The sequence below is a fragment of the Myiozetetes cayanensis genome, unplaced genomic scaffold, assembly GCF_022539395.1.
Source record: "Myiozetetes cayanensis isolate MyiCay16 unplaced genomic scaffold, myiCay2020 scf7, whole genome shotgun sequence".
NCBI lineage: Eukaryota > Metazoa > Chordata > Aves > Passeriformes > Tyrannidae > Myiozetetes > Myiozetetes cayanensis.
In genome coordinates this window covers 38,700,619-38,988,976 of record NW_026087964.1, presented here as the reverse complement: position 1 = coordinate 38,988,976, position 288,358 = coordinate 38,700,619, and the positions used below count along the sequence as shown (strand labels likewise).

General features: G+C 37.7%; 7 protein-coding genes across 16 annotated transcripts; 4 read left to right on the top strand and 3 right to left on the bottom strand.

The window, feature by feature from the left end:
* Positions 1-43,908: 43,908 nt before the first annotated feature.
* On the bottom strand, positions 43,909-61,402 carry GASK1B (golgi associated kinase 1B). Its single transcript, XM_050338545.1, has 5 exons — positions 61,221-61,402; positions 59,340-60,624; positions 52,120-52,334; positions 48,406-48,632; positions 43,909-48,106 (listed from the first exon to the last, which is right to left on the bottom strand). The coding sequence occupies exons 2-5, from the start codon at positions 60,334-60,336 to the stop codon at positions 47,899-47,901; spliced, it is 1,647 nt and encodes a 548-aa protein (XP_050194502.1). The 5' UTR covers positions 60,337-60,624; positions 61,221-61,402; the 3' UTR covers positions 43,909-47,898.
* A 4,055-nt stretch (positions 61,403-65,457) lies between these two features.
* On the top strand, positions 65,458-85,933 carry TMEM144 (transmembrane protein 144). Of its 7 annotated transcripts, none has more exons than XM_050338471.1 (14): positions 65,458-65,499; positions 67,673-67,758; positions 68,776-68,829; positions 68,917-69,113; positions 70,266-70,388; positions 70,785-70,884; positions 71,693-71,773; positions 73,665-73,746; positions 74,448-74,521; positions 75,387-75,505; positions 76,881-77,000; positions 77,470-77,567; positions 79,516-79,569; positions 79,998-85,933. In XM_050338471.1, exons 4-14 carry the CDS (start codon positions 68,975-68,977, stop codon positions 80,079-80,081), a joined length of 1,074 nt encoding a protein of 357 aa, XP_050194428.1. In that variant the 5' UTR covers positions 65,458-65,499; positions 67,673-67,758; positions 68,776-68,829; positions 68,917-68,974; the 3' UTR covers positions 80,082-85,933. The 7 variants fall into 7 exon arrangements, with proteins under 7 accessions (XP_050194428.1, XP_050194431.1, XP_050194432.1 ...); XM_050338474.1 differs by having other exon boundaries at positions 65,464-65,483; XM_050338473.1 differs by lacking the exon at positions 65,458-65,499 and adding an exon at positions 65,625-65,643.
* Positions 85,934-145,147: 59,214 nt separating this feature from the next.
* Positions 145,148-192,116, top strand: RXFP1 (relaxin family peptide receptor 1). Its single transcript, XM_050337675.1, has 18 exons — positions 145,148-145,325; positions 162,776-162,931; positions 174,782-174,886; positions 175,724-175,829; positions 176,950-177,021; positions 178,493-178,564; positions 179,604-179,675; positions 180,431-180,502; positions 181,150-181,224; positions 181,508-181,579; positions 182,526-182,597; positions 183,320-183,391; positions 184,606-184,677; positions 185,477-185,548; positions 185,787-186,016; positions 187,285-187,695; positions 188,172-188,390; positions 190,430-192,116. The coding sequence occupies exons 1-18, from the start codon at positions 145,277-145,279 to the stop codon at positions 190,729-190,731; spliced, it is 2,301 nt and encodes a 766-aa protein (XP_050193632.1). The 5' UTR covers positions 145,148-145,276; the 3' UTR covers positions 190,732-192,116.
* A 105-nt stretch (positions 192,117-192,221) lies between these two features.
* Positions 192,222-194,079, bottom strand: CUNH4orf46 (chromosome unknown C4orf46 homolog). Its single transcript, XM_050337676.1, has 2 exons — positions 193,934-194,079; positions 192,222-193,827 (listed from the first exon to the last, which is right to left on the bottom strand). Exons 1-2 carry the CDS (start codon positions 194,060-194,062, stop codon positions 193,672-193,674), a joined length of 285 nt encoding a protein of 94 aa, XP_050193633.1. The 5' UTR covers positions 194,063-194,079; the 3' UTR covers positions 192,222-193,671.
* A 196-nt stretch (positions 194,080-194,275) lies between these two features.
* ETFDH (electron transfer flavoprotein dehydrogenase) lies at positions 194,276-213,361 on the top strand. Its single transcript, XM_050337672.1, has 13 exons — positions 194,276-194,383; positions 195,734-195,880; positions 196,281-196,510; positions 197,338-197,419; positions 197,691-197,809; positions 198,123-198,200; positions 200,831-200,977; positions 202,766-202,906; positions 204,527-204,670; positions 209,648-209,816; positions 211,533-211,715; positions 212,040-212,261; positions 212,569-213,361. Exons 1-13 carry the CDS (start codon positions 194,350-194,352, stop codon positions 212,730-212,732), a joined length of 1,860 nt encoding a protein of 619 aa, XP_050193629.1. The 5' UTR covers positions 194,276-194,349; the 3' UTR covers positions 212,733-213,361.
* Positions 213,362-213,508: 147 nt separating this feature from the next.
* Positions 213,509-229,165, bottom strand: PPID (peptidylprolyl isomerase D). The gene is made up of 10 exons (XM_050337674.1): positions 229,005-229,165; positions 227,211-227,351; positions 226,664-226,770; positions 221,981-222,169; positions 221,078-221,200; positions 219,342-219,448; positions 216,660-216,801; positions 214,376-214,462; positions 214,252-214,294; positions 213,509-213,739 (listed from the first exon to the last, which is right to left on the bottom strand). Exons 1-10 carry the CDS (start codon positions 229,087-229,089, stop codon positions 213,651-213,653), a joined length of 1,113 nt encoding a protein of 370 aa, XP_050193631.1. The 5' UTR covers positions 229,090-229,165; the 3' UTR covers positions 213,509-213,650.
* A 9,636-nt stretch (positions 229,166-238,801) lies between these two features.
* Positions 238,802-287,389, top strand: FNIP2 (folliculin interacting protein 2). Of its 4 annotated transcripts, none has more exons than XM_050338682.1 (18): positions 238,802-238,966; positions 259,594-259,720; positions 261,186-261,320; positions 262,349-262,449; positions 262,532-262,603; positions 263,251-263,351; positions 263,522-263,611; positions 264,762-264,833; positions 265,449-265,578; positions 268,943-269,144; positions 269,719-269,807; positions 270,656-270,802; positions 270,918-271,087; positions 274,307-275,612; positions 276,401-276,557; positions 278,348-278,548; positions 282,220-282,335; positions 283,563-287,389. In XM_050338682.1, the coding sequence occupies exons 1-18, from the start codon at positions 238,872-238,874 to the stop codon at positions 283,639-283,641; spliced, it is 3,390 nt and encodes a 1,129-aa protein (XP_050194639.1). In that variant the 5' UTR covers positions 238,802-238,871; the 3' UTR covers positions 283,642-287,389. The 4 variants fall into 4 exon arrangements, with proteins under 4 accessions (XP_050194639.1, XP_050194640.1, XP_050194637.1 ...); XM_050338680.1 differs by lacking the exon at positions 238,802-238,966 and adding an exon at positions 254,099-254,592; XM_050338683.1 differs by lacking the exon at positions 263,522-263,611.
* Positions 287,390-288,358: the final 969 nt, after the last annotated feature.

Genomic DNA, 288,358 nt, shown 5'->3' with positions numbered 1-288,358 from the left:
AACATTTTTCAGATTCTTCAAAAGAAGTCTATACCCACAAAGTGAAGAAGTTCAGCTTAGCAGCAAATAAACCATCCCCAGGATCAGATATAATCAAACTGAAAGGATTGATTAACTTGACCCTTCATAGAAACTAAAGAGAAGGCAAACACCCTATCTGAGCATTTGTACTCATCAGCACAGACAACCAGACAGTTTGGAGCTACCTTAGGTATTTGAAAGAGGGAGAATTGCCTTGTGGTACAGACATGACATTCTCCTAGGCAGGAAATGAGCCCATGTCATAAAAATTGAGCAACCACCTACAAAAAAACAGTCCAGAGCACCATCTATAATCCTTAGGTCTGCCTTGCTCTAAAGGGGAAACTTGCACTGTCAAACTGCATTTACTGCAATATATTTCAGGGGTGAAGGCAAGGCATAGCCTCTCCCTCTCCTGTCATGTTTACATGCATGTGAGGAGGGGCACCATTCTGAAAGACACATCTCCCTCTATTTTCATCCCTTGCAGTATTAGTTTATTCACCCTGCTATGAAGAAGGGAGGCATAGGTCTTTTTAAGCACCTGAACAGTTAAACAAATTAGAGCATAAAAAGCTGCTTGATTTTATATCAAAATTATGTCAGAACAAATTCTTCAGTTTGTAGTACAATGTACAGACTTGCCATCTCCTGAAAACGGTATTTTGTGTAAATAGAATTTTGTATTTTCCAGCTGCTACATCATTTCAGAATAAGGAAATCTTTATTCTTCACTTTTAATTGACCTTTTTAATCTAAACAAGTTTGACTGGGCAATGAGTGAATGAATGGTTCCAGCATAATGTTATCACAAGACAGAGTTGGTGATGCCAAGCACAAAAATAGCTCTGGCTTTTTCTCCTGCTTCTCTCCTCCCATTACTGATTAGCACAATGATTTTTGAAAGCTTAACTTACACTAATAAATAACTTCATGCAGCTTAAAATACAATTTTTAAATTCACATTGATATAAATATTACAAAATCAAAATAACCGTTTCACTTTCTTTTCATGTTCAGTTCTGCCTAACCAGCTTATACTGCTGAAACCTGGGACAGAATGTGATTTACAGCCAGAAAAAAAGCTTGATTTGGTCTTTGTCACCAGCCTAAAGCACACTTAACTCTGCTTTCTTAACTTGGTACATAGTCCAGCATGGATGGGACGGAAGATCACAGGCTTGTAAGACAAATGCATTTATTTCCTGATACCTCATTCCAGGCTCTGGGAGCTAACACTGTCTACTCTAAGTAATTGTATTGGCCAGTCTTTCTTTTTTTTTTTTTTTTAGTAGGTAGCAAAGCTTTCTGCTCAGTAAAATCATTGCTTGCTACCTTAAGAGAGACATTAAAGAATCAGTGTTGTGCATGCCCTGAAGTTGTTGCAACCTAGGAGGTAAAAACTGTTCTTGCTGCTTGGAATGAAACTGGAGTTTGGGACCAATTTCACAGAAACCTTATGAGGTCTATCTGCCTATTTCTCCCATTAGCACTGCAACCTGTTTTTCACCACAGTCTCACTCCTCTCTTAGTGATTACTTCTCTTGCTGTCAGCCTCCCATTCCTTATTAACAGGTGAGTGACCTCAGCAGAGTTACCAGGGGAGAGCTTCAGCCATGCATCTCCTAAACTAACAGAAGAAGGTTCTGAGCTTGAGGAAACCTATAGTGAGGAGAAAAGTGGGTGTGTGAGGGGAGATGATCAAATATGAAACCAGAAGTAGTGGCTTGAGATGTGGCTGAAGAATTAGGAATAGAAGGTGAGATAGGGCATGGGAGACTGGCAAGCAAAAGGACTGGGGGGATCTCCTAACAAAATGGAGGATGAAGGGACAGAACTGTAATGTGAGAGGAATAAGATGTAAAGAAGACTTACAGACCAATAACATGGAAAGTGACAGAATGTCAACATATTAAAATGACAGGTGGAAGATAATTGACAACTGGAGTTTAAAAGAAGTATAAATGCTGCAAGTGGGAGGAAAAGTAAAAAACTAAGGAGCTATATTTTTGATACGTGTTCTGACTGTAAATGTAAGAATGTCATCACACCTAAGCCTTGTGTCTCTGATTTGCTTCTGAGATTCACAGGAAAAAATTCTCTGAAAAAATCTTAAATATACCCTTAAGCAACCCTTTTTCTACTACTAAGAATATTTTGTGTTTCTTTGTTGGTTCTCTTAAGCAGGAGAGAGCCATCACCCCTAATGAGATTCTCTCCTTCCCTTAAACGTAGAGAAATGAAGCTGCTCATAAAGAGCTAAAAGACTTTTCTGGAGAAGGAATAAAGAAGTAGCGTGACACTTGATCTTGGTTTTTAGGAAAACACTAACAAAGAACGATCTAACTGAGGTTTATATCATGGACAGATTGATTAACACACTGAAACTGCAAAACCGAGAACCAGTCTACTGGGATCTGCATTTTGGGTGGGCAGAGTTAACTGTGTATTTTGTTCACCGAATTCTCAAACATACTGTAATACATTAAAAAAAAAAAAATCAATTCAAGTACTCAAGGAAAATGAGCTTACTTAAAAAGGGCATGTTAGGCACATATCTGAGTCTACAGAGCCTGCCTATATAGAGGTTTGCCGTGCCCTTTGCAGGGCTATATAAAGTTGTAACACTTCCAGCTGAAAGGAAACTGAGTGTGCCAGATCAGTAATGAATGACTGGTGCTCTGCTGCCTTCTGATCCCCCTGCCCCTCCTCATTTCTGCAAGCAGTCATTACTTTCTGGAATGTCATTTTGAAGCATGTTTTTTCCCCAGTGCTGCAGTGCCCTCCAGTGCTCAAGAAAACATTTTGGCTTCCATTATCAGGAATCCAAAATACAGACACCATTTTATATTTAATTATAACTCTGATCTTGTCATAACATTTCAGTTGACTCCTTTATTTGGTTTCTAAAGTGTAAAGGCAGTAAGTAGCTATACCTAGCTGCATCTTCTCAGTGCCCTCTGTCACCTTGATCCAGCCAGAGGAACTACCCTCAGAAAGCTGCCTCCTGGTTAGAAACCTGCACCAGAAGATGTAGGACGTTATTCAGGGGTTTTTGAATCCACCTGCACTACAGCCGCAAAACAAGGCCATGACTGTCTCTGTAACCTGGGATATATGGCTGCTGCAGGGCTGTGACCCCCAGCTTGAAATGGATTTTCTTCAGGGCTCTCTTCTGCTGCTTGAATCACTTTCCACAATAAACAAGCTGCCTGAGGTGAATGATTATCACCTCAGTGAGTCATATCCTGAAATTGGTTAAAATGCTCCTCTCAACAAAAGTACTAGCAGCTGCTTCTGGCTGCAGTTCAAAAACTGTATTCAGAGCAGTAAAGTTTCCCAAACACTTGAGATTGCAGATAATTTAAATGAAAAAAATCCTAGTTAAGGCATAGAGACTAAGTTACATTTATGACATTTTATATCTCCAGAGCAGAGATTTAAGAAATTCCACCAAGTGCTCTCCTAAATAAAAATGAAAGAATCTGTACATCCAGAACAGCTCAAAACAAACACCTGATTTGATTCAAAAAGTTTAGGGCGGTATTTTCAGCAGACAAAAGCAATTCAGTTTCAGGCTTCATCAAATTACTGTAAGAGCTGATAACGAAAAATATATATGGGTATATAAAAATTCTGATAAATTGTGTTTAAAGAGGAGAATCGTCTCATCACTCTCTCATCTATATATTTTTACTTATTAAGGTATCTTTTTAGAGAAGTCCCCAGGTGAACTTAGAATTATATAAATAGTCCAGAGAGAGCATGTCTCTTCCACATTTTTTCATTCCCTTCCAGACATGACGTATCTAACCAATCACAGCAAAGCTGACAAACTTCTGGTCAATCCCAACCCTTGCAGGTCAAATATGCAGCATTCTTATAAATGAAATCAGTACAATGAGGAAAAGGGTTTGGGAGTGGGTTGTGTGCAGAGAAAGAAGCATACACAAGGACAGAAGAAAGAAGGAGGTTAGAGATGAAAATAAGTACTTGTACTCATGGGAGGGATATAAAGAAGCCCATCAAATGCCTTGCATTTTCAAGTTATGATATTCAATCTCCCTCTACCTTTTGGATTGACAATTTTTAAATATTCTGACCCATTAATGTAAAAGCATAGGGTTTCAGGGAATGATTTTAAAATTACTTTTCTCTCTACAGATGGTGTACCACAGAAACTGAAAGCAAAAATGTGAAGTTGAGTACTGATAACCAATTGTAGTAGGTTTTGGAATTGAGAAACCCTTTTCCCCAGCATTTAAGTGTGAATCTCATCCTAGGGAGAAGTACCTGTGCTTTCAAGGCCCTTTTTTCAGCAGACTTTCTAAATACTCTAGCAGAGATCCTAACAAAAAAGGCATGTTGGTGTTCATAGCTGATTAGGAACAGATGCTTGAGAATTAGAATGGACAGTATTTAGCTAGTAGTTACACTAGAAAGGCTTTCAAAACTTGTTCTTCATCTTTTTCTTGTTTATAGATCAAGAAAAGATGTAGAATCTGACCTTTATTGGAATCATATGGGTATGCTTACTTTCCCCAAAATATTATCCTCTCCTGTGACTGTGTCCTTGCAATCTGTGCTGGGCATTTGCACCACACCTGGACAGGATGATTCTGTGTTAAAGAGATGCCTAATTTAGACAGATTGGATGGAAGATTACAAAACCTGCTCAGGTTACAGTTTTCAATTACTCATTCCTTCGTTACTCATGACTTTACCCACACACACTCTGTGGAGCAGCAAGGTTCCTGACAAACTTAAAGCAAAGCCTGCTCTAATCCAAATCTGCAAGGATAAGTTTGAGATGTATATAGCACTCCAGGCCCTTTTCAAAATTGCTGATAAGGCACAAATAGAAGTTGAACAGACTTCAATAGGAAAGGCTGACCCCAAGATTCAATATTATTTATTCCAAATGTTTTAAATGAGCTTGAATAGGAGTACAAATAAAGGGTATACTTATTCTGTCAGTAGCATATTGTATAAAATGAAATTCACAGGCAACCAGGGCTGGCCCAATGCAAGGGTATTCTCTTAGAATTTTGAGATTAAACTGACAAGCTAAAGCATTCCCAAACCATGAGCAATAAAGCTTCAGAAGTGTTCATGAAGCATGTGCAAGCCTTAGAAATGCTTCTTAAATGGAAATTAGGCCACAGCTACATTTGTGAATATAGCTTTTAATAGTTAACCACTTTAACCAAACCATGAAAGGTAGTGCATAAATTGCTACCTGGTCAGTTGAAGTAAAGTACACAGAAAAGGACTGCCTATAAAAAAAACCTTATCCTTTGCAAATGAATGCAAATTAATGTGATTTGTATTTTTGCATGTGTCGTTACTGTAGAACAGCTTTGACTTACAAAAATAGAAATCCATAATATGAACAATTAATCTCTAATTGTAAATCCACATTAACATGCACTGAGTAAGAACAGACACTAATTGCATTAATAATGCAATGTAAGAGTGATCATTTGATTTAGGACAAATTACTCCTATTCAGCAAGATTGCTTTTATTGCTCAGTTTGCCCTAGCTACATGAGTCTAATACAGTAAACAGAACTGTTTTTGTGGCTCTGGCCCTATTTCTTCTGTATAAAATACTATGTGTGCACATCTTATTAAAGAAAAATTGGTTTATACAAGCATTTGTTTATGATTTGCCTCTGCTGCCGAGCTGTGCTGAAGTAGCAGCACCCATTAACCAGAGCTCTCCAGCGTTCATGTATACCCTCCCTGTGACATGAATAGACAACTGGGGACAGTTGTTTTCCTGTTGCAAACACCCTTTTTGAGTACCATCTTTATGTTCCAGATAGATCCTTGAAGGCTCAGTTCTTATGTTTCTTATGTTTATTGTAATTATATACATACTTGGGCAGCATGTTACACTTGTGCTCACTTCATTAACAGTCAATATAAACTGAGATTATTTTAGTGATCCTTCAGAAAACCTTCCTACCATAATAATCTTGTATTATCAATCATTTTATTAGATACTAAAAATACTTACAGAAAGATTTCTTAGGCAGAGTATTTTACAGCTTTGCCCTGTTGATAGTGATAATGTATATTACTTAATTTATAAATGTCTGAAATATTTTCAGACAAGATTTAATAGTATAGTAGGACTTTTAAAGTAAAAAAACCTTGAAACTCTGAAAGGATTTGGGAATTCTAATTAACTTCTTCTTTTTTAAGTGGTATTGTAAATTATGGCCATAGATTCTGATCTTACAGTATAGCAGGAATTATGTTACTCAATTGTTACTGTTCCAGTAACTATAAAATTATATTCATTGGACTCATATGTGCAAAGACAGTCTAATACTCCTAAAAATGAGGTCACATATGTTTCTTTCACCTAACAAAACCATTTTTGGTATCATTTTGCTAAAGGTCTTGACTACATCCTCTGAAGTAGGAACCCAAGACAAATATTTGTCTAGAGTTTGAATGTGTTCTCTTCCACATATTTGACTGTTTTTACTCTTCAAAAATAGCTGTTGATATAGTTTCAGAAAAAAGTTAGTATCTGCCAAATATTGAAATGGGGAAACACAGGGAAAACTCTCAGGCATCTTCTGTCCCCCCAGAGCTGTGTGGTGTGACTGGGTAGCTTGTGTGTGTTCAGTCAGCAGTCAGAGACAGCACAGTGCAGCCTGGAATGGCAGGGATAAGGCCAAATTTTTCTCACAATTATGACACGGCTTTGGGCATCAGGGTTGGAAGAGGAAAGCTCTGGACTGCCTCAAACTGCAATGGGGGGAAAATTCTTGCTTTGGTGTACAGTGATAAGTGAGATAAGACTGAAAAATGGGGAAAATGAACAGCAAGTGATAGAAGGGAGAGACTCAGAGATGTGTAAGGCTAAATGGAAGCCTCTGACAGAAGGAAATCAGAAGAAGTGACCAGAAAGGAGAAAAGATTCAATAGTACACCTTTTGTCCTGGATGCTGAACATACAGGACTATGATGCTGGATGTAGGGAGGTATGCTGGCAAACGGTGGCTCCCAGATCAGCAAAACTGATGTGAATACACAACCCATTTGAGTTTAGGGTCACTATTTACCTCATTTGACTTGAGTGCTACAAAAACTACAATCTTACATACAGATTTCATTTCCCCTTGTTCACAGACTTTCGATCCTCAGCTTTGAAGCTTATAAATACTTTGGCAATGGTCTATTAGCTCTTACTAAAATGTTGCATTTCCCCAAAGTCAGTATAAATGAAAATATTTCTGGAGGTTATGAACTGTTTTGAAAGATGTTTTCTTAAATGGTGCAAACAGAGGACAAAATAATGACTATATGCCATTTATAGCAAGGAACCTACCTGGTGATACTTTTATGAAATAAAGGAAGATACTGCTATTGCATAATTTGCAAATTATTAGTGTTCTTTAGGTGATGCATTCTGTAGGCTAAGTTCCAGCTGTACATCAAGTTTTATGACCAAAATGATAATAATAGGGGGCGAAGTTGAAACAATATTTTGTGGTAAGATAGCCTTGTCTTGATTTAGCTGATAGGCAGTGGTTTTAGGTGTTTGTTTATTTGCATGTCTCCAAATATTTGGACGCTCCCAAATGTCACACGATTTAGGAGGTTTTTCCCAACAGCCATATTAAAAATTGAAATTGATTCATAAGTTCTATTATCCCTTTCCATTCTGCATGAAATTATATTTTTTGTTATTGTGCTGAAATAAAGCAAGACTCATTAGCAGAGCCTTGCAGTTACCACCTCGAAGGACCTTCCATCCTGATTCTACACCAAGCAAGCCCCTGAAGCATCATTTAGTTTTGGAAAGCATCATTTAGTTTGTGTTTCTCTGCAGTGTCAGCTTAAGAATAGTGTGCTCATACCCACTTTGTCCTCTGAAGCAATTTGTGAACGAAGACGGCCATTTTTTCAAAGGGTGGAAACAGAAATAAAGGCACTAGATGGCAGCAAACATCGTAAAACTGGGTTCTTTCTGAAGTCTGGCCGGAATCTAACAGATGTAGATAGCCTTCCAGCTGTGAAATGCCTTTTGGAACTTCTTCCACGGTTCAGCTGTTAAATGACTGTCTTGCCAAAAAGACAGCATTTTCTCAAACTTCTGAAATACAATTTAAAATCAGAGCTTTGCTGCTGTCGATTTCTGGGTGAAAATCAAAAATTGCCCTTTTTCAGCATCCCATCCCTTTTCCCACCCACACACCTGAACTTAATTTTGTATTAATTATATGTGATTGAGTAGGGCTGTTGTCTTTGCAAAGGCTAAGCTGTAAACAGAAGTGGTAACTCGAGCTATTTGCCCTGTTGAAGTTTAGCTGTATTGTATTCAGTATCAGCTCACACTGCTCAGTATCATCCCATTTATTTAACACTATTTTCCCTACTGCAACAGCTTTAGGCACACTGAGTAAACACGTCCATTTTTCATGAGTGTCTTATCTGTCAATGCAATTTCCCTGAGCGAGATGATGCCTACTGTTTTATTAAAATACTGCTATTTAAGCTAACAAATACTTCTTTAGCTGCTGTACAGGGAGTTAACCAACTTCCTACAGATTCTGGGAAGCCAGATGTTTCCTAAAGATTTGCTTTTCCTTTATTAGGAAAAAATGGATAATAAAGGTTTTGTATGCCCCTTTGTAAAGTGTTTTTTCACTGAACTGATTCATTAGGTAAACTTTACAAGGGCTATTTTTGTATACATGCAGCTGTAAGCTAAGGACATGTAAGGTATAAGACTGAGTATTAGTAGACCTTGAGATGCTTGAGAACTTTCTATTTGCTTTCTTCGTGGATGGATTTTATGGATAATATCTGTCCATCCGTAGTGTACTGACAGATATTGAAGCAGCACTGAGAGATCATGCAAACTCCTCATTTCCATAAAAAGCCTTCAAATCTATACAGACTAAATTTAAATGTGGAACACAGACTCCCTGCAGCCTACTGCATCACTAACTGCTCCAGGTGTACCCAGGAGAGGGCTCAGGCTCAGCTTTCAACAATGATGACAGGTAAATCTAAGGAATTATCAGCTGTGTGTCTGGCTGATTCTCATTTCATCTAAGTCATATGTTGAATGTCTTCTCTCCAAGCAAAAATAGACACCCTTTAGCTTGCCCACAAAGTCTGGAGATATTGCATGCCTACAGAAGAGGAAAGAGGGTACAGCAAGAGTAACAGCTGAGAAAGGAGGTTAGGTGTGCACCCAATGGCTTGTTTTACTTCCTTCACCAGAATATCATAATCCATGTTTCCGAGAGCTGAGACCTCACCTTTTCATTTTTCAGCACAATTCATGGTCAGAACCTTTTCTCCCATTCAGTTTCATTTCCCAAATTTATTTTCCAGTCTTCCAATCACAGATTTTTTTAATTGGTTTTTAGTCTGCTCCTTAGCACTGCTCCTTTGGGTTTATCTCCCCCTCTTCTATTTTCTTTTTTTTTTTTTTACCTACTGTTGCTCTAAAAACAGGAACCATTTTCTGTTATTTTTCTTTCCTCCTCACTGGAATCTTACCCATCTTTAAAATCTTCCCTTTGCCATACAGAGGAGCTACGCAGCGAAGGGGGAAGTTGTTTTAAAAGTCTAGCTAAATTATTTTTTGTTCAAGTAACATTACTGAAAATCCTAACCTTCAAAGAAACTAGATCATGCTTCATGTTATGTTATGGCTTTATCCTAGGCCTTGGGAATATTTCCTGCAATGAGTATAATGTCAAGCATTTAACAAATGCTTGAACAGTTACTTTGGATCTAAATTCAGAGGCAGTATCAATCAAAGCAGTATAAAATTTTTCAGCTCTTTCCTACAAGGCCATTTCTGGAATTGCTGGGAGCAATACTAGTCAGCTGCAGTGACTTTAATAAATATTTTTTCAGACCATGTAATTAAGTCTGGTGTTTATTATCCTGTAAACATTTATAGAGCAGCATCCATTAGTAGATTGTATGCTTTCTCTTATCATTGAAGCTCTGTGTTACACTGTACTAATGCAGCTTCAGGATACATTTTATTAGGGGGCCCTGAAGTAATTGTTAGGGTTAAATATGTAACTATTTATATAAATTAAGAAATAACTCTTGACATGGCTTGTTTATTAACCAGTAAGAATGTACTTTTTCAGATCTGTGAAAGAATCTTCTTCATGTTCAGTATTACCAGAAACAGAAAGATGTTTACTTTTCCTTCCCTAATCCTCAGATCTTAAAAAAATATAAATAAATAAAAATAATAATAAAAAAAGACAACCTTGATTTTATCTGAAAATGCAGTGAAAGGTTGGAAACTGTTTGCCAAGTTAGAGCTTGTTCCCTTACATGGAAATGCAGTTTTGGGAACAAATAGCATTCCTGTCTTTTCCCCAGTGGGCATTATGCCATTGTACTTGCAGACATTGTGTCATGGAAATGTGCAAGAAGGCCTGAAACAGCTAAGAAGTGCATTGCCTAGTTATATATTTATTTTCAGCTACTTAAAAGCTACTGTCTACTCTTATTCAGCAATAGAAAAGGACGCAAGCTGAGGCTTATGCATTACAAGTTTTTCTGCACTATTGACTTAATGAAAAGCCAAAACTTACATGAGTTTTAAGTAGCTAATAAAATTTATTATTTTTTAAATATTTTAATATTGATAAGGGCATTTTTAAGCAAGTAATTCTGTAGGTGATTCCCATGCTGGACAGAGTTAACCTTTTCAGTGTGAACAAGGAACACACTCAAAATTAAAGACAAAGCTTTTTTCCTAATTTTTAAATGAAAATATTATTTTTTAACAAGAATTTAAAAGAGGTATTTCCTTTAGCACTTACTGCTTTCACAACAGTTTTTACAATACACTTGAGAAAATTAATACCAGATGCCCATGTTTCTTTTCTGATTTTCAAGGTAACTGTCTTTTTAGGGGGTTACTTTTGTAATTAGAAGGGAGTTTCTGTTATTAATATTCTGAAATGAATCTTTCTTGGAAAATGACTTGTATTATGAAAAGTGTGATTTCTGCTTGGAGACCTTTGTTTTTCTCCTTGATACTATCCAGTAAAAACATAGTTTAAATCCACAAGAGCATTTTGACAGTCCATTGTTTTCTTGGGCAACACAGTTTTTAATAAAACAAGCTCCTTTATAGTTCTCCAACTTTCAGTACACATTATAAAACATCAGTTCAAATTTAGATGCTAAAAATTCTTTTTTCTGACCTAATTCAGATTAGTTCTCAGCAATGAACTTGTTCTTCTTCCCTCTTACTGCTGCTTGCTCAGTGGGGGGACCACACACACAACAAATTTCCATCTAAGTGGGATATACTAATAATATTCCTAACTGCTGACAGCGAGGTATACTTGAGATAAAGCTGGGAGATGAATGAAAGCCCATATTGGCTCACAGACAACTTCCATAACATTCAGTTGCTCGTGACACCTTTTCGGCCTCTTCAGTAACATCACTGTTTTCCAAGACCTGAAAGCCTACATCAGAAAGGAAATACACTTTCAAGTGCCCTTGGTATTTTAGGTTCATTCATTGGTACCAATGGGGTACCAATAACTCTTAGCACATTGGAGAATGAAGAGAATAGTTTGGTGAATTGTATGCTGCAGTTTGCCCCCAGGACAACTGTAAGAATCCATGCAATGAAGGAGCTTCTAATGATATGTTTGAGAACTCTTGGATGCTGCCTATATTTTTGCTGCCCTAAGAAAGGACAATCTGAGAAGTGCTTTTGACCATTAAGTTCCTATGGATCACATCACATATTCCATTAAAGCTGAACGTCCTTATCTATTCATTCTGTGCAGTGAATAGATAATGCAATACATGATGCTAGAAATGTGCACACACAAGTACAAAACTTTAGTAAGTATTTAACACTTTTCAAATAGGACTTCATACTGTCTGTTGGAAAAGATTAAAGCACCAGCAGGAAGTCCCTGTACCTTTTCCACTCCAAAATAAGCACAAACAAGAGTATTTTACTGATAAGATGCACTTCAATTTATTTCAATTATGCTATCAATGTCCTTGCACATTTTTCCTATTAACCCGCATTTAAATGTAGATATAAGTTGGCTATTCTTTAAAGCTTTGCCAAGAGCAAAACAAGAATAGATGAAAGGTCACAAAATCCCATGGTTAAAGTTTACATTTTCAGCACCCTGCTTTATGTGGCATTTGGAGCCTTTGTACGCTCAAGGGAAAAAGTGACACAGCTATCCACTTCCATTGTTAGTACTATTTTGGGCTTAACTCTAGTAAGAACTCCAATTATAGCAGAGCTTCCGTAGGAGGGATATGAATTATGAACATGGTTTCCTTCTCCTTAAGTTTAATATTCTCTTCAGTATCATGGTATTTTTGTATTTGTTAAGGACACGATATTTTTTTACTATGAGATAATTCAGCATTTTTCCTCCTTAGCTCACAGACTTAATTCCATTCTGTGTCACAACAGGTGACAGGAGTAGGGTCTTTACTCTCTTAATAATTACTATTTATTGAATAAGTGTTTTGTTCAAAATTTTTGTTTTTATATGACAAGCTGATTCCAATTCCTGCTTACTAGCTTGACAAATAAAAATTATAATTCAATTCACATTGCTCTAATTTCATACAGCAGTTTTAAGGTTAAGTCCTCAGTGATAATATGTAAAGCAGTTACGACTGCAACAAGTTATCTAACAACTACTAAAGATATCTTGCAATAGTCATGAGAAAAAAACATTTTTCATCCTTTTTAGAAACATGTATGTCAGCCTGAAGCCTGGCTTCTAATAGCCAAATTCATCTAATATTTATGGACAGCAAAATAGTCAAATATGTTAATCCATTTTTCTGAGAAAAAAAAAATTATTTCTTCATCTCTTTCAGCTTCTGTTACCAGTAAAAAATCCTGGGTAATAGAGCTCATGGAACAGTCATGTTTACTAAGAGATAAGTCTCTTATTCTGGTAAATTCAAGGTGCAAAATTTTTTATCCAAAATGGCTTGTGTTGTCTTTAAAACTCAAACAAAACCAACCCACCTGAAGTTCTTTTTTTGTGCCAGTCAGAAGAAAATAGGGGGAAAAAATGAAACATTGAAAATTCCCTTGCCTTCAGAGGAAATTAATGCAAGTTGATGGATTGCCATCAGAAATACAAATTAAACTAATTTGGATAGAATAACAACCCTACTACAAATCCAGAACACCTCTTTGGATGGCTGTTCAGAGGCTATTAACAATTTCCATACAGACACACCTTTATGAAGAGTAAAGAACAGAAGCATTTGTCAAGGTGCTAAATCAATCTAAGAATTATGACAGTTGGTTTGTAAATTGCCTTCAATATGCGAAGGTTTGACACTTGTCATTCTGACCACTACTGAGTACAGGTTTAATTGAAGGTTTAAATTGCCACCACCACACCAGAACACCTTTTTTAGAAGCTGATTCTGTGTTTCCAAGAGTAAGTTATTATTTCCAAATTTGTCTTCCCAGTCATCCTTCACAGTCACTGAATAAGTTCTGTTACAACAGGCATCATTCAGTGACTAAACATAGATGGTCTTGGGACTTGTAAAACTAAATCTGCTCTTTCCTGTGCATGCCTACGTGGGCTACATCAGCCCACAGAGCTCAGATCTGAAAGCTGTGCCCTGTATTAAGGTTGTGCCACACCCTGGGAATTGGCTGACAGAAAAATAGCACACTGTTGGCAGCTGTATAAATTTATGTGTCTCTGGGAAGCAGGGTCATGGATTCAGTTCAACAAGGCACATATGCTGAATGTGAAAAAAGTCTTTCTTCATCCATTCATTTTTAGCATTTCATTCTTGGTATAGTTTTTCCCAGAGCAGGACTCTATCAAGACAGATTTTCCCTTTTTGCAAAGTCATTGCTTTTGTGAATTTCTTGGACAAGAACCTTATCCATCAAAATATAAGCACTCCAAAATCCAGGATTCTCCAGCCTCATGATTTCCCATAGCTTCAAGAAAGCAGAGCAGTGAGAAGGGCTACAACAGTTAATTGCCCTGGGCAAATGCTCAGTTTGCTGCTGCAAACACCTCGAGTAGAACCAAAGCAGTGCTCACACAGTATGACAGTTTCTCTATTCTTTCCTCACAGATGCCTTAGAAGGCTTTGAAGAGACCTCTAAAGGCAATTGTAATATAATTAGTAAGTGTCCGGAATATTCTACATTTACTAACAAATTGTATGCAAGTTTGTCATATATAAATGCCAACATAATTTGGCCCATTATCATTTGTTTCTTAGGCAGTGCTCTGACCCAACAAGGCAGTATTACGAAAGATTCATAAGCACAGTGATGGAACAAAGGCAGTTTTCAAAAGCAGGTAAGCTTTTAAGATACAATTCATAACGAGGGGTTATTTTCGCTTACAAATATTCATTACTTATACGTCAAAATTGGGTATTATTATAGATGCTCAATTCAGTATTTAGTAGTTCCTATTCTTTTGCTTTTTCTTCTCTGGTCAATTCATCAACAGTTCTTTCTATTAGTTAAAAGATGAATTACATCTGATAAGAAAAATGGTTGTTCAGCAACTCAGACTTCTGCTGAGCCTCACAGTGGTATAGGGAGCAAATTTTATGACGGTCTTATGTGGTAGCTGAAGGAAAAAAAGCACTTACATTATTTTAAATAGTCTTCTCATAAGTGGTTAAAAATAACAATGAGACTTCCAAACAAAAGACAATATTTTTTTTTCTTCTTCTTCCCAAAACAGGTTAAAACTTAGACAACTCTGTTCTGGGGGTGGTAGTGAAAGGGACAGAGGAGTGAATGAAACTAGTTCAATTTCATATTAAATTTCTCTATTTTTCTTCACAGGTGTCTGTTTCTATAGTCTGAATGGATTTCAGAGTGTTTTTTTATTGTCATGGAACAGCAGTAATGAATAGAAAAGCCAGTGTGTGTGCATGTGTGTACTTGGCCCTGTTTTTTGTGTGGATGTTAGTAGTGGATCATGCTCTCTGCCTCCCCTGCATCTTGCCAGTCACACACAAGTAGGAAATGCTACTATAGTGCTCATCATCAGTGCAGCAGTTTGCACCTATAAGTGGTCCCAATTAATTTGCCACTTGATTGGATATGCCTCAGAAAAAGTCCTTGCAAGTTGTAGTTAGAGGTTTCATATCGTTATCTTCCCGCTAACTTTCCAAGCAGGTCTACTGCTCTAGAACTGATAGAGTTTCGTTCTGCAGTAACCCCGCTTTGATCAGATTTAACACAGAACTGATGTTGGCCACTTGCCTAATTTCAGCCAGTTTCCAGACATAGAGCTGAGGAATCTAACCCCACCAAGTTCCTATGAAGAGGGATGATAAAGCTCCCTTCTTATCTGTTTTGCAAACACGGCAGAGCATAACTGTAAGATTAGTTGCTCTTTCACTCTAATAATGGAAACCACATGACTTTTCTTTTATTAAAGTTGATAGACATCTCTGTATTCTTATGTTCAAGATCTAGAAACTGTTGTTTCTATCATCAAAATGTTAAAAATAAGTTGGATCTTTCTAAGTATTAATAGTTTTCTCTGGAATGATTCCTGGTGTAAAAATTTGTAGTGGAAAGAAGTCTACAAATACTCAGTATCTGAAATAAAATTTAGTATAATCATGGTGCCAGACTTCTGCATCTCTTTGAGCTGGAAAAAAAAATATTTCATCATCTATAATACTTTTTGTTGTATTATTCAACATGGGCATTTCAAAATGCAGCACATTAATAGTATGGACAGGTAGCAATTTTCATTTTTCCATTCATTTCTAAACTAATTGGTGTCCAAGAGCTCACATTTGAGAATTCAATAAAATGTGGTGTAGTTCTTTTCCTAAATTTGTCAGATGCTGCTACTGTACCTTCACTTCTGTCTTTAGAATAATAGAAGTTACTGTTGTGCAGTCAGAAAGCTGAGAAACATTTTGACATATATTTTATTAAAGATGCCAGTGGCCACAAAGTAAAACATCTTTAGATGCCAATTTTTGTTTCTTCAGCTAAGGGATAAACTAGTGCATTATTGACATTACATGCAACTCAATCTCAAACTAGACATATCAAGTCATTTATGGAATACTGGGAAATAAAAACATGTACTTTAAAATTACCTATACATTCCCTGTTGATAACACTGGTATATTTTGATTAATTCTTTAGAGATTACCTTGTCATTTTCTGTATTCTCACATTTATCTAAAAATAATGCATTAAAAAGGTTTTGTTTTTGAATTAACTGTAAAATATTCTCCAATATCTACATCTTTGAATGGTGTGTTGTATTGACAGTTTACCGTCAGCAACTAGAGAACTTCCTCATAAGTTGAAGAACTATCAGTAGCAACTAACATTCATTCATTAGTGAAAAGCAAATTCACTCATTTTCTGGAACACACCTCTGTCCTCCAGTCAAAGGTTGTACCTGAGCTAGTTGATAACATGTTCAAAGTCCAGGTAGGGATGACTCAGAGACAATATACCTTTTAAAAACATTTAGTTCAGGATCAAAATATGTTTTGAAAAATCATCCTTAGCTATCAAAAGATATGAAGTTTACTGCATACTCCATAGGTAGACTGAAGTTATTAATGAATTAAGTGTTTCAGTGTTGACTTTTGACTTTTTTAATCATGTCTGACAAAGTATGTTTGCCTTCAACATCCAAGTAAACTACAGAGGTCAAGTACGTAGGACAAGTGTTGGAATGAGAAGAGAGTTTAGGGAAATATTAAACAGCTTGTAGTAAATAGCTTAGTTTCACTTGCTTAGACACGTGCCTGGAAGAGACGGTACCTTGCTTGGTCCTTCTGTGTGCTCTGTGCCCATGTTCTTCAGTCTTTAAAAACAGTGCTAACATTGCATGCAGAGGTGATCTCTACCTCTGAGTGACTGGTTTGGGGTTTCACTGCTGCAAGAATGGGAAAGGTGGGGAGGACTTATATATACCAAATATATTTAATTCCTCCTAATTTTTTCTCCACCCTTTTTATAACAGCCTTGCCCTAAGCACCTGTTTTAGTCGCCAAGCTCTGAGACTTTCTTTTTATAAATCTCTTAACAGCACTGATTGCACCAAGAATATGTTATTTTTGGGTCCTGTGGAAGTCCTGCACAGTATATGAACTGCTGAGCCTGGATAAATGAAACCAGGTAATACCTCTACCTTGATCTTGCCATGCCTGAAAAAAATGTGATTGCTAGTAATTTTTGAAGTCTGTGGGTCATATGCAGAGAATTGTTATAATAGAACATAGCAATATCTCTATTAGGCCAGAATCATTTGCATAATTAACTTTTCCAAATGTTTTCCTCTTTGTCCGTTGTTTCCTTAACAGAGCTATAGATATAAAGAAGGAGATCAGTGTGTTTTCAGAAGCCATTTTCAAGCAAGGAGACAAATCCAGGATTTTTATTTCAGTACTATCTCAGTAAGTCAGCACTATCTGAGGATAAACAGACTGTTACAAGGTGCAGTTGTTTGTGAATTCTGTGGCATGTCATGATTTAACCACAAGTTTCATGGCTTTATCCTTCTGTACAATATGGGATGCATTAATGAAACACAGTTCTTTTAGAACTTTCTCTAATGCTGATTGAATGAATTGATGAAAAAGTGGGAAGAAGAAATTCTCATTTCTAGATAGGCTTGGTTTCACAAAACGGATTTTGAGAACATCAGCAACGCTGTTTAAGGACACCGTTTGTGGAGCCCCTGTAATGCTGATAGTAGTCCGACTAGATACAGAGCATGATGGCCTGTGGAAATATCAGACTTTTTTCACAGACCAGAATACATTCTGCAGCATTGCTCATAGTAAAAACAAGGGAAGATTTTGTGTCTCCTCTGTGGCCTCATCAAAGCTTGTTGAATGCCTAACTCTTTCTGTTCACAGGTTTTCAAGATGTTCATGGAACAACTTTGTTTGTACCTAGGATTTACTGGAGAGAATTGATTTAATTATGTTCTGCCTGATCACACTGATCTCAGTGCCTTAGAAATTGCTGCTACTCAGTATGCCATTGTGCTGCTGCAGCAACATTTCATATGTCACCCATATCATCTATGATGTTGCTTATAAGCCATAGTAAGACAGAACTGGATTTCAGAAAGAGCTATTTTACCCTCAAAAGTTTCAGCCTGGCCTAGTAGTTTCTTCTAACTGCTGGGAAAGATAGCCACAAGAACTGTGATAAGAAGGGACCATAAGTACCCCATGAACTGAAATAAATAGGGAGTTCATAGCTACCTTTAAGTATTTCATGTCAAAATGGTCACAAAAACTGTTCTCTAAGTAGTACACAGGATAAGCATTGTAATAACCAAATTTTCAGTCTGTATAATTTCTATAAATTCAAGTATATATCTCAAGTTGTTGGCAAATTTGTTTTCTACTTTTTAAAAGTATAAATGGATGGCAGCACATTACCAAGGTCAGAAAGACTCCTCTGTGTCATATTTGTCTTGTTTAAGTTTTTCTACCAACTAATTGAGCACCAGGAGCTAAACAGAGATGTGAAAGCCACAAACATAAGGCACCACTGAAGATTATTGCATGGATCAGTGCAGAAATAGAAACACTGAATTTTGAAACTAACATCATTCAGTGAATGTAAAGAGATTAAATGCATTTTTTGAGAGATCTAAGAATGCTCATTTTTTTTCCCATCTTCAGTGATTTATGAAACTTTTTATTCATAACAGATGTGTCCAGCCACATACAGGAGAAGTTTGACTTGTGAAACACATTTGTAATTTGAACTTCACTTAATGCTCCATACTTTTGCATACGGAATGTGACCTGCATATGAAGAACTGCTCATATTTTAATTTAAAATGCAATTTTGATTGGAGTTTTCAACACCACAAGCCATTAAAAATTTTGGTAGAACACAAGAACATGAAAGGAATTACTGAATTTGATACCAAAATTTCAAAATAAAAGAAGTCTGTTTGGAGAGGGTGCTCAGGGGTTACAAGTTTTACATTGTTTTCTGTTCTGCCCTGTTGGCTCTCTGTACTGCTGACCCAGTTACAGCCTTTATCCTTTTGACATTTACCAAATGGTTGTAAATTAGCTAAATATCTAAAAGGCTTCCAATTGGACATCTTCAGAAGACCATCACTGATATAAATGAAAGAGATACACTTGGGGAACATCACTCAGAGTTGAACGTATTCACCATCTGGAACGTAAAAAATGTCAGATCAGGAAACTAATAAAACATTTCTGGTTTCTGTGTTATGTTTGCTCAGGTGAAGAGCCTGAAATTAAGGAATTAGCTTGTAACTGTAGGCTTGTACCTGCATAAATCTTACAAATAATCCATGAAAGTGTTGGGATTAGAAAATTCTGTGCATTTACACAAGATGGAACTGACCAAAGGCATCCCTCTAGCAAGATTATTCAGCATGACTGTAATGACTTTTCACTCCCAAAACATTACCTGCAATAACAGTGGCAGGGTCAGAGAAGTGCACATATTTTATATGATGTCACCTTTTCAGACTTACTCAATATACTCAGCCCAATCTGACCTCAGCATAATTAGCAGTACACACAGCAGTTATTTCCAAATGTTGTAAATTTCTTTTTTCTTTTTTCTTTTAAATCAGCATTTTCAAGCTAAATATATAGAAAGCAAAAAATGGATGCTAGATTTTGACAACTGTTGAAACATTAGTAAAGCTCAAAGGTGAAGTCACAAAAGCCTTCATCTTGTGGTAATGATGACAACACACAGAAGTGACCAGAGACTGCATGACACCTGAAATCCAGGGCATTTAATACATGAAGAGACCCTTTCAGCTATTATAGGGTCACTGCCATTTTGCAAGGATCTAAAGACAGAAAAAGAATCTCCCATCCTCAGCACCTTTCCTGGGTGACAAGAACAGGAGCATTATGGACCATGAACAAGTTACTGGTGTAGAAAGTGAATATCTAAGATATGATAGAAGCTACAAGAAGAAAGGATGCAAAAGGGATTCTACTCAAAAATTTTCATGGTTATGATTGAACTAGTTTTAATAGAAAAATGCTCTGTGAACTATAATGGTATGGTTAAGGTACTAGACAGGGGTTTTTTCAGCACACAGCCTAATAATTTCATACTAATTCTAACAGTGAATGTGAATACTGGCCATCACTTTTTATTTTACATGGCATTATACTACCATATACCATTTATTCTTAAGACACAAGGTCCCAGATAATCAAACGGAGAGAACAAAAAGTAAAGCAGAGACACATTGTTTTCATCTCTCCTTGACAGAAGTTCTGAAGCATTCATGTGAGTCCAATAAAAATAGATCAGAGTATTTAGCACCTAGTCAGAAAAATATTAAACTTATAAAAATCAAAACCAGTGAGATAATCTGATGGGCAAATTCACAAGAAAAACTGAAATGAGAACAGAGTGGACTAAGAATATTTGTCTCTGATCTGTATTTTCAAGATGAACCTTTGATAGATGTTTGAAAAACTTCATTTGCACCCAACATAGGTTTGAAAATTACACTAATGTCAAACTGCACTAATTATTTCTGATGTTTATTTTTTCTACATTGGAATTGTCTGTTCTATTGTTCTATTCTGGTACATTCTATCACGGAAAATGGCCCATTCCTTAACTTTTACCTCGGTCAAGTAGAGGAGTTTTAAACCTTCATGAGGGGACATATCTGCTGACAAATCCTATGTCAAATTGTCCACTCCTAAATACTGAGTCTGTGACATCATAAAAATTACATAAGTACAGCTAATACAACAAAATTATTTCTAATTTTTATGAGTCAGAGACAATAATTCCATGCCTTAATTTTCCTGTTCTTTTCTTGACTTGAACTATCTTTAATTATGGAAATTCAAGCAAAAATGAAAGTAATTCTACCTTATTATGTGTCCTGGTTGTCAGAAAAGTCCAGATACTCCTTATCTAGGTGGAAGCAATCTTCAAAACTGCTATGGTAAATCAAGCAATGTAGTACATGTAACAAATGAAATGCACAAACAGGGAAATAAAAACAACAAAAAAAGAAAGCTTCATTTAGCCAGTTCTCTGCAGCTAGGTACTGTACTTCGCAAGATGGAGAGAGAGAAGGGTGAGAAATGGTCAGTTCACAGTAACTTCCAGGCTCACTTGAGCAGGTGTAACTCTTAAACTGAATTCAGTACTCTTACTGAACTCAACATGGATCTAACAAATAGTAGGTAAATTCCTACTCCTGCCTCCATCTTCATTTTCCCATAGGTAGAAGTGATACTCTAAAGTGTGCTGTGGGCACCAATCATTCCTTTCACATGCTGCAACCAATGCAATGCTTACATAAATATGTGATTTTAGCCTGATAAAGGCTAATGAAGAGCAACACCCAATCACTCTCTGAAAGCCTTACATATTTTTATCTCATGCACTGAATTCTCTGTTACTATCAAAATCTAGAGGATTTTTTTCAACTCAAAACTGGTACTCTGTAGTCATTCCTCAAAAAAGACATCATTTTGACATTCTTCCTGCAGATTAACTGGAGGTTACATCAGGGTGACAATGGAATGTCTAGGTGGTTTTTATAAAGCGAGAAAGAAAAACAGGAAGCATGCTGCACAAGTGGGTCTAGATAAGAAACTACTAATAAATGCTTATAAAGTCACTTAATCCTCACTTGGCCTGCTCTAAAAATATTTACTAACATTAAAAGCTATTTCCACTTTTGTAAAGGGACAACTCAGGGTAATAAAAATAACATGCTATTCATAGGAGCAGAGCAAAGGAAGTAGCTACTTTGTTCAGCTATATGCAGAACTGAATGGGGGAGGAATGCCTTTTCACAAAAAAGGCAAGGGTTACTAAATCCCCTAATATTTTGAGAACCCTGTTAGCTCCATTTTCCTCCATCTCTCCAGTCTTTCTTCACTGATAGTTGTAGACCCAAGTAACAAACAGGTGGTTTTTCTCACTTTTCTCCTGGGACTTCTCAGCCTAGGGCTGTTCCCACTGTAGCCAGAGCTGTCTGACAGACGGAGTCCCATCTCCAGCATCTACCATCCAATCCCACAGCAAATCCTTCAATTCATCTCACTTTATAACCTTCCTCAATCAAATGCAAGATTTCATAGTTCAATATGATTAAATTTCCAAAGGTCTTTCCTAGAATATGATAACACTTGGTTAACTTGAAAAGACTACCTTTTGTCCAATGTTTACAGCAGTAAATAAAAAAATAAACATTTAGAAAATGGAATTCTTATTTGCAGTTAGCTGATGAATTCAGCAAATACTAGCATTTTCCATGAAGGAATCAAGAGTTAAAAGGGAAATTGGCATACTGACCTAATAGGGTCTCATTTCTGTGTATGCCAGAAGACTGCAGCAATCTTTTAGCTAATGGCTTTGAAAAACACTGCTAAACACAAATGCTTCTATTGTAATACTCTAGCTATTTTAATTACAGCAACTAACAAAGCTTTTGTGTTTTCCATGCAACCATCCAGTTCACAGTTTGAGCAGAAGACAGTTCTGGAAAAGTTCACTTGATACCATGATTTTTTAAAGTGTTCTGCAGTTATGAAGATTCCTTATGATTTTTGCATATTTATAATATTTATTAATAAATTCAGTGCCCTCATATTTATAAAGGGTTAACAGTGTTTGAACTTGCTATCAAAAATTATGAATCCCCCTCAATACAGTTTCAAATACTTCTCTTCCATAATTACTATATAATGTTTTCTTATGGATATGGATATGAAATTGAGCCAGCTTTCCTCTTTTGTTAGTATTTAATGTCCAGTTTTGAAACATTGAAATATGTAGAAACTTTTACATTCAAGCGAACAAATGAAAGAAGGGTCAGTGGGAGCTGTAGAGCGCTTAGAGAAAAGGAGACAGAAGCCATGTAGGTAGGTGCCTGAAAATAATTTAGGAGGCTAATTTAGACCCCTCTATTTTCTGCAGTTTATTTTGTCACTGTTGCTTTAAATTACATTTTTGTGATACACTTCCACCAATCATTTTACTTCTAATGCAATGGACTTTAAACTACATAGAGAACCACTGCAGGATGTTATGCAACCTAGCTAGTAAGAAGACTGAATGAGCCTAAGGTCCTGTGCATATAGTAAAATAAATCATCAGCAAATATATTCCAGCTCTGCTTTACCTGACAATGACTGGGAGTTATTTTACATATGTGGTATTCAGAACTTAGGGACTTATAAATCTTAAAAACAACAGTGATAGAAAAAGCATTGAGAGATCTTTTCTCTATATAGAGAATAAAGAAAACCCACATTTCTAACTCTGCAGCTTCCCAATATTCCAAGGCACTTTTTCTTTATTAACACTGACATTAATTTTCCAGCAACTGCGGTAGGATATGTAAAATGTACATTTGCCTTCAAAACCTCATTGCTGCTGTTCTAGTGAAGCATTCTCTGATGGCCACTTTTTTGAACCTCTTGTAAATGATTGGTCATGACAAGTAGCTCTAAAATCAGAAGTAAAGTACAACAATGACAACACTTAGCTCTTGTGTGTCACTTCTGCCTCTTTCACCTCTTCCCTCAGCTACTAGTATTCCTGTAGTTTTCTTTGGCATACAAAACAGGCCCTTCATTATTTTCCGTTCTTAGTTCCCAGCAGACTCTGGGAAAAATTCTTATTTTCATTACATGGATACAAAACATTATCAGCAGACAGGCAGGTATCACTAGAAGCCACCTTCATCTACAGGTGGAAAGCTATACTTGTATATAAATTGTACAAGGTCAAAAGAGTATTCTTATGGAAGTTCTTACCATAAAAAAAGGTTTGTATTCCAGTTTCTCAGAGCATCTCACAATGAATCACAAAAAAATTATTTCACTAGATAAATTTTAAGTTACTTCAATGTTACATAGCACACTTGCTACAAAGACCATTTATTCAATATAATTCATATTAGAGAAAATAAAAAATATATCCCTCAGCGATAGACAACACATGTAAAATGTGAAACAGATTTCCAAGCTGATGGTATACAGAAATATATGTTTGCCAAATTCAGTCCTATAATGATACAACTATTCCAAGAAATTAAAGGGAGTTGCAACCACTTCAGAAGTTTTTTAAAACATATTCCCTTCAAAAACCGCCTTACTGCTCCATAAAATAGATCCACTTAATGTAATCCTGTAAATTCTCTTGCCTGTAGTTGATACTTAGGAGAAAAGATAAAAACCAGTTGTATCTAAACCAATCTTTTTATACCCTTCTGTTTTTCAAATGCCAGTGATTTATGGGCTTCCTGAGTGAGAGATATCATCCTGACCGCAATTTCCCAAAAGCCCACCCCATATATGTGCATCTAATCTTTTAGCTGCTTGTGTTGACTAGGTGGGCACAGAAAAGGCAGAGGACACTGAAAGGGAAGGTGAGTGCAGTAAAGGAACACTTCACAGCAAGGCAGAGCTGAAGCTGGCAGGAGCTGCTGGAGCACTTCACTGATGTGAGAATTGGGAGCTACACAGTCTCATTAGCCTTTAGTCCCTGCCAGTTTGATTTCACAGCTGGTGTATCTCCCGCACATGTGCAGTGTGCGGTAGCCAGAGGCCACTGAATCAAGGGTTATGCTGCTACAAACACAAAACCAGCAGTATTTAGGGCTCCCTGTTGAGGTGCACACAGGCCAGATGGAAGTATACAGGAAGTAAAATCCTAAAGGAATAGAATGCTTGTGCTAGTTAATCACCAAATCCTCACATTACATTTTATCACCTGATTCTGATCCATTACTTGTCATTTTCAGAGCTGTGCCATCTTCTACAACAGTCTCATTTTCAGCCCCATAAACCTAAAAAATTTAGACGTTTCCAGTGTCACAAGTAAGTCCAGTCAGTGAATAATGGCACTGTTGTATCTGAGTCAACTGATCTAATTATTTCTCATGGCTTAGAAGGGATTTCAGACATTCACAGCTGCTTACACAAAGCATCACCTTTTAGAATGAGAAAGCATGCTACTGAAATTTCACATGACCATTTCAGCTCAGGCTGAAATGTTGCTGTTTTAAGACTGGTCATATAATTGCAATTTATTTAACTCTTGTGTGTTCCTGTCCTCCTCATCCTAATCATTGCTTTTAAAATTTATATTGGTATTCTCACTATGACTCAAATCACATCCAACTCCATGTTCAGTATATCTATCAGATGTCTCTAATTACAACCAGATTTTGTTTTACTACTTGAGGTAATCCTGAAACATTAATAATAGCAAATATTGATGTGTAAAATCCTCTATGTTTGTATTATACAATCATAACAGTTAGAGATTAAATATATACATAGGTCAGCTATTGTCTCTGTGGCAGATTGAGATTTGTTTTATGAAAATTTAGGGTTTACTCTTTGCTCACGTGATCTACAGCTGTTGCCAGAAATGGTGTCCACAGCTGCAGCAGCATGTATAGCCCCTCCTGGCTCTGTGCCTGATTGTACCTGATTGATCTTCCTACCCTTGTGCAGGAAGAAAAATGGTGTCTATTTTCCCCTCCTCTGCTGTACAATCTAGAGGTAAGATCCAATACTGCAATATACAATAAGCATCCACCGATTAGGTTGCTGCTCCATGTCCTTCTCTAATGAAATTTTCACTCTAAACACAAGTTTCCTTTCTGGGCATCCTGTGCTGGAAGAAGACAGGGGGATGGCATTGATCTTGTGTGCCACAGGGGTGCTGCCTGCCTCCACCTGAACATGCACTCATGGGACCCGAGAGCTAGGTCTGATGGAGCCTGGAAATACTGTGAATTAGCTTCCAGGCACAGCTTTGGCACTTGGGCAGAAGCCAGTGCTGGCTCATGCCTCAGCTTGGGTTAGGCAGTGGCAGAAACTGGGATGTGGGACTAGTTTCTCTCACATACCAAGTTCATGTGGTAGGTGTGCCATGATGAGAAGCACTGACTTTCACTGTTAGGTATTTTTTTCTTTGCTCCGCAACCACCACTGGTGCCATCCTGTTCTTCCTAGTTATATTCTTACTAGCATATAGGTTCACTGTCTCCCAGAGCTCATAAGCTGAGACCACTTATTTTGTTTTCATTATCGAATAACTAAGGAATGTTGCTCTGGGCTTTTTTTTTGTTTGTTTTTCTTGCTCTTACTTCACACACTAGAGCTCTACTCAGTTTGCCAATTTTTTTCTGAAGCCTTTCAGCTTATGCCTTCCCTATAATGTAGCTCACTGAATTTAGTGTGATTCTTTAAATTTAGCAGAATCAGATCAACACAGACCCCCATCTTTCTTTATCAGCTGGATTTCTGATACAAGCACCCCAGAAAAGATTTGCAACTATATTTTGTAGCAGCCGTAGTGTTCTGCAAATTCAGTTCAACTTTGGTGTTGTCTCTCAGATTTAGGCTTTTTCCATCAGTTGTCATTAATGTAATTCTTTCCTTGCTATATATACAGACAAAATCCTTACAAAACTCCTCTTTAATCCAGAGATTTGACTTTTAAGATTGATAACTTTTAGAAATACATCAGCCTAATTCTTTGCCACATGGTAAAATTATTTTCTGTTGATGCTTGTTAGTTCTAGATTCTCTGTTCATTTTCCTTCTCTTCATTGCTGTTTTCATTGCTTCCAATAGTAATTTACATTTTAATTAATTAGTTTTATTTTACGTCTTAATTTAGATCACCCATTAAAAATCCATTACATTTGAAAGTTAACATTAAATTAATAGAATGGAATAGAAATGTCTGGGAGGAATATAAGGCATATATAAATTATCCCCTAATTTGCCTTACAGTTTTCAAAAGAGAAAAATTAACAGAGAAATTCTCAAAACAAGAACTTTTAAGAGCAGGATTACACTTCACTCTAAATTTATCATCTCTGAATTTTTTCTTGAGATATTTAGGATTTGTGAAAAAACTTTCCAATGGTTAAACAATAGAATTACCACTTTTATCCTGTACCTTAATAGTAACAAGCTGTTTTTTACGATAGTAACAACATTGACTCTAAACCCATAGATGAAAAGGGAAGGCAATGTTCCAGATGAGCAGCTAGAATAAGAAGGAATTCAGAAAGAGAGACCTTTTTTTAACTTTGGAGAAGCTCTGCTCCACATAAGTACTGACAGTAGGAAATAAGGAGTTTAGTAGAAAAATGGTGGAAATTCATACATATTTATTGTTTCCCTGGCTCAAAAGGACGTTCACAGATGGGGAACTGATTCTGGGATATCCCACCAACTCAGCACTCAACCATTTACACTACAAAAATTAATCTATGCTGAACTGAACATATTGTGAAAAACTGTGGGTCACTGAAGGCATTTATAAATAAAACACATTTATTTTATTTAGAAAAAAAAACTAATAGGTTGCTTATCCCATCAGGATCTATAGAGGTGGAATAGTTAAAAGATTCGGTACTGACTGTGTGGGAAAGTTTTTTCAGCATATAATTTCATGTCAAAAAATTAAGCCAGGAAAACTATGTGGCTTGTGGCTTTAACTGCTATATTTTGCTTTGGCTAACCCTATGTAATTTCAAGAGGAATTTTAGTATGCACAGCTGTGCACCTTGGCTCCAGTGGTAATTATGCTCGTATAACTGACAAACTCTCTCTTGCAGGTAAAACCTTGGTTTTCCTAGGTCTGATGCGGGGGGAATAGCAATGCCTTCAGGAACATCCTGAAACAGTCACCTCAACAGATCTTGCCTAAACAGCACTTTAAATGTGTCTGCTGGGACACATTAAACTACCATTTGAACGATACACTGTGATCATTTCAGGCAAACCAAACTAAAACAATTAAGTGAATAGCATTGATGTGATGTTCTAATTTTGTATTTGTACCCTTCTTACAGGCACCAGAGGATTTGTGCCTGCTTGGATAAGCTGTGACAGAGAAAATACTTCTTTTTCATTTTATCTGGCAAATAAATGCCTATGTATACTCTATGTACTTGATATACATCTTTCAGCTTATCCAGACTTTCCAATGTATTACACATATTTCACTACACCAGCCACTGCTCTACTGCTTTTAAAATTTCAGCAAAAAGAAAACATTAATCATCGGTCTTAACTTTCCTGTATTTTTTTCTTCCTGTGAGCCAGTCATTACAGTATGTCTGATTATTAGGAACAAGGAATAAACATTTCCCCTCTGTGAAGAACAGGAAACAATGTTTGGAGAACAATCAAGTCTATTCTCATTGGAAAAAAAATGTAGCAATGGGAGAGAGACTTGACCTTTTTCCAAACTAAAAAAAAAAAAAAGAAAAAGAAGAAAAAATCCATTTTCATCTGAAGAAGAAGAAATTAACTTATGTATTCACCCAGTCTGACCTCTTTTCTAAAGATGTATTTCATTGTAAAGTACATTTAATATCAAGTATAACCATGAAAAGACACCAAAACAGTAGGAGTGTGTTCTCAGTAAGTATTTTGCTTTCATCTTATGAAATTCTTGTTTATATCTGCCTGCCATTGCAAATTATGTTTTCAGCGTAACATGAAAAAAGGCACAAGATACGCAGAGAGACCGTTTCGCTACACGAAGCACACATGAGTTTGCACTGCCACCTGCTCACAGCTGTGGTTTACATGGGACGCTCAGCCTGGGAAATAACATCAGCAGAGGCAAAGCAACTGCTCTGACCACAGTCCAGATGAGGTCTTGTAAACATCAACATATCTCTTGGAGTTTTCAATTTTGTTCTGTACTTTTTCCAATATTTATTAAATATCGGGGGGGGGGGAAGAAAACACAAGTGTGTATGACTGCAGCATGTGTGGTGGTACATGCACTGATTCCCTTAATCTGACAAGGTTCAAAGCCACACCTCTACATATGTCTCCTGCCACCTGTCCCATCCTATTGCATTTTGTACTCCAGGTTTCTGCTGTATTGCACAGTTCTTGTCTTTGTGCTAACAACTACTTCTTCAGTGTGGGGCAGCATGTAATTTTGTTGCCAGAGCACCTAAGGAGTCACAATATGGTTCCCAGTTTGGCCCAGAGGGAGGAAGTAATAGATGCCAATTTTTAACTGATGAACAATACTTCCCTGTGTGTCAGCTCAGACATGTGGTTTGTGCATCTGGGAGCTAAACACAAAGTTTAAATGTTCCCACTCACACCCCACACAGCAGAAATTCGATGGAAATTTTTCTCCTCACTGTGCAGCGTAACAGCTGCACTGACTGTCGCAATTTGCTGTTAAAATCCCTAGGGTTGTGCTCCCTCTCTGGCCCCACAAGTGCCATTAGAACACTGACATCTCAATACACTACATTTCAGCAGAAAAAGCAAATTTACCAGTCATATGCACCAAAGATGTTGCCAAAGCTGACAGATTTAGTATTAGTTTTGCCCTTTAGGGTTGTGTTTCCCAACTAGCTGACCAACAACAGAATCTCAGGGAAGGAGACACTTATTTTCTGTTTCTAAAGCCTATTTCTAGATCTTTTGTTTAGGGGGAAAGAAAAGTCTTGAAAACAATGAAACATATACATTTGCTGGGGCACAGAAAACGGGGGGTTTACAACAAAGAAACTAATGTTTATTTGTCATACTTTCGAATTCCTTATTTTTCCTCTGAACGCATTTTCATTGACAAAAACATGGGGTTTAGATACCTGAGTTACTGAAACTGCAAATGCTCCTTGCAGTCCCTCTGCACAATTAAAGCTGACACATTTCTATCTCTGAGCTCTCAGGAACAGTGTAGCTGTTCTGACCTTACCATTTCCAAAAATAAGACAATAAGAAAGGGCAGCAAGAAGAGTAGGACTGCTTATTGTAAGGGGAGAAAGGAAAGGAATTTCATTGCAAAGGAAAATGCAATGAGTGGTGCCTGTCAGGCACAAATTCCTACTTGGAGCTCACAGAAGACTAAGGAAACATTGTTCTTTAAAAGGCTGCACAGTTAAAAATTGCCATGAACTGATAAGCCATGAAACTCATTGCCATTAGATGATATAGAACTTAAACCACATCAAGAAGAAGATTAGTGCATATGAGCAAATTCAAACACTGACATGCAAGAGGACATGAAGATGCTGGGAGAATTTGACCTGGCGAGCAGGAAGTGTATGAAGGAAGACCAGCAGTATGTAAAGATTATGGGGTTTTGCCCCCAGAAAATGCTCCGTTGGTGCTTGCCAAAACACTCAGCCTCCTTCTGACATCAGACTGAGAGTTTATTGATTAATATGTGTAGGATAACCTTTCTGGTAAATTTCTTAAAATTACTTGTTGCACTGTTGATGCATTTCAGATTTGACTCCCTCTGGAACCAGACAGTCTGTTAAATGCATTCAGCAAATATGTTTACTGAATTTCATGTTGTATTAAAAGCTATTATTCAAAGGAATGTTCTCAATGGTTCATTCAACTCTGGTCAAGACTCTGCCATAAGGGGTGTTGTTGACTGAATTTGCAAATCCTCCTCCACATGCAGCAAAATACCAAGGCATCACAAGAACAAGTTAACTTTATAAATCTCAGTCACCTTTTCCCTTTGCTTGAAACAATGCTGCTATTTGCTTATTTGTAAAATTCCTCTTGGGATATAATGATCTTTAGTCCCAACATATCACTGTATTGCCACAGAGATCTTAACTTTCACAGTTGGTTTGAAAAATTAAGCAATTAATCTTGCAGACTCAAAACTTTTTTTTTTTTTGTCTCAGAAATCTGGTGTCTGGGGGCTACTTTAAAACACATATGGAGCAAATCTGTCATTAGTTGTCTCAACATTGAGTACAGAGCAAAAAACTGATAACTATATCTAAGAGCTCTAGCTGAATATTTATCATAAACTGTGGGTATATTCTAGGGACTTATAATTAGCATTCATTAATCACAAAAATGTATTAATTTATATTTTCACATTCCATCCAGGTTTTAATGCATATTATGGACTGAATTGCACATACCTGGTGGGCCTTTTATATTTTATATTTTAACATTTTTTAAACTCACTTGAAATACCAAGACAGCAGTTTGTTTTGACTGGTTTGTACTGTTAGAGTTTAAAAAAACCTCAAAACAGAAGTTGTCAGTTGTACACTCCTCCATATCTTTTTAGTCATGCTAAAGAAATTACATATTACCCAGAAAGTTAACTTCGTTTTCCGTTTGCAATGGACAAACATTTCTGAATTAGCTTTACAGCAAAAAATTAGTCATTCTGTTACATACTGAGAAGAATTACTCTTGGGCGTGCAATGCCTTCCAACCAGTAGAACACCGGATCCACTAATCTCACCTTCTTTTTACCATACTGGGCCTTGTTGTTTCTGTACCTCCTGCTAAGTGTCAAATATATTTTCCTTTTTGTACAGATCTGTGGACATATATAGGAGGCAATCCTCAGTGAAAACAATAGCACAGTGCTAGTGACACCATTTCTAGTCTGGCAATGAGCAGCTCAGAGCCTGTTGATTACATCACCAACACATGTTGATTTGCCACACAGGTATGCCATAAAATTCTTGAAAAGAGTGACAATGTTGGCACTTGGTGTGTCAGGGAATTGAAAACTACTAGAAAGGGAGCTGCTGAGGTCATAACCTTTGCTAGCTTCATGGAATCACAGAATTATAGAATATCCTGAGTTGGAGGGGACCCACAAGGATCATCAAAGTCCAGCTCCTGGCATTGCACAGGACACCCCAAGAATGACACCATGTGCCTGAGGGCATTGTCCAAAACATTCTTTGAACTCTGTCAGGCTTGGTGCTGTGACCACTTCCCTGGGGAACCTGTTCCAGTGCCCAACCACTCGCTGGGTGAAGAACCTTTTTGTAATATCTAAACCTCCCCTGAGAGAGCTTCATGCTGTTCCCTTGGGTCCTATTTCTGGTCATCAGAGAGAAGAGAACAGTGCCTGCCCCTCTGCTTCCCCTTGTGAGAAAGCTGTAGGCTGCGATGAGGTCTCCCTGCAGTCTCATCCAGGTTGAACAAACCAAGTCATCTCAGCCACTCCTCATATGGCTTCCCCTCTTACCCCATCTTCATACCTCTCATTTGGATGCTTTCTAATAGCTCATAGCTTTCTTATATTGTGGTGCTCAAAACTGTACACAGAACTCAAGGTGAGGCCACACCAGTACAGAGCAGAGTGGGACAATCCCCTCCCTGTCGATGCTTTGCCAGATGCCCCCCTGGACACGGTTGGCCCTCCTGGCTGCCAGGGCACTGCTGACTCATATTCAACTTGCCATCAACCAGGACCCCCAGGTCCTTTCCATGGTGCAGCTCTCTGGGCTTTCATTCCCCAGTCTGTCCACACATCCAGAGTTGCTCTATGATATTATGAATGGCTGCATACATGGCAACATTTTGGTCACCACAATATAAGAAAGATATTAAAATCTTAGAGAGCATCCAAAAGAGGGCAAACAACAATGGTGGAGGGCCTTGAGGGGAAGCCATGTGAGGAGCAGCTGAGGTCACTTGGTCTGTTCAGCCTGGAGAAGAGGAGACTGAGGGGAGACCTCATTGCAGTACTACAACTTCCTTGTGAGGTGAAGAAGTGGGGCAAGCACTGATCTCTTCTCTGCAGTGACCAATGACAATACCCAAGGGAATGGCCTGAAGTTGTGTCAGGGGAGATTTAGGTTGGATATTAGAAAGAGGTTCTTCACTCAGAGGGTGGTCAAGCACTGGAATGGCCTCCCCAGGGAAATTGTCACAGCACCAAGCCTGACAGAGTTCAAGAAGCGTTTGGATGATACTCTCAGGCACATGGTGTGACTCTTGGGGATGGTCCTGTGCAGGGTTAAGAGTTGGACTCAATGATCTTTGTGGGTCCCTTCCAGCTCAGCATATTCTGTGATTGTGTGATTCTGTGAACTTTGCAATCAGCAAGCACACTCCAGACACAAGGCATGATTCCAGTCTTGACATGAGAGCATGGACAAAACTCTTAGCTGTAGGTGGAAGAATCCTGTAGAAACTATGCAGCAGAACTGCAAAGCTGAATTTGACAGCAAAGTTGCAAGTCTGACAAGCCGGCTATTGATGTTGTCCACAGTGACAGGGAAGCTGTCTGTGAGGATTTGAGGAAAACAGATTAAAATCTTCATTAAACTTCAACAGCTGGCAAAAAACACATAAGATTATATCAGGCAGAGGCCAGTCAAAACAAACTGGAGGTTTGGTATTTCAAGCCAGCTTAAAAAAATACAGACAATGAGGAACTGTTTGAAACAATGGTGAACTTTCAAGTTCTTTTTATAGTTTGTCTTGATTTTTTCCCAAAAGAACACTATCTTGGTGTAAAGAATGGCATGCAAAAGAGAAAAATTCATACATTTTTGCATTTTCAAGGAACATAAAAGAATTCTGAACTCATATACATTTGGTGCAAACTGCCCTCTACTCCTCCTAAGTGATGCTTAGCAGCTGTTCATTTCACTATCATCTCCCAGCAAAAACTTATGTATTTTCATGTTATACCCTCCACTGGAGAAATTCTGACCTTGTCTGAGCTATAATGCTGTATGTATGCTGCAATGTTGTATTCCATATATGCTGTGCCTGCCCTTGCACCTGCTTGTGACTACCTGGACTTGCCTGGTGGTCACCACACTGTTGGCTGAGCTTGGTTTCACTGGACCAACTCTGTCCCTCCTGACCAGTGATGGGGGGACGGCAATTGCCCCTGGGGCTGCTTCAGCTGCCAATTTGCCTCCCCTGCCAGCGGTGCCTGAGATAAATGGCTGAAGACAACCTCATCTTCCAGTGTTCCTCCTCCTTTCCCTCCCCACTCTTAGGAAAGTAACTCTTTCTCTATGGCAGGTACTGGGAACTTGCCTCTCAACATGAGGCCTTCAGCTGAGTTGTCCTGAGATGCTCTTACTCTTGCCCTTACCTTTTCTGCTTGGTTCCATTTTTGAGCTAACTATATGACAAGCAGCTCAGCCTATAAACAATCCCATACATCATCCTCATCCTAAAAAAGACAATTGTTTCCCAATTCCTGTGTGGCTGGAGGGTTACACAGATGGTCTGAACATCCTTCTGCATGAAGATTTTGGCTCTGGCATTGTTTGTCTCACAACTGAACACATCCTGCCCCATGATGTCTCCTTCAGTTACACTAGATTGTTCAGAGATTTACAGAGTCTTGGATTCGGTGTCTCCTTCACTTCCCAGGAGAGTAAGACGCTCAAGAGAAACTTTACTGATCACGTCTACCAAAGTGAGCAAAAGTTTTCAAGGAAATGCTTTATGGTATTCATTTTCCAGTGGTGACTTGACTCGCCATGCTCCATTAAGACAGCCTTGTGTACTAAGCAAGCCTCAGAAATGGAAAATTATGTCTTATGGTAAATTAGATGCCATCCCCCCAAAAAACAAGATTAAATCCTATAGGATATGTTCTGGTATAGTTCCAAGCAGCTGGACTTACACAAAGCAGTCTTTTTTTCTGTAATAGATTCTGGTGAAGTTTTGTTCCTCTTTATAAAAATTGCCTGTGTTATCCTGAAAATAGAAGCAATTGAGCTTTCCCTGACCTGATCTGGAGGAAACATAAAAAGCTCATTTAGTTATGAAACCTCTTTAATTTATGCTCTCAAAGTTCATCACAAAAACTTTGTTGAAAATTATTTGGGAAAGCAAAGAGCGCCTCAAAATGCTGTTAAATTATCATCCATTTTGTGGCTGTCATCCATTTTGATTCCCGGGGAGCACTCTAGAAGTTTTCTATGTGCAACAATTGCACAATAGTATCAAACAAGACACAGATTTCCTAATAAACTCCAATTTCATGCTGAAGAACTACTAAAAACAACTATTTGCACAGTTTTCTGGGATGCAAGGTTAAGTTTCCAGCATCATCACATTGCTTTTGGAAATGTTAGAACACAAGCAAGGCAGTGCACTAAACAGAGATGAAGGTTTTATTCTGCACTGAGGATTATCTTTGAAACAATCACCCTGTGTGGAGTAGTCAAAAGACTTTTAAGGATTTATTTAATTTTCAATTAATGCTTTCATCCTCATTTTCTTTCAGTGAGGTTAGCTTCAAAATGTTTATAAAACAAGCTTGTAAAGCTCAAACAGTGAGTACTGCTTGGCTGAATTATGGAAAAATAAACAAAACTATAATTCCAGTACTGTAACTGTCTAGCTGTCCTTTTGGATTTTACTTTTTCCATGGGGTCTTGTTGTTTGGAGTCCTTTTTTCCTTTTTTAAAGCCTTCAAAGTCTTCAAAGTATTGCTCTATTTTGGATTTCCATCTTATCTCTTGCTTTTGAGCAATTGAATTTGAAATACATCTATCAAACATCTGATTTTTAAGGACTTTTTTTATTCTCAAAATTACCTGTTTTTCAACACCCCACCAGCTCTCCCTTTATTTTTTGAAAGTGTGATCAAACCTGGATTAAGGAATTCAGAAGAGGCTAAGGAAACATTCAACTAGAACGATGAAAGACATCTGTGTATCTGATGTATACCTCCCTTTACTGCCCTAAGCATCTTCATTTTTGAGCAATGAAATTTAAAGAAATAGGTTATAGTTTTTGAGAAATTATTTTACACACTTGGAAAAAACAGGTAAGTTTGCAGGTGCAGAACCCTAATCAATTGTAATTCAATGATACTCTGTTTCAATTTTTAATGTAGTTATTATCATGGCTCAGTACCTCAGGCAAGAGTCACAATTTCAACAGCTGAATCAAAGTGCACACACATTTGCTATCCAAATGATACTCAATTAGACACTTAAATACACTTATAAATCTGTGCTCTACCTGCTTGCATAGAGATACACAGGGCACCTGAAGTGCAAGAGATCTGACAACTTATACCTGAACTGAACACCCATTCCCAATCCTTTGAATTCTTCCAAGTTAAAGAGTGTTTCCAAGATTTGAATAAAAAACATCTGAATGCACGCAATTTTTAGAGTGCTCTGTTTTGTTCAGTCCATCATATTTCCCAAATGTTCTTTTCTATGTAACTGAAATGTCTTGGATGTGTGAGAAATTTCATCCATTTGCAGTTCTGAACTATATCAAAGCTCCAGGAAACAGGCCCATTTACAAGGAGATAGATCTGTGTAGCTGTAGATAAACTACCTGACAGACAAAATGCCTACGACTCTGGTGCTAGTCCCTAACACCGATACTGCTAACTCCTGAAACACACTTTTGTCTGCTCTCAGAGCTACAAAAAAAAAATTATCACAAGAAGAAAGCAGCTGCCAGCAGAGATACAGAAGGAACCCACAGAAAAGTAAGAGATGAAAGGGAAATATGTGTTAACAAGAGCCAGTGGAAGCACACAGGGCTTTGTTAATGGCTTTCTGGTCCCTTGGGAGCTTTGCTTCACAAGCCAACATCCCCCGCCTGAAACAACCAACTGGAAAGTGTCACTCCTTCCAGAACTTGGCTCCCAATCAGAACGTCCTAATTAAAACTGTTTCACATGCTTCAGAGAATTAATAAACATATTTTCATATTTTGACCAAAAAAAAACCAGTCTAATCGGATTGCAGCTTCAGGAATTGCAGATATTCACCTGGACATCCTCTGATGATAGTTTTAAAGCTGATTTGAAGCTGTACTGACATGCATGGAGCTACTGTCATCACCCAATTGATTGGCTTTCAAAGCTGCTATCAAATCCTAAGTCAGCTGTAACTTATAGTGTTTCAGGAAACATTTTTCAATAATAACATTAAGTTTGTGTGAAATTTTCTAATTAGAGTTTAGAAACACACATAACCCTCACAAAGTGAGAACTGAGAGGGAAGTCAACTGTTTCAGTGTGCCATATTTTTATTAGAATATATCTAAGATGGTAACTAACGAATGTCCATTTAAGAACTGTTTGCATAATTTTGTAACTAATTAATTAATTTGACATGGCATCTAAGACTATGTCTTTAATGAAAGAGAAATCAAACAAACTATATGAATAAGCCCAGAAAAAGGTATTATGATGGGGCAGCATCAGAATCAGTGTACACTTCTGTATGTGACTATGTTTTTCCCCTGTGGTGTCAGGCAGAAATTACTCCCATTTTAGTATTTAAAACAGTTCTGCTCTCAGGTTTCATTGTGATGCTTGCACATACATTGTCAGCATAGATTTTGTAAAAGCAGGAAGATGGCTACTCTGAAAAATGGTAAATGTTCAACGTTTTCCAACATCCCTGGATGTTGTAAGAAAACACACCCACACAAAACCGAGCTTTCTTTGAGAAAACTGTCTAGTTTCTAAATATGTTTCATTCGTTCAACTTTTGCATTATTATATTTAGACTCAGTTTGCTGTTATATCTTAAACTTCTCTCGGTTTTGATTTTGATTCTCTCCTTGGAACAAACTGCTTAATGATCTTAGTCTACTTTGGAAATCATAGATATAACACACCATTCTGGGAAGCACAGATTAGCCTGACTTTCAAGTGAATGTGTATCATCATTATCAGAAGTCTGAGCCAGTGATTACCATATTCCCTGGGACTGCTACCATTAGGTAATCAGGGAATGTTCTACCAGATTTTAAATGAGGAATGACCTCTAGATCCAAATGGTTATATCCAAACAGTTTAGATATCCTAGTTTAGCTGGAAATGTATTTTGAGCTGAAATTAATTTAAGGGTTTTTTTTTTCTGATGTAATTCTGCCATACTTGATCCATGTTACTTTGCACCTTGTAACTGCAGCACTATGTACAGTTTAGCAGTTTTTGAACTGATTATGAAACCTGAACAGATAGAGAGCTTTCCTCAGACAAAAATTCATGATAATACATATTTGTATTAATTCAAAGGTGAATGATTTGCCAGAAAGCACTAATGTCCTTCCTCATGAACCACATTTGCATTTTCTAATTTATCATATCCCTCTACACAGGAGACTGTCAAATTTGTTTAAATGAAAAGCACCTCTGAGCTGTATTTGCAAAATGTGTAGAATACTTGGATTCATAAAATCACAGAATGGCTTGGGAAGGGACTTTAAAGATCACGTAGTTCCAACACTCCTGCTCCAAGCAGGGACACCTTGCACTATACCAAAGTGATCAAAGCTCCATCCAACAGAGCCTTGAATGCTTCCAGGGATGGGGCATCCACAATTCCTCTGGGCAACCTGGTCCAGTGTCTCACCACCCTCACAGTGAAGAATTTCTTCCTAACATCTAATTAAAACCTACTCTCTTTCAGTTTAAAGCCCTTTTCCCTTGTTCTATCACTACATGCTTTTGTAAGAAATCCCTTACAGGTGAAAACTTCAGGTGAAGATAAGAATGTAAGGTATTAATTTGCATGTGCTCTTGCAAGACACTTGGAGAGCATTCACAGGATGTCTCTGAGGGGTAGATTTGTATCCAGAGTTAATAGAAAGATGTATCACACCATGTCCAATTTAGCAATTCACTGTTATCCACTGTGCTTCTGAAAAGTTAGCACTTATTTTAGCAAGTATAGAATATATCTTGGGATCATTAAACATGCTGAAGAGCCTTACACTGAAGTTACTGTAAAGAATTCTCTATTAAAAAATACACCAGTATAAATGAGAATCAGAACCACATTAGGAACACATAAAGAACAAATGTGGATAATTCAAATTTTCCATTTTTGTGAAATCATGCTCAGGGGGGTGTTTAAACATGGTTAATGTTTAGGGAGGAGCTGGGTAAACTGAGAGATATAACCTACCATTACCTAATCTTCCATTAGCTATCTTCTTTCCAAATAATATTATTAGCCCCTTCTTTTCCTGTGATTCATGCTGTGAGAGACATACCACAAAACACAGCATTCTGACTGGGCAATCTCCTAGTTTAGCCAGAAGTATATGGTGAAAGCTGGATGTCTACATGCAAGATGGAGGAAATTATCATTTTCATTGGGAATTAACAGCTGCAAACTTTCCCAAAGTGGTCCTTTTCCAGAGCCCACTTGGGAATTGAAAAGTACTTGAAATTGAATTGAAATTCCCCACAGTTAAATAGTATTCGAATGTAGGTAACCCACCTCTCTACTGGGGAAAGAACCATTTCAGTTGTAAAGGAAACCATGACAACAGTTTTTTGAAATGGGCATTTCTGACAATCTTTTGTAGAACTCATTCCAACTGGCTCTCAGCACATTCATGTCAGAGTAGCTCTCCAACACACAGAGGAATTAAGCTCTGATCTCTGTTACGCTCACCATCCCTAGCAAGAAGACACACCACTTCCACTGGGCTTCAAGCACAACTCAATATGAAGACTAAAGGCTTAGGTTTACAGAAATTTACAGTAAATTGGAAAAGTTTTTCTCCATTGAAAATATGAAAGTTGCACAATGCATACTTCATTTCAGTCCAGAATGCTTGAACAGATCTTGGTGACATCTGTATGCCAAGTGAGAAATGGGAAACAATTGCAGAAGTTTCCCTGAAACTGGAGGTTCAGTTTTGAGCCTTAAAGAATGCAGCCTTTTCTTCCACTAATGCCAGTGAGGACTTCATTATGGACTTGAAACATATGCAAGAGTGGGAAGAAATCTAGCAAAGCTGACCATACATCGTGTTGCAACACAGTCCTATTGTGGCTCCAAGATGAGGTTGTAAGAGTGGCCTCCAGGGATGTAGGCTGGAGGAGAGCAGATTGCAACCAGATATGTGAGAAAATATAGCCTCCTTTTATCTGGATTCCACTGAAAGTCATCCAAAGTGCAGGACTTTTCCAGGCTTTAATCATCATATAGTGACAGGGAGGGTGGCAGTTTACAAAAATTTTGGTCAAGGAAATTCTCTTCATTTTCTTTAATGTTCATTCACTCCTTAAAAAGTAGAATAGTCATAATATTGATCTTCACAAATTGTTTTTGCAAAACTGAATGAGTATCAGACCATATTCTCAGATCTGCACTTCTGAAGTACACTTTTCTCTGATCATTTGTAGTCCCTCCTTACAAGACATATTTACATAGGTTTTGGCAGGACTTATCCCCCACCAAAGAGAAAAAATTACTTATTTTTCTTTGCTAATTATACTATTACCTATACTTAAAATCAGGGAAAGCAAATAGGCTGAAAATTTGACCCTAACTATATGTGGGAGGCAGGGTGCCAAGAAGTACTGAAACATGTGTAAGTTCTGTTTTCTTAGCAGGAAAGACAGCAATTGTGAAAGCCTGAGGATATATACACTGGGTGGTAAAGCTAACATCGGAAAATCAAAGAAATCTTAGCACTAAGGCAACAGTGTAACAAAAAATAGGAGTCAGCTCTTCATGGCCATGCAGATTATCACTCAGATAAGACTGTGATAAAGGGTAAGAATTCTTTCCCACTATGGTGTTGACACTGCATAAGCTTTAATCTGTTGTTCTTTGGCTCTCGGATCTCTTGCTTCGCAACACAAACACTAACAAATTGACAAAAGCTGTGTTTGCACATTATAGCTACTTGCAAACCAGCATTTCAAGTTCAAGTTTGGACACACAAGCACGCAAAGCAAAATGAAGTGGAAAGCTGTGATTTTAATGGGGATTTAATCTCTTTTGTTCTTTGACCTTTTGCGGCTCTCAGAATACATCAACGCTTCTGTCGCATGAGTTGCCTTATTGGCTTAGTTCATGCTGATACAGCCAAGCAAGCATTCAAGTGCAACTAGAAGTGCAGGTTTTGATGGTATATTGCACTTCCCAGCAGCAAGTACCACAGAACTATCAGTACTACCCAATGGGATATAAATCTTGTGAATCAGCCCAGGCCTCAGCTGCAATCCTAAGCATGGAGACTTCTGCAGCTGCATAGAAAGAGCCTCATACCTCAGGAAGTAACTTTGGAAGCAATGGCTCAGGCAGTGCACTGAGTGTGGGGAAGTATCTTCCCTGCCGAGGGTCAGAAAAAGGCAGAACAGCACTGAAACAGGACTATAACATAATACAACTTTTCCAAGTCTGATTATTAAGCAAACAGTATACTGCATCTTTAGCGTATGTAATAGGGTTTTTTATTTCCCCTTCCCTTTTGAGAAACAAAGCCTTCTCAAGCAGCGACCTTGTAGTGGAAGTCTCCTAGCTAAAAGTGCAGCAGGACCTGAATAACTACAGGAGGAACCCACAGGAGAAAAGGAACCCACAGCAGGAGGAATGAGGGCCACAACAGTGATCAGTCAAGATGGCGCAAGCAGCAGTTTCTGGATTACCTATGTGATAACAGATCTCATATTCTCTCACCCAACTATCACAAAATTTAAAAAAAAAAAAAAAAGCCAACAACTAGGCTTATGAGATTTCTCATAGAAATCTATATCTCACCTATGCACTCTTTTCAAAAATTCAGCTGGACAAGCTCTGATAATGATACACATGAAATAAATTGGGAGATGCATTCCAAGCATTTATCTATCCAAGTTGCAACTGCAATCCTGGATAGTAGCAGTGATATCTGCTATAACAGAAATATTATACAGAAGAAAAATATCTGGTAAAAAAAAATGTTACTTTTTGATTTGAAATCTGAGAAATTATTTGTATTGATGCTTCACATTGTTGGAAGATCACCAAGAGAAAACCACATGGGTATTGATGGGCTGCAAAAAATATTTGAATCCTGTAGAGATCAGGTGCAAAATACAAACTGCAGGTGTTGGGTTTGGAGTTTTTCATTTAAGTGGTTCAGCCCCAGAGGGAGAAGTTAAACCTATTACATGGAAAGAATCAGCAGGATTTAGGAGTATACTGGGTATTCAAACTTACAGAGCAATCAAAAACCTTCATGGTACAGGCAGTGATACTGACCTATATGAGATGTGATGGAAGAATTGTCCATGTGGTCATGAAAAGAGGTATCAAAATGAGTGAATGGGAGTTCGGGGAGAGATCTGCTACAACCATGTGGTCCTGAGCATAGCTCAGACAAGGAGCCTCAGATATTTTCCTCATATAATCAGGGTTTTTTAAGTCAGATCTTGTCATATTTAAGAGGATGAATCCTTTCATTTTCTTTCAGGATGATGTTTTTAAGGTCTAGATTTTGTTTGGATATCATCAGTTTATTGCAACTATGCCCCAACTGTATTTAGAGTATGCTTCAGTCACTTTTCATTTTTACTTTTTGATTGCATATTTCTATTTCAGGAGACCTGAGATAGGAAAAAAACCCAGGTGACCATAAAAGACCCTGCCTTAGGTATGTGATACATCCACATATGTCTGAAAATTAAGATGTTTGACCTGCAGTTGTTTCAGAATTCTCAGAGCATAGCAGCACGCTGGACTACCAGATTTTACCATCTGTCAGACGTAATTCTCACACTTCATAAGTCTGGCTTTTACACAGTTAATAAATTCCATCCAAATCTCAAAGTGTTTCACACAGCCAGCTGAAGAATACCTCTGATAAGGCGTGCTTGTTCAGCTTTAGCAGACCTCTATGGAATGCCATGCCAGCTTTTCCATTGAAGGAAATAGAGATAATGTTCTTGAGCAGTGAATGCTGAAACCAAATGATTAAATAAGAAGTAAATGTACTGCAAAAGACTAAAAAGGAAATAACTACTGAAACTGAACTAATTTTTAGAGAAAGCTACTTATTTCAGTCAAATAAGTAACGGCATTGGTATACCCAGATAAAACAATGCATCACAGTGGAAAAAAAAGGTTTCTGCATTTTTTGTGTACTTCATCTTTTCCAAAAGAACAAAATCCATGGAACTGCTTTTGGAAAACCACCAGTGGGGTCACCCAGCCAAATAGTACTTCTTGGATTGTGGCACTGTGAGGTGAGCATGTGAGCTTAGGGCATTATCTGTGGCCCCTTTCCCCTATATTCCCCGGTATCCAGAACTGTTCTATAAGAAATGTTAGAGGATAAAAGCTTGCCTAATTTTTACAAAGTCCATATATAAACCTCCTGTCCTTGAACTTGTCCCCTGTGAATGTCTTGACACACAGAAATACAGGTAGAACACGCTGGTAGTCTTCAAAGAACACTTGTAGATCCTGCTTAGAGCCCACAGATATTGTTTAGAGAACTTACATTCCAGGTTCTATATCCATGCTATATTTCAGGCAACTCTCCTTATTTGTATGTTAGTCTTCTAAGCTCTCCTTTTGACCTTAGGGTTCAGTTCTCCAATCTCTGAGAATATGGATTAACCTAACTGACTTAAAATGTTTTATCTGGAAATGGGATAATTCAGCGAAATTGAAATTAATTCACACAAATGTATCTGATAGAATTCAGCCTGAAGCATGCAATAATGTGCAAAAATAAATAATATTCTTAATAAAACAAAGGAAATTGCTTTATGTGGGAAAGAGAATGTTTGAAAATGTTTCAGCATCTTTGTGTTTCCCATTAGTCTCTCTTGGATCGTGGCAAAAAATGTAAACTTCAGAGGCCAAAAGTTCTTAGGCTACTTTAACTCTGTGTGAGTCTCTATTCCATGTGGAGTTCATTGTCTCTCTTCTATTCCTGTGTTTGCTCATGGTGTGTTAGAAAGTTTACGAGTCACTGACCAATACTTCTGCTCTGGCATCATAAATTGCCATGGCCTTTTCTGTTCAATGTTTGTGTAAGTAGGTACTGTCAGAATGGCTAAAGAAGGTAGTAAATACCAGTGCTTCAGTAACCAGAAGGTTCACAGATACACTGCATCAGCTTAGTAAGAAAGAGTTGCAAGTCTCATGAGTAAACAGCTAGAAAATATTTCAACAGAAAGATCCCTATAATCTGTTTTGGATTGTTTCTGTGAAGAAGCAGTTGCAAGACTGTAATTCTTTCTGAACAGTAACTAATGATCCACATATTACAATAATTATTGAGTTATGGTTTTGTTGTTGCAACTTAGAGAGCTGAACAGAAAATCTGATAAAGATATTCTTTTATTTTGTATATTCCTAGACACCATATGAAAATAGCAGCAGAGATTCAAATGATTCATTACTTGTGAACATGCTTTTACTGGTATTAATTAAAGGATAAACAAACTGACTCTTAAAATTCAAAAATTCCAAAATAAAACAGAAATTCAATATTTAGTACAAAACTTTTAAAAACCTCTGAGTTGATATCACTCTGGCAGTTTAGCTCAGGCACAAACATATTGCTATTTTCCCCTACAAACAAAAAACTTATAAGGTTACATAAATGTGTTGGCAAGGGAAGAGTTAATCCCTAGAGAACAAAAGTTTCATCTATAATAATGTTTTGTTTAAACTTCAACTTGTGTATACCCGAAATTTGACTTACATACAAATACAATTCTACATATAAACAGTAAATTACATAAACAGCTCACCCTTTATTAGCCAAATTGACCATTCTATAGGAACAAGCCCAGGTATACAAATATATACATGTATGTTTGTTTGGCATACACACACATGCGCACAAAAGTGTTCCCCGGATTGCTAATGGAACCTTGTCCCTTAGTGTATCCTAAATCTGTATTTGCTCATTTGAAACCATGGAATTTATCTTTATTTTATTTTATTTTAATGTAGCAAGTTATGGACTACACACACGAAAAAAGAAGGAAACTGCTCTCACAGTGCTCCACAGAAGTTTTCATGTCCTCAGCTTCTGAAACATTTAAGAGTATTAACTTGCTGGCAGGCTCCCGAGGAATTTTAAGGCATCTGTGCCTGTGCTACTTATTTTAAGCTCTGTCTTCCAATGTTACGAAATCAGCAGACTCTTTTGACTTTCTTAGTAATTCCATTTCATGTGGTTCTGGCTTTCAGGCAGATTTAAGAATGACATAATCGCCTTTTCCCACCCACAGGTTTTGCACTGTTGCTGTTGGTTACACCCTTCCAAGCAATGTGCAACACCAATCTTTGTGTGATCCCACATGCCCAGAAATGGAAGACAGCCCAGTAAAGATGACTAAAGCACAGACTCTTGGCTTTCTATTGATCACCATAGGTTGAGTAAGACTTCTTCAGGATTTGCCCTGTCAGTTAATATTATTTAGGCCACAGTGCAGTTCCTGTCAGTCCAACGTCATGCTGCTTTCAAAGGAAGTAAACTGATTTCTTAATAAACTTTACCCCTGTTACTGAAGGGATAGCAGGTATCTTGAATGCAGTAGCAGAGAATGAACAAACTCAACAAAGTGCTTTTTTGTATTTTTTTACTGTAGCATTTATGCAAATGCACTCCAAAAATACAGAATTCTTCAATATCATAAAACAAACCCCTAGAACTTGGCTCGTATGCACTTACAAGTGCTATTGCAATCATACTTTGCATTATTAACAATACTGGATTCAAATACCAAGCTCCACAGCAACAGGATAAACATTATGGAGAAAAAAGCACTTTCTGGAGTTTGTTATGAACATCAGAGAATCAGAAGCAATTTACAGTCCAATCCCACTGTCCAATATCACACAGCTTCTCCTGACTTACCTGAAGACTTATGAGAGTGACTGCACAGATAAGAAATATGGCATGATAATACAGCATAGAGAGCAAAGCCTCCAGCTATGCATAGTGCAATAAGAATGCAGCATTGTAAGATGAGAGCAGCATGCAGAATGCCTTGTCCTAGACACAAATTCAGACTTTCAGAGAAAGAAGTATTTCTTTGCCCTTGGAAAGTCTCCAGAAATTCTACTATTTACAGTTAAGCTTTTCATGCTTGGTCAAATTTTCAAGTACTGCACAGCATCATGGCTGTTCAGATCTCTTAAACTCAGGACAACTGAGAGGTCATGGTCCAGATCAGCCTCAGGGCAATTTCTTACAAGTAGGCAATTACATTGCTGCTTTAAGAGCTGGCACTGAACTGCCAGGCAAATAAAAGAGCATGTGTCATGCTCAGGGAAACACTAGTCCATGTCCAGAAGAAATGGAGAAGAATGCATCAAATTATCACCATAAAAATAAACGACCCAACCTGAAAAAAGGTAAAAAAATCCTTACTTTCAATTTCCTTCTCCTCTTGGGCAATGAGCCAATTCTGGAAATAATCCATTTGAACAGATATCTTGCAGGAAGAAAACTGAGATAGGCTAGAAAATGAGACAAATTGATCATGATGGCCATCAAAGAGTGAAATTCACTGCAACAGGAATTCCATGCAAAATGGATCTTGAGGATTATTTCTTCCTCTAGACTCTGTTCACAGTGCAAGCCAAATTAACATTTTTGTTTCTGTGAAAAAAAATCATCTGGCTGATAAGTTACAACATTTTTAAGAAAGGGCTAAGATGAAAGTCCTATAAAATTCTACTTTTCTGATATTAAAAAGTCTAACGCACTCTAAAACATGTGTTTTCAAGGCAATAAGTTCTAGTAAGTTTTAACAAATTTATATCTGTTCTTTGCCCACAAAATAAAATAAGATATTACTTAGCTGGCTAAGCTCTTAAAATTTTACAAGGTATTTTCAACTCTGTCTATAATGAGATCTATTTCTTCTAGTAATGCAATCATTGTTAATGGGTTTTCTGATACTAAAGAAAAAACTGATTTAAGCTGGTTTTAGTGGTATTGTAGGTATTCAAAATGTTAAATTCAGCCATCCATGCTAACAGTGATAAGACATTTTTAGTTTCTCATTAATGACATTAAACAAGCACTTTTAGAAATATTTTTAAATCTTATACATCATATATTTTTTTACTCTACATAAAGACAAGAGTAGCTACGAAAGCATCCAACTTCTACCATTATCTCATGGCAAGCGGATGATAGATATTTCTCTAGAAAGGTGATAAAAGTCTTTCTAAACAAACAGGTAGAATCAATTGATACTTTATTTCTGGAGGATAGAAATCTGAAGTGCTTATCCAACCTTCTCTAACAACCTTACCTGTGGGAACACTTGGGACAAGTCATCATCTAGAATTATCGCTCCACAGTGGTCATAATGGAAAATCAGAGCCTGAACTGCTGTCTAGAGCTGAGCACACAGAACAAACATATCCTGGGTGCTGGATTTAACAACGCTCATGTTGTTAGTAGGTCTGCTTTTTGATAATTCTCAAAAATATTGTCAAGAATTTTGCAAAAATAAAACGTAGCAGCATATTCACAAAAAGCTAAAGCCACTTTTAAAAATAGTGGTAGCAAAGGACAATTCTGTGAGAAATCAAAAGACAGACAATATCAGATTATCCACCTACACATCAGAACAACTTGCATTGAAAATAGTACATTTTACTGAGTGACTCATGATGAATTGTACTCCAGATTGGACAGGCAAAAACTGTATTTGTCAAAATAGTTATTACTGTTAAAGCCATGTTCTCCTTACTCTACTTTTAAAATTCTTTCATGTCCAGTGCAAGCACTCCTGCCTTTAAAAGAGCTGAATTTAGTTCTCAGATTTCAAAAGACCAAAATAAAATAAAACAAGCCTTTGGAAATGTTGGGATCTTAGTATTCCTAATAAAAAGACAAGTTCCTGTATATATGTTCCAGCAAGTAGATGTGATGACAGTTGTCATCAATGTATTAAGCTTACACATCTCTGGTCCCATTTAAACTTGTGAGAAAAACTTATACTGACTTGAAAGAGGGAAGAAAGAGTAATCCAGACTAATGTACTGAAAACCCTGTTACTAATTTTCAAACAGTTTAACAGAAGGAGTGTTCATGGTACCTACATATTACTGTATATTATTTATTGTACCATTTGGTTATTTTTCATGCCACTGGTGACACAGAAGAGACTTCACTGTGTTAAGCTGCAGCTGACATTTAAGTGTTGCTTTTAAACCATGTAAGATTCCTTATTTAAAAATAAATTTGAAAGTTTGGAGGAAAGAATTAAATAATTCTATGAATTAAATCAATTTTACTGTCAATTTTTGTCCCACACAGAATTTTTTAAGGACTGTCTCTCAGATGGAAGCAAGACTGTTTCATTCATTCATGGGTAATACTTTGGCTCCATGTGCATTTATATAAGTAAGAAGAATTTTGGATCTCCTTTCTATTACATCAATAAGCTTTTCAATTCCTTTTCTGCCTCCTTGGCTCTCCCAGTATATTTTGTCAAGGAACAAAGACTGGAGCAACTTCTCACGTAAACGCTGGCTTCTCAGTACTGAAACTGCAGATTCAGGGAATCTGGAAAAGCACAAAGAAATTCATCAGCTTTGCCATTACTCTGAATTGCAATATTTATGTTGTGGTTTAGCAACCAATTCCATGACTGAACTCTGCAACTCAGCAAATGAAGTTCCATGCATGCCTAACCATATACATGTTAACTGTATCTTGTACAGCAGTGGGATTACTCATACATTTTTAGGCACATCCTGTCAATGTCTTGACCAATGATATCTATTCCGGTAACTTAAGAGTCTCATACTCAAATCGGGAAGAAATTATCACTCTTATTACAAAATTATTAACTTAAAACTTACTCATTGATTCCTTGCAGTATTTTGAAGTCAAGATTGTCCTCATTTCTGTCAAAGAAACCCTTATTGTCTATAAAGGCCAAATGCCTTTGGTCATGCCTTCTCTGAACTATGTGTGTCAGGTCAACAGCATCCTGATCATTACATTTCAGCTTCAGTCCTTGCTGCATGCAGGAATCCTCCTTGAGAGGTTTGAATCCACAGCAGTTTCTGTCTAGTCGATTATAGATCTAAAACAAAGTACAGCAGAGTGCCAAGTGAAAACAATACCAAAGTACTTGGGGCAAAGTGTCACTGCAAGGCATCACTCACTAACATAGCTGACAGGAAGGCAAGCTCAGGACAAGTATAATTAAAGTCAGCAGTGAAATGGCGTTGAAGACCTGGTCCCCATACTTCATCTACTGCTAGAAGCAATGTCTCAGACTGTGTATTCTATCCATTTTACAGCCATGATTTGTTATGTCAGTAGAAATTCTTTGAAAATAATGGAACAATACCACTGTGTAACTGAAATAACAGGATGGTGAATACAATTCTTTTTTTTTTTTTTCAGAAGGCTGTAGGGTTTTTTTACATTTTCTCTGTTGGAGAACAATAGAAATAGCACAGTCTGACACACACAGAGGATCTTCATTTTGTGGGATCTCTTAGATTAACAGTACACAAAATAACTGAAAAGACTAGTAGGGGCCACAGCAAACCATCAGAAGCTATAAAATGCAAGAATGGTGAACTTATAGTCATAGAGCAGCCTCCCTGAGTTGCACTGTGGAATAAACTTTAATGATATTATGGTCTAGGCTATTTTTTTCCCATGCAAACCCTCTATTATTCATCACAAAGCACTTAGCAGGAAGGAATACACACATCTGGTCTAACTTTAGTGGTGTAAATGTTAAGCATCTCTTTTGACTTAGTCATTTCTTTTCCCTTTCATAAACAATGAAGAGAATGAGGCACATCCAGAGCAATGTATGCCATTTTAGGATAATCATCTAATACAGGAAGGATAAATCACTCCTTGAAAGTGCTTCTACCCCTGTTGACTAGATGAGAGTAAATGCTCAACATTGCCAGGGCCCTGAGTGCAAAAATCAACCTGAACTGCCCTGAGAAGTCTCACCTGGGACTTCCACATACCTCACTTCTGCCCCTGGGCACAGGAACCCCTTTTAAGCTCAGGCCTGGCACCTCAGCCCTCTTCTGAGCCCTTCAAAGCAATGGGTGGTTATCTGCTGCTTGTCCTGCTACCTGATGTTTCTGGGTTGCTGCTCGGGGTTCATGCTTGTTGGTCTTTGAATTGCCTTGCAGCCTTGTCTGTGCCTGATGCTCACTGGACTACAAATCGGACCCCTGGCTTTCACTATCCAGCCTGCTGGGCTGCCTCTCCTGCTGCTGGCCCTGCCTGTCCTACCTGCCCTAGAGCTGCCCTTGGCTCCAGCTCATTTTCCCAGGGAGCAGAGTTGCCCCTGCTAAGAGGTGATTAGAGAGTAGAAGTCTGGTCTGGAGCATCTAGGGATGAATGAGTAGCTTATCAAAGGTAAAACAATTTTCTCTCCTTCTTTCTTGTTTACTGCTAAGTCTTTACACTGCTCTAAGCACAGAGGCGTTAATGCTCACATAAACCTTCTAAAATTACAACTTTATTTTTGTGACAACCCAGTGAAATGAGCTGTTAGGACTTTTCACCTAATGTAGAACTAGGTTGCATGTTGAAATGAAAAGGCCTCCTATTTCATCAAATGAAAGTCTGAGAATTTGTTTGGGTTTGGTTGATTGGGGTTTTTTTATATGTAGTTCTATTGCTAGCAGTATTGCTGACAGTGTTTGCTTTCAAATGTCAAAATCCCGAGGAAGAGATTTCTCTGTCTCTTTCTCCTTTCATGGGCAGCATTCAGCATCTGCAGGTGATGGAGTCTCTCTTGCTTCCAGCGTTTAGCTCTTGGGATCTCTTATTCAACTCATCCAAAGGTAAAAAAAGCGAAGCAGAGTCATTCTAGACATTTGATGTTCCTTTGATGTACAGGCCTATTTCATTTGCACCACACTTCACTGTGGGAGTTAAATAGACAAGGAGATCATGTTTTACAGACAGTCTCTTTGTAATATCTTCCCTCATTTCAGTGCCATTATGATGGGACACTCTGGAATTGATGCTGCAACCTTAATAGTTTAGCATGTTTTTTTGTTATACATTTATGTACATAAGAGGTCCAAACCCCCAAAATTAAAGAAGTAACTTTACATTTATGTCCTTATTTTGCTTGAGTTTTTGCAGAAGGCAAGTAAAGGCCAGTTATAAGCATTTTTCACCCTGCTCCTATGTTTTATAGCATTTGAAACCAGAGATCAGGAACATCTGTTATAGGCACCAAACCCATTCTTCTGAGTAAAGTATGTTTAAGAGTAAATTTTTCACCATTATTCTTTATTTCTGAATGACTCAAGAAGCACAGATTTTTCTTTTTTTTTTAATGCAGAACCCCTTCTTGGCTTTTTCTTTTTTTTTAGAGCCTTCTATTGATGAAAAATTCTAAAGTTAAGTATGAGATCACCCAGATAAAATTTTGGTTTTAATAACCATAAGGCTTACTTTCACTCACTATCTGGCATCCATGTTCTTGTCTGGTAGGCAACCAGAGGCATAAATCTCTCTGATACCAACTACTAGAACAAGAGTAATTTGTTTCTTGTCATGTAAAGTTCAGTCCTTTTGTATCTTATTTTAAGATCCAGCTCCTTCTGGACAATAGGAGCTCTATTATGAATATTAAAAACTTTCTTAGAAGACCTTAAAATTAGAAATCAACACAGAACTCATGAGATTTTTTAAACTTTTAAATGAGAATATAATGGCATGAAAACATTAACTCTGACGCAAACTGTATCATTCCTATAGGGGCATTACTGTTTAGCAACAGACTAATATGACTTTATACCCATTTCTAAGTATTACTTGCTCATAATGGCACTAAAGATGGAGTCATTAGACAAGTGACAATCAATTTTTGGAGAAGAATTGAATTCTCTGTTTAATGTAACAAATATGCAAAAATATAACTAAAAAAATTAGAGATGTGAAATCATTCTGTAACAGGACTGAGAAGAACAGGGATAGGCTATGCATAAGCCAAGTCATGATTTTTAAATTTCAAGAAATTTAACCTTATTAAAAATTAAATTATGTGAACAACCAAACACAGTGTGTAAAATTAGTGCCTGATGTAGTTTTAAATACACCAGCAAGTGCTGCAGGAGGCTCAGTCACCTGTACCTATCTGGTAGATAAGTACAATTTAAAGCAGCACTTTATCTCAGGAAGCCATAAAATCGTCTTCCAGATATGTGATTCAGTTCAGGCCGTGTTAATGCAGGTAGTGTGCTAATATTCTACTACATAATTGCTGTAACTGTAGCCACACACTATACCACTGGGCAGTGCCCTAGTTTGGTGTTATTTGGAAAGCTAATGATATTGTGAAATACTTAAACAAGGAGCAGCAGCTACATCATTCATCAGTTACTGCTCTACTCTTTCCTTGCTAACTCATTGGCTAAGCTTTTTTAAAAAAGGAAAACTAGCAACTACAGCTGTTATCTTGATCTGGATTGCAGCTCACCTAAACCACTTCAGTTACCTCTGAGGGGTGGGGATGTGCAATATTTGCTCACATGACTTTTGAAGCAGATAGTTGTGTTCACTAAGCGATTTACCTGCAGAAGAAAATCGAAAAGTGCCATCTTGGACCATTCATGATGGTGGATTTCAGTACAGCCCCACTCAGCTTTGGGAATTTTACCATTCTGCCAGCATTTCTGCTTCAGCAGCTGCTGATATCGTCCCCATGTTAACCTCACTGAAGAATGGGTACTATTATCTGTTGGACTCAGTGAGGAATCCCAGAGAATAACAGGACAGGCTTGACCGCCTGAAAAAGGAAAAAAAACATCATTAGTACAGTGCAATACTGTCAGTCTTATTTGACTTTTCTTTAGACATTTTACAGATCTGGCAGGAAAAGCAGCCAGGGACTAATAACTTGACATCCTTTGGTTAATGTGGTCTTATTCTACATCTAACACCAGCCAACACAGGATCAAAAGCACAGGCATAAATGCGTTCAGTGGACAGAAGGCTTTACCTGTTTGAAGCAAAAGATTAATGTACAGAATCATATACTAAACCAAACTGTTACAAAGTTTCTAGGTAAATTAAGAGCCTACAATGCCACTGTGAATCAACAATGTCATTTCCCTCTGATTCCACTGAACTGCTAATTTACTAGAGCTGAAAACTTACGTCAACGGGGTTTCTTTCAGTATAATGGATATAGAAACACCACAAATACTATTCTCAAAGTGCATTTATTTTATTATCTTTAGTATTTTAGACCTATAGTTTATGACTTCAGAGCTCTGAAAAGATATAAGAGAATACTAGAGAGTGTGAGTTTAGCATGAGTAAACACCTTGATAAGTTTGAATTTTTTACCCAGAGACGAGATCTGTTTTGTATAGCAGATATTTCAGCCAAATTCTTTAATTCCTCTGCGTAAAGAATATTCTGCTCTTCCTTGAAACAGAGACAAGGGACTTTTCTTTGGTGAATTCAGGTGTTCAGAATTCTCAGTGAGAAGAAACCTCATCAAAGAATTTAAAATGAGCTTTCTCAGTATAAGAACTGGCAAATATATTTCATGAAATATCAAGTAACAGACATATCTATCTTCTTGGGAAAGTGGAACTCCCCTTTTATTGATGATGCAATGCTACTGCTGCCTTAAACCATCAAGGACCCACGACTGACTGCGGCTTGTACACATCAAAACAAAGAAATTCTTTACATTTTTGGGTGTGTAGACAAAAGACCAAAATATGTCTTCGTACAGAGAGGAAGAACCATTTATCTGCAAAGCTGCTGTTTACTAAATAACAAGTGTTCAAACACATGTAAAGCTTTAAACATTATTCATATTCATCTTGAAGGTCAATGAACATAAAGCCTACAGTATTGCACAATTTATTGCATAGTTAAAGCCAGCCTAAGCTGTCTCTTTGTCTACCACATGCCCATGGAGACAGAGACAGATCTGAAAAAAAGCTTTCAGAAACTCACATGGAGGAAAAAGGTCCAGGGCACCTTCTCTAGAAGCAAACCAGACAGAGAATAGTACATGGAAAGCAGGTATCAAAGCCAACAGCAAGGTAAAAGCTGCTGATGTGAATGCTCCACCCGTCAGAATTCTTTAAACAAGTTGTTTTTTGATTCAGCTGTATAGAGATAGTTTTTCACAGCCCCCTAGCTGGTCTAAAACAAGTGAGAAACTATCTTTGCCCATATCTAGTACTGAAACATGTAAAGTTCCATCTTGTGTTCACCAAAAAAGCACAACAGGCCCTGCATGCAATCAAGCCCAAGAGGAAAAACTAATTTCTTTCCAAAACCAAAATGTAGTTGATCTTCTCTATGCCATGGCTTGCACATACAGGGTAGTCCTTCCCAAGACAAGCCAACCCAAACCAACATGCAGTTTCACCACCTCTTTAACTTCCCTCCCAGTTGTTCAATGTTTTCTTAGAAACACAGAGCATGTTCTTCCATTAGAAACATCAACCTCTTTTTCATTAACAGTATTACCTTTATCAGCACCATGCTTCACACTCTTTCCTCCACTGAAAACAAGTGTTGAGCACTCCTGAAAATCAGGCTTCTCCTCCACTGAGGTTCCTGAATAAGTATTTAGGAATCTTATTTGGGAAATCCTACCCATTTCTCCATCTGTCTTACTCTGGCTCCATCACCTACATTGCAGATGACTTTAGCCAAGTTAGGTCAACTATTGGCCAGGTTTCTTTTCCCAGACAGTTGGAGAAAGTCTATATAAGCATTGGAAATTGTCACAATAAAAGGATTGCTTTTTTCAGGACCAAGTTTGATCTATTATTTTTATATCTCCAGTAACATTATATCTTATGTAACTATTCATGAATTTTTCCAGAAACCAAATACATAAACAGTCTTCTAACAAAACAAACATCTCCTGTCTACCCAAAAAGGACATGATAAACAATAGTAATATAAATACTTGAAAATCATTAATAATATCTTGTCAGTTTCCATTAGGATACAAAAACATTTTTTAAAGACTAAGGTTAAATGCAGGAAATGTTTGCATTTCAGAGGAAATGGGAGCAGAAAAGATGAGCCAAAATAAAATCTTTCAACTCTCTGATATAAACTGAATTACAGGAATATGAAACAGAAGCTTCAGTAAAGAGCTGTGACTCAGGTTTTTGACAGTTGCAGGAAAAACATTAAGATGCTGAATTAAAGTGGATAAGGGGTCTGATTCATAGCTGCATGAATTGGCATGACCACAGTGAAATCAGTGGAGCTCTTCTGATTCAAACCGCATGAGGATGGGGCAAAAGTTACGTGAACAGTGAAGAGACCGACTGCCAAAACTGGGAAGGTTGAGTACACTTCAGAATAAGTCCAGTGTATTCTGTATGTGCTTCTTTCCTAGTCAGCTTTATATATTAACACCAAGGGCTGCTGCTTTTCTTTTGCTGCAGCTGCATTGCACTGAATCTCCCCCAAAGGTCACTGGCTTCATTTTACCTTCATCTGCCACTTTTGATCTATATATCTACGTAACCATTCAAAGGCAACCTGCAAAAATTCTATAGGGAAGATTTTTCAGAACTCATATTGAAACCAGATTCCTAGTAATTCATACGCAACTTTGAATATCAAAATATTTCTAAAATGTCTTAGCTAAGTTGAATAAGGTAACACAGATGAAACCTCAGGCTGCTGAGACTAGACTACCTCATGGTACTCAAACTGCTTCCTGTGCAGCTAAGCAATGTATCACTGTATGTCTTCTTCAACATAGGCATCGTCTTAGATATCCACATCCCACATCACTTCAAAAATAGTCTGCATTCTTCTTAAGAACCACATTTTGCTCTTGCAAATGTTACTCTCATCTTGTTCTCTAATTTGCAGCTACAGCATTTTTTCGAACTTTCTTAAAAGAAAATATTTTCAAACATGCCCAGAACAGCAACACTAAAACCAGAAAACCATTCATGAGGTAGCTAAAGCCCTTTCTCAAACTCATCACTGTTCACTGTAAGGCAGTACAGCTTACCACTGCCACATTTGCAAGGAGAAGTTTAGTTGCCCACAGATCTGAAGGAGAGGGTAATTTAATGTAGACAATGACAGGGACTGACATACAGATCATTACTTGATTTTTAAAGTTTAAATTCTGAGGGGGACCAAAGTAGAGAGCAGACAGAATTTAGGCCATTTATTTTTCTTTATTCCCTGTGCACCTCGTTCCAATGTTTTTGTCCTGTGCTCATATAGATGTCACTATTAAGGAATGCATGAAATGTGCGTTTGTTGCTCTCTAGACTATGGACTGCATTGTCGCTTATTCACGAACTTCTCTACCCAACAGAATATTGGAAATATTCTCTTACCCCTCTGAGGGGTACAGCACTATAAGGAAATATTTTACAGCAACCTGCATGCATAAAGCAATGCTGGGTTGGGGTTTTATTCTTTGCCCTAACATTAGTGATTCATAATACCTTTGCCTGCTTTTGCATAACTTTTGATGGGATGGCAAGGACAGTCTGATAACACAGGCTATAACAAGGAAAAGCTTATGGCTCCATTTATCATCATGTAGAGGCCAGTAAAGCAAAATGACAAGTGCAACCAGGGGAACTATCTATCACATCATTCAGCTATTTGCACTAAACCATGTAAACATGACAGGTGTTACTCAAAGGAAGAATTTCTTGCATGTTTGGGGGTGACAAAAAAATAGGTTCTGGACAAATAGTGGGTTCAACCTTGAGCTAAAAAAAAAAATTAGCTGAATTGAGTACATCTGTTTCTGTTCTTTTCAATACAGTATAAAACATATTTAACCAAACTTAGGATATCAGAAGAACAGAGGGTTAGAGATGTAGACGGCAGCATGCAGTAGTTCAGTCCCTCAGCAGGTGGTGCAACAAAACTGCATAGCGATAATTATATATATTGTACCAAAAGCTGAATAAAGAGCTCAGCCTTGTTGCTATGATCCAAGGAACCAGAGTGCTATCCTTACAGCTGTCAGCTGCAACAGAAAAGCAAGCCTGCTCCAGCTCATGATAGTCCTGTTGTAGCTGAAGCCCTAACAAACACTGCCATCGTCCTACCCTGAAAATTCGATTGCTGAGCTAGAGGCAACACATGTAGTCATTTGACTTAGCTTCTGGGCAAAGGTTATTAAGGTAGGGCTGTGACACCAAGCAAGGCCCCTTATGTCTCCTCTGTTCCTCAGATTAGGTTTATGAAATAATGAAGATTTTCATTACTGTGGTAATAATGTGACCATCCCAAAACTCAAGATACATAAGGTTCAGCCTCCCCTGTCTCCAATAGACACAATTTTATGATTATTTTTTTTTGTTTTACAAGCTTGTCCTTCTTTGTTTATAGATGTTTTGGAGCTCTTGACATTTTTCACAACTTGTAGGTAGCAATGGGAGGAAAGAATGACCGCTTGCATATGCCCAAAATCATGCTCTTTTAGACTGTTATGCTAAACTCAAAAGGGCTTTTCCTATCTGTACTCCTCAGGCTTTTTATATTCAGTAAACGCACTGCAAAAATATGAAAGAGTTATCATACCTGATTTTTCCATCCATGACAGACAAACCATAAAAACATTCAGTTAACACTTAAAAGCTTTGACAATCAAGTATGGTAGGTGAGGGTAGCAGACAGGGGACTTGAGTACAGTATTTTACTAGACTTTAGAAAAAAAATCAGTGGCAGATTTATGGGAATATGGGAGACAGAACCTGTACAGGGATTTACTAAGCAGTTCTTTGAAACTGCTTTTGACAAAATGAATGACAGTTTTGAAAAGCCCATTTTTTAAGATTTTAATGCTACATCAAACATGTCTTGTTAGATCACATCACAACTGAGGCAAGCAAAAGGGATGTGTCGGGGAGAGAGATATATCAGCCCAGAAATAGCATACATTTATACACACATGCAGAGTCTTTAATCCTGCATTACTTGCTTTCCCATGTGAATAACTATTTTACACAAGCCACCCTGTAAAAAACTTTAAAAATGCCCACCTAATCTTAACTGAAACACATATGGGTCATAGAAGTGAGCTAATTGTTCATATTATTTTTAAGAATACATTTTTGCTCATTTGCTCAACATAGATGTTCTCGGATTATGCCCAACACAAGCACATCATTAGTCAAGAGCTCAAGTCGTTATTAGGCATATGAGCTCCAGCATATTTCCAGGTTAAAGAAATGGTGAGACACAAGGTACAATCACTGTTCCAAATCCTGTTCAGCTTTTAGCTGGAAAACATGAAGTGAGACCAAAATAATGTTATTTCTCTTCTCATCACCTAGCAACACTCCTCTTGCAATAGGAACATTGCCAGTTATGAGGAAGAGAAAATTAAAGAGGGCAGAACGACACAGTCTGTCACAGACATTCCAAAACATACCGTAAGGTGACAGACACTGAGCAACACAATTTGCAATTAGCCTAATAGCAGTTTTCCAAGCTTTGCAGTCTGTCATCTCCACAGCCACACTATGCAGAGTTCCTCCAACCGAACTACCTTAATGCCTTAGGACAGCTCTAGAGCAATAGACGGTGTTCCTAAAAATAAAATAGGCATAATGTATCTTCCATGCTCTACAACTATGAATAATATTCAGAAGCCTCTTAACTGTTGTTCCTAGAGATTCATTCACATTGTTGTACAGCCTGCCAAAGGGAACTTTTACAAAGCAGGAAGAAACTGGACATCACTGGGTTGTCTTCCTGCTGACAGACTTTACAAAGTCATTCTTGCATTACTTTTTTAAAAAATGCAGACTGATATAAAAGTAGTTTGTACGAGCTAATTTCAGCAGCAAGAAATGAACAGCAAAAACATAGCTAGCTACTTTTGCAATGATTCATTAAAATGCAACATAGTCCTTTTGGATTGTGATTTGTGACTGTACAAAAATAGCAGTTATGCTGAAGACATATTTAAGAAGGTAGCAATGTTAAAAGTAGACTTCTAACTGACATTACATGTCTGAAACTTACCTTTAACTTCACTAAAGGTTAAAAATCAAAATTTTAATTGAAAACTCTATGCCAATCATTTAACAGCCATATTGAGATATTTACTGTATAGGTTTCTTTGGATAATATATAAATGTGTGTAGTTAACCTCAGAATGTACAGTGAGATTCACTGACGTAGTTTGTTTGGTTTTTAACTACCAGAGGAGGGGGAAGAACTTTTTTAAAAATTTTCAGTTCCCAAGGGGATTAGTACCATGGAAGTAGATTCAAGTTTCTGCAGGAAAGTTCCCTACCTTTCTGAGTAGATTATCTGCCTAAATACAAACCCCCTTTCCTACAACCTGACAGACGAATTTTTGTGCCCGGTTTCAACAGTATTTTATTTAAATCAATTCTAAAAGATGAGAAAACTTTTTTTAAAAAAAACATTGGAAATACCCATTGAATAATGGAGTATTCTGGAACCTCTTTCACCAATTTCATTTCAGGCAGTCTCTACAATGTCATGCAACCTACAGATTACACTCTCTCTTTTTTCTCATTCCAGATTCTCGTGTAAGAGAAACTGTTACTGCCCTCAGCAACTCAATGGTATTTGACCTAAACTTTGGGGTACTGCATCCTTTAGACAGGATAACTGCACTGCTAGAAGTTATACTAGCTTTATTTCCCTGTAAAAATAGGTTTAGCTCTCGGGCTCGCAGGAGTTAAAGGTGGTGGCTGGCTGCTGCCCCACAGCTAATGCAGGAGGGGAAAGAAAACCTCTGCATCCCACCTGCAAGCTGAAAACTATAGGAATGTGTTACCTTGGAAGAACTCTGATCTCCTGCTTACAGAAGGTAAGCTCCTGTTTAGCCCCAAGATCCTATCCAAATGAAAGGCAAACACCTCGCTCATGTCGACGGGTCTTTTGACAATCCCACAGCGTCCTTGATCACAAGCAGTTCCTGTGGTGCCGGGACCTCCTGCAAACACTACCAGGACTGCACTGTGTGCAGGTACTTCTTGGATGCTCTCTATCGGAGAATCTGCCAGCATTCGCATGCTTAGGATGTCATTTTTGCTCATCCACGAGGGAGAGCTCTCACTGTAAATCCTGATATTGCTTTCCTCAGGCTGGGGCTGCACCTTCACAGCTCCAGAAATCATCCCAGGTCTCCGGTGACCCCTCTCCCCGACTGCCATTCCTTTATGTCTGTGTTCATCCAGCTGGTACTTTCTCGCTTCCAGAGCTACTGCTGCTCCCACTGTGCCTGTGGCATGCACAGCCCTCCCTGGCTGTTGGGCAAAGGCCTCTTCCAGGCCCGTAAAAGTGGCTTTTGGAAAATGTTGCCCATAGGACAAAGGTGTTGCATTTTTCTTCCTGCGCTTTGGCTTCACTGTGCCTCTGATATTGGCAGGCTTGCTGCGCTTGGACCGCAGGGTGATATAAACTACATTGGGTGGCAGCAAGGTCCCATTGCTGCCCAGCTGGGGTTCCTGGAAATTGGGTGGTGACAGGGTGCCATCCAGTGGGATGCCCAGAAAAGGAGTTTGGGCTGCATCTTGGAGACTTCTGGAACTGATCTTCTGATGTCCTCCTTTGTGCTGGGGTAAAACATTCCCAACCTGACTGACAAGGAATCCCAGGTAGATCACACAGGCGGTGCCCACGAGCAGATTCCTCCTTGTCCTTGGGCGCCTGCAAGTCCAGAGTCTCAACACCCGCGAGGGGCACAAGCAGCAAATAAATAAGTTTTTGATTTTACTTGGCCGATCAAAGGTGGTCATTTCTCTAGTGAATCCACATGATGAAAACAGCATAAAGTCTTCTGTATATTACATCCAGGATGATGATGCATGATTTCCCTTCCCCAATTTCTATTTCTTGTTTTCCAAGCAGCTTTCAGCATGGGTGATGGACAGAGGCTACTGATATGCCTGGGAAAGTGATTAGCACTAAGGATGCTGACACTCCACCTTCTCAAGCTGTTAAATTCTTATCAGCCACCACAGGGAAAGTGATTGGTTTCAGGGAATGAATGGAGCCAGCTGCGTAAGCAAAGTTTACTGACTTGTAGTCCAAAAGATCAGATGTATTTCCCTTACAAACTGCAAAAAGAAAACAGTAACATTTCATTTCATTACTCACATACGGCATCTGTGGTTCTATATTTTCCAAGAAAAAGAGTTCCAGATGAGACAGTATGTATGTAGAAATTTGTCAAGATACATCTTTCACTTTCTCATTACAGTATAAATTAAACACCAAAATCAATAAATACAGGCTCAATTTGCAATCTCAGCTGGCTGTATTACAGCATTAGAAGAAGAGCTTGTCAAACCCAGATCATTATCTTTTTCTTATGAGACAAAGTTTTCACTAAACCTCAGGTTATGGAAATGCTGTAAATTATCCAAATATTAACCACCAGTAGCTGTAGTAGTTAAATATGCACATATTCATTAATACAAAAATATATTATCATTGCCAAATTTCCCTAGTTGACACGAATATAGTTCACATAATTCATAAACACACATCAAAAATGAAAGATGGTTAATTCTCTTCACACTTGTGAAGCTATAAAAACTATCTAGCTGCAGTTTTAAAATGAAATTACAGTGGCTTATACCTCTTTCCAAAGAAACAAAGATAGAATAAGTGCACATTGTATATATATAGCTATAAAAATAAAATTTCTTACCTATTCAGCTTGACACATCCTTTGTTCTGGTAAACTCCTCAGGTCAATAAAAGTAACTGAGCTGGCGTCTAGCACATATTTCAGTTTTAAATATGATTCACATTTAGGTATTTCATTGTAGGCTAAGTACCATTTGGAAGCTAACTTTACTGAGAGGTGGTTTGCATATGAACTGCTATAAACTTACATGAACCTCACGTTATTAAAAAAAAAAAACAAACCCACCCACACAAAACCCCACAGCAACTTCTATTTTAAATTCTGCAATGAAAAGTCCTGTGAAGTATATGCCTTCCAAAAGTGCATTCCATCCATTTCTAACTCCTGAGGGCCCTCTAGTGCACTGCATGCAAATGTACTGAAGAAATTTTCTCTTCCACGTTTAGGTTTGTTTACTGAGTTTTTTAATTTAAAATAGCCCCTATCCCCTGAATTTTAGAACTTTTGGGAATCATATAGTCTTGTGATGAGAAATTAAAAGCAGATAGGGACTTTCAAAATTCTATTAATATGCTACTAAACATCTCAGCAGTGTTCCCTATCTGTGCTTTCCAAAGTGTGGCATAGCATAATCACTACACAGCTGGGAAAATTGAGGCAGACAGAAGTTAAGAGCCTGTGCACCCTTAAACAGTGAGACACTGGCAAAGCTCTGACTTCTGTCTCCTTGCCTAGTCGAAGTACAAAATAATAAAATGTATATGTTCACTGTAATTCAAGCTAATGGAGATATTCTCTTCTCCTTAAAGAGGAACAGACAATTAAGGACTTAGTTTATGTTTCATATTGGTCCAATCTGAATTTATAAAACTTTGTAAGTGGATTTTTTCACAAGCCATCGCTTTTCTTTACATTTTTGTCTAAATATGTACTATCAAGTTAAAATTTCAGCAACCATGCCATTATCAGTAAAAGAGCCTTCATATCATCTGCTTTTCCTAAATCTGAGTTTTTGGAGGAATTGGGGTTGTAAGAAATCTGTCCATCCACTTCAGTTCTTCTACCTTTTTTTATTTTTCAGTTCAAACCTGACTGACAGGATATATCCTGAGCAAAGAAGATTAATTCAAAAAGCTCCAGACAAGTTGCTTAAGTTCAAAATGCATCACACTGCAACAGTTGTTTCCAAATGCCCAGTTCTTGCACGTACTCAGCATCGTGGCCTGTTCATTACAACCAAGCAACGCCAAAACACAGTACATTCCAGTTACTAACAGCTTTCCTATGCTATAACAGTTCTCCTAAATTGAAATTTTGGAATCTGCAGAATCTTCCTACCACAATTCTTTAAAGATTATCTGGGACAAAATTATAAACAGATACGGAGAATTGTTCTTCCTTCCTCACTTCATTTGCAACCTTGAAATCATAACATGGTGTAAGCACTGATGTACAGTGTTGGCTGTGAGGGATTTATTGAGGATTTGTAAATGTGATGATAGTATTTCCTTTATTTCTCCTGTTCAGATAGAGAAAACTCATGCACCAGTACATTCTTTGGAATGGATGGTGGTAGAAATTTAATGAAATAGAATAGAGGATCTTGCTAATTTAGCAGATATTTGCTCTAATTTTGGACATTTAAAAGGTGGAGGGGTTTTGTGGTGTACAGCACCAGTACCCTACTAGATATCACGAAATAATTAAAGCTAGAATGACTATGGAGTTGTTAGGAAAACAAACATTTCTTCATGTTTCAGGAGAAACAAAAAAAAATGTTCATCATTCAGGTGAGTCATATTATTTCTGGAATTACTCTAGACCAAAGCTGGAATAAGGAAGTAAAGGGCCCTACTGAGCTAAAACAGTACTTCCTCTGCAGTCATAAAATATGCAAAACAAATTTTCAGAAAGAATAGAGTGAACAAGGTTATTGTCTGACCAAATTCCAGCCCATGTTATTTCACTTTGCCTACCTATATTTAGCTAGTAATGTCCATTAGATTCTGTACTTGTTCCTTGCTTTAAACTGTATAAGATACTGTCATCTGCATCCAATAAACTCAGCTTTTTATGTAATTTCTTCATATACCCATATTTTATGGTCAGTGTTGTCCCTTCCTAAGGTCAGGAACACAGGAATATAAAGAACTAATATAGGAAAATAGCAATAGATGGAAGAGGGGAATTTAAGAAGTTTTTCCTAGTCCTTCACAGTCCTAGGTATAGTTTGCAAATGTAAATGAGTAAATGAACTGAATATTTGCAAATATTTTCTCCCCCTCCCCCTTTTTTTTGTTTTATTTTTTGTTTTGGTTTTGGTTTAACCTCGGAAATTCATCTCCACCTATACCTGCATTTGTAGAGGAAACCAGATCAACCTGTTTTGATGGGAAGAACTGTGACCCAGGGTGCTGCTCATCATGCTGGACAAGCTGCAGACTCTGAAATAGCTGGTGGCCTGCACTGCTGCCAGTCTTCCTAGCTGACAGTCCATGGCCAATCTGCAGGAGAGAGGTGGATTTTATCAATGATCACCAAGCACAAGCTCCTGCATCTTGACTTGTCTTTATTCCTGGATACTGAAAGGATGTAGTTACAGGCTAGGCTCCTTAATGTGCTTTTTCTTTCTACGTGCAGGCAATTCAATATAAAAGATTAATATTGTCCTTAATACTTATCTTCTAAATAAAATAATGCAACACATATACTTGCACTGCCTCTAGAATTCTTTCTTTTTCTGGGCTACATTTGTTCCTCTTGGATGCACTATAGCTAAACTGTTTCCATAGAGACGTTCTGCAGTTCATCTCTAAATGACATATGTACAGACATTTATGTTAAAGTGATTGATAAATTGTGCATTCCTAGCTTTACTGAATCCAAGGGAATGAGAGCTTATTCTCTAAAGAAAAAACATAAATTCTTATTTTGGAAAATGCAGATTTGATTTGCAAAATATGAAGCATTACTTTAGAAGGCTCGTGCTGTGTTTGTAAGGAGATAATTTGGGCTGCCATCTGGTAACTGTACTTCAACAGCACAGAGAGAAATGTTTGCTTCGTGACTAAACATGCTGACTAATAGTCTATGCTCTAGCTAGTTTGGATCAAATCCTTACAGGGAAATCTGCAAGAATCTCTTCTTGACAGCATATTAAAGGTTTTTTCCCTACTTGATTTTGGTTGCCAAACAACACAGGGCTTCCAGAGCAACTGGTGGTAATTTCTGTGCTCAAGAAAAAAAACCCTGGATGCTCTGACCAGCCTGGGGGCTTTCCTTGACTTGCTGTGCACCACAGGGCCAGAGACTGCTGCATGGCCTGGAAATGTGCCTGCCTTCCCTGACATGCCTGCCCCTCTCAGCAGGTGCCTGTGACCCCCCAGCCCCGTGGAAACCCCTCAGCAGTCAGGGAGGTCTCGGGAGCAAGAGAGGAGCTTTAATGAGACCATGCTATCCCCTGTGGGAACAGTGCCATCTTTGAACCACAGCTGTGTTGCTGGGCAAGTGCTGCTAAAACTTGGGCTCCTTTTCTGGAGCACAGGTCTTAAGTGCAGCAGCTGAAGGAGGAGCTGGGGTTGTTTAGCCTGGAGTGGAAGAGGCTCAGGGGTGACCTTATCACTCCTTACAACCACCTGAAAGGAGGTTGTAGCCAGGTGGGAGTCAGTCTCTTCTCCGAGTCAACTAGTGACAAGATGAGAGGGCATAGCCTTAAGCTGCAACAGAGGAGGTTTAAGTTGGACATTAGAAAGAATTTCTTCTCAGAAAGATGATTAGACATTGGAATGGACTGCCCAGGGAGGTGGTGGAGTCGTTGTCCCTGAAGTTAAGAAAAGACTGGATGTGGCACTCAGTGCCACGGTCTAGTTGACACAGTGGTGTTGTCATGGGTTGGACTCGACGACCTCAGAGGTCTTTTCCAACCTGATTGATTTTGTGATTCTTTCGTGTTAAGTTACAGCACAGCATCGGCCTGTGAAGTACACGGGTGCACTTTCACGGAGGGAACTGTCTCATCGGCTGCCGCTTACGGCCGGGAGGGGCAAGGGCGATTTTGTCACAACGTCGGTGCCTTTATTTAAGGTTTCTCTTGGTGTTTGTCCCCCGCTAGACGGGAAGTCGACGCCCCAGCAAATCCCCTCTACCATGGCAGCACGGGAAAGGCGGGCGAGAGTCACCCGTCGCTCTCCTCCCGGCGCTCCCGGCCGAAGGGGCGGCTGAGGGCTGGGCACGGATGGGGGCGGATGGAGGCGGGCGGGGGCGGGCCGAGGCGCGGGGCGGTGCCGGCGCGGGCGGCAGTCACGGGGATCGGTGGCGAGGCCTGTGCGCAGCCCCGGCGGTAGCGTGGCGGGGGCGGGCGCGGAGGGGCGCGGGCGGCGGGAGCCGGGGCCGCACGGAGTGCCCGGGCGGGGATCCGCCGGTGCGGGCTCGTCCGCGGCCGCCTTCCGTCCCGCAGCGCAGAGCCGTAAAACCGGCCGCGGCGGTGAGCCGGGCGCGGGGCGCTGGGGGACGGACGGAACGGCGTCCGGCTGGAGCCGGGCCACGAGTGTCCCTGCGGGGTGCCGTGTCCGGCGGAGAGAGCCGGGCCCAGGGCCGGGCCGCCGCTACCCCGGCGCGGCGGCGTCAGTGCAGCCACACTCGTGCGGAGCGCCCATCCGAGCGACTTCCGAGTTCCCTGAGAGCGCTCGCTGAAAACACTGCCCGGAGAACGTCTCTTTAAAAGCGTTCGTCGTCTTGGGGAAGTGAACACGCACTTCCTGAGCAACTTCTAGTCATGAGTTGCGGTGTCACCTGGGGATCTCTACCCATTCCTTTAGCGCATACAGTTTATTTGGGATCTTAACAGCAGCTCGGGTCTCCTTAGGGGTGAAAGCTCCCAAAGGCTGGCTTCTTGATTTCATGCCTATCTGTGGAAACTGGAGCAATGTGTTGCTGTTGCATTAAGTGAGCATCATAATTTGTTGTGTCTCTGTGAAGGAAGAAAGTGGTGGCAAATTTCTGAGGAAACAGTGAAAATACAGAGCACAGCATTCCAGTGAGGTGAACCAGTGAAGTTAGAAGGATAAGAGGAATATGTGCCAACAAAAGTCCATTGTATTTCTTCTGCAGCTTGGGAGCCCTGAAGTGACCTTCAGTAAGAGCTGCTTAGGGGGCAAAAAAGCCTTCAAGAACAGGAACAATTCCAGTTGTCTCTGCTTGATTTTCAGAAACAATCACAATGCTCTAATATGGCAGCTTCAGCAAGTGATTCTGGTCTGGCATTTGGTATCTATAATGGAGGCATATAAGCAAGTCCATCTGGCAATAACAGGATTGAAGAGAAGAGGCTTTTAGGGAACTCTCTGAAGTTCTGTATGTGCAAAAAGTATAGTCAACTTCATGCTGTATGCCAGTTACTTCTTTGCTCCTAGCATTGGATCATACAATAGTAGAATTATTTAGCTTGGAAGGAACCTCTGTTGATCACCTGGTTCAACTCCTGCTTCAAGCAGTGCTGCCACTGAAGTTAGAGAAAGTTGCTCCAGGCCTTGTCTCATGGAGCTTTCTCTTGAAAGATTTAAAATGGAGTTGAGAGTTGGGTCTGAAATTTAGCCGAATTTGGAACGAAGTGTCCCAAACTTTGAAAAGTAACAGAGTTTTAAGCAGTCTGAATGAAGCATACTCTTCCTTAGTTAAGTGGAGTTGTCTTTCTATTTTTGGTATTACGATTCTGATTCTCCAACTGTGCAACAGTCTTCAATCTGCACAATACAGAGATTTTTTTTTGAACATAGGAAGCAAGCAGAAAAGTGTATTGCCCTGCAGCACACATATTTTCTTTTAGTAGACACAAAACTAAAATATTTTTAACAATTTTCTGTACAAAATCAGAAAGACAGATAAACTACTTCAAATTTGAAAGGTTCTTAGTATCTTACCTGCGTAATGACTCATTTATTTAAAGGCAAAAGGTGTGATTCTTGCATTCACAGAGGTGCAGTGTAATCAGCTTTATTTCTGTGTCCTTAACAGCATGGTGTTCTTTATGTGCAAAACCCAGCTCTTGTGTCGTAGTTGTCCACTGCATAAATGAATAAATGTATTCACTCAGTGAGTTGAGGTTGCTGGAATGAAGGTAGCTGATGCCAGCCTTTATCTATATCGATTTCTTCTTGACATGTCACAGTGTATCCTGTGAAGTTGAGTTTTTGAAGAAATCTCAAAAATTATTATTTGCACTGCTCAGTGTCTACAGGTCCTGGGTAAAACACACTTTGTAGAAGTCTTAAATACAGTTCCTGGAGAAGCTTATCTGCTAAGCAGGAAAGAAAGATGAGGAGGGAGAAAAATTTAATATAAATTGAAACAGCTGTGCCATTGTACCTTCATGATGTGTCTCTTAAGTGTCATCTATGTTTTTCTTAAGTTAGAGCTATACTGATACCTTTTGAGGGGCGAAATTACAGAAATTAAATGGTTATATAGTTGTGGAATTGAGCTTTTCGTCTGCTAATACAAATAATTAATTTCAGCAAGCACTGATGGCCCTGTTGAAGCGGCAGAGAAAAGCATAACCTCAGCAGATACAGTTCTTGGTGTCCTAAGGACTGTGGAGAAGGTAAGGCTGGAGGGTAAAATAAGATGAAAGAATGTTCAGCAGCTCAGCTCTTCTTTTGTGCAGAGAGTGTAGTCACAGCATCTCTTACAAGACTTGGCAAAATTTCCACCATCCTATTTCAGCTTTTTTTTCTCCAGGCTAGTCCACGTACACTGGGGAATGGCAAACTGCGCTGGGATGTCGTTTGATTCAGTATAAATAGCATTACTTCGACAAGAGTATTGGATGAATATTGCTATAGCAGTATATTAAGTATCCTGTTACCATTTGAAGTTAAATTTCCAAACACTTTTCCTACATGTAATCTTTCAAGTGTGGTGTTAAGATTATGTTTACAAAGTTCACATAATTATGTTTGTCCTCAGAGACACCTTTTCTGTCAGAGTTATAATCCATATAATAATCATATCAAAAGTGTGTATGTGGCACATCTGTTGAGTGTACCACTCAACAACCCAATCAAGATGAATCTCCCACTTAAAAAAAAAAGAGGGAGGTATTATGGGATTAAAAATATCTTTGCCTTTCTCGTTATGGTTACGTGGAATGAATGAAGAAACTTTAGAGTCAGCTTCTCCCTTTGTTCCCAACAGGAAAAAAAAGAACCTTTCATGGTTTTGTCAGCTAGAGCAATCCCTGCGGTTGCCTTATGATCTTGTGTTGATCCCACTGTGACATCTATGGAATCTCTGTAACTGTTCCTGACTTCTAGCTGGCGGGTGTGCAGATTGCTGTCACCTCTTCTGCCAGTTAAGATTTTGTCTAACTCCGGCTTTTTTATGCATCCCAGTACGGCCTCCCCTTTGGCTACAGGAATAAGGAATAGTCTGATAGAACATCTCACTAAAGCATCAGGGCTTCCCATGGATTCAAGTCCTCATAACCTATGAGTGCACCTCTGCATTCGCTTGTTATGTGTTCAGACTTGTTTTTCTGTGAAGCTGATTATGAAACAATAGTGATTTATTTTTTTTTGTGCATCTGTTCTTAAATCACTTTATTCATATTTTATGACAGCTTCTCACCTCATGAGATTCTACTTTGCAGTTCATTCCAGCTTTTGAGAGATTGGTAAGTAAGGTCCTTTAAGTTTCAGATTTCTGAACTACAGTGGTATTATTTAATTTTATTTTATTTAATTCCACTCTTTTATTTCAGAATCTGTCAGGACCTGCAGCAAAACAACTCCACAAAAAGAGGCACCTACAGAACAAAGATGATTATTGGGAAAGATTACGGTGCTGCGAACACCAGCAATGGAACAGATCTAGCTATTGGCTTTACTTCTTCTACAGTAGCTGTCCTTCTGTTTGGGACAAACTTTGTACCTGTTAAGAAGTTTGATACTGGTGATGGTAAGCTTTCTTATATTATTTTGTTTGGTTTTCTGATTTTGCTAATACGAATAGTATTTTACCAGCAAATATTAGAGTTTCAGTGCTAGAGTTGTAAATATCATCACAGTCTTAATCCAGTAGAATATGTTTAATTTTCTTTGCTGCTGTTAGGGTATAAAGCAGTAGTACTGCTTCAGGATGTGACAAATCTTTAGAAGAGCTTTTTTACCTGCTGTTGTGCCCTTTAACAGTGATGTTGTACGTTTCATGAGCATTTCACAATGGAAAGTGAAATGTCCTTTCTTGTACCCTTGTGGGGATTCTCAGATACATACAATGTTATTTATAAGGTAAAAGTTGTTGGTCTTCAGAGAAGTTGCCTTTCAATTGTGGAGCAAACATAAACGCAGTGGCAAAAATGAAATTTTAATACCTTTATTTGTTGAATTGGTAAGAGGAAACCATCATTCTTGTTTCATGCCTGGAATTTCATCACTCTAATGGGTTTATGTTATATTTCCATGTTTATATTAAACGTAATGAATTATGAGAACCCTAGATGAATAAATGTTATTGCAATCATAGGATCTGCATTGCAGGCTGGATGTAACCTCTCCTCTTCATGCCAAATATGGCCCTAACAAGACAAGGCGAGGCTTTAAAGTGAAAGTCTGAGCACAGCTGACATAAAGTTAACCAGTCTGCCTCATTGACCGTTCAAGAATCTACGGAGGAAGAAGGGATCTGTTACTGACCATCATCAGTGTCCTGGATTAGTGGAAAAGCTTGAGCTTTGAAGGACTGTTTCCCTGTGCAGTCATCTATGTTACCAGCTCCTAGCGTTGTGGGAAAAGTTTGCAGCAACAGAATACCCTCAAATCTGTCAAAATTTTTGTGTGTTTGAGAATCAGGGCTTGTGTACACTTTGTCCAGCAAAGTGTCTTTTGCAGCTGTGTATAAAGGATGCATGAAAAGGAAAAGTTGACAGAATTATAACCCACCTTAAAAATATATCTTTTGAATATATTGGAACATGGTTCCCTGAAATTCAGAAAGGAGGTGGACACCTTTTTGAATTTTTTCTGAGCTACTGGAAACTTACTATATTAAGAGATTCATACATACAGCTTTCTACAGGTTTTCTACTGTGTGCGTATGATTTTTCCACAGGCATGTTCTTCCAGTGGATTCTCTGTGCCTCCATATGGATGGTTTCTTTGGTTGTCAATTTGATCCAGAATTGCCCCCGGTTTTGGCCTCTGGCAATGGTTGGAGGCTTTGTGTGGGCCACAGGTGAGGATAAAAAGCATTCCATATCTTGAAACACAAAGTAATCCTCTTTCTTCATAAAAAGGTGGTAAAAACTTTTCCACATGTAAGGTAGTAGTTATTTAGTAGTTACTTGGTTTTTTAAAGTCTCTATATTAATGGAGCTATACCATTATAGTAAGTGTTATTTTATGATGCTTATTTTATGAGAGGCAAATTCACACCAAAAGTAACTTTTAAAATCATATGGAGGCAAAGTCCATGTTCAGTGTATTTATTTTTTAAAACACTATTTCTTACCACCTTGTGGTTTCCTAAATTTCTTTGCCTTCCCAACAGGCACAAAATCTAAAGCAAATGTATACAAGACCACATTCTAATTTTTAACTGATTTCAGTTTTCTTTTTTTTTGTATTTCAGGCAATATTACAGTTGTTCCTATTGTTAAAACTGTTGGCTTAGCTCTTGGTCTTTTGATATGGGCTTCTTTTAATTTGCTGACAGGTTGGGCAAGTTCAAGGTAAGTATACTTAAGTCTTAGGTTGTACATAATTAATGTTGCCCATTCTTCATTAATAACTGCAGTGAAAGCTACCACCTGTGGAAACATAGAATCACATAGGCTGGAAAAGACCTTTAAGATTATCAAGTTCAGCAATTAACGTAACACTACCCAGTCTGCCACTAGAGAGGGTTTATCACATATATTAAGACTTATTATCACTTATACTAAGACTTATCCCCTCTTAGTGGAAAGTACTCAGGTTAATTATTTTACCTTTTTTATTTTTCCTTTGTCTCAATAGCAAGAAGAGTGTCTAATCATGTCCATTAACTTAATTGAGTCAATAGATAATGTAGTTGTTAGTGTAGAACTAGTACACTATATTTTTTCTTTTGCAACATGGTCTGATAAAATATGTTAGCTTCAATTTTAAGTGAATTTTAACAGATTTAAAAAATCAATATACAGTAAATCAGTGTAAAGATTATTTTTGTTAAGTAGACATAACGTTTTGCAAACCAACTGAAACACTGATATAATGCTGCAAATATATACTTAAACAGAATTCTAAGATAAGATAAAGAGTCACAAAATATTCTGAGTTGGAAGGGACCCACAAGGATTATTGAGTCCAACTCTTAGGTTAATGACCTTTATAAAGAATCAAACCTACAACCTTGGCATCATTAGCATTAGCATGCTCTAACCAGCTCGGCTAATCTGAGAGGTTTATTTACATGATTCAAGATTTCAAAGACTAGGCTATAATTTAACTATTCATATAAAGTCAGTGCAATTAAGTGAAACTGGTTAAATGTTCCAGGTTTGGTTGGTTTGGAATTGACCCAGAAGAGGTATCAAGACCAATCTTAAATTATATTGGAGCTGGACTTTCACTATTAAGGTAACAATTTATTCTTATAATGAATTTCTGTAATGTAAAATATATATTTAATAACCAATCCTACGGACAATTTAACTAGAAAGTGAATGTATTGAAGTATTTTTTTACAAATCAGTTTAGTGCCAAAATCATGAGGTATCCATACCTAGCTGGTCAGTATTGTATTTCAGAGTAGGAACATATGTGATACCCAGTACAGTGGGTGGCATGGTTAGCCATAAACACAGAAATATATTTTTATGCTGGTATGCATGTTCAAGGCAAAGCAGGAATTTCCTGGTTGCCTCCCGAGCTAGGTTATTGAAATGGTTCACTTTTGCAAATCCTGTGAGAGGCGACAAATTTGACTAGAAAAATCTTGTTGAGAAAACCTCAGATTTATGATCTGATTTCACTGACTCGAGGGTAAAAACCACAGAAATACCACAGAACCCTTTCCCTGATACTTTGGGGTCCATGAAAAGCAAGAGGCTTTGCATGTTTTCATGTCCATAATAACTCTCTGTCTTGTAATTCTTAAACCACACTTAAAATTTTCAAACAGTGTCTTCCTTTGGGATCTTAAGAAGGGCTTTATTCTTTTTTTTTTTAAGTTGATTATTTGCATGACTGCATACATTTTGGTCCAAACATGGAGGCAAGAGGATCCTTCTTAAGTAGCAATGATCTTGCTTTCCAACTGGGTTGCCAGGAAGGCAGGCCTAAATCCTAAGGGCTCACCATAAGTGTAGTAAGCAGCAGATGGACATAATACCTTTCAGAAAGGAATATTATTAAGAACGTGGAGATGAGGAAACCATTTTTGATTGCTAGGAGAGAGCTGCTACCTTAGATTCATGACTTTTGTTTCCACTTTCCTCCTAAGAGTATGCAGCTTTGTACCCGTTGCTGTTACATGGGGCACATGAGTTTGGGAGGTACTGAGAAAATAGCAGTAGTACTGCTGTTCCTTCCTGGTAAATTCATACAACTCACCACCTGCTTCCTGTCTGTTTCTGATATATCATGGAGGAAAGATCAACAAGGAAAAAGATTGTGTCCAGACATGTTTTCCTGCAAACTGCACAAAGGCTGTGTCTGTTGCTCTGTGGAGTTCAGAACCAGGCATTTCATTTTAGCCTCCTGGGTGGAACCTCTATATGTAGACATTCTGTTTACAGTTTGGAGAAGAAATTCCTAAATCATTAAAATGTTTTTCATAAAAATAAAAAAACAGAACCTACCAGTTATGATTGCATGTATTTTCCTGATTTCCTAGAGCCAGGGGTACAAGTAGTAATGTTTCGTTTTATTCACTTAGTGCACTGGAGCCCCACTGAGCAATACCTCTTCTCCTTCCACATATGCGTGAGGCCTGGTAGCAGCAGTATTCAATCCATCACATATGATAGAAGTCTAAAAACTAACATTTTTCCTTAATCATAGAGCCAATTTGCAGGTTTAAACTGTTCCTTATGGAATAACAGGTGTTCCATTGCACGTGTGGTTTGGTACAAAAGGTCACTGTTAAATAAGGCATCTGTTGTTAATGTGGTTCTAACTACACACTGTAAAAAGGAGACATTTCAATCCCATTGCATAAGAACAGAGATCTATGATGTAATACAAAACCTGGTTTATTTACTTATTTTCACTTAGGTTGTTTGTGAGTTAAATTAACAAGTTATAATTATTGTATTTATATGTGTATTTATATATTTATTATATATGTGTGTATATAATCATAATAAGTTATGACTGTTTAAAACAATTCCTTTTTTTAAACATGTTGAAGTAACTCTAGGGTTATAATGAAAACAATGCCTCAACTTATAACTGTTGTCTCTGAACACTAAATGTTGCATCCTTACGAGCTGACATGGTATTTATTGGTGTATTTTTCTCTTCTGAGTGCTGTCATATTTCTTTTTATAAAATCTGAAGTCCAGAGTTCTTCAGCTTCATTAGAAAGCACACCTTTACTGAGAGAAAGTGTAAGTCCTCTACAGTTGTTATTTTACAGCAGTGAAAGTACAGATCCATTTAAAAACAAAAAATGTGTTCATTGGTTAGGTTTGCTAGGATTTATGGTAGACTGCATAAACATGTATTGCTTGTATCATTGATTTTATCTTAATTTGTGGATCTTGTATATCCAGTTAAATATTAGCAAGAGAAGAGTTTCTTCCCAAGTGTTCTTTCTTGATTGTCAGCTTTAAATAGCTTAGAAAGTCCTTATTCATTATGATGGAGATATAAAGATACAGTGTATTACTTTCCTACATGAGAAGAGGAAGCAATTTCAATTAAATGTTAACCATAAGGGTTAGCACCATATGAGGGTGCTCAGTTGAAGGGTCAGATTTTTGCCACATTACAGAGCCAGGAGACTGTCAAGAGTTGCTGACTATCACCATCAGCTATAGCACGGGTTGGAGGCCAGTGGGGGTGCCAGATTTCACTGTCGCTCCTTTGGGAGCCCAAAGTGGGCAACAGCTGGGGAACAACAGGCTCCTACTACTGTTGTACCTTACTCTTAGAGGTCAGTGCTCAGCTGATGCCTGCCTGAACCCAAGAGTTTTCTAACTATGCTCAGTGCTCTCTACCAGACTAAATCATAGAAGACAATCTGATTATAGATTTTAAGAAATCAAACTAAACTAAACTTGCATGAAAAACTCTTCGTTTTTTGCAGTCTATTAATGTTTCTGAAGATACCTCTGATGACTCATGGGTGAACAGACTTTCGCCAGCAAAAAAGAGACTCATGTAGGTTATTAACAGTTCTTGTGCTGGTACAGATCAAATAGCCAGAGAAAGTATTTGAACACAGCATAAGAGCAGAATTTGTGTCCTGTGGTTTTCCTAGCCAAGTCGCACAATAATAAATAACAATAAGTAAATAAATAATTAAATATACTAGTATAGTGTGCAAATCTATATATGAATAATTGCACAAATATTTAGATTATTTCCTTCACTGACACTGTTGACTGTGCTTAACCTTACCAATTAAGCAAAGCATTAGGCGCTACTATGAAAAAAAATCATCTGTCAAACTAAATAGCAATATCAACTAATTACAGAGCTGTGTTTTGTCACCTGGTTCATTAGCACTCTAGCATAGAAGAAGCCTGTTCTAATGACATGCTTGTAGGTGTGGTTTCTGGTTAAATACATCTGGAGAAGGCATGGCACTATGGTAAGGAGACAGGAGAAGTGCTCCAATGAAGAAGGGGACTTAAGAGGCAATGAATCTGGGAATAGAGATAAAGAATGTGTAGACTGAACAGTGCAGCTGAGGATGGGAGCATTTTTAAGTATATATTTATTTGGTTTTCACTAGCTTTGCTTTTAGGAAATTGTAGTTAGTTAATTTCCCATGTCATTAATCTAGACTGCTTGCTCTTAGGGCAGGAATTTTCCATGTTACTTGGCCACAAAGTATAGGGAAACTCAGTGAATCGTTGCTACACTACACTGAAAATAAAAATGTACTAAAATGTATTGTCTTTATACCTAGCAATTTTCACATGATGCACAGTGTTTAAGTGCAATACTGGGTGCTTAAGTGTGTTGTCTACTTCATTAATTTATGCTAGGCTATTTTCTCCAATTTTTGCTCTTTTTAAAGAGGCTGTAGCCTGGCTGTAGTAGCTGGAATACTGTACGGTTCCAGTTTTGTACCAGTACTTTACATCAAGGACCATGGAAGAAGAAATGAAACTATATACGCAGGAGCAAGTCAGTTTGGTAAAGGCTAATAGATCACTTCTACTTTATTTCATCATTATGTTTGCCTGCTTTTTCAAAGGCATAGGGTGGAATTCTTCATATGCCTGAAAATATACCATGACAATTTATCGGTTCTACATTACATTATGTGTTGTCATAATCATAGTCCTAGCACTCCCTTTTTCTCAGAGGTGAATTACACCATCAAAAACAGTGAGAAATATTCCTAGCACTCCCTTTTTCTCAGAGGTGAATTACACCATCAAAAACAGTGAGAAATATCCCAAAGGCTACCACACTTAACTCATAGCTATGTTCCAGAAGGCATTAAGTGCAAACACTCTCAAAATACAAAGTTTGTATGCGTGGAGGATGAGGTGAACAAGGGCACAAGCTTACCAATTGCCAAATCAGTATACCAGTCAAGGAAGAGAAGGTTGATAATAACTGATGAGTGGAGCAGAATATAACAACGTAAATAATTAAAACGGTGTAGATTTTTTTAATCGAAACCTTTTAACACAAGCCTAACTGCCAATTTCAAACAACATTTCCCTGAAAACGTCTTCCTTAAGGTTTAGATTATACTCTGTCAGGTAATACCAGCAGCAGCTTAAGAGCAAAGTATTGCTGTGCTGAGACTGCATAATGTTGCCATTGTCACATACAATTTCTCTTGAATACTGCAGTTTATATATTCTCCACTTAGGCAAAACAGATGTTGTCATTACTATAGCTGCCTTTCCTGTTGAGAATTTACAGCTCCAAGGAGGCAGGGATGACCTTGTTACATGCTTCTGCTTTGCCACGTTGGAAATACTCTTTTTAGCACATACAAAGTCCATACAAGATTTATTATTGTTAGTGACTGTGGTAATCAAAAGTTTCATACGTCCTTCAAGATTAAAAAAGGACAAATCTGAGCCATGTTTAGCTTACATAGTATGTGCGGTTTTCTTGCCCTTAAAAGTATAGAAAAGAAACAAGGCTACATACAGGAACTCAATTGTAGATGGTCAGGAGAGGACGTAATTATGTAAAATCCCCACCCAAGTTTCGTAGCCTTCCTTGAGGATTTTTCCAAGGTTTTATTAAATGAATGAAGTCATATGTAGTAGAGTTCCAAAAATAACAACTCACAGAAATGCGTAGAAAGCTGTAATAAATACTGGAGTCGACACAGCAGTTAATTCATGTTTAATATGTGTCATTGACCATATCCATCCACAGTCAGACTGGCAGCTGAGTTCATCACATTCAGATTTTAATTTGAGCTGTTAGGAGTAGCACTTCATGCTTTTTTTGTTTCTATAAATGCTATCAGTGAAATTAATTTTGTTGAAATTAATAACTGATGTTTTATACTAACATAATTTTGTCATTTCTCTTTCAGATTTAGATTATGTTTTTGCACACTTCAGTGGAATATTTCTTACAAGTACCATCTACTTTTTGATCTACTGTGCAGTCAGGAAAAATAAACCTAATGTTTATCCCCAAGCCATATTGCCAGGTACGACTGTTTTTTAAATTAGCAAAGCGTTTCAGTTACTTATTCTGACCATTTTGCAGTAAGTAGTCCAAGCTACGTGTTGGAATTGTAGTTTGCCTTTCAAGTAACTCCATCTGACTTTTTGTCTCTTTTGAAAGAGTACTCCTGTTAGGTTAATTAATTAACAATGATAAATTTTATTCTAATGTGACACTAGAACAAAATAACATTGCAGATTTTCAAAAACTGACTGCCAAATTGGAGAGCACAGTGCCCAGAAAATTGTGAACTTAAATTACTTTGCTACTTCAGAGTAGCTGATTTTTATCCTTTGAGTTTTGGTTTAGATTACCAGAACCAGCTTGTTAAAGTAGTTAGCATACTAAAATATATATCTACAATTTCTGTATTATGTTATAAGTATAAATTCTCCACAAATTGTTGTCTATACCTTGCTATGCATGTTTTTGATTAGGATTCATTTTCCTAGGGTTTCTTTCTGGTGTGCTTTGGGCGATAGCCAATTGCTGCTGGTTCATAGCCAATCACTATCTCAGTGCTGTCGTCAGCTTTCCAATAATTACTGCAGTAAGTATATAAAAAAATAATACGTAACAAAATGAAAAGTAAATGGGGTTTTTTACCCTTCTCTTTGTGAAATTAAGTTGAAATTATGATGGATCTAGAACATTTTTAATCAAGAGTATATATTACCTTCTCTGCTTGTCTGTGCTAGTTTTTGGATTTTTAGGAACATAAATGACCATGACAAGCACCGTCTTGGTCAATTCCAAGCATTAGAAAAAGCAGACCAATTAAGAGTGTGAGTCTTTAGGTTACATAAAAGCCCAGTCTCTGGAACCAGAATTATATCAACATTAACTATTTAGCCAAAGTGATTAAAGGAAGAAATATTTTATGTTTTCATCCCAGAGAGTACATTTTGGTCTGAATGTTTTAATTTGTGAGTTTTATCCCCTAGCAGTAATTTGACTTAATTAAGTCAGGTAGTTTTTTTTACCGTTCTTGAACAAACAGAACAGATTATGTACTGCTGAAAAGAATGTTCTTATGCAAATGAGAGGAAAATAGTTTGGCCTGTTCTGCCTGTTTTATTCTTATTTATGATACTGTAACTTTAAAGCATAAATTCTATCACCAGGTAAAAGTAAACTTTGCCTTCAGTCTCTTACCAGTGTGCTAGTTGGTGATGCAAAGGTGGCAAATGAGATTTAATAAATATCAAAACCAAAGTTTTGCTCAACAGCAGTATTTGGGAATCAAACTAATGAAACATCTTTAATAGGGATTAAGTTTTGCCTCAAGATGCAGTAAATCCAAGTAAACTCTGCAGTATGCAATGGAAAAAAAAAGACTTGGGAATCATTCTAATTAGAAATTGAAGGATTAATGGAAAGCAGCTTTAGTAACTTAGTTATCAGTATGCCTAAAGGGCAAGCATATAAAATCACAAAATGAAAAACATACGGACAGCAGTGATGAGAAACTGCCTGTTTGGACCACAGAACTGCTGCTTTACTTCCCCCTAGAGAGAATTTCAAGAGCTATTCATCACAACCATTTAACAATTTGTTTCATTTTTAAAAATGCATTCCCCTCGCAGTGTACTTTACCTAGAAAGTGAAATTTCAAATTTCACTAGGAAACAGCACCCACACATACATTCAGAAAAAGGCACCATTGCCTACTGGTCTATATCTGTGTCCCATCAGCTGCACTGAAGATGGAGAGAGGAAGGTCCTTGTCCAAACATCTGTCAAGTGTTCCTCAGAGCAGCTCTAATGGGAAGCATTAACAGAGCCAGGTTTTGCTTCATATTCAGATATTTTCTTATCAGACGTGAAAATTCAGATCCTTGCTCCCTCAAGGGAAAAAGTGTCTTACCAAGAGTGCCTGGAAGTTGCCGTTGTGTATCATTGTTTGCTGTTAGCCAGGAAATCTGTACAGCATCATCACCAGTAATCAGTAGTTTTCCTGACCTGTCTCTGGCTGGCTTTGTGTGTTGTCCAGATGCCAGCTATAGAGAAAATACATCTATGTTCCAGTCTCTTGATACCATACTGAGTGATAAAATCAAACCTTGTCCAAATAGTTAGTCATGCTAATAAAGGAAATGTTAGGAATATCCACGGTAGTTGCCAATAAACCTGAAAAGTCCTTTGAAACAAGGTAACTCAAGTTTGGACTAAAGTGAGGCATATGATTTGACCCTACTGAAGGAACATGGAACAGCCAGGGCAGACTCCACAGTGTAATTTAGAAAGAAATTGTGCCTATTCAAAAAAAAAAAAAAGACTGTCTCTTACCTCTTTAGTCCTTCTTGAAGATTTTACTGTGACTTATGTAGTAAAGATTTCAGTGATGTTTATGCTTTAGTCGTGAGTGCTTTACTTAGATTGAATGGAAAGGCCTAAATGTGTTATCCAAACAAAATTCAACCACCCTGAGAGCAGTAATGAGAAGGCGGTAAATTTCAATGAAGTGCTGTAATGTACAAATTAATCCTATTTTTTAGGGGCCTGGCCTGGTTGCTGCAATGTGGGGAGTCCTTGTATTTAAGGAAATCAAGGTAATGTTATTGTTCTGTGCCTTCCACTACAGGTTGGTGTTGCACCACATGAGAAGATCATCATCTACATCTTTGTAACTTTCCAGATCTTCCATTCTTTTCACACATTTTTGAATAGTCTCTGCATAAGTGCTTACTGCTTAAAATAATCTGAAAAATAGACAAAGACCTTTAAAAATACCTTCCAAAATTGCTGAATCAATTTTGTGGCTATTTTACTAAGTGTAGGATCATAGATTGCTTGTATTAAACTTTTCAGCAGCAAATATGTTACAAATTTATGAAATAAAATTGTATAAAATTTACCATTTCATATAGTAGATTTATTAATTTTGTCATAAAATGAAACCCTAGTTCGTTTTTGGGGTTTTTTTTAAGGGGTATCTATTGTGACAATATGATATTTTTTTCTCCCTTTTCCTATACAGGGACTGAAAAACTACACCTTACTGTCAGTATCGTTTTGCATCATTTTAGCTGGATCGCTTTCCACAGCTTTTTCTAAAGTTTGAAAGGACCTTCTGGACCAGTAGATGGTGCTAACGTTTAAAACAAATAGAAAGACAATGTTGGTAGATTTGCAATACATAATAATTTTCAACATGTATGTCTAACATTTACCCTAATTTGCTTCAGGCAAGTGAAGATTAAAACCATTTGGCATGAAAGAAAATATGGAAATGTTTGTTTCTTCATTTCTTTGAATAGTAAGAATATCAGAAGATTTTATTAAATAAAGCTAAATGATTTTATAATTACAAATTACTGTTTTTTCTGGTACTAAACTTCATGTCATCATAAATTGCAGTTTAATGTTGTGATGGTGGATAAAGGGAGTTTAATTCATAGTCTGTAATACTGTATGTATTTGCAAACTAACTTGTTTTGACATTTTGTCTTACTAACTGAAATATAAAATATGTCTTGAAATATTCTTTATGGAACTGATACATATGAAACTAACAAAGCTTTTATTTAGAAGCCTTATTCTTTAAAGTCATCAGTTTACATAAGAAGTTATCTTCCAGTCACTTTAGAATTGTGGAGGAGGTAGAGTAAAAAAGGTGCTGCAAAATAAATCACTTTTGTTTCACAACATTTTCCATAACCACCCCTATCATGGAAAACAGTTTATTTTCTTATTTGTGGCAGCTAACCTTTATATATGCAAAGCATGTCTGAACCTCTCCTTAGAGAATCACTGAATCAACTGGGTTGGAAAACACCTCTGAGATCATTGAGTGCAAGCCATGACCGAACACCACCTTGTCAAGCAGACCGTGGCACTGAGTGTGACATCCAGTCTGTTCTTAAACACCTCCAGAGATGGTAACTCCACAACCTCCCTGAGCAGCCTGTTCCAATGCCCAGTCGCTCTTTCTGTGAAGAACTTCTTCCTAATATCCAACCTAAACCTTCCCTGACACAGCTTAAAACCATCCCCTCTTGTCCTACTGCTGATTGCCTGGGAGAAGAGAGCAATGCCTACCTGGCTACAACCTCCCTTCAGGCAGTTGTAGAGAGTGATGAGGTTTCCCCTGAGCCTCCTCCTCTCCAGGCTAAAAAACACCTCCCTAAGCCACTCCTCATAGGGCTTGTGCTACAGACCCTTCATCAGCCTTGTTGCCCTTGTTTGGGCACTCTTCAGCACCTCAACATCCAGCCTAAATTGAGAGGCCAAAAACTGGACACAGTACTTGAGGTGCAGCATCACCAGTGCCAAATACAGGGGAAGAATCACTTCCCTGGTGCTACTAACCATACTTTTCCTAATAAGGCCAAGATGCCATTGGCCTTCTTGGCCACCTGGGCACACTGCTGGCTCATGTTCAGCTGCCTGTCAGTCAAGACCCTCACATTCTTTTCTGCCCAGCTGCTTTCCAGCCACTCTGTCCCCAGCCTGTAATGCTCCATGGGATTGTTGTGGTCAAAGTGCAGGGTGAGGCACTTGGTCTTGTTGAACTCATATTGCTAGATTTCGCCCATCTATCCAGCCTATCCAGGTCCCTCTGCAGAGCCCTCCTACCTTCCAGCAGATCAACACTCCACCCCAGCTTGGTGACATCTGCAAATTTGCTGATGGTGGACTCAATCCTCTCATCCAGATCATCAATAAAGATGTTAAACAGGACTGGGCCCAGCACTGATCCCTAGGGGACACCACTGGTGACCGGCTGCCAGCTGGATGCAGCCCCTTTCACCAGCACTCTCTGGGCCCGGCCCTCCAGCCAGTTCTTAACCCAGCACAGAGTATACCAGGGCTTCCAGCTTTTCCATGAGTATGCTGTGGGAGACAGTGTCAAAGGCTTTGCTGAAGTCCAGGGAGACCACATCCACAGCCTTCCCCTCACCTGCCCCAAGTGGGTCACCTGGTCATAAAAGGAGATCAGGTTGGTCAGGCAGGACCTGCCCCTCCTAAATCCATGCTGACTGGGTCTGATGCCCCATCTGTCCTGTAGAAGTGTTATTGCACCCAAGATGGTCTGTTCCATAACCAGGCACTGAGGTCAGGCTGACAGGCCTGTAGTTTCACTTATCCTCCTTCCAGCCCTTCCTTTAGATGGGCATCACACTGTCCAACTTCCAATCATCTGGGATCTCCCCAGTGAGCCAGAACTGATGATAAATGATGGAGAGCAGCTTGGCGAGCTCTTCTACCAGCTCCATTATCACCCTAGGATGGATCCCATCTGGTCCCATAGACTTGTGAGGGTCCAAGTGGCTCAGCAGGTCACTGACTGCTTCCTCCCGAATTACAGGGGGGGCTATTCTGCTCCCCATCCCTATCTGCCAGCTCCAGAGGCCAGTTGTCCTGTCTTATTGTTGAACACTGAGGCAAAGAGGGTGTTAAGTACCTCAGCCTTTTCCTTGTCTTTGGTAACTGTATTCCCCCCTGCATCCAATGAAGGAGGTTTTCCTTGTCCCTCCTTTTGTCATTAATGTATTTATAAAAACACTTTTTATTATCCTTTACAGAAGTGGCCAGATTAAGTTCAAATTGTGCTTTCACCCTCTAATTTTCTTCCTACATGACCTGACAACATCCTTAAACATTTCCTGAGTTGCCTGACCTTTTTTTCCAAAGGTGAAAAACCCTCATTTTTTCCCTGAGTTCTGCAAAACTTAGAGTCTTAAGTCTTTTCTTCAGTATATGAGACAACCCAAGCTCCTGCTGTCTGTCTTTCTTTGTAACACGCTGACAACTTCTCTTTCTTTTCTGATAATAGAATGGTTTGGGTTGGAAGGGACCTTAAAGATCATCTAGCTCCAACCATCTGCCATGGACAGGGACAACTTTCACTAGACCAAGTTGCTCAGGGCCCCAACCTGGCCATGAACACTTCCAGGGATGGGGCATCCACAACTTCTCTAGGCAGCCCCTTCCAGTACATCAGCACCATCTGTGTAAAGAATTTCTTGTTAACATCTAATCTAAACCTGCCCTCTTTCAATTTAAAACCATTTCCCTTTGTTCTGTCATTATCTGCCCATATGAAAAGTCCATCTCTTCCTTTTTTATACACCCCCTTAAGCTTCTGGAAGGCTGCAGTGAGGCCTCCCTCGTGCATTCTCCATGCTGATCTCTCTCTAAGTGAACTAGAACTGTCTAGAAAACCAAGACATGGCAGTCAGGCTACAGTCTTGGAAAAACCAGGAAGACCACCAGTAAGATTATGGAGTTTTTTCCCATCCAATTTACAAGCTCTATTCATGGTTATACATCCTAGTATTACACATTCCATGGTTACACATTATGTCATTACACAGTATGACACTTTTTGCCATCAGGGCTTGATATTGTTAACATGTTCGGATTGCAATTATAATTTCTCCTTTCTCCCTTCCAGCCTTCTTTGTCTACTCTGTAACAGGTTTGATCTTAAAACAACTGTTACTTAACCTGCTTTTTCCCATCTTGTGTTGTTTATTCCTACCCAAGTGTCAGTACTTGTTGTCTGACAAGTTTTTTCCCCTTTAAGCCATTTCTCTAATTTTGGGCTGTATGTTAAACCTGTCCTTCAGCAAATCAGCAGTATTTTTCAGCCAGATGTTGTCTTCAAATGTAATAAACATACTCTAATTGTTGTAAATAATTAATGAAAATGCTGCACAATACTGGCCTTTACTTACTTTTTATTTGAATCTAATACTTCTTTTCACTCTGATAGGGAACAATTGATTACCCTATCCCTCTGCACAGTTTCCCTCTGTCTTAGAATGATTTTATTTAGACTACTTTCTCTGAGCTTTTACAGAACATCTGTAGTGGGTTGACCTTGGCTGAATGCCAGGTGCCCGCCAAGCTGCTCTATCACTCCCCTTCCCAGCTGGACAGGGGAGAGAGAATAAGGTGGAAAATGACTCGTAGGTTGCGATAAGGCAGTTTACTAAAGCAAAGGCAAAAGTTTGCATGCACACAAGCAAAGAGGAAAATAACGAGGTTTATTCTCTACTTCCTGTCAGCAAGTGGTGTTTGGTTTATTTCCTGGGATGGAGGGCTTCAGCACCTGAAGCAGTTACTCTAGAAGGCAAACATTGTAAATAATGAATGCCTCCCCTCCTTTCCTTCTCCCCTTATCTTATGACATCAGCTCAGATATAAAAGCTAAGTTATATCCTTCTGGTTAGTTTTTCTGAAGAGGACCAAGAGCTACCGCATAAGCTATTTCCTGTTTGGTCTCCTCAGAGTCAAAAAATCTGGCCATACAAACCCAATACACATCTGATAGAGTTGTTCAAGGCAAGGTACATGATGTGTTCCACCCTAACACCTGGTATTGTACAGAAAACTGGTCATTTCTGTGTCCAGTGTTCAGGTCCGGCACAATTTCTCTTTGACAGATTCTTGACTGTTAACTTGCCTAGCGGTTATTCTATTGGCTCAGGCAAGGAAAAGTAATATGTTCACATGTTTTTTAAATAACTTGAATTAAACTGAACATTTCTTAACTTCTCTGGATCTGTTTCCTTTCTTAAACATCACAATCTTAAAAGTTTCCTTCATAAATTATACTGGAATATACTCCATGCCAGAAAGTCGCCAATAGACAGAATTGGCAAAACCAAAATGCAGTGTTCTCAGGCTCCTCTAATTTACAGATCTGCTTTAATATGGCAGATCACTTTTAGATGAAGAAAAGAAACTTGGATGCAGTATTCCGCACTGAACTGTCATGTGGGAGATGTTCCTTACATTCTGTTCATTGTCTCTAGGACATCCATGATTTTAAAGGCTCAGGATATTGGATATACTATGATTACAGTTGAATCTTCCAGAGCAGAAGTACCTTACGTTTCCTAGTTTCTATACAGGCTTTCTGAAACAAATCAAAAACCTGAACTCCTGACTGTAGCAATTGCCGTATAAATGTATGTAGTTTGATGCAGTTTTCCAGTCTATGTTGTAAAGCTATCAGATGTGCAAACTTAATTGCTGGCTGCTAGGGTAATAATTAAAATTCTTGTTTGTGAAGGCTCAAGTATGACCTTTAGTAAAATGGTTTTTAGCAGCTATCCTATTCCATTTGACTTTTCAACTGCAAAAAAAACCCCACCTCTTCAAGCACTTTTTCTGTAAAAAATCCCATGTGGGATTTTTAAACCAAATTTATGGTTTAAATATGTATGTATTCCAAAATAGTTTTTGTGATGTTCACTTGGAATATGTTGTATAAATATTCCACTCATTTCTGAGACTTTCTTGGTCTTGAAGTTTCCAGTTAGAAGTAACACTGTTACTTCTTTCATGTGAGAATGCTGAATTAACAGCATGTTTATAGAGCTATTTGTACAAAACAGTCTGGCAGTAACCAAGTTTAGTAAGAAAAATTCAACAGATAATATAAATTATCATTGTTCTGTTTATATCAGTATGTTTTTGTGTAAATGGAAGAATCACATTTCTGGGAGACAATTGAACTTTCAAATATTTGTTTAGGCCTGTTTAACAACTTGTAAGAATATATTTGAGCTTACTGTAAGAATTTCTCTGGTAATACGTAGAGGCAAAGTAGCCTTTAAAACAGACAGGGAGTTCCTAACATTTTTGTCCAGTGTTGGGAACCAGGGAACTCAGTGTCATCTTTTTTCAGATTTCCCTACCTCTTTATTCCTTTCCCTGTGTTTATTGTCAATGGATATTCTGAGACTCTAGGCCCTTCTTGTTCCTCCATATTCTTAGTAAAAATGATTGTTCTCTGGAAAAATAACAATAGTTCCTGTCTTCAAGTGTAAATAGTGAAAACTGGCTTTTCTTATCCCCATAAAAATTTTATATGTTATCTATATCATAATTTTCTTTTTCAACTGATATTCAAGGTTGATTAAATACTATTTCAACAGTCTGACCTGACCCTTGAGCTTTCTTGAATCTGGTGGGAAAATAAAATGAAAATCAAGATGACGCATGCTAGCAATTAGTGTCCTTTTTTTCCTTCTAATTTTGACCTCACTTTCAAATAGAAAACTATTGTTTAATGCCCTATTCCATAATTACTGAATGACTAATGGATTCCACTTTCCTTAGCTATATAAAAAGCTGATGGTGACTATGGAGCATTTTATTTTGATGAATTGGTTGTTCTTACATTCCTCATTCTTACCACAAAACACTTTTTAAAAATGTAAAATATATTTAATTTTTTAAGTAAATACTGAACAGCTCTTGTGTCTCTTACTGCACTACAGGGCCTGTTTGAGAGTACAATCTGAGAAAGGAAATAAGACTCAAAGGAAATATGACTTGCATTAGTCCTGCCAGTATCAGTGATTCAGGTAGTCTGACACCATAATCTGTTTGCAGGTTGTGCAACTCCTAATGAACTCAGATTTTGGTATTTATATAGGGACCGATGGACTATTAGTGACATAAATTACACCTCAAGATACATCAGTTGTTTCTCGTGTCCTAGCATTTTTCACACTGTGGATCTTCTAAAAACATTTCCTGCCGAACTGGAAGACAAACCACACAGTTCCCAGGCCTTAAGCAAGGAAGAGGTGGGGAAGGAATGTTTTTTCACCTCAGTAGTAAATAAAATGAGAGAATTGGTGGCAGCAATGTTTCTATGGCCCTTGTTTCGCGGCAGTAAGGCAAAAAACTATCTACTTTGAGCTTTTCTCACTGAGCCCATCGGCAAACCTCAAAGGGCATTGGTTTTTGTTACCATTTGTGGACCAGGGTAAAAACTGTAACGTCTAACTGATGGACCATTTTTTCCTTTTTATTATTTGTGGATGAAGGCTGGGAAGAGGAGCACTTGTTCAGGAGTTGCAAAATTATAGCTGGCCCTACCTATATTTGCACATCTGAGCTTTGATCTTAGCTGAGGAAGAGCCCCAGGAATGCAAAGGCTGCAGGCTCTTTGCAGATCCATCTTGGGCAAAGGACTAATCTGGTACTTAACTGGTTAGCAATATTTCATGTTAAGCAATGCCCTGACACTGCAGTTTATTTTCCAGTTGATTTTGTGCGCAACTGAAAGGTCGGAACTTGTTGTATAAAACCATATTATGGCTTATGTTTCTTGAAGCATACCATGCTCATCAAGTTCAAAGGAAATGTTTTAGACTGTTGGCTTGTTGTCTTTCTTCCAGATGTACTTGCACTGAGCATGCATGACCTCATCGTCAGCTGCTTCAGATGTTTGTGCCTAACATTTCTGAGTGAAGTAGTTGAAATTTAGTTCATAAATCCATACAAAAGTTAGTGGTTTTAGCTAACTAAAGTTGTATGTGATTAAAAATTGACTCATTTGAATGTTTTTAGAAGTTGGCAGCATTTCATATTATGTGATGTTTATAATGTGAACAACAAGATATTTATTGCAAATAAATTAAACACTTGCAACTTGTGACTCTTGCGATGCACATTGTGTTTTCTTGGCTTTCGAGACCTAGTCACCAAAATTTTCTTCTTGCGCTCTTCTAACTTTGTAGACATTGAAGTAAAATGCTTGTCCTTTTTTCTTCACTGATTACACTTATAGTTTAGAACCATATAGATTCTTTTTCATAACTTAATAAGCAACAGTTCATTCAATGAAGCAATAGGGAATTTCACAAAAAGGAGGATAAGCTGAACTATGTAGATGTATTCATGTATGGTTTTCATGATACCAAGCCATGCTATTCATTGGCAGATCACACCTTTTACTACTTTTATTTGGCAATTACCAATCTTGCCATGTCTCCTACCTACCTTTTTTTTGAGGGAAATAGTGGTAATCAAGTTGGACCAATCCAGTTAATAAATTTCTGCTATTGAATCAGGATTTCACTCATGGTTCTCATTAGGCAGGTCACATTGATGAAAGATTATGTCACTACCCAAGTGTTTCCTGCTAACAGATACCTTTCAGTGAAACCAATGGATAGGATTTTGAGGGGGATTGTGCTCTTAGGCAAAAAATCAGTTACATTAACTTTCTTCACTGTACAGAGGTCACCTGATGAAATTCTGGGAGCAGCAGCTGGTACTTCAACCTAGCACATTAAGAAGAATATGCCCTTGCTACTTTTTATCTGATGATTAGGACAAAACTGATGCTTCCTAAAACCTTTTTTTCCTCTTTGTTTTACTTTGGTGAAATAGATTTAGTTTTATTTTTTTACCTGAATATAAGCACTTTGCAAATATTTGCAAATTTGCTATGCCCTGCTAAGCTTGCAAATTGATTTGCTGCTTGTCCTATTTAGTATAATTTCCTTGCCTTTACAGATACCATCTTGAGTTTACTAGAAATTTAGAATCTCAGCCGCTTTAAACACAGTTTTGCGTATGATTTGTTCTTTATCAACTATGCCTTAGATATTGCATATTAATATTGTCAGCTGTTTGGCGTTAGGGCTGTTTAAAGAAGAGATGTGTAAAGTTTCATGGTCTCTTTCAGTTTTCAATCTTGATAAAGTGTCAGTGTGATAACTGGATTTGAAAACACAAGAAAGTATCTTGTTCACTGGGCCTCCAGGAAATATGCCTCAACCATGGATTTGGAGACCTCTTGCATTTTTTCTGTGAGGGAGAACCAAAACATCATGGTTGGACTCCAGTAAATGGATTTCTTTGTGGCTAGAATGCACAGAACTGTTATGCCATGAAAGTGCTTCTGAAAACTTAAAAGGAAGAAAACAGTACAGCAAAATCATTCCCCTCTGTCTTACTTAGTTTCTTGTGTCTGTGTATCTGTTTCTAGAAGCTTTAGCTTTTGGTTTAATGCAACTTGCTGGTGAAAAATTATTCAGAATATTGAATTTTAAGAGTGCCATCAAAGCATTTCAAAGAATGTCACAGATTCAAGTGACCAAGTTACATGTATCTTCAAAATACAGTGACCCTAAAGATGTAAATATCAATATATGTGTTTGTAGACATATAAGGTTACACTCTAAATTAGATCCTTGTAGTTAAGAAAGATCTGGCATTTTTTGCCAGTAACTATCTGAAAATGTCAACTCAGTCATTAGCAGCAATTGAAAAATGCTAGCATGTTCAAAATTATTAACAAATAAATGCAGAAATATGACTATGCTAGTGTATAATTTCGGTTCACTGATCTCTGAAATACATGTATAATGGATTTTTAAATTTCATAAAGAAACAATTTAATCTTCCCTTGTACAGAATAATTCCTCATTTAAGTAGAACAGGACTCCTCAGCCTGAATTATAGAACTAAAATGTAAGAATAATGTGCCAATACACTAATAATAAGAAATATGTTAATAAGGACTTATTGGTCACTATGGGTTATAATGCAAGAACAACTGAACACGCAACAAAGTTATTAAAACTGAGATTTGAAAGATAAAAGGAAGTGACTTTTTTTTCAAAGAAAGAATAATCTGCATTTTGAAACTTGTTCTCAGAAGATGGAGTACCAGTTAGTACTACCAATGAGTTCTGAGGCTATTAATGAAAGATAAGGCCATTTCTGACTTTCAGTCACTACAGCTGATCTGAGTGGAACCTCTGTCTTTAAGTCATCTGATTTCCAGAAGGAAGCATCTCCTGAGAAAAACTTTTTTGTTCCAGGCATTCTCATTCAAAGACTATTATTTGCAGACTTCAGCTATTCTACTACATATATAGAACATTTGATATTCATTTCATTAAGGTGGTCATATAAATTCCATGACTAGATTAAGTATATAAGCACCTTTTCAGTGTAATTTTTTAACAACTCACATTACTGGAACGTTTGCAAATAGTGCAAATGCCATGGGTAGTATTGACATGCAGTGCTTGAACTAGAACTCAAACTTTATCATTTAAAATCTGTTTACATTGATCAAGACCATTAAATTAAAAGTCATAATTTTTACTAAAAACTCTGAAATATTCGTTCTAACACAGAACTTCACATAAATGAGAGGCTGTTTCTAACAAGTGTGTATCATTCAGATTGTACTGTGCCTCTGAAGGGTTATGCTGGTTGCCCTGTGTCTGCTGAGGCTTCTGTCCTGCTTGTCACTGAATAACAAAGAAACTTCTCCATGGAATCAACATGTGATCTCTTAGTACAGGTGAGGAGCACTTTTGATTAGGGGTAATTGTATTTTTTCTTCAACTTCTGTCCAAATTTTTGACCACAGTTTGTGTTAACTGTGATGACAAACACAAGGAAGAGTAAGTCAGAAGGCAAAACTCCAGAAGGCAGTAGAACAGAAAGTGCTGAAGCGAGATGGTTGAGAAAAGCAGAAGGAACAAGCTAGTAGAAATAATGTGATGAGAAATATAAGCAGAACATTTATGTAGGACTTCCATTAGAAGGGCAATGAGCTTTTAATTAAGATATGGCAGACAAGCAGGAATTCAAGAAGTAAAGATGACAGATCAAACCAAGAGGAAGATAATCATCTTCTCAGTGTAGTAATAAAATTAAGAAACAATGAAGTTACAATAACAACTTCTGATTATCTGAGTTAAGGGGACTTTCAGTAAATCAGTTTGGCATATTGACGGATTATACTTCTAATTTTGGACTGTGGCATGTTTTAGCATAACTTGACTCAGATAGTGACTTGGAATCTGTCTCTTCTAGCCTTGCACAGTGAAGTAGAGGAGGCTGAAAAGGGCTGTCTTTGTACCACTTTGTCTGAGAATGCTTTCAGTATTTCTTCCCAACCCTTATTGTGTATCACCAACATAACTTATTTTCCTAGTTACTCAAGTAATAATTCCATTATTTCTCTGTGTGCTTGTTTACAAAATAAACAGGATTTGACAAAAATTTCCATTGTGTTTAGAGTATTCATTTTGAAATCTGTAGGCACTAAGACCTGGCTATTAGTTTTTGAACTTACTAGAGAAAGGACATGGGAGAAAAGTAATGTTTTAGTCCTCTTATGACTACTTGGATGACTACTAGAAGCAAATTCATTTAGAAATAGTGTTCTTGTATGCAACTGAAAATATAAATTCATAGTTTAGTGATATTTCTGTCAATTTCATAACGGAATTAAATGTTCTGCTACTACACCAGGAAAATAATCTTTCAGTTTAAATTAAGTGTGGTTCTTAACAAATAGTACTGAACTGATCCATTTGCTATCATTTTATTGATAAGGCAGTGTCTCATGTAGTTTTCCTAACATCATTAAAAAAAAAAAGATACCATCAGGGTAGAAAATACTTCTACTGGTGATCTATCTAAACTGTTTCTTTTTGGAAAAAAAAAAAAAAGAAAATTAAAAATAGAGAAGGCTATGCACGAGGAATTTTAAAGACCTGGTCTATTCACTAACCTGCTTTTTAATTCAAGCTCTACTACTTTAATAAAAATTCTGTACTTATGTATCCTGCTGAAGCTGTTTTTCAGATTTTTAAATATTTAAGTCTGGGTCCAAAGCCAGTTCCTGGAAACAGCAAGTATGTCTCTTATACCATATTCCCTTCAAAATGCCAGTTTGAAGGGATTATCTTGTTTTTCCAGAATCATGTCTTCCACTTTAAAATGAGATTTGCTGCTCCCTTCTCATTCTGCTTACCTCCAAAATAGTTCAGCAGTAAAAATCTTCAGCAAAGGAAAGGCTTTGTGGAGAAGGTGTATCCCTTTCACTTCCCAGGAAAGCTTACCTTCCCATGCTTTAATCAGGTACAATCTCAGTGAAATTTGGTTAAGAAACAATCAATAACCAGTAGCTCTGGTATATTAAAAGATAAAACTCAAGGTTAAATTCTTCAAAACAATTGCTGAATAACTATAAAACCCTATCTGGCCACAGCATAAATATTTATTCCTTGTAGCCAGAGGTCTTGGTTATCAGGATTAAGTAGCTTCACAGATTTCAGTCTCTGTTATTTTAGGGTAAGAAATCTGACCACAGAGAAAAGATAGTTCAATCTGTTTAAATTACAGTTTAAGTGAGGTGTTAATGGTACAGTTTGCAATTAGCATCACTTCTCAATCAGATTTTTATGCCCCACTTTTAATTTTTCTATACTTCTACATTGTGCAAGAGGGAGCAAATATCTGCTGTGACACGATATATTTTTAGTCTAAAAATTTTCCTGTTGATTGCAAAGAATGAAGATTTGGAGAAATTGTGTCATCACGTCTTAACCTGTGCTGACTAGTCAAATGGTTTAATATGAATGATCCAAACAGAAGCACGTATTTTTACATTGTTTCTGTATTTTCTTTACATTTCCCATTTGTATTTATCTTCCCATGGAATAGGATCTGAGGAAAAATATAGATTTGTACAGAAGTATAAGGATACATATGTAAAGGATATGAACTTATTCTGTTACGTTAGAAGTCCCAGCAGTGAAAATCTGCATAGCAGCATTACAAATTCAGGACTGTCAGTTATCATGAACAGAGATTTCTAATGCAATTTTCTCAATAATAACAGTAAACTCAAAGACATATCAAATAACCACTGCAGATTCACATTCTGGGTTACTTTATCACACTGAGGAGGAAAAATTATTCTACCTTTCCTAGTAAGATAGAAAACCAACCTATGGAAGTTTTCCTTTTACTGTTCAATTTTAGGAAAAGAAAACTTTAGGCACTGTCCAAAACAATGTATTTAAGAATGTATTTTTAAAATGCTTCAGCAGAAGTATTTTAGATACTCCATTAGAAGACATGTTTAATCTGAAATACTTTCTTCTCTTTAGCAGTGTAATCAATAAGCAAGTCAAACAAATAGAGAAAGGAGTATTGTTCATGGATAATTTTGCTTTTCAGTCAGAGTGAATCAAGGTATCATGGTCTTGAACTGGGTTTGTGACATCTGCAAAATATTGGGAAAGAAATACAAGCATGTTATGAAATTTCAGGTTGAACATAGTTACGGGGTTTTGGTTGGGTTTTTGTCATTTGATATCATGGGTATATAAATAAATGCTCTTGTAGCCTATAAAGAAATTCCCAATTTAAATTATTTAAGTATCATTTTCATATTTTATGTTTTCTTAACAGAATATCTTCTTACAGCAAAGAATCAAAATGAAGGAAGAAGTACTGAGAAAACTCATGTGCTACCAAGATCTGCTTAAACTGCTAAAATGCCTAGACTTTAATGCAAACATAGAGAGCTATTTTCATTAGATGTCAAAAACCCACAGCTTATTGAGATACAAAAATATTTTTGTATAACTTATGCCAAAATACTGCTGCAACTTGGAAAGTGTCATAGTGACAGGAGAAAAAATGTTACTGTATCACAGAAAATTCAAATATTATTTTTACATCGAGGCGTAACAGAGACTGTAAATGAGTAAAATATTTCCATATTAGTGTAGCTTTATAAATTCTATATATTTATTATTTTAAGTATGTAGGACTACCACTAACAACTGGTAATCCTGCTTCATGGATGTTTTTCCTGAAAAAAAGCTGACTAACCATCAGTTAACTCTACTCTTGTCTGTAACAGAGAAGAATTATGTAGATTTCAATACTGATTCAGATCTGATAAGATAATCACAATGCCTATAGACAAAAAGCAGAATAAAACCTTTTCCCAGAGAGAGAGGAGGGACTATAGAGTCTCTACCTGTGACACAAACAAGTCAGGCTCAAGAAGGGCAGTTTCCTTAAACTAACACAAAAATAGGGTTAGAGTGTTCTCAGCAGTGCAAAATGGTCAACTGTCAGAACACACAGGAGTAGGTCTGACAGTGTCAAAGCTGAGCAATATAACATGATGTACTTTAGGTAAATCTCAACAAGCCTTAGTAGGGAAAAGAAAAGCCAGTTGCTCTGCAGAGCTGTTAATTGCCATTGACCAGCCTTGGAGTCCAGCAGTGTTCAGCTCCCACCATTGACTTGGTAAGATATTTATCCATACTGCATGGACAGAACTGAGAGTGTATCTAAAGATTTTGATTGATTTTCTTGCTGGGATTAAAAAAAAAAAAAAAAAAAAAACCCAACAAACTGCATTCCTAATTTTTTTTATACACAACTTATTCAAAACCAATAGAAAAATAATTGTTATTGCTGCTGTTGGTTAACTGAAGCAAATGAAAACTAACACTTGGAAGAGAACACTGTTCACAGCTTTTTAGAAGAGAGGTCCACCTGCAAAAGAAAAGGCATTCCCAGACAAAACATGAGCTAAAACTCAAAATACCATCTATAGAAGGGTGTCTAACTATTAAGTTTTAATTTTTGTAAGTCATAGATTCCCAGATGTATTCCTCTGCAGGATTTTCCAATTCAATAACTTTCAAAATGTTTAATTCCATACAAAACATGAATGTTCAACGTATCTGTGAATTAAAAGTACTCTTACAGTGAAAAACATTTACTTCAGCAGATACTCATGAATTGAACATGAGCAATTATCAGAAAAACTGCATTCTTGCCAAGAGTATGCTCTAAACATCCGTATTTCTGATTTTCACCTCCATTCATCTTCACACAAACTTCAGTTATGAGCTAGTCTTTTCCTTTGCTTGGTTTTGTTTCTAGGCAAGGAATTTGGTTTAAGACCATTTGAAACAATGTAGGAGTTTAGGAGGACCAAAAAGGCACTGGAAAAGTGTGTGGGGTTTATTTAACTTAAGTGCAAATAGGGCTTTTAAAGCAAAGTATTACTTCTTGAGCTTCTAACTAATTATTTAATAGGAAAGCATTACAAAATCATCTGTAGAGGAAACAGCATTTTAAAGATGAAATCTCATAGTGCAAGTCTTGACAAAAGGGAAAAAGTGTGAAATATGCCTTCTCATATGATTCAGGGGAAAGGAGACATTTCCTGGGGAAATTTAAACTTTTACAGGCTCAGAGGCCAAGGCAATTTGGGATACTCAAGAGGCCAAGGCAATTTGGGATGCAGTCTTTGAGAATAGATGACTTTCCTCTCCTCTCATGGTTTAAATCAATTAATGGAAGGATTATAAAATTAATTAGCATAGGGCTGTGTTTCAGAAGCTTCTTTCCCTCTATTTTGAAGACTTCAATTAAACCTTCCCTTTTAGGTGACACTCCCTTCGGTTTTTATTTTACTTTAGGCTATGCCTTACTTTCTCACAAAGTACATGAAGTTCCTTTTTTAGAGTACCATAGAAGACTTCCTTCCATACACATTCAAAATTTAAAAGTTACTTATTGCTCTGTACTTTTCAGATGTTTTTTACATGAAAAATTCCTTTCTTTCAAAATATGCAAATATTTGTGTCTTTATGCTAAGAGAATAGAGATTGTTATCTCTAATATTGTTTGCTTTGAATAATTTATCTAATTATTTGGAAGAGAACTACAGTATGTGTGTCGCTTATTTCTCATTAAAGGGATGCTTGAATTTTTGGCTGTAAGAATTTTTGTGCTATAAGACTTGAAAAAGATTTATAATTGCATAGATGGATTCAAACTTCTGAATTTTTGCAAATCAAGGACAAGCCTTTTTAAGCTGAAAAAAATATTATTCTGCCTTAAACCCTGTGTCAGAGTCACAGTCAGTTTATAGGCAGAAAACATGCTATCCTCACAAAAGCAAAGGGTAATAACATTATTCCTTGTAAAAAGAATAGCTTGTCTGAACTGTAACAGAATTCCTTCTCTGTCTATTTAAGTCTAAATCAGCATTATTATACTTGGTGCAATAACATGAGTTCTCCATTAAGCAAGGAAAATACTGAAGTTTATTCGAGTTTAAACCATGCAGTTCCAGCCCTGCTGTTTGTGACTGTTTGAATTCAGCTCCCTAGCTGGGATTCTGTTACACATTGTGCTCAAGCAAATTAACATCTGAACAAGTGATTAATTACTAGCTACAAATCACAGTTACTTCTGGGAAGGCTCCATATTGTTAAAATGGGCCTTGCAGTAAGTATAGCTCCTGAGATAATTACAAATTGGAACTTGAAACTTTAAGATTGCTTCAGTACAAACACAGGGAGCTGAGGTTTTGAGGCATTTGTTGGAATCCATGCAAAATTAGAAATGCTCACATGCTTATGCAATGGAATTTATTTTTTTAAAAAATGAGCTAATATCATCAGGAAGGTAACTGGCAAAATAATTATGTCTCCATTATGCTAGGTAAGTAATGAACAAATAATCTTTTTCTCCTAGCCCATTATATGAGTCTGTCTTACGACATGATTGAACCTGTTTCACAAATAGTGTATCTGGATGACTAGAAAATAAAGAAAAAAGAGAGTTTCTAAGCTGGTATGGCAATTATTATATTGTATTATTTACTTCAGTTAGACAAAAAATCATCTGCTCAGCAATATTTTCCTGCTCTTAATATATTTACATCATAAATACAGTAGAATTTTCTTAATTGGTTTTGAGAGTTTTAGAAAATTCCCTTGTTAATAGATGGAATTTCTTAGATTTTTTTGTCTTTTGTTGTTGTATGGTATTCTGATAAAATTGTCAGATTAAAAATGAAATTATATTAAGAAACTCATAAACTGGAGGTATAGAAATGTATTTCTTTGGGGTTTTTTCCAGGTCTCTACAATAATTTCTAATGAAAAAAATAGGGTAGCTGCTCCCACATAATAAAGAAAAACAAAATCCTCACAAAACTTATGTGGAAAATAATTCAAGCCTATAATTTTATTGCATATCTAAAAGTCAGATTTCTATCTGTTTAAATTCCATATTGTGACACATAAAATGACTTGCACACAAGTTTTTCATGATGCTGCAGTAGAATGTACAAAGTACAGTATGAAGTGCTCTAAACTCTTCCACCTCTGAAGGTGGTTATTTGACCCTTTCTGGAGGATTTCCTTTCTTCAGCAGGTTACTGACTTGATTATTTCTAGTGGCAAAATCTGTGCCCATAAATGTCATTTCACTGGATGAATATTCGAGGTCCTAAAAATTGTCCTCTCTAAATAGCTCCAGATTTTCTGTTTAGGAAGCAATGGTGAATTCTTTCAAAGTAATTCCTCTTTTATCCTCTTTGATGTATCCTTCCACAAAGAATCTTACCTGGAACTGAGCCCAAATTGACATAGTAGGTAATTCCTGAATTGCTGTCCTTGGGGATCTCTTCTTCCATCACGTAACCACATGGTACATGAATATTTTCAAGAGACTAAATAGACACATCCTACCCTTTCAAACACAAAAAAATAAGAGATATTTTCCACCATTGTTATAAATATTTTGTAGTTAGGAAATGTGTATGATTTCGTTTCAAAAGCTGCTGGTAGAAATGCTTATGCAACATGCTAGACTAAAGAACACAGTATTTGGTTTTATTCTGTTTGTGACACAGAAAAATAGCTTATTTAATCATTGCACCAGAAAGTGTGGCATGCTCAGAAGGTAAACTTGCAAGACATATTAAAGACTTTCCTGCATTTCTGCAGAAATATAGTGCTTGAATCTACAGATAAAGACTCTAGGTTTTCAAAGAAAACTTTGCGTAAATTCTCTATGTCAGTTATGAGTCTACGCATTGACAGATTACTCATTCATTGCTATAAGATGATGCACTATGGAAGAGTAGAACATGACCAAAGTTATGCTTCTGTCTACCAGGTGTATTGGGACCATACAGGAAAAGAGGGAAAAAAAATGAAGAAGAGATAACCAACAGAGACCTTTGATATGGACATAAGGAGCTAAACATGCTGTATAAGACTAAATATACCAGAGAACTGGCAAGAAGGTCCTAAACAAATTGGTGATTTAACTTAAATTTATACTCTAATATTCTGCAAATGTCAGTTTGCTGATTTTGAAGACTAAGGCCTTCTCAGAGAGAAATAGTGTGACCAAATATCTTGGTAACAGCAGAATATTTTATTTGTGATAAATTAATCTCTTCAATTGTTAAAAATTGTAATTAACGAAAAAGTATGTTAACATTAAATTCAGAAATGGATAATGACATTAGCAGACTACTGTTGCATTTTGCTAGATGTAAGGAAAATCTACATGTTTATGGATTTTTTTTTCTTCTCATATTCAAATACAAACATTTGGCAACTTGACCATCCTTGTTTCCTGTTCCTTTCTTGTCAGAAATCCTACCTTCTTGGCAAACCATCCTCCTGACTTTCCTCTCATAAACTAGATTCATTGTGCAATTTTCTTACATTACCATGTCTTTTTAACCCTTAGGTTGCCCTAAATTCTCTTCAGTAAGGAGCTTCTAGCTTTCTACTGCAGTCGTCAGTAAACTAAGAATATGAAGCTGTCATGAATGTAGAATGGATCTGCTTTATAAGGCAGGTCTCATGAGATAAATTCCCAAAGTCAGATAATGTTGCAACACTTGCCTATCCCTTAAAAACTGCTGCTTCATTAATATTTTCATAGAATCATAGAATGGTTTGGGTTAGAAGCTACATTAAAGATCATCTGGTTCCAAACCCCTTGCCATGGTCAGGGACACCTTCCACTAGACCAAGTTGGTCAAAGCCCTGTCCAACCTGGCCTTGAACACTTCCAAGGTTGGGGCATCTACAGCTTCTCTGGAAAACTCGTGCCAGTGTCTCACCACCCTCACAGTGAAGAATATCTTCCTCATATCTAAAATATACCTACTCTGACCCTGTAAAAAGTCCCTCTCTGGCTTTCTTGTAAGCCTCCTTTAGGTAATAGAAGGCTGCTATAAGGTCTCTCAGGAGCCTTCTCTTCTCCAGGCTGAACAGCCCTCGCCCTCTTAGCATGCCTTTGTAGGAGAGGTGCTCCAGCCTTCTGTTCATTTTGGTGGCCCTCCTCTGGATTCGCACCAACAGGTCTGCATTTTTCATGTGCTAAGGACCCCAGAGCTGGATGCAGCACTCCAGGAGAGGTCTCACCAGAGCAGAGTAGAGGGACAGAATCACTTCCCTTGGCCTGCTGGCCATGCTGCTTTGATGCAGCCCAGGATAGTGTTCGCTTTCTGGGCTGCAAGCACACATTGACAGCTCATGTTGAGCTTCTCATCAACTAACACCTGAAGTCCTTGTCCTTGAAGCTGCTCTTGACCTTTCTGCCCAGCCCTTATTGATATCAGGGATTGCCCTGATCCAGGTGTGGGACCTTGCACTTGGCCTTGTTGAACTTCCTGAAGTTCACACAGGCCCACCCCTCAAGCATGTCAGGGTCCTTCTGGATGGCATCCCTTCCCTCCAGCGTGTTCACCACTCCACACACCTTGGTGTTGTCAGCAAACTTTGAGGGTGTACTCAATTCCACTGTCCAGGGAGAACTGATAAGGGAAGATGAGGAAGAACAACTGCCAGACAGTTGTGGAGCAAGAGAATTTAAAAGCACTGCCAGGATTGCACACATGCATGAGTGTTTGACAACCAAGATAAAAATGAAGTAATTGACAGATTTGCTTGTACTGTAGGTCTGTTTAAGTGTTTTAGAGGTTTCCAAAATGAGAGAAAGAAAGCTGAGTACATGAGAAATCATAGAGAGTTCTACTTGCAAGTGTTAGAAGACCCAGGTTAGCCCTGGCCAGCCCGTATACCACCTAGGGCTACTAAACATTCCCACTGTGTGAGGTGTGGGGCCTCCAAAACCTTTTATGTTCACTCTCTTAAGCAATCTGAGGAAGGGAAAGAAAAAAAAAAAAAGTAGAAAAATGGAAAAAACTGTATCAGAAGAAGCCTGTCTTTACAGGTCTTACATTATTTAATTAGAACAACATTATTTCTCTGGATGGGGACAGAAAGAGACACTGGCATGGGAATGGGCAGCTGTGAACACTTCTCAGACCATCCACATAGAAAAGGCCAAGCCCAGGTGGGTCCTGTGTTTCCTTATGGTCGGTTTCAATGTTTCTCTCCGGTTACCACAGTGACATCATTGTTTTGTTGTGGTTCACTAGGGAAAGCGATTTGTTCTCAGTAGATTCCACTTACTAACTTTGTATTATTTTATGCGTTAATGTCATTTCTTTCCTTTTTCTGTTTAAAATTAAATTCAAGAAATAAATATTTCATGAACATTTCGATTTAATTGTGCAAAGGAATACAGAAAGCAAGAACCCAAAAATGTATATAAGACAAGAACTTTGGATTACTTTTCAAAGATATGAGGAAATTCAAAAGTCAGAATCACTATGGGTTCATCTGTAACAGTTATTTTCAGATTTTTATAATGAAAAGTAGAGGCTTGTCCTCTTTTTCTCAGTATTATATGTTGCAGCTGAACTTTCATTCTATTCTGGGAATATTTCCCACCTCTCTTTTTTAATAATTTTGAGGCTTTTTTTTTCTACAGTATCGGTTTTAAATTTTCAGCCTTTCAAGTTCAGAATTGTCATAAAGCTCTAAATATCTCTACTCTTCCTCACCTGGAAGGTCAAGCCAGTGTGCCAACAGCATCCTGGTTGTCCGCTCAAGCAAAAGGAGCTTAAACAAACCATATGTTATGTCTTACTGATTAGATTTACATATGACATTATACAGGTATATGTCTATAACCAAAAATACAATCTGATTTCAATTTGCAGTCAAAAGGAAACAAAGTTGTCACATCTTTCAGCAGGATATCATGCTCTCTTCTGCTTTTTGCAGTTAGTGCTGCTTGCTGTACAATGGTTAGAAAAACAATTTCTGATATGAAAAGTAATAGGAATAAAGAGAAAAGACTGATAAAGAGAAAAGAATGATATCTTTATTTTTATTTAGCAAAAGTCTCTGAAACTAGTGATTTCTATAGCATATTAAGACTTTGGGATTGTTTCATGTCCTTTCTCTTTTCTTCTTCTTCCTTTTTGACAAGGAAAAACCAAATGTTGGCAGAGGTACTTGTCCAAGTCACTGCAACATACATTAGTTTAACACTTCTTCTTTACTGTCAGTAAATTTAATGCAGCAGCATTAGACTGCTGAGGGGTGCAAAATGTTGTGGTCTATTTGATTGCTGGTTCAATTGAATTACACTGGCAGAAGTCCTTAACTGACAAGTTGTACCAGCAAAACTCCATTTTTCTCAGTAGATCTCATACAATCCATTTACCATATTGGCACAATGTGATCTCTTTAATACACCTTCATTTATACCAAGTGTTTTGCTACTAGTATACCTAACTATGCTGGCATGGTGAAGCAAAGCTAACACTGAAAATATTTAAGAATCCAAAAGCATACTGTTTCTCAACTTTAATAAACCCTGTGTGGGCAGAACAATATGTTCCATCATGAGCAACTTAAGCAAGAGGCATGTTTCCCCATTTCTTTTTACTATTTTCTGTTTTTTTCTGTCCTCAGCTTTGCTTACAAAATTTTTTCATGTGGCAGATGCCTGCCAACAGTATTATTATTGGGCTTGTTGATATTTATATTCTTGGTCATATTTTAGAGACGAGTTTGTTTTTCTAAAACAGATGTCTGTCAAAGAGATTTTATCAACAGAAGAATTAGCTTCTTTTTCTTCATACTTTGAAAGAAAGTTGGCTTTGAAAAAGTCTTATCACTGTACTAAAGATAATGTTTCAGACTGTTAAGTCACAATCTGATTCTTCAAAGCAAGTTAATTAATCTTCAAATGCATATTTAATCACACATCCTATGCATTTCAGCACAGCTCAGGCTTTACATACATCAGACAATATTTTCAGTAAAAGGTGAAATGAATAATATACAACATTTGAAAAGCATGAATTTTAATCAAGAGTACATTAAAAGTATATAATTTGGGATCTACAAGGCTGAACCTTGACTGACTGGCTTTGCTACAAATCAGTGTTGCTGAATATCATTATTATTGCTTGACAGATGCTCTATATCAGCTGGGAAGAAGTTACTGGTTACAGTTCACATACAACTGACAAGTCCCTACTTGGTAATCACCACCAAGTGACACAAATCTGTAATTTACTTGCACAAGTAAGTCTAAAGGCCGAAGATCAAAATAACAGTAGAGGGGCAAGACACACAGGCAGGACAATATGTACTGCCTTTCCCTAGGATGCATTTTTCTCTTTCAGAGCTAATAATTTAAAATTTTTTTAAAAACTTGCACAGAAACCTTTTCAAGGAACTTTGAAAACTCTTAAGTTATATATCTCTATTCAATTCCCTTTAGCAAAGTACATTCAATTTGATATCCATTACCAACAGAACCATTTATTAAATGCATTTGCTTTAAACAGGGACATTTCTACTAATGCTTGCTCTTTTGTTCCTTCCTATGATCTTTCGACTATTTTAAAGATACACTGACAGTTTATTATTCCAAAAAGAACCAATTTCTAAACTCTGGGTTTGGCTAGAACAACTGTTAAGACCATGTGTCTGTTTTAAAATGTCAGTTACAAAGTACTTTCTTTCCCTTTACCATCTTTTTTGTTCATTACTGCAATTTTCTCTGATACTTTCAACTCAATAACAAGAATTTTTGATTTGCAGCATGATGACCTCCTTTATAAAAAGTCAGCTTTCAACCACTCTGGATTTTAGTGAAATAACCTCATAACATTTTCCACAGCAAAATGCTATGATGTAATTGCTTTTGAATTATGATCACTGCAAAAGACTGTGAATGAGAAAAGCCTCACAAGTAAAGTGAAACAATAGCTAAGCACATTTTCTTTGTACAAATACAGTCTATTTCAAAACTATTCTATGCACAAGTTTTCTTTTAATAAGCATTGTACTATAAATGTACGACATTGTTGGTGGAAGATCTGCTTATTCTGAGGAGACATAAATTATTTAAATTGACTATTTCATAACACATCTGTTCCTTTAACATGTGAAAGAAATACTTCTCTCTGCTGTCCGCTGGAAAATAGTTAATTAGATTCTCATCTACATGGAGAGACAATTAGGCTATTAGCTATAAATAAGGCACCTGACAGACACGAGGCTTCTCCCCTTCCTAAGACATTGTTTATAGACCAGTGCCGTACTTAAGATGGTTGTTTTTCATGAATACCCACAAAGACAGGTTGTTTAGTTTCAGCTCATGGAGATTTCACAAGCCATGTGATGATTGGTAGGTATTAAGAGTATCATATTAATGATTTGGGTTATAGTTTATTATCCCTTTTGCTTAGTTGGAAGACTGAGGTATTTTACTTGCAACATCATGTCTAAAATTCATCTAGGAGCTTCCTATATTTTACATACATACTGCAAAGAACATGAAAACTGTTTGAAGTGCACCTACAAAAAACAAAAAAAGTACTGAATGCCATTAATAACTTCCTACTGTTGCTTCAAGAAGAAATCTGATATTTCAGAGTGAAAACTGAGCATGCTTTTAGTATTAAAGCTACTTAAGTTGGAAAACAAAGTACTATTAGATAGGTATGATGTTTCCTTAAAAACAGAGGGAAACCAACCAACCATCCAAACTCACAATATTTTAGTATAAGAAAATTCAGCTAATAATTATTAATGATAAAGCCACTCTAAATTTTGAAGCTGAGGATTCCTTTGAATTTAAAGATATTATCCTGAGAAAAAATATAATGGAACAAATATTTAACTCAAAGAGGACCATCTTTGAGAAGAAGGAATTAAAGAAAAGTCATCAAATAAGTTTTCTTTAGGTGCTGCTTATATAAAGGGATATCCTTGTCATACAACATCTTTTTTTGCAAGTTGCTCTTTCGCAATTTTACAGAAGCGGGGAAGACTAATCCTTTATGACTGCTAACAGGCATAACCAATGTGTGTGTTGTCACCATATTTTTTTAATATAGAGACTTTGTTTAATTTCTTTACCTTCTGTCTAATCATTTACTTTTAGGCATAAATACTAGAATATCTGGATTTAAAAAAACCAGCTTTTTATAACTACTGAAATAGCATTGGACATTAGATACTTGAACATTACTTGGAAACTCTTTTGGAAGTGGGTTAGTTAACTGGTTATGGAAAGATTTTTTTTTTTTTCTCTAAAATATCTGGTGCTATCCCCAGAGGAACAAATATTAGCTTGACATGAAAACGGCAGAATTTAGTTAGATGTCAATTTGGTATGATCACTTGGTAGCAATCCTTCTTGAAAAGAATTTAACCTGATTAACAAGTAATGTACTTCTGTGAGAATGTTTAGCTTTTCAGAGTTGAATTCATGGTGAGTCACAAAGCACCCAAACCTTCATTCATTCTTATTAGAACACTATTAGAACAGAGATGTAATTGAATTTTATGTTATTTTATGGCACAAGAAACAAATCTCTAGGATCCAGAGGGAATTCATGCAGGATCGCTCTGGAAAGAACCATTTAAAGTTGGCTCTGAGAGAGTGACCTCTAAAGTTGTGTAGGAGTTTTGACTGCAGCAATAAAATCCTCTGTGTGTTGTATGAAGTATGCAAAGCACAAAGGTGCTCAACATCTGCCAAAATTAGACCTTAGTTTTATGTGTCTGCTCTTTTTAGATAGATAGATAGATAGATAGATAGATAGATAGATAGATAGATAGACAGATAGATAGATAGATAGATTTAATAGGCATTTTTATTTACAAATCAAAAGCTGGATGCACCCAGAGCAGATAAATATGAGAAGTGGTCACAACATCAAGCCTTACAGGGTTCAAGAAGCACCTGGACAATACTCTCAGGCACATGGGGTGACTCTTGGGGATGGTCCTGTGCAGAGCTTAAGGTTGGACTCGATGATCCTTGTGGGTTCCTTCCAACTCAGCATATTCTGTGATTCTGTGACTTCAAAAGCCAACTGCATTCCCAGATCACAACAAATGCCAATATGAATCTAAGTGTTCTTAGACAAAAGCAATCTCATAACATCCCCCTGTCTTGCAGGGCTATTTATATACTTTCTCTTTTTGATGCCAAATGTTCCAATACAGACTTTCATTAAAGAACAGCAAATACAAAGTATACAGCCTCATTCCCTCCCCACCAAATACTAACATAAGAGTTTGATTCTTCATATGAAATACGAGGATTTATTTTAATCATTGATCACAGCAAATGGTTCCTACTAGAAATATACACAGAAGAGGGTACTTTGAATTTTCAAGAATGTACTCCAGATCATTGGCTTTATGCAAGAGTTTTTCAAAAGGCCACCTTGCCCTTTTTCAAGGTAAGTGTAATAAATATTAATCACTAACAAAATATTACTTAAAATGTGCTCTTCCTTCTATGCTAGATTGTCTCTAGACAAAGAGTGTGTTACCCTTAACATCACCCAACAGTGCACTGTTGAAAAGAGAGAGAAAGAAAGAAGACTCACTGAGATCTTTTCTGCTCCCAGAATTTTATGCTCAGCTTTGGCAGCGAAATAAACCAGAAGCTTGGAAATCTGCTGGAGACCTAGGTGATATGGATAGACCTTGCTTTTGCTGTAGCCAGTAAAAGTACCATGCTTTCAGCACTGGAAGAACTGGGTCATTTTGACAGATTTTGACTTAGTCAAAATACACCTTTAACTCAACATATTTCAGTGGCGAAAAGGATGCATAGCTAACTAATATAATGTGAAGAAATGTGTCAGGCTTAGTCCAGCACTCTTGTTGACCCTGACCTTGGTCATGATTGTAATCTATTCTAGTTCAGGAATCGTGCAAGTCCTTGAGCTGTGTGAAGTTATTCTTTACTTCTCTCAGGTAAAATTAGCAAATGGTTCTTTCAAATTTTTCAAGGCCTTTTTTTGTCAGGTTTCCAGATCCTCAAGTGAAAAATCCATGGAATAAAATAGATGTCTGTAGCTCCAGTTAAACTTCTACTAGTTAGTTTAATGATCCATACAGTATAAATACTGTGACAGGTAATTGGGCAAATTTTTAATTCTTTTTCATGTAAGCTTTTCCTTACCTTTACTTATAAGTGTTCCACTACATTATGGAACACTTCTGAAAAGCACTTGGTGGTTCAATTACACATCTTCTAGATGAGTTGCCAAGAAAATATTGCTAATTTGCAAGTTCTGACCTTCCATAGGGGAAATCAGAGAGATACAAATTTAAAATTGCATAGATAGTTAGAAAATAAATGATTCATCAGCAGTTTAGCACATTGAAGAAGTGCTTTCTATGCTAAATATCCAAAGAAGGATCATTCAGGTCATACAGGTACTCAACCAAAGCATAGCTTTGCATTTTATCATAGCTATATGCTAAACTGAACCATTATTTGATGAGAACACAGTCTTTAATTGATATCTAACTACTAATTTAAGACAAGAAAATGCTTTCTGGTTTTCAAGCAATATAATTAAACTTGCTAGATAAATAAAGAAAGAGATAATTTACTGGGTATGTGTCTTATCTAATGATGGAATTGATACAATACCACTTGCACCACTTTTGAATTGCAAGTTATGTCATAAGAGTATAAGAATTTTACAATATCATTTCCACAGAGAGGATACCTTCCTTATTGCCAAAAAACCCACTAGCAAAGTAAGGAAAAAGTGTGTTGGACTCTGGAAGAGTATTAAATGCTTTGATCTTCTCTTCATCCTTTGTGTGATACCAACAAAGACATCTGCTTCAAGAGATGAGTCTTACTGCTGCTGCAGAGTTAGAGTATTGATTACTTTCCTGGTCTCAGGAGTAGAGAAGGCTGTTAATTAGGAATTGTCTGAGAAAACACTGATGATGCAAAGATGTGTTCCTTCACTGTCTTTCTTTCCAGCCTTTTGGTTTTTTACATCCTTTGTTTAGTCATGCAACAGTTGGGCAAACACACCTTTCCTCCTGTGAGTGGCTTTGCAGCTTAGAAGTCTAGGAAGTGTAATACAGTGGCAAAAGGACAGGGGTGTGGAAAGAGGGGGCTATGGAGTTGCTGAACCCCTCTTAGCCTCCTTGTCTTTGATTAGACACACTCAACTAAAGGCAGAGTATGTTGAAGGTGCAGACCAAAGAAATGAGCCTTCTCTTGGAACAGAAATTCATAGTGCGGAATAAATCTTTCGTTTCCAGAGGGGATAATTTTTTTTAAGATTCTGAAATTAGATCTCGCATTCTGCCACCATTATGATTTCTTCAGTATTTTGCATGAAGCTTTTATTTCTTTCATTTTCTAGAAGCTGCAGTTGACATGTATTTTTCATGGAATATTTGGGTTTTACCTGTCTACTTTCCTCTGACATTGCTGAGACAGAATCTGAGATTTTACATAACAGAAGCTGATTATGGATTAAAAAAAAAAAAAAAAAAAAATTGAATGTCATGGGTATGCAAATTTATTAAAATTAACCAGCATAAAATAGTTCCCTATTCTAAATAATCCTGAAGCTGGTGCAGAACTATATCTGCTGCAGAAAGCAGTGCTGATAGCTGCCTTGTAAATTTTGTCCATTTGATTGGAAGTTTTGGAGATACACTGTGTGTTTCTTTTTTAAAAATTTAGCGTTGATTTTTTCATACTACAAAGTAAATTCCTGATTTTTCCCACTTTTGGCAATAGAGAAGCGTGGTTGGTTTCCATGCTTTTCATGTTTAAAAAGCAAAATCTGTGGTTATAACCACAATTCTAAGTGTGTCAGCAGCATTAAAAAGTAGACTATTTAAAATGTGAATGTAAAATATAAGGAAATCCAAGAACATGGAGTCATAGAATGGCTTGGTTTGGAAGGGGCCTTAAAGACCATGTCATTCCAACACCCCTGCCATGGACAAGGACACCTTTCAGACCATATTGCTCAGGGCTCCATCCAAAATGGCCTTGAACACTTCCAGGGATTGGTCGTCCACAGCTTCTCTGGGCAACTTGTCTCCATGCCTCTCTACCCTTACAGTAAAGAATTTCTTCCTAATATCTAATCTAAACATACTTTCTTTTGGTTTAAAGCCATTCCCCCTTGTCCTGTCACTGCCTGACCTTGCAAAAAGTCCCTCTTCAGCCTTCCTGTAGTCCTCCTTTATGTTTTGGAAGGCTGCTAGAATTTCTCCCCAGAGCCTTCACTTCTCCAGGCTGACAACAAAGAGGGATGTAGACAAAGCAGAGATATTTATTGCTTTTTTTGCCTTGATCTTCAACACCAACCATGTGTTCTGGGACCCCCAGAGCTGGGGAACCATGATTCTGAGAATGATAAACTCCAAGACAACCCTGAACTTGTAGGATTTGCTGATCCAGCTGGATCTCTATAAGTCTATGGAACCTACGGGATTAATCCCAGAGTACTCAAAGAACTGGCTGATGTCATTGTGAAACCTCTCTCAATGATTTTTCAACAGTTTTGGGAATCTGGAGAGGTCCAAGTCAACTGGAAGATTGCAAATGTTGTTGCAGTTTTGAAGAAGGACAAAAGAGATGACCCTGTTAACTACAGGATGGTCAGTCTCACTTTAGTGCCTGGTAAAATTTTGGCCAAGATTACTCTGAGTGTTCTCGAAAAATGCCTGAAAGACAACACAGACATTTGTCACAGCCAGCATGGACTCACCAAGAGGATGTTCTACTTGATAAACTAAATTTCATTTTATGACAAGGTAACCCCCCTAGAAAAATACATAATGTGATGAGTGAAGAACTGGTTGATGGGTTGAGCAAAAAGTGTTACAGTAAATGAGGTTACATCAGGCTAGTGAGAAGTCATCAGTCAGGTTCTGCAGGGCTCCATGGTGAAGGGTCTAGAAGGGGAGCCATATGAGGAGCAGCTGAGGTCACTTGATCTATTCAGCCTGGAGAAGAGGAGACTGAGAGGAGACCTCATTGCAGTCTGAAACTTCCTCATGAGGGGAAGAGGAGGGGCAGGCAGTGATCTCTTCTCCGTGGTGACCAATGACAAGATCCAAGGGAATGGCCTTGGGTCCACTGTGTCAGGAGAGGTTTAGGTTGGATATTAGGAAAAGGTTCTTTACCCAGAGGGTGGCTGGACACTGGAACAGGCTCCCCAGGGAAGTGGTCACAGACCCAAGCCTGACAGAGTTCAAGAAGCATTTGGACAACACTCTCAGGCACATGGTGTGATTCTTGTTGTGTCCTGTGTAGGGTCAGGAGTTGGACTCGATCCTTGTGTGTCCCTTCTAATACAGGAAATTCTATGATATCTTCATTATTTGCAACAGTGTTGAATCAGTCCAGCTTACCCCATAGTATGAGAACAAAAATGTGGGTTGAGAGTAAACATTGGCTCCTGTTGGGTCAGAGTTTTTCATAATGTACTTTCTAAGAGTGCTTCAAACAGCAATGAAAGGAAAACAGTGTTGTCTTAGGCTGTGATTTCTAGGACAGGTTACTAAATAAGGAAAGGGGGAAAAAGCATCAAAATTACAGGAAATTCTTCTGCAGGGCTTTTTTACTGCTTGTTGGTCTGATGAGAAATGTAAAATAAAATGTACTAGACTTTGATTTCCAAATTCTGTGGATGTCAACAAAAATTATGCAGCATTAATTGTTTCAAGAGCTTGGTTGCAGAGAATAAGTTAATTTTTGCAAACACAACAGTAAAAAGTAAGTCTCCCAAAGGAAACCTTGCAGTTCCTAGAAAATATCATGGTGTATGGGAGGTTTTTTTATGGGACTATATGATTTTGCCCTTTGCAAATTAAATTCATTTTTGATAGATAAACAGCCATCAGTCAGATTCACACAGGAGAGAAATTAGAAATTTTATTTTCCTTTCTTTGATGCAAGGGCTGACTCAAGGCTGCTCTGATCCCATTCCAGTTACTTCATCCAATTACAAGCTTTGGTAAGGCTGGTCTGAAACTAAGGACAGCTACAATTCAGTGATACAGTCACATCAGAGGGCCTCCACAAGCCAGAACTGGAAGACCAAAGCATAGCACTGAGTGTGCTGACTACCAGCTTTCCTAGTAGTCTTCTAAGCTGAGGGAAAATTAACAAACAGAATAAACAATCTTCTGTTTTCCACCTGCCAGTATATAGATAAAGAATTAATTTTGGCAGAATAAAAAATGATTTGTGATCTGAAATATGTGGTGTGAAGAAATGATTTTCAGTCTACAGACCTCTTCAAAGCCATCTGTGAAAGGTAGCTGCTTGATAGTAGGCTTAAATTTGCAGTAAATTATTTACACCTTCACTGATGTAACTCCACAAATCAGAAACTCTTGAACACTTCCATGGAGAGATTCTGTGATGCAAGGAAGTGGAAATCTACAGGAAATGTAGATATCGCTTTGCAACACATTGCTGATGCTGGCATGCAGTTTGGGCACAGATACATAAACAAATGCACTATTTTGAACAACTGTGGAAGAACAGTTTGAAAAAAAAAGTAGTCTAAAAGTTTGAGAATATTGTGAATATTCATCTCTTGAGAAATAAGACAAAAAAAGGAATAAAGCAATGTGCAGTAATTTTGTCTTTAGGTTATTTTTTATTTATTCCCTTCCGTCTAAACAGAAGCAAACAATTTATTCTCTAGAGCTCTGAAAGGTTAATCACTTGCAGTAAAACAAGGATGTGAAGAACATCTAAGTAAAAAGAGCTAAAAATGCCAAATGCCTGGGGATAAAGCAAATATTTCTGCCTTTTTCAAATCATTGGCTATTGTGTTTTTCTGAAGACAAGTAAGTATATTAGTTTAAATAATACATTACCTTTTGCATAAGGTGAATTGTCACTGGAGGCAAAGAAAAACATCAGTTTGGAAGGGGTGAAAGACTATGACCAGTATTCAAATTTTAGTGGACCACTACAGTACAACAGGCAGGGAGCTTCTCTGCTGTCGGAAAGCACACTCCCATGCATACCCAACAACAGGCAAGCACCAGCTAAATCTTTTCAGAGAGACAAAGTTCTGTATGAGAAGACACTTAAAAAGTTAATGGTAGTGTGTATTTGAAGATTATTGTACCACCCCATTCAAATCATCTCACTGAGCTAGGAAAAATAATTGGATCATTACACAGAGAAATCTGTTTTCAAAAATTTTCATCTGAACATTGCAAGTGTATCAGCTAGAGACATTCAAGATGTAATATTTTACCTGTGATTCAGGGATAAGAGGCAAATGAAGATTTTTATTTTTTAAAGGTTTATAACAAAATTTCTGAGACATCGTCTCTAATTAATCTTTTCAGTAGATTAATAGAGTTGCTTAAGCTTGTCCTAGAGGCAGAGAATTAGTAAATATTTCACACATTTTGGATACAGGGGCCAAGAATGGAACAGTATTTTAAAGCTGGGTTTGTTTTGTGCTACTCTCAGTCTTCATAACTCCCATGCCCCAAAAGCATACAAATTTGGAGAAACTGGTTTGCAAAAGCGCAAATTTGACCTCTGCATTCTCCTGCTAACTTTTATCACTTTCTAATCTACAATTAAGTGATTGGAAGAGACTACCTTAGTGGTAAATACAATTTTAATGAAAGATCTTCTAAATCATGTTCTGATTATACAGTTTAATCTGTTTTGTAAGGCATATTCCTGCTACAGATTGTAGTCTGTTTTCATTCACTTGATTCTTGGAGACAGGTTTATGTTCCTGCAATCCCAAGGCAAGCAGAAAGAGAATGGGGTTTTGGCTGCAGGCATCTGTGTGGTTGACAATGAAACTATCTAAAGAGAAAGAGCTTTTTCACATACTACACTTTGTGATTGAAACCAGATTTATTGTTTGAATGGCCTGACCTTTTTCACAGCTGGGCACAATTTGGTTAATTTTGTGAAGGATTGTATCTCCCAGGGGAGCATGTTCAGTGGATACAGTAAATGATCTGTCCTACATTTTAGATGTATCAGAGCCACATTTAATTAAAATGCATACATTCTGTATAATGTAACAACAGAACTGAGGCAAATCCTGGCTCCCAAGGAAATTATCTACTCTAACCAAAAGTTATTTTCCCTCTATACTGTATAACTGTTTCTTTTATTAAACTTACTTAAACCATTATAAGCTTTGATGTTCTGATGCTTTTTGGCTGGTGTTTTCATCAGAAGTTATTCATCCTCCTAAGGCATATGTTCTGCTTTCAAAGCAGATATGGACACTGTTCAGTAATTTATTCCTGTTTAAAATTGAGTGCATTTAAAATGTATCAAATTGACAGACCTGGAGATGATAGTCTTCTTTACTTTATCCTCATGGCAGAAAGCGCACAAACTGTAATAATGTCAGTTTTTCTTTGTTAATCTAAATAGCAACTGTAAGCAAGACGATGGTTTGTTCATTATATCCTTATATATATATATATATATAAATCCTTCTTGTATCCTCCTTATCTAGAATCTTGAATGGTGTCTTCTCCTCTTACCATCAGTTTTAATGACATATTGCTCTGAATATCCTTATACCTATTCTGGCTGTGAAAGTTTATCAGATAACTTAGTTTTTGTACAGGTGAGAAACTAATCATGGAGGATGATTCCTTTCATTCTCATTCAGGCAAGCACAACGGATTCTTAGAAACTGACTTCAAACAACTTGGTAAAGAAATTTTAGGCAATAAGGTCCTTCTACAATAAGGACCAACCAAGAGATTTTGGAAGCAATATGAATACAGTCTCTCGGATTACTTCAGTGAAAAGTTCCAGCTTAGATCTCATTCAATTCCCCTTGAATTTTAAAACCGTATTATGAAGATTGTCCAAATATTCTTCATTTTAAATCAACAAATGTTACTTCTTGCTTTGGAGATATGCATAATTTCTAGATTTTCTAGATTTTCTAGATTTTTTGTTGTTGTGAGGATGGTGTCACAAATCTCCACATATAAATACTAGGAAATTATTCATTTCTTCAGGCCAAAGGACACCTTTTTTGTGCAAGAACTCAAATGCGCTGCAGAGTTTTATGACTAGTGAAATAAATTTTATCATGCTGGTCAAAGACCAAGCTGCATGTTTGAATGAATGTAATAAACTGATCATATGATTAGACACCACATGTTCCTTTTCTAAGTCCAAACCAGCTAATGCTTCATTTTCCCTTTTAGAGTTCCAGATAAGTAATAGATAAAATGGCATACCGACATTTTTTAGAGCATCAACTATTTTTTCGATATGATGTGTGGGATACACTTCAGGACAGACCTAATGTCTCTTTCAAGCTCTGTTAGTAATAAAGCAGCTTTGTAGGTTTGGATTGGTGTTTTCCACTGCCCTCCTGTCACATGTAACAATGTTCCTATTATTCACATCCAGACAGGTAACAAGTACATCTTGACTATAATTAGTTTTCTCACCTCTGCCATTTCTAACACAAAGAGGATTCCACACCTTTTTCCCATCATGGTTAGAAACTTTCTCTTTGTATCTGTCCCAGGGTTGCATGTGACCACGCTATGCTCAATTATTCTTAAATCAGTACTGGTTTATAGCTCTTTCCCTTCCTTAGTGTTTGATCCAGTAGATGTATCTAGAGGGGTTATATTTATTCCCTTTGGCCTTCATTTTTTCTATGCTAAATTATGCTGGTTTCTCTTCTGTCCTATTATATGGGCAGACTGTGCATCCTTTCTGTTAGCAATCCTAATAGGCCTTCCTTGTTTACTGACACTGTTTTAAGAACTATTGCCTGGGAGGACAGAGTTAACATTTTAATTTTGTGTTCACAATTTTGTGTTTAATTAAATGAATTTTTGGTGGGATGTGTGAACTGAGAAGTGGACTGCAAAGGTTTATCAGTCTTAAACCAAACTCATTAATCTGAACAAGGTGTCAGACCTGAGAGAAGTTTTGGAGGACACAGAGCAGCTCTCTAGAAGTTGAGTAAGAGGAAAAGAGGTAATGATTCAGGTACACTGCTTTTCTAAGACTGTAATTCAACAAGTGTGATAGAGCTTCTCCTAAACTGTGATCGTGGAAAGAAGCTGCCCTGAAGGAAAGGGATGGGGGAATCTGTCTGAGCGTTAAGTTGACCTGAAGCAGAGATAGAAAATTGAACAAAGGTCACTTTCTGGTTTGAGGTTTTTCGGAGCTGAACTATGACCCCCGAAAAGATGAATCTCTGATAGTGTCTGAAATGAAGGAGTGACTCTATAAAGATTATTGTGGCACAGGAGACATATGCAAAATAGCCATGCAAAATAGCCTTCTAATACTTCAAAAAATTTAAGTACATTCAAAATAACATATCTTGGGAGATGCCTGGTGAAGAAGAGAACTAAAACTGAATGTAAATAGTTATTTGGTTATCTTTTTTAAGAAGCCAAAATATACTGCAAGTATTTTTCCTGAAGAATAATCCTGAAAAGAATGTCACATAGAATTTGTACTAGAAGCAGCTAGTTTTCTTAATTTTCAGAGCTGCTGCTTGTAAATTGATTTTGGCTGCTTCAAATATGATCTAGAGTTCCAACAGACACCAAACGCTGTTTTACATACTTGTGTTTTTATTCAGGATAGCCTAATAGGAGACAGCATTCATGTAATTCTCAAAATAAAAAGAAGAAACTGGGTGTAGAGTGTCTGGTTATACTGATATAAATTCATAATTAACAACTCTCAACTTACAGAAATTATACTGAGCTTTCTTGGTCTTTTTTAAGGCAAACTGACATGGCTGGACCTTCATCTTAACTTAGCTCTTCTAAGTTACTCTGTGGAAGTTTTGTTTTCCGGAGCAAAAAAGAATGGTGACCTATAAAGAATTTGTGGAGGCAAACTTTTAGTCCTCACAAGAGATAATAAATGGATAGAAATTGGGTCAAATAGCAGGAGATAAGCTTATCAGTGGCTAATCCTTTCCTTCTTTCTTCCCTCCAGCCACTTCCCCCTCCCCTGGCAGAAGGTCTTCAGATTCAGAATTTCCTGGCACCACAACCGAAGGTGCAACTTGGAGTTCTGCAAATGCATTTTAGAAAGTTTGATATGGAATTAGTAACTCATACTCTGAGAGTTTAATAGTGTTTTACATTAGTGCTGATGTCTCTGTATGCCAGAAAAGAAGCAGACTGAATGAAAGCATAGCTCAGAAGTCGTGTTGACTGAATTCTGGCAGCTGCTGGGCCTGCCCATGAGTCATACAGGCAACTGTGTAATGCCACCTCCTGCCTTCTAACAGCAGTGGATGCAGTGTGTTTGAGCATCTCTGTGCCTGAGAATCTCATTTCCCACAGCTACAATTGGTGTAGAAGTAAAAAAAAAAAACAAAAAAAAAACCACACCAAACACCAAACCAAACCAAAAGACCCACACCAACACAAAAAACAAAACCAAAAATTTTTGTTTTTTTAAAAAAAAGCCCTAAAATCTATTACAGTCTGTTCATATTGAATATCTCTGTGGACTAGGCATCAGACATTATTTCCTGATACTTACCCACACTGCTGTTTGGGATCTGAGAACACTAACAGACCTAACATTTTGACCTTTTTCTGCTTTTTATTTCTGAAAAGCTAAAAACAAATGCTTGTTCTCTCATCTAAATGCTTATTTTCCAAGAATGTGTCTCCTTTTTTCCAAAGAAAATAAACTGTCTTCTTACTCTATAAAACTGTCATCATTCTGACTCTTTTTCTTCTGGACTCTCTATTTGCCTTTTCCTTAAGAATGTTCCAAACACACTCAGTTTTGGCCCAGTGAGATCCCATCAGTATCAACTAGAATAAAAGAATAACCCCTTTCTCATATGCTTATTAATATACCCCAGAGTGTCACGTTGAGATTTGCTTTTTTTATAACAATCTATATGCTTTGAAGTTTTTGGTCCATTATAACATCAGAATTATTTTCTGCCCTGTGTCTCCTAGTCAGTTGTCTCCATGACTGACATCTGTGCTTCCATCTCTTTCTGATATGTATCTTTCAGTTTCTGTTGGCTTCCACCTTTTAGTTCTGGAGTATCCATCCAAGATATCAATACCATGCTGATCATCTTTGAAGCTACCACAAAAACCTGCTCATTTGCTCTCTAAATGTGTGTCCTTTTCATTATTTAAATTACTAAATAATGGTACACATGTGAACCACTCTTGCTCCCACGGAACATCTAAACACAAATCACACTTATTTTCCTTTAAGATGAGACATGAACAGTAACTTTGTGTAAATCTTCCTACTTGCTTATACAATTTTTCATGACATTGTTATAAAGTCCTTCCAGATACAGAGTATAGCTGCAGCTGCATTGATCATGATGGGTTTGAGATGGATCCTTTCACTTGGCCACCTTCCTTGCCAGGAAGCGAGGAGATACAAGATTTCGTTAAAACATAAAAAATACAGAAATAGAAAGAAATTTTGATTGCAGTTAACCAGAGGCCCAGCGGGGGGAGGGAGAGGGGGAGGGGGAGGAAGGTGTATGGTTTGTGTATATTAAATTGAGCTTTGTCTTAGAAGCTGGGGGGTGGTGGTGTTGAGAGTTTTGGGTTTGGGGTTTTGTTAAGTTAGGCTACATATACTTCAAGTAATGAAGAAGTCATGAAAGAAAATCAGATTGTTGTGGATAACTTACTCTTTATGCAAACATGGTAATAGTTCAATATTAAATATCTCCTGTTTTTTCTAGATTTCCAAATAAAGTCTGTGAATACTGATAGTATATAAGGACATGCTTGCAGCAGAAAGTTTGCAACAAGCAATGCTTCTTGTTCTCTGTGCAGGAATCACTTTTCAAAGAATTTCTCTTAGTTCATTTATTTTCTTGTTAGAGATATAAAAAGCAATTCTTCAATTCTTTACTGAAACCTGTTATCTGAACAGATTCCTACTACTCTGGAGATATTAGTAATTTAAGAGACCTTACTGAGTTTATATTGAAGTCCATCACCCATGTATCAAAGGCTGTTTTGTCCCTTAATAGCTGTCATAAACTGTATTCACTGCAGTGGAGAATGGGGTTAAGGTGACCATCTGTAAGTCTTTTATTTACATAAAATTCTTATTATTTTTCTATAGGAGATTGTACTAAATCAGCTACAATTTTTGAGATTTTAGCTGAAGGAAATATGTTGTAGTTTTTATTCCGTCTTTCTGGCATGATTGTGACTGAAATCAAAAGTTCAAAATTACATTTGACCAAAGTGGAACATGTTTAATTTCACTGAGTCACAAAACTACAGTGACTCAATTAATTCCAAATACTCATTCTCAGCTGCTCAAAATACTTCAAACAAAAACTCAAGTAATTTTTTGCTTAATTCAAGTTTTTTAAAGACAAAAAAAAATAGCTCAAGTACTTTAAACTTCACCTTGATTTCTGCTTTAAGTGAAAGGTTAATGATATTTCCATCTTTCTGGAAAGTGTATTCCTCCCTCAACTGAACTAACAAGCAACAGTTCTTAGTTCAATTTGTTTCTAATCATCAGTCATCTAGGAGGTTTTTTTCCCTCAAACTCCTTAATTGTAAGATTCACGCTCACTATGTTGAATCTGATAATGAAGGAAGTCCAGGCAATTTAATGTTATCTTTATAAATTTTGTGTGGTTGGGGATTTAATAACCAAAATAACCCCATCAGAATTCTTGCATCTGATGTCCCAGCTTGAAAACTTTCCATTTTTTATGGACTAGTTGGGCTGCGTGTTTTCTTGTACTTTGTCAAACATCTTCTCAGAGCAACACCACAACAATTTCAAGAATCTTAAACTATGAAAGTGCTGTCATCTGTTTTGTATCCAAATCATTTTATGGGGTTTTAGCACAGAGGACAGTTTCCTGGGAAAATGAATATGCAGTTTTAGCCTGCTTTACCCTCTGAATGTTAAGGTCTAGTTTGAATTACATTATTGTTAATGGTAATGGTTTTCTACTATCTTTGACAGAAATTTGATCTTGTTGCCCCACACCTACTCTTTAGTAGGTGTGGCAAAATGTCCCACTTCTGTAAATGATGTTCAGAATTTTAATGCACTTCAATGTATTGCATAGTTCACTTGTTTAAGACTGAGAATATAGTTCTTGAATCCGCGGCCTATCCTGTTTCATGAAATAAAACAAGGAATTTCATTCCACTGCAAAGTAAGTAGGTCTTTTATTGGGATTAATTAATTAATTAATTAGCAACAGAGTTTCTACAGAATATTACACACTGTTAAATGATACAGTGTTGATACTACGATTATCAGCAAGCTTTCTCCAAAAACAACACGCTGCATAATTCCCTTTGTATAACTCTGTCTCATCCTTGAAATGGAGGAAATATGATGCTATTTTTGTTTATTTCGGCAGTTATTTGAGGATCTGAAAGAGTTCACTGAAAAAAAGAATCTCAATAAGGATTTGCTATTCCTAGCAAATCACACTCTGCCCAGCTTGTTTTGACATGCCACTGGGTAAACAACCAAAGCAGTATGTTGTATGAAGATAAAAATTGCAATTGCTCACCAAAAGGTGTGGTTCAAGAAGACAGCTTGATCCCTAGTTGCACAGGATGGCAGTGTCTTTACAGTAAAACTAATAAAAATAAAAATAGCTAATAGCTAGAGAGTATATTGATGGGTCTGTCACAAAATCAGAGTCAGGCAGGCACGTGTCAATGTCAAAAGTGATTGGGCAATTTCTACAGCAACAAGGATGCTCACAACCTCCCACAGAGTAAAACCATCCTGCTCACCAGGCACAGTGCCAAGTAACTCCCTGCTTAGTTACAGACTTGCTAACTGGCATTAACCTCTTCACATGCAAAGATTATTCTGTGTGTTTTAGCCATTTGCCTCAAGTGTCTTTTCTGTTTTAAATGTGACATCCCCAAATTAATACCCAAAGACTCATACCAGTCCTAGGTAAAGGTGAGGATCTACTGGAGATCTCTCTTAGGTTTCTCTGGAAGCCTCATAATATTTCAGGTTGTTGCTGCAGATCATCCAGTTGCTGTCAAATTAAAAGTAATGGAAGAGATACTGTAGAACAACTAGTTTTGGAGAAGATTTTGTTCAAATTTATCTTTTTAACTTCTTTTAATAACATATACAACAGTCTTGGATTTAATGTGTTTGTTTTCTTTTCCTCTCCCTTCTAATTATTCCTTTGGCCAATGATTATCTAGGCTTCTCTTCTCTCAGTAGGAATAATCTAAATTGCTTTCTCCAGACTTGGTTTTCCACTTCCATGCAACTGGAAATGATACAAAGCAATTTTGTATCTTATGGGAAATGCATTCTGCATTTCAAATGCCATGTTCCCTCCCTAGGAAAATATTGTGCTGCTGCACACTGCCTGGAAATGCCCACTACACTCATCTCATCAGTATCTGTTTTCTCTTGTCATACAATTAAGGTCTTAAAGAATTTTTTACATAGACCTCAGATTAATTTGAAGATTATAATTTGAATAAAATTGTGCTGATTTTACTTTTTATTATTATTTTTTGCTTGCTAGACAAGTGCTTCCACGTTGTGAGGAAAGAGTTCCCAAGCACTTTCTCGATGGTGAGGGGGAAAATCTGCATCTTAAATATCATGTTTTCTGCACAGAATTATCTCAAGAAAAATACACTCAAAATTCCTTGTTTTTATGAGGTTTTACAAGTTGCTCTGTTCTTTAGAAGAGGCCAGCCTGTTTCTCTGAGTGTTGTTTCCTTGCTCTGTGGGTTGGCACAAGGGAAATAAAGCTGTCATCCTGCTTCATTCTTATTTTCTTTGTGACAGATATTCATTTGTCTTTTAAACGGGTACCACAAGAATACGTTCAATCTTTTACGGTCCATAAAAGGTTTTCTGTCTCTGCCATTCTGCCACTGAAATTTTCAACTAAGGGTCATAAACTCGACTTTTGTTGACTGTCCTGATTTTTACTATGAATCTTGGAAGCATTGAGAGAAAGGTGTGAAAAGTAAAGTGACAATGATTTTAGAATACAAAAACTGGAAATGGAATATAAAAAAAAATAAAGCTACATTTTAAAGTCAGTTTGCTATTAAATTTAAAAAAAAGTAATAACACAGCTAAAAATCCAAGCTGAGCTCCCTCACAGTGACTTTTCCTTCACTTAGACATGTATCCTGAGCATAGATTTCCTTCTATTCCTGCACATTATTGCTTCACAAAACTGTGGTTTTGTAGCCCTCCTCCTGTACATCCTAAGCTTTGCTGCAGACAGTATCATGAATACAACATTTTCCACTGCTACAATGTTATGATCACTCAGGGTTCAGAAATCATTTATTCAGAACAAGTCAAGTGAAGTAAATAAATTCATTGTTAGGCTTTGAGGATAATTTAATAATTTTATTTATTTATTAAAATTACATTATTGTCTCTTAAACTAATCATTCTTTACTCATGAGAAAAAAACTAAAGAAATGCAAAATATCTGTATACATTACCCATATAATTTCCCTTATCAATTCTGATCATTTCAGACAGGAGTCTTCTCTCCCATCCATGAGCCCACAGAGACTCCCATCTCTTTCTGCAGCTGTGTCTCAGTCCCTTGCCTGGTTTTACAGACTTCTGTTATGAAATTTATGCCTCACTCTTTCATTCCCTCCCTAAGCACTGGAGACTACCATCCTTCCAACTATCTCAGAACTTGAGAGCCTTGAAATAAGAAGTCTTGAAATCCTGACTTGGCAGGTGTCCCCTTTGTCCTGTTTTCAAGGAAATACCACCATTTTCTAAAGTTAGAGTAGGCTGAACAGGTGTCCCTAATCCTCTTGTTCACATATATCCTTTTGACAAATGCCAACTTTTCAGTGACCTTTCTCTTTCCCTGGCCTGAAAGAGATGTGACAACCAAGGGTTTGCTCTATTGCTTTAATAAATAATGTATTCAATAATCTAACAGTATGATATCCTCAATCAGAATCAATGAACTGCACACAGGTGTTCTTTTTAACTGAGAACCCCTGTATGTTAACTTTTCAGTCATTTTTTTAAATAGTATTCTGTTATCACAAGGAAAAGAAAAAAAAGTGTAATTTAATTTTATTCCATGTTTAACCCGATTTTACAGTGAATTATCTTAGAAGAGACAATCAGCAGTTCTAAGTCCCTGCAAAAGAAAATGAGAGAAGATATTAAAATCATGTCTACAGTCTTTAATGGCTAGATATAAATGTGCTAATCATTCTAGTTCCAAATCCATCAAAGTAAAGACACATCAGGTAGTAGAGGTTCATAAGACCTAGATAAAAATCCCTTTCAAATATTCTTTTAGTCTATGTATATTAATTTTCATACTTAAATAGGCTTAAATATGCACAAGGAAAACAGATTCAGCTCTGGGGTACTATCATGAAATATTGTGGCACATCTATTTAGAGAAAGTAATCCCAATATTATCTATCTATCTACCTATCTATCTAAAGTCGGTATCTGAATAATTTAAACACAACACTCTTAGTGTATGGTTTAGTGGGTGTGGAGGGATTTGCTTTGTTCCTCTTTACATCTTGAGGTACTTTTAAAACTTCAAAGAGAGAAAATAGAGTATCCTTTATTTCCATATATTCATCCAGGAAAACATGTTTGGAAAATCTTTGTTAGAATTTTACGCATTAGATTATTTATGGTCATGGTTATATCTGAATATTCAGGTTACACATTAAAAATATATAAGAGAGATCCCTCTGCCACACTCACCTTGACTTTTCAAATTCACTTTACTCTGGGACTTCACAAAGATGCTAACTGACTTGATTTGATCAGAATTCCTTGTAAGACTACTAGGACAGGCAGTGCCCTGGTAATCCTACAAATGCATCTGCATTGCAGTAACATGAAGAATCATTCTTTGCAACTAAGTGCTACTTTAAAAAAATGAGGTCATATACACCTGAGATACATGTTGTAGAAAACCTGAGAATAAAAAATTCATCCATGTATCAGAAGCACCTTTGAATAACTTTGATGTAATAAGAGACTAATAGCTTATTTTTGCTGTTGCCAAGACTCTGCCGTATTCAATGCCTTTTCATTTTGTGGTCAGAGGCCAAATGGTCTGTCCTCTCTTCCAGTCAGAATAGTATTTTTCTAGTCTGAATAGAAAAGCTCCCAAACAGTTCACATCTATAGAATTATTAGCACATGCCTATTTCAACAGGAGTCTGTAACAACACAGCTAATCTGGACAATGAGTCATATGGCAGCCTCCCCTTCACTTTTAGGTTTTGGTGTTATTTCATGAGAAGACTCTTGGGGAAATTGTTTTAATTCATAAATAGGGAATGCCAGAAGCAAATTAAATTCAGTCAGCCTCTGTTCACAATCCCAAAATCTCATGAAGGTCAGCAGGAGTATCATAGAATCTTGGCTTGGAAAGGACAGCAAGGATCATTTAGTTCCAACCCTTTCCACTGAGACAATGAAGGAAAAAAAGAATCATGCTCTGTAGTTAAAGACCAGCTTGAGAAAAATCATTACTAGTTTTTCATATTATTTTTAGACACTGTACTACCGTATTTCTTCTGACAATACAAGAAAGCAGCCTGCAGTACTTAATGTTTGAATGTGGTTATTATCAACTGGCTACTTCTCCTGCATTCCTTTTTACAATGTTATTTGCATATGCATACCGTTTCCCTCTATTAACTACTCCATTATGTATTGTCATGCTATATAAGCAATCCAAAGGGGTCACTGTTACTTGGTAACAACCTAAAAATCAACTGCCCAAGACTCCAAGTTCCCTCAAGCCTGATGTCTTGTATAGAGTGGTGGTTTTCCACTAATTTTCCTTTGAAATACTGCTATAATAGTACCGATCAAAAGAAAACCTAGAAGAAAAGCCCTTGGGAAAAAAAAAAAAAATAACAGAGTTCTGAATCTTATGGGAGTAACACTCTACTGTGACTTTTTTCCTACAAAGCCTTGGTACAAAATATGTTAGCGCTGGTATTAAAAAAAAAAAAAAATAGTGATGCTATGTAAGGCTGGAGGAAGTTCACAGCAAGGAGACAAATGGATTAAAACGTAAGGGAGTAGAATAAAGAAAAGAGAGGAGACAGGAATGAAAAACAGGTTTCAATGGTAAAAATGTACCGCTGCTATAAATACTCTGAGAGTCATAAGAGAGGTAAGAACAGTCTGTGATCTGGTGTTTGGGAGTGAGACAGAGCTGAATAGAGGGAAAATAATCACTCATGAAAAACAAATACTTTATTCAAAGCACAGAACTAAACTAAATAGTCTAATTAAACATTGTTTACTATATACCTTGTGCATGAAAGGCAAGCACAAGGCTTCCTTATCTATAAACCATTTTGTTAACCTCTTACTAACTTTTGACTGTTGGCTTCTTAGTGGTATTAAAGAGGGAATAGGAGACAAGTCTTATCTACTGTGTCAGTGCCAATGCTCTGTTTAAAGCTTAGCTGCTGACATTACAAATTGCAAGCAAGCCAAATGGCAGCTGTGCCTGCTTTTTGCTTTCTCCCTCACTTCTTCCCATCCTTTTTAAGGTTAGCAATTGCACAGCAAATAGACACAGCAGAAGGATTTATTTACAGAGGCCACACTTTCATACCACCTCATTAGTTTTCATTCCTTCTGAGAATATTCTGTAGGTGTTGCAGAAGGTCAATAACTTCTGAGAATAGTTCAATAATATTCTGGACCCTCTGCTAAGTGTCCTGTACCCTTAGACATCCAATAAGCAGCAAGACAGTTTGTTAGAGTGCTTTTTATTTCACCTTGGGAACTAGTATGTATTTTAGAGTGAAAATTGGTTTTTACATGCATAAATCCTACATTTAACATTCCACTTTGAGGGGGTCGGGGGGTGTTGAAAAGTATAGATTCTAAATCCATTTATTCTTACTGTGCTGGTGTTACACTATAGTTCAAAACATGGTGTTAAAATGCAGCTGCTTAGCTATGCACTTTTAATGCTAAGCTTTCCCATATTTCAATAGGGTCAAGAGAAAAGGAAGAGAAAATTAAATAGTTATCTTCAAAGCCCACCTTGCATAGAGCCAATATGTGACCTGAAATCTGCTTTGGGGGAGTTGATGAATAAAAATTACTAGAGTTGCTTAGCATGTGTTTCTCACAGTAAAATTTATTAAATTATGTAATGAAATATATGCAAATAAAGAATATAATACTAGCTTTGGGTAGACAAATGGTGCAATAAGTGCATTTTCATAACACTGTTTTATGACCTGAAATCATAGTGTTATGCACAGCCCTGTATATTGCAGAATATATCTAACTTGAAGCATGCAAACAGTTCTATATCTTGAAGAACTCAGGACATAAGGAAACAGATAAACATAAGAATATGCATTGTGTAAAAATATTTGCATATAAATGTTTGTTGCACCTCTTCATCTTTGTTAGCAGAGACATGTTGTTAAGTGCAGTCAGGCTAGATTCAGTGTCTGAAAGAAACTGAATACTGGGAGAGAAAATCTTTTATGTCTCAACCATAATATAGCAATCAGTGAGATTATAATTTAATTCTTCAAAATATGATTATACCTTTTCCCGGAGTCAGTTGAGTTCATTCAAATTATTCTTTCATTCCAAGAATGCCTTTAAACTGCCTGAATATTTCTGGCTGAGGTTCTTGCAATGGTGTTCACTCCTGCACCAAAATAAAGCATAAATCATAGCTATCTGCACACATCAGAAGTTTTCATCACCTACAGCAACTATCTCTATTTTATTAAAAAATGAAACAGATGTAATTGCTAAATGCAATTCAAATTATTATAAGCACATCTGGCAGAGACACTAAGATTTCTTGGTTCACATCACAGACTCATGTACATATGATACCTGACCATCACTATAGTAAGTTGCCAAAACTGAGGCTCTTTGCCATTTTAGTGCATAAGCAAACCCTCTGTTGGTTACAAAGTGAAAATTGTTTGCCTTTTCCAGTCTCAGAACCATGCAGTTTATACTGCATGGTACCACATTTAAATCACTTTTTGGTTTTTTCCTCTGGCTGTAAGAACAAAGGAGAAGCGGAAACAAGGTTGGACAGTTTAAAGATTCTTTAAGGTTTCTTGTAAATAAACAAAGGTTCTGGTCTGAAAGATAATTTCTACATGGCTGGTGTGGTAGACAGAGACATCACTGAAATCAAAGATGAGTCCTGTTTAAATAAAGATGCCAAGATGTAACACTTGTGCAGGTGACATGGAAAACAGAAAACAAATTGTTATCAAACGACAAAATACTATGAAAAGAGAAATATGCAAAAAGCTGGATAAAATAGGAAAAGATGTCTGTTTAAACTAATCTCATTAAGTATGCTTATAGCAAGCAAGAAAAGGATTTCATTGTTTTAGGGGAAGTCTGTAGTAACTAAAAGAAGTTAATATGCACTGGTTTATCCCTAGAGTCAAAAAACCGAGAAGACTTATGAGCAACATAAAGAGTCTCAAGAGTGCAAGAAACTTTTAGTAGGTAGCTAAAAATTCAGAGGAAAATGGAAAGGACAGGGTTTTTATCTTCTCTGATTTCAGTCCCTTGACTTGGTCAGAAAAATTTCAGAGACTTTAAACAGAATTTTTGGACGAGCAAGAGACAGCAGCTTTCCCAGTCCTGGCCAAACTTCATGTTAATTACAAGAAAATCTTTGGGGACTGAAAATCTATGAATGGCTTAGTGGAAAAGTTATAATGGAAAGGAAAAAAAAAATACCTATTTGAGATGATTTTTGCAAGTCTGACTACTCAAATCATTGAACCATATTTTTGTTCTCTTTGCTTTTAATGACATACTAATGCATTCTATAGCACTGTGAGATCAGTATATTTTTCATGTGCTACTTCAGTGAAGTGATTTAAGGGAGTAAAGTTGTATAAATCAATGAATCTCATCTCCTTTGCCTTTATATAACAGAAATTATAACATAAGTAGAATGTACTTTGAAATCTGGCAAAACCAAGGGATAGGGCTGACATATAGATGGGTAGTTCACAAGTTCAAACCAGAATTCTTTCTGTTCATCTGTTATGGTAACAAGCATTGATCATATACTATCTATATGCATTCTTGCCCATGCCTTAGTCAGAATATAGGAAATCGATCCTCTTTCCTTCTTTCCCTTTGAAACCATATTTAGGTATGGATTTTTAACCCATTCTAACTATCAGTGCATCATACACTACTGAGCTAAGTTAATTGCAAAATTAATCAAACACTCTACTAAGAACATACATATTTTTGTTGTACAATAACTAATTTGGGATAACAGTGACCATGCTTTCAATAGGCCTAGATGATATCTTCTGAAAGAGGTGATCATCGTTGCTATTCACCAGTGAACTGAAGGAAACTGCAGCACCTCAGCTAAATAAAATAATGAATGTGGATTTGATAGCTACCTCTGGGCCTATCACAAATATCTGTCTGTGCCATTGTGTAGGTGCGTGTGAAAAAATACTCCTCTGGAAAACATAGGCTACTTTCATTCTGATCACTTACAAAGAAACTGTGTTACATTATCAGGTTGCTTCATATAACCAGGAGCAATTATGTTCTACACTATCTAAATTTGTCTTTGAGTAACTTTCAACAGGATTCTGAAACAGAGCTTGAATTTCTATTTCCCTAAGCAGATGGTAGAAAAACAGTTGGTGTGGCCATCAAACACAAGTCCAAGGCTTTGAGGCTAGTATTTTTGTCCACTGAACACAGTGGGTATTCTGCAAAATGCATGGTACCTCATGTTCTCCCTTGGTGCAGGTCGTGGAAGGTTTTAGGGAGTAGAGCGGGAGATTGATTTTCTTAACTTCATCGGAAATAGCTGCTACTTGCCATCATGAGAGCAACTAACCGTTTTATTAAGGACCCACATCTGTACTCCCCATTCAGCCTATTGTAGCTGGGTAATGTTATGGGAACAAAGACTATGTGTCCTTGCATTACTACCTAAAGTGTTAGGTGATATCAGTAGCTGTTTATTAGAGGCAAAATTAAATACTTTTCAAAGCATCGACCATTATTTACATACCAATCATAGGAAAGTTAATCAAAATTAACATAATTACTTTAACACTATTCAGACAAAGAGTGCAATTATCAGACCCTCAGTATTGCTGATTCATGATCTTTCATTTTAATTATGTCTATTACCACAAGTAACTCTGGTTAAAGTAAATTCTGATGTCAGATGTTTTACATTAAACAGTATCTGGGAGATAGCCACTAAATCATATGAACAACACCAGCGATGACTCAAAGCAGCAATTGTCCAGAAAATACAAGGGAAACGTCATTGCAAGGAAAGTCAGGGCCACACTGAAGGAAACACTGATTAGAAAATGGTTTCCTTCAGTCCCTTCCCTGCAAAAGTTGTGGATATAATTATTCTTCTCCAATGGCTTTACTTTTTAATGCCCCTTCAAGTTTGTACTGAACTCTTAGATGGATTGGGGATTTTGTATGCTTTGCTTCATACTTCCTCTGTGGTCTGAGATCACATCACTTGCTTGTCAAGGCAAGGATATGTTGGTGCTATTTAGAATACACTTCTAACTAAGCACAAGAATACTGCCTCTATTTTAGATCTCAGTAATACTAAAAATATGTAAACAGCTCTTAGTGTAGGTATCTTCTTCCTAGACATTACCCTCACTGACCAGACTAAAGAAATGTTAAGTTTGGTTAATGACGTGGACTATTACTCAAAATTATAATAAAAAGAAGAGACAGAGTTTTTAATCCTCCTTCTAGCTTACCACAAGCATTGAAAATTTTAGGAGTGGAAAAGGAATAGGATTATCTGTGAAATTCAAGTAAAGCTAGAAAAATGTTTTCCATTCATTTGGAAGACAAATTGCAGTAAATTATAATTTCCTCAGAATATTTATTAATCAGTGTTAGTTATTTATACCAGCTATCTTGTGAAAATTATTTTGCCTACATTTTAAAAGTGATTCATATTTAACATTAGATGCTGAATCTTTTTACTGTTACCAGTTCAGTGTAGTTTTTCACAAACCATATACTCAGCAGTTTCATTGTTATAACAGCCTGAGACACATGGTGTTCTGTATTTATGAAACAACTAAATATTTTGTCATTCTCTATTAAAAACAACATGAGTACAGGAAGATTTTAAGCAGAAAAATGCTAAAATCCTGAAACAATCTTAAAGTACTTTCTTTTTTTTCCCCTCTCACTTTCCTTAAGGTGAGTCATGGGGTCCAGTTGAATCTACTACCACTAAACCCAGCAGCTGGATCACGGTAAAGGATTTGAATCAAAGTCGTTAAGACTGAGTCATACTGGGTTGATTTTTGATCAATAAGGAGACAAGAAAAGAGTGTATTAATTAGAAGATTCTGTAGAAAATACTGGTATAAGCAAAACTAAAAGAAAAAAGAAAAGAAGAATAACAGTACCATCTCTTTCCTGTGATGGTAATAAAATTAGAGAAATAATCTCAGCGAGAAGGTTGGGGCACTGTTTTCAATTAGTCTTGCACACCATGACAACATACTTGTTGTCTTTCTGTTGGATTAATGCAATAAAAAACAGTGTGTCCTGAGTTCATAAAACTGATTTCCAAAATTCCTTTACCAAGGACTCTTTTTTTTATTTTCTTAGGATAATTATTATTATGCCATATTTTGAAAGGAAATGAAACTAAAAGTACTTTAATTAACTGCTTTTTATATTGGAAGGTTATATTCTAGAAAGAAAGAAAAAGAAAATCAAAGTATTTCACATCTCTACCAGAACCAAAATATATTTACTATTTAAATCTTAGTCCATTAAATCTGGAAGAATGATGAATGGATCAATAAGCACTGATTGTCCATCTTTACCAGTGGTGATTGTCCAGCATATCAAAAGACAGACAATATAGTGACTTTTCTTAGTTGCTTTTTCTTAGTCTTAGAATGAATTGGCTGAGAAAAATGTCTGTGCAGAAGAGTGTTGTGCTGTCTTTAAAGAAGACTCCAAAACAAATCCATTTTCCAGTTCTACAGTTTTGTATTGTTGCTTATCTATGTGGTAACTGGAATTTCATGCTGCCAAATCTGATTTCCACAGCTAAGTTAAAGCGAGTCATGGCAATTTTCATCTACAGACCCCAATATATTTTCAAGCACACCCTAATACTTTTGCTATGGTGGGTCCTTGTGGGAAGCAATTGCTACCAATATGAGAGTTGCTTCTCTTTCTCCCTGCTTTTTCCTACTCTTAATTTACATAGATGGACCCAACAAGGAATTGAACAGCAAACTAGCATAAAACACCTGTACCTGCTCTGAATGGGTCCTGGCAGAGACTGTGCAGTTATTGTGTGGAAAGTACAGTGTGGAGACGTGTTGCACTGTAGGGCACACCCAAGGCAGACATCTATCCTTGGAGGTTCTGCTGCTTCTCTTCCCAGGTAGCCATTGGGTAGTTTCCCCTTTCTGTTTTCTTGTAGGTTTTCCCACACCACACTACCCCCTTCCCCCCAAAAAAAAGAAAAAAAGATAAATTTTCACCATTAGGATCTGTGTGGGTAATCAGCCATGAACCCTCCAAAAAGCCTGTGCACATAAGGTCTGTGTAAAAAATAAATAAGAACACAATGTGATCACTCTTACAAATCTATCTTAACGTTCCTCTGGACTAGTAGAACTACAACAGCATAATTAATTCACTGGCAAGTGGTATCTTGATGTTGAACAAACTCTTACACTTCAGATGTGTTCTGATGATAGCATTTTTCCTCCGTGAGTTACATTCCATCTCTGCTATTTTAACCATCATTTTTACTTGAAATGTTGCTACCATGACTAATAGCTAGAAACGCAATGAGAAAAGTGCCTAAACAACAGGAAAATATGATTGCATACAATCCCATATGTCATAGAAAGCTGCAGATTTCAGGGTAAACAAGCATGTGTTTCTCTTTACTGCTACTGAGTCTAAACAAGAATCAAATATTTGAAATACAAACAATTCTGGGGAAAAACTTAAAAATTACATGCTGCTTTTATCAAAGTGTAGAGACTTAAATGAACCATATAAACTTGAATATTACTTATATGCTGTTTTTAAATGTACCTATTGCACACTTTTTAACTGAGTACATGAAAGCACACAGATGCAATTAGAAAAAGATTCAGTGTGAAGCAGGTGAGGTTATAAACACCCAGAAGCCACTTATTCTTAAAAACAAAATATAAACCAAAGCATTGTTATTCTTACATTCTTTTATTACTTGCTGTTAAAATAATTATGTGCACCTAAATATTTTAAAACCTAAACTTGAATAAGTTATACTGGTGAACGTATACTTAGAAAATAACTTCCACATTAACTCAGTTGATCTTTTTTGAGCAATATGCTTGATTTAAAGGTAGTTCTGGGCAAGAGTTTGTACAGTTTCCAATACAAGGAGACTGCAATACTTGCTAAACAGCAATTCTTTCTTCAGGAAAATACATCTCTATGTATTAAAGGAGGCCACAGGTAGAGAGAATAAAAAAAGAAGAAACATCATAGGAATGTCAAGATGATAGTTTTCATCAAACAGATTAACTTGAACCACATTGAAAGCAGTCCTGCAGACTTACAAATGAATATGAGTAAAAATGTAAACGTAGTTAAATTTTACTTTACATTCTTCATCAGTCTCCAGCATTTTATAACAGCTGTTTAGAGCTTCTGGGAGTACATATATAGAAGCAAACTCTAAGTACCATATCACAGCTCCCTGTAGGCGGTTGAGCTTCCCCACAGAATGAAGAAATCTAGAATAAACCTTGTAAAGTCCACTGTAAACACAGGAACATGAAGTTTCTATTGGGGACATCTAGATTAGGTATCTAAAGCTGGAATATATGAATTACCTTCTCTGTTTCATTAATTTACTTTTTTTTGAGAGAGAGAGAGAGGAGATGCTATTGATACAAGTCAGTACAAAGAAATAGTCTTCTCATTGTTTCTATACATAAATAACCAGGGCTGCTAGGAAGTCAGCTAGCCACACTTTTTTGGCTCAGCTGTATTTGTTGCTAAATCAAATTCTCTGGATAAAATCTCTAAATTGATTCGATACCTTTTCCTTGGAAAAATCCAGGTTTAGAGCCCAGTCAGGATTATGTAACTCAGTTTCACCTTTAATCCCTGCAGCGGTGATAGGAACCTTCCTAGGTATTGCTCTCAGAGTGACTACAGGGCAACTGAGCTTCCCCTGATGGCCTTAGTCAAACAAATTATGGCAGAGTCCCATATGAGCTTCATAGGCAGTCTCAGAACTGTGCCCAGGCCTTTTGCACTGCCTTCAATTGTATTTACACTCCTACTGTGAGGGGGAAGACCTGGATCTGTTTAAGGTGGCATGCATTAACTGGCTCAGTGCTACGACGGCTGATTTGGAGAGGGGGCACCTTCAGGTCTTGGGGGTTAAACCATTCTCTGGAGGTGTAATGCTCTCCCAACTGCCCCTCGAGCACGTGGCTCTCTGAGCCCTTATGAAGGACACACAGGACCACGGCTGAGGGACAACAGACGAAAGAGGAAGTTTATTTGGGGATGGGGGTTTATATGGGTTTCAGGGAGATTGAAAGGGACCAATTACAAGGTCAAGGTACCACAGAAAAACCCAATCAGGTAAAGAGTTAATAGCCAATAGAAAGAGGTGAACAAAAGCCAATGGGAAGACCTCAAGGTAACTTCCCAGGACATTCCTGCATAAGGGTCCTTCACAGAGGGGTGTCGGGAAGGAGACAGTGACTTGCAAAATACTGAAAAGCCATCTTAAGATCTGTTTAAACAACATTAAAAACTTCTGTTTCTATAACCGTTGAGCTGTTTTCTTCTTTTCCTTCACCAGTCCATCTCTGGCAGGATTTCTTCCACCCTGTATAGGGCAAATCCATTCCTACACAGTGCCCCTCTAAGAGGACCAACAAATGCAGTGACTGCAAGAGGGGCTTCATGCAGATGCCATGGAAAGTTCATGCACTCTTACGAAAACCACTGGACATCACACAACAGTAGGAATCTGAGAACCTGAAGCGTACTAGTAATGGCAAGTGTCTTCTGCATGCTTGTGGCATGCTACATCTTCCACAGCGTCCTTGTTCTCATCACAAGTGAGTCTCAGGTTGGCAAAGGAAATGGGATATGCAGCACACAATCACTGGCCATGCCACATGGGGAGATTTTGAATGATCAGCTACTATGTCACATGCCATTTTGCTGATCTTGAAATATGGTAAAGTACATTGTACTAACACACTTCAGAGCTTTTAAAGTGCCTGCTGATTGTATTTTTCGTGCCCCTACAGAGAGGGAACTGCCAATCTGCGTAGGGCATATTGTACCCAGTAAATTTTATAGGCCACGTGCAAGAGAGGCTTATATCTTTTCTGAATAAAATCTCAATTTAAATGTAACTCTCTGCTTGTTGTCTAGAAATGTGGAGTCACATTTAATTGGTTTGCATTGATCGTTTGAAACTGCTTATTAGTTTAATGCAGTGTTTTGACAAAACTGTAGCCTTCAAATAAATGGAAAGAGATGTTGCTACTTACACAGAATTTTATTCAAATTTTCAATTTGAATTACCAATATATGGATGTATGAAAAACATTTATAATCTCTGAAATTTGCTGGTTTTTTAAAACTATACACAAAAGTGTAATCTGAACAAAATTAAAATGTGGAGGCTGAGAGGAAAGCATTATTTGTTTCTTCTATATTTAGTGCTTGATCCGTCTGTATCCCCAGGAAATACCAATGATTTTCGACAAAGATAAGAGTAGTGCACCACTACTGAAATGGAAGTCTGCAATATCACTTAAAAGCAGTAAAGCATTTATAAAGGTTTTTGTCCAGCACCAAAGACAAATAAATTAGTTCCTCTATCTATATAAAGATTTTTCAAACCTGCTGACCATTATTAGGGTGATAGTCAAGTAAAAGTTTCCTTGCCAACTTACTAAATATTCTGCAAATAGCACCTGCCAAAGTGGGAAAAAAACCCAAACAAAATCAAAACAAAATAAAACAAATAAAACTCAGTGAAATATACTATTTGATTGCTTCAACTTCCTTTGGTCTCATTCTTAAGAACTTCTGACGAAGAGTTAAAACTTCACTGCTCTGACCATTGCCAATAGTTCATTTTAGAAGAAGCTGCAATACACAGGAGCTTTACCGAAATAAACAGGGTTTGTTGACTGTTTCCAGGGGAAGGAACCACTCCCTTGAAGTCACAAGCTATGCCTCAACAGGTGCTCTGTAACCCCTTCATCATGCTATCATAGCAAAACCTTTATATACTTGAGGTATATACAAGAGAAAAGAGACTTCTTGCTGCCTCAGTGGTCTGGTTAATAGGCATTGTCAAAGCTCTTATCATGGTAAATTCTGCTTCAGAGCAAACTTTCAATAGCTCTACTGTGACTTGATTAAAGTTGGTTTTTCTATTTTTACAGCAACCTTGCCTGCTGGTTCCAAATATATTACACATTCACACCTGAAGAAGCCCCTATCTTTTCTTCATCTCTTGTTCACACTTTTAATTGACAACTCTTTTGAACTATTGAGTAGCAATACCCACAAAGCTGCTATGTGGATTGTACTAAACTTTAGCTTGTTGTCCTACTAAACCTGCAGTATCACATACTGAGTCGGACTTTTGATGAAAAGGACTTCAAAATTCCACACTGAAAAACATGGCATTTTTGGAGGGAACATTATGATATTTTCACTCTTTAAAATACAGGACCAGAGTTTTTCCCTCTCCTCAGTAGTATTTACACAGCATCTGTGGATGAATGTGATTCTACATTACAGTATTTGCCATGCTACAAATGATATATGTGTACTTGACAAAAAACATTTCTGTCTTTTATAAACTGATTATAATTTCAAATAAAGTACCCGTGTCTCAGCAGGAAAGTCATCCAATTCTGATCAGTCAATAAGTAATAAAAGTATATTCTCTATTCTGAGATGTAATCTAGGGCTCCTGTGTGCAGTTGTTATTCCAAATGGAAAGTGTACTTATGTTATTTTGTGGTCATGTGGATAAATGAGAAGAATTTCACAAGTTTTAAGTCCGCAAGAAATAGCTGTAGGGAATAGGGAATATAGCACACATAATTCTACAGAAATTTCCCCCAAATGAGACCAAATTATATGTGTGTTGAGTAAAGCATAGTTTATATAGTGTTTCCTGTGGTGTTTTATTCTACTGATTAACTATCCACATTATTAGAAAGCCATGCATTATTTCTTGTTTACACTTGTCTGGCTTTCAGCTCTTAACTGCTGTTTCATATTTCATCTTTTTCTGCTATATTAAATATCCCATTAGTACCCAGCAAAAGTAACTCTGCAGGAAAGTGCTTATATACTATAATCAAGTTACCTTTTGACCTCTATTTTGAGAAAGTAGAGAAAATTACTCACTAAAGCCCTTACATTATTTTTTTTCTCAGCATATTTTCCTATTTTTAGCTTCCCCTTTCACAAATTTAAATTTAAATAAACTGTCCTGAAAGTAGGTCGAGTATTCATGCACTTGACTGTTTGCAAAGATAATCATTAAACTCTGTAATTGACTTAGCCAGATGTTCAATGCACCTTAGGGTGAAGATCAGTGGGCAAAGGCAGTAGGAAGATGTTAGACTTATTTACATGTACCCCAAAATGTTCTTTACCTTCTGGACCCTTTTTGTTGCTCTTATGTGGGCCAGTTGATCACCTTGAACTTTTGAGTGAAGACATCCAAATAAAGAACATTAAACACTCTTAAATTCAATTACACTAAAGAGCCTTCACAAGACATTCAAAGGTAAGCACAGTTCCTTTTCTTTCTTTTCATATTATGTGCCTGAGAACTTGATGTTTTGTCCCCTGCTAGTGCCACCTAATTTTTTTTCTTTGGTTATTTGATTTTGGCCATCATGCTTGATCTATACCTTTGTACTCATCTTCAGGAATCTGATTTCATTTAAATTTCCAGTACAGTCCTTTCCTGCACTAGAGAACAAGAATCACTGACTAAACCTATCTGATTTTTTCATTACTCTGCCTTTCTTCCTCCCAGAATAGTATAGTTTACACTTTTATTCTAAATACTGCATCTCTAAGGAGCTGCCAAATTTTCTCAAGGTTTTTTTTTAGATCAGTATCCCAGAAGAGTTCACCTATGAAACCTCTGATTTATGAAGTCTGCTTTGTGAAGCCTCCTTTTCAAGCCAAACCTTTCCCACAGCTGCATATTCTCCAAACATGTCAGAAGTTTCAGAGCACTTTGGGATTTGCTAAATTACATGTGGATGCTATCAAGAAGCAATAGCAATCGTGTACGTGCAATAAGCATGGAGGGAGTAATGACTGCCTAAAGATAGGAGCTCGTCAAAGGATTTTGTGATATTATTTATTTCACCTCATGAGGAAATAAATATGAGGAGAAAACTTGCCCCAAAGGAAACAGATATGCATCACTGAGCAGAGATGCAACATTTTTAAAGTGCATGCAGTAAAACACATGAACCACATGAACTGACCGAATGGGTATCTTATGCAAAAAGAAACTTAAGATTCATTTAAAGCTAAAAAAAAATTAAAAAAATTTTTGAGTCTGTCCCACATAACAACTTTTAATGATCAAGCCATGAAAAAAAATCCTTGAAAAAAACCTTGTGTCTTAAGTTCTTTTGGTAAAAATTACTTAGACTTATATCTTACTTGATGAGGAAATGTCTTAAAAAAGGATTTGACCTGCAAGACTTGTCAATTAAAGGGATTCCACAGAAATAGAAAGAGCAAATAGCTCATGTAATATCTTGAAACTTTCATTCATATAGGCAAATTTTAAAACTTGAGAATAACTGCTAAAATTCTACTGAATTTCCCTTCCCTGATGACTGCCTTGTCTACACACACAAAATTCTACCATTCTCCTAGAATTTGCAAGTTACCAGGAAGAACTTTAGAAAATGCGTTCTATGATATTCAATCTAGTCACTTAGTCATAAGAATTTTGAAGCTATAATACTTAGCTTCCATTTTCCAAGGTTAATATTGATAAAAATACTCTAATTTCCCTACCTGAGCATGTTTACCTTTAAGATGATTCTGTAAGAGGAGAGTATTTGTAAAGTTATTACTTAAGGGGATAGGGAAATATTTCCAAAATTAAAGATCAAAGGAAATTACAAGTGTGAGCCAGACAGTAACATGGGACTGACTGGTATCAGGTGTCTTAAGCAGTTGCCTTTTGAAGCTTTAAGTTTCATGAGGCTGCAGAATGAGTAAACTAGAGTCACATACCCAGCTTCAGGGTATTATTATTAGCAGCAGGAGGTATTATTATTAGCAGCAAAGACAATCCTGTCACAATTTGTAGTTTATAGAAGGGCAGTTCCAAGTGCTGCCTAAATTCCTAGAATCAGACCATGGATTAGAGTGTTAGTGCAACACTTGCAGATATCTCATAAAAGGATTACTACATCTGTGCTGGAAAACTAATTAATTAATTAATTAAAATCATTAATATTAATTCAAAGAAAATAATAATTACCTTTCCTTGTGTTTCCCTGCATCCAGAACTGTTGAATGAGGTGTTTCAGGGTCCATGGCCCTCCCTAGACTTTCTGGAGACCACTAAGAGGCTGTTCAGTGCGTTTGACTTTACCTCATCCCTTTTGGGCTGCGGACACTGCCAGGCTGCACAGCAAGCGGAGTGCCTGCTGGACAAAGTGTTTGGGCTGAAAGCAAATCCCTGACCAAGCCATGTTAATGGACCATTAATGGCATGCAAAACTGCTAAACACGAGGTGAGAAATTTCTGGCTGTGAGACATTACACTGTCAGAAGCTGTTCAAGGTCACAGAGAGACCCCCTGAACTACAGTTGGATTTCACGAGAGGGGAAGATTTTGGATCCTGGCATCCACGTGTCAAGGCCAGTCCCAGGAGTAATACCACCTTCTCAACCATGTTCAATGTAAGGAAATAAATCGTTCTTCCTGATGCAGAGGTGCTGGTCTCAATGCCTCACTGCTGCAGGGTTTGAAATACAGCAGGGTTTGACTTTTACTTTGTTATACCTTAGCCTAGTGAGTGGTTAGAGAAAGGCGTAAAACATATGTGCATTTTGTCTAGTGGTGTTTCAAGAGAAAACACTGTTTGATGTGAGGTAAAACTACTTCAAGAGAGATTTGGGGTAGCAAGCACAGCTCACTTCGGTCCTGGGACAGGATCGGCCATAAGGCACTTCATTCTCCTCAGCAGTTCATAATGACCACATCATAGAATCATAGAATAGATTGGGTTGGAAAAGACCTCCAAGATCATCAAGTCCAACCCCTGACCCAACTCCAATTACTATATCATGGCACTAAGGGCCATGTCCAATCTCTTTTTAAAAACCTCCAGGGATGGTGAATCCACCACCTCTCTGGGCAGGCCGTTACAATGCCTGATCACCCTCTCTGGAAAGAATTTCTTCCTAACATCTAACCTAAACTTCCCCTGGCAGAGCTTGAGCCCATGTCCCCTTGTCCTGTTGTTGGTTGCCTGGGACACCATCAGGAGCTTTGTCTCAGGGACTGCCCTTTTACCTGCCCTCATCTCTCCACACATTTCACACAGCTGCAAAGTACAGAAGGTTACAGTGACAAAAATGCGGGCAATGTAGTTCTTCAGTAATTGCAGGCATGTAGCATCAGCAGTGACAAAACGTGTTAGTGGAGTAGATAAATGCAGACAATGGCCTATGTGGCAGCCAGAGGTGCTGCTGTAAGCTGCACAGACCCATGTAAACTAGCCTTGCATTAGCTGGGATAAGCAGTAGTATGCCATGGCCTTGGGAAGACATTCCAAAATCTTGACTAGTTTTACACTTCAAACAAAGTGTAACTCTTTTTGGTTGTAGCAGTATTAAAATCTAGCTACCTGATTTTAAAACCCGGTAGATGTTTGCATGGATTCCTACCATGTTTTTAGATTGCACGTTACAAATACTTTTTTTTAAAAGGTGCAAATTTCCTGCCACATTCTGGAAGGACACCAGAGTATCTCTAGCTGTGCTCAGTGTGAATGGTATTTACTCTGAATGCCTTCTGCTCTAGGGTTTTGGATTATACTCTATATTATTGGAAGGCAATTATTTAAGCTAAAACTCCTTCAGCCCACAGTTAGTGATTCATCTTTTATAATAAAAATTCAAAGGGTTTATAGATTGATATAGAAACACAGGCCTAGAGGAAGCCAAACACTACTAGGCATTTAAATGATGCCTGGACAAAGCATTCATGGATCAGAAATATAATAATCATTCCTTCTTAGAATTCTCCCCATCAGTTCCTATTTATTTGTCTTAGCATTTTGAGCAATTACAAAGTCAGAAAAGGAATAATAACTTAATTTGTATTTCCTCAGAGTCTTGAAGTATTAAAGGTGGTGGGTAGAAATTTAGGTAATCAAAATACATATATTAAATTGTGTGAGATGAAATCTGCAGATGTGTACCACATCTTTTAAGCAAGCAATTAAGGCTGAAGCTAAAAGGGGGCATCAGCTTTTTGAAACCACATAGCATCTATACAAGTAAATTCATTGCTAAATTGCTGCTTCCAGGCCACTGGAGACAATAACTTACCTGCAGGTTTAGGCATCTGCAAGTTTTATTTCACTTTACTTCAACAGAATTCAGAAACTATGTATTCATCTGTCCAAGCCCTCTACAATCTTAATTTCAGAGCACATCTTTAGAACAAAATGATCAGACTCTGTGTACAACATAATGATGGCCCCTGCTGTTTCCTTCAACACAAGCACATGTCAGCACCAACCAGCACTGATTGCATTGCCACCTTTTATGTCACAGCCCAACATTTAAGGCTTTTGAGCCAGGTGCAAAAGATTTCATTCAATGCTCTAATAGCTGAGAGGAGTATATGAGAGACCAAGGGTAACAGAATGAACTGTTTCTTTTACTGAAGCTACCGTAAAAGAACAAAAAATAGTCCCAGACTCAGTCAGAAAGAGAGCACAAAATAGAGCATGCCACTGAAATTCTAACCATTCAAACTCTTGTCTGGGATTTTTGTCTTGTTATGCCTACCACAAGGAGGTTTTCTAAAATTAACATAGAAATCATCCTGAAATAAAATACAAACACAGGCTAAATGCATTCTTTAAAGTTAGGAAAGAAAGCTCTTTGTTAGAATTTTAGTTTGTATTCTTAATGGTATTAAAATATTCAAGATAATTGGAAATAAATACCATCAAGGCGAAAAAAGATTTTTATATGTTAGTCAACATATGTTCCCAAACACTTGGGAAAAACACCAAATCTTTCTCCTTGAAATGTAAAGCTATTACTCAGTCTTGCAAACCTGAAAGTTTCAGCTGTATTTCAAAATAAAATCAGAAAACAAAAAGAAAAAAACCTGGGGGTCATAGGTTCTTATGGCTTAACCATGCAAAATACATGGTTACTTTTAAAAGGTTTTCTCCATTTGCATCACTCCCAGTGTTTTAGAACTGCATGATTAATATTGAAATAAATGTCTCGTTGTGGTTCAAGCTGCTCACAGAAATATTGGGGTTGTTTTTTCAAATTAAAGGAAAGGAGGAAAAGCTCACCTGAATGAAAAAAACCTCTGCTAATATAAGCCTCTTCACCATGGGTTATCAGCGGCCCCCAAATCCAGTGTCTTTTCTAGCTCTGTCAAGCAATCTTCATTTTATGCTTCTCAAAATATGAGGCAATAGATACAGATAAATGTTACACTTATTTGCTGATTGCATCAAATGTGTTTCTGTGTAAAAGAACAATCTAAATAGCACCCCAAACAATGAACTTAAAACCCCAGTGAATTTAGATCTTGAATATTTACCAGCATTTGGAGAATGTAAAATTACTGGTCCCTTGTAATTATATAGCAATTACCTTGGGATTTCTGAATTTCACATCTTCCTTCTGCTCTTTCCATTCTGTATTCTGTAGGCTGTTGCAGAGATGCAAAATTGGAATTGTAAATTAAGGCATTACATGAAAGCCACTGGATTGGAAAACATATCTACTTCACAAAATGTGGTTAATTCTGCAGAGTTTATTTTCTTCATAGCAGCGCTTTGGCAAAATGTGAGCATGGAAATCCTACAGACAATGTCTCAAATGCATTCTTCATTTCAGTGGTTTCCACTTTTAATAGTGTCTTCTTATGTTATATGTTTGCCCTTTAAGAAGACCTCCTTCCTCATACTGTAACTCTCTTCCTCTTCCTCCTCATTTCTTATGAGTTTTGGGGATGTTCTTTCTCTTCTTTTTTTTTATGTTCACTTTAGCATGTGTTTGTCCTACATGTCTAATCGGCTGTTCTTTTTCTAAAATACCTTCTATCCTCAAAATTTTATGGACTGCATCTTTTTGGAGTACATTCTATCAAAGTATGACTTCATTGCCAATGTTCATATGTTTGGTACCATCTCATGTTCAAATATGTAAATAAATTACTAGTGAACATTCTATGAACTTCACACTGCCATTATTGCATATTCAGCTATAAATGTCTGAGAAGTCTGCCTTTTCTTCTAGAAGCTTAGGTGATTTAAAACAAAAACTGCAATTATTTAATATTATTAAAATATGACAGAAAGGGATAACTCCTAAAAAGTAACACTGAAAAAGCAGGATGTCATATACAGATCCTATGACACTTCCAAACAATTTAATAACTTACAAAAGCCAATAACATCATGTCTGGAATCATATACAGTCATAGAAATCGTGTTACACTCTTTAATCAGTCAAAAGACTGGAAATGGCTGATTAGGAAAACGTATCATTAGCAAAGCTTATATGTTTGATATTTTGAAAGAAATGTACTTTCTACATTCCAGCTGCAAATTTGAGTCAGGAACAGTAGTGAGATTTTATTTGATTTAGTCAAAATATCCAGCTGGAACAAACAGCTGGAGGAAACAGGAGAAAATGAAAAGAAAACAGGGAGGTGATGAACAAGTTTGCTTTGACTATGGCCTTTCTCCACACCTCTGGGACAGCTGGATAGGGTCACCAGAGCACCCAGCAGCAGAGAGTACCTTTCACAGAAGAAAGAAAAGTATTTCAAGGAGCTCACAGCTAGCTAGATGTTGCTGCTTTTACACCATTGTCTACAGCCAAGATAGTGTCCCATCTACAGACCAGAAAAGATGTGTAAGGGACAAATAGTCATCCATGAATCCCTCCTCTTCTGTCTGCCTTTTTTCCGTGGAAAAATGAAACTCTTTTTCTGTGTTCCCCTCCGTAGCTACAACCTGAGACCTACCAAGGGAGTTATGATCACTCTGCAGCTGTCAGCTGTCACTAGAGCCAAATTTTGTACATTTGCTTTAGCTTAAAATAGGGTTTGCAGAACTGGTTTCTGTTTTGAAACTCTTGGTGTATACACATATATACTGGGGGGAAAAAACCCTGTACTGTTCCTGTAATAAAGCCCTTCAGGAGAGAATATCTAGCTCAGGTGGTTTTTCCAACAGAAAAAGTTTCTCTCCTTTTTCCAAACACAGGTGGAAGTAATCCCAGCTCAGCTGCAGCTGTGCAGGTAAAAAGGGTCTGGAGAGGGAAGTGAGAAGTCAGGAGGCCCTACAGCACAAATGCCTACAGAGTTCTCCTGGCCCATTAGGTTGGTTGTCCTAGGCCCTTCAGGTTTTGGGAGGTAGATCCTATTAAATCTCTGCAACTGTGAAATGGGGAAGAGTAATCTTTATCAAAGGTAGCACATTTTTACAGTAGGGCTTGAGGCACAAGTATATGAGATAGATAAAGGTACTGCAGCACAGCTTAATGGTTGGAAAGAGCTGCTGTGAATGAGGTCTTTTCTTATCATTCTGTGCTTAGACATTTGTACAGTTCTCTTAAGAGGTCCTTTAGTTTGCTTTGCTCTGAACTCAAGGAACCTGGATGCAGATGTTAAATGAGGAATATATCTTCCAAAGGTAAGAGTTGTCCTGTAAAATATGAACGTCTCGTTCTCAGTTGCACTGTCTGCAAAGCATACTGACAGAGCTTTGAGAGCAGTGTAAATTAAATATAATTAATCCAATTATGTTCATTTGCACATTAATTATTCATACGGCTATAATACAAAACCTACAGTTTGATCATCAAATGGATGAGAAAGCAGGAGATTTGCTTCTCGAGTCATCACTTCTAAATATAAAATATATAATCTTCATGACTGCAGATGGCAACATGGGCCCAGTTACACTTTCAGTGCTTCATCCTGCTCATTTTGTATTTCACTATTACAGCAAAACAGCTGACAAACTAGTCAGTATTTTCAGATGAAAATTTGCTTTGCTTACTAAGGAACTCTTAGGTATAAAATCACCATTGAAATACCTATTCTTTTGGGTCTTTGTTTTGATGTATGACATAAAGCATCCTTGAAATTATTCTTAATTAAACCAAGGAAAATTGCCACAACAGGAAAGAGCACAAGTATATCTGAGATATAGACTACTCCTTACTTGAAAAAAACACTGTAACAGGTGGAGTTTGTACACACTATCTGCCCCATGTAGAGTAAAACTTAGAGATACAACTTTTCTCCTACCTATACTGCATCTCTTTGAAGCTTATCAGTTGTAACATTGAGTATTGAGTCAGAGTTTGATGTACAGAGGTAAATCACAGAACATTCTGAGTTGGAAGGGACCCACAAGGACCATTTAGTCCAACCCTTAACAATATCTATTAACCTCCAAGGGAGTAGCTGCAACCTGTGATCTTTTTCTTCAAGCTGAAAAGAAATTCTAACTTTTTTCTCCAGTGGCAGATTTACAGCTTAGTGTGTATTTATTTTTAACGTTGGCACTCACCATGGTGATGCATGCAACTATGATTTGTTTCCTTCTACGTAGCACCTGATGTGAACAACAGAAAAAGACTAAAAGGTACTAGAGCTTCACTAGCAACTTATTTGAAAGTGACTAATAATTACAGCTATTTAATGCTAAGCCCTGATCACTCAATTTGATTTCAAAAACTTTGTAATAGAAACATGAGATGACTCTCATCAATAGCATAATAGCAATTACTGGGGTTTTGTGAAACCATTCATTAATGTATTCTCTTAGATTGTGGTGTGGTGGCACAATGTTTGTTAAATGTTTGGGGGGTGGCCCCACAGATCTAACGACTAAGTTCCTATAGCTCAGATACACTTTAAACTGAATTTCAATTTTAAAATTGCTGTGAGTAGAAATACAAGCAAATACTGACCATCCTAATGAAGTCAAATATCTTCTCAAAGTTGTTTGAAACATAGATGCAATTCTTATTTCTTTGCCATGTATGGAATTAGAATATAAATCTTACTACTTTCTTGAAAAGAGAGTTCTAAAACACCAACGTGTCATAGCTTTTTACTTTTTAGTGAGAAGTAATTATTGCCTTTCTAATACACAGACAAGTTTCTTCTAATAAGAGGTAAAAATGCATTCATGTAGGGTAAGCCAAAACTATTGTTCTAAAGATAGTCTCTCCTCCTTTTTCTGCTCTGCATTCCACAGTTCAGTAATGAATGTGTTTGTAACTCTAGCTTCTTGGTTTAAATGTAATTATACTGAGAGAATGAGCTGGAAACTGCTGCTGCATTTTTATGTGTAATTATTAATGTATAAGAAATTTAGAAGAAGGAAGATCTCAGTAAATTTTCCATAAGCAGAGTGTTTGTGTACAGCAAAATGAACTTTAATAATTATCCCTGCTAAAGGTCCTTGAAAAAGAGGAAGACTGAAAAGTGACAACTCCCACTGGGGCAGAGCTGTAGAAAATATATGTATGTGAGTGATATGTACCACATTTGGGGTGTTTCCCTGTTTACTCTAAGGTAGAAAATCTTGAACTTTTGTAGTACTCAGACTGCTTTTTGAAGAAGAAACAAGTTTGATTTATTATATTATCAGGTAAAAATGATCTATTCCAAACACACGTATGGTTCCTACACGTCTCAAATTCTTGTGACTAGATTAGAAGCAGAAAGCCACAGAGGAAAGAATGTAAGAAAGAAAATAATTTCTTTAGGATGTAAGGTCTGTCTCATCCTTCACTGAAGAGGTAAAGCTCTTATTTTACTTTTCCTTGAAAGTATATTTTGCTTATTCTTCACTTTCTTTGTTCAGTTTCTTCCCCTATTTTCTCTCCTTGGAAGCACTTTTCAGCTCAGCCATAAGCCCTAGAGTATTTAGGAGTTAGCTTAACTCTTAAACAGTTGTTTGAGGCAAGTGTGATTTTACTTGATATGCTCTAAAGCTAGTTCTCACCTTGTAAAAGGTATTTCATAGGTGCCTAATATCCATTTGATCAATTTTTGCATCTACACTCCCTATTACTGTTGTTGGTACAGTAGATGTCAATGTACTTCTTGGGGCTTCCATAGACCAGAACGTTCTTTTATTCCACTTGCTATTTTGTATTCTTTTATAGTAGAAATCAAGAGACTGGCAGTTCATAATACCTATTTTATAGACAACTTTACCATAGCAACAATGTGGACTTTGACTATAATATAGATTTTTCCTATTCTCTAAATTCACTGTTCTGTGGATGTGTTCACGCATGCACGTATTTCCTTGGTCTGAGAGGCTCCTTTCCTCAGTCACCTGACACAGCTGCTGACAGGTTACCAGGGCTCCCTGACCATTGCCATCCTGGCAAGCTGTTAAATCTAGTAAAATTTAGCTTTTCATCTCAAGTTCATCTCTACTCACCAACTCATTTTCAAATATATTTTGCTGTGCTACTGAGTGCTAGCCTTCACATCATAAAAAAGATTTTAACCATGTGACAGTGTATGTGATGGTACATACCATGATCTACTGGTGACAGTAAAATCAAGGGCCGGATAGGAATGTCTTAATGTATTCAAAGAAGAAAATCTGGGAAAAAAACTTTTTCTCATAAAGAATATGTTTCTGAACACCCTGGTTTGCTCTTTCAGATTGTTTTCCTTAGCATTAGTCATAAAGAGTGATTTAATGCTTAAAAAGAGTGACACGCTGGTCTTGGAAAAAAGTTACATCATACATTTTTCTGTATTTCAGTGGGAGACTGGATTGTTACAAAGGGACTGTATTTATAAATCTCACTTCCCCTTCGCTGAAAAACCTCTAGTTTTTATCTAAACTATAGCAAATATTTGGTTTCAAACAGATTTGACTAAATAAAACTGTACTTCTCAGACATCTCACAACATTGCAACTTCAGAAAATAAAGGAGGGGAAAAAAATTGGATTACTGGTGACAGCTCTTGGGACCTGGCTGTGTTTTGTGCAGCAGCAGCAGCCACCTCTTTCCTTGGGGCAGACCCGTGTCCATGCATACAGCACAGCCTTTGCCTGCCACAGAACAGAACTCATCCTGTAAAGGCAGAGCCTAAGGAGCCAGTGTGATCCTGGAAATCTTCATGTGCATGTGTGCCAGAGAAGGGGGAGCGAGGGAGACCTAGTGCAAAGGAGAGTAGGGGCGGAAGGCAGGGAGAGAAGGGAGCTTGCTTCACACACTGCTGAAGGCTGTCAGAAGCAGACCATACGAGCAGCACTCTGGCTGGTGTGCAGTTTAAGGGACAACATTCACTGACTTTATTCACTGAATTGCTGAAGGACAGATATGACATCCAACTGCTGCTTCTATATGTTCTTGCTTATTGGTGCCAGGGGTAAGTGTACCTGATATTCTTTCTTGTTTTGAGCATTGCAAAGCAGATAGCTGATAAACTTCAACTGTGGATTTTTTTAAAGAACTGTGATATCTCAGTGTATTTTAAATTTCATGGCAATTATTTTTCAGTCTCTCAAGATTACTACCTGCATGTTGGGATCAGATATTTCTGTATTTAATGCCTTAAGAGTAACTATTAATAGTTATGAGCTGAAATTAAAAAATAAGAAACAGTTTAAACATTGCATAAATACTTGCTGTAAATATTTAATGAAGGTACATATAGAACTGCCTTATCTCGGTTGCCACAAGATCCACATTTTAGACTCACTTCAGCAGTTTGAGATGATACTGTGCAAGTGTTACTAGAATTGGTAGTTCTCAAAGGGCAGATTGTGTTCAGGTTATAGGAATTTTCAGCATGATAGGCAGTATAGCATGTAAAATGGAGACTGAATTAAATTTCAATTTTCCTTCAGATGGAAATCACTTCAGAGTGGTGGGAGTTACACCAGCCATTCTGTTTACTTTAGTAATGTTTTTCTCATTTAGAATATCCTCTTTGTAAGTGCTGCTTTTGACTTGATAAAGCTGTCCCTGTGAAGCTGTTGATATGGATCTGTATGTTGAATGCTCCGAATGGTTATCATTTTCTGTAGCTGTAATTATTGTAAGTTGCTTTCTGTTGCATTATGTCAATATTAAGATAGTGGTTTTTTAATTGAAGATGAAAATATCTACTTTTTCAATATCAACTCTTTTGTTAAACTAATAGAAGCACAGGGTTTAATTCTGCCACCTTCTGTATTGAACAACAGCTTATTCTCTCTCCTGCTTTTAAATTAAAGCTTTTGGGGTTCGTGTGTGTATACAGTGCTGCTTAAGATTTGTAAGGCATATTGCCCCCTACTAGGAGTTTGAGAAATAGAGCTCCACATACAGTTATTTTTATAGCTGCAAAACTTAGTTAAATCATTTGAAAAACTTTAAGCAGCTCTTATATGTTTTGGAGGAAAGCATAATATATGAGATGCATGCATGAAAAAAGTAATAATAATGAATTTGGAATTAAGAAGGCCATGATAATGAGACCTTATCAAGCCTGTGAGCAAGGTCTTGATTCATATGCACCTGCATTGTCCATGGGCAATAATCCAATATAAACTAAGGTAGTACTTTAAGATGTGCAGAATAAAAGCTAAACAATTTCAACAAACTAAGTCTTTAACATCACTGTTTTCTATGCCAAAACGTTAAAATCTAGAAATATTCATACAAGATGTGGAAATCATTGTTATAATTTCTGCTGTTAAATTCATCTCTGCTATGGAATTTATGAAACCTATTGAAATATATGAAGGCATGTTGCAAAATGGGATAGCAGATGAGGACTGTGAATGACTACAGGTTTGCTAGTTATGATGGCCATTACATTTTCAGGTGTTCATTGGCTCACCATATATAATATAATAATTATAAGATTATTAAGATACTTATACATCTAGATTTGTTAAAGAGAGAAGTGGTGAACTCACAGGTTAAAGCATGTGCATGCCTGGAATCTCTGCTGCCTGTTAGCGCTCTGTTGTCACGAAAATTAGTTTCTGTTTAGTGCCACTTCTCACCTTGTTCAGTGCACAGTTCATATCTTCACTGCCTTTCAGCGTTTTAGCCAGCAGTGTGAATTGTAACCACATCTACTAGCTGGCTGATTTCATCTTCTCAATAGACATAAGTTTTGCTCAAGCCTTTATGCTAGCTAATATTAAACATTCCTTAAGTAAGCACAGCTGTCCTTAGAAATTGGATTTACTTTATGTGTACTGCTAGAAGTTCAGCTGAATTTTGTTGCGGAATTTTTTCTGTTGGTTTTTTTGAGTGGGGTTTTTGTTCATTTGTTTGTTTTATTTCTGCAACATCACAGATCCTTCTAATTCTTTAAAAGATAAAATGAGGAATATATATCGTACAAAAACTACTTTTGCCTGACCTACCCATACCCCTTCAGTGTGTCTCTTTAGTTTTCCATTCAACAGTGAAATTAGTACACAAGATACCTTTAATTGCTTTTTTTTATTTTACTCTCTTTAGCTTCTTCATTATATCTCTTTTTTATTTCTAACATGAAAACCTTTCCTTCCAAAATCCAAATAATCAAAGTAATCCAAGAAATCAAGCTTCTTATGCACTAGTAACTGCCTGACTACTTTCCCATGTGTAATGTAGTATTCCGCGTACAGGGTTTCTTTGAAATCAAAGCAGCATCTATACCATGCTCTTTGTCAGCACAACAGCCTTGATTATAACATGGAGAAAAGTAAATTTCAGAATCTGGTTGTAGAACTGGCAGCACTGAATAAGTAGCAAGGATGAACCTCTGCCCAGGTGGCTCACCTGCCTTGTGCAGGTAGCAGGTCCCTTTAGGTGTGTGGCTGGCATTACACTGCCCACTGCCACATCTCTTCTCTTAGTAAAATAATCAGCTGTAATTACTGCAGCAACTGCAGTGCATGGTTGTGCCTTTAGCATTTCTTTGATTAACTTTCTGGGGAAAAAGCTACTTTATCCTCCTGGGCTTTGGCTAAGTGACAGAATCTCAAACAATTCATTTATCAATCATTAAGCAAAACAGAAAAACATTAGTATTGAAAAGTATTCAAAGTGAGTTCCAGAAGGGATTTGGCAGGCTCCTTGTGAAAAACAATTACAACTCCTACTATTTTAACCCTTTCTGTTCTGTGCCTCTAGCTGACATTTTCCAATCCTACTTCTACTTGAACCTGCAGATCCCCTAGCCTCTTCTTTGTGTTCTCCCTCTCATATATAATTTTTGCTTTCCTTACCCTCACTTTCAAATGCCTAGGAAAACTTTCTTAAAAACATCTGAACCTTGTTAGACCTTCTGGTGCTTCATGAGGGTGACAGCTGTTTTCAAGGCCAAGATCTTTTAGACCAAATGCTTTATGTCAAATGTGGGAAAGTTCTAAACTATTTGGAAAAGTGCAAGTTTATGATTGTGCAGGAAAGTGCTTCTGTTTACATATTTTGTAACATATTTTAAGATCCTTTCCAGATTTCTAAATAGAAAAGTGAAATTACTTCAGCCTTTGCACAAGCTCAAATAACCATTGTGTAATAATAACATTTGGTTGTTTCTTTCACTTGGGCATTAATGTGGCTAGCTATATTTTTATGCGTATCACAAAAATTAGTATCTTTACAGAAAATCAGGGATGAAGACTAGATTTGCTGAGGAAAATTTACTATAATGTCAGTTAGAGGGTAGGTAAAAGTCTACACAATGTTAAACTGAACTTCTGAAAGTTAGATCCTGCAACTGCTGCTTGGGCAAGGATGTTTTTTCCTCTCCCTTAACAGCACCAAGGGCTACCTAAGTTGAAAACCTGTTTATAGCAACTCTACCAGACTTGAACCACTTGCTCTGAAATTTTATATGCAATGTGGATCTTTTGCACTGTGAACAAGAAGATAAGCAAAACTTTACCAAAATAATTTCATTTTTCCAGAATGTGAGGAATTGTTATTTTGCCTGTGTTGAGCAATTCAGGGAATCTTGTACTAAGCAATACCTTTTCTCAAACAAATAAGAACTTCTGAAGTATTCCTCTACAAAATCACAGTGCCTGAGAGACAGCCCCCGACAGGCCATCCCACTAGAACTGATGAGGCTGTTCAAGCCCAGTTGCAGTAAAGTAAAAAATAACCTCTTCTGACAGATGTTACTAGATGCTAGAGACCAGCGTGACACTCATCAGAGAAAGTGCCATCAGTCATCTCAGCAAGAGTTTTCTGTTGGTGCCAAGTGTCCTAGACTTTGAAGCCATCAAATCAGATGTTGAAATGGCTGTCTCCAGGTGGGGAGGCGCAGGAAGCTGAGAGGATCAGGAGGTCATATTGGTTGTGTCTAAAAGACAGAGAAGGTGAAAATGTATTAGGAAGGACTGAATAAGAAGAATGACAGAAGGACCAAAGGGATGGGTAGATGGGACATTGGAGCAGAGAGATGAGGGAAAGAGCTAATGCTACTTAGAAAGGGAAAATGGAAATCAGAAAGACTATTAGTCAAGGAAGACAGAGACTGAGGAAAGTGATGCGTGAGAGGGAGACAGCAGGGAACAGTGAATTAATTAAAGGAGTTCTGAGCGAGGGGAGTGAACATGTGAAGAATGAAGTCAGAGGATGGTGAGATCAGAACTAGAATCCTGTACAGACAGAAAGGGATGAGATAATGAGAAGTAGGTACTGATTAGTCAAGAGAGGATGGAAGTGAGTGAAGCAGCCAGGGCAAAGAAAAGATGAGACTGAGCAGAAAAAGCATCTGTGCTTGGTCGGGTGAGCACTGTGTTACAAAGCCAGAAGGAAGCTCAAGACTGTCCTGTGACTTACTGTCTCCTTTCAAAATGTCTCTCCCTGTGTAACACCTCTACTCAGAGGCTGGTAATTAGTGCTTTCATATCACTTTACCCTCTCTTAAAATGAAGATCTGGAGACGTAAAGGATCTAAACTAGTGTCATGCTATAAAATGTTGGAGGAAAACTGATTTTCTCTTTTAATAGTCTGAGATGTTACCTATACTAGTGAACATTATTAATTTCATAAACCCAGTGCTTAGGAACTGAGGCAAAAGATATGATCTTAATTTTTCCTATGTACCCATGCTGCATTTTCTTCTTGCTACAGCTCCACAAAAACTCACGCTTTGTGTCCTGCATTCAAAGAATGAATCAGAAACTTATGGTGAATTATGCTGCTTTGTGACCCTGTCTTCATTTGCTAAAATTAATTAATTATTTAATTAATATAAAATGTGAATGACCATTTGATTAAAACAACCAAACTCTGCTCTGCAAAACTGATTTCTCTTCCTGCTTCTTGACTCAGACAGCAATGCTCTAAATGCTTATAAATGGATAACAGTTATATGACAGATTTTCTAGGGGTTTTGCCTTGATCATCCTGATGTGGTGGCGTTCACTGCATGGCTGCCACTGACATCTATAAAAGCTGTTATTTAAGTAGTCTGTGAAGCTGATTCTGAATGTAGAAACCTAAAATTAGCAGAAACACTTGCCATACATATGCTAATGTCTCAGCTCCCCATCTGAGCAATAATATCGTATTCTAAACTGTAATCAGAACAATTTGTGAAGACTTAAAAATGGGAAGTCTAATTATTGTAGCTGTGTGACTGAACTAATTAGGAATTTAATATTGTAGCTTGTAAATGGTTAGACTGTAGACTAAGATGTTAGTAATTCACTGGAAGACTAATCAAAGCAGAGATTACATGCCTTTAGTGTGTTATATGAAAGTGTGTTTTCAAAAATGTATGACATATAAAGATCTTGAGTTTCAATTCATAGTTTGAACATGTGTTGCTAATAACAGATGCTGCACATAAAAAAGTAACTTTGTATATGTAAAGAAGCAATGCACAATATCATGCTCGCTACCTGCTGTGTCTCAATGCTCATGAGGGATCAAGCATGCAGTTGACTCGTGTGACAGGGCAAGATATATTCATCAGGAAGACTGAGGGGAAAACAGGGTTTTGGATGAGTCCCTGGAGCCATCAGCTGTGGCCTGATGGGGAGATCCAGGCTTGGGAGGACACGCTGACCTCATGTCAGGGGAAGAGAGTGGGGAGGAAGAGCCCAGGAGTAGTTACGCTGATGCTGCAGGACTTGCACACATGAAATCACTCAGCAGAGTTTATCCAGAAAGCATGTTAAATCACCCAGTCCCATATAGGATAGGTCATTGTGTTCCACACGTGTGCTCTGTATCAATCCTGAGGCTTTATTTGGTTTTTATTTATCCTGAGGCTTTTATTCTCAGTCAAGTAATTTTTATCTCCAGGGGAGAGCAAGCGTCACTACAGCACTAGGAATGGCAATGGCTGTACCGTGACTTAGACTCAAAGAGGTGCACAGGCCTGTGTAAGAAGGCAAACATTGCCTCTCTCTCCTCCTGTTCTGTAGAAAAAATAAAAGCACTGGTTTGACTTGAGAGAGGAGACTTTTCCCCATCACGGACCTGATTGTTTATATTGTGCTCAATGTAGGGGGAAAAAAGCATGGTGCTTGGAAGGGGGTTGGTAGTTGTGGTATTTTTTAACTTAAAAATATTTTTTCTGGTTTTATTTTTTTTTTTCAGTCGCAATTGAAAAAAAAAGAGATCTAAAAAAAAGTTCCTAAGTTCTGCGCCACAACATAGTTAAAGCCAAAGTTTGTGCATATGGGGAAGGAAGGGACTAAATTAATGAATTTTAAAGCCATCTGATTGTATATCAAATGCCTTGATTAGTCTGGAGAATTTAGTAGTAATACAGTCAAAAAAGATGATCGGAGTTTTTAGAGGTTTGATTCAAGAAGACCCATCTACCATAAAAATAAACTCCCTGATGTAATTTTCTGGACTTTGATTACATGTTAATACACGTGAATTAACTGTCATGTGATCTTGCCTAGAAATTACAGATAATGGTTTTCAGAAACTAATTATTTTCTAATATTCAAATGACACTGCAAATCTATAACTATTTTGGTATTTTCTTCATATTCAAAATCTGTTGTACAACAAAATCAGTTTCAAAGTGTTTCTCAACTAATTCATTTCAAGTTTCTCTGGTGGCTGGTTTGAAAATACATTCATTTATAAATGCTGCTTTGTTTTTGGCATGGATTTTCAGGACCATGCAGAAAGAGTTTCTACTTTTCCAAAGACTTATCAAAAATAGTTATTGGATAGTTGGCTTTTCTACAACCCTAAGATTTATATGTCATATGAGGTCTTTCTTTTTCTTACTAAGTTTTAGAAAAATATTTAAAAATAAATATAGTTTAATTCCATAGCACACCTTCCTTATTTTTTTCATTTTATCACTATTTTGTTTTATTTTCATTTAAATTTTTTAATCTTTCATTTACATATTCACTACTTTCACAAGATCATTTAGCTTGATTGGGTTTTTACTCAGAAATATTTCTTGGTTTTATGGATGTGCAGCATTGGAGAAAATTACAGATTTTTTTACACTGTTTTAAGTACTGGGATATGATCTCATAAGTTACAAATATTTTATCGTGATATAATTATCTTATTCAAGATACTTAAAAAAATGTGGTCAGATTGTCATGTCTGATAACACAAAAAACTTATTGAAGTAAAGTATCATAACAGAAAATATCTATTTTAGACATGATGTTTTAAGATTTACTCTCTAGATACGTCTAGCAGCATGCTGTATATTTTATCTAGGGAAACATTAGGAGCTAAGAACCTTTAATGTACCTTCACTGAGGAAATTGTAGGTAATTGTATGGGTCGAATAAAGGAAGAACCTTAGTGTCAAAAAAAAAAAAATAGGTACTATCTTTGATACAATAGACATTGAAAGTGCACTGACACCTTGACTTTAGAACATAAGTATCTTCTCACAACCCGCTGTGTGTGAATTCGAGTTGTCAAAGCATCTAACTACTGTGTTTTTAAAGCCTTGGGAAAAGCTGTGTTCTGATGCTTCCTCCTCTCAGTCCCCTTTCCACATCATGATGCAGCTGTCACAAAAGTCTCTTATGATTCCTCGTGAGAGCAGGCCTGTGTTTGCCTAGGCACTCTTCTGCATGCCTTGCCCAGAAGAGCCTCTGTCTGATTCAGCCATTCAGATGTGGAATAAACAGGGATTGACAGAAAGGTATTGCTGGACCAAGGCTATGCAGCCGATCACCATTGGAGCAGACCTCTCCTCCTCCCAGCCCAGTATCCGGCCTTGTGTGCCACGCTCCCAATGGATCATGATACTCTGACTGAAGCTGTGTTTCCCAGAGCGTGCTCTCACTTGTGTTGACAATGAGTGTCAGGAGCAGACATCATCGTCTCTGGGTTTAGCTGAAGTGGGGTTGAAAGGAAGAAAAAGAGGAGCTATGGACCATATGGAGGTGGAATACATCAGTAATCCATGTAAAAATATTGTTCTGCCAAACTGCATTTGAAATGGAGGCATACTTCTGAATGTTGCTTCTTGTTATCTTTTCTAACCTAATTAGGATATCCAGACAACTTACACATATGTGCTGCTAAGACAGCATTTCTTTATGCACATAAATATATGTATAAAATCTGAAAATTATATTTAAAAATTTATTACTCTTAATTTACATGTATATTTTTATATAACCTGCAAATGAAGAAATAAGTCAGATGTCTCTGGTCATGGAGTCCAAACAGCTGGACCCAATGATCTGAGAGGTTTTTTCCAACCTAAATGATTCTGTGCATCTGTGGTTTGACCAGCTAATATTATTCACTTTAAGAAAGTAAAAATCCTATTAGCTTGAGATAACTTCTGTTTTATGCACTTTAATTGGAGCATCACAGCTTATAGTCATGAGTTATGTGGACTCATAGTAAAATACAGCAGAGACAGGAAAACTTGTGATTCTTAAATTGAACCGAAAGTTAATGAATCAGAATCCAATAATAAAACACTAATTTAAACATGGTCTGCAAATTGATTTTTCACAAAAGTAGTTCTGTGAGCTCTTAGAGAACGAATTCCCTAAAACACTTTCAAATTATATTACTTAAAAACAGAACAACAAAGAGTTCCATAGTTTATGATACTTCAGGAGGGTAGAATCTCATATATTTGTAGAGCACCACCACATCCTAAATCCAAACTTGTAGTGCTATATTAAATTTAAATTCTTAATAGTTATAAATGGTTCTTAGTAACAAAAATATGTGAATAAATTAAATGTACGAGATAATCTCATCTCAGGGTCACTGAGAAATAATATATTTTTATTGTTCCAAAATTAAAATTAAGTATGCTTCAGAGTTCACCACACTGGCTTAGTTCCACTGTAAGAACTATCATGACAATCCTTTTAGTCTTTGTTAAAGCCACAATGAATGAAGGGGGAAAAAAAGAAAAAAGAAAAAAATAGATTGTTTCCTATTTCAAACACTTCGTGTAGGACTCCCAAAACATTTGTCTCTCTGGAGTCTTAGGAAAAGCATGCCTATTTTTCAAAGATTTATTTAACATTGTGTTACTTGGGAGAACAGGAAAAATATTGTGGCCTCTGAAATTTTGGCTATTGTGTAGCTTGCTTAGTTGAAGTGCCTCTCTAGCAAAATAAGAGACTAGAGAGCAAAAGAAGATGGAGAAAGAGAAAATAAAATCACCCACTGCCCTCCTTCAGGTTCTTTTCCTCCTACTGTGTCTGGGCTGGCTGTTCTGAAACCTTTTTTTCTATCATCAGCATTGCAAGATGTTCATTCTACCAGAATGCTGGAGTTTTGTAGGGTTTTTCCCCATCCCAAGAGCATACCAAATTCTAAATACATTGTATAATTTAGCCATAACTTGGGGGGGGTTCAGGCAGGAGTGTGTAGACACATGACAGAAAAAAAACCAAAAAAAAAGGAAGACAGGTTTGCCCTGTTTGACCTAAGAAAAGTTAGGCAAAGGGTTATGATCTTCTAGGTTGTTTTCTGTTATGAGGAGACCTTAACGATAGTCACATAATTCTTTGCCATTCTGCTTATTTGCAAATGCTCTGTTCTCAGAACCTCCTACAGTTTGAATATCAGCAAGTAATTTCCCCGTTCATTGCCTTTTTAATTTCACTCCCTTATTCATTGCAGCTTTCTCTGAAGGCTTTACTATAAGTACTTTCTGTCTCATCTCCTGAATTTCTTTTTACTTCCGTGCTTGAATGTACACAAACTCTTTTCCTGTATATGATACTGTGTCATGGAGTCACTTAAATCCACCTTTTATTTATGGAAACTTGAGAGACATATTATAAATATCTGTTGTTCGTTAATTTAAATAGTTTTCACGAATCACTGTCTCACTTTTGCTTACTTTACACATGGCTGACTGAGTTAACTTGTTGAAAGCAGTCTGAAATGAACTTCTTTACGCTAATCTCTAACTGCTCTCATTATGTATTTAAATTCAGAGCTCTGGTTATCTAGATGAGGTGAATGATTGTTGCTTGAGGGACACAAATTTCTTGGTAAACATTTATCTTTAACCTTTTCGCTAAACTAAATTTCCAATTATTGGATTGCTCGGTTTTAAAAAAATAAATCCTTCATTAGCTTGCTACTGAGTGTGTTACAAGATAGGAGAATAAATGTAAGACACATGGCAAACACTGTGATACAAGAAACTTTTTTCCATAGGATTACAAAACTTCAAGAATACCATTCCAGGTGTGAAGTTTCACAGGTTGTTTTGCGGTATTTTTTAAATACTTGTGTTTAAACCATTAACTCCTATAACTGTGGTTTGTTAAAGGATGAAAAAAATCGTTACCTGAAATAAATTTCTTTTATCTTTGGGACTCAAAGTCAACCCAAACGCACTCCTTAGTGGTTATGAGAAAGAATCAACTCCTGGGAGAGGAGTCTTCCTCGATGTTGATAGCTAACCATTGCCTTTCTAGGCCTTCCAGGTGGGATGGTACTGACTAGCACAATGTATTTAACTGTGCTAGTTAAAGGCACATTTGTGCCTTAATTTTTATTCAATATCTGATGTTATCTGAGCAAAACCCTAGTGGTTCATGTGTCCATCTTTAGACTTGATGTTTCTCTCCTGTGAAAAAGAAATAAGTGAAATTGAGAAGTTACGCTGATGCAAAAAAACACAGGGACAGGCAAAGAAACGCTTACCTTGATGTACTTTCTATTGGAAATCATATCAGAATGCACATATAGTAGTTATTTCTAAACAGAAATAATAATCAGATATAATTTAAATTCTGTTTATTTGGAAGAAAAGAGGAAGTGAAGCAACAGAAAAGTTTGGCTCTGTTCATTACTTTGTGTCTTTGTTAGGCATTGTGCTGAACTCTCATCCTCTGGGAATGCCCTACAAAGTTGAGGTTTTGGATACAATTCATTTTACTACATGTTGGGACTTTTACAGATATTATTATCTCTTTCAGCTCTTTCTGTGCATCAGAATCTCTTTGTTCCAAGTTCTGTGCAAGCAGAACAAAGCCACAAATTAATAAAAGGTATAAGAGCCAAATCCCCTGGCAAGGTGCCACGTGACCAGTCTGAGTTGCTCTACTGGCAGTTTCTGGCCCTGGAGTGGACTTGTCTGGCAGTTAGACAAGAAAGATCTTCCAGCACTATAACTGGATTAATCAGACTGAATTATCTGTGGCATAACCAATAACTAGCTTCAGTGATGTTGTTAGAGATTGGATGTGATATTTTCAAAAAGAGGGTACAAATTTTCTGCTTTGGAAAATGATTCTGAAATGAAAGCATTGTGTAACCCACAGCAAGATATAAAGGTACCATATGAAATTAAAATCAAAACAATTACCAAATTGGCATGTAACAGTCATAATAGATGCACCTCCTTTGCTAAAATCCTTTGTACTGTATTTCATTTAATGAAAGCAAACATTAGGTGTGTAGTTCAAAGGCTACATATTTCTAGAATGACATCTAATATGATCTACTAAAGATAAATATAATGCAATAAAACTGAAAATGTAATTCTTGTTGCAAAAATAACAGCTAAACATAAAAAAAAAATGCTAGTGTTTTAGAAATTACTCTGCTGCAGCCATTTGACATTCTGAATAAATGCCACTGTGTCACTTGCATCCAATAAAATCTAATATTACAAACATGATGCATATGCAACACATATGTTTAGAAAAGGCTACAGGCATCAGGGCTGAACAATTACCATAGCAGAGGAGCCAATTACAGAAAAGATAATGTGGTGACAACAGTTTAGTAATACTTCTGTGGGGATCCTGTACAGATGTTTAAATCTTTTAAGCCACTGATGCTTTGTCTTAAGGGTTAATGCTAAAGTACCTATCACCTCGAGACCAAGGTCTATTTTGGTCTACAAATTTTGTCCAAGAGGCAAAACAATGTGTATACATTAATAACACTAAGGTTCAAGTGTATAAACTCTGTTTTGTTCTTGTATGGAACTAGAATCCATTTTCAATATGCTATTTACGTAAAGTTTAAAAATTATTTTTATTAACACTTAAATAATACGGGATTCCTGTTACGTATTCCCAGAAATCACTAGGAAATTTTTCCCAAATAAAGCATCCAGTTTAGGAGAGTCTTTATAAAGTCACATGCTGGGGAAAAAAAAAAAAAAAAACGTGCATTCTCACTGATGACATTGTAGTAAGTCAAATAAAATCATGCAAAAGTTAACTTTTTTATTTCTATCCTGAAATACAATGGCTTACTTCTTCCTTGTCTCAGTCATTTACTCAAAAATCCCTTGTTTAGTGGGAAGAAGCTGAAAATTCTGAACAAACCCAGGAAAATTATTGTAAGAAAGAATTACATATCACTCACTTCTAGATATTCTTGTAATGGTCAAATTTAGACAACAAATTATTTTCTAAAAGTTTTTAAGATATCTTCTTAAAGATATCTTAAGTCATATCTTCTTTTTTGGTCATTTGGTGATTTGAATGCTTCTGATCAAAATTGTTCAGCCACTTGTCACTACTATTCTTTGTTAATCATTAATTAAATGTCTTTTAAGTTAAAATAATTCATAGTTATAAAATTTTATAACCTTGTTCTGATTATTTTTCTTTGAAAATTAAGGTTATAGGGCCTATGAGGTCTGCTCTATATTGCGGTAAAGGTTTTTCAAAGCCAGTTCACCTACCCTTAACACACCTTTCAGCAGAAGGGGATATTTTTTAATCATCTTGAAGTATTCAGGTACAAAAATGACTGGCAAAATCAATTTCAATGTTTCTTTTGTTGACTCTTTCTGTTTTAGTCAAAGAAAACATTCTGTCTCAAAGCAAGCATTTCAAATGAATATTTTCAGTCTTCTCTTGACCCAACCCATCTCCCACTTTGTCTACAAGTACAGCAACTAAAATAAGTTATTGGAGGTTGGGAAAAATCCCACTGTTTTTGCATTAGTCTCTTTGATAACTTGGGCTTTTGTAGGTAAAATAACTTTCCATCAGAGTAAGTACAGGATGGATTTTTCATTACCATGACCATTGCTTGGTCCTTGGCATCTAAGGACCCTATTTTAAACAATTGTATTTCCTCAGCCCCACTGCTTTTAAACTGCTCACTCAAAGTGAACGTGTTAGCTTATTTGGCTGGTGCAATTCATGAGTCATTTTGGACTCATGGCAGTGGGTTTCATGCAAGTCAAATTCCTGAAAACACAAAAATATTTTCCTGATGCTGTGATACGCCTTTACTTGAACCCATATGCAATACAGTTGAGACTGGTGTAACTAGTAGGTACCAGGCAATGAGTAATGTTGTTTTGATCAGTTTAATTACTTATGACTCAGTCCAATCAGACCAATAGTGTTCCCAAACAGAGTCATGCTCACTTGTTTTATGGAAGCTACAAGTAACTGTGTTAAGTCTCCATTCTTACAGTGCACATGCCGCTTTATTTGGTTTCTCAAACAGTGCTTGTGACCCAATCTCTGCATTTCAAAGAATGCACTAAACTAGCAAGCTTAATGAATCAATTTAGTTGGAAGGAAAGCCACGTTCTCCTGGGAACGTCTTGTTCTTGGCTTTCCCAAATACGTTCCTTCTTTTTATTTCGTTTTATGAGAGCTTAAAGAGGGGCTGTCATGTTCTTTCTCCAGTTACTCTGCATCCATGCAACAAAGAGCCGTACCATCTATACTAGATGACAACTCAACTCTTGCTTATTCCTTTAGCAAATGAAAGCAGAATTGACTTAGTCTTATATTTAAAGAGTAGCAGGAAAAGTTATCTACTTTCTTCTTCACCTCAGGTGTCTGCTATAGCAATAAGTGTCTCAAAGCAGCAGGTCTGGAAAAGCTTAAAAGGTGCATGACATGAATTCTTTTCTTTTTGCAAGTTTGAGAAGAACTGGGGGATGGCACAGGACCTTAAGTACACGGCAGACAGAAATATTTAGTTTGCAGAATCATGAACATGCACTACTAGGTAGAACACTTTTCTGTATTGAGACAATAAGAATCTTGCCAGATTGTTTGTGGGTTTGCTTTTTGTATTGATATCGGCTCACCTATTTACTTTTTATTTGTTCTAGAAACATTGGAAATATTTGAATATTTATGCTGATCACTATGAGAAAAAAAATTTGCTTGTACAGAATAAGTGGAATGCATGCAATTATCTCAATGTCAGCAGAAGGCAGTAGATGATTTTCTCTAGGAGAAAGAAGAGGTTTTTTTACTTGGATCTATCTGTAAAAGCAAACTTTCTGATATAAACAAGTCTGTCACAGGTTTATCACTTTTCTTTCAGCTGCTAAAAAAAAAATTGAAAAAGAAAAGAGATGCAAGAAGAGTGGTTCAATCTTTTCATAGTGAAAAAATCAATCAAATGTAGAAAATTCAACATCTTTAATACTGCATCACAAACATAGAGTGACAGTTCATTGTCTTGGCATGATAAACTCTGATGTCAGTCAAACCTGTATTTGCAAAATAATAAGCATAAGATTGCTGCTGTTGCATTGCTATTTTTATCAATTTTTATCAATTTCCTCACATAAAAGATAGTGTGTTAACTTCCTCAATGCAGAACATAATTGTTTGGATATTATCTAGCATTTTACAATTAATTTTACTCTTACCTCCTGTCTACCTTTGTCAGCTTTGCCTAATATTTCCTTAGAGTTGGTGCTTTTCCACATATAAATCTCCTGCAATCTGCAGGGTCCAAACTTCTGTCTTTTTTGCATAAACAAAGTGATGTTAACAAGTCAGTGGACAAAGACCAGTGCTTTCAATGATTCTATAACTAGCATGAAGTTGTTGAGTTTTGATGTCTTAGTATCTCCTTTCCCAGGCAGATATTTACATGCCAGGGTAATCCAACATAGCAAAATATGAGTAATGCAGAGATTCAGAATAGATATCATCAAGGCTATAAATGTACAGACAATTCAAAACATTAAACATCATGAGGGAGTTATTCTTTGTGGAAGAGTACAGATTTCTAAAATGTAACAGCAAATCCCTTAGTTAGTTCAGGAATTAATACTATTTGACTAATTAATAATAATTCTTGGAACACGGTGTAAAATTCCATTGAACTGTACTGTGAGAAAATAAATGGTGTCATTTGAAACTTAAACTGCATGGAGATCAGCCCCTTTAAGCACAACTTCAAATCAGTCTAAATATGTCTCCAGTGAAGGGTAAAAAGCTTGACAGGGTAAGCACAACTGATCTACTGCTTCTGTAATGGATTGCAGGGTAAGTGGTTGTTTGATGGTTAGTTTTGGATGTTTTCATTTATGTTTAATTTTCCCACAGTGGTGTCTTTCACCAGACATTTCATTAGCTACTTAGATTGTAGCAAATAACTTCACTAAAGGGAGCCTCAGTTGCCTGCTCAGCTTTTTTGCAGAAAGACAATAAGTGCTTATATATACCCTGGTTGCTTAATACTGTACCTGCACAAGATTTTTTTTTTGCTACTTGTTTTTTGAGTGGAACAAGTTCATGGTAATGTTCTGAATGCAAGTACAGAACAGCAGAAATCTTTATGAACAATGTGCAAGTGTGGATTCACCCTGGGATTAGGATGTAGCTTTATTTTTTGTACCTGTACATAAAAGGCACAAGGAACTAAGGCTCTTGGAGTAATTGCATGGGTTATACAGTTGTGGATAAAAGCAAATCAACTTTTCAAAATCATATGGTGGCTGTTAGCTGGAACATATGACTTTCTATGCAGGGTGCTTCTGACAGCAGAGATAATTCTGTAGACATGGAAATAACAGGATATTTATCTCAGTTTTCTGCAGCTACTGTTCTTACATTTCAATTTTTCACAGTTGTTTACAACTGTCAAGGCCTTAACTGGAAGAAGGTTCTTCCAGAAGAGACTCCTTAAGAATCTGAAATATTTGATTCAATTTCGGGTGATTTCCCTTAGTCCAGGAGAAAAACGAATGCAAAAAATCAAATGTCATGAAAAAGCATATTCCTTTTTAATCTGAGAAAGTTGTGTGAAAGATTAAACTTTGTCTTATAAAAATAGCCTGGAAAAAGAGCTGTATGTATCAAAAGTAGCAGATTACTATCTGAAAAAGCATCACATCACAGTTTATAAAGTTTGTATAGAGTATTTCAAGTACTCTAAGACAGCAGTGAAATTTAAAATATAATTTGTATTAGATTATTTTTTTTGTAACAGCATCCATTAAGTCAAATGATAACTATAATAAGAAAGTGATATTCCTTTTTGAAAGTACTTCGAAAATGTGGACTGAACAAATTGCATTCTAGACTAATTTAAAACCCTCTCCACAGTATTCTCCTGGGAAGAAATTGGTCTTGTATTACAAGAAATCTAAGTTGGCACCCTGCAATCCATTACGGAAGCAGTAGATCAGTTGTGCTTACCCTGGAAAAAGTGTTGGTGGCAGAATTTGTCCCTCAGGTGCAGTGGTGTGACTGGTAAGGCATCAGGCAACTGCAAATGTAGGCAATTGCTGCACAGAGAGGTGGAGGACAGGGGACAGGTAGATTCCTCCAGCTACCCTGGCTGTCCCTAATCAGAACCACCCTGCGTTTCCCCTCAGCTCTACTTGTATGAAGTCCCTGTGAATACACCCCTTGAATGAAGTGTTGTGTGAAATTACTTCCTAAAAAGCATGGGCTTAGCAGGAGAACATTTGTATATCTAACCTTCACACTGATAGATTTTAAGCAATATCTCCACATTTTTTTGACCAGACCGACAACTCTTCCAAAGGATTCATAACAGCACCTTTATGTTGTCTTACTCATTTTTCAGCAAAACTGTGTCACAGATTTGATCTTAGTTGTCTTGCTCTTTGATCCTTGACCAGTTTACATCTGGAAACTGTTTTAAAATGAGAATTAAATCAAAAATATATGTCTGATTTGTATAAAAGGACTTCTCTATCTGGGTCTAAAATTTCAGCACCAACGAATATCACAGAATGGTTTGGGTTGGAAGGGACCTTAAAGATCATCCAGTTCCAACAGCCTTGCCACGGACAGGAATACCTATAGCTTATCTGGTATATTGCTGTCATTAATTAGTTTCTAGGGTAAAGAGAAACAACCCTTTAAAATAGTGACCTTAGGTCATTTGTCTTGTATGACTAACATTTTGGTCTTACTGGAGGAGGCATGGGGAGGAATTACCTGTTTGCTGTATATGAAAGGAAATTTTAATAAGTTAACAATATAACAGTTTTTTGCCAAGTCTAGCAAGTATTTCATGTACTATTTGTAATTGCATGTCCAACAAACTAATATGTATTTGTTGCTTGATACTCACATTCAAATGTAAATGAGTATTTATAAAAGCATACTATCAAATACCTTTAAACAGATCATAAAGTAAGTTGTTTGTTTGTTTGTTTGTTTTTTCTCATTTAGTCATCTGTGACTCTTTGGAAGATCATGTTTCTGGAACTGGGGTCAGGTGCCCCCTGGGCTACTTTCCGTGTGGCAACATCACAAAGTGTTTGCCCCAGCAACTTCACTGTAACGGCGAGGATGACTGTGGGAATCGGGCCGACGAAGACAACTGCGGTATGTGGTTGAGACTTTTCTTTGTGTCTGGCACCTGTAGTCACTGAAACCCATACAGGGCTCACATAAAACAGAAGACTGTAGAGTGTTAGGAATAGAAAAGTTACGCGCTTTGCAGAGGATGCAGCAGGTCGACTTTAGCTGATAAAGCCACCCAACAAGCCATTTGTTAGGTGAGAAAAATTGACTATATTTTTCTTCATATACGGTATCAGTTTATCCAATTTTATCCCTGCTTTGGACTTGTTTGCACATGTCATTTTGATGTGTACAATGGGATGTATGTGATCTATCAAAGATCACTTCTGAGGAGAAGTAAATGTGTTCTCCAACACAGTTTATGTAAAGTTTAATATGACTTACTGTGGAAAACAAAATTTAGAAGAATTGTCAAGGGTTTTCAGAAATCATTTATGTACTTATTTGAGAGAAACACATTTGTGTGAGTGTGCTATGCAAGCTGCACTACCAGCAGGCTTTGGGTTTTGAAAATGTAAAAATTTCAGGAAAAACAAATAGTCAGGTCACTTCTGCATGTTGTTACGATCCTTATTACTTCTGGCCCCTCTGGATGGTAGCTGTGAGTTTGACTTGGCTTGTAGGCTTTACCTCTACTGCAAACTGGATAGGACCAGGGTATAGGCTTTGCATGGGCACTTACCCGTCCACGCTGCTTTTTGGTGAGCATGACCCTGGCACAGCTTTAGTTTGTGCCGAGCCACATCTCTTCCGCAGTGTTTGGACACAGCTCAGACCTGGGATAGTCTGGAAAGGGGCCCCTATATCTTGTGAGAAGACAACTTAGCCATTTGGTTGTGACCTAAGACCGCGGGAAGAGAAAATCAGCCTTGGCACATTTTATTTATTGCTATTGTCATCTTACAAACAGCCTGCTGTATTTTCAGAGGTACTCTCCAGAGCTGCTGATCCATGGCAGATGGGGAAACTAGGCTTCATATTCCTTAGTAGTTTGCCTGTAGCCATGGAGGACAACCAGATGCATGATACCCTACCTCACACACTGCCTCCAGCTCTCTAGAGTCAAGCAGGTGAACTGTTTGCCTGTCCTAACCAGGCATGTTGTCATCAGATCTGGGTGGGAGGAGTGGGAAGAATTAAAATATTAAGTGAAAATTCCAAGGTGTTTATACTGAAAGACATGTTCTGAAGGAAATTTCAAACAAAATATGGTAAAATCTCACCAGCACTCTCAGCAAAGTCAACGAGGTTTTGAAAGTAGTTGTTCTCACTGTATGTGAATTTGATTTTTGTACCTATGTGAAGTATCTTATTCTTACACCTGTCAAATTTCAGTGTCCAACTACTCGTGAAAGTTACTTTTGATTCTAATCCCACCTAATGGACCTACAGCATTTTGTAGTTTTATGTCATTTACCAATGCTATAAACTTACTTTCTGTTGTAATTAATCAAATTTCTGAACAAAAATTGCTCGTTCTGTTCTTTTCCTGTAATCATCTTGGCCTACAGTGGCAGAAATTGCTGATGGTGTTGCCCTCTTATGTTTAAGACGTCCGAGGTCCATAAACAGTTCTTTATCCATGTTTAATTTCTGTATGATACCACAAAGTCTATTGCACAAGGACTTGCTGAAAGCATCCAGCTTGATATAATGCCAACTAGGATATACACAGTTTTGTAATGGAAGTACAAGACAGTATAGAATCACAGAATCATTTAGACTGGAAAAGAACTTTAAGATCATTGAGTCCATTAATCAAAGAGAGCTCTTTTCTTCTCATCTGTATCATTACTGATACAGAACTGAGGTATTCTTGGATTACCGATAATAAATTTCAAAAATTCAATTAGAAGTAACATGGATTGGCAATGAGCAGGGACAGTGCTGCAAGAAGTGATTTATTACTGAACCCTGAAAAACCAAACAAACTTCATCAAGTCCTTTGCAATGCCTTAATGTTCTTCTACAGGAAGGAACATACAAGACAATTCAGCTGCAATATTGAATCCTCTTCTGTGTCTAGTAACTCAAGAATGAGTTAGCCTTTATTTCTGAAAACCTAAATTACAAAAGACGAAGAGTCATTGTATTGACTTACTGGGAAAACTATACTTTCTATGTTTTTCTCATACCTTGACTCCCTATTCTTATTGAGAAATGCATGCTGTGTATAACAGATTATTGCAATATTCAGTACTAATATTTTCTCAAAAATTGGTATTGTAGTCAAATTTGTTGTTCACTTAAAGAAAGAGTCACTTCCTTTCCTGAGAATATGGAATGTCCTGATGAGATTTTCTGCAGTGCCTCTACACTGTAGTAAGTTTGGGGATCTTTATGGGATAACTCTGTTTTGTGACTATTCATCTGGCTTAAAATACAAGAAAGGAAACCTCAGTGATTAGCTCCTGGGACAAAGAAACAATCTGTGTTCTTTTTTTTCCCATCAGTTTCCCAGGACCACTTCAGCATGCCTGTCTTGTACCAGCAGTTATATCTGGCTCCTTCTATCCATTTTTTAAATTTACAACTAGTTTTCAGTTGAAGTTATTGCTCCTGGTTACAGAAAAGAAATTAAAAATTAAATTATTCCAGTATAGTAATTGTTTCATGCAGTACCATTGGAAATTTTAATCTCATCCACAAGGTATTCTAATTATGTAGTTCAGCTTTTAAATTCCTGAACACTTTGTCACCAATTTGAATGAGAACTTTGAGTTGGCAAATCTACAAGGTTCAACTCAACAAGTGTTGGGAGGGAAAAATCAGTGTAGACCCTCAAAGGAATTCAGAAACACCTTTTTCTTCTTTTTTTAAATGCATGTATCTCAAACAAAGCTATATAAACCAACTGCTCTACTAACAATTTATTTGGTAATGATAAAGCACAATATAAAGGCTACAGTAAACCCAGTATTATGACATAAGGAAAAATAAAGCAAAAATATGTCACAGACTGTAGTTGTTCCTGTGATGGAAAGAACAATATGATGAAGAAGAAAAGGAAAAAAAGATACTTCTTTTGAAAATATAATACTGCTGTTTGAAAACACAACAAAACAATAAAACAACAGGTACTCTAAACACAAGAAAATCCAATATTGAACTGTTCAATACAAGCCTCTAATTGTGCTGAATATTAGCAGCAACTGCAATTATTGTAATAACTGTTATAAGAAACATCAGTGAATGAAATAAGAATCAACTAGCATAAAAAGCACATGTAGATTTTCCAGGAGAGTTACTATAAAACTGTTTGAAGGCCCTTGATACAAAAAGGCAGCAGTGCAAAAGAGACCAACATGATAGGAGCCTCTGAAAATAATGAAACCCATCACTCCCAACTATCTTGTAGCAATTCCATCCCTTTCTTCTCTTATTTAGGAAATTTGTCTCATTCCCCTCTTTATTTCGATAGAAACATTTATTTTTGTAGTCTTTGAGATAATTTGCAGTATTAATCCTGTTTCAGGCACTGTGTGTGCTTGGTAACAGCAAAACATGATTATAAATATTTCAAACTAAACAAAATCCTCACTGAGAGATGTGTGCTCAGATGTGCTGTAATCACTGTTTGTATCCAGCCCAGGCACACAAAAATTGGCTTTGTGGTGTTGTCTTCAATTCTGCTTCCTCTTTCCACCATCCTCTCCACAGCCAAATAAAAAACATAAAAGGAAGGTCCAGAGAAGTGAAATGACCTCAAACTAGGATCGTAGGTAGAGCTGGGAACAGACTCTAAATCTCAGACTGCTGTGTTAGAGCTTAACCTCAGGATGGGAACATCCTGCTTGCCAACTCAACTTCAGCATTTCTGCCACTTCTCTAGATGGGTGAATTATAGCTGATATTTCACAGGAGAGTGAAAACTCATATGCCTTTGCCACCTAGTTTGGTTCCCAAAACCAATAAAACACTGTGTGTGATATCCTAACAGGGAAGAGCTAGAGGCAATGTAGTAAACTGCAATGAGAGGCGGAAGCTAGCAATTTATCATGTCTGCAGTGATGCTTCATCTATCACTAGATAACCTTAAATGTGCATGGAAAATACAATCTTATCTTCTTAACTTGAAAACATAGTCCCTCGAGAAGAAGTGAGTGTCTCTGCAAATCTGTCATGATAATAATATTTTTAAATAAAAATAATCTATTTAATGTTTTGTAAATTGTCATAAAGCTTAAGGTTTTGAGGCATTTCCTTTTTCAGACTTGAGCATGGCAGTAAATTTTTCTCTGATGTTCTCCTTCATGGTCACCCTTGTAGAAGCGCCAAGTTCTTAATTAGGCTGAGGGCACTGTGAAGCAGTTTAGCCTGTATCACTCTTCACCTGGTGTTTTTGTTTCTGTTAAAAAAATTCAAAATGTGCAAAAGATGTAGCAATTCCAGCATCCTTCTGTGCCCAAGCTTGTTTAAGGATCAAGTTGGCAAAGCAGAGCAAATTTGATACTGTTTTGTCCTACTGAGACTCATTTGATTTCAAACATAATGGCTCCTGGGTAATTTTCTAAGTAAGAACTTTTCCTTTTTGTTTAGAGATGTAAGATTTGATTCTGTAGCTACTTGGCGTTTATAGATGGGAGGTTAGAACATTTGTTTACTTCACTGTTTTTTTAAACGTGAGCAGGAAGGATAAATACTAGGCATAATCACAAATTCTGCTCTCCTAATGCTATGGCAGTGTTGACATGGGATTTGTTCCTAAAAGAAGAAACTAATATTTCTTACATTGAAGACATTACAGCTGCAATGTTACTGTTAACGTAGCCTAAACAATCTCTAGGCAAACTCTTTGATGCCCAGTGGCATAGAAAAAGTGCCAGGTACATATTCTCAAATACAAATTCATGGAAAGAAGTGTTCTGGGATCTCTGCTTTGACAGTGATGCTCAGTGATAAAACAAAATTAACAACAGTAGATTAAGACAGCAGTTGATTAATGAAAAACAGAATATTTTTGATGTGACTTTTCACTGAGCCTACATGTTTTATTATCTCAAGGTGCATGTTTGTTTAGATGAACAAATTCTGACACGTGAAAAATTGAAAAAAACATATGAAAAGATAAATTGTAACATAAATGTACTCTATGCATTTGGACAGAAGTAAACTAACATTGCCAGTAATCATCCATGGTTGTTTTTTGCTTTTTTTTCAGAATACCTACTATCTGAGTTGCTTTAGACTCAACAGTAGTACACACAAACAAAAAATAATTCTTTAATCTACTCCTAATTAAGTATTTAAATTTTAAAACTTTCACTTTATTTTTTCTTTTTCTAAGTTCTCTGATATGCTGTTTAGTTAGAGGACTGAATAAGCAAGTTTCAGTCCTAGATAAGGGTCAGCTTTCCCTGAATAAAATTATCCTACTATTACATGCAGTGATAAAAGCCTAATATTCTCAGTCTAACAATTTTTGTGTAATTACCTCTTCTGCATACAACACTGAGTCAGTTACCATTTTGTAGTCATAACATGCTAATTACAAAGTGATGCAAAAATTCTTAATGCAGTTAAACCACTGAAAGACTGAATATTTGTTTTTCCTGTGTGATCTTTGTTGCAATATTGTTCCTAATATTCCATACATTCTACTGGATCATAAGCATGATTTTGTCATCGGAACTGTAAATTAGCTGTAACATTAACGTGTTGCCAGTTCATGGAAAGAAGCTTTCTAGTAAATTGCAGAGTAGCTTAACTCAAGTTTCTTGTTTCAAAACCACCTATCAACTCTTGAATTTAGTTCGGGAGAAATATTGAGATACGATCAGACATCAAAAGGTATTGGGTTTTTCTCTGGACTTTACATCCTACCTGACCAGTTTAAAAGCATATTTTATGACATGTCTTGAAGTCACATCCCTATTGCTCTGTCACTAATATACTTACATGTCATCATCCTGTACCTACATGTTCTTAAAATACCTTGTATCTAAAGTACAAGTGTACTCATTTCTTTATAAATAACAGTGCTTTCAGATTTAGAAGTTTTTACTGACTTCCATTGGGGTTTGATAGTACCCAAACATGCAGTCAAAATCCATACAGTTATTTGATTTATTGTGTTCTGTTCTAATTTAAAACACAAATAATACAACTGATGTAAAATCTCCAGCCACAACACCTGGGGTTTGGACCACAACATATCTTATGGAGCAAAGCTGAGCCTAAGGAGAACTGGCCTGGGCTGACACCACTAAAATCAATGGAGAGACTCTCACTGTCTTCAGTGAGCAAAGAATAATAACTTCCCTTAATTAGGAAACTAATGAAAAGCTTGTATGTTTCCAAAAACCAGTGTTTGTGACTCACGTACCAGCCTTCCTAAAGGGAAGTAGAAAAGACTATTTGGAAGGGCAGTGATTTTAATTTTTTTTCTTTAGACGAAGAAATCTAGGTTGTGATCTCCTGCAACTTGTCACAGAAAGACCAGATATAATATACAGTCTCTTCCCACGTAGTCTGTGATATGTAACTTTCATAAATAATTGTCTCAATTTTTTTAGCTCAAAATTAATTAAGAATTTAGTGGATATGGTTTACACTTTGCTTAAAATCAGGGTTACTGTCATATCACATACTGAAAAACTCCTGTGTTTCATCTCAGAACTGATTGTTAATAGAGGTTCCTCATTTATTACTAGTAATCTCCAGAGGAAGTGATCATGTGCAAATAGCACTCGTTAGAATAAAAGGTATTTTAACATAAGAATTGTAAAAAAACGCAAACATCAGAGTTCTAATTTATTTCAAAACCAAAATCATACACATTGTACCTAATCACTTGCACCTCTGCAAACCAGATAGGTTTGCTATGAATGGGACACCAAAACCAACAACTGCTGTTACACATTTGACTACACTTTACTTACTATCAACAGTAAAATGGGCAATTGAAAAGACAATGTATTAGTGTTTGATTTTATCTTTTTTCATAAGCAGCATCTTTAATTATGCAGAACAGTTAATGGAACAAAGCAGCCTGAGCTATTTTGAGAGCACAACTTTCCTCAGTGTTTAAAAATTTGGCTTCCGGACAATTTTGCTGATAGTTCTGCAAAACTGTTTTTTGGCAGCTAGGCAATGGTTGCAGTGTGTCTGCATTTGTTTTTTAATCACAGTGTCATAGCCACATTTTTCCAGTCCAGTGAAGCAAGAACAGGCATGCAGATTTAATTTGTTTCTGACTCTGGAGGAGTTCTTCACTGGCTAAATGTATTTACCATTGTGTTGCTCCCAGGCCTAAGAGGTCCCCGAACAAAAGACAGCATTCTGTTCCCCAGTTGTAAAGTTCACTTACAGAGATTCGTTAAGCTCTGAGTAGGTCACAGGCTGAAAATCACAAAGGTTTCCAGAAGAACTGGGGAAGGGAGCGGCTGTTTGAAGTCTCTCACCTATTTGCCTGTAAAAGCACAAGACTTCATCTTTTACTGCGTGCCACACACTCACTGGGTGACTGGCTTACCTTGTATAATAAGTTACAACATATTACATCTCTTTTTTTAAAGGGTCTACAAAAATTTAACAGCATAAAATAATTCTTTATATAATCTCATGGTAATTTCATATGTGTTTCTTTGAAGGTCTATAGATTTACAGAGAATTATTTCAGTTCTGTAGATTCATTAAATCATCTTCTAGATTTCCTTAGCAGAAATCTAAGTTTCTATGTTTCAAAACACCTGTACAAAAGATATATGTTTTAATATTACAGGATTACTCATAAGGGATGAGAAATATCAGAGGGTCTCAGTTTCCCATTTTTGCCTCAGGACATTACAGAAGACCTTACAACTTTTTATTTTAAATTAATACTAATAAAGAATAATCTTATAGTTGGTCTCATGTTTTCTGACATGGCATTATTTCCCATCATACTTAAAATATGAGATTTGAATGTATGAGGCACTATTCAATTTTTAGCATTAGTTTGTGAAGCATAAAATAAACATTTTATAGTCAATAGTATACTTAAAATGTAACAAATACTGGGCAAAAGATATGATTTTCAAGATTCACATGGAAATTTTTTTTTTATATGGCCAAATTTTATTCTTGTTGTCATTGCCATTCATCCACAGTGTATGGCACTGAAGTGATCAGGTTTTCTCTGGTGTGCAAGTATCGGCAAATGGAATTGCTTTGCTGAACTTCTGGAGGCTTTAAATCAATCTTGCTATTGAGATCTTTAAATATTGTTGATAACTAAGAGGAACTTCTCCATTTCACTAGACTTAAGTTTCTCCTGGTCTCCATTCTAGTGGCTTACTGCTAAGGGAACTTTGAAGCATCTAAAGGTTTCATAGGTGTATTCATGTTCATAACTTACTTTAATTTATTTTAAAATCTGAAAATACTTGGAGAAAAACTGAATACAAAATCAGAATAATTTATATAGATCAAAAGTATTGTTATAAAACTAAAAAACTCCTCTATGCATGTGTTTTCCGGGAATATAGATGCAATATTGAGAAGATGTTTATCTTTTGGAAATTTGAACCTGCTCATTTTCTTCAAAGTTGCACTAGCTTAATGAAGTTGTTTTAAAATCAAGAATAAACTTTGTAGGTATGTAATCTAGCTCATGCGGAGAACTGTAAACCTTATTTGAATTTATTTATTTCCTGTCTGTTTTACTGCGATTGCATTGTCATATATAAGCAGACAAACTACATTTCAACTACACAGAAGGTACAGGAGGCGATCAGTGTGCAGTGACACACAGTAGGGTGTAGGGTAAATTGCCTTTGAATTGACTGATAAGCGTCCAGTTCTAAGTTCTTAATTTTTTTCTGCTTGGATATCTAAACTGGGACTGTGAAATTCCCTCAGAGATCTGAATGCTCCAGGCACCACAACATTCCACTTGTTAAAATCTCTGTGTGGTTTTGGTCTTGTTGTAAGTTAACACTGTGGAAAAGGGCAATTATATTTTCTTCACCTGTAAACATTTTTTAAGGAAATGCTTCTTTTCTGGAGTGCACGGGTTCTCCTTGTATGAAAATATATCTTTGTGAAAAGCCTGAAGTAATTTCTTACAGCAAGAGAAAGCTTATTTGAACAACTGACAGAAAGAATACGTCCACGAGTTATGACCACCACCACCAAAGGCAAAATCAAAGGGGGACATAACACTGTCTCTTTAGAGTATTTAATGCATTTAACTGATAGCATTTCTCTGCATAATACCCAATGAAGACATGGCCAAGAGAAGGGGAAAGTCATATAGATACCATCCTGGTCATAAGCTCCGTACTAAGTAAGAGGTGTGTCTTTGATTGAGCAAAGATGATATTTTCTTGGATCTGTCACTGAAATGATTACTCAAATCTGTAGCTTGGCAGGATTAACGTGCTCTTTCTCATTCCCATCGGAAGTAGTAATTGGCAACTTTTAGCAAGAAACGGTGTACTAATTTGTAGTAAGATAAATGCAGTTTACCAGCACTTGTTTCACTTATCCCATGCAAAAGAAGATTTGATGATGCCTTGTTTTCCTAGATCTCTGGGCTTTTTTTACAGAAGCACAGCCAACATAATCTATTTTAGAACTGGCTCAGGGGAAAAGCAATTTCTCATTTGAGCTGTACTCTCTCAATGATAGATTTGGGATTTCAAGACCAGTGCTATTACCAGTCATTTCTTAAAGTGTTTGGAGAACCTCGCCTCAAAAGAGGTAAACAGGTCACAGACCTTCCATATAACTCTAAACAATCACGAAGTGATTTACAGTTCTGCAGTTGAGTGCTTCACCAAATAGTTGTGCTAAATATAGTTACTTGCACGATACATTCTTCCGGGATTTGAAAAAATAATTTGTATAAAATAAAGACTGCCCCAGGCCTGGGCATAAAACTTGGCCCAAAGCATATATTTCTGCAGGTCAAAAAACCTTTAACAACTTGTTAGATTAGGTATGCCTTTGTATTTCTAGTAAAAGGCAAGAAAATCAATGCCATGAGAAAAGCCATTATTTGAAATGAACTGACTAGAAACTCCTAACTACTGGAATGATTCCAGTACAAAATGATCCATCTTCACTGTGATTTTTTTCCCCTTCTTTTTTAGGGCCATCCAAAAATACACAGCTGCCTCTCAATTTCCTCAGAAATGCTGTTGAACCTTCCCTTTGTAGCAAGCTGCTCCATCATTCCCATGAGTGTGGGAGGCCCTGCTCATTTTCTCTGCAGATGTGAAGTGCAGTAATGTCACCTCCTGTACATGCTTTGTCACATGGCAAAGAATTTTAAAAGTACAGAAAGATGGAATAAAATCTTGCATATCCACTCTTTAGTGTCAGAAGCAGGAAAATGCAGAAAAATTATACTTTATATGTTCATTGGCTTACAGGTGTATTAGAATTTATGGCTCTTAACTATATGTTTAGAATGGGCAGATAAGTGGTAAGTTGTCCAAAACTTTCTATGAACATAACTGTGATTTACAAAATCCAAAAGTATTTTGAGGTTATATTCCTGACTACAAAACATTTATTTAGTGTGATTAAAACTTCAAGAATAATCTCATTTTTAAACCATCTTTACAAATTTCTTTTAAAAAACACTCAGTGACAAATTTCTTTCTTCTTAAGTCTTGTCTTCCCTGCATATGTTGTGTTCCCACTAGTTTTTTCAGGTCCCGGTTGCCAGGTCCAGTCATACAAATGAAAGTCAAGGGATGTGCTCCAGATAAATATTCATGAATAGGGACAAAGGAAACATCATTATGGTCCCATCTACAGGGCAGTAGGTTTATAAGGCACTCTCCACTTGGCAAAGGATCTGTTCTCATTGCTTCACCAATGACAAATTCCGTGTTGCAGGCAGTCCTAAAACTGAGCTGCTTCTAGGGATTTAAAATAGGAGGCAGCACTGTTTCTGCAGGTTTGCCAATACTTTTCCCTTAGTTCAAAATGCATTAGGAGCATTTCTGCTACTGTGCTTGTTCATTAAATGAGATGCTAAAAGGGTGTGTCAAAGGTAAAGAGAAGTCAGACTCAAATTGATAAAACTGAAATCCAATTACAGCTTTTAAAGGCAAATTACATTTCCCTTTCCACTCTGTTTTGGAAGTGGTTACCTGATCAGTTAATTTACAGATCTCCCATACACAATAGACTTCCAAGAAACAAATACCTAACAGATCTGAAGTTATTTCCAGCACCACTGTACCTTGAAATGTCCAGTTGTTGGAAGGAACTGAAAGTTTTGCTCTTCAATTATTGCTTTTTTTAACCATAAACTACTAATTTCCAGTATACTTTTGCACAGTGACCAAACTGGCAACGTGGAATCAGGCTTTGTGTAAGGCACCTATTAAGCTTAACTTAAACTCACTGACTTGAAAACATTACACCAAGTCCCCACTTCTCTTGAAAAGCAGTGCTCCTTTGGCCTTCATCTAGATTTTCAGAAAAGAAATTATAGGCTGTGATAGTGCAAGATGGCTCTTTGAAAGAATGAGTCAGTCATAGTAATCATTTCAGTTTGCCCGGACAAAGTGACAAACTAGCACATTTAAGGATGTAGGAAAATGTGGTTGCCTCTCATCTTTAGACTCCTATGTAAAGAAAAATTTCTAATGTCAAGATCGTTTTTTCAGTGTGACTGTCACAGAAAATGTTGTTGAAGGCATAATAAATTGTTCCTGCTATGCAGCTTATAATCTCCATAGCAATGTGTGATTAGGTAGCTGTATAAGGTTATCTAATGGTCTGTGAAATGCTCTGGGAAAAAAACCTCATATTATTTAGATAAAACTTGATGCAACTAAATTAAGTGAAGACATTTCTACCTTCTATTTGTATTCTAATGTCTTTTATTTCTGCTCTGTTTGTGTTGTGGTTTTGGTTTTTTTTAATTAGAAGACAACAATGGATGGTCTCTGCAGTTTGACAAACATTATACAAAGGACAAGTACAACAAACTGAAATCTCTGTATGCATTTCAGAAAAAGACATCTGAGTGCTGTAAGTAAATGCAGATATTATATGAGTGATTATTAATTATGATTCCTAGAGAAAAATACACAGCAAATATATGCTTATCAGGAAGAGAAAGATAGTGCAGTTTCATTTATAGTAAAACAGAATTAATGTCTCGGATAAACAAATGCTAATTTGAAGTTAATTTCAGTTCCATTACGGATGATTCATTTTCTGCAAGAGATGTGTCAAACATATGCCAATTAACATGTTCCAATTGGGAGGATAATATAAATGTTTATTTGAATATTTTGATACTGTTGGAAAGACATATATTTCACACATATTTCAGAGTGAAATGAAGGCAACATTCCCCTCAGTTCACTTCTTTGTACATCAAATGAAACTTGCAAACCTGCTCCACTTATACAGGCCTTTGTACAGACTTTTTGATTCTGCTGCCTGCTGTGAGCACTAATTTAAAATGCAGAGTTGGGCTGAAAGGGAGCAAAGATTTCCTGACCCATTTTCAACCCATTTTCACCCAGACAGAATTGTGCTCATTCTAGTAAAATAAGAGGACTGAATAATCTAAATAATAGCTGCAAAAAATCCATGCCAGATTCCTGTATAACGGACCTAAGGCTCAAGAGCTTTTAAAAGCTCTTTCACAGAGGCCAAGAGGTAAAATAATTTTTTGTGTTCCTTTATATTTATTGTTAGGTTCTTACCAGGTCTAAATCAATTAAGTAAAAACATGTGCCTTAATTTCTGTGTAACAGAGCCTGCCTCGTCTGTCTTTGTGCTCATTGTTCTTTTACACCACATTTCTTTTCTTCACACTCCACCTTTTGCCACAACCACATTCTTGTTCTCATGCAGTGGCTGGTGATGTGCCATCAGAGTGTACCTGCCAAGGGCTGGAGATCTTCTGTGATGCTGCCAATTTACGAGCTGTCCCATCAGTCTCTTCAAACATAACCATAATGTAAGTAAAGAAGTAAAGTGGTCTCTTGCTCTGTTCAGGTTTGACTATCAGTTTTGAAATCTTTTCACAACTACCGCCTTATAATTATGATCAGTTGGCTCAGGAGGTGCTTGGAAAGCACCGTGTCTTCCTGCTGACAAGTACTTTAATGTATTAAGTAGAGATTTTCCCTACATAAAAGGAGAGAAAAGAAACTAAAAAACTCTGTGTGAAGTGATAATTTCATTTTTGTAAGAGTGATTTGAGCTAGCATGTGTTTGAGGAAATCTTAAGAAATCTACAGAAGAAATGTTTCCTTTAAAGACACAATGCTTAGAACCTTTTTATTATACTATGATCCTGCCAGTATTCCTAGTCCCTATTTCTGTCAATAGTCAGTAATTAAATCAGTGGAGCTACCTACTTGAGCAAATCTTTTTAGTTCTCAGTTTATGTGTCTGAATACGCTGTTATTTAAAAGGGTTTAATGTGGGTTGGGTCATCATGCAGATATGTATATATAAGCCAAACTCTTTTAAGAGATCAGATAATGGTTGATGTGCACTTGGTTTGCATATCACTATTTGAGAGGCAGTTTTATGTGTGGTGAGCAGAGTGCAGCATCAGGTGTCCTGAGCTGAGGATCTGCCTTGTGGAGCAAGGGTACAGATCCTTCCGAACAGTACCAGGCTGTGCTCACACGTGGCTGATGTTCTCCTTGTTGAGTTGGTTCAGCTGCCTTTCAGGCTAGATTCTCTTCTAATCCAACCACGCCCTGAAGGAATTTTGGTTTCGCCAGGACACTTGAGTATCCCCAGAGTAGACAGGGACATAGTGAAGTGGGAAATAAGCTCTATATGCATTTGATATTTGAAATAAATCTGTAGTCTTTAATTCTTAGATTTAACTATTTTATTGCCAGTTTTCTGGGGACATGGAAGATTTTCTTTATTATTATAAAGCATTTATCTTACTGTTTAAAGAGATACAAATATTCAGACAAACAGAAGTAGCATGTTCGGGTAGCTTCATGTTGCTTTCATTATTTAGCAGTGTGAGAGCTGCTCTTATTGAATAACAAAAGTAGCATCATTGTAGGAAGCTGGGACAGTAGTTTTACTGTGTGCATTCATTCCTACAGGTCTCTTCAGAGGAATCTGCTAAGAAAACTTTCTGCTGATGTTTTCAAGAAATATCAAAATCTTAAAAATCTGTAAGGAAGTGCTTAAACTTAAAATATCTATATAGTGCCTTAAACATTCATCTTCTCTTTCTCCCATATATACACACACAGAGAGCTTAAAAATTCTGGTTAATCTCACCCTTCAGTACATCATGTGTAGCCTGTTTGGCTCAAGTATCTTCATTTGACATCTGTCTTTTTTCAAAACCGTAATTTCTGCGTATTTAATGTTTTAATATTGACTGCTTTATACCAAAAAATGCTAAACTTTCGCAGTGTCTGAAGTAAGTTACATTTATAATGAACAGTATATGCAAAAGTAAATTAAAGTAAGTCAATCCGTTTATTCAAATTTTTATGGCAGAATAATACTGTGTAATATTTTACAATGCGTAACATTTATGTTGTTCAAAAGTCATAGACTTCAGTAATTTCTCTTGATCTAGAATTAGCGAAATTAATTAAATACAAAAGTCTAGAGCAGGGCTCCTGTGTCACCAGTTTAAAGCTCTCTTTTATGGGAACTGTGCTGTACTGCAGCACCACCTTGTGTTCTGAAAGTTAAGCATCATTATGAACTTATAGTCTTGAAAGGTACATTTTCATCATAAGAAACACAACACATCCATATCTATCTGTACAAAACATTTGCTTCTAATATTGACTTCACACCCTTCTGATATGAATGATTTACATTTTCCAAAAGGTCTTGAACAGTGTTTGACAGAAGCCCAATGTCAGATTTCTTCTTGCTTTAATAGGAACGCATCTGGATGCTTTATTAACTGTAATTTAATTAAAAGAACTTATATTTAAAGATTACTTAGAGAATAACAATATAATGCTTTAAAATTATTTGAAAATATTTTATATTTACAATATAATGCTTTAAAATTATTTGAAAATTATTTAATATTTGCAGCTGATATTATTTTCTACTCATTATTTCATCAAAGTAGCTTCATCAAGTAGTTAAATCAGAATTTTAAAAATTAGTATCTTTAGTTTACAGAAGATTAGTAAGATTTGCTTTACATTTTTATTATATTGTCTTAAAAATGCAGCAATTTTACAGGTCTCTGATATTACAAATGGAAAATTCAAAAATTGTTTTAAACTGACATTTTCTGTGCAAAATTTTGGTTGTAGCAGAGATCTGGCTAAACACAAAGATCAGGTCACACAGGTGAACACTTTAAGTTTAGGACCTAATCAAGGAGGTTGCAAACAACCACTTCATCGTTCATCTCAGGCAAAGCAAGCATCCCTTTGAATGAACTTTGTAATTCTGCTCTTTGTGTGTATTTCTTTAAAAACACCTTTGCAGTCTTTGCAGCTATAGCTGTGAAATGATTATTGTCAAATTCAAGGTGTAACAAGTTTGAAAGCTTATTTTAAAGTATAAAATGTACATTCAGTTTAGCTGATAGATTTTAATTACTTACTTGTGTTTGCTTTCACTTTGTTTAGAGAATTAATTGTTGGGTTTCTATCTTCTTAGGTATCTTCAGAATAATAAAATCAGAGCTGTATCTGAACGTGCTTTCAAAGGTTTATATAATTTGACAAAACTGTAAGTGTTGCTTTTAGATTATTGAAGTAAAAACCAGCAGTCAGAGCTCTGAGAGTCGCTATGGATGTCTCTCTCTATTTCATTCCATGTTATGAACCTGCAAAATGGTCCAAATCTTTAACTCAACATTTGAACTGAGAAAGCAAAGACAAATTAAGAATTATCTGTGAAGGACAGTTATTTGTGCAGGACACTTTGAAAATGCAAGTTGGCTCCATACTTCACTCCTATTCCTCATATCCTCAAAATGGAAGTGGGAGACAGTATGGTAGTTACCCTGCAGAAAGTCAAAGAGAATGAAAAAGAAGTAAAATGAAAGCGAGACCTTGTGATGGATGAACACTCTTTAATGATGTTATTTTGGTTTACAGAAGCAATTCAGAGTAACCAGTATAGGTAATGAAAGGAACACTTTTTCTTTATTTTGCAGCAGCTTTTTAAAAGGTGCTTCCAACTTCTAAGAGATGCTTTTAAGAGATGAGACAACTCATAAATTGCATTGCTTAAGATTTTTTCTGCAATATTTTTTAAAAAGAAAGGTTTTTTTAAATTGTATCTCTTATTTTTTTCCATCACATGAATGTAGTTGATTATCTGTTATTACAGCTGCTGTTATTATCTTCCCAGACCATTTACAGTACCCCTTCCCCTTCTTTTTCAGCCTTTCTTTTTCCATTATTCTGCATCTACATTTATGACTAATATCCTTATCAAAAGCTGAACAGGTCCTGGGAACATTCATGGAAAGAATCACTCCACAGAAGGAAACAGGGAAGGGCCTAAAATACGACAGTGAAAATAATTAGCTGGCTGTGCTTTCTTATAGATAAGACAAATAATGGCTCTTAAAGTCCTAACTAGAGAGAGTCTTGTGGTCAGACAATGGCATGAAAATTACCGTACTCAAAAATTAGAATTATGAAAAATGTAGCAGTTTTCTGATAAACTATCAAGGAAAAAATAACATTAAAACTCATTTTCATGCATCTACTGCTAACTAATAATTCCATTTATTGATCTTTGGTTGATCCTGTTTTAGATACCTGAGTAACAACAAGATAACTACTTTGGAGCCTTTCGTCTTTGCAGACCTCCACAGACTTGAATGGCTGTATGTTGCTTTCTTATTTGTATGTTTATTTATTCAATAAATAATTAGTTAAAGACAGAAATATTTAGACACCTTTCATTTTTGTGCATAGCAGTACTTTTTACTAGATAATAACTAAGGAAGTCTTGTTATATTGTGCAAGGTAAAAATGCACACATACAATAGTAAATAATGTCTATTAGCAATTTCTTGTTTCAAATTAATAAATTGAATAACTCAGATATCATAAAACAGTAGAAAGATAATTTTTTTACAGATCTTTTCCTGTGAATAATGCTTGAAATGTGCAGGCAAAATGAATGTCATAATCTGAAATATTGGCTTATTACTGCTTTTTGAACAGGTTTTGACTAAGAATAGTCATTAAAAATAAGCAAATATTATGTCTAACCTTCTTCCACATTTTTGGAACTGTTGGATCACCACAGAACACTACTGTGTTGTGCTGTTTTGTTTTCACAGAGAATCCACTCGAAGTATCTTGATCAAAGAATTTAAAAAACACAAAGGAACACACTTTTTCTAAGTTGAAAGAAATTCCTTTCTCAAAATTAATTTTTTTAATTGAATTTTTCTGAAACGAAATTAATTCAATTAATGCCTTAACCTTTTAAGGAATAGTGTGCTAATTTTTTTAAGTAGTGTGACTGAATATTTAACGAAATCAACTATAAAGTATTTTACTTTTTATTATCTGTTCAATTTAATACTCAAGTCAATTATCAATCTGATACATGCTTTGCTGTAATTTATAGGATAATTGAAAATAATAGGATAAATCGGATCTATCCATTAACATTTTATGGACTCAAATCACTTATTCTTCTGTAAGTATGAAATAAGATACAAAAGAGTTATTTGAAAGAGCATAATAGAAAGGGCACATACATTTAACAAGCTTTTTATAATGACTGTGTTTGCTCACCACAGAGTGCTGGCAGCCCACCTGCAGCTTTTTCTTACCCTGGGCAAAATGTGCTGGAGTAGGACATGCTGTGACTGGAAAAGACTAGGAGAAATGGGTGGATAAAATGGTAAAAGGCATCACTGAGAGGGCCAGGACGAGGCAGCTGCAGCAGATGTGCACTTCCAGTTATCCTCCAGAGCCATGGTGCAGGAGAAGGGTGTCCCATAGCCCCTGCCCCTTGCAGCAGCCCAGCCCCGAATCACTGTCTATGACCCACCGCTGTTCAACTGCACATTGTGGTGGCTTGTTATGTTTTATTGCAATAGCAGAGAAATTAATGTCTTTACCTACTAATTAACAAGTTAAGGATAAAATACTGCTCTATGGAATGCCACGGGGAAAACATCTAGAAGTTTAAGAAAATAGTACTATTTTGTCAAACCTATAAGAAATAAATCAAGATTTCATTTTTTTTCAAAAGCAAAAACAGAAGAGACATCAATTTTTTTCTATAATGTAACTTGGGGCCAAATATAACTAACTATACTATTCCTCTTTTTTTTCCAGAGAAATGATGAATAATTCTCTTGCTCGTTTGCCTGATAAACCTCTGTGCCAGTACATGCCGAGACTAAACTGGCTGTAAGTGTACCTTATTTTACTAGAATAATATTATTTTGTTATCTTTGTATGGCACCTCCACGACACTTCTTCTAATGGGGCACCGGATCTTGCTGAGTGCCTGCTGGGTCACTGCAGGGTTGATGACCTGAAGTCATCAATTAAGCGTGTAGAAGTATTACATGTATGGCTCCCACTTTCTTCTGTGCAGTCATGAAGTTCTGGTAGTATTTTTCTTTAATTATCTTAGAATAACTGCCTGGATTTATTTTCAATGATTAATGGGGTTTTCTTTATATTCTAGAGATCTTGAAGGGAACCATATCCATCATGTGAGAAATGCCACTTTCATCTCCTGCAGCACTTTAACTGTATTGTAAGTAATAGGATATGCTGGCTAGCCAGAGCGAGATATGCCTGTGCTGAGCAGTCAAGTGATTCATTACAGCTAATATAAAAGTTTCCTGAGTATCACAGTTATTTATCTCTTGAGGATATTAAATTAAAGTGTTTGGTTTGAAATTACCTCTACAGGGAATTAATCACTGTTTACATTTATAGCAAAGTTCAGCAGTGAAATGTGCAACTAAACTTTACTGATTTTGGCTGATACTAAGGTTTAGAAATTTTCATTATAACTTTTTTCTTGGAGGCAAAAATCTCATAATAAAAAGCAGAAAATGTACAAAATGCATGGCTTTTTGCTTCATTTTAAAGAGTCTGATTGGCTGGTAGGTTGGCTGGCTCATCAGTTCTAGAATTTTCCTCAAAGTTTCTTCAGTGACGATGTAACCATACTCAGACAATCCCCTTCCACTTTTTGAGAGATTAGTAGTCTCCATGGTATCTATCACTTTCAATTTTTGCCTCTTGTGCAGAACCCATGTTCTTGGATTCCTCCTTCTTTTTAAAATCCTGGTTGTTCATTTAAGGGGCAAGTTCAGCGGCAGACGAAATAAGAGTGAATGAAAAATTGCATAACCATGTGCCTGTGTCTGAGATGCGATTAGGTCACAATCCTTCCAGTCCATTCAGTGTTCCCCCTGACCTCAGTCAATTTACACCAGCTTCCCATGGGTGTGTATGTATGTATGTGTATACATATGCAGAAGTACGTGCATTTATAGGATGTATAGGCAAAAAGAGTTACTTACCAAATGATAAAATGGCAAGCTTCTAGATGAAATTAGCTTGTTAACTGAATTGGGCAAATTCAAATTGAAGATGCAGAAAAGAGAAAATTTTTAAAGTTTATAAAACCTCTTCTCCTAAACCAAATAGATATCAAGAAGGAGCAATGTAAGTTTGTTTTATTCTTTCAGGGTGATGAGACGAAACAAAATCAGCTCTCTAAATGAAAACAGCTTTTCTTCTCTCCAGATGTTAGATGAATTGTGAGTAGATTTCTTTTCTTATTTGTACAAGTCACAAAGTTTTGTAATTTATATTGAAAAGTACCATTCATCATATATTTTATTTCATATAACATGCTCTGGAGATGTCATCCTTCCTTATGTTTCCTTAATATGCATTGAAAAGGAAGAAATAGTCAACAAAATGCATAGTCTGTACCAATAATATTGAAGCTTTTGCTCATAAGATCATTATGTTCCCTGGACAGAGTAAAATTCATGTTGCATCACCCCAGTCTAGTGCATGTGTACCTCCAGTGTCTTTTAGACCAGTTTGCCAGCTTCAGTTGGACTGAGATCCTTAATCCTCTGTTATTGGGATTTAAGTTTGGTAAAAATTAGGTGAAATAGAGACAAAAACTAAGGTACAGATGTGCTGTTTAGCCCATGTGAAAGAAATCCCATCATGAAACAATATGTTTAGTTAATTTAAAAATTAAAGGTATTTTGCTTTCTTTTTGACAGAAACAAAATAACCATAAGTTGTATATCTAATGGTACATCTGGACTAATAAGACAGAGAGAGATCTGATGGATCTAGCTTCCCACCTTGTTTTAATAGCATTCTTTTTTTTAGTCCAAGTTCAGAATAAATAATATCCTTTTAGCAGATAAAATAGAATTGCGTATATTGAAACCACAAAACCGTTTAGTAAAAGTATTGAACCTAGTAAGAGTTTACTGTATCCTTCCTGTTTCTGCAGAGATTTGGCTAGCAACAAGATTGAATCACTTCCTCCATATATATTTAAGGATCTAAAGGAGCTTTCACAACTGTAAGGATTCTTGGTTGTTATTTTATATAACTGTATATTTCTCATTTGGTATGATACTTTTAGTCATGTGTCCTAGGAAAGAGAAGAGCACATTTGTTTGTATGCATCATTTAAGCTCTGTCTAAAATACACTTATCCCAAAAGTAATTCTATATAACTTTTTGTCCAGAATAGATGCACATTAGATGTGCATAGATGTAAAAGATGTGCATTTTCACGTACCAAAAGATAGCAAGTTCTAATCCTACCTTTTTCTAGATCTTATTAGTATATATAAAATTATCTATGCTAGCTATACCATAAGAAAATAATAATTTTATTGGAATATTTAGTGTAATAGCAAGATTTTCCTCAAAAATAGATCATAAACACATAAGAGAATCATAAAGATGCCTTGATTGCAACTGCTTTGTTGTCATGAAAGAATTCCAAAAAAACCCCATAAGTTATTATAAAACCAGAAAGACAGTTTCTGTTTTTCCTATGACACGTATATAGGCAAATTCTCAGATGCCTCTGCTGGAAAGTCCCAATCTTTCTTGTATAATCTGAAAGAGGCACTAGTCACAACACTGAAGATCTCTGGCGAAGAGGAAGTAGTACTCACAAATAAGAAGTATCACTTATTTCTGGGATTTTCCAGCATCCCTGGGATCCATCACAGTACACTGGGGCAATCAGGTGTGTCCAGTTGCATTTATTGAGTTTGCACATTTTAATCACAATATTAAGATGAAAACATAAAGAAAAGTTATAGGGAGAAGTAAAAGAGGATGTACCTAGGAACATTCTTGCACAAAGTGACAGTGTATAATGTTAATGTCTATTTTTGCATTCTCTCCCTGTCTCTTGAACTCACATGCAAAATCAATTGTAATTTATTTCTAAATGTATGCAGTTGAGATAGGTTCTTTTACCTGAAAGACAAGTCTGTAAAGTTTAGTCAAAACCTTTAAGCATCAGGCTGGGGAAGGAAGTTATGTGTGTGTATGTGTGTACATGGCAATAGCATGCTTGTGAAGCATCTGACTACTTTTTCCACTGGCTGAGGAACCTAAATTATGCTAAATGATTCTTATCATTTACAGTCGCAACTGCCAAGGGTACAAGTCCTTCTTACAGGACTAGAAAAACAAGTGGGTTATGTAGTTTCACTTTATTTTTAGAACAAGCAGTAAGGAAGATAGCCAAAGTTACTTATGTTGTATTTACAGGAACCTTTCTTACAACCCTATCAAGAAAGTACAAATAGACCAGTTTGATTTTCTAATTAAACTCAAATCTCTGTAAGTATCAAGTCTTTATGTTTTAGCTATATTTTCTTTGTGGTTATGAACATCCTTTGGAGGGCCTTAATCTAGAATATGTTTTGTAAGAAATTGCCCTTAATGTATTTTCTGGTTATGTTTATGATCCTCAATAATTTAAGCCTGGAAAACTACTAGCAATATTAAAGTTTTTCTTCCTGAAAATACCACTTTCATAATGGAAATTTTTCCAGCAAAAAGAGACCATAAATTCAGCTTAGAGAATAACATTGTCTTTTCAGCTATTACAGAACAGGAGTCACACAACCCTCATTTGACATTGTACAATTTGTTCCCGGGGCTTAAGGATCATGTAAGGTCCAGTTGGGACTATTAACACTATGGGCTGGTACTGTTAAGATATGTAAAGATTGGAATTATAAAGGAATTTCACATGTGTGAAAGTTGGGGGACACATTTCCATTTTTACAGAATCTACTGCTAACACCATGAGAAGAACAGTGGTTAAGTATGATTCAGCTTACATGTCAGAGAAAGTTGAGACTTATCCAAATTTCATGGCTGAGAGCACTAAGAGTTTTCTTCATGATTCTGGGAAAACAGGGGGGTTATTAGAATTAACTGCAATTTATTTTATTCCTCTTGAGATTTTATGTGGACTTTCTGGCCAAGTTTCCAAGGGCTGACAGATTAGATGAAATTAAAGTTCACCTCTAGTTTCCTATAATCATAATTTAATCATAATTAAATGCTCATAAGGTTTATTCTTTTATTACTGATTTTCTATGGCCTTTTAATGAGAATATATTTTTTACAGCAGTTTGGAGGGCATTGAAATTGCAAACATCCAGAGAAGAATGTTCAGACCCCTGAGAAACCTTTCCCACATGTAAGCAGATTATTCTAATTTGCTTTCCTTGGTCTGAATTTTACAATCAAAGAATACTGGATAATTGAAAGCAGGTATATGAAAAGCAGCATGTATGGAAAGCAGCATGTGAGCAGTTGTCACATTTTGACAGATTTTGATTAATTTTTCTTCTTTCAGAATATATTTTCTGAGTAGTTACTAGAGGGTTTTCTGATAACCAAACTAGAACCATCTCTTATCTGTTTCTCACAACCAGATATTTTAAGAAATTCCAGTACTGTGGATATGCCCCTCATGTGCGCAGCTGTAAGCCCAACACTGATGGGATTTCCTCCCTCGAGAATCTTTTAGCTAGCATCATACAGAGAGTGTTTGTCTGGGTTGTATCTGCCATCACCTGCTTTGGAAATATTTTTGTTATCTGCATGAGACCTTACATCAGATCAGAGAATAAGCTGCACGCCATCTCAATAATGTCTCTTTGCTGTGAGTACCCCATGCATAAAAGAATATCTTTTCAGTCTGCTCATAGTATGTGTGATATTTGTTATTATAATCTAGTGACATATTTCCAGCACTGAATTAACTGTACTTTCATGCTGTTGCAAGTGAAAATACAAAATGCTGTACTTTATATACCAGGAGGTCTTGTTAAATGCTGCCTTTGGCAGCTGATATATTCCATAGCTTTCATGTTTGGTTTTCATGCTGCGGGTATTCTCTCAAATTTCCACTTCCTTCAGCATGAAGAAATAGATTTCCAGTGTTGTCAAAGTTCCATAAATCTATATTTTACTATGCATTTCTGACTAACAATTTCTGCATGTAAATATTAAGATAGTCTATTTTTTGCATGAGCAAAAGGCTACTTATGCAAACAGAGAAAATTAATCTCTCCCAGATCACCAATATTAGGAATTCTTTTTTTAATTTACTTCTAAAAGCAAGACAAGTTTATAGATGAATTATTTGGCAGTACAGTCACTACAGTCTTGAGTACCCTGTCTCTATACAGGAGAGTCTGTAAGTATTTCACAAATGCAATTAGATGCATTTTGAAAGGTAGTTATCAAATGTCAACAAATGATTGCAACATTTCTAAATGTCAGTGATTTTGAAACTTTGTTGTTTCCATAGGAACAATCTGAATACTATGCAAAATTTTTAGGCAAAATATCTAAGAAGTCTTCATTTCTGTGTTGACAGGTCATCTTCTCTTAATAGGGTTAGAAAACTACCCACATGAGTTTTGAATTAGCATAAGATGGACAAAACTAATCTTTGAATCCAGCAGAGATGGCATATTCAAAGAGAATAATCTTAAGCCAAATGTTAATATCTAAAGAAGTAAGACCTAATAAAAAAGGGTTGTAAGAATATTTCTGAAAATGAAGCCATATCTTTTTCTACTTGCAAACCAATTTTACCTGAGCTTTAAAAAAACAGGCTGGAAACAAGTATGAAACACAGACTGTCAGTCCAAATGAAAACCAAAAAAAAAAAAGTTTAAGAAATAGATTAAATTAATTAAAATTAATTATACTGCCTTAATTGTAATTCATAATAGCATTCCAAGTGTAATGTGGATTGTTATATCTATTAGCTGATTTGTAAATATGTACTTGTATATATACACTTATCACTGTTATCACTTGTATATATATATGTGCGAATGTCTGTTTTCCAATATACATATACAGAGAGAATGGGAAATTCAGATGTGTAAATAATGATGTTAAGCACTGTGCCCACAGGTGCTGACTGTCTGATGGGAATATATTTATTTGTGATTGGAGCTTTTGATCTTAAATATCGTGGAGAATACAACAAGCACGCTCAGTTGTGGATGGACAGTATTCACTGTCAATTGGTTGGATCGCTGGCTATTCTGTCTACAGAGGTGTCAGTCTTACTGTTGACATATCTGACTTTGGAAAAATACATCTGCATAGTTTATCCTTTTAGGTGTTTGAAGCCCAGAAAATGCAGGACAATTTCCATTTTGGTTCTTATCTGGATTATTGGGTTTGCTGTTGCTTTTATCCCACTGAGCAATAAGGAATTTTTCAGGAACTACTATGGCACCAATGGCGTCTGTTTTCCTCTTCACTCAGAACAATCAGAAAGTTCAGGAAGTCAGATTTATTCTGTTGTCATTTTCTTAGGTAAGTTGCATTTCTTCTTTATATATGATTAGAGCTGCTATTGAACCCAGTTTTCAAACAAATAAGATAGCTGTGATGTTCACACCTCCTTGGATTTAGATGTTCAGCAAGAACTTAAGGGTTATTTTACTGTATTAGATGGAGTATTAGGTTTACTGTATTAGATAATAAAATGCATGAAGGGATGGAAAAATAGAAAGAAATGATTGACCATGAAGTTCCTGAATTAATAGATTTTTTTAGGGAAGTAGAGTAATAGCAAGACCAGGGGAGAACCATGTAGGTTGGATCAGAAATAAATACCTGAGTGGAGGCAAAAATTCAGTCTTGAGGTGAGGACTCAAATTTTCTGGCCACCTCATTCTGTGGGACTAGAGTTTAGACAAAATATTTTCCTTTGCTACCTAGATTGCAAATAGGCGATGTAGAATTGCCATTATGTTGTTAAATTATAACTAATTTTAACTTTTAAACAGGTGTAAACTTGGCAGCTTTTATCATCATTGTGTTTTCCTATGGGAGTATGTTCTACAGTGTTCACCAAACAGCTATTATGGCTACTGAAATTCGGAATCATATTAAAAAAGAGATGATCCTTGCTAAACGCTTTTTCTTCATTGTATTTACTGATGCACTATGTTGGATACCTATTTTTATTTTGAAGCTCCTTTCTTTACTTCAAGTAGAAATACCAGGTATGTAATTTCTTTTGTGAGGCTGTTTCAACCGTGCCTGTGTGAAATGTTGTTTCTACTTCAGAAGAATTTGATAAAATGAACTATATTACTCTTAACTTCATGTTTCATATCAACAAATATGTACACAGAATCTAATGGACTATATAGCTTTACTATTTAATTGTACTATATTACTATAATCATGAAAGATTAACCACCTATGAGTCAGATAAAAAATTTCAAAATTCAAATCATTCAAGTCTCTCTCTACATATAATATCTATAAAATGTACAAAATGTATTTGAAAACCAGGCTGAGTTGTAGTGACTTTGCTCATTTTATGACTTTTGCTGGTTCTGTTGCCTAAATATGTCTCAGGACATTATAGTGTTTTCTACCTTGATTTAACTATGTAACTCTTACTTTGAAATAACTTTATTTTACAAAGTGGTAATTATAGTTCAGAACATAAGGTTCTATAAAGCTCTGCCTACCTTCTTCATGCTGTGAATATATTCCCACTTAAAAACAGTATAACCTAAAAGATTAAAAATTGCATCTTACTTTTTCCTTCTCTTTGCAATAACAGTACATGCCAGAAAAGCAGCCTCTTTGTGTGGGGTTTGTAAACCCTGTTAGAAAGAACATGTGAGCATGTTCATGTGAGCAATCAGCAACAGCGGATTCAGACTCAATGTACAGATGTATGTCACAATATTATGTTGGCAGGAAAGCGTTGTAGCCCAGAGGATTTTGCCATATGTGCTGACTAGGAAGGTTGGGAGCTGCCTTTTCGAAGTCTTGACTTCTGTTTCAAATAATTGGAAATTATGCTGATTATGTCAAATATTCAGTTATTTAAAATATTCTAGAATGCTTCTTTGTGAAGGTATCAAACCACCTAAGATATCTGAAAGAAAATATTGTGAAAAGTAGAAGCAGATGTATTCTGTGTCAAGAAACCTTGAAGAAATCTTGATGAATCACAGAGTGATCTTTGGTTCAGTAAATGAAGTTCTGCATTAGATAAACCAAATTAAAGAGTAATTACTCATGTCATAAAATTAAAGACATCACAGCTAGCTGAGTTCACAGAAGTTTTAAACTCTGTTTGATAGCATTTGTTTTACTCTGGGGATACACTGTGACAGCTTTAGCACCTGCTGTTTTCCAAAACTGTAGCCAGGTAGGCAGGGACAGGAATGTATTGATATTGCAACAAAGTTATAAAACTGGAGACGGGGATGGAGAGAGGTGTCACAGAGAGAGAGTGACTTAATTTTTTTGTGCTTCTTGGAACAGTTCTATAATAGTTTTATAAATCAAACAATGCAACGGAGGGCACTCACTAACAATTTTTAGCACTTTAATCCTGTCTCTTCTCTGCCTGTTCCTTGGGTAACTTATCTCCCAAACAGTAAGGATGAGAAGGGGATATTGTAAAAATGCAGACTGACATAGGCAGAGGGTGTGAACATAGAAACTCTTGCCAACACGAAAAGAAGAAAAGGCGGATTTATACAGTGCCCTTTGCAGGGGAAGGAAAGTAGTAGTCCTGGTGCAGAAGAGAAAACCAGTCTCTGAGGGAATACAGGGACTGGATGATACTGTTTTGCAGAAGGATAGGACATCAGGGACCTCATTAAGACTGCATGCCACTAATCATGGGAAGAGGATGGAGAACAGAGATCACAGGAAGAGATAGGGAACAAAGCAGAGACAAAAAGTTTTGGGGCAAGAAAATGGGCTCAGCCAGAACAAGTCTGCCAGGGCAAAAACGGAGCTATGGCACAGAAAAGTGAGATAAATAGATAAATAGAAATATTGGGAGAATAAAAAAAAGTCAGGTTTTGCAGGGAGTCCTGGAAACAGAGGGAGGTAAGAGGGCAGTGAGAAGAAAAAGAAAAGTACCTGTTTTGACAGGAGCTCACCCTAGGAGCATGACCACCCCTCTCACCAGTTAGCTGTGCTGCAGAGGTATCAAGTGCTTGTGTTAATTAATGGGTACAAACTCTGGAATGCTTTTTACAGCTGCCTTTCTTTTTCCCTCCCTAAGGTACCATAACTTCTTGGGTGGTGATTTTTATACTGCCAATAAATAGTGCTTTGAATCCTCTTCTCTACACTTTGACTACACGACCTTTCAAAGAAATGATTCATCAGGTTTGGTACAACTACAGACAAAGAAGATCCAAAAGAGGTAAAGGCAGCCAGAAAACATATGGTCCATCATTCATTTGGGTAGAGATGTGGCCAATGCATGAAATCACGCCAAAGGTTACGAAGCCTGTGCTTTGTACAGACTCCTCCGATGCTTCAGTGACTACACAGTCAACAAGACTAAATTCATACACGTAAACACATTTTGAATCCTCATGGTGACATCGGCACTGTTAGCTTCATGTCCGTGGGCTTACTCCTTTACAGCAATGAGGAAAAATGAGGGAGGTGTGACACCTGGGCTCACGTGAACCACTGCGGGAAGAAGAGGGAGCAATATGTCTGGGTGTAGGTAGAACTCACACAACAATAATTTTACCATCTCACAGCAGTACCTGACGTTTTGACAATTCATCCTAGATCAGAATGAGAAATAGTTGTTCAGGAATTTTTCCTTCTAGAAGCCAGGAGTGTGGAAAAAAATTAATTTTCATTTGAAACATCTAACTCTGAAAGCAGATTGTTTCAAAATCATCTGTTTATGGGGAAGTGAGTGGGGGGAAAAGTTATTCTATTTCTATTTTTTTAATCCCCCAGCTGAATTTTTTTAAGAAATTAAGAAATGTGTTTTCACTTCAGAATTGTTGTTGTCTCTATTTAGGCTGCATTAGCTCTTAAAAAGCTTTAGGGAGCAATAGGTTTACGAAAAATATTTCAGTTTCCTAACTGGTCAGACCAAAACAATTGAAAATTGTATTCTTTCTATAATTTTACCAGCTATTTCACTCATGTAAGGACAATTCTGAAGTTGTAATGATAGTTCTAATATAGTTGCCAGGCTGGACAAGACCTTGAGTAACCTGGTCTAGTGGGAGGCGTCCCTGCCCAGGGCAGGGAGTGGTTGGGACTAGATGATCTTTATGATTCTACATCAGGTAGAACCAGAACTGTGGCAAAGAAAAAAATTTAGGGTTTTTTCCCAAGTGAGTGTCCCCCAGCTATAGCTGGTGGAAGTTTCTATCTTCAGACGAGTATCTTTTCCTGGAAAGACTGGACTGAGTATCCCAGCATCTTGATGCTGCTCTTTTCCTCACTTTTCTTAATGGGCTACCATAAGTAGCTCACCACAGCTTGCAGACTTCAACAAACACCTGTCTTAAGATGTCTCTCTGTACGTGGGAGACAACCAATTAGAAAACTATTAGTCTTAACGGGTGTCATGACATCTACATTTTAATCACCTTGTGCATCTGACTGAATGCATTATAGTTAAAACTTCAAGACCACAGCCATTCAGCTGTTTTTGGAGCATTATTTTTTCCCAGAATTACAAGGGTCAAAAGAACCCAAAAAAAAAACCCTTATCCCACCTGAAACAGTCCCCTAGAGACAGTTCCTTCACATATTCTTACTGAAGAGAATATTTTCCATTATGAATTATTACAACTTCCCTTCTTCTTTCAGTACCGTACTCAGTCTGATGGCCTAGAAGCCCACAAAGGTAAAAGAAATGCTTTTTTTGCATTGATGATTTAAAACTATTTAAAACTAAGTTAAAAGCTACTTCCAATGTTTGCACTTAACTTCTTAACAGTATAAGAAGTAGAATTTTGAAAAAGTGTGACTCACACTTCAACTGTTTACAGAACTTTGGATTATCTTGAAATTGAAGATTGTTAAACATCTTGCTTCCACTACTGTATGTTTTATTGAAATAAAATATTATCTGCTGAACAAAATGACTTCTTTTCCAAGCTGTTTAACAACATTTTGGGTTCTGGGGTTAGAAACAGCTAAGTGAAATCCTGCCACATGGATTGCCTTTAATCAGGGCAATTATAACTCAATTTAACAAAACTTTCACAACTCTGAGGGGCCAAGCCCTCTCAAGGACTGTAACTGCCTTTCATGAGACATGCAAGGATTCCTGTCCTTACCACTACTTGTTTTTCACTTAACTTTATTATGGTTATAGTCAATGTCATCTTTGTTTCTATCAGTAACAGAAGAATAGTCAATACTTCAGAATTTTTGTAACATTTTTATTATTTTGATAAGTAAACTACAGTTGGTCTTTCTAAGACTCCTACCAGTAAAAATAAAGCCAACTAATAAATCGTGGTAGAGTTATGTTATCCTGCAGCCTGCCCTTGTACTTCAGCGTTACTTTTTTTCACAGTGCCCCGCGTGGCACAGGAGTTTCAGTTACCGATTAGTGTTCTTTCAGACCAAAAGGTTCTGATAACAGTAAGGTCTAGGCTAACAAACTGCTTAAGGCAAAGATAAAAAAATAGGACCAAATACTGAAAAAGCTCTGAGGTGCTTCCTGAGCGATGGGAGAATACATGTTGCAGATTCTTTTCTAACTGATGGAAGCTTTTCCTTACAGTTCAAAGCAATCCATCCTGTCAGTAAACAATGCTGTCAAACTTCTACCATGCAGAGATATACGGTCCATCATAAGGCACTTTATTACAGTAAAAGATAATGTAAAATAGTTTGCAACAGTAAAACTTCTTGCAAAAAATCTGCAGCTTGATAGACAGACATCACAATATTGCTAAAAATAGTGAGGTCTGGGATACAAGATTTTTCTAAAGCTCATAAATAAGCCACAGCTTGCCACATTATTTGTTCCTCAACATGAAGAAAAAGTGTGCATAGAAAAAAAAAACTGAAGTGAGTTCAAGTTTCTCTGAAGTTGGCAGGGTTACTGCTGGTGACAGCTCCTAAAAAGGAGGGCTGATAATACTTCCTTACAGGAGATCACTTCCCCACAAGTAATGAGTTCTGAATGTACCTTTGCATCTACCACGTTAGCACAGGGAAGAAAAAAAAAAAAAAAAAAAAGGCGGGAGAGTATGAGATCGCTTAACTTGCAACGAGGAGTCTAGAAGTGAAAACTTATTCCCTAAACAAAGTTTTCTTTATATACAACATCCACACGAGTCACCAAGTATTTCTGAAAAAAATCCGGGCTTACGGGGAGCCCGCTGAGGGACAACAAAACTCCGCGTGAATTCCCTAAAGAAGGCGTTTTAAAAGAACCCCCGCTGCAGTCCGATACGGGCGGGCGGCTCGGAGTGACCCGGTGGGGTTCGGTCATCCTCAGCCTCAGCCTCAGCCTCAGCCTCAGCCTCACCCGCTGGGCTTCAGGGACTCGTACCCCTCCCGCAGCAGGTCCCGCCACGTCCTGAGGAACCGGGCGTTCTCCGAGCACTTGGTGGCCAGCTCCTCCACCTGGGCCGACACGGCCGACGTCGCCTCCAGGATCTTCGCCAGCGAGAAGGCGGCCTGGAGAAGGGCAGAGAGGTTGGGGGTCGCCGGCGCCCGGCAACCTCTCCCCCCCGCCCAGGGGCACCCCCGGTGCCCTCCCCAGGGGACCCTCGCCGGCACTCACGTCTCCGATCTGCAGCTCCACCTCCTCCAGCAGCTCACGCGTGTCGCCGCCGGGCAGCTCCGGCGGCACCGACCCCTGGCTCCCACCGCGGACCCTCTGGGGCTCGGCGCCGGGCGCTCCCTCAGCCATGTCCCGCTCTCCGCTCCAGCGACTCCCGCTCCGCGCCGGCCGCGCTTCCCGCCCAAGCACCGCCCCCGGCGCTGCCGCTCCCTGCGAGCTCCTCCCGCGCCAATGCCCGGGAAACGGATCGCTCCGCCCCGGCTGCCCGAGAGCGCCCTCGGAGCTCTGGGAGCCGTAGTCCCGCGGCGGGAGGGGGCGGGACCGCGGCCGAGCGCGCAGGCGCGGCGGGGCCGAGGCCGGCGCGGGGTGCGCGCAGGGCGGTCGCGGGAGGCGCAGGGAGCGGGGGGTCCGCCGCGATGCCGCTCTATCGCTGCCCGTCCGCCGGCCGAGGTAACGCGCCGGGCCGCGCCGGGGCCGGCGGGGCGCCCCGGGGGCCGGGGCTGGAGCTGGGGCGGCCGTCCGGCGGGGCGGGTGGGGCCGGCGGCTGGCGCGGCGCCGAGGAGAGCAAAGGTCGCGGCTGGGTCGCGCCCGGCTGTCCGGGCGGACGCGGGGCTGGAGCGGGGCCGGTGGGCGCGGAGCCCCCGCGGCTCCCTCTGCCCGGGGCTTCTGTCCGTCCGCAGGCGCTGCCGGGGCGGGAGGAGAGGGCAGGGCTGCGCGGGAGTGACGTGTTTTATTTAACTGCAGCGCGGTGTGCGTGAAGCCATCTGCGGGTTTCTTTTTGGTTTTTTTTTTTTTTTTTTTTGAGCGTTGGGCTGGGTGTTTGCCTGTTCTGAAGGGTAAAGTAAAGCAGTGGAACGCATGCCCTACTGAGGAAGGGGTTGTGGGAACGGCATCCCGGCAGGTGCCATTAAAGAGCTGCGGAAGAGCAGTTTTTCCTCGGGGATCGCTTGGCTCCTGCAGGCATTTCCCATCACGTTCTAAAGCCTGGAGCTCCCAGTAAGCGCTGTGGCACAGGCTCAGGTCGCTCCCGGGGGGAAGAATCTGCCCGTCCACACCTTTGAGCCCACCTTTGTAATTATCAGGCATGTTCTGAGCCGGGTGTCACTTCTTTTGCGTATGTGTGGAATAAGTGAGTTTTTTTTTTAATATATTATGTGATTCTTAGTACTATCAGTTCTGCTCAAATAAAAATATCTCAAAAGTTAAGTTAAAGTTTCATGGTTTAGTGTATATGTGTAGGTGTGGTTTTATATCATGCCTATTCCTAGTTTTGGCGAAAGCATACTTCGGTTTAAGTCTGTGCTTTTATTGTAGAGCATGACATTTACTTTAGATTAACTGTGTTGTACTAGTAGCCCAAACTGTGTGTCTCAACACGTGTTGAGATGTCAGAAGAGCTGAACGTTCATGTCCTGTCTCTCAGTTGCTTGGTCACTTTTGATGAAGTCTGAAAGAAATCTTTTGAAGTTCAAATATAAATAGGAAGTTAAAATGTGTTTCACCTTTGTACATGCATGTTATCCTGTATCAGCTGTGTATGGCTGGCGAGTGTATTGATTGATACTATGTGAAGAATGCTTAAAGGGGAAGCTCTTTAATTATTTTTTTCCCTGATATAAAATTATACAGCATACTGCTAACTTGAAAATTAAAAAATCCATGTTTATTGTTCCTCATCTTTGCATCACCTGGTAGCCTTTGGGAAGGGGAAGCTGTCATATTTGTTGTACCACTTGCATCCCTGAAAATTTTAAACACTTGGAAAAAATGATTTGACAAATTTGTTCCTTGTTTTTGCAGCGCGTCAGTGCTTTCGTGCTCTTAAGCTGATAAAGAAAGACTGCCTTCCATCACTGCGTGTCTCAAGATGTGCATCTACTGCCTCTGTGCCTCGCATAACTACACACTACACAATTCATCCTCGGGACAAAGACAAACGATGGGAAGGTAAGTGAGAAATTGCATTCTTTAAAGCTTATTTATTATTATTATTATTATTGCTCACTTTTAAAGGCACTGAAATATGTTGCTGTGGTTTTTTTCTTTTTGTGGAAATTCTGTTCTGTTAAATACAGCACTGATATTTCAAATGAAATTTTTGGTTGCTATCTCAAAATTGGTGTCTTTAGTGCTATAAAATAGGATCAGATTTAACTTTATGCTTGTTTCCATAAAATGTACGAGCAGCTTTTAGTTTAGTGATTACCAGAAGATTTAATTCTGTTCAGTATGTATCTGCTAGGGTTTTTTTCCATTGTTCATACCATGAGAGTTTAAGTTTAGTGAGAGAGAGGTTGGAAGTGGTTGGAGATTGGTATATGTTATTACAATTTTTTTTCTATTGAAGGGGTAAACATGGAAAGATTTGCAGAGGAAGCTGATGTTGTCATTGTTGGAGGAGGCCCTGCAGGCCTTTCTGCAGCTATTCGACTCAAACAGTTGGCTGCTGAGCATAGCAAAGAAATTCGTGTTTGTCTGGTGGAAAAGGCTTCTCAGATTGGTGCCCATACGTTGTCTGGTGCCTGTCTTGAGCCAAGGTCCTTAGAAGAACTCTTTCCAGACTGGAAGGAGCGAGGGGTATGTATGAGCACATAAGCACTGAAATTAATTACTGCCTTGTAACGAATTTCATACCTGACTCATTCTGGTATGACTTAGTACCTGGTACCATTAGTAATTAGTACCATTATGAAATACATTGATCTAACAAAAAAAAAAAAAACCCTGCTGTCTTCATTTTAGTGTGTTTCCCATAGTTGGACAATGCTAGAAGTTTTGTGTCTATACAGATGTGCTGTGGCTTTTGCTCTTTTCTCTAGCAGTCTTACTGCATATGTACAATATGCCTGGTGCAACTTAGGGTGACCTGCACTTTCTGCCTTTGTGCAGAGTGCAGCTCCTGTGCCCAAGCAGGAAGGTGTTCGGTTCTTACCAATGACAGAGTTGTTGCTTCTGTACAATAGTTCTTCATGGAAATGGCACACAGTGCACTCACTTCTGTGCAGACACTGTGGTGTAACAAAGGCCTAAGATGATTTTAGGAAGGAGGATGGCAGAAAATAAGCTATCCTCTCTAGCAGAACAACCATCTGACTTGCAGCCAGTTGCCTGCTATGACGTGGGAGCTGCAAGAAGTTAGACTAGTTGTCTAGTTGTTTTACCTTATTGTGGTAAATGTGCAAGTTGAGCTGTCTTCTGTAGAGAGGTCTAGAATATTGAGTGTTGATTCTTGCCTGATGACTGCCTCATTAAATACTTTGTCTTCTCTCTTGTGGTACCTTCCTACAGAAGTGGTGTACTTAACCTGTACTTGACTGCCAGTTCGATTGTTTGATTTTGTTTGTTGTTGTTTTTGTTGAATTGCTAGAAAAACATAATTCTCTCTGTATTTCATTTGATTGTAGGCTCCACTTAAAACTCCTGTAACTGAAGACAAGTTTGGAATTTTAACAGAGACATCTAGAATTCCGGTGCCAATTCTTCCAGGTAAAGTTTCACGAGGGAATAGAGAGTCAGTTTTCTCTGTGTGTTTTTCAACTTTTGCATGAATCAAACAAGTTTGATTCAGTGTAATAGAGAGAGCATATGTAGAATGTAATAGCTTACAGGTACACAGTCTATGTGTATGATGACTGTGATGACACATGACATTACTTTGAAGATAGTAGCTGTAGAAGATGTGACATCTGACGTGTACAGCATCAGTTATTTTGTCTAGTGTCTTATGTTTTATGTGTGTGTGTCTTTTTTTGCCTAGGACTTCCGATGGTTAATCATGGAAATTACATAGTACGTCTGGGCCACTTTGTGAGTTGGCTAGGTGAACAAGCAGAAGCTTTGGGTGTTGAGATATATCCAGGCTATGCAGCAGCTGAGGTACTCATGACATCAGTGTGTGTATATGAAAAGTGGCTTTGAAACACCCTTCAGAGCAATCACAATCATTTGTACATGCACAATATTCCTTTAAACAGATATGGATTGTGAAAACCCTGTTTCAGTGTCTAAATTCCCTGGTTCAGATCCAGCAAAGTGCAAGTGGATCATACAGCATGTGAATAAATAACATAATCTTCATGTTTGACCATTAAAGTCATAGTGCTTAGAAGTTCTGAATTAGAACTTTTAATGAATGGATTAAAATGACAGATCATTAAAATGGTTTTTGTTTGTTTAAATATTTCCAAAGGTTCTTTTCCATGAAGATGGTAGCGTGAAAGGGATAGCAACTAATGATGTAGGCATTCAGAAGGATGGAGCACCTAAAGTGAGTATCTATCTTCCTTCCTATTATACCTAGGAGTTTAATTATGGAAATTTTGATAGATCTGCTTCTACTGCCGTCAGTAGTCTTGCTTCAGCATAAGAAAAAGTGTGAAACTCAGTACCTGTCTTCTCTCTCTGTATTTAACTGGATCAATTACCAGTGGAAGTTCTGAAATTAGTAGAAAAAGCTTCTGAAATTAGTAGAAAAAGCTTTGGCAGAAAGGGTGACTTGAAGGAAATATTGTAAGGATGTTTTGGCATATGTGAAATCAGGAATCAAAAGGAAAGAATTTCAGGAACTCCTAGAAAAAAGGTGCAAAGGTGAAATAGAAAGCTGTAGTCCAGCTGGTGACTAGCAATGTGTAAGAGAGTGTGCTTCTGGCTGACTTGGTTTCTTTGATATTTACAACTGCAGTCACATTTGTTGACAGTCTGTCTACCTTCTTAGGGCAAGGTGCACATTGAATCTTTATACCTTTTTGCTGGTTCATGTTTCTGCATCCAGAAGGTATCAAGTATCAGACTCCCTGCCTAAGTATCAGATTTGGACTGGGTTTTTTTAAAATTTTTTTAATGGAATCCAGGACCTGCCCGAAGTGTGTTGCTTCCCTGTGTAATATGTAGGGAGAATTTGTCACATCAGAATAACTCAGAACAACTCTCACGCAAAATTATTTGACTGCAGAAATTAGGGGTACAAGTTTTTTCTTAAGATTTACCTTCTTTTACAAGGTTTCTTTCTACTTACACGAGTTTCAAAGAGGTATCCGCATTCACATGAAGTGTGGGCTATTTTTCCCATTTAAGTCAGAGAATGAGAAGAAAAGACTCGTTCTTGTTTTGAGAGATTATAGCCAATGGAGGAGGAAGTGGTGACAGTGAAAAGTAAGGTATTTTTCTGGTGTAATATTGTCCATCTGCTGTAGGGGACAGACATGCTCTTCTTTTCAAGTGCACATTTTGTCCAGTAGGAGGCGCAAGTAAAGCGTACAGCTTACTGCGGGAATGAAGATTTTTAGGGAGTTGGGGTTTGGTTTAGAATGGGAAGGAACAATTTTAGTTATATGTTTTAACATTCTCGAAATGTATTTTTTTCTGGAAGAATGTGTCTTAACTTTCTTAATGTACATAATTAGTGTGCCACTACTGCAACTTTTTGAGTATTCAAGTGTTTTAGCTGTCAGGTAAGCTGAGACTAGCTCCAGTGCGTAAAGGTTCAGGTAAATAGATGGAGTTTGTGTAGCCTTCAAGGCAAGAGTATCTTCAATGTGTTTATACAGAGCCTAATCAAACAGACCGTGGTTAATGAATAGAGTTCCACCTTGCAGTCAGCACCAACCAAACAAAAATTACAGGGGGAAAAATATATTGTAAAAGGTTGCACATTGATTCTGATGTAGGTACTGGAGAAGGAAGTTAATTGTGAAATACAACTCTGTCACATTACTGAAACATTTCAAATTCACGAGTTTCTGATATTTACAATGTAGATGTGTAGTTGATTTATTACATGTAAATCTGCTTCAAAGTGGACAGTAGATGTTTTTAATCTTTAGATCAAGTGGCAAGCCTCTGTAGTTCTCTTAATATTTTGTAAGATTAATTAATGTTCAGGTTCAAAAAAATTTGGTAGAATCTTGTGACTCTTGTTTAAAGGTAATTCTCAGCTAGAGGGAAGATTTTTATTTGCTAGTCTTCTTCAGAGGTTTCCAACCAGTAAGTTACAAGCAGGTGAGAGGCAGCTCAAAACCATGCAGTAAGCTTCTCCTGGACCTATGCTTGCTTACCTTGAGATGGTTTAGATGGTTTTATGGGGTACTGCTAGATATCTTTCTCCAAAACTCTTTTCACTTTTTTTTTTCAACATTAAATTTTCTGACTGAAATCAAGCTTTTGTCTTCATAAAAAATTTGTATAAAAAGATTATGTACATTTACAGTCTTGTCTCCTTACATTGCAAATATAATCTGTATTCTTGTCCAGTGCACTCACTGATGCAGGTGACATACAGTAGTCCCTTATCTTATACTCAATCTCATTGTTGGAATTTTTAATGAGAATTTTTTTTATAATGGCATTTAATATTAGCTTAGTTTTACTGTGTGTTTTAACATGCAAGACTGGAGTAATGTCATAGTAACTTTATTCTCAGGTAGTGAGTCTTTTTGGGAGCAGGGGCGATGCAGATTTTTCAGATATGGAAGTTATGTCTAGTCTCTGTCATATATGTGGGGACACACACAATGTTTTATTGTAATGTGACTTTATAAGCGAAAATTAAAGTGTGAAGTTTTGGGAAAAGATTCTTTGTTCTGTCAGGGTTCCTTTGCACCATATGAATGAGCAGATGTAATATTGAATATCCTCTGATCTGGAAAAGATTCTCTTTTTCAGTGACTAATGGCTATTCACTGCAGTGGTGCTTTACTGCAGTCCCCTTCCAAGACTTGCCAGGAATGCATCGTGGTTTGGTGGAAAAAACAGCTGGACTAGAGCCATGATTTGAAATGCTTTGTAGGTTCTGAGCTATGCCATGAAGTACTGTAAAATCATTTCATTGCTCTCCATTTTCTTGCTCTGAGTTTGATGTGGTACTGATGTAACTGCTGATGAAATGCTGTACTTTTGCAGGCTACCTTTGAAAGAGGCTTGGAACTCCATGCTAAAGTCACAGTCTTTGCTGAAGGTTGTCATGGACATCTAGCTAAACAGATGTACAAAAAATACAATCTAAGGGAAAACTGTCAACCCCAGAGCTATGGCATTGGACTGAAAGAGGTATCACCTGCATAATTTTAACAAATATGGAAAATACTGTGAAGATTTAAGGTAGCTTCTGTTTGCTTTCAAGCTAATTTGTGCAAGGCGTAAGAATTAAAGATTCTGAGTTACACTTTTGGACTTCAGAATCTTTGCTGTTCTGAAGCTGGTTAGAGAAGATGCTCTCTGAATGTTATGAGTGTTCTGTTTCAGCTGCTGCTTCTCTTTTATCTGTTATAACTAGAGGTACCTGTGAATTCACTTTCTTAACATCTTAAATTGATTTCAGGTTGTGTTCATTTGTAAAATCTGTTTTCAGTGGTTTTACTATTTGAGAGAAGGGTTTGTGCTGCCTAATTTTAGGGGGACTTAATACATCAGGAGGGGAGGAAAGGCTTTCTATGGGCTTTCTGTACATTAATGAGAGAGGAGCTGTTCCAGATGATGAGTTGCGGTCTCTGAAACACCTTCTAGATGAGCTTTTCTTTCAAAAAAAATCCTTTTCTTGGGCATATAAAATTAGGATAGGGATGAGGTTTCCTTTTGAAAATATTCTATACGCTGGAAATATCACTCATGAAAAACAGCTGTATTATTTCAGAATATGTTCAGACTTTGACTATAACGTATTCTTTATTACTTTAAGTATGTGCTTACAGCTACAGAATGTTTCCTAAATAATTAGTTTATGCTTCTGTAGAGAATAACCACTCTGTAAATATATGACATTTACATCTTAGTTACAGCTTTTAATGCTAAAGTTGTCTCAGAGGAGGGCTTTCTTGTGGAGTTCCTCTCTTCCATATGAGACCGTCTGCTTTAGCAAATGGGGCAGTCCGATAGGAATGGATCTGTGAAGTGAAATAGTTGATGAGCTGACATCTGTCCTATGCACATCTCAGGTTTATTTTTACTTTGGACTAACTGTGATCTTGTCCCATGGACTGAGTGCCCTTTCATGACTGGAATACTTTTGGTTGGGCTTTTGGGACCCTGTCTTACAATTTAGTTCCATGTGAAAGGAATCCAGTTCATGCCTTCCATGGCTGCTGTGCAATGTGAACAAAAGCGAGTGAGTGGGAGGAATCAGAAGTCCCACTCAAAAATGTGCTCCTTAATCTAAACTTCAACATTAATGTAGGTGCATCCTCCATGCTTGAGCTGATCTTATGGTGCTCAATTGCCCTTCTGTCATTAGACTGCTCCTGGCACAGGACTCTGTGGTGAAGAGACATTTTGTGAAATGAGCAGAAAATTGACTCACTAGTGGAAACGTGAAAATGCTTCTGAGAGTTCACCATGGGTCAGTGGAGCACTGGAGATGTGTAGGAGAGAGCAGAGAGAGGACAATTTGTTTGACAGAAAATATTTAGATCAACTCAGGTGTATTGTTAAGCCTGACCTTGAAAAGCTTACAAGATAATTCATAGAATCAAACAAAAATACAACAATTTTAAATAAAAAGAAATGTCAGTGTAAGCATTGTTTTCTGTAGCAGAAGGATCTGTCAAAGTCACTAGTAAAAGGCATCTTGTGGTTGAATGAAAATTTGGGGTGTAGTACTGGACTATGTCACATTTTCTAATATGCAACAGTTCAAGCAAGAGAGGTGTTGGGAAAATCTTAAATGGTATTCTAAAAAAATATACTTATTACTTGGTATTTTGATTTATATTTTTAAATATTTATGTTATTGCTCATAGCAGTAAATAATTTTATTCTATATGTAAGTGTGTGCTTTTATTATATTATTGAAAGGCCAGTACTTTGCAATCTAAAGTAATTTTTTGTTCATTTTCATTTCAGTTATGGACTATTGATGAAAAGAAATGGAAACCAGGAAGAGTAGAACATACTGTAGGCTGGCCTTTAGACAGACATACATATGGAGGATCCTTTCTCTATCACTTAAATGAGGGTGAACCTTTAGTTGCTCTTGGATTTGTGGTAGGTGAAGTTGGTTTTCTCATGCTTGCTTGTTGTTTGATCTTCATTTTTATGAAGTTTCTTTTCTCTGTTTTAATGTAAAAATGAAAGCACAAGAATAGCAACAGACCAAATTCAGTGCTTTCTCAATCTTAAATGCACTTATGCCCATATTAGGGAAGGTTAATTTGTCATATTAATCTGTCTTTAATCTAGTGTTTTTTAGTAAGACCAACTAGAAAACTTACGGATTTTTTTTTTTTGCAAACCAAGCAAATTTTTGTAAAGGCAAAACCATATGACTAATCAAAGTTGTGCTCACAAAATTTTTGAAAGTTAGACAATCTCTAAATCACATGCACTTCATACAGTTCCATTTCCTAATTCATGTGTCAGCCTCGGGTGCAACTCTACTTTACAACAGAAGTATATAAAGCAGAAACGCTCTGCAGCTCCACAAGCAGCATCCCTTCCATTTCTGAGCTCTTCACTTTGTTCTTATTATGTAAGAATATATATTATATATTCTCATTCCCGTTGGCCTTGCCCTCTTCAGCTAAACTGTCTTTCTGAATTGGGCAGGCAGCTTCTTCCTTCTTATTGCCTCTTTATCAGAAATACTGAGATCACTAGAGACAGGCTGGTGTCATTCTGGCAGCCAACTGATGCAAGGAGCAATGGTTGGAAATATTTATCACCTGCAGTCCTAAAAGAAACATTCACTATTTATCTTGTGCATGTGCTTCACACACAGACCTTGTAAGAGTCAAGCACTCAAAATGGACTTTTAGCAGCATGGGACTGAGCTGACACTTTGGTCTCTTAAGATTTCAGAAGGATTCCAGAGTGTGTGTGGGGTGAAAACTGTATTTTTGTCTAACCATTTTGTAAGAAATACTGAAAAAAAAGTCCTGTTTGTTGCTGAATCATTATATATATATCATTAAATATATCATTACATATTTTGTTATTTGTCTCAAATACAGCTCACTGGAACCTGAAAAGATAGAAATTCAACAACAGAAGTTCTTTTAAGAGTGTATTAAAAATGGGAAACGCAGAGTGTATCTGGGCAAATTCTCAAATGCATAAGATAAGAATCCTGGGCATCCAGCCAACTGGCAAAGTCTTTTTTCTCCCATTTTCTGCTTTCATCATTGCTCCCCTATTACAATGGCTTACCTAATTGGAAATTATAATTGACTACTAAACAGTGTGAAGAACTGTTTAAAATAAATGAGCACAAGGACATAATGATCAAAAAATAATTGTTTACCTCTCCTTTCAGCTTTTTTAGGGCAGAGGTATGAAACACAACTTTAAAACAAGTTTTCTTGGTTATCCCACCCACTAAACCATGCTTAATTTAATTTGTTTTATTTCAAAGACAGGTGAAAGGTGGCTACAATGCAATTAAGTTTTTTATTTTTAGATGGGGCTGAGAGCAGCAAATTTTCAAATCTGCTTCTGCTGTATTATTAATGGAATGTATTTTTTGCAGCAGTTTCTTTAAATAGGAAGATCCCGAGATTTGGTTTAATATAAAATAGATTTAAAGACTTGATGTAGTAATAAGTGATTGTTCTTTAAGTTTTATACTTCTTTTTCATTAATATTACACTTTTTCATTTTTCTTTTAAGGTTGGTTTAGATTATCAAAATCCCTATTTGAATCCATTTAGGGAATTTCAGAGGTGGAAGCACCATCCTAGTGTACAGCCTACTTTGGAGGGTGGAACAAGGATTGCCTATGGTGCCAGAGCACTAAATGAAGGTGGTTTACAGGTAACATTTTCATGAAGTTTTTAACTTTGTGTTCTCTATAGCCATGCATTTAGTGCTGTAGATTTGGGTTCCATGCTGTGCCAAAAGTTTTGTTGGACAGAAAAGCCATATTGTCTTGTTGGGTACTGGCTGCTGAGATTTGCTAGACTTGGGCTCTGTCACACTGAAAATCTTCTGACATAGTCATTTACTTCATAAGTGAAACACAGGATCATAAAATCATTTAGAAAATGGAAAGACTAGTGGAAGAGACTATTTACATAATCAAGTCCAACCATTAACCCAGCACTGCCCAGTCTCCAAGTGCCACATTTACACACCTTTTCTGTGCAAACAGGGATGGTAACTCAACCACTTCCCTGGACAGCCTGTGCCAGTGCTTGACAACCCTGCCTGTGAAGAAATTTTCCCGAATATTCAATCTAAACGTCTCTTGGCACAAACTGAGGTCATTTCATCTCATCCTGTCACTTGTTACCTGGGAGAAGAGCACAACCCCTTCCTGACTACAACCTGCTTTCAGGTAGTTGTAGAGAGCAATAAGGTCCCCACTGAGCCTCTGTTTTTCCAGGCTAAACAATTCCAGCTTTCTCAGCTGCTCCACAGAGGACTTACTCTCCAGACCCTTCACCAGTTTTGTTGCCCTTCTCTGGACACGCTCCAGCACCTCAATGTCTTTCTTGTAGTGAGGGGCCCAGAACTGGACACAGTACTCAAGGTGTGGCCTCACCAGTGGCAGGTACAGGGGAAGAATCACTTCCCTGGTCCTGCTGGCCACACTATTTCTGATAAAGGCCAGGATGACATTGAACTTCTTGACCACCTGGTCATACTGCTGGCTCATGGGCAGCTGTTGTTGACCAGCACGCTCAGGTCCTTTTCTGCTATGCAGTTTTCCAGCCACTCTGCCTGGAGCCTGAGGTACTGCATGGGTTTATTTTAAACCAAGGACAGGACCCAGCACTTGGCCTTGTTGGCTCTCAATACAGTTGGCCTCAGTCCATCAATCCAGCCTGTCCTGATCGCTCTGCAGAGCCCTCCTGCCCTCCAGCAGATCAACACTCCCAGCTCCCAGTTTAGTGTTGTCTGAGAACTGACTAGAGGAGCACTCAATCTCTTCGTCCAGGTCATTGATAAAGGTATTAAACAGGACTGACCCCAGAACTGAGCCCTGGGGAACCCCACTAGTGACCAGCTAACAGCTGGATTTAAGCTCCATTCACCACCATTCTTGGCTTGGCCATCCAGAAAATTTTTTAGCCAGCAAAGAGTCTGCTAGTCCAAGCCATGACCAGTCAGTGAAGTGGAATTTACATTGCAGTCAAGTGTGTTCAGCAGCAAAGATGGTACAACCAGTCTTCTGTTGTGCCTGAAACCTTGGGAAGACAGGGTAGCACCACTCACCTGTTGTTCTTGTGTGTTTGGGGAGGCATGTCTTCCCTATTACTTACCACAGCAGAGGGAACTTTGCAGTGCTTAACCTCTAAGTCACTGATGGTGCTGAAATTGAAATGTAGTTATTGAGGTGAATCTTTACCTCCTCAAGTACAGATGCCTTGAGTATCTTTCATGCACAATATTGAATTTCTTCTTTCTTGGGAGGTGGAATACTTTGTTCATTTTGTTTCCTTAAGGAATCTAAAAGGTAAAATTTTGAATAGGTATTCAAGACTTAACATCAGTTGAAAGGGCTGGAACAGCTTGCAGAAAAAATAATCTAGCTTATATTTATCTGTTTTAAGTTTCAACCTGTTAGTTTTTCATGTGGGAATCTTGGAACACAGGACATGGCTCTGTGTTGTGTGCTCCCAGATCCATCTTCTAGATGCTCCTTTCAATCTGGAGCTTAAAACTGAGTGTTCGTGTTCCGCAGCCTGTGTGTGGGTCCATTCCACTCTGCTCTCTACTTTGTCTTTCCTTTCTGAAACTCTTTTTCTTAGTATAAATGTGGAATTTCAGCAGCAGCATAACTCTTGTCACAGTCATGTGGAGTTAGGCTTTGACCCCCGTGTGCATTCCTGCCAGAGATCATGTGGGTTCATGAAGCAACTTCTTAATAACATGTGATACACCCCACAGTAAAGTCTGAGGGTTGATTTTGTGCACTCTGTAGTGGAAATATGTTATACCACATTGCAACACAGCTGTGTTACTGGTTTATTTCAGAAACCATTGTCCCTCCATTATTAACACATATACAATACAAAATACCAAGGTGTTTTAATCTACACTTTTAAGCAAAAGGGACTTATTTTTCCACCCTGTGCACTGGTTTCTGTATCATAGATAATCATTGAATTTTTGGCTTTGGTGAAGTAGCCAGATTGTGACTTCAATTGCATCCTCCTTATACTGCTCAAAACATATGGCTGAAAGAACACAGTATTTTTCAAGTCACTTACAGACATTGTTTGTGCTAAGTTACACAGTCAGTAGGACTACAGTTCCTGTGCATCTCTACCTAATCTTTGGACTTCTTTGCTGGACTTAAACCATTATGTCCGTTACTTGGAATTGTTCCTAACATAAAAGCGTGTTTTGTTTTGTTGTTTTTTGGGTTTTTCTTTATTTCCTGTAGATAGATTTCTATGGTTAATCATGAAGTCACTCTTTTAAAAGACTTAGTACATGCCTTCAATGAAAAAAAGCTTTATTGATGATTCACTTAGGAAGAGTTTTAAGATTAGCTCTTCTTTTGCATGTGTTGCTTTGATTAATAACTGTAGCAGTCTGACTCATTTGCATCACTGTAGTCCAGGAATATTTTCTTATGTAAGTCATCCTGTAGCTCCAGTTTTTGAATTTGGTGACAGTATTGCATCAAATAGGTGTTTAGAATTACCATCAATCTCAGCTTTTTTTTTTTTTTGTCTGTTATAGATAATATTACAACCATGTTCTTCAGTCTTTACAGAGAGCAAGTGAGAGCACACTAGTGTGCGCTCTTGGATGCTTTTTGGGATGTGTGGAAGGAGGGAACAGAGTTTAGGAGTCTTTGCATACATAGCTGCTATTTCTTACGTTTATTAAAATTAAATTAAATCAAGCACTTAGGAAATTCCCATGCACCTTCTGTTTTGTCTCCATTTTATCGAAAAGTTTGGAAAGGTTTAAGAGTTTTGTGGAAAAAATAGAAGGTGTTGCTGTTGTTGAGCAGTGTGTGTTATGAATATCAGGGGGAAAAAACCTTCATAGGATGACCCATTCAAGTGTCAAATATTAGACTCACTTAACAGATTTTAAGGCCTGAGCTAAGGGGAGGAAGAACATGAGGTTTCCTGTCTGCTGGAAGGGACAGACTTTGTAGGGAGCACGTGTCTCCCCTCCTTCCCTTCTCTAAACCAGCCTTGTCTGGTGTTTGTGTCTCAGGGGCAGGAAGGACTTGTGCCATACTGGCACGATGTGTTTCTTCAACTGACTGTGGAAACAGGCACCAAGTGCCATAGTACTAATAACGAGAATTCCTAACAGAGTTGCAGTATGTGCTAGCTTTTGCGTTATATGACAGATCTTCAATCTCATTTATTCTTTAACAGTGTGTTGGTCACTGTGCATATTAAGTGAAACAGTGGTTGCAGAAGAAAAGTACTTGATCACCATCTTTTTATGCAGTTCAAAGAGTCAGTCAAGAAATCTTTCCATGCTTATGTCAGTGCTACGTGATTTTATCCTAATAGATACAACAGAGTGGCTGTTTTCTGTGAAAAGAGAGAACATCCTACATAATTAATCACTTTGAAATACTATTATGTAGCTGAACTTAAAAATTCTGCTCCCAGAAAAGTAAGCTGTAATTTGTAGTTGTATTTTCAGCCTAAATTACCTCTTCTATGAACCAGAACACTAAGTCTGTGATTAAACAAACTGCGCAAAACATGAAATGCTGTGTAGTACAACAATTTTTTAGAGACTCCTATATGACTATTCAAAAGTAAGCAGTCCTGGGTGAATAGTAAACAGGTAACAACTGAAGAAGAAGAAGAAGGAAACAAAATTTTTGTTTCGGGTTATCTTAAATTCCAAGGGATATATTTTTTGAACATTTTTCATGAAATGAAACTACCTGTTTGGGGTCAAGTTATTTAGGACATTACAAAATAAATTCTTTCAGGCAGTTTTAATAGAAGCAGGATGCTAGATTCATAAGCGCTGCTCAGTACTAAAGACCTTTGGAGGAAGGCTGTGTTCAAAACTTACCTTTAGTTTTGAGACCAAGGCTTTGATCACAGCTTTCTGCTCAAAATACTGCTGTCAGTCCACATTTTGAAGATGGTCCCTGTCTAAAATCTTAGTCTCAGTGGATGAGGGTAACAATAACTATCTTGTTAAGGCATTCCTTAATATAGGTGTATAACATAATATATTAATAGTACATACATGATATTTGCATATCATCTGGCTGTCTTAGGTTTGTGAATTGACTGTGCTCAATGACATTATGCTTACAGAATGGGAGTAAGATGATGATTTTATACCAAAATACATTTGTTGGCTGCTGAGCAACTTCTAAAGTAAGGGGGAGGAGGACAGGCAGGGCATAGAACAAGAACATGCGGTTTCATAGAACAAGATTTGTGGAATAAAAGCACTGTGAGGTAAGATGCGTACAACTTACTATGTGGAAATCAGGGAAACAAATGGGATTTCTTTGTTTTGGGTTTTTTTTAAAAAGAATTCACTTGAAGTTGAAGGAGAGAAACAGTATCAATGGGTGGCATTACCCGAGTCTTGTTACAGACAAAGCAACTGGAGAGAGGATATAAGGAAAATGTCATTCTGTCACACTCAGCGCAGGTACAATGCCCACATTCCTAAAATTCCCTGATGAAGTGGAATAACTCTGGTGTATGTTTAAATAGTGCACATGCAAGTCTGAAAATATAATGGACACTCAAGCCTTATGCCATTTTAATTTCTAGAATGTTGTTTTCAATTTAAAAACCAAGAACAAACCAACCACTTTCTTTCTGTTTTCAGTCAATACCCAAACTCACCTTCCCAGGTGGATTATTAATTGGTTGCAGTCCTGGACTCATGAATGTTCCTAAGATCAAAGGGACACATACTGCAATGAAAAGTGGCATGTTGGCTTCAGAAGCAATTTTTAGTCAATTAATCAATGAAAATCTCCAATCAAAAACAATAGGTAAGATCACTGTACTTTGAGTTGTAATTACCTTGTGTTCAGTTAGAACTATCAACAGCTAACAGCAGCAGTAACTAAATGTGGCTGAAGGAATTAGTTGGAAATGTGAATAAATCATGAAATAGGTGTGTTTAAAATATATCTATTGTTTATTTACCATTGATAATGTCAAATCATTTAAAAAAGAAAGAAAGAAATTAATACAGTTTTGCTCAGTTACACTTAAGTACTTATCCTACTGCTAGAACAAAAATACACCTCTAAGGACCATCTGAAAAGCTCATGCTTCCTGTATAAGTGAACAAGAATAATATATTTTGTTCCTACAAACATGTTAAAAATTAGTGCTTTTGATTTAGAAAGTGTTACTGAAAGACTGTGGAAAGAGAAAAAGGAGCAGATTAAATGTAAGCAGAACAAGGTTAGATTTTTCAAATTTGTTCTTCACAGTTGTTGAGATACTTTTTTTTATTCAGTCCTTTTTTCCTGTCTTTTAATCTTATAGTTGTCTCAGTTTGAGACTGTGCATTTCATTTTATACATAATGCAAGTACATTGAAGCAATCACCTGGTCCTGACAACCTTGTAGTGACTAGTTAAAGCTTTGGTTGTCACCTTACATGTGTTAAGATGTAAAGAGAGAGAATTAGAATTTCAGTCATTCTGAAGATGGACACTGTAGCCCAGGTGCCACATGGTGATTATATTAGAAATCTCTTCTCTGTACTGATGCATTCAGGTCTCATGAGCTCTCATCTCATTCAGCTGAAACATGTCATACACAAGAAGGTATGCTGAGCAATTAAAACTTCTACTAGACAGATTAAAATTAAAATGCTTAGAATCCGTCTGAAACTATCAACACTCTTGATGGGTAGTGTGCCGCTCTTGTTTGATTATGGACAGGTTTTACATGCTGTTTTCCACTTTTGTCAAGACTGGAATATTACACTTTCTTCTTTTCGCAGAGATAATGGGCTTTCTTCAGAACCTTAAGTGAGATGGGAAGTACAGAGTGAAGCATGTTTTTCATGTACAGACAAGGCTTAAATCTGGTTATTTAGAACATTTATTCCTATACAGCAGTAATGGAGAATAGTGAACGGGAAGCTCTCAATTTTCATTTGAAGAAAATTTTTTTTTCTAAGATAATTACATGACTTTTAACTACACTGCAGTAGATGTGTCAAGTGTCCAGTGTCTAATATCTGTAAAGAACACAATCAAAGAGTTTGTAGTCAAATATATCTCATTAATGTGTTGATTACAAAGGCAAAAAGGCATAGTTACTGAAATGGGAACGTTTGTGGTTGCAAAACGTCTAAGGAAGATGATTTTGAATCTGACATTAGAATTGCAGACCTGGCTTTAGATCACAGGTAAATGCTTCTGGTCAGTGCTTGGAACAAGTAGCTCTTTTTCCACAGAGGCACCAATGTAGCCACCTGGCTGGTTATATGTTGATGAGGTTTGAAGTAATTCAGTACTGCTTGTGGCTCATTTAAGAGCCTTCTAAAACAAGTAGATACCTGCCAACAAAACAGGTCTCTTCAAGAGGCTGAAACATGTTGTCTAGTATATTCCTAGCCTATGATTCTGAAATTTTCATTTTGCTGACTTGATTGCTAGCAGTTACCTGTATTCAGAATTTATTTTTTTATTTCAAGGATAGTCTTGATGTACTGTAGGTACCTAACAAGTAATGTACTGCCTTAGGACTTCACGTGCAAGAGTATGAGGAGAACCTGAAAAAGTCCTGGGTCTGGAAAGAGCTGTATGCGGTTAGAAACATCCGACCATCCTGCCATACCGTACTCGGTGTGTATGGAGGAATGATTTACACGGGTATATTTTACTGGTTACTGAGAGGAATGGAACCATGGACATTAAAACATCCAGGTAATTTCATTACATGTCAGTATTTCCTGATCTTAGTTGACGTTAGTGCACATCTGGTCTAGTAGTGAGGCCTTGAAGTGTAGAAAAGAAACAGACGATAAGGCATTAAAGCAGACTTTGTCATATTACCTACCATATAATGTAAACTAAAAGATTAAAACACTGCTTAGTATAACAGCCTTTTTCATGAGACAAAAAACTATACTCTCTTTTATGAAGTACTTCATTCTGATGACAGGGAAAATAGCTTTGTGAAATTGTTCTTGAGTAACTGCAAATTACAGTAATTCTATATTGAAACCTATTTATTAAAAATATATTTAGGACCCGATTTTGCTCAGCTCAAGCCAGCCAAAGACTGCACACCTATTGAATACCCAAAGCCTGATGGAAAAATCAGTTTTGATCTCCTCTCATCTGTGGCTCTAAGCGGTACAAACCACGAACACGATCAACCTGCACATTTAACTCTCAAAGACGATAGCGTCCCTGTGAACAAGAATCTGGCTATATTCGATGGACCAGAACAAAGATTTTGTCCAGCAGGTAGGTAACAAAAATGTGTGTCTCAGCTGTTTTTGCAAGATGAAAGACTTAAGTACTTCAGGAAGAGTCCACCTGGCCCTACTACTTACTTCAAGCATTCTATCCCAATCCTCCTCCTAGGAGGGGGTTCAAGTGCAGGTCATAAAGTAAGTTAACAGTACTTTCATGCTGAAAGAACTACTAAACATGGAAGGCAGTTGAATCACATTAGTAATATACTTCCCTCATTATACTTGCTGGTAAGTACTAGAGCATACATGCAGGGGGAAACTGTTGAGTGAACTGATAGCTCTTTTGGTCTTTGCAGGAGTCTATGAGTATGTTCCTCTGGAAACAGGAGAAGGATCAAGGCTGCAGATAAATGCTCAGAACTGTGTCCACTGCAAAACATGTGATATTAAAGACCCAAGTCAGAACATTAACTGGGTAGTGCCTGAAGGTGGAGGAGGACCAGCTTATAACGGGATGTAAACTGACACATCTATTCAGTGACTTCTGATCGCCAACAAGTATGTTGGAGTATTTTATGCTGCAGTGTAATTTATGTACAGCACTGACTTGAATGTTAGAGTTTGAGACTGATGTGCCATTCTGGATTTTACATACGCATTAAATGGAAAATTGGTGCCTTCTGATTAAACCCTAGCCTTATTTAAATAGGACTTCTTTACAGGAGCTGTATGGCAGGCAGAAGACTTAAGCTCTTCTCAGTACTGATAAAGGAACTTTGGATCTTGGATTTACTGCTGAAGTTCAGTGATAATGAGCCATATCCAGAATTGTGGTTATAGGGGAAGAATTTAGTACCCACCCTTAAAAAAAGAGTATTTTCTCTCTCTAGCTGGAATGATTTACTACATGTAATCCTACCTTGCAGTCAGGGAAATACATCAGTCTAGAAAATTGTCACTGCTTTTAAGTGTTACACATTTTACATCAAATTTACAGTTAGATTTCTTTTTATTTTCCGGATGTTAATAGGGAGTACAACCTGTAATGTGGTTTAAAAAAAAATAATACTTGCACCTTCATTCTATGTCTAGCATTTTTATTCCTTACAAGAAATCAGACCTTCTCTAATAAAAACTCTACTAAGAAAATGCTTAAATTGTCTTGGTGTGAAGCACTGCTCAGGAAGCACTGTTAAGCTGGGAAAACACAACTACTATTGATTTTCACATTAGAACCATACCTGAGTTGCAAAACACAAGTTACTACAACTGGAAAAAAAAAAAAGAAAACCACACCACCTTTGAAGAGGCTGTCTTTATTATTAGAATTTTTGTGTTGTAAACACTGAAAACTGCAGCAGAGAGCACATGAAAGAAGCAGCTCTGTTAATCCTTTTGCATGACTTAGTGCATAGATTTAAATGTTTCAGAAAAAAAATCAAGCAAACATTTTAGCATAAGCTGCTTTCTCTTTCTCCTTTTGGGCTTTTATCTTCTGCTTGATTTTGAGTGTTTCCGTCTGGATAGCTGATTAAAAAGAAAAATCATAACAGAGTTACAGTAATCACTTCACATTAGGTCTCCTAATAGGTTAAGATTAGGTCACACTGCTGGAATGAACTTATAATAAAACTGCATTTAAACTTGGATTAGGTCAGATACTAGCAGCAAAAAGCCTTGTCCCTGACTCTGTTATCTGGTGAGGTCACCACGTAGAGGAGTGTATAGCAACCATAGTACTGGTGCTGACACACAACTTATGAGCTAAAAATCTCACCCACTTTGACCAGGAAACTAAGCTAGTAAGAGCCCTGGGAAATAGGGACATGGTTGACCTACATAAGCAGGTCTTCCAGTGCAGCAGAAGCATCACTGCTGTATAAAACCAGGTTTTTCACCTCAATGGGCTCTGTGCTCAATACATCAGTGTTTAAGAAGCCAGCATTTTAGGCATCACACTGGTATGAATTCCTACTAAATACTACCCTGCATACTTTGTAATTCTTAACAGATTTTATAAAGAAATAGTTTTATTTTACCTTTGTCTTCAGGGGCTATTTCATGAGCCTTTTTAAGATCAGCCTTAAATAAAAGAGAAATATAAATTAATGGTCTGATGAAATTCTTAGATTTAAGTTAAAAAAAAAAAAAGATGATCATTACCAATGCCTGATCAAGATCTTTTATTCCCTGCCATCCTTGGGCCCGTCTGTAGAGAGCTTTAGTATTTGCGGGATCTATTTTAAGAGCCTGTAAATTTAATAAAATTGTCACATTAACATTTCTTATACTTCACAGCCTCCCATCTCCACAAATGGCAAAATTCACACCAGCAGACAATCTTCCCAGTTGGTTTGAGGGTAAACTGTCAAAACATTAACTGTATAAAAAGGAATGCTGTAATGCAGCACACTGAGTATCTAGCTAAGCGGCTTCAATACCACTGCACCAAAAGTGGTCTTTTGTGAAGGATGAGCACATAGGAGGCTAAAAGGGAACAGCTGTGTGTGTGTATATATAGCTAACTGTCAAGGCTAAGGAGTTGCTGCAGTTCAAATTATCCTGACCTTAAGTCTCACAGTAAAACTCTGTTTCGCAGCTCCCTCCTTCACACCAAAAACCCCTCAAATGGCATCATAAATGCAGATTTCCCGTAAAGCTTTCTTTCACTGTAGGCTAGAAAGATACATGCAGGCAATCTATCTCATCATGCTTCAGGAACCTTGCCAAGTTCTAGTCATTACGCCTTTTTTGAGATGAATGTTTTCAGTCATGTGTATGTGCCAGCTCTAATATGACAATATCAAAATAGGAAATACAATGGCTGGGCAGAGATTCTTCCACTGTTTGATTACTTCGATTATTTTTTCAAAATACCTCAGTTAATTTGGCTAGCTAGCTGTTATCTTGCCTGTGAAAAATCACATTCTTCTGCAGTTAGTTCTATAGTGTTTTAAAGAATATAGTTTCTCAGTGATCAGAGGAAATGTCTTACAGGAACGTGTCGCTTTATTAATTTATTCACTTTAAATCATTCATATGGGTTATAAACATTAGACAACACATCCGTATTTTTTAAATCACTTCAGTATTGGCTGTTAATACAAAGGAAGCGTTACTCCAGGTGCTCCTCCTGATCTGTCTGATAGAAAGCCTTCAGCCTCTCTCTCCTGTGTCAAGAACTGGGGGTCTGTGTTGAATACACAGAGGCAGCATTCTTTGGTTTTACCTCGACCATTCTGCTTGCAACTATTTCAAGGCAAGGTTTGTTTGAACAGGCTCAGCTGCTCATAATTCCTTATTTACACCAACAAATGCATGTTTTACAGGTTGTTAATTTAAATTCCTATGGGCCTTAAGAAATCATTAAAGTGAAAGTGTATAGTTTCTCACTAACAATTACCTAGAACTTTAGTAGTTCTAATTTTAGGAAACTGGTGCTCTGATTAAAACATTGATACACTGTTGTGAGACATAAGCTAAATACCTTTCAGAACTCTATTACAGCCAGGGAGTTCTCTATATCCAACAATTATTTAATCTCAAAAATAAAGGAAGTGTGATTGTCTTCCCACAATGGCAAGTATTATGTTTAGTAATTTCTATCTCTAACACTTATATGTTGTTTCAGATTTTGCTAAGTGACAGGTATCACATTACATAGTTTTCTTATTTCTTTTTTTCCTCATTCCTCATTTGTCCATTGTGAATATAGGTTCATGAAAGTTTTCCATGTGGTAACACCATCAGCAGGCTAGAAAGCAAGCCAGCTCTCTAATGAGCTCTCACACACAGATTAATTGAGACTCCTGCTTTCATCATGAAGCACTAAGAGATGCTGCTCAGGATCCTCTGCCAACAGATAAGAGCATTCTTTCCTCTGTTTACTTCAAAATTTCAAAGTTTTACTAAATTATTTAAAGTTTCCTCAAATTTACTAAGTTCTCACTATATCCTTTTTTTTCTTCAATTCTAGTGGTTTTCCATATTTATATTACCTTCTTTCTTTCTTCCTATTCACTGTTTTCTTTTCACCACTAAGCCTACCTGAAAGGTTATTTATTTAGTTAGAAAAGTCACTTCCATGAATAAAATACAACACCATCAAACCTAAGAGAGCAAGTAAAACATTTTGCTCATATTACTTTCCAGAGAGAAGTACTCCCCTTTCAATGAAGACAGTTTAACTCTTTGTTCTGCAAACCAAACTGACAGTGACAGTAAGCATCAGCCCTCTCTCCTTTGTTTCTTATGATTAATTTCAATTTCAAAATCTTTTTAAAAAGCCACATACTGGAAAGTTAGTAATAACTCCACAATGAGCTTCTAGTTTGTTTACTTTCAAATCATAAGCTTGTCAGAAGACTCCTTAAAAAAGCTTTGTGGTTTCAGTCCCCCTTTTCTATTTAGGCCAAATGTGAATCAAAATGCTAAATATTAAATTTACCTCTGAACAGCTCTCAATGGCTCCCTGCCAATCTGACAGCTTTAGTTTACAAGCGCCAATGTTTAAAACACAGCTCAAAGCAACAGCCTTCAACTTGGGTTTGTCTGCCTCCTCTGCCATTGCTTCAGAAGCTTCTACATACCTGCAGAAAAACAGATTCACACAGAACATGTGTTAGTGTTGCAACTTCCATTTTGTCCTGTCCTTGTCTATCTTTCCACATATATGTGCAAACTGGCCTATCCAAACTATTTCTAAAGCAGTTTCAATTCCACTATTACAAACGTTTATTAAACTAAATGCATAAAACCCACTCTGATGAAAAAGATCAACTCAGGTGAATGTTTTCCTGTAATTCCTAGTCCTCCACTGTACTAGCAGAACTTTCTTAGACAAAGGTACTATTCTTAGATGGCAGGAAACCGTTAGAATTTATTTCAGTGACTTTATTCTCAAAAACCATGCTGCTCATCAGAGCCAAAAAATCAACACCACTGCTGCACCTTCCATGTTCATGGAAAGCTTAATCTCTTCGTCAGTTCCCTCAATAATATCTTAATTTGCTTAGGCATTTAGGGTTAATATCTGAAGGTAGCTTTACTTTTTACAGGAGTGTGATTTTACGAGCATTAGTAACACCATCTTCTTCCCACTGTCTTCCTTTATGACTTTTTTCCTGAACTTCAAAACTGATAATAGTTCAAGACTAAGCCACAACAGTTATTGCATTTCTGTTTCAAAAGCAAACTGACAGGCAAACTGTATCTGATTCTTAATTTACAACGTACTACAGCTCTCTGGTTTTTATTTCAAGTGGCAAAGATCTGTTGTGGATACAAAAGTCTCAACTTTTTAATGGTCTACTTAATAGAACTTTGGTGGCTTTTATTTAAAAAATAAAAATCATGTGCTGGTATACATTCACATTTTAAGCACACCATGATTAATGCAGCCTTTGCAGATCAATGCCTGTGTAAGTTTAATTTCTGCATGCTCTGTCTTTTGAGTGTTGCATGGTTTGTATGTAATTTCAGATCACAGAAATAAGCAATACTTAAAAAGTGAAATAAAAGTAGTCCCAGTGATTTTTCCACTTGATGGGCATTAAGCGAAAGATGAGAAACAGAAGAGAGAGAAAGAGTAAAAAGGTAAGGAGAGATGGAACACAAATCTCTATGGTGTTCAAAACAACACACATATAATATTTATAAATCACACCAAAACATGAAAGGCTGCAACCATTCTAGAAACAAAATTAGAGCTTCCAAGTCAAAGAAATTAGTAAGATGAGTATCAAGGGAGATAACAGGAAGTAATAACTATTTTTTTACAAAAAAGGTTTAAATTCTTACATACAAAATATTGAAAAAAAAGGCTAAGAAGCAATAAAATGAGAAAAAGAACAGAAGGCTACAATGGTTACTACTGATAAAAAGAGAAAGCCATGGTGTGCTAGGGGAATTGTACATATGCCATTGGAGATACTTTGGTAAGAGCTATTTTATTCCTATCAGTTCTGGCAAAGTGCCAGCTAAAGTACACCATTCCTACATGAAGTATGAGATTTTTAAGATACAATAACAGAGTGTCCACAAAAGTATGGCCTATAAAGAAGAGCTGGAATGATCAGATTTGATTAGTCTAGACTTTACTTTCCAAAATAAGCACCAAAGAAGCTCAAACTGGAAGAGCCTTCACTGGGTGTGCTTAAAAGTGAGCAAGACAATTAATTGTAAGGGATGGCATTATTATACCTGGAATTTACCTAAGTATGAGAAATAGACAGATACAACACAAAGATCCTTAAAGATCCATTCCAGATGGTTTTATATATGATTTCCAAAAGGTTTGCACAGAAATCCTATTTGCTTCAAGGGTTGGTGTTGGTCTGTGATGGGCTTTTTGAGGGCAGTGGGAGACACTGCATCTTGGGTCAATATCTGCAATTAAGGGATTTGTTTTTTGCTTCAGAAAGACATCACTTATTTGAAACCCAGTCATTTTAAAACTCTGTGGAAGCACTAAATAGGCATGAATTTTTTTTCTTTCATTATCGCTACTGCTAGTTGACCAGTGATGATTAAGAAGGCAGGGATAAAGGTCAGTATCAGTATAACTTTATTTCTAGGAGATGTTCATATACCGAAAGCAAAAAGCTTGGAAAGAAGAAAAGACCAGTTTGGAAATAAGAGCAGAAAGGCCATGATTTTGAGAGCAAGACTGAATTATACATGCAGTCAGGATGATGGTATGGAGCCTCAGAATAAAAACAGCAATGAATGAATAAAGGTCACATTTGTCTTTTGAACTTACCGATTTCCTAAACTTACTGCTCTTTAGAAATCAGAGAAACAGTATCTCCCTCCTTTGCTATCCATTAACCACTCTGTATACTATTGTGCTTTTCTTCCCAGTTATGCACCACCACAGCAGGAGTGTTAAAAAAGGACTAGTCAGTTCTAAACAATACTTTCTGCCTATATCTCTTACATAGCAATGAGTAGAAGACCTACGTGAGTAAGTAGCTAAAAATCAACCAGATGTTTTCCAGATTCAGAAGGCTCTTTATTTAAAAAAGAGAAGAGCAATGCAACAGGCACTTTTTAAATGCACAAATCATTGCTTGATAGCAGTATTAATTTGGGTTACAGGAACTATCTGATTGAGCGAAGATAGCCTTACCGTAAACTTTTACTATACTTTTTAGCTGCCATTGCCCAATTTTGCGATTTGAAGAAAGTATTTCCTATATTCTTTGTGTCTTCTGCTATGCCCACAATCTTGTCAACCTAATAAAATAGATGGGAAATATACAGTATGAATGTATTTATGAAAGAAGTCTTGAATTAACTAATGCTTAACAGTAGGATCCCGTGTCCATCCTCCTTCAACCATTATAAAACCTTAGAATAGAAATACTCCAATTTTAGACAAATACTAGCTTCAAACCACTTCTATAATATTATCTACTTTATGAAACACAAATGTCTGAAAGATTAAATTCCTAGTGAGTTTTCTACACTATAAAAGATGAGAAAATACCAGAGACAACATAGCAGTTCAACTCTTTCCCCTAAATGCTGTTATCCACATACAGTTATATATAAAAGTGTTGACCATTATTCAAAGAAAAGAAGATATGTTAACAATCAAAGTATTCAACCACGATTGCCTATTCCTGAGAAAATATTACCTTCTGCTTCTCAAAATGGTATCAGTCACATGAAATCTGCACCCTCTCAAACTAGAAGTCATATCAGCACGATTCTCCTTCTCTCTAAACACTTAAAATATCCATGGAGGGAGAAAAAGAACAACTGCCTGTCTTTATCAAATCCGTCATCGCTATTTACAGAATCATATATACTTCTGTAAAGTTACTCTTCCAGTGGCAATAAACAATTTGTAATTACTGCTGTCTGTAACAGTTGTCTTAAGCTCTGTCAAATGTATATATTGCCATTTGTAGTAATATTAGTTTACACTTCTACCCTACTAGAAATAATGACCTTAAAAAAACCTGATCACAGTGTCAGACCAATGTCACTATGATTTCCACAGCTGGTTTATATGAACAAGTTCAAAGTTAAAGGATGCAGGCACCTGCCAATTTCAGTTCTGCACCATATCAAATACTATCCAAAAACATTTCTACAAGTTGAAGTGCTTCTCAACAGCCAGATACAAGGAGTTCCTGTTTTCTAACTGCAATGGGTCTTTACTATTCTATTTTGTAATTATGTATATGCAATCCACATATGCAGCTCCCTTTTTTCCTCTCTCACAAATCACTGTTTGACTTACAGAGTTTGTCTAGTTCACTTTCGATACAGAGTAAACCTGCAGAAGAGCTGCTTTCACCAGTCTGCTCCCTAAATTCCAACAACAGACTTTTCTTCAGTTTGAACAATCTGAAAAGCAAATAACTATCGGGAATTGAGAATGACTAGCTCTGATGTAGTAAAGATCTTTTAAAAAGGTTGATCCTTTATAATTTCTAGAAAGTGAGGCAAAGTCTGTTTAAAGGTGGTTATTTAAAATATTGCCCAGAAAAAGTGTGTAGGTACAACATTAAGTTAGTCATCTGCAGGATCGAGTTCTAGTAATTGCAATTTGACACTACAGCACAAACAAAAGTAAAAAGAAACCAAGAACAGAAAAAAAAACTGTGACAATTGTGAGTAATTGAAGTTTTAGTTACTGGGGGGGAAAAAATCAGCTGCAATTAGCACTGAAAAAAAGAGATAGCAATCTCCTCCACAGCATTTTCTTTCCTAAAATAGAATGTTACTGTTTAATCAGGACCTTAATCCATTCTTAATAAAAAAAGATTAATGAACATCGTAACAGACACCACGTAACTCAGACCACGTACAAGTCTCGCCTTCTGTAAAATACCTAAGAAGAAAAATACTTACGTCTTTCAAGTCTATATCTGAATCTTCAGGAAAATCTGGATGAGCATCTCCAGATCCATCCTGGGGAACAATTCCCCAGTCATCTCCTTCCTTCAGCTCTCCACAATCAGCGATGACACACAACTGAAAAAATCAAGTGTAGATAGCAGTACTGCTTATTAAGACAATTTAAAAAAAAAAAAAAAAAGAGCCTTAACTGCCGAGTGCTCTTTGATATTTCTGAAATTCTGTAAAAAGGCTTTTTCATCTGTTGTTTGGGTGCATTTGTCTCAGAAGCTCATCACATCACTAGCCTATCCTCATCAAAAGGCTTTTATCACACTAAGTGTTGTGCTCAGAGGAGCAGCATTCCAAGAACACCATACCCACGCTTCACAGAGAGGATGGAAGAGGAACTGGCAACAAGCTGAGCTGCAGCAAAACACAAGACATGGAAGTTCCACTACATTAGAGACGATGGTTCTTTCTTCAAATGCCAAGTCTTTTAAAGTTACAGAGGTATTAATTTTTCAAACACCCACTTGACATGACCTACATAGTGACTGCTTTTTCAGAAATACGACTTCTGGCACAAAATTTATAAGAACACAGGGTTGTGAATTCCACCTTTTAATCTCATCACCCATCCTACACTTCTAGCAAAGGCTTCCACCCTCCCAACTGTGTTGAACAATAAATTGTTTGTGCAGGGGAAATTTACAGTGTTAAGAACAAAAGCCTCTTAACAAGAACAGTAAGATGGAGATTAACACTGTTAGCAGAAATAGCTGTCTAATATTTAATACTTCTAAACATTACACCAAGTATTTAGAAGAATATTTAGAAGAAGTATTTAGAAGAAATTAATATGCATCATACAATGGAATAATAAACATCATCCCTCAGTGTTTGGATTTTGTTTACCTTAGCAGGATTTTCTCCTTTTACTTCAACGTTTTCCAGTATTTTAACTACACCCATTCCTTTGATCACTTGGCCAAACACCACATGTTTCCCATCCAGGTGAGAAGTAGGCACCGTTGTAATAAAGAACTGAGAGCCATTAGTACCAGGTCCTGCATTGGCCATGCTCAGCAGACCTGGTTTATCATGCTGCATTGGGGGGAAAAAAAAAATCACAATCAACATATAAAAGATCTGTTATAAAACCATCCATAAGATTCTGTAAGGCTGTTCATATATATAGCAAGGACAGCCATAGCAACAACGTGGTAACCCAGACAGTTACATACAGTTGGCAACTAATTTTACCTATCAGACTGAAGAGGGCAAATAGTCTTTATTTGCCCCCCACCAATCTAGCAAGTACAGCCACATGTGTGACTTCATGCTGTGACACCTGTCCACTGCTTCTACACAGGACCCCCTGCACATCTGATGGGTTTAGACATCACCTCAGAGACATAAAATTCTTCACTAGATTATTCAAGACTACTGCCCTCAAAAAACAAAGTTAAACACCACTTAAACCAGCTCTAATGTTATAGTAAGATGGTTATGTACTGTTAATTTTATAAGGGCTATTCACACAAACTATATTGCAGAACAGTGGAATTTAGAGGACTGTGATCTTTACTATTTACAGGGTAGTGTTTTGCTGTTGTGGGTTTTTTTTTAACTCCTTCATTTTCCTGTAGACAGAGTTTTTAATCTACTGGGATTTTTAACCATCTAATTATTTTGGCTCATGCTGTCAGGCCACAAACTAAAAAAAAATTATTGAACAGCCCAATATGAGATGATCCTGTTTATCTTGTTTCCCACAAGTACTTTTTCCTTTTTTGAAATAAGAATTATCTTGTTCCATCACTCAGATTATTTCATTTTCACTTGTACTGCAAAAAATGTACTTTTCATATGTGTTGTGAATATCTCGTTTAACTGGCATGATACAGCCATTACGATTTTATTCTCTCCAAGTTGATCTGGTTATTAAGTGCAAGGAACTCTGTTTAATGTAAGTCAGTATGTTATACCAAGGCACTGGTACATGTCTGAAGCATGCATGCTGTGGTATTCCTAAGAAACTTGATACTGTAGGGAGGAGGGGAGTGGAAAGAAAAGGTATGACAGCACAGAGGACATGGAAACAGAAATTGCTGTGAGGCATACCTCAAAGCTCGGTGGGAGGTTGATTAGTTTAAGACAACAGTATTTAAGCACCTGGTTTGTCCCTATATTCTTAACCGATTCAAAGAATCTGTTGAAAATTGTTTTCCCACACAGTGTTTGGACTTCCACGGTGGCAGGGAGAACTCTTTGCCTAAGCTGTTCATCTGGTCATAAGGCACAGTGAGTCTGAATCTTTTAATCACAGTTTAGCTTGGGAACTCTGGGAAAACATTGTACAGCTGCACCTAGCCAACAGAAATCTACTGGAATCTTGACTTTGTCTATTCTAACCTTGAAACTCAACCTGAGAGTCGCAGATGGCAAACAACAGAGAGAAGCCTGTGTTCCACAGCAAGAAAAGGCATCCGGTAGCAATGGAGCCTTTCAGGAATCCAGCCTCCAAAAGAAGTATCTGACATTTTGCATTGTACTTGCTGGCAAACAAGTTAAAGAAGGGTTCCCCCACAGAAGATTTTTGCAAATACCATTTGAGGTTGGTCACTGATTCACTGCCCAAGACCTGCACATCTTACCTTTCCCTCTGCCCTCCCACCCCCTAAAATTACAGCTAAAGCTAGACAGCAATGGTTTGTAAACAAAAAGCCAAATAATAGTAAGCTCTGGCATTGCCTTACACCCACAGGTTTAACTTTTGTCTGTAAAGATCAGGGAACAAGTTGGAAGGTTACAGGCAGCAGTCCGGTAGCTTCAATCTTCACACTTAGTGCTACCCCACTTCATTTGGGACCAAGTCTCAACATAAGTTTCATGATGAAAGTCTCTATTTATAAAGAACACTCTTGTCACTCATGCATTTTCTTGCCATGAGTGTTTTGAAAAACACTGCAGATAGAGCGTCTTCCCCATGACAGTTTCAGCTGACATTTTGCAAGTTTATAAAGCAAGCAAAAAAATCGGGACAAAATCAGATTCTCTGACAGATTCAAGGTTTGCAAAACTGTGCCATGGTAACCATGCTTGGTAAGTTGGGTGTTCCACAGCAGCAGACCCATCAGCTGGAGAAGTGACACCAAAAAAAGCCTAGTGGGATTGATCTGAGATGGTAAGCTGACTACTGACAAAAGTTTTGCAGTTTACTGCAATTTACAACAAACCATGCAAACAAGACAAGAACAAACAGCTCATTTCTTCAAGCATCAACAAAACAATTCGTTGTTGTTCAAAACAGCAGGTAGAGAACACTTTGCAGGACTGCTAGATTAAGTGCAAGATGCAGTGAATTTCTATGTAGTAGAGGCATCTGAACTCCCACTAAAATCCTAACATACTTGGCAAACAGATAATGGGAATCAAACTCCCAAACTCTGTACAAGATTCACGTGAGTTCTTCAACTCATCTCTGGCACTTTGACAACATTTGTTATAGCTGAGCAGTCAGAGAGGTACAGAAATGGGGATCATTTGCATCATGTTCATAATTATCTCCAGATCTCAAAGAACAACCAAAAAAGTAATAATGACACAGTCTCCTTCTTCTGCGAGCTAGAGATCCTGTGACAATGACCAATCCAAAAGAGTAACTTTTAAAAACAGTGCTATGGGCATCACCATAGCAAGTGTCAAGACTTCAGAGAACACCTCTCACAACTATAATTATCTTTATGATGAATACTGGAGTCGCATTTCCAGCTATTGCTCAAAATCTAAGTCCTATAAGTCCTATGAGGAGTGGCTGAAGAAGTTGGGGTTGTTCAGCCTGGAGAAAAGGAGATTCAGGGCTGACCTCTGTAACTATCTGAAAGCAAGGTGGGGGCCGGTCTCTTCTCCCAGGCTATTAGTGGCAGGACAAGAGGAAATGGCCTCAAACTGCACCAGGGAAGGTTAAGGTCATGAGGAATTTCTTCACAGAAAGGGTTGTGAAACATTGGAATGGACTGGCCAGAGAAGTGATGGAGTCACTATCCCTAGAGGCGTTTAAGAAAGGACTAGTTGTGGCACTATCATCTAGTTGACAAGGTGGTGTTCGGTGAAGGGTTGAACTCCATGATCTCAAAGGTGTTTTCCAACTTAACTGATTCTGTGGTTCTGTGAACTTGGTAAAGGGTTTTGATGTCTGATTAAAGGAGTGTCATATTTTCCTAAAATACTGTTTGGAGGCAGGCACAACTGCAGTCAAGGCTTTGCTTTAACCACTGTAAGTTTTTTAGTCAGTGTTGTTGAGGAGTCTCTCATTTGCTATCACATATAACATGATACGAAAACAGCTAAAGTGAATGCTGAGAATTGTTACTCCTACAGCAGCAGGTCTGGCTGTTGTAAGGGGTACTCGCAGAACGTGTTATTTTTGTTTTTTCCACGTAGTCGTCTTACCCAGGTTCAAGCCACATTTCCTGACAGTTCAAGCACAGGGGGCTTTTTCCAGTCACATAGCCCTTTATGTACAGGTGAGACCACAGATGAACCCTCAGAACAACTATTATGGTTGCCACTTTTCTCCAGAATAGCTGACTGCTAGTCAAAAATGTAAGTCACAGTGTACAGATAATACTTAAATTTGGAGATCGTCAAACACTGTATAAATTCTAGGCTTAAGGTACACAGACATGCTGACAGAAACGCTCGTTGTGTGTGTAAAGCAAACGCACGTGCAGTCTCCCTGGTGTCACCAGATGTTGATTTTGTGGACAAAAATTTAGAATCACGTGCAGAACTCTTGCAGCACAGCTCCCTCCTCTCTTCCTGCAGCTGGGCTGACAAAACTGCTTCTGGGACACACTAATGGTTGCTAGCAATGAAACAGTGGTAAGTAATGGCAGAGGCAGAAATTTCTGACATGAAAGCCACTATATCTTTGAATGTTCAAGTCTGGATGTTGTTTGGTGTACAAGATGGAAATGTTCAAGGTCGGATGGGGCTTTGAGCAACCTGGTCTAATGAAAGGTGTCCCTGCCTATAGGCAGGGACATTGGAACCAGATGATCTTTAAGGTCCCTTCCAACCCGAACCATTCTGTGGTTCTGTGATCTCTTTAAATGCCATCCTCGAATCCAGACCTTTCAAAAGCTTGCTTTGTTCACGGGACATTTTCCCAACATTTTGGTTGAATAAAAGCTATACACAAACAAATTTACTTCCCATATAATTAAATATAACAGTAGTAATGAAAACACTTTCTTTTAAATTTTCCTTTAGATTAATTCTGCAATCTACCATGGATTCCCCACTTCTTAAGAATTAAGAAAAGTATTTCTCACACCTAATCTTATGAATGTTATTAGAGTACGAAAAAAACATAAAATCCAATTAACGCTAAGATATTGTAGGTGCTTCAGAGTGACAAAATTTGCCACTCTTTTAAAATAATATCCTTACTTAATGGAGAACTATTGTTTCAAATTAATTACTTGAAAATACATTAAACTAGGAGTAAAAAGCACTAATTCTGACCTTAAGAAAAATAAAAATCATTGAAACTTCACAAGCTGAATACAACTAATATTTTCAATACAGTACCTTATAATGAAAGTTTTCATCTTCAAACTTTTCACCATATATACTTTCTCCCCCTGTGCCATTTTGGTTTGAGAAATCTCCACCCTGGACCATAAATTGCTTAATAACTGTAAAATAAAGTAATTATAAAATGTATCAGCAAGGTAGGAAAGGCATGAAGAGAAACAGTTCAGAGACGAAGAACAATCCTTGTCACCAGCACCTAAAAAAGACCAAAACCCACCTTTTATTTATCGAGTGTCCACTAAGTACTCCTTCAATTTTATGGATATCACTTGACATTTCAACCTTTAATTGAAATTCATTTCAACCTGTTTACAACTCAGAGTAAACCAGTTTTATTATTACTAACTTACCAGTAAATGTATATTTTACTATTGTCAATGCAGGGTAAGAACATCTAGTCATTAGGAGGATCAGAAAGTCAAAAACTTTCAGTCAAGTTATTTCTTAAACAAGTCCTCAAAATATTATTTAACATTATTTCTAATACTCATGGTAGACAACTTGTTACCAATAGGAAAACAGAGGGCTTCACAGAACTTACTCCTGTGGAAAGGACATCCTTTATAGTGGAGAGGTTTTCCAGTGGTAGGCCCTGTTCCTTTTTCTCCTGTACATAACGCACGGAAATTTTCAGCAGTTTTAGGTACAACGTCAGCAAATAATTCAAAGACAATGTGTCCAACTGAAATGACAAAGAGAGAATGAGACATATTTTTAGGTCTTGTCCTTGGCATAGTGATGTGTTGAGCATTATACATCAAAAGATATTAATGTTTCTAACTTTATTATTTTATTTAGGTGACTATTAAATTTCCACTTGGGGGGCTGCTCCACAGCAATTGCTGGCAGAGTTATACTGGGCTTTTAGCAAGGTTATTACCAACAATAGATTCCACTGTCAAGAATAATGTAGGGGGAATAGAAACAGATTCTGCCAAAAACTAATGAAAATGCTGAATGCATTTTCTGCTACAAAAATGTGCACAGAAAATCACACATAGATATATCAAAGCCAAATGATGTATTTTAATATGCACACTTATGTCTAATTTAACATATATATGTAGCTTGTTCAATCAAAAGCAGATGCAATATAAGAAAGATTGTTTCATGGAGACTTTTATTTGAACAAAAAGCTTATGCCAAACACATATACCAACCCTACTCCTCATTCTCTTAAACCTAAATTTTACTAAGATGCAGTGATAGACATTAATTCCAAAAATATGCCACGTTTTAACCAAAGGACATGAAACCTGAGTAGCTAGCAAATCCTGTAAAAGTCAATAAATGGATTCTGAGCCAAATTCTCATCTCTTCACAAACTGGCTTCCCAGAGAAGCTACTTCTCACTCCTAGCAGCCGCATCAGTTGATGCTCCTGTTTCCTCATTAGCCTCACAGTCAATTAATTAACATAACTTCACTCTACCGGAAGCTAAATGTAAATACATTAATTCTAATTAATACGGGAATGAAAACAAATTAGACAACTGAAAGTCAATAAAAGGCAAATCATCCTGCAGACCTTCTTTTATTCCTTTGCATTGCAGAATGGATAAATGAGAGGCAATATCCCGACAAAATTTAGGCAGCCTCAATCTTTACCCGTGCAAATTTTGAAAAGCTACACTTCCACGTTATTTCCCCAGCTTCCGTGGTTTTGACCGTTCGCCCAGATTTCCGAATGACCTCTGGCAGCACTGGCGATGCCCAGAGAACCAGGGCTGCCGGACTGCCCTGAGCTCTCACTCCCGCAGGACCCCACTGCCCACGCAGCAGCCAGGTACGGCTCGCCACGCCGCGGCAGGTCCCCAAGCCATGGCCCATGGGCATGCCCTGGCCCACGGACACCACGTGGAAGAGGCGCGCAGGAGCGGCCCTGGCCCACGTGGGCAGCCCCGGGAGCCATGGATGGGCAGGGTCGGGCGGGCAGGGCTGCCATGGGAACGCGCGGCGGGGGTCACTGATGGCGCCGTGTGCGCACCGGCCCCCCGGCATCACCCACGACACCTTCCCCGGCCGTGGCGAGAGGGCGCCAGTGCCGAAATGCTGCCGCCCTCTCCACTCTGGAGCCGCGGCGGGAGCGCGCAGGGCCCCGCGGGGAGGCCTGTTCGCGGCGGGGCGGCCCTCCTCCTTCTCCTCCTCCTCCTCCTCCTCCTCCTCCCCGCTGCCGGGCTGTGCGCTCGCAGCCCGCAGGAGCAGCTCCCGGTCGGCCCGGGCGGTCTCCCCCCGTGAAAAACATTCCGCTCGGGGCCGGGCACGATCCCCGCCGCTCCCGCCGCCCGGCCCGGCCCCGGCTGTCTCGCCCGGGCGCCGTCCCGCCCCCTCCCCACCTCGCTCGCCCCCGATGTCCACATCGAAGAAGGCGCGGGGGTTGCTGGCCTTGCTGGGCCGGGCGGCAGGGGACGGGTGCGCCATGCCGCAGCTGCCCGCTGGCGCGCTGGCTCCGCCCGCTCGGCCGCCCGCGATCCCTCCCGGCCTCCCGCGGGTCGCGGCCGCTCCCGCTCCTCCCACCGCCGGGGGCGGGCGGGGACGGCGGCTTGTCCCCGGGAGTCCGGCCGCTGCACATGGGCTGCGGGACAGGGCTGCCTCTGCGTCCGCAGAGAAAAAACTTGTCTTTCTCGAGGTCATACACACATAACAAAAGGCCTGAAAAGGCGAGTAAGGAGAGGGGTTTTAGGTTTTGCCTGGGTTTATGTTTTACAGGCTCTGTGAAAAGCTGTGACCCACGGAAAAAAAAAAATGGGCAAATTGTCAAAAGTGACTACTGCCACATAAATGTTTAGAAACAGTAACTCCAGTCTTCTTAAGGTCTGAAAAGAGAATATATTTCTTCCCAAAGTATGAGTATTGTGATAGCTGCTCCAAAGCAAACAATCTCTTTCAGGCACTCGTGTTGGCCAAGGGATGTGAGTACCATCGACACACTTGGTTGGGGCTCCTCAAGGTGTAGGATTCCTAAACAGGTGAATGGTCAACATGGCCACATCCTGTGCTCACTGGCATCAAGGAGAAAAGGCACATAACTGAGGTAAGATCAGAAGGGGCAGAAGATTGCTGGGGTTTGACTCCTGCAAACTTATAGTCTTTCTGGGAATGCTGATCATCAAAATGAGCCTCTTCATTTCTTGGACTCCTCTAATCCATCCCAGAAACCTCTACATTCATTCTTTGATTCACTGTATCCTCCAAAGGCTCTCTCCTCTAATTCATGTCATCTTTATATGTTTGGACTTGAGCTTCATCAAGCTGGTTTTCATCTCTCTCTCAGTATGTTCTCAATATTAGATGTGTCAGAGGTCAGTTGTAATTCCCAGATTGAAAGAAAAGATAAAATAGCATTGATATTAATAACTTCAGTCCATATACTGCATTGTGATCATTCCCACAGCCTCTCTACAGATGTTGGACAGGGGAGGTGATCAGCACCAGTTGCTTGTTGCATGGTGCATCTGGGAACCCTTAACAGAAGGAAAAGCCATCTGCTAGCATCTGGGAACACTTAGTGAGAAATCAGTGAAACCACACTAAGGCATTTCTCTTTCTGAGCCAGGTCATGCAGCTGTGTCAGGGATTTCGCATGCTCCACAATGTCAAAGGCCACCAAAGCTTTAAGTCATCTGTAATTCACTAGGTATTTGGCCACAGTTACTGGCTGAGATATTTTTATCATTACGCTTAGCATAGGTTAAGAGCAATGCTGTAGGAGAAGGTTGATCTCACACCAGCAATGTGCGCTTGCAGCCAAGGCCAACCATATCCTGGACTACATTAAAAACAGCATGGCCAGCAGGTTGAGAGATTCTGCCATCATGAGATCTCACTGGGAATGCTGCATCCAGCTCGAGGTCCCCAGCACAGGAAGGACATTGACCTTCTGGAGCAAGCCCAGAGCTGAGACACCAATATGATTAGATGGATGGAGGGATGATTAGAGGACCTCTTCTATGAGGAAAGGCTGAGAGAGCTGGGGTTGTTCAGCCTGGAGAAGAGAGGGCTTTGGGGGAGAACTTTCTGCTGCCTTTCAGCACTTGAAAGGGGCCTGTAAGAAAGACAGGGACAAACTTTTTAGCAGGGCCTGTTGTGATAAGACAAGGGGTAATGGTTTGAAACTGACGGAGGGTCAATTTAGATTAGATAAAATGAAGAAGGTTATTACAATGAGGATGGTGAAACACTGGAACAGATTGCCTAGAGAGGTGGCAGATGCCTCATGCCTGGAAGCATACAAGGCCAGGTTGGACTGGAGTCTGCACTACCTGATCTAGTTGAAGATGTCCCTGCTTATTCCAGGGGGTTTGGATTAGAAGACCTTTAAAAGCTCATTCCAACCCAAAATATTCTATGATCTCAGTGAGTCAGTTGCTAGCCAAATGAGTACAGTCTAGAAGAGATTTCTTTATCAGACATCAGAGTAAAGTGTGTGTTGTTGGTGTGTGTCCCCCGCAAGAGCTGTTGGCAGCTTCCTCTCAGGAAGAAGCAGTGATTCATTCTTCCAGGAGCAGACTTACGCAGTCCCTGCAGGTTTTTTTTACTGGCCAAGTTGGATTAGTCTAGATTCTAGATGAGTAATTCTTACACTAGTCACTCAGAACTCCCTATGTGCAAGGCACTTTAGAGGTACAAAGAAAGAGGCCATCTCTGTGCTAATTTGGAGATATGAGCCGAACAAGAGAGAAATCAAACTGTTTTCTCTGTGTCAGTAGGAGATTCTGGAAAATATGTGAGCTGAATTAATACCTTCCAAACACTGCAGTAGCATAATTAGTTTCATATTAATTTATAGACATTGACAGATTGTAACAAACAAGCATACTGTGACTTCTGTCAAAAATTTACCAAGTGATTTCATGTTCAAATTTATATATTAAGTTTTACACTGAACTGATATACAAATAATCTATTTCAAAGTCAGACTTACTTTATAAAATCCTCTAAAAAGTGTTTGCAAGCACTAGTCACCCCTGTGATCCTCTAATGCTTTGTGATCTTATAATTTAGAAATATTTCCTATCACCAAAATATCTCTTATCTTTTGACACTTCCAATAGTTTATGCAGTAAATACCTGTAAAACAGTACATTGAAAATACACACTATAACTGAATTGTCTGTTAATCTTTTTATTATGATATTTATTTTTCTGCACATACAGCTTTGGCTACCCAGTAAAAGTAATTTGAGTATCATTAATAGGTAAACGTGTTGGGAGTGCTAAAATCTTGAAGGAAATAGCTTCAAATACAGGTGTCCCATCCATCAGGTACTTCCTACTTGCTGGAGTATAACATTCCAGTCTAATTAAACTCAAAGATCAGCCTGTTATGAAATCCTTATTTTCACCTCTCCTTTACTCCCCGACTAAAGAAGCTGTCATTGTTAAATGCATAAAAATGCATATATCATCTAAAACTGTTACTCTGATGGAATACACAGTAAGCACATTTATTTCATAATCATTCTAGCCAGGCAAATAGTATTCACAAAAGAATAAACTGCAAAATACTAATAGTTGTTGCAGATTGTATTAGATGGGCAAATATGGGCACACTCAGGCTAGAATTTTTTTTTGTTTAATTTTCTTGCTCTTCTTTTTCACCTTTGAATCTGTATTTGACACTGTGAAGAAAATAGAGGCTTAAGGATGTTAATTCCACCAGAAAGTGAGTGCTTTGGCTCAGTTCAGCACTGCTTTGTCTAAGGATATTAAAAGCCATTTTTGGTTTGTACAGGAGAAATCATGTTTGTGGAGTTTTCAGTGGACTGAATTGCAGCTTCAGAATATGGTGCAGTGGAGTACTGATGGGATCCATCTGACAAGTGACTGAAACACATACGTCATCAGCTTTTCAGAAACCTATCAAGAAGCTTCCAATGTGCAATTTCTTGGTTACATTCTTGGTAAAGATGCTTCTACTGCTTTCTGTGAAATAGAGCAGTCACCCTCCTGCTGTGTGACACACAGGGTGCATCACGTGCTACTCCCATGTGACCTGGCACATCAAGCATGTCACCTTCATGAGAGACACATGAGACAGGAAAAATAAATCTGTTTTCTCATCATCAGGTTTATTGTTCCCCATCTTCACCAAGTCTTTTTCTGCATAAAACTGAATAAAGAGGTCCCAGATTAAACCCATACTGAGCAGTAATTGACTTTGTGCTGATTCCTGTAAGCTGAATTAAACCACAATGTCGAACAATGAAAGAACCATATGTTCCTCTATCAGAATGTTTTAAATAGAAAATTATCCACACAGAGACTGACATAATATGACAGAAATCTAAAAGAAAGTCACTAACTTTCAGATATGCTGATCCCTGAAGAAATGGTTAAGAACCAAGCAAGAATAAGCAGACTTTTTGGCTATATATTTTAGCTCTGCTTAGAACACGTTTTAGAGGCAAATATATAAAGTAGCATTAGGACCTCAGGATGTGAGGTAGAGAGTGCCTGTGATTTCTGATAACAGTAGAAACCATGCCTTGCAAGAAGAAGCCCAAAGTGTTAGCTAACAGCTGGTCATTGCTGCCACAGTGCTGATGCAGGATGTTGGTTTTGCTGCTAAATTCCTGCCCTCAGTTTTGATATAAATGTGTGTCCTGATATTACTGCAATTTCATGTAAATATATAATGCTGTTTATCATAGTTACCACCAAAAGGTATTGAAATATCAATTATGATGTCTGCATTCTTTATTATCTTGAAAGCATTTTGGATCTGCATCTAATGTGGGTAGGATGGAGTCCAAGGTGAACTACATCTGCATGGATTTAAGACAAGAGTGCAACCAGCAAACAGTAAGTCCCATGGTAGATTTCACCACTGAAAATCTGGGACTTGAGGTTTTCCAGCTAGACTTTGGGTGGAGTCCTAGGCAGGAGACTTAGAAAAGCAGTCTACCAATGCTAACAACCTTGTTGAGAAGAGGAACCAAACCAGATTCTAAACAAGTATTTAAACACTCACAGGTGTGTACATCTTCAAGCTCTTCTGGAGGAAGAAGTACTTTTGCTTTAGAAAATTTGACAAGATGCATTAGTACAGCAGTCATTTCAGACTGTAAATATCTATTGCCTTCACACAATCCAATTCTCGCCATATTACTCGATATTTATATTGTATTGATTAAGAGAAGACATTCTTTATCTGGCCTTTCTCTTTTTTTTAACACCAAAGACTACTGAAAATTAAATGTTTTATTACATACATCAATAATTCCCAGTACTTTGAAACAATTACATTAATATATTCCCTTCAAACTGTCTTTTGTTTTCAACTGAGTGTATATTCTATGTAAAAAGACAGTTAAACTGCTTATCTGTGTTACAGCAGCACCTTTGTGGTACATCGTGTTCAGGGGCTGAGGAAAGTTGCTGCAGCAACAGTGCAAATTATGTAACGCTTCAATGAGTAATGCTGGTTTGCAGGGGGCTGCAATCCCAAGCTTTCCTTTTCTGTCAGTTTCTCTTTCTGCCTGTGAAGTGGGATACATTTTACAATAGGTTTTAAAATTCTCTGTGGAGAGTAACGTAGACTTATGGTACTCCACTAATATGGAGAGAGAATAACTCTAGATGTTTCTTGATACCCCATTTTACTTGGCATGTTTGAATTGATATTAGAAACTGGATTTTATTTATTTTACAGAATCCAAACTATTGCTGATGCATTACAAAGTATAGCAAGACTTATCTGTATTCATATAATTTAAACAGCATGTACCACCACACCAAGCAGTAAATCATTAACAAACACCTTGGATTAACAAACTTTTTGTTAAATCTTTGGAGTTTACCTGCATTGGCCTCTGCCTTCTTTTTCTGGTACCTCCAAAGCCTAGTTCTGACAACAAAGGTTTAGGAGTATTTTGGATTTGAGCATTCAGGACTGAACAGGGTGGAAGGGAAGTAGCCGTAAAGGAACTCAATATTTCATCCAGGTCTAAGTGACAGGGAAGCAAAGTGTGACTTAAGAGACTTGGCTTTTAACCCTGCCTATCCTGGCTGTAAAACCTAGTTCCTACATTCTCAGAAGAGGATCTTCAGAGAGATTTATGCCCTACAAAACACAGAAATACTTTTCCAAGCATTCAGCTATTCAAGGATTTGAATGATCCTTTTTATGTACTGGCAATTTCCTAACAAAGCCTCATCTGTTTCTGCATTGAGAATCTGGCTCATTTTCTGACTGAAGTTTGAACAATTAAATTGTCTTTTTCTGCACACAAAGAGTCTGACCCTCAGAAAATTACCAATAAGTTTTTGATTTTTATATGCTATTTTTATTTCCTGTATTTCCTAGAGGAGTGAGGCCTGGAGACATACCATATTGCTGTAAATGGTCTTTGCTTAGCAGATGCTATGGCTTTTTTCTTTGTATCTGCTCATATTTTGCACTCTTGGGTTAGTGCAAAATCACTGCATTTGCTTTGCCAGGTGTTCTTTATAGCCAAAATCTATTTGAGGTGGGACAGTGCATACTGACTGTGAAAGTTATTTTGTAGTCCTTTGCTGATTTTGCTGTGTTTGCCCCTTTTTTTTTTTTTTCAGAAATAACCTTCAGAACACTAGTATCTTAATGTTATATTATCAATTTCAGACCATACTGACTGTTACACACATTAAGAGAAAACATCAAGAACTAATTTTGCACTGAGCATCAGCCAATATGTATGGAGCATTTACACTGCTGTTTTTTAAGTCGGTATCCCTGTTGTCCTCACTGACCTTGTCATGCTTCACAGTTTGGAGTGGCATGTGGGCATACTAAGTGCATCATTTTCAGATGAAACTAAACCAGCTGTTTTCAGAACTGCGTTCAGTGTGCTCCAATCACTGACATTCATTCTGCTCACAGGACTAGATTGCAATCAGTTCAAAATAAAACCCTGTAAAATGTTTGTGGTGTGGACACTGGGCTCTCTAAGACAACTGGTTCAGTCTAGGATTCTGCCCCTGCTGGTCAGCACTCCTTGCTAATGCCGATGGACGGTAGAGTGGCAGCCACAGTGTTTGCAGTTTTTAAGATTCTCAGGACTGTCATTTGAGAAATGCAATCCAGTGATTATTTCTGTAGCTGGATGCCTAGATTCTGATTTGCATAGTATGTCAACCGTGATGTCTTTCATCTTGTCCAGCCACACTCTGCTATTTACTTCCCTTTCAGTGTGGTCTCATCGCCACACACTTACTTTTCTGTCCTTTGGCTTTGGTTGAGTGGGTTGGCCCTGATGACTGGGGGCATTTGGTGATAATGGTGGAACTAAAGAGTCAAAGGCAGTAATAACATCCAAGCTGAAAGATTTACATTGGGTATTTATTGCAGGGGGATTTTTGTCCCCCGAGAAGAGACCCTCGCTGGCACACGTTGTTAGGAGACAGTCATACACGGATGACCCAAAATGGCGTTTATTAGAACAAGATGTCAGTTTATATACAGGGGAATATGGAAGGATTGGGAACAAAGGTTTGATTCTTGCTAGGAACATCAAATCCTGAGGGTCAGTGATAAGAGAAATGGAGGGATTGACCGCAGGGGATATGTCTGGCCATATAGGGGGAAGGGAGAGTTGGGGAGGAAAGGAAGGAGTGGTCTGGGGTACAGACAGGGGAGTTCTACAGGAGTTTGTGAAGCTGCACCTTGTAGCTGGGTCTCAGGCAACTTTTTGCAGCTGCAGTTGTTAAAGGACTTCCAGATAAACTTCTTCCTCTGAGACTTCTTCGCAGCCCTTTTGCATCTTTCTCCATTCTCTGTAGGCTTCTGTTGGTCCACCTCCGACAGGTAATCAGTCTCACAGATGAAGTGATTAAGAGCCCTTCTGAAAATGAACCTCCAGGCAGGGTCAGTTGAGCTTTACATGATTCAATGTGGTATTATTGAGGGTGCAGGGGATCATATTCTCAGGCCAGTAGACGTAATCTCTTGATTTTTATTTTAAAGAGAAATCAGCTTCTCCAGACACTGAAAGGCTGACTCCACCATCTCTTCTGCCACTACTGCATGTTGAGTTTGCAGTCTATTGTAAAGGTCCATTAAAACAATGGTATTAAAACCATTCTCTGTGTCTCATCTCCCACTTGTCTGAAAAGAGCAGGAAGCTACTGTGATTCTGCTTTTTCTGGTTTTTTTTGGTTGATTGGGTTTTTTGTTTGTGGTGTTTTTTTTGGTTTTGGTTTGGTTTGGTTGTGGGGTGTTTTGGTTGTTTGGGTTTTAGTTGTTTTTTTGGTGGGTTTTTTTTGGGTGGGTTGGTTGGTTGGTTTTTGTTGCACTAGATTGTGCAGAGAGTCAGCTGCTTAAAAAGGAGCATTTGAAGTTGTGTTGTCTCAGTGGGTGCTTCATGGAGTCATGTGCTGCTGGGCAAAACCACACAAACAACCCTTTCCCCCAAATTAAACAAACAAACAAACATAAAGTTCCAAATGACACCCAAATACTGTAGAATTATCAAATTATTTGTGAATGAAATAGATCACTTATTTCACAGAAATGAGTGAAAATGGGCACCATCCCAGCTGAGCTACCCTTCTTCTGATGTTCTCACTTACCTGGTCAAAGACTAAAGTTCAGGTTCTCTTAGTGAATCCCAGTACTTCTACAATCACATGCCAGGGTGATATCCATTACAGATATAAGGACTAGAAAAAAAATCAGATGAAAACTGGACTAGTGACAGATTGGTGCATGGAGCAAAACGAGGGATGTGAGCTTCCCAAAACCGAATGGATATTTGTCAGGCTGTGGGCTGTGGGCTTGTCTGGCATGAGGAGGATGGGAGGCCACTGAAGCACTTCATTCTGCTGTCAGCCGAAACAGGGGAAGAGCCTCTGTGCAGGCAGTGCTTTGTTCAGCCTTACTTCACTGCACAAAGATATTGCTGTAAACCAGAAGTACCCAATTTACGTGTGTGTGCATATACAGGGGATGTATATGTCCACGTGTACGTATGCAAACACAGATCTATAGAGAGAGAAGTGTATTGTAAAATATACACTATCAATGTGCGGATGTGGATGAGAAACTCAACATGAGTCAGCAGTGCGAGCTCACAGCCCAGAAAGCCAACCATGTCCTGGGCTGCATGAAGAGCAGTGTGGCCAGTAAGTCAAAAGAGGTGATTCTGTTGCTCTACCCTACTCCTGTGAGACCCCACCTGGAGTGCTGCATCCAGCTGTGGTGTCCCCAACGTGAGAAGGACATGGAACTGCTGAAGCAAGTCCAGAGGAGGAACAAAAGGTTGATGAGAGGACTGGAGCACCTTCTCTACCAAGACAGGCTGAGAAAGTTGGGACTGTTCAGCCTGGAGAAGAGAAGGATGTTTGGAGACCTCATAGCCACCTTCCAGTGTCTGAAAAGGGCCTACGGGGAAGTTGGAGTGGGACTCTTTTTCAGGAACTGTAGTGACAGGACAAGAAGCAATGGGTACCAGTTGAAAGAGGGGAAATTTAGGTTACACATTAGGAAGAAATATTTTACTGTGAGGGCGGTGAGACACTGGAACAGCTCAGGGAGGTTGTGGATGCCCCAACCCCGCCAGCGTTCAAGGCCAGGTAGGATAAGGCCCTGAGCAACCTGCGCTAGTGGGAGGTGTCCCTGCCCGCGGCGGCGGGCTTGAGAACTAGGTGATCTTCAAGATCCCTTTCAACCCAAGCCGTTCCGCGGCTCCATGCCCACGGCCACGCTGCCCACTCCGGCCGTGTGAAAGCGCCGTAACTCGGGCACCTCCCCGGGGCCCTGTCCCTTTAAGGGCCGCCTCCGCGCCCTACCACGCGCTGGGGGCGGGGCGGCGGCGCCGCGTGGCCAATGGGGAGCGCCCGAGGGGCGTGGCGCCACGGCGGGCCCGTCCTCGTCTGCCGGCGGGTGGCGGCGCGGGGAACGCTGCCCAGCCCAGCCCAACTGAGCCCAGCCCAGCGCAGCCTGGCCCGGGAGAGCCCCGTCCCGGAGGGTGCACAGCCGGCTGTCAGCGCCGCCGGGCGGGCGCGCTCGGCCCCTGTGTCAGGTGACGGGCGGCCGTCGGGAGCGGCGCGGCTGAGCGGGCCGGCGCTCCCCTCGCCTCCCCTCTCCTCCTCTCTCCTCGCCGCCGCGCAATGCTGGGCGGCTCCGCGGCGGCTCCGGGGATGCTGCCGCGGCCGCCGCCGCTCGCCGCCCGCTGAGCCGCTGCGAGGGCCGCGGCGGGAGGGCCGCCGCGCGGGGCGGAGGCATGGCCCCCACCCTGCTCCAGAAGCTCTTCAACAAAAGGGGCGGCGGCGCGGCGGCCCCCCACGGCCGGGCCCCGGGGGACGGGCCCGCCTTCAGGTGAGCGGCAGCGGCGGGGCGGGGGCTGCCCCGGGTGGGCAGCGGGGGAGGTGGCGGAGAGGCCGGTGGGGCGAGGAGCTGCTTTGGTGGCAGGTGAGCCGCAGCCCCCCGGAGCGCCCCGGTGCCCGGGCGGTGCGGCCGGCGGGGATGGGGCACGGGCGCGGCGGGAGGCTCTTCTCCCGCCCTTCCCTCTCGTTGGATCTCTCAGCCATTTTCTGGGCGAGTTGGCGGTGGCACGCCTGGGAGCCGCGGGGCGCTCGCCCCTCGGGCAGCGGCGGGGGAGAGGCGCCGGGCCCTCTGTCCGGCGACTGTGTGTGACTGCCGTGGTAACTCGTGCTCGGGTCTCATCAGCACTGGAAAATTAAAACGTGGCTTGATTGCCATGACCTAAATACACGTGCGCGGTCTGGTGACCCGCTAAGCATTGGATGCCTTTCACTGCCCGTCTGCTTTTGATACTGCAATTGCTCAAAGGTGAGATTCAGCAGCAATTGCTGCTTCAGGGTTTCAATATGTGATCTTCGTATAATATTGAATTATTACTGTTTTCTGAACCTCGGGGACAGCATTTTGCTCAGGCTGGTGCTTTGGAGCTTTGTTCCTGTCACATCTGTGCTGCTCACAAGACCGAGCGGCCGGTGAGCGCAGTGACAATCACATGCGTGCCCGTAACCTCTGTGCCTGCTTTTCTGTGCAGCATGAGTTGACTGGTCTTGTGATCAGATGGTATACAGCGTTGAGTTGGAATCTGGGCTTCCACTGCTGAAACTATTAAGAACGCTAAGGGAGACAATACTCTGATCCACAAAGTGCCATAGTACCAAATATGAAAGATGACAATTGTGGAGTCATTATGTGTTCAAAGATGGTCCGTGTGGGTCGTGGCCATGTGCATGGGCAAAGTTGCAAGATCAAAATAACATCGGTATGTTTGAGTTATAAGGTGATTCTTTTGTATGTCATTGGACATAGTATTGGAGCTGCATTCATATCAGAAAGCAGGGCTGGTGAATTTTGGAAAGCTGTAAAGTCCATACACTGTACTTGCTAGTTACTTCTTGTAGTAGTTATTCACTTTATGAGTTAAATATCACCTTTAATTTGAAAGAAAACAATTTTCCGCATTTAAACTGAGGGACAATTACAGACTATTATTTTGGCTTGTACTTAAAGTCTTGCCAAGTACTCTGTATCAGAGACCAGGGCTGTTAGTTCTAGGGTATTGGACTATCAAGGATCTCCATGAGGGCAGATTGCTTTCACAGTGTGTTCTCCATTATAATGAGTAAGATTGTTCCATCTGGAGTATTTTTGAAATCAGAGATTATATTTTTTCTTTGTCTTTTTATTTCTTAGGTAAGATATTCCGCACCCAGTTTTCAGTTTAAATAACATTGAAATGATTTGACATTTAAAAGAAAAACTGTTATATTTAAAATATTACTGGAGATACCCTTCATTCTTTTTATCCCTGATTTTCCCACATTCCCTTGCTGTCTATTTTATTTACACGTGGATGTTTTTTGTGCTTGTTAATACTACATTGAGCTTCCTATTTAAGACTTCTAAATACGCTGTAATGCTTTTTCTTTCTTTCTGGTGATCAGCTGATGACCTGCAGGAGCATACTTACTGGGTCTTAGAAGCTCTGCTACAATGCTTTTAATAGACTTTCTGTTGAGCAGTAATCTCTGTTTGAATGGAGAGACATGATTGGACCTAAGTAAAGCGGAAGACTTAATCCTTGGGTAGCTTCTGTATTAAGCATATACTGCTGCTTACTGTTAGAGACAAAGTGGGAGAATCATCTTTTGTTCTAATGGCAGACCTGTATTTTTAAGGATTTTAGTTTTAAGGTTTTAGTTAGTTTTATTCCCACTTTTGGTTAGTGATCATTCAGTGTGTCTTGCTGTGTTTAGCTCTCTTAAGCAGCCCTATAAGACCACAATCTGTATCCTTGGACTTTCAGTTGTTATTAAATCCTTGAAAGCCTAAGTGTATTCGCACACCCTGAACAACAGCAGAATCACCAAAAATCTCTTTAGTAGATAATGCCTTCTCAAATTCATGTGATTTGACAACTTTTTTCAACTACATTTTTAGGAAGCTTTGTGTTTGCTGGTGTTCTTCAGAACACGGGGTGAAGTTGCAGAGGTCCATCAATTAGGCTTGAGGTTTGCCTGTAACAAGTACTGCAAGTTCTGTTGCCCCCTCTTCTATAACAGGAGCTAAATCTTGACCAGACGTCTGTGCTGCTTGCATTCTTTGGCTCTGAAGGAAACAGCAAGCTTCAAGGTCCATGTTGCTTACCAGGATGAGCTGGCACAGCCTCAAAGAGCAGGAGACATGGTGCCTATAGCTGAATGTGGAGCCATAGGAAATGGTTTGTTGGGTGCATGACCATTACCATACTGATTTGGACCAAGAGTACTCTTTTAAAGAAAACTTCTCAGTTGTCTCCACTGACTTTGGCTTGCATAGCCAGATGGCTTCAGTGCATAAACTGGATTCCAGTTGGAATGAACGAGATTAGAAAGTATGCTCCTAACACTAATGGGCATTCAGTCCCTGGGACCAGACTACAGCTGATCAAAAGTGTAAACTCCAGAACATGTAAAGTGTGGGTGTCAGGTGCTTAGCAGCAATTAATTCACTCTGTGGATCTAATTTGGTTGGGCCACATTATCTTCATATAAGCACAACCCTTACTTGCTGGGTCAGGAGAATGTAAACATGAGATGTAAATGTTAATATAGAGCTGTTAGGACAGTGGGACTTTCTACTGGCCCAGGCCTCCCTTCAAAATAATGGAACTATGAAGTGGTAGAAGAGTAGTAGTTAGAATTATAAAATATCTTAATTATTTTAAAAAAGAGTAATTATAAATCAACTGGAGAACAGATGTGTATTAGTAACATATTACATTTGTTCTAAGCAGTTTTGTACAGACACTGGAGCTTCTGGTTTTTGTTACTACTGCTTTTTGCTCCCCTTGACTAGAAATATATATTTATGTGTATAATGCATACATAAAAATGTATGTATATGTGCCACACAACCCCCCCTTCAACAGAGACATTTGAGTGGCTGTAGTTCAATATATTTCTTTCTAGCTTCTGAGGCTCTGAGGAAATCCTAATTACTTTATTTACAAGAAGTGTGTATTTATGTGGCTAAATTCCCCTAGTATTTCTTTCTTTCCATATCAAATGTTACTTCTCATACAAAACTGGTTTAAAGTAGTTTGTCCACTTTTTTTTGGAGCACCATTAGGGTCATGTGATCAGCAGAATCATAGAATGGCTTGGGTTGGAAGGGACCTTTAGTATCATCTAGTTCCAAGGCCCCTGCCTTGTACTGACCACTTTCCACTAGATCAGGTTGCCCAGAGCCCCATCCAACCTGACCTTGAACACTTCCAGGGATGTGGCTTCCACAGCTTCCCTGGGCAACCTGTTTCAATGCCTCACCACTCTCACAGTAAAGAATTTCTTCCTAACTTCTAATCTAAACCTACTTTCTGTCAGTTTGAATCCATTCTGCCTTGTCCTGTCACTTCATGACCTTGTAAATAGTTCCTCTTCGTCTTTCTTGTAGGTTCCCTTCATATACTGGAAGGCCACAGTTAGGTCACCCCAAAGCCTTCTCTTTTCCAGGCTGAACAATCCTAATTCTCCCAACCTTTCCTCATAGGAGAAAGGCTACATCCTTCTAATCATCTCAGTGTCCCTCCTCTGGACTCGCTCCAACACATCTATGTCCTTCCTGTGCTGGGGACCCCAGAGCTGGATGCAGCACTCCAGATGGAAGTCTCACCAGAGCGGAATAGAGAAACAGAATCCCCTCCCTTGACGTGCCAGCTCATGTCCAGCCTCTCCTCCACCAGCACCCCCAAGTCCTTCTTTGTCAAGTTTTCTGTGATCGTGTTTACCTGATTGTAGAAGAGATTTCATGTCAGTGCTTTTCTGCATTCGACATGAAGTCTGATGTTATCCTTAAGCTGAGGGCTGAGGTTTTACCTTAATTTCAGTCTTTAATAGTTTTTGGTTTCGATTATTTTTTTATTTTTAAATGAAAATAATTGCCTTGGAGTCTTTGGAAGACAGCTTTCATGCTGAATGTATAATTTCTGCATTGTAACCACTGAAATTTCTTTAATATTGGTATATTTAGTGAAGGACCATTTTATGTGCATTTGGAAAAAAAAGGTTGTACTATTTCAGCTGTGTCTGAAACTTGCACACGGTCTGTTTCTTCCACAGTCTGTTTCTTCAGCTTTAAGTATCAGCTGTTTCTTCTTGTGTCTATATTGCAGTAGATGTGTTGTAGCTGTAAGATATCTATCTGGTAACAGTTTGTTAGCTTTGGTATATGAGATCACTTGTTTGGCAGCTGGTACTACTGATTCCTTTGGTCATAGCACTGAAATGCTTGGTGAGATCCTACTTGCTAAGCATTATTTCATGGCATTTATTACCAGCCTGGCAATGTTCCACCTTCTGAAAAAGGAAAAAAAGCAGTAGTGAGCTTGGAATCTGCTTGCACGTCAGTTTGTTACTTCGTTCTTCAAATGAAACGCTCCTCCGTAAACTCTTGGGGCCTAATTGGGTTTTTCTTGAGCTTCTTGCAGCTTTGTAGGTAGCCACACAGCAATAACACTGCTGAGCACACATGTACATCTTCATACATGGAAATGTCATTAAACATCTGGCTGTAAACCCTTCAAAAAGCATTTGAAAAAAAATTACTATTTTATTTGCTGTAAAAATGGGAATCCAGCCCAGGGCCATATCTGAGCATGGGGGCAGGAAAGGTCAAAGAGCAAGTCTAAGCCCTATACTGCTTCACTGACAGCTGAAAGTGAGCCTTAAATTGCAGCATTATACCTCTGTGCTGTCATTAGTCTTTCTTCAGTAATGGGAGCGAAGGTGTAAGTTCTGCAGAAAGAGATTTATTAGTCTCACTCAAGAAAACAGCTTAGTGCGGAAGTGGTTGAAAGTATGGTCCTTTGACATGGAAACCACGCTTCCAGCCAGGGGCTGTTATGAAGCAAAACAAACATACCCCCAAGTCCTCTGGTTTTCAGCTTTGCAGGAACTAAGGCCTTCTTCAGTTGTTTGGATTTCCCTTCCCCTGCACACTTTTGTCATAGAACAACTTCTTGGTTTCCTCTGTATTTGCTCTGAGACTAACTCATTCTCTCTTAAAGTTACAAGACAGCCTTTTCTTTTTCCTTTTTTTTTTTTTTTTGCCACAGAAGACTACAAAATGGGTGGAAATGCACAAGGGAAATGGGTATACCTTAGTTATTTAATTTAATTCCACGAAAAGATGCATTGTTGGCTGGCTAATCGCACCGGTTTTGCCTGTAGATTATTTCTGATTTACAAATAACTTATCCACAAAGTTTCATGCACTAATTCTTAAATTGATGTGTAAATGGATAGTAGGTTCTTGATTCCTTATTTTAGGGCACTTCTGCTGTTGACATACCCAAAACTGGGTGAGTGAGTACTCTGCTACATACTATGCTCAGCGGAAACTGATTTGTGGAATAGTAGCAGCAGAAAGCTTTGGAGCTACCTTTCCTTGTTGGTAGCACAGCTTAAAGCAGGATACGCTACAGTCTATCACAGTGATGCTAATGCTGTAGGGCAATACTTAAAAGTTGACATAAATGGCTTGATGTGAATGAGGAAAATAAAGCTGCTTGGGGCTGAAAAAAAGTAGACTATCATTCATAAAAGCAGAATTTGTAGAGAAACATTTTAAAAGCTAATGCAGAGCTTTGTTGCTAATAGAGGCTGGCTTCGTGAAAGTTACATAAACTTTTCTTACATAAACTAAGTTAAAGTTGCAAAATAGCTTTATTAAATATTTAGGGAAAAGGGAGATGGAAGAGGTTCGGCAAAAATGTTTAATCATTAGTCATCATGTCATCCCACTTTGACATTGTGAGGTCTGGGTATTTTCAGTGCATGGTAGTGGCCTTTAGCTGTTGCTTTGGACTAAACAGTGAGTAACAGCAGACTGAAAGCCCAGAGAGAGTAGATGTGACAAAATAGCTGGTGTCAGAGTGGACAGAAAATGAAGTAATTGTTTTCATAAAAGTAATTTCTTGTTCTGACATTTCAGTAGTATTGAAACTGCTAAGGACTTCTTTTGCAAGGAAAATTCCTTGGATTACTAATGACTACATGTGCTACAAACCTTGTTGATGTACCTGTTCCTTTAAGTATTCCTTCTGATGCTAACAATCATGTACTTTCCTCTGTAATGTATTTCGCACCTTAGTGATGTTCAGGGATAGCTTCTGAAGTGTATATTCAGTTTTTGAGCCTTGTGTTATGTTTTATATTTCTCAACAGTTATTTCTAAGTACACTTTAATTAAGAGCACACTGTCATCTTGCATGCTGCTTTAGATGAAGTGGTGTAAGAGGAATGTTCCTGTGCTGTCCTATTTACCAGTATTTGCTATGTGAAGGTTTCCATGGGTACACTTCTTAGGCAAAAGAAGAGGAATGCAATTCTGTTGTGGTGGTGGTGGTGGTTAACAGGCTTGCTAGAGAGAATAAGCAAGAAAAGGAGGACTTTGAATTGGGTACTTGTTGTGTGAAGACAGCAAATATATCTGTCTGCTCTTTTTCATGTGCTTCTTGTGATAGTGTCAGATTACTGCTGATCTGACTAACAGGCATGGACATGGTGGGTCACCTTTGACTGTCATGAATCAGCTCCTCTATGTGTGCTCTGCCTATGCTGCTTTTTAATCTTCAGGCTCAGGTTCTCCTCCATTCTGCTTTCTCCTCAGCTTAACAGTGCCTTTCTCAAGTCACTCCATTTGCCCTGTTTGTATGGGTTTGTCACTCAAATACCATAGCAATGTCATGTTTTAATATACAAGACTGAGGTCACAGGACAAGCTCCCTTGCAGGTTGCAAGGCAAAGTGTTCTTTTGAGGCACTGAGGGGACTAGCTTAGGGCTTTTAGTAGCAGAGCCCGTGCCTTTCCCATGTCAAATAGGACAAGCGTGGGTGCATTTACGTGACCAACAGCTGAAATATTTTTGGTCAGTCAGCACGCTTCTTGGATATTGGTTAGATTCTTAGATAAATGGGCATGAGGGTTTTACATCACCCTTGCTGCTGTTAAAACTGACTCATGATTTTCCTTCCACAGATTGCTGAAGTGAAACTTGAGCTCTGTGTGATGTAATTATTGTATGGAGCTTTCTCTGCAGGATGTTCTCACCTCAGTTTAATACAGTTCAGCTTTTCTCCTCCGAGGTACTCGGTGGAGTTTCACACATGCTAATGAAATCAACTATATTAAGTAAACAATCTGACAATATTTATTTTTCTAATAGAAGTTCTACCAGTCTAAATTTGGTATTAACACTTTCAAATTAGAAATCTGAACACATTAGTACTTATTTTTTATAATGTATGGGAAGTTTCTTACAATAACATCTCTTAGCTTTTGCTTTCATTGAGTTTACTGACTTCTATGAAAGAAAACAGTTGCTTGAATGAACTAAGTGCTCTGGGTTTCTATGCAGAGTATTTGCACTGAATTCTGAATCTGGATATTATCCAGCACCTGAAATTGCTCAACTCTTGGGGTTGGGTTTGTTAATGCACAACTCCAGGAGTACAGAAAATCTGAGCAGAGTATATTAGATAAAAGTTTTGGAAGGAAATCCCAAAAAGGAGAATCTACAAACTGTTGAATACATAGTTCTGAACAAGTTATTTAATTATTCTTATTTCACTGAATGTGGATACTTTACAGAATTTAATATAATGTTGTAATGTTAAAGCCCTCTGTGGGCTGGAAGAGACAGTTATGGAATTTTTTTTAAATATGCAACTCACAGAAATTAGCTTATATTTAGACAAGTTTTTGTTGTGTCTTCTGTTTTTCTGTGTGGGCACCTGAGCCTGTCCAACTAATGCTGTTCATTTGCTTGTGTCTATCATATTCCCTTGCCCTTCCTTTCACATTTCCCCAAAATGACCTTTTAAAATCTTCTCATTTAATGCTCTGCTCTCTAACTTGTTCTTTAAAACGGGTTATGCTTTTTAGGGCAAATCCTACTATAGGAAAGGTCACGGTCCTTTTGTTTCTGAAATCCTGGCTTGTTTAACAGGACTTAAACAAGCTGGGCAGAGACCTGTGTGGCTGCTGCAGAGGAAGGTTGGTGACCTCTGGTGTAGGCACAAGGAAGAAGTGAGTTTAATGCAGAGACCACTCTGCTCATCTGTACAGAGCAGAGTTAGTCCCATGTGTGTTAAGACTCTAGTCTTGGTGAATGGTTGCAGTGGTACAAGATGTTACTGCGTTCTGCTGTGCCATGCTGAAATTGATTATTGACAAGACATTTGTCATTTCCACAGCAGCACTGATGGAACAGAGAACATTGAAGCTCTTCTCAGTCATGTCTGCGTAACAGTCGATGATAGAACCCAGCTCTTCTTACACTAGTCTGTCTTAAGCTGTCACACAATGCAGGAATGCTTATGGAGGGCTAATATGTTCTAATCCTCAGCTGGGTTGAGAGGGCTGAAATAAAGAGCAGGGAATTGGTAATCAGTTCATTTAGCAGACAACCATAGTGACAGGCATCTGAGCTCCTACTTAGCCTCGGCTTTCAGCCTGGAGGAAGGTTGTTGTCGTACGTTAGCCAGTTGAAACAGCTTCAGGAGTGCAGTCTCTGCCTTCCAACTGTTAAAAGAGTTACATCAATTTAAAGAGTTGGAAAAATTAACCCTCTCTTATTATAGAGCTTTTTATGAGATTGGGCTGTGGATATACGTCCTGCTTACTAAGCGCTAAAATGATTTCAGATGTAATTCCCAGTTTTGGTGTGGGTGAGTTAAACCTGGTGAATTCAGTATTTGGGAAATGTGGGGATATGTCAGTCACCCAGTGTGGAATATCAAAGATGCCTTGAACCTCTGAATTAAACTTTGTTTAATGCTTAAAGAAATAGTTCTGTATTTGTACTGAAATGTGGTGTTGGCATGTGAACTAGAATTTTGATTGAAATTTGTTTTGAATTTGACTTTTTGTTTGCATTACTGAAATACTAAAAGTTGACTATAGTCTTAATTACCGTTGTATCATTGGGCCCTGTTTTGACTCAAAAAGAAGGTGAATTTTGTTTGTATTTAAATGAAATTATCCTCAATCTGTAACTGCTAAGAAGGCTCCTAGTAAGTCTGCTCTGGTAGACTTCATCTTAGGAGTAAGTTAGATCTATTATAAAGTATTTTCTGGTACAGTGTTTTTCTGGGGAACACCAAAGGAGCTTGACCAATTCTTACCTTCTTATGAAGAGAAAAGCTTGTAATTTGTCTAAATAGATAATTGCTACATAAACTTGCTGATTGAAGTTTGTTTCTGTCAACATGCAAAGCATTTTCCTATTACGGACAAGGTTGCAACTGGATCATTTTGTGTGATTTTTATTTTTTTGTCGAGATATTTCAGGATTGATGGACAGATACTTGGCAACCAAATCTTAGCATGTTGCTGGGTGCGGTCAACTGTAATTATGTGCAAACCTGACTGGATAAACTTTTAAGGTCTCCTATAATACCAGTGTTTTTGAGAAAATGTTTGGGGTTCTGTGTGAGTAGTTGGAGTGGTTGGGCTGCTTTAAGGAGGGGAAACTGTTTCATAACTTAATGACTATTTATACATTCAAAGTCCTACGCAATTGGTGGTAAACAGAACATGAGTCTCTGGTATAGTGGCTTGCAGCAAGGTTAGGTTTGCCCATGCCACTCAGCTGCAGGACTGTGGTTTGTTTGGTTGGTTTTGTGTGTAGTCTTTTTCATTGAGGAGGTATATGGTATGAGTGATTTAGTTACCCTGATCTTCTGTACATGGTCCCAAAAATATGGTTCCTCCTTCCCTTTCCAGTGAAACTTGAAAATAAATGTGTCCAAGACTACAAGATTCAGTGCTCATTACTTGCAAGCTACTTTTCATGCTGTCTACAAGTGAGGGTTAAGGAAAGTGTTTTGGATGGAATAGACAAGTTATCATAACAACAACAAGAGCAGCAAAACATATTTTTGGCTATAACTAGTGAAAAATGCCGGAGCTGACGTTATATCCGTCTGTGTTATCACTTCATTCAATCTAAGTCAGGATTTCCTGGCATTCATCTAGACAGAGGCAATGGACTTTGCTGTTCATGCTATAGCAACTTCTGGGTGATCAAGCATGGCTTCTCGTGTATGTGTCCTTTCCCATATTCTTGCTAGTTGGGTAAATCATAACATTCTCAAAAATACTCAAGTTAGGTTTTTCTTCCTTCCCTTCTTGATTATTGCAGACTAACTTTTCAGTTGCAATCTCTGTTTCAAAAGGATCAGAAAACATCTTGTGCTCTCAGCACTTTAACATAACCATGTACAGAAGTCTCACCAATATTGTGTTAGCTGGTCAAAAAAATTGGAAGGCTTCAGCTCTCAGGACTGTTAGAGAGGTACATCTGATACCTTTTCATATGTTAGGAATTTAGGAGAGTGCAGCTAGAACAGGTAAATTTAGTAAATTTAGTAATTAGAACCAGGTAAATTAGTAATAATTAAAAAATAATTTAATATTAAATTAAATTTAGTAATTTTTTTTAAAAGTGAAGTGATACTACTGACTTTACACTTTTGAGTTAGTTGAAATTGTCCCCAAGCAATTTCCCTTGGAAGAAAGATGTGGGATCCCTGGGTAGCACTTGTCTCTACCTTCCTGAAGAGTGTTCTCTTGCGCAGTGGGAGTGTGTTCCAGAACAAGGACGAGGAGGGCATTTGCAACGCTTTCTGCACCCTTGGAGGGATTACCCTAAACTTATTTGGCTGTAAAGTTTGAGAGAGAGTACCATGTCCTCTGGAGTTTACAAAACCCTCTTGTGAACGTAGCCTTTTCATAGTAGAAGTGGACGAAATTTGTAAAGAAATGGTTGCTGTTAATATGCGTGTGTTTTTAGCTACTTTGAATGAGGGTGTGTGTTTAAGCAAAAGGAGGATTTTTCAGTTAGCTAGAAAAAATTGGGGAGGGGGGTTGTTAAACATCAGACATTTTTTCATCTGTTGGTATTAATATGTATTTACTTTTGTCTAATAAATAACATTATTTCCTAGTAATTTTTAAAAATTTTCATTTTCCAAAATTACTTCTTTGAACAGAGGCTTGAAAGCTGTATACAGACTTTTTTTCTTAAAAAATAAAATAGGTGTTTATAGAAGAGGGGGAAGGAACAGGAAAGAGCAGGCAAGCAAACCCATGCCTCAGGATACCGCCCCTAAGGTGTGGTGGTCTGTCTTGGCCTGCTCACTTTTGTAGGTCTGAGATTTGTCAGTACTTTTATACAGCATTGAAATGCAACAAGAGCTGATAGTGTTATAAATAGCAGATTCTGCCTCTCTTTTCTCCTCAGAATTCTCCTTCAGGTGTACAATGTGTAGTTCTTCCCTCTGTTCAAGAGAAGGTGGGGAAGGCAGAGGCAGTAAAGCCGGTAGGATAAGAGATTTCTATTAATCTCGTTTTCTGGCGGAGGCAGTTCTCAGACGTGCCTTGGCAGTGTCTGTATTTAGTAGCTGTGTTCCTGGACGCTGGCCCAGTCACATGGCGCCACTGGAACAAGTGACATGGGAATGATGCATTAGCTGAGACCTGGTGCTCTGTGCTGGAGGAGGTGGGGTGGCCCAGCCGGCCGGGCTGCCTGCACCCCGGCGCTCGGCGCAGATGCTGCATCCAGCACCTCTTGCTCCCAGATGGCTGCTGCTGTTTGGCTCAACTGTTTGGCTCCAGTGGAAGCTGGAAGCTGGTTACTGCAGGTGCCTTAAAAAAATAAACAGGGGATGTAGCAAAGTCAAATCCTGAAGAGTGTTAAATTACAAGTAAATTTTCAGTTCATCAGAAAATTGTAAAGATTGTCACTGTGAAACAACTTCTGCAAAGTGTTTGTCTTACTTTGGATTATGTCAGTAGCTATGGGAGTGAGGTCAGGAAGTGGGATGGAAGGGAGAAAGTTAATTAAGATTAGGCATAGCTTTCTGTACTGAGGAAAGAAGTAAGTGGTGGATCTAAGGCACTCACCTTATTGCGTACCTTACCTTTCTTTGTTTAGAGACCTAGTTTAACAAAACCACACTTTTCTTAATGGTAAGACACAATTAAATACATGCAATTTTTAGTGCAATCCCAACTTAGGAATTTGACTGAGTTATGAAACACTGGTTTGATGGGCTGTTCTTTTTGTCTGTGGAAGGCTGATGTGTGGAAATTTATGGTGACTAACTTGGGTAGATCTGTTTGTAAGCCTCTATCAGCAGTGTGTGTGTCTTGTGGTCATTTTTTTGTACATGCATATCATGATGTTGCTTTCTGGCAACCAAGATGATGAAAAATGCTTCCAACCTTACAAAAATCCAGTGTATTCTCCTTTCTTAAGCCAGGAATCTGTGAAATTCTAACTTTTGGTGGAACAAATATATCCAGTGTTGTTTTGCATTTCATACAGTAACATATGGAATTATCCTAAAACAGGTAACCTTTCTGTATAGTGATCTAATACTGTGAATTTTATTTTTGTTTACCTGAGCTCTTTCTACAGGAAAATCTAACCTGAGAGAGAGCAGTGCTGCAAATAATATGTTCCTTCACTTGTTGCGTGACTAATCTGCAATGTATCCTGCCTAACTCGTGTGGAACGACTAACTATGTATCATGCTTGAACAAGGTAGTTCGTCTGAGGTTAATAGTGGTTTACCATATTAGGACTTACTTTAAGTCATCGTGGAAAAAGAATGTGGTGTGGCATCAGCACAACTCTTCCATATCTGGGGTTTTAAAAAGAGGAGAAACAATGCAGGGTGAATGATTCAAATTTGGAGAGAGGAAGGGAACCTGCACCTTCCAGATAAGCTATTTGATGGACTAAAAGAAGGAAAATCATCATTAAGCAATCCAAAATAGATTTCACTATGTCTTTAAACATGTGTTTGGCACTAATCCTGAATGTCTGAGTCTAAGCATTTTTTGTGTATCAATTTTACTAAGTGTGTGTTTTGCAAAAATAAACGCTCACCAAAACAGCAGGTATGATTCAAACTTTGTTTTCCTAAGCTTCTCTAGCCAGCTTCTAAAGCCAGAGTCTCGGGAAAATAAAACTTTACAGGGGTCTCTGCAAATATTCTCTTAGATGTGAAAACAGTGCTTGTTTTAGTGAACAGCTGTAACTTATACAGAAAATTATTTTTAATTAGACAGCTACATCACATATATTTCCTCTTTCCCTCACCCCAAATTTTCTTGCTAAAGTGTTACCTTGAATTGAAATCATTTGGGCAATTGCCACTCAGTGGAGACGAAGGACAGGAAATGACCTACAAAAGAGAGCAGCTGATGTGCTGTCACATAGCCTAGAAAAAGTGTGGTTAAACTCTGCTTTCCAGAGGGTTATATCTTGAGCACAATCATAGAATCATAGAAAGATGCTGTTCTTCCATTTTCTATATTATTTACTTCATGGACTCTGGATGTTTTCAATGTGTGGATTTGAATATTATTTTGTTATTATTGAGAAACTGTTCTGTGGGTTTTCCCACAGTTAATTCCCCAGGTGCTTTGGGATTTATAGTATTTTACAGACGACTGCATCTACAGATGAAGTAGTGTTATGAAGCATGTCTATTTAGTGAGCTTACAGGATTTGCTTGTTCTAATGTTTGATGTGAATTTGATGCTGTGGTCAGTGTTGGTTTGTTTGGGGAAAAGACAGGACAGAAGTGAAGGCTTTTAACTGCTGATCTTAGTGGAAGTGTAAGAACCTGGCCCTCAGCTGCTTATTTCATCCACACTTCAAAGATGACTAGGAACACTGATGTTTAAAGTAGTCCTCCTCCGTGAGGTGAGGACTAAGGGTTGTCCTCTCCTAGACCATTTGAACCATTTGAGAACAGGCCAAAGCTTTTCACTCTTTTTGCTGCACTCGGGAGGAGGAGTGATGATGATCTTGTCACTACTCCGGGAATTGAAACTGAGCTTTTTTTTTAATTGCTACAGGCTTCCCTCAGCAACAGAGTGAGTTGTTCAGCCTAACCTTGCTCTAGTTTTTTGCTTGACTTCTGTCCAGTGTTTAGAGGTTGGGGTTAACTGAGATTACAAAATCATTTTAGCAAGGGTGCTGTGCTATTTAGAAGGTAGCACGTAGCACTAAGTTTTGAAATCTTACTGTGTTTTTGAACTCTATGCTGTATTTCTGGTTGACTACTAGCAAAGTTATTTTCCCTTTTTAACCTGGAAGGGAAATTGCAGTAGAGCTGTCATTTGATAAAATGTTACTGAGGTGGGGAGGGCTATGTAAGACATGAATTATGAGCAGACATGTATGAATAACTTTTTTTAAAGTCAGGGATGGGGAAGAGGACTTTGTTCTGTCAGGCTCAGGTAATTCTACTGCAGAACATCTGATTCCTCTGTTCCTTTCAAAAACTTAAATTTACTCAGTCAAAAATATTTTATTAAATTTTTTTTCAGCAGCATTGCCATTAAATTACTTTAATAGGCACATGGCTATAAACTCTAATCAACCAACTTGTTGTCTTCAACAATCCTTTTATTGTTGTTTTCCTTTCTACTTTTTTTTTAAAAAGGCTTCTCAAGGTGGTAGTTTCAAGTTCTTGGCCAAGTGTAAATCCTATTTGTCCTTAGAAGTAAAAGCGTTATGGCACAGAATACCTAGGGTGTTTCTTGGTGTTGGTAGTTGTTTTTTTTTAACTGATAGCCATATGGCAATGATGACAGAGTCTTACTTGCTCCTAAGCTATATGAGGTTGCTAGGGGTTGTCAGATGACACTTGCTCACATGAGAGCCATTAACAGGGTGTTGTAGCCAGTGTTAGAACAACCTTGCAACTAAGGGCGAGTCACTGCAAAAGCAACTATGCTCTTTTTTTTTTTTTTTTTTTTTAAGAGGCCATATGGTTCAGTCTTGTGACTACATAATTGCCAGCTACCTAAATCACATACCAGGAAACAAACATAGCTAAAGTCAATATTAGCTGTTGTATCTGCTACAGCCTTGTGCCAGGCTTGGTAGGAAAAACTGACAGCAGCAGGAGCAAGTCTAGGATGGCTTCTGAGACCTAAAAGTCATGTCTTCTCTGTCTGGGATAATTGCAGGAGTACATTAGCTACAGCTGTCTTTCTGTATTAATGGCTTATAGACTATATGAAGATTGCTTTGCCTTTTTTTCCCCTAGTAGGAAATTCAGCAGACTGGGTTCCTGTATAGGGAAGAAAGCTGATGGTAAATTACCCTTGTTAATGGCTGATCAATAGTAAAGAAATCTGCTTGAGGCTGTACCTCTTCAGCAGATATTTAGTTTCTTTGAGGGAACTTTGCAAGAGGATTGTAGCTAAGAAAATGTGTGGGGGTACACCAAAAACTACAGATGGCACTGGGGGACAAATAGGAAGAGCAAGAAACAACAACGATGTACTACTTGGAAATAATCTCTCCTGTACCAAACTGGATGAAAGAATTAGAAAGTCTTTGAGAGACCAGTGTGTCAGCTGTGCGAGCAAAGTGACTAAACTGCTACAAAACAGGTATGCATGTAACTTTTTCTTGACAAAGAACAGACATTTTTAGTTAATACTAGATTTATAATCATGTTCCTGAAAGGCTATTTTGTAAATAATGGGGAAAGTTCTATTAGAAGCTTATTCGTGATGATAATGCTGACTGAAACTCCAGGAAGTCTTTCCTGTTTGAAACTGAATCTACGTTCTTGTCTCTGATATGTGAGATTTATGTGTATGCAAACTGAGGCATGAAGAGTAGTCTTTTCAATTAAGGTTAAATAGTCTTACCTTCTCTTTGTAGTTTTCTAATTAGTTTCCCGTTTTCTTCTTGCTACCTTCTGTGTTAGTGGATCAAGTAGTAACTGTGTGCAGAGCAGACAGGAGGGAATGCTGTTGAAGTGGGGGAAGAATGGAGAGGGAAACACTCTGTTTTACTTGTAAATTATCTCTAGATCAAGCATTACATCAAAGTAATCTGAAGTGTGAATAGTTTCTTTAACTTTTGTGATGTCTTTTTTAGATGTGTGCCAGCATGTCTCTGATGTCTGAGTCTTTTACAGCTATGTAACTGTGTTGGGAATATGGTTCAGGCTGGCTTTTTCCAAATCTTGACACCCAAAGGGTGTTAGAATTAGTATTCTACATATTCAGGATTGATGGTCTAAGAAGCAGAAAAATATAAATACATATATAGAAGATGTTTCAGTCTTCAGTTTGTTTCTCTAGCCTATAGATGTTACATTGAAGTAGTGAGTGCTTAGTCACTTTGAAAAACAGTTTAAGGTCAGCTGAAGTAGTTTTTGGATATAAATTAGTAGGTCACTCTTCAGTTATTGCATGAATACTGACTATTATGAAGGTGAAGCAAAAGCTTTCTGTGTAAAGATCAGGCTTTGGAGATCTGTATTAACTGAAAGTACTGATTCAGGGCAGAATGAGGCAGAATTTTTGTGGCTTTTTTCCAGAAATAAACAAGTCTGCTTTCCCCTAAGAGAGATTTCCTTGCCTCCATGTCTCATATATGTAATTGAAGAAATGTTGAACAAGCCAAAGGAAAATAGTTTATATGCCAGTTTAAGGTTAATATGGAATCTGGGGAGAAAACTTTTCGGGCTATCTGTAAGCTGTTCCCAACTTGTGGCTTTCTTTCAAAAAATAAAATCCATAGCATTTTAGTGTCTTTAATAGACTTGGTTCTCCTGTTGTATGAACACAGACAGCTTGATTTTATTTGTTTATTTTGAGTTGAAAATGGTATTTGTTAGTTCTAGCATCTTCCACATGCAGGAAAGATACAGTCTGAAGGTGAGGCTAGATAAGCCAAGCCAATGATGTTGAAGGAGGTAATCACATTGCCACTTCTTCCTTTGGTTTCTGGCATCATGATCTTGTGCTTTTCTCCCTTTCCAGGCCTTTTGGAACTGGTTCCCCTTAGGGTGTCAGCTCACTAAGCGGCAGAGAGCTGACTTGGGAACAAGAAAACTCAATTAACATTCTAACTAGCCTCAACAGTTAGTTGGAATGCATAGGGAACGTTTTCTTTCTGCCCTTTCCCAAAGGTTTAGGGTTCCATGGACAAAGTGAGTGTAGGTCATTTTGCCACTAAGAGGTGGAGATTATGGAATCTGCTTTCTACTTCTTCCTTTCCTTTTTGCAACTATGTTTTTGATCTGCTTTCATGTCCTTGGACAGACTTTTGTTGCTGCAGGGAACTCAGTTTACAGAAGGGTCCAAGAATTGCCAGAGCAGACATGAGTAGCAGGAAGGGTCGGTCACATAGTTACAAAAAAGGGTGAAAGGATATGTGGGGCTTTTAATTTTTATGGTCAAATAAGAAAATATCTTCAGTCAGAATAGCCACATTTAACCTGAAACATGAATATCTGCACAAGGCTCAATTAATTCAGCTAATTTTTAGGAATATGCAGGATCTTGCTTATCTAAATAAGCAGGAAGCTGATACAGAGATAAGAAAGTAATGGTTTGGATTTTGGTTTTTATACATGTGAAAACAGAGTGGGCCAAAGAATCTGTGTACTGTCTGTATTCTTCAACACTGTGCTTTTAGGAGATAATTGAATATTCCTGCTGTCTCTGTTTTGGGGGCTCTACATTATATAAGCTGGTTTAAACAATAAAGAGTGGAAGTACTGTAAGCAGTCTGCTCATCAGCTTTGTGACAGGGATAAACATCCCAGTCATCTGACTAGTCTTGGGCCTGGTGCTAGATTCCACGTGGAAGTAATGAGACTACATGGACTTATATACCTGTATAAATTGCCTGTAGATATGCTTGATGCTACCAAATGAGGTTTTAGTAGGATGGATCTCTTCTGTAATGGGTAGGACTGCTACAGGAACTGCAGCTGTGTTCTGAGTGATTTACAGCCTGAAAGCAAACACCTCATTAAAACATAAGGTTGATATTTGGTTAGTCCTGTAAGAAGCATTATCTGAAGTTAGTTCCCCAGATTTGATCTATTAGCGAGATAAAACTCTCTCTGTATGATAGATTTTATGTAACTTCTTAGCTTGTTGCTGTCTGGTATTAGAGAACCTGTTTGTAGTTGTGACAGATTGCAGCAATCTTTAGTTCTAGCATGCTGTGTGGAAAAGGCGCCTCAGCAGGCTGTTGAATTGGCTTCTGCTTCAGCATAAAATCTTATACAGAAGTTGACACTTAACAAATAACATAAAGTTTGCTTTAGTGCAAAGTGAGGGAAAGAAACCGGAATTCATGCAACCCAACCTGCATACAACCCTGCATCGGTGGGCAGATGCAGGGCCAGATTGGCTCAGTCTGTCTGAAATGAGTCTTTCTCACTTTAAACTTGCAGTCCTGTGGTCTGAAGTAGTGATGCTGCTGTGCCAATCCTGGAGATTGCTTTGCAAGGCTTTGCTGTTGCATACAATTTTAACTAAGGCCACAGAGATATACCTTTTCTTTGTAGTTAAAAGGAGACCTGTAGCCTTTTTAAGAAAGCAGAATAGTTACCTGAGGCCATCTGTTGCAGAAAGCATGTAAGTAAATAGATAGCTGTGTAACTGAAGAGATATTGGAGTATCTGATACTGAAGAGCATCAGATTCATGTGGCAGGCTAGGACGAAATGTATTGATGGGTCTGACTTCTCGTGCATTCTGCATAACTGGATTTTGTAATAGTGTTGCAGAGGCAGTGGGCTGAGAAACTAGTAACAGATTTCTATAACAGATGGTGTAGTTGCAGCTCTCTGTATATGTGAGGTGTGTAGGATCTTTGTTGGGCAACTATCAACAATGGTATCAGGTCTGGTCTCACGCAGGTGAACTTAATGCTGTGACTCCATTTGAAAAGGAAAACGTGAAAAGAAATCTGCCTGGCACTCCTGGCAGTTTTGGAGGCAACATGTTACAAACACATCAAGAAATTTCCTCATTGTGGATGGCAAAACAGCCTTTAGCAGCATCCTGTAATCTGGCTTTGAGGTGTACTAGAACCTTGCATATTACGTACATACAGCGTACTTTTATCAGAGTACCTTACAGTGGCAATGGGTATCTGGCTTATTCTGTCCCAAGATATTTAAAAGTAGGATAACCACTTCGAGAATGAGGTCTTCCAGGTTTGAAAAGGATGCATATTTATGTTTATTTCTCTTTTTAGATTCATGAAAAGAGCACAAAGAAGAAATTAGGCTGGCTTTACTTAAAATGGTTTAAATTTAAAAGTCTGAGTGTTCTCCTGAAGCAGTTATCCATAGTTACCTTACTGACTCTAGCAGTATTTGAAAGTGTTTACCTCGCTTGTGGATGTTAACAGAGCAAGTAATAAAAAGAAAGAGCTTCAGAAATTCTAGTCTTTAAGCTGTATAGGGGTTTTATGCTCTTCTCTCAATTCTCTGCCTTCCTTTTCTGTAGGGCACAGTTCAGGAAAATTCCTAAATTAAACTTCCATTTGGGTAGAAGATCAGTGTGGCCTTGACTGAAGTCTGTTAAACCAACAACTATTAATAACAGTTGTACTCTTACCCCCTCAGTGCAGTCCACCGAGGTCAGGGATGAGGCAATATGGCTGAGCATCAGTGCTTTACGCGGTAGCAGTTTTTTTCCATTAATTTCAGCTTGTAAGCTACGTAACGTGAAAAGCATTTTCTGTGGCTAAAGCTGAGACCAAGCAAACCTCCATGCTCTGATGTGCAGACTGACTCCCTTTGGAATTGGTAAATAAGGTTTCTTGTCATTGCAGCCATGCTGCAGTTGTGCTCCTCAGCCTCTTGCCGTAGTGCAGTGAGCCAAGTCGTGTGCCATGTTGTATCTCTGGGGAATGGGCAGATTCCAGCTTGAGATAGTTGTTTTCTTCAGGTTGAATCTCAGTGGTATCTTTATTTCATATACTAAATGAATTTTATTGTAGTTGGCAATCAAGTCTGAGTAATCTGTTGCTGCTCAGTAAACTCTGAGAAAAAGGGGAAAAATAAGGGAACAACAAAAGCCTTGTCTTTCAGTTGCAAGACTTAAACTTAGGGAAAATCTTAAATTACATTGTCAGGAATAGGTCAAAAGGAATTGGGTTTTTGTTGTTTAGAGAAGGATGTGGAAGGGTGTAAACCTTGTGCTTTTGAAACAGTAGAGTAGAGAGAATGGTAATCCATTGTATTTTATTACCACTGAGAATATTGCATAAAACAGTACACCTGCCTTACGATAAGGATGATCCAGGCTGTGAACAAAGAAGAGAGTAAATGTAAGAGTAGTTAAGCTCTGGGGCAGATTGCTGAGACATAGTTTTGTGTTCTCTTTCTGCAAAATTTTGAAAATAGATTTGATGAAAACTGGTGTGGCTGTTCCTTCCTGCCTTTGTGTCAGCAGTGACATTGGGCTTAGGTACTCCTTTGGAGTTCCTTTTCGATTGGAGTTACATGATTGCACCCTGGATCCTATAAATGCTGAGTAAAAGTTGTATTTGCATAATATCCGTTTCTTCACTTAAATGAACCTGCCAAGTAAACACACTATTTTAACATCTTATGTTTCTAACCCATAGCTGGTCCTCTTCGGAGTTTGACTTGAATGAAATCCGACTGATAGTTTACCAAGACTGTGAGAGGAGAGGCAGACAGGTCTTGTTTGATTCTAAAGCAGTCCGCAAAATTGATGAAACTGTGGTTCAGGTATGAAATGTTAATTTTGCTGTTGTCCTAATAGGACAGTGTCAACTTGTTAATCTTGCAATCTTTTGCTTTATCTTGATTCTGTGATAGCTGCAACAAGAGTGTGTTAGATTCCAAAAAGCCTGTGAACATATCTGGTATTTGGTATTTATAATATAAATACAGTATTCAAACTTAACAACTTAGATCTGATTTCCTTTCTACCAAAGAAATCTATACTCTTTTAAATGGAGTATTTCTTGAGCCTTTACTTACCAAGATGCTTAAAAAGCAACAATCTCTGTTTCAGTCACACTGTAAGTATGCCATTGTGCTGAATCAGTAAGACTGGCAAGCATCATCAGCTGATGTCTGATCATCTACTTAAGAGGGTAAATGGGTCAGACTGGTCTGTTAATCTTGCTTCCCTGCTCCTCCCCCCCCAAAATCAAGGTCATTACTTTGTATCTCTAAGTTGATTTAAAACACACAGCACGGGAAGAAGAAATATATTTCTGGCTTCATTTAAATATTAAAATTATTCCACTTACTTGAATACTTTAAGCTGAAAGTTAACTAAAAAATGTCCGATCAGAAACTCCATGCAACACTGACATAAAACAGATTATAGCCTATGTAGGCTATAACCTGTTTTTTAGCTAGACACTAAACTAGGTACCCTTTTAAAACAGCCAAAGCACTTAGAATGCAGTGCAAACACATAGATGTTAAGTGATTTTGAGTGTCTGGTTGTTTGTTTGATATGTTATCAAACAGCAAGCCTAAAACTTGATTTGTTTAAAACTGAGGCAGACTTACTCTCAAACTCAGTCCTCTTTAAACTGAAATCAAGAAGGTGTGTGTATACTGTGCATTCATGCATTTTCCTGAAATACAGTAAAGCTTATTTACATTGAGTATTCAAATACGTTGTTTGCCTTTAACCTGTTAATTCTACCAAATGATGCATTATTCACCCCTTGTTTTTGCTGGCTGTTCTTCTGTTAATCATTTGGGAAGCAAAAGTAATGTGCAATTTGAGTGATTAATTGTGCAAATGATTACAAAAAGTGGTTTGTAAGCAACCCATAAGCTGAGATTTTGTTTACATAAACTTTGGTAAATGTTACAAAGAGTAATTCATAATGTTTGGGAATGATCTTTGCATGAAACTGACTAATTACTCTGACTATGTGTGATACTATGAAAATCTATCTGGTATTGTAAATGTGATAGTAATTCTCCACTTGCTCTGATGCTGGCATTTTATAAAATATTTTAAAACTATATATAATATATATATAAAAATATATATATAAATATATATATATAAATATATATATAAAAATATATAAGGACAAATAAGTTTTTTAATTTCTGTTGCTTTCCTGTGGTTTTAAGAAAATTCATGCCAGGGTATGTTTAGAGATGGGAGTTCTTATATTGACTTGGATAGTTTTTATCATATTGTTCTGTTTTGACACAGAAAATGGCAGATGAGGCTTCTGTAAAGACTTGTACCAAGAACTGCCAAGCAAGCAATGGGAACAACAATATTTCTTCCCATAGTCCCACAATAAGCTGTATGCAAAATATCAAAGAACAGATACCGAAGTATCAGGTAATATTAATTACTTTTGTTGCTTTTATTTATCCACTTTACTGAAGAAGTTAGTTTATAAAAGCCTTCACTTACATACATTGAATTACTTACGCTTCTATTGTGTTACAGGTTAATCTGAACCTTGAGATCTCTGTCCTATCCTTGAAGTGGTGTAGAATAAAAGCATATGGGTGCATCTTAACCTTTTGGTCCATCTTGGTCTTATTTTTGAAGGAGTTGTGAAATCTAATCTAATAACATTTTGTCAATATCATAAGAATCACTATACTGTTCTTTGTTCTTGTCTACCTATGCTTCAGGTCAGTTCTGAAGAAGCTGTTGAACATTGTAAATTAAGAGTCCCTTTAGTCTGTTTTCTAAGAGAGCTAATTTTTATGTACTTTGACTGTTTCTCAGTGAAAGCATTAGCATTTCAGCTAGAAAACATAACTTGCGGCATGTATAAATTAAGGTGGGAAAAATATATTTAACTGGAAGGTAAATGATTTCCCTCAGAATTAACAAACTTCTCTCCATATTTGCTATTGATGATCAGTCTATGAAACAAAATAAGCAATTGGTCTGAAGAGTGTATTTGCAAGTATAATCACAAATTATTTTTCAATAAAAAAATTTTCCAAGAACCTTTTTGTAAGGGTGGAGAAGGAGAATACTCATTTGGATAAGGAAACAGTTTGTTTCGGGGTCCAGACCACAGAATCCAAGTCCTGTTAACACCTGCAGGTTTCATCAAACACTCTGCTGTATGGGAATGTTGCTGGACACAGGTATTTCTTTGGAAATACAGTAGATCTTTTTTCCTCTTTCTTACCTTTGGAGGTCCCCCTGGAACAAGGGTAATAATGCCCATCTAGTGAGAAAAACAGAATACACCTTCTGACTGTCCTTGCTTGTACTTGCATTCAGTGTGTTAAAACCACACTGATCTTACTATCCATTCAAAATGTAGCACCATGGCACTATATTAAATTGAAATAATATGCCAAGTTATTATTGACTTTGCTCTTCCCATCTTGTCCATGCAGTACACCAGGCCAGCCTCTGATGTCAATATGCTGGGAGAAATGATGTTTGGCTCAGTGGCAATGAGTTACAAAGGCTCCACCTTGAAAATTCACTACATACGGTGAGTGTCCTTTTCTGTAATGCACTCCCTTGTCAGGCACTTGGAATTGATGATTCACTGAAATGACTGTTTATCCTTTCAGCTCTCCCCCACAGCTGATGATAAGTAAAGTCTTCTCAGCCAGGGTAGGAAGCTTCAGTGGAAGCAACAATAAGTAAGAACATTTCTTTTTTTTTTTTTCTTTTCCTATCCAATGCAGTTGTCTGTCTGTCTGTCTCCTTCTGTAGTCTTAGAAAAAAATTAGGAATGGCAGCTGTGGAGAAGGATTCTGTTAATAGTTCCTAGTTAGGCTACCCAAGCTTTTAATAAAGAAAAACCTCTACAAGTTTCTTCTGCTTCTTGTTTTGTCCAGGGCATGCAGGAAAGTTCAGAGGTTAGGTGCTTTGAACAATCAAAGCCTCTCTATCTTCCTGGTATCAAAAATGTGAGGGAGGTATATTTGTTGAGAGGGCTTTGTTTCCCTATACTCCAGTTCTGTTTCCTTCAATAATGACATTGTTTCCTTCAACAAATCCACTGTTTCTCATCTGTTCTGTTCTTCCTTGTCCCCAAAATGGGCAAATGTGAATAAATTGAATCCCAAACTTGACATAAAGAAACTACTAATAATTTAAAGAGGGAGCATATATAAGGAATAAATGCCTGTTTCATTCTGGTTTCAGAAACCTACTTGTCCTTGAATTTGATTGTAAAGTTCATGTTCAGTCTTCTTTTTTTTATGAAATGAACCTAATTCTTAAGCTAATATCAATGCCTATTGATTGCATTCTTAAGGAACACTGGCTTTTCCCCCCATTTTAGCTTGCAAGATAGCTTTGAATACATCAACCAAGATCCCAGCCTGGGAAAACTCAGCTCAAATCAGAATGGTTTGGGAACCTGTCGCAGTGGAAGTAATTTAGGTAAATATTTCCAGGTTCTATGTCCTTCTGACAACATGAGGCCATCTGTTCATTCAGTTTTAAGGTTTTTTCCCAGTACATCAACTCCTTGTGTCTTTTACTTTTTTTACTTTTTGTACTTTTTTTTTTTACTTTTTTTGCATTTTTTCTACATTGCTTTTGTTTCCTAGGTGTGTTACAGCTGTGTAGCAGCAAACTGCTGCAGGGTGTGTCTGAAGGAGGTCCCCTCCGGCTCATCCGCAGTGCTTCTTTCTTTGCAGGTTTGTGTGGAATGCCAGCCACAGTGTGACCCATCCATTTGCACACACAAATCCAGCTCCTTCTGTATCCTTGCAGGACATACATAATTACTCTCTAGAAACAGAGGGCTAAAATAGAAGTATCAGGCATATACTTAAAAATCTTCCTTCAAAAAAAATGGCTAAATTGATTGGTTTTGGTCCATATTTATTTTCTAATTACTATGTTTAATTTTAAAGATATTTTTATGCAGTGTTTTTAATAATAAATTAGCCCCTCTATTTCTCAGAGAACTTATGTTTCCTGGCTTATTGCTGGTTTCTTGCTGGCGTGCAGGTGTCTTGCTGGTGTACAACTTTTTCTTCTCTTACCTCTTGCTACCTTTTTTTTTTTTTAATTTGATGGTAGACATTCAAAGTTAATTCTTGAGCTAAATCTAGAAGGTCCTAAGGTTTTCTTCTTTAACAATATCAATTTCTTTAATTCTCAAAACTTTAAGCTACATAAAGTCTCCTTTTACAGGCATAATGATGACCCATGCAGGTGGGTAGATCTTAGGCCTAATTACTTCTAATTGCAAAAATATGAACTGAAATACCAATGCAATTTCTTCACAGCCTTTGCAAATCTTGCATGCTCTATGATTTGAGTGACTCTGCACTACTAACACTTCAATGTAATATGACATAGGCTGAATGTTTCTTACTGTGAGGCGTTGAGGACAGTAAATCTCTGCTTGGGGAGTGAAACAGAAGCTTTTATGGACCTTGTATTTGACTATTTCAGTATGACATTAACCTGTGTTAAATGACAATTTTTAACACTCAGAAAAATTCATCATGAGTGGCAGGTGAGGGTACAACCAGCCCTCAATTTCAAAGCATATCTGATTTCTGATAATGCAGATAATGTATTTGTATTCCTAAGCTCTTTAGGGATGTTTTTACATTTTCATTGGGTCAAATAACCTTCCTCTAGTAACATGATACTCAGTATAGGTAAACTGTTTGCTGCCACCTCTGTTCACACCATACTGCTGATTTGCAGTAAGAGTAAAGGATGTAATTCTTTTCCCGTATGACCTTTTAAACTTAAACAATTTTTTAAATGCTGACAAATAGTATGATGATTTATGTAATATTTTCTATTGATCTGGTCTGTTTGTTTTAGCACACAGCACACCTGTTGATATGCCTAGCAGAGGACAAAATGAGGACAGAGACAGCGGCATTGCTCGGTCAGGTATCTGCTGTTTTGGTATCTCTTGTTTGCCTGCTTTTGTAATTGTTACAGTTCTTTTGTGCAGTGATTCACCTGAAATATAGGCACCTTATGACCTGTAAACCCACAATGGTTTTGATCTGCTAGATGGTTTTCCTTCTGCATTTGCCCCAAGCCTTAATGCAAGAATATTTGTAATTATATTCTTTGTTTACAGTCACTATGTTCTGGGTCCTTAACCAATTTATAATTTGGAGGAAGAACTGGTTGGAGCCTTTACTAGAGCAAGTGAAGAGAAGCTTTTTTTGCACTGAATAAGAAAAGTGTGTCAGAAGACCAGAAGTGCTGTCGATTGTAATAGGAGGGCAACACCTCTAGGTCCTTTTAATGACAATAAGATAAATTTTAGTGGGTTCTAGTAGGGAAGATCTCTGACTTTGTAACAAAAGAATGTCCTCAGGCTGTGAAATTTATTTTAAATGATTGTCTCTTTTGTTGCAAGTGAGATGTATGAAAAAGATCAGCAAGGAGGAGCAATATTTGTGAGAAATTGTTCCCAGTTAGAGTATGAAGAGAAATATTTAATGAGCGCTCTTTGTAATTCATTATCTCTGGGATTTCTTGCTTTCTTCATAGCATCTCTGAGCAGTCTTCTGGTTACTCCTTTTCCATCTCCAAGCTCTTCATCATCATCTTCTAGCAGCTACCAACGTCGCTGGCTCCGAAGTCAGACAACCAGTTTAGAGAATGGAATTATTCCAAGGTGGTGAGTGCCACACCTTTCTTTTTACAAAAGCTGTTTGGCAGTAATTTAAGCTAAATAGAGTTTAAGCCTCTTTTCTTTAAAAGGACGAATCCTATTATTAAATGCTCTCGACTTAGTCTATCTCCTCTGCATGTTGTATAAGATTGCCAGTTTAAAGAAAGATTAAGTTTTGGGTGAATATGAACTTCAAAGCCCAATTTGAAATATACTTATTTTTATTAATGTATAGCCTGTGTCTGAAACCATACTCTGAAAAACAAACTAAACTGTTTCTGAATGAGCAAAGCATCCTGTTGAGATGAAAGGGACTGTAACGGCACTGCTGCCATAATTACATTATACTATAATGAAGTCTGACTAGTGAGCAGTTACTGAAATTTTGGAGTAATAGCCTGTGACGACTCTCTTGGCTGGTACAGGATGTTCCTGATGTGACTTCTGCCAAAACAGGAAGAAAAAAAACCTGTGATCAAAAAGCTTGGCTTCTGTTTTGGAATTTCACTAGCTCTTGTAGCCCAGTGGCGTAACAAAGCATGGAATGCAACAGACTTTGCATAGCTAATAAGCAATTTTTCCCTTGTCAGTTGCTAAATATCAAATGGTTCTTGATTATCTTCTCACTCTACTCATGCACCTGTACCCAGAGACAGCATGGAATTAGTGGAGAGTTACAAGAAATTCCTGCTCTTTGGCTTCTCTCCCTTTTCACTGTTTTCGGTTAAGGAAAGCTTAAAATTTGCCAGTTAAAAGTATGCAGTCAGTGAAAATTAAAATGAAACCCTTTTTGAAAAGACTTCTTTCCCTAGTGTCAACACTTGCAGCTTTTTCCTGGATATTCTTAGTGAATTATTTTTAACCTGAAGAATCGTGCCATGATGCTAATATAGCAGTCATGCTTCCTAAATCACACTTGCACTTGAGAACAAACTAGTAAACATTTTACTTTCAGTAAATTGAAGCATTTTTTAGTCTAGTTGCCTAAAGAAATAAAGCTGAGAGCAGTCCATGTAAAAAAGTTAAAATATTTTGGGTAAATAGGACCATTTCAGCCCAGTTTAAGAAGTAACCAAAGTTTCACAAATACAAACTTCCTCAAAATGTCTGAAAGTTACAAATTGTTTAGGGGAAAGTAACCTTTTTGGCCTGTTTATTCAGTGTAGGGAGTAGTTTTTTTTCTTCTACACTGGAGAACTTGTGCTGGGGAAAGATATTGGAAACAGGACATTATTATTTTCCCAATCCAGGAGTAGCTCTAGGCAGTGATTTTTTTTTTTTTCCTAAGCCAAAAAGCCTCTTCAGACACTTGTTTTCCGATTACTTGCTAGAGAAACAGTAGGCTTCTGGTTGAATACTTCAGTGCCACAGTTTGCACTTCCATTTTGCACAGCCAAGATTCTACAATCACTGTCACTGATGTTTTAGGTTAATAGCTCAAAGAAAATGAGATGCCTACTGGAACTTCTCATAGTCAATTGGCAAGCAAGCTAGATTAAGTAGCTTTGTTGAAAAGGCTTTTCTCACAGACTTAAATTCTTCAATTTCTGTTCCTGGGAAGCAGTACAAAAGCTTGTGATGTTTCATAGATTCTGACTGACCATCCTTTCCTGACTTCCTTGGGAATTTTTGTCTCTGCTTGCAAGTTCCTGAAGTTCAAATGAGGTTATGTTTTTGTCTTGAACTCTGTTTTCCCACAAGCTGTTTTTTGCTGGGGTTTTATTGTGTGTTTTTTCCTGTATTCATGGGCTCATACCTCTGTGATGAGAAACTTTTATATATTTAAGTTTGTCAAACCAATTAAACTGTAAACCACTTATTTTTAGAATGGATGTAGAATGAATGCTTAGCTCTAAGTCTTTCCTTTTGTTAATTGCTTCATAGTGGTCTATAAATATCACAGATTCCATTTCAAGATAATTCTGATATGAAAAGACTTCAAGCTTTTAATTACCACTCACTGGTATTGCAGTCTTAACTTACGAAGAAACTCCAAAATCAAGCTATTTCCACATGAGGTGCTGCTCTGAATGTTTTCATGGCTTTGTCTTTCTTACCATTTCCCCCCCTATAATTTCTCAGTAGATTAAAAACCATTATTCAATCAAAGTTCCTACCAAAAGATATTCTGTCCATCCTCTTTTACTTATTTGTATATATAGATGATATATATAAAAGATGTTTTTTTCAGTGAAATTGATCAGGATGCTTCAAGCAAGAAAAAAGAATAATTTTGTAAACCCAGCAGCACTGCAGTGCAAGTATTTGTGGAAGGACAGGGTTTTGTATAATCACAGTAAAACTTATGCTGGGCTGAGACTTGTGGATATCATCAAAATCAGTTGCCTGTGCTTGGCATTTATATCAGGTGGCAGTGGATCTTGTCTATTTGAGTCTTGAAAATCTCCAAGAATTAAGATTCCACAGCCTCTCTGGACGGTGCCCTCCAGTTTATTGACCACTTTTCCTCTATCTGCAAACTCCCAGAAGGTGTGTTTTGATCCACAGGCCAGGCTGATAATCAAAATATTGAGCAGTATTGATCCTAGTAGTAACCCATGTGTAATACTGAAGAGAGACATGGTTGTTGAAGGAAATGTGGCAGAACTGTCAAGGAAATAAACAGAGTTTGGGGAAATAATAATGGTTGTAAAATAACCATTGTTTGTTTGTCTGGGGTTTTGTTTTTGTTGTTGCTAGGTTTATTTGTCTGGGTTTTTTTCCTTTTTTTAAATGATTTTAATGATAAAACAAATAATTTAAGCTGAAGCCTATCCAACTTTGAGTTGGGCACATGTGTATTGGTAGGCATTGTGTTTCCACAGTAATTACTGAGCAGTGATACTCTATCTTCAGTTAAAATAGAAAGTTTTATTTTGTATTGTTAAGTGCAGACTTAAGATGGCATCTTAAGATGCCAGAACAGTACAGGTAGCATGTTTCTCAACTTCCCTCATGAGGAACAGTGCAGATTCGAGAGCATCATGGACATACTGCTGAGCACCTAGACAGGAGCTAGATGCAGTTCAGAGCTCTGAAGTTACCTTTAACCTTTTTTTGGTAATTATTTTGTGTGATGTATCTCCATTCCCTTTTCTTTATCTCCCTCAAAGATAAATCCAGGAGGGAATTTGTAGTAATTCTGTTTCAGAGGAAAACTGTTCACACCAGGCCTCTCTGGGGGTTTTCTTCCTCCTATTTGAACTAGAGTAGGTCTTGTGCATCAAAATGTTGAGTATCTTCTGTTCAGAGACTGTGACAGCAAAGCATTATGTAGTCAGTCAAAGGAAACCTGGTATATATAGAGAGGGATAGAAGATGAATTATCTCTCAGTATGTAGGTAACTGTCCTAACAAATATGTCTTACAGGTCCACTGAAGAAATGTTTAGTATGGCTGATGAAAACTGCAGCTCCAATCCTGCGATGGTTCGGAGGAAAAAAATTGCAATCAGCATAATCTTTTCTCTGCCTGAAAAAGAAGAAGCACAGAGAAACTTCCAGGATTTCTTTTTTTCTCACTTTCCTCTTTTTGAATCTCACATGAACAAGCTGAAATATGCAATAGAAAAGGTACAGAATACTAATTTGGCATAATGTGGAAAAATAAGTGTCAATCAGAATGAAGTATTCTAGAATCTGATAGATGAAGAGTGGGAGAAGGTGCGTGGTTTTGAGCTTGCCTCCCTCCTTACACATGCAGTCTTGAACCTGAGCCCAGTGTAGGAATTCAGCATTTGCTGAAAGGGGTGCGGTTTCTTTTCTAGACAGAATTAGAATGGAGAATTTTATGCTATGGGTGGCTTTTCTTTCTTTCTCGCCATATTTCACTATGAGGTTTTTGACTCCCTGGAGACTGTGGAAATGATGGTATTCTATCCTTTCATGCAGTTTCTAAAAGAGAGACGCTAAATATTTGTTGCCGTCTCCCTCTTAGTCTCTCAGAAATGTTCTCTTCTCTCCCCTTGCCCAATATTAGGGATTAGTCCCTCATGAGGTGGAGGGAGGTTGGCAACTGTTGCTGTCCTGAGTGGCTGTATAGGACTGGGGCTAGAACTTAGTTATTTTGACATGTTAATGAAGCTTAAAAAGATGAAGAATGCGAATCCTTTAAGAAGCTGTTTTGTGTCTTTAACTCTTAATCAAGGCCATGATCTCATGTAGAAAAATAGCAGAATCCAGCCAGAGAGTGCAGGTTTATATCAGCCGTGTCATGGATGCCCTGGGAGAATTCAGGTGAGTTGATGGAATTCTGAATTACAAGGAGAGCTCTTTTCATCCCCCTCAAAAGATATTTGTCGCTTCCAGTTATAAGCAACTGAATGCAAGATCTTGTATTTTAGACAGTCCTGAAGTTAACGTGAATGAATTTTCTGCATTGGATGTTGGGTAAATGTTTTCTGAAAACTTTAGCAAAACCAGCTCAGCCATTTTCCTAATGAGAGTATAAGTAGTTCTGTTGCACTCATGTTTTCCTGGAACTGTCAGTTACATTCTATAAGATCTCATCAAGAGTTGACTTCTGCTGATACCTGTGCAGTTGAGTGGATTGATGTTGTATTCAGGCAGAGGAGCTGTCTATTCCTAGCCATAGATGCTGAACAATGCAACTGGCAAGAAAGATGCAATTAAAGACTCTCTTTTTGGTACCTAAGAAAGGAAGGAATGGTCAGAGACTAAGAGAGTTGTCTCAAGAGAGGGAGAAGGCTTTAGTGGGATGGAGTTTGTGTAATATCTGGTATGTAGAATCAAATCCCTGCAATGAATAGAATGGGTTCTTTTTCCCCTCAGAATTGTTTCTGGATGGTTTCTCTGAATCAAATATGCACGGGAAGGCAAGAAAGGGAAACCAAATATGTAGATAGGAAGACACTAGATTACTGATACTCTGAATTAAACAGGCTAGTGTCCTGGACACTAGTAATTACTGGAAGAGTAAAAACTCAGTTTGTTTAGTCTCCTCCATCTTGCAAAAATAAATAAAAATCAATGGACAATAGAAGAGGAAAGGGACTACTTGTAATTATTTGCAAGATTGAAATGTGCATGTTAACACTTACTTTTTGGGAATTTTCTTTGAGCAGAGTTACCATCTGGAACCTATATTCTGTTCCAAGGATTGCAGAGCCTGTGTGGCTTAATATGATGTCCAGTACCCTGGAAAAGAACCAGCTATGCCAGCGTTTTCTGAAAGAATTTACGTTTCTGATAGAACAGATCAACAAAAATCAGTAAGCTTCTCCCACTGCTTTTTTCTTAAAAAAAAAAAAAAGCTTACGTTCTTCTCAGTGCATGTGGGTATGTTAAAGGTATGGTGTAACTTTGGACATGTTCTTTTTTTCCTAGGTTCTTTGCTGCTTTGCTGACCGCAGTGCTGACATATCATCTGGCTTGGGTCCCAACAGTTATGCCAGTTGACCATCCTCCCATCAAGGCCTTCTCTGAGAAGCGCACGTCACAGTCTGTGAACATGCTGGCAAAATCCCACCCATATAACCCTCTCTGGGCACAACTTGGTCAGTAGGAAATGGAAAGCTTCAGACTTCTCTATGACTAGTACCTTCGTGCATCCACGCCTTTTAGAGAGGAGCCAGTTGTGATCCAGATCACACTTTGCCTGGTTAATCAGTGTTTGGAGGCCTGTTTGCATAGCCTGCTTTTTATTCTTTATTCCTTGTTGTCATCCTTTGTTACACTGTCTGGTTAAGTAAATTGGTATAGAAGTGTTAAGATGGTGCAATTGCTGTGAACAGTCTGAGTAGTTTGGGAAAGAACAAGAGGGAATAGACTGGATTGAAGGGAGTTATCTGGTCTTGGAGGCCCTTTGTAGTTGCAACTACACTGGTTCTACCTCTTATCTCTCTCACAGAGTAGGATAGACAGCAAGACAACAGATCAGAAGTCTGTCAAGTGCCAGTACCTCCATTCACAGTTATATGAGTGGGCTTTTTCCAAGATTTTTTATTATGCCCTGTGCCTCAGGCTGTTTTCTGAAAAATAATTTATAGCTAATAAGTTATCTTGATACAGGGGACTAAACATTTGGTGTCAAATGAGTAGGTGAGTGAAAACTGAGAGAATAATTCTGCCAGTGGTAAATCCTGGAAAAGTCCTCCTTCTTGGGAGCAGATGTGAGTCTGACATCAGATCGGCCTTCACTTTTACTGATATACTATATTGCCACACAAAATAACACGTGCCCACTAAAGCAATAATGTGACTTACACCATGCTACTGGTTGTGTTTCTTGCTAATTGTTTCACTTCTACTCATTATTCTCAGCAACTGTTACAAAACTAATAATTATGAAACTAATAATTGATCGTGTAGTCCTAGTAGAATTGTTTCCTGGCTTAGGATGTCTTTTAACCATTGTGCAGAGTTTAGACGGAAGGAGGAATTAGAAGGGTGTTCATGGTGTTGAGGACAGAGCCAGGCCTGGAGTTATAAAAACCAGCTGGACTGGAGGCGTAAGCTCAGCAGCAGCTCTTATGGTCGCTCCCAGGAGTCACCACTGGTGACTAGTCAAGAATCTGGTATTTCTTCTGCCCTGCCAAGTTCTTGGTGCCTGAACTCAAAATGCTTTATGGTTTCATTTCATTTTTGTAAAACCCAAAAAGCCATTGTTAGGTGGTTGTAAAAACTGATCACGAAAGTAAGATGTTGCCCTCTGCTGGTCTCCTTCTTTAGGAAGAGGCAGGAAAAAAAAAAGTCCTGTGTCTTAGTGCTTAAAATGGAAATAACATTTTACTGAGGAAGGGATTTTGAATACCTTCAGACCTCTATTTTCATTACATATTACATATCAATGACAGTTACCTAATGATACAACTTTAAGTCCCACTGTCAGGAAGACATACTGTCTCTCAAACATCAGCTTCAATATAATAGTGATAACAAAAAGTATTAGTATGTTTTGAAGATCACAATTTTGACTTTTTGTACTGTCTTATTAGCAATGGTTTTATATAAAAACCAGTTGTGCAAATGAATGTGAAGCCTGAATCTGATTTCCATTGCAACTGTGCTCAACTCAAAAGTAAAGCAATATATCTTCCAGTTTCCTTTCCAAATTGCTTGTCCTTGTGGCCTGCCAGGCTTTGAGGTTAATTGAGTAGTCTGAAGCCCTCTTTTGGTTACTGAGAAATTAATTTTGCTGGCATTTTTGGCTGTGAGGTTGGTTGCAGTGGTGTTCCTGATTGAGTAAAGATGGCACCACTGATGCCACCACGCAGCAGCCTCTGCAGTGCATCACTGGAATTATGACAAATGGCAGATCTTGGCAGGGGAGACAGTGAGAGCTGTGAAATTACTGTCTCATTGATACTTGTTTTGTAGGAATGGAGTCAGAAGCCTTATTCCTATTATGATCTGTATAGTGAGGAGGAGGGTGGGCATAAGTACATTTGGATATTTTTTGCTGTGTTGGTGTCCTCATATTGAAGCCAGAGGCCCCCTTGCCCTTGGTAGAAACTTTTCTGAAGCTCTGATTTTAATTTTAATATAGTGTTGCTTCTTGAGGTCTCATACAAAATCCTGATGGCAAACTCTGTCCAGAATAGCGTTTGAGCAGCTCAGAGCAAGGATTTAGCACCTAAAGCAATCCAGTAGATTAGCAGGTAGCTGATAAAGTCTCAAGGCAGAGAAGTCTGCTTTCAACACTTAAGGTGGCTGAAGAAAATTGAGCTTTTACTGGCTGTCTCCCATGTGCTGGTGAGATCAGTCACAATTTGGTTAAGCAATGACAATTTAGTTGGTATTTTCTAATGGGTGAAGACAACCAGGTTAGCTCAACCTGATAATAAACACTTCTTGAGTTAGCCCATCTTTGAGAGAGCATGTGAACATTCCTTTACTGGCTAGCTGTGTTTACTTTCTCAAACTTTGGAGTAGAAACTCTGTAGCTGATAGATGACTATAAGCAACTGGAAGATAACTACCACTCTCCCAAACACATGTTGAAAGTAGGATATGTTTGACTTTAGTTCTACTAAAAAAGCAGTTCTTCAGGATAAACAGTCTAGTAAAGAAGTAGTTCTTGGGGGGATGCAGATTATGTTGTTGTGCCTACCTTTCGTATTACAGTTGTACTTTAAGTAGTAAAATTTTCTAGTTCTCCACTGCCCCCTGCCACAGATAAACGCTCATGTTAGTGAGGTTGACTCCAAGTACATGCCATGTGCTTTGCTCAATAAGGCCTCTTTTTCCTGAACCTTATTTTTTAAGCTAATATTTCATCCTTTTTTTGATATCTTAGTCCTGAAAAATGTCATTTAGATTTTCTCTGTAAAAATGCCTGTGTTTAACAGCAAAAAGTCACTTTGATGTGAAAGAAAGTAAGTAGAAAAATAGAAAATACTGTAGCTCGCTTTGAAGTTTTTCTGAATCTACTCTCCTCTTCACCCCCTCTTGTGTCAGTTTCCAGGTGATAATATCTTGTAAGCATTGTGTGAATAAAAAGCTGAGTGGCTTTGAACAGAAAGAAAATGAGTAATAGCAGCTAATTCCTCAAAAAAACACCAAAACACTTCTGAACAAAAGCCAGGTGTAAGAAATAGTAGGGGACTCCTTTGTCTTTCCTTATTCTTTTAAACTTTTATGAATTTACTTTGAAAGAAATTAATTATCTGATTTATGTCCGTAGTAAATGCTGTTTCAAAATGTATTGAATTTGACCAGTGAAGGTTATGTTACAATCAAACATAAGCCTGTGAAATTTTTGCTTTCCTGTGTAGGTGATCTCTATGGTGCCATAGGCTCTCCGGTTAGATTGACTCGAACTGTTATTGTTGGAAAACGCAAGGAGTTGGTGCAGCGCCTGCTCTATGTTCTAACTTACTTCATTCGGTGCTCTGAGCTGCAGGAAAATCAGCTGACATGGAGCGAGAAGGCTGGAGAAGGAGAGCAAGTGCTGAATGGAAGCAAGATCACAACTGCATTAGAAAAGGGAGAGGTAGAGGAGTCTGATTATGTGGTTGTCACTGTTAAAAATGAACCTGCTCTTGTGCCTCCAATTCTACCTCCAAAGAATGACGGAAGTAAGAACAACAGTATTGTAGATCCAGAAAGCACTCATGCTGTCCCAGTCTCTTCAAAAGAAAAGAAGGAAGCAATAGGAAAGTCCAGTCAGAGCTCCGAAGCATCTGTGGGCTGTCTGCCTAGCAGTTTCTGTAAAGGAGGAGCTGATGGCAGGAAAAGAACTGTCACTGATACGGGAATAGTATCCTATCACTCTGAAGAGTTATCTAAATTAGAGGATTTAATGGATGTAAAGAAGAACAAGAACCAGAATGAGAAAAAAGCAGAAAAGCAGTTTTCTAGTAGGTCTTCTGCCTTACCTTGTCCTGAAAGGTCTGGCCACAGGAGTTCCCACTTAGAAAAGGTCACATTTCAGATTGGAAGTTCTGCCTCACCAGAGTCAGACTTAGAAACTCGTAGAAGAGAAATGGAAGAAAATCTGAGGGCATTCAGAAAAAATACAGAGGTGATACATTGTGCCTCAAGTTCCCCAAGTCTGGCTGTGGATACTTCTCAGAATCAAGAAGACAGTTGTGAAGCTGCCTTTATACCCTTCAGTAAACGTAATGTTTGTTATGCACAAATCCCACCGTGTGAGGAGAAGGAGAGTATATTTAACCAACATATGGAAAGTAAAGGAACTGAAATGAATTTAAAGAATACAATATCTAGTGAACTGCTTTTGCCCACAGATAACGTAGAAACTGTAAAATTGCCAAACATAAAAGAAAATAGAACTTTATGCTCTGGCAACTTAGAGAACTATTCCTCTGACTGCGTAGAAGCAGATTCTGCTGTCAAACAGGGTTCCCCTAAAGTAGGTGCTAAAGATGTCCCCTATGGGGATGCTGGAAGGAAAACCTCCTTCAGAGTTGAAGGGGACATTCCAAGGAACGAGAGTTCGGACAGCGCTCTTGGAGCCAGTGATGAAGAAGGTGATTGTTGTGTCCCTGATGAAGCGCATCGTGATAATGTCAGGAAACGACTTGAAGAATTTGCAGAAGTGGAACTTCCTTTACCAAGGTAAAGTTGTCTGATTAATTTAGAACTAAATTAAGCCAACAGCTCTTGCTACTTCAGAGTTTTTCAGAGTTTCAAGTCTGAAATGGTCTGGAGTCTTGACTAAATTCCTTGCAAACAAATCAATAACAGACACTGATGTGGTTAAAAATCTTGTAAACAGATTGGGCAAAAAGAAAACCAAGACAGCAGGTGCAGAGAAGTTTTGTAACAAAGGTATAGTTCAAATGTCTAACAAAAAGTGGTCAAACTTTTTATATAAAAACTCCCTGTAACGTTTAATGTAGACATATCACCCGAGGACAAGGAAACTTCGCTTAAACAGATAATTGTTTAGATTTGACATAATTGAGAAGTTAAAGACAGATTTGGAATAAATATGGGCATCCTATTAGAAAACTTTTGAGCGTTATAGGTACATGTGGAACTTGATGATACTTAAGGTAGGTTTCTAGGCCTACCTTAAGCATAAGAATTGGAGAAAACTCAAAATTAGCAAATTTTTAGGTGCAGAACGGAGAGCTTATACATACCACAAGCTCTAATACATGTAAATTTGCTTATTTATGAATTTGAAGGGATCAGTACATTGTTAAATTTAGGCTTTTAAAATTCTTGTTTCAAAACGCACCAGTAAATGTTTACCGGTTGTGAACATTTGCATGTACTTTAGTACAGTTGTTGATTTAATATTTGCAGTAGAAGCAGGGGTGATAAACCTAACTTCATGTCCATGTAAAATGCAGTTTGTCGAGCTAGAATCTTACCTGCTTTGCATTTCTGTATTTCAGGTCAAATACCATCAGCAGTCAATGTGTGAAAAACTTCGGAAGATCACTTCTGGGTGGTTACTGTCATACATATATACCTGATCTAGTGCTGCATGGAATAAATAATGATGAAAAACTGAAGCAGTGTCTACTAGCAGATCTACTTCATGCGATGCATGTGAGTTAAAGTACTGTTCTGAGTCATAGCAGGAGTTGTGATATTCCTGAGATCTACAGAAGCAGATTATTTCAATAAGTTTCTTGTTTTACTTACCTATTCTGAACAGCCACACCTGCCATGTCTTCCTTCTTGAAAGGTGTAAGCCCTTAATTCATTATATGCAAAGCCTGTTCACACAAGAATCATGTGCTTTCCTTTATACTCTCTTAAGGCTTCTCTTCAAAGATAAACACAAGGAAGATTGTTTGCAACTTGAAGTGACAAGAAAAAAAACCCCTCAAGTGGCTTCTCTTTTCCATCACAATAGCAGACAGAATTACCTGTATTTCAGAAAAACGATATGCAAGTTGAAACATCATATTCTGCCACTTGCATGTGTTGTAAGGGAGGTAAAGTCTTGTTGGGGCCTGTATGATACTAGACTGTAATAGAAATGACTGACTACAGAAAGTAATTGTCTTTGGATAAGAACTTTGCCATGTCCTTACTGTACTGTAAGTACTCCTAAACTACAAAATTTGTAACTAACCTTTCACTGAAATAACTGTCTGACCTCAATATGCAATTCAAAATGCTTATCTAGTAATTATCTGCAGCTTCTCTGTAGCAATTAAGAAATCCTGCTGGCATGACTGCATGTAATATCCAACACAGTGATGTGCGTGTATGTAACTTCTTGAGACAACATCAGATTGGTCTGATATGATGCTGTGTCTCTTCACTGGTGGATTGATTACAAGTTACCTACGAGCCAGTAGTATGCCCTTGCAGCCAGGAGGGCCAGTGATATCCTGGTGTGCATCAAAAGAGTGTGGCCAGCAGGTCGAGGGAGGTGATCCTGCCCTCTCTACTTGGTCCCAGTGAGGTCACATCTTGGGTATTGTGTTCATTTCTGGTCTACACAGTTCAAAAAAGGCAAGGAGCTACCGGAGAGCACTCAATGAAGGTCCTCAGAGATGATTAGGGATCTGGAACATCTCTTAAGAGGAGAAACTGCAGTAGCTGGACCTGTTTAGTCTAGAGAAGAGGAGACAGGGAATCTCATTAATACATATAAATATCTCAAAGGTGGGTCGAGAGTGATATCAGACTCCTTTCGGTGGTGACAGTGACAGGACAAGGAGTAATGACCATAAACTAAAATGCAAGAAGGTCCACCTCAACACGAGAAAGAACTTCTTTACATTGAAGGTGGCGGAGCACTGGAACAAGCTTCCCAGGGATGCTGTGGAGTCTCCCTCTCTGGAGGAAATCAAAACCCACCTGGACATGTTCCTGTGTCACCTGCTCTACAGGACCCTGCCTTGGTCAGGGGGTTGGCCTAGGTATCTCCAGAGGTTCCTTCCAACCCTAACTATTCTGTGATACCCGGTCCTTGATTCTGCATAGTAAAATCCCTCAGTAAAATGTCTCTGAAACATTGAACATACTTTCACTGTCACCAGATTAGTGTCATTATTACTCTCTTCATTTTGAAAGAAATTTATCTTTTCAGGGTAGGTGGAATATGTGAAAAAAAGTAAAATGGAGTAATGATTTTGAAGCATTAATTAGAAATAAATGCCTCAATCAAATTGGCAGTTAAGACCTGATCCAAAGTTGCTGAATATAAATCCTGTCACTGAAGTTGGTATTCTTTATAATTTTTTGAGATACCTTTTGTTCCCCATTGGACACTGAATCACTATCTTATTCCCTACTTCAGTGTGAATAAAAATTGAACCTCAAGCTGAGCTGTGGAAATGCGTATGGAAGTGTCACATAATTGTATTTTGTTTCTGTTGCAGCATCCAGTGCTAGATGAGCCCATAGCAGAAGCTGTCTGCATTATTGCAGACACAGATAAATGGAACGTACAAGTAGCTACAAGCCAGAGAAAGATGATGGACAGTATGAAGTTAGGCAAGGATGTTTTGGTTTCAAGTCAAGTATCCAGTTTATTGCAGTCTATTTTACAGCTTTACAAACTCAACGTCCCAGCTGACTTTGTAAGTATTTCCTTACTGCAGACTGAAGCTAATGAAAGTGGTTTAGCTCAGATGGCAGATGCAGAGTTTTGTATACCTTGTTGCTATATCAATGGGCTAATGCCTGAAATAATGCAGAGTTGTTACAACACATTGAAAAGAATCCATGCTACAGTTCAGTAATGGATACTGGTTTGGCTGTAATTTATGTTTAATAGATCAAATTAGAGTTAACTACTTGAAAATATATGTGCCAAAACTCAAATTTCTTAGGCAATTTTAGCATTGTACTCATGTGTTTGTTTAGGACTCTTAAATTTGGTTCTTATTTTTTTGTTTGTATGATTTCCACATTTCTTTAAGTTGTTGAAGTGTCTATTTACTTAAACCTGTTTCTGTCATACAACTTTCTATTCTTGGGCTTTCTATTCAATCCCATGCAGTGGATGCCTCTCCTCTCTTCTCTCCAAATAATTGTGCCTCTGTGTGTTTATCTGACCCTTCTATTTTGTGCATATTTTAGCCACCCCTATCAGCAAGGGCTGTCTTGGGTAGCCTTGCTGATGTCTCCGTAGGATTAATAGGATGAGACACCTGGGAGAAGGGGTGGGTTGCAGCAGAGGATGTTACTTTGTCATATTGCATACTCCCTGTCCCACAGCATCCTTTCCTGCCCTCATTTGTTGTGGAGTTTATCAGAGCAAATCAGTGACACTGGCTTTACTATTACAACAAAATTACCCACAAGTCTGACAGCAGTAATTGTAATACAGTTTTTAATGCATGATTGTAGGTGAGGGGAGATGGAATTTTTTTTTTCAGTAGTCACCCCTTTTCCAGTTAGCAGAATTGATCTGTCCTTCAGCAGTTAGCCTTGAGAAACTTTGTAGCAATCCTGCATAATGACTGTGCCAGCAGATGGAAGAGGAAGATAGAGCTGAATACTGACAGCTGTAAGCAATATTAGTTGTCACTGTTTTGGATAAAATTAGTAGTACTGATTACACTGAGTTCTTCAAGTGCTAGGGAAAATGTGTGCATACTTTTTCACTGTTGTCTCTGGATTCTTCTGCACATTGAACAATATTTGGTTGAAATTACATCCTAACACTAGCACAGTCACACCTTAAATTCTGGCATTTTCAAACTGAACAGTTGATTCTGCAGCTGAAGTGTTCTTTACAATGTTGCCTGGGGATTTGTGTGTACAATTCCTGTATGGTTTGTATGGTTTGGGAGGGGTCTGGAGGCGGAATGATTTTCATGTTTTTATTTGCTTTTTCTTACAAAAAGGAACAGTGAAGCGACAGTGCTAGTAGTTGATAAATTTTCTATAATCCGTGTTAGAGACATTTTGATCCTTCTGTTGGTGGATTGTGCAACACTGCTAAAGCAGAACATCAGTGCATGGCAGTTAAGTGTTCTACTAAACTCTAGGGGGAGAAGTGTGACTTTTTAATTGTAGTGTTTCTGTTGATTTAAATTTGGACAGAAACCATATGTACTGATGTACTAGTATCAGTCAGAGATGAGCATAATGCAGTATGTTTGAAATTTCCATTAGCAGTGCATGTTTCTTTAGATGTTCAGATGAATAAGTATTTTGGAGATTTTTTGGTACAACCGAAAACAAAACCCAGCTTGAGACCAGATGAAAGGCAAGCAGTGATATCTTTCTTTTGGCACTTCAGACTGGTAACAGTGCTGCAGAGAGCTTTGCAGTATGCCCTGGTGAGAGGGAAGTGATGATTGCAACTGCTGCATTTCAGCAATATGCCAAAAGTTTTACCTGCACCTTTAAACTCATTTAAGCTACTCTTCTGTTTTTAGAAGTAACTTGACTTTTTTTTTCCATTTAGTCAATGAGGAAAAACTTCAAAGGAAGCTAACATTAAAAACAAAAGACCTGTGGTAGTTTTCAACAAAAGGGATTCATGTACCAAGCTTATGGGGAGAAATGTCTTTTGCTTCTTTACTGGTATTCAGGATGAGCAGATAATATTATGTAAATGGTCCCCCCTTATTAAAATTGTGTCATTCTTATTTGTTGCCTCACAACTTGAAAAAAATAGACCATAATCTCTTATACAAATACTGGAATTGAAATATGTTGAACTGCTGCTTTGTGAATCATCTGCATGCTCCCCTGAACCACTGAGGAAGTGCTCATAGGCTTTTTGCATTAGGGTTACCTGTAATGGAAAAGATAAAAATGCTTCCCTTTTGGCCAGAATCAGAAGTGTTACCATTATAATGACTTTAGTGAAAATTTGCTTGAAGCAAATAGATCAAACTACTGCCAAAAAGCTTTTGTCTTTCCTCCACTGGTATCAATTATTTTGCTCTACTACCATGTAACACATTTTTTTAAAATGCCTCTCCATCTTCCATGATTAAGACTCTGTATTAGCTATTCAAAAATCATAAAAAATCTTCATCTTGCTGCAGTCAATCAGAAAAGTGCATGGTAGGCTACCTACAAGCCTGAGTCTATTTTTTTCATCATTATTTTGTTAATTAACAAAACAGGTTTTACCAGATCTCATTTCTAATACTTATGGCTTTCATTCAACTCGAAGTACATGGGACAATGGCCTGAAGCTGTTTGCTGACACTGTTTCTAATTGCTGTCTACGCCTGCTGGATGATTATATGTTTGATAATGTGAGGTTCTGCATGCACTTCCTGCTTTCATCTCCTGGAGTTTGGAGAGCTGAACTAATTTAACTTTTTTGAAGTGGTCATCCTTATGAAAAGAAGAAATATATCAAACTAAATGTACCTTTTGTCCTAGAACAAAATACCTGATAAGACATCTTACCTACTCACCTTGTGAAGACATGCTAACTATTGACCTTGTCTTACCAAAATAACCCCTATTTTTTTTTGAAGCTGAAGTTCATCTGTTCTCTTGTAGCTGATGTATGAGAAGTTACCATACATCACATGATTGTATTTAAAAATAATATGCATTTCTAGCATTGCACTGCTGAAAGAAAAGGGGTGTGATTAAATTGATGTTTCAACTTGAACTATTACCTTTTGGCAATCAGCATCAAGTATTTAAGCAATTTTAAACCAGAAGTACCTAAAAACACTAAAAACAAAAACCTAAAATGGATTTGTATCTTATCTGCTACAGTAAAGCTGTCAGTAAAAGTTGTAATTTTTTGATTAATAAGGTGCTGGTGTCTTCTGTCTTCTGAGTGTTAGTTTCTTGAATGGCGTTAGAGCCTTAGAGCTAGAGTGATAATTTTAGGAACTGTTGGCTAAACTAAGTCTTTCAGAAAAATAGTATTGACTTATAACAAAGACATCTTGATCCAAGAATTCTGGTTTGATTCTTAGTAAGATGTTCTGAATGGTTTTGAACTCAGCTAAAACTGCTGAAGTCAGCAGAAACAGTGGTGTACTTTAGTGGAAAATGGATGTGCAGTTAGTGCAACAGACTGGCTGACCAGGAGAGCTGGAATGCCCCAGTTCTATCAGGGGTTTCCTCTTTGTGGGATACCATAACTTTTTTAATGTTTGTAGCACAGTTGTAACAAAGCCAGTTGCCTCTTCTAGATGCTGAAATATAGATTTAGTTTATCTTCTAGCAAAGATACAAGGTAAAGTGATATGCTTACATATCTGTAATGTTTCCATGTAATTGCTAAAGCCATTCTGAGGTTTTTGATCTGTGTTTACAGTGCATAATGCATCTTGAGGATAGACTACAAGAGATGTATCTCAAAAGCAAAATGCTTTCAGAATATCTGCGAGGACATACAAGAGTGCACGTGAAAGAACTAGGAATTGTATTGGGGTGAGTATTGCAGATATCAGTCAACCACTGGCAAAAACAGTGGGCAGTTATTTTTCCTTTTCATCTGAATGTTGACATCTTGTTCTCACAAGGACTTATTTCATATTTAACACTCTTTCATATGCCTAATAAGGTGTGAAAATAGGTTCTATTCAGCTATTGGGAAATCAGGAGACATTTATACAGCAAGAACAAATTACCTGTTACTCTTAAATCTTCAGAATAAAGAAGGTTTGGATTTTGGTCATTAGAAAGTTATACATGCATTCATATGCACTCCCTTCTGTTGTGATCTCCTTAATGAAAACTTCATCCCAGCACATACTTTGGAATTTTTGGAAGGTTAGGTCGTACATTTGTATCTTGAGGGAAGAGAAGGTCTCAAAAAGCAGATATAGAAAAACAAAGAGGTGTCCTGTTGGGCAGCTATCTCCTAATAATCATACTTGATTGGCATATAACCTTGAGTGATGTGCCTGCTGACAGCAGAAAAGGGAGAAGAAACAAATACACATTCTCAAGATGCTTTTTAGCACTGTAAATTAAATCTAATTCATCTTTTTACAGACTGTTCAGGATTTCATATGCAGAAATGTAGCTGTAAATAATGGAAACCTGAAATAAGCACCCTTCTCAGTGCATGTGTATGTTTTAAATATATATAAATATATATGTACATCCTGGCCTCTGAGCAGCTTCACATTTAGAAATGGCTGGAAACTGACCAATGCGTTTGAGAGACATTCCTTGAACTGTTACTGTGTAGTAATTAGTAATTCAAGTTTTTGGTCATTTTTGGTAAGAAAGTGCTACGACATAGTGAACTGAGTTATATTCAAAACCTGAAATGCATAGTCTTCTGTAAGCTGATACTTAGTACTTTCTTAAACTGGGCTTATTGGTGCCTACTGACTGGGAAGACTACAAGCTAAGGCTCACAGCTTAGCAAATAACTAAAAGGTTTTTTATTTAAACTACAAAAGATTATATAGCACAGAATGTAATACTATCTTTTGACTTAAATGTAGCATGCTTCTTGATTTTAAACCTACCCTTGATTATTGCCTACCTTTACTGGTATGGTATGAGTAATGGCAATAAATAATAATTAAACAATGAACTTACACTTCCAGTATCTTTAAAGTGAATGAAAAATATCTTCTTGTGTTTCACTTGTGAAGGTGACTGTATATTTTAAAGTCTGTCTCTCTTTTTTTTAATTTCTAGGATTGAATCCAATGACTTGCCTTTGTTGGCTGCTATAGCAAGTACTCATTCCCCATATGTTGCTCAAATACTCTTATAAATTAAACTCTCAGGATAGTCATTCCCTTAAAGTAAAATTAAGAAAATGGGAATGTTGAATGAAGAACAGAGGTGCCAAACACTGGTAAAGGGGAGCACTGAGGAAAGCAGGTGATGACTGTACATTCTACCACCTTCCGATTCTGATTTCAACCGGATGTTTTATCGGAGGACTTCAAGTTTACATAATGTCAAAGGCATTCAGGTTTTTCTTACAATCTCACTTCTGACTTAAGAAAGAGACTGCATCCTTGTATTTTATTTTTATTCAGAGGGCAAAAGTTAACACTATGTGGCAGACCAGGAACTGCCATCCAAAACGCTGCTCAAAACCATGAAGTACCAGTCAAAAGAACAAGTGGGTTAGAATGGATTTTGTAATATTGTGCTTGTGAGTGTGGTGTGGTGTATGTTTCTTTGCTGGGGAGGAGGAGGAGCTGTAAACTCTGTATATAGCATTCCCATACGCAAGTGTATTAGGTGGGACACGATCTTCTTGCGGAGCATACGCATGATTTTGTATAGTAGAAGTGATGGGCTCGGAACAAGGAACCTGGATTCAGCAGCCAAATGTTATGTGGAAATGGAGGTGTGCGTGAGGTTGATGTGACTTTTCGCTTTAAGGACAAGAGGTTGAAAGCTATGGCTGCTTCTGTTTTAACGAGGAGGCACTCAAATGGGCCCATGGCTAGAGCTGGAATGGAATGGACTTCTGAGATAGGGATTTTGTGGGAAAGCCTTATGGAACTTCTGCTACAAGTTTACATTTGTTGCTGATGCAACTGTAATAACTCTTGAGTTGCTGTATGACTGTAGTCCTGGGAACTAAACCTGTGTCTTGGTGTCATCAAGTATTACCATCTCCAAGGAGTATGAATCTGAAAACCTTCTGAATGATGCCAGTGCTGTCAGCACGTGTCCGTGCACACATACACCAAGCCATTGGCACAAACTGAAGACAATCCTATTGGGGAAATAAAAGACAACAAACCCCCCCCCCCAAACCTTTAGTCAAAAGTATTACTTTTTTCCAGCTAACAAGTTATTGGTCTCAGTAGGAATAAAAGAGGAACACTGTTTGAACTAAAATGAAATGTAGGGGACAAACCCCAATATTTGATATTACTATGAATGTTTGCAATTACTCTTTTTGATTCTACAGAAATCTTGAACTATCATCCAGGTGCCTTTCCTTAATAGGTTAACTACTCTTGACACCAGAAACTACTTCTCCACTAGTTGATACTGGCCTTTGGTGTTTCTAGAAAGCAAAATAAAATTTTGTATTTCACTGTTTTCATGTGGTTGATTAAAATGAATGTAAAAAAATGCTTTTTTTTCATCAAGCACTGTTAAGCTGGATATGAAACTACGGACCAGACTGAGGAGAGAACAAAGGATCAAAACGTTCTTAAACAAAAAACTCGATGTTGGACTGTTCTGTTGTGAGCCACTGTGAATGCAGTGTCTGAAATTGTCATCTTGCAAGCGGATTGCTGGCAACACAATTGCTTGAAAATAGTGAATTCTTATAAGAAACTCTTGGTCACCAGTTGTGAGTTCTCCTTGTTGATGATTACAGATTTTTAACACTGAAGGGACACACTTTTACTGCAAGTGTTTTTATTTCCTACTACCTTGATGTTTGGACTTTTCTACAGTAAACTTTCAATGATTTGAAATAATGAAATGTGCATATTGTGAATTGTTTAAATGTGATGGGAGTCTTGATTAACCTTGTGTTGCTTTTTGAGGGAAATAGGTAGACTGACCTACTGTGAAAAGAGGTTGTTTCCACGTGGAGGGATACCTAATATTCTGGTAACACTTCTAAAGCTGTTCCTTCTATGCTGGTTTTGTGACCTGACATTCCAAATGTTACTTTTTATTGCATTTTCATACTTCTCCCTAGTATTCTGCCTAAAAAGGCTAAAATATTTCTATGGTTCCGGTTTTCTCCTGCTTGTAGTTAAGGAGACTTTTCTTGTCTCTGAATATCTGCTGGAAAGTAAACTTACCTCTGCATATAGCTTTTAGCAGATACCGCTTTCTATTTCACAAGGTTAAGACCAAGTAAGGACCATAGAGCAAGTCACATATTCCTAAACTACCCTTTTGATGGAGAACGTGTGCATGTGTAAGACTATGAAACTGTTTCCCTGAGTGTATATAGGAATCCTCATGTATTTTCTCTATTTCATATCAATCTTAAATAGTAGCTGAGATCATTAGAAGTCAATTCCAGTTCTTTAAAGTATAAGTTGGGTTTTTATCTGACCGGACATTGACAATTCTTCCAAGAAATAGAAGCTAATGTAAAGATGTGCTTTTGTTATCACAGAGTGTACTAAAGAAGTCAGAGGTCAGTAGACATTCAGTGATTTCAAAATAAATACCATAGTCAGTAATATCTGATTTTACTACATCAACTATTAAAAAAAAATGTTTTTTTAAAAATCTGCCCTTTGGCAAGAAATCGATTAACCTTATGGTGGCATGTGAGCCAATGGTCAAAAACACTTGGATTTTCTTCAGCCCAGGCTAAAACTTTATAGTTCTTGCTGCTTTCTCTAACATTTTGCTGCTCTTCAGAAATTACATGTTGAACTATCTTATTCTTACAGTTTTAGTTCTGGGGGAAAGAAAATTCAAAATGAAAGCTCTTTATTACCTTTAAAAGGCTTTACACAGATGAAAGCTAATTGTATATTTCCCCCTCCACCAAACGTACTACCTCAGTTGACAGGATTCCACTTTCTAGGGCTTTTTTTTTTTTGACTCAAAGTCTTTAACTTGTTTTCAGTAGCATCTTGATGTTTATGTAAATTGGTGTGGCATGACAGGGCAGTAAGTATTTACAGATGTGGTTTTTAGACATCTTTAGGGCATGTTTCTGGTTTTATTTTAATAGGATGAAAAGTGATATGAATGTACAGATGTGTTAAAAATTGATAATGTAGCTTAATTTTCAAATATTCCAAAGTTGTTTTTATCAGTATTATGTAGGGTTTTGTAAACTTAAATACATACTTTCTTTCTTAAGTGGGAGTGCACAGTCTTTCCAAAATCCCACATAATTGCAGTTTACACAGTGAAATTTAAAGAATGTATGCTTTTCTTTCAGGCAAGACTAAGCAGAGGGGAGAAGTGAACTGCTAAATTGTAGTATTTAATCTAAATGAATTCTTTAACCTCAAACGATACCAAGAATTAAACATTTTAATTTAAGTAGGTACTCTCTGAACTAATGTATACAATTTTCTTCTGCCCCAAAAAAACTAATAGGCACAGATTCTGTAATTCACTTTTCTAATAGCATCCTCCAGAATTCTAGATTGATCTTCCCCACTCCCTACTACTCTATGCATCTTTACTCTTGAAGTCAAAAACTCTTTTTAGATGCACCAAATTCTTGTATATAAAGTTTAAGCAAAATGATGACTTACCCCCAACTATAACTTCAGTTAAAAGGATCCAAATAAAAATCAAGTCTGAACTACTGAATATAGTCTAGACTTTTTTCTTTTTTTTTTTGAGGTCAAATGAGCTAATTTGACATACATAGCAGGTTTTTCATAGTAGAAAAAAATGTGTGTTGCTATTGCATGTTTTGAGAACATAGGCTTTTTTAGGAATGACTGAATACCAGTGTCAAACTACATGGGTTTTTTTCTTATAGTTGTTCATGTACGCTATCATTTTGGTCTATTTCTTTGCGGCATTTGGTGCAATAAACTTTCTGAAATCAACGTAAGTGGTATTTGGTATCTTCCTTTTTAAAACTTCTGAAATTGCTGTTACTGTTGTAGCTGAGGTCTAAAAGCACATGAACCTTCAATAACCCATTAGTGGAGTATGTAACTTGCAAGAATTGTCTGACAGGAAGACTCCACAAAATTTGGAACCTGATTTAACCCTTTTAGCATCTTTGGAAGCTTTACTCCACTTATATGTAACAAGAGCTCTTATAGTGTGAAAAATAACAGCAAAAAATAGTGGAAAATGAAGACACTGACTGTTGGAAGGGGTCCTGTGGAGTTTCTACACCCTTGTGTGGCTGGCACTTAGCTCTTTTCATAAGCATTTGAGCTACCTGAAAAATGTGTCACTATTACATAATATATCCGATTTTTGAAATTGCTCAACCAAATGGGAATGAGTGACACCTTGTGTCTGCTAAATTATGAAGTTTAGTTTAAAATACAGAGATCATCAATTTCCCTCTAAGTTTCCACAACCTAGTTTTCTCTTCAGAATTCTGCAGCTTATTGGAAAATCCTTATTTAGAAATAAAAACAAGAGATGAGCTGATCATCTGTAATTATGCTGAACATCTTTGAACAGGTCTGAATTACAGTCTGATTTGTTGGGTGTAAGCACTTCCTACCTGTAGACTGAAATATTTGAGGTTTGCTTGTTGGTCGGGCTAACAAGGTTTGGAAGTAAGACGAAAAACCCAGGAACTTTGGCTTGATGGTGAGGAGAAAACCCGATTACCCTGTCCAACCTTTTGTCCTGTCATACCAGCTGCATCTGCAAGTTTTAGGCTTTGCCTTGCTCTGTTGTGCCATGAATCCTGTGTAGCCAGGTGAAGCATGTTTGCAATAGGAAAAGAAAAAAAAAGCTGCTGCTACCCCTCAGCTAGGAACAGAGAAGGACTCAAATTGCTCCAACTCCTGGTATCTTTGATACTTGTGAGCCATTAAAGTTAGTGGTTT

Excerpts from the sequence above, each read along its gene's own strand:
- RXFP1 (XM_050337675.1), top strand. The coding sequence starts at position 145,277 with ATGACATCCAACTGCTGCTTCTATATGTTCTTGCTTATTGGTGCCAGG. Across the intron at positions 174,887-175,723 it reads GAAAAAGACATCTGAGTGCT|TGGCTGGTGATGTGCCATCA; the intron begins GTAAGTAAATGC and ends GTTCTCATGCAG. Across the intron at positions 184,678-185,476 it reads CTAATTAAACTCAAATCTCT|CAGTTTGGAGGGCATTGAAA; the intron begins GTAAGTATCAAG and ends TATTTTTTACAG.
- GASK1B (XM_050338545.1), bottom strand. The coding sequence starts at position 60,336 with ATGCTGTTTTCATCATGTGGATTCACTAGAGAAATGACCACCTTTGAT. Across the intron at positions 52,335-59,339 it reads GAGATCAGAGTTCTTCCAAG|GCGGTCAAGCCTGTCCTGTT; the intron begins GTAACACATTCC and ends TTCCTTTTTCAG. Across the intron at positions 48,633-52,119 it reads TTTTCGATTTTCTTCTGCAG|ATCTATAATCGACTAGACAG; the intron begins GTAAATCGCTTA and ends ACTTTGTTTTAG.
- ETFDH (XM_050337672.1), top strand. The coding sequence starts at position 194,350 with ATGCCGCTCTATCGCTGCCCGTCCGCCGGCCGAG. Across the intron at positions 200,978-202,765 it reads ATGGCATTGGACTGAAAGAG|TTATGGACTATTGATGAAAA; the intron begins GTATCACCTGCA and ends TTTTCATTTCAG. Across the intron at positions 212,262-212,568 it reads ACAAAGATTTTGTCCAGCAG|GAGTCTATGAGTATGTTCCT; the intron begins GTAGGTAACAAA and ends TGGTCTTTGCAG.
- TMEM144 (XM_050338471.1), top strand. The coding sequence starts at position 68,975 with ATGATTATTGGGAAAGATTACGGTGCTGCGAACACCAGCAATGGAACA. Across the intron at positions 70,389-70,784 it reads AGGCTTTGTGTGGGCCACAG|GCAATATTACAGTTGTTCCT; the intron begins GTGAGGATAAAA and ends TTTGTATTTCAG. Across the intron at positions 74,522-75,386 it reads CCAGCAAAAAAGAGACTCAT|AGGCTGTAGCCTGGCTGTAG; the intron begins GTAGGTTATTAA and ends CTCTTTTTAAAG.
- PPID (XM_050337674.1), bottom strand. The coding sequence starts at position 229,089 with ATGGCGCACCCGTCCCCTGCCGCCCGGCCCAGCAAGGCCAGCAACCCC. Across the intron at positions 219,449-221,077 it reads CAGATATAGACTTGAAAGAC|GTTGACAAGATTGTGGGCAT; the intron begins GTAAGTATTTTT and ends CTATTTTATTAG. Across the intron at positions 214,295-214,375 it reads AAGATCTTGATCAGGCATTG|GCTGATCTTAAAAAGGCTCA; the intron begins GTAATGATCATC and ends CTTTTATTTAAG.
- FNIP2 (XM_050338680.1), top strand. The coding sequence starts at position 254,408 with ATGTGTGGGGGTACACCAAAAACTACAGATGGCACTGGGGGACAAATA. Across the intron at positions 270,803-270,917 it reads GAACAGATCAACAAAAATCA|GTTCTTTGCTGCTTTGCTGA; the intron begins GTAAGCTTCTCC and ends TTTTTTTCCTAG. Across the intron at positions 282,336-283,562 it reads GAACTAGGAATTGTATTGGG|GATTGAATCCAATGACTTGC; the intron begins GTGAGTATTGCA and ends TTTAATTTCTAG.
- CUNH4orf46 (XM_050337676.1), bottom strand. The coding sequence starts at position 194,062 with ATGGCTGAGGGAGCGCCCGGCGCCGAGCCCCAGAGGGTCCGCGGTGGG. Across the intron at positions 193,828-193,933 it reads TGGAGCTGCAGATCGGAGAC|GCCGCCTTCTCGCTGGCGAA; the intron begins GTGAGTGCCGGC and ends GCCCTTCTCCAG.